The sequence below is a fragment of the Antennarius striatus genome, chromosome 24, assembly GCF_040054535.1.
Source record: "Antennarius striatus isolate MH-2024 chromosome 24, ASM4005453v1, whole genome shotgun sequence".
In the NCBI taxonomy this organism is placed as follows: domain Eukaryota; kingdom Metazoa; phylum Chordata; class Actinopteri; order Lophiiformes; family Antennariidae; genus Antennarius; species Antennarius striatus.
The window spans coordinates 1,762,861-2,022,050 of record NC_090799.1 but is presented as its reverse complement, the minus strand read 5'-3'; the positions used below and the strand labels follow the sequence as shown (position 1 = coordinate 2,022,050).

Genomic DNA, 259,190 nt, shown 5'->3' with positions numbered 1-259,190 from the left:
CAATTTTTTTATGTTGCAAAATAATTAAATTAAGCCAGCGTCTTTATTGATGACACTTTTCCCATTAAAAACATTCTCATACTGTCACATAGCTGAAATTGAGGAAATTCTGGACCACTTCTTCTGAACGTCCCCCACTGGATTAAGGACATTGATTCAACTGGTGCACTTAGAGGTCAAAAATTGGCTATTTGCTCAATCAATGGCCACCGTACTACCGTCTGTCAGACGATCAATAGGTCTACCTGGTTTTGTCTTCCACACAACTTCCTTGCAGCATGTCGCTCCCCGATATTCCACTTCATCCCCACCAGCAGCTGAAACTCATAACGGAGCTCGAATCGCTCAAGGTCTCCATGGGAAAGAGGTTCAGAATCAATACTCAGAGGGGAAAAGCCGTGATGATGGAGGATGCAGGTGATGATGCTTGGTGCAATCCTCTTCCAAAGAGGAGATCATTATCTCGTTGTCATTGTGGACATAATGACGGAGGTCATGAGGAATGCTGGATCTCAAGGAACAAAACACACTCAGATATCTTAATCTGAAAGAAGCCTCAATCATCACTGGATTGATGACGAGACCAGATGTGCACCAACACAAAGGAGACAAAAGCCTGAGCATCAATATCCTCAATGTACTCCTGGAATCCTGATTGGCTGAGGAGAGCAATTCCTCCCGCTGACAATCATTAATGACACAACAAACCTCCAGTGGCAACAATAAAACATCCCTAGCTACCAAAAAAAAAATGTTTCCCTGTTTAAATTTCCTCCAAAGTAATTTCATGAGTCAAACTCGACCTTTAAGTCCCTCATGTTCCCTCTGCCATCAGCAGCAAGCTGACAAGAAAAGTCACAAGGTTGATCTTAAATGATTTATGACGCCCTTCTAAGGAGGAGATCCTTGAGATTTAGTCAAGAATTAACAAGCAGCAGCTCAGAATGTATTTTGTCTGGGGCGAGGTGTTAAGACGAACCTGCATTTACCCGTTATTTGGCCAATGGGAGGGCAGCGTAGGATATGATGGCGTCTTTAAACCAATGTGGCTAAAGTGTTAGCCGACAGATTCAGAAAACAGAAAACAGGGCGGTACTAAATAGAAAAGACAGGTAGGAATAACAAGAGGCTTTTTCAGAAGCGGTGCAGTATAAAAAAAGATGATCTTGTGCAGTGGCGACACTGCCCCCCCCCCCACAAACCTCCCCCACCAGACCCCCAAGCCCTCCAATGCACCCATGGTGCGGCAGCCGGGACCGATGAAGGAGGTAAATAGGTTTTGACAGCACATTACAAAGCCTCTCGGCTGGGCCGGGTGGCGGCTACGTCCGTTTTAAAGGATGGCGAAGGACACACACACAACGCAGAAACAGATAGAAGACATTCATACTCAGGGTGTCACACAATTACAAGATGTTATAAGAGGTTGTAAAAAGTGGAAGCAGATGTAGAATTTGTAGCTCTGCCCTTAAGTTATTGGAGGAGCAAAAAAATACGATAAAAGACGATAGATCGGTCTATTGTGTGTAAGATTCAAGCCAAGCTTATCTTAGCTTAGCATGGGGGACTGCAATCAAGGGGTGTCAAGTAGGTTAGTGATATCCATACATCCTTTTTTTTTTTTTTTTTCCTATAAAACCAAATCTGCTAAAAAAAAAATAAAAAAATATGACAAATGTGAAAGGCATTCGTCCTTTCCGATTCTCGGGGAGTGTCTGGAGACACTCGCTCCATCAAGGTCACGCCAATCGACTCCCCAGCTCGGAGCAAACGTAGTCAGCCGTCTGGATGTGCAGGGGTGTGTGGAATCTATTATCCTCCGCTCTGAAGAGCCTAGAATGACTGCTGCGTAAAGGCGGCGCTGCATCGCTCCTCCGACTTCTATAGAGTCGCTCTGAAGCGACCAGGATTCATCCGATTTTATTAGACAACTGTGCAAAGGTTAAAAAAAAAAAAGACTCGACCTTTAACCTTGACACACAAAAATTGTCACCCTCCATTGCTTATTCATACGCACACAGAGGCGGGGGGGGGGACTGATGCACGCCGCCGGTGGCGGCGGAGGAAGGTGAAGGACCGATGGGACCTTCAGGAAGACATTTGTAAGCTGATGGCCTCTTGAAAAAAAAACAAGCACAGAATGCCGAAACGCACGGGAGGGGAAAGAGCGACATATGAAAGAAAGCAATCACAAGCAGCAGCTGGATTGGTTGTGACAAGCTTCTGATGGGATGGAGAGAGGCTCCACCAATATAGAAAGCTGCCATCAGCAGTTTCTGTGCCTTCAGGTAATGGGCACATAACATGAATCCACTCGCTCGCTGATGCACTCACTGGGGCACTTTGATTCCTGAGAGAGCGTTTTTTTGTTTTTTTTTTCCTTTGTGGACCTGGAAAGCCGGGGAATCTGGTCACACAGGACCGATAAACTTCCGCTTTTGTCTTCCTGACAATCTGTGTTTTGCTGACCATCCAAAATGGGAAGAAATGGTAATTTCAGGCTGCGTCTGTAAACAGAAAACCAACCTTGATACGCAGCATCCCTGATTCACTTCCCCCCCCCACACACACACACACCCCTGAATAATGGAGGTGAATCACCTTTTCCAATTTGTCGCTGCCAGACGAGGTTCACTCAATTACCCGGTGGCATTTTTTGCGACCTTGTACCAGATAGTAATGACCTCAGTTTCCTGTTAAGCTCGTCTTTTTTCCATTTCTTCATGACAAATATTCCGACAGAGCACGAGCTGATTGATGCCTGACCTCATGTTAGATGAGGATAACAGGAAATTCATTCTGGAGTCAACTCTTCTAATGCATGTTGGGGTTTTTTTTTTTTTGGAGAAGCAGTTTTTTCACATCTTGCATTAATAAAGTATGAAAGTTTTTTTTTTTTTTTCCCCTGATAAATATTAAACAAACCACACACTAAGTTGGAGTTTGCTCAACCCTGACTCTGGTTGGATAATCAGAACCATGAAAGGGAGCGAAGGCGAATTTTTCAACCGGGTTCATCTCAAAGGCTGATGCGCGAAGAAAGGAGCGGCGTCGAATACACGCTGAGAGCAATAACGATTACGCCGCCGTCGACCGGCTCATTCTGAGACGCTAATGCGAGTGTCACGTAGAGTTGGAACGGCGCTTTATCCTGTTTCACAGTAAAAAACCCGAAACCAATCGAGCAAAGTGAACCGAACCTCTTATACAAGGCAGCCTTGGGAATCATCATCATCATAAGGCTGTTTTCATCACAAATCACTTAAAATTCACAACATTGTTTGACATTAAATCAATTAAAAGTCACATATTGAGGTGCACCAAGCTTCACATCCTAATAAGATTATCTAACGCGCAAAAACAAATCGGATTTCACGTCTTTCATCGTCTCCTCGTCTTACAATCTGCTGCCGCTCTCCTTTGAGATAAAACATTTTCCTATTTAAGAGCAACACCAAACGACAGGAACGACTAAATTATAAGATTTTCTGGAGGATATTTGGAGGAGAGGGGGAGAAAAAAACAAAAACCTTGACCTCTGACCTCTTGCTCCAGATGTTCTCATGAATCTGCTTTTGAAGGAGGAGGCGGAGACGCTGAAAGAAGTCAAATGATTCCCGGGGCTTCAACAAACTGTAGATAATCCTCCTCAGAGAAATATTATGCATTCTTAACTTGTTCCCGTGACGACAGAGAGCAAACTATCTTCATCGCTTTGAGGTGGAAATTCTGTGAAAGCACCTCGCTGCTTCCAGAGTGACCTTTAGACGGTTGCGGTGGCACGCTCCGACATGTGACCTTCGAAATGGAATTGCTTCATTAATGAAGGCGAGCACATGAGCGACAGGAAAACACTGGTGTAATTTCATTCTGACATCATGTGGAGATCAGCAGGATGCAAAAAAAAAAAGCAAAAAAACCCCAGATCTTTAGAAATCGGATCGATATTTTAGGCGTAATCGACGGGAATGTCAAAAGAAGGATTTGTCAGATCCTCGCCAAAATTTAAATTTCCGAACTTCCGTGAAGCATAATCCTGCTGCTAGAATCAATAAACAAATAAAGAAAATAAATAAATAGAAGCATAACCTCCCTGGTGGAAGTAATTAGCACAAAAAAAATCTATCGCGTGTGTTTTCAAATCTGCAAAGTCAGCATTTCTTCTTCTTCAACGCTTTTATCCAGTTAATATCCGATTCATTCGGACGGTTGCGGCTTCATTTGCAGTAACATTGAGTCACTAAATGAGTGTCAGTCCCTTAGATTCATCTTCATCCTCCCCATCCCACACACACACACACACACACACACACATGCACACACACACACACACCAGATAGCTTCGAGCCACACCAGCATTAAAGCAGTGCATTAAACCAAAGCGTCACCGTTTGACGAGCAGCGATCTGAGCGGTGACAGTCATCGCCGGGTAATGTCTAATGAAGTATGGTGGCGCCGCTCCATATTTAATATGTCAGCTGTGTGTGTGTCACTGTGGGGTTAAGCTGTTGTGACTGTGGCTTTGTGTTTAGCACCAACGCCCCCCGAGGCCCCCCAACATCACTCCTGTGAGAGGATGATGTCATCCATTTGCAGCTACTTCCAATCGGACGGTCACGAATATAAAGAAAAAAAACAACTTAAAAAGTTTTAAAAGTACACAAAAAGTTTCAATTTGAAATGTAATTTTTCTTCTTCTTCTTTTTTAAAATCAGCAGGTTTAACAGTGTGCTGCTGATTATATACGTGATTTGGAATGATTTATAAACCAATATCCCTCAACAAAATATTATACTGTGCCCTGTTGTTATGGGTGCGTTCAACACAACTACATCTAATGAAACAAATTCATTTAAAGGCAATAAGCAGCCTTATCAACCTTCTACAGAGTCTGCTTCGCGTCGGCTCGGTGAGATATCGTTCCTGTGGGAATATGCAACCGTTCATTTAATCTGTGTGCCCCCCCCCACACACACACACACACACGCACACCCTGCAACTCTTCCCTCAAAGAGACGGAAAACAAAGAAGGACGAGAGAAAGATTAACACAACTCAAGTTTCATTAAATCAGTGGGAAACCAGAAAGCAATCAATGCAGAACCCGATGGTGCCATTTTCTTATCCACTGATTCAGAAACCTGAGAATGCAACGATCGAATTGTTCAAAAGCCCGATATTAGCTCTGTGTTAGCGACCGCTGCTGCATGCTGGTGCATAAAAAAATCAATGCTTGAATGTGTGTAAAAGTAGATTTGCATCAATAATTAGTCAAAACTGATCATTAATTACCAATTTCTTGACGTTTAAAGAGTGCAAACACACCATATTATTGCTAAAAAAAAGAGCCCTTCCAGGCCCCAGAATCTATAATCATTCAGCTGGAACTGGATGCAATCAGTTTTTTCCAAAGGTGGAAAAATGTTTTTACTTTTTGTGCATATTTTTTCAGTCTATAACATAATAAAATTCAAGCAGACCAATCCAAACTCCTGCAGCATTGGCATTATTGTGTATCTAGTATTCATGATATTTCTTGGCTCGGCAGCGTCGCCTGGATGTCACAGGAAGTGACAGCAATCTGTGGAGACCTCCGTGTTCTGCAGTGACACGATGTCCACTCGCATCAGCAGCATCATTCCCCACGGCCGCCTGTCGCCGGGCCGCCTGTAACCACCTGCTCAGGGTGTAGCCATGGCAACACCTGCCTGCATCTGGTTCCTCTGCCGATGCCCGGTCTGTGTTTTTATGGGTCATAATAACATGATGGGAGGTTATTTCTGCGATGATCCAAAACGCTGTTGAGTCTGTTAAACCAGTTAAAACATCAAACATCTACAGTCAGAAACATTCCATCCCATCAGACACAAAACTTTAAGCGTCGGCCGATGAGCCTCTTGTTTACGTGTCGGTTCTTCGGCGCGTGAGGATGATTACATTTCAGCATTTATCTCCACTGCCGTCACAGCCGGGGTGCTCTTTTATCAGAAGATTAGATTAATTCCGATGTGAACGGATCTGACTACGGAGAGATCAGTCAGACAACACGGCGGGAATCAGACGCCCGGAGATACAATTAAAAAAAATTTTTTTTTAAAAAGATGTCAAATGTAATGACTTACTTTGTAATGAACTGGGACTTATTCAGCGTTCAATCTATCAGGACAGATTATATCTGCAGTATCTCTTTAAAACATTTCATGCAATATGCAAGTAACAACAGCAGGGAGTAAATAGTATATGAGTATTTTTTTTTTTTCTAGGTCAGCTGTGTTTATTAGCTTTTCATCCTGACATCCATCTGGAACTATACACAGATGTGCAGAAAAGCGGCGCCAGATGGTTTCTTTTTAAATTCACCCGGGAGTTAAAGCATATAAGGAAATAAAGTGTGCCGAGGTGCGTGCCTTGAGTCACTATTCAGTATGAGGGAAATCACACCTCCCACCTCGTCTCAGATGTTATTATGAACAAACACATTTCCAGTCCTCGGGGAGATGCTTTCAGCAGGGTTTTTTTTTAAAAAGTAGACCAACAAACTCATCTATCTTTGAGTTTTATGAGAAGCTAAAATTGGCAGCGTAAAATGCCAAGAGATGAATCAAAGCGATATAAATATCCAAACTATGAATGCCGTGATATTTGTACGCCGAGTAAAGCAATTTAGCGTGAAGGCAAATACGTCCGGAATCCCTCTAAATCCGAAGAAAAACACCAGAGAACATCTGAATCAAAACTTTTCCAACTGTAGAACGCGAGTGCAAACAGGAAGTCAACTGATGTAATGTTTTCTGGTTACATTCAGGGTTGATAGCTAGATTTTTATTGCATTTACTGTATGGAGATGTGAGCTGTAAGACCTGCAGCACAAATGAAAACCGAGGTTCAATCTGGGCATACGCTCGTCGAGCTTGAACCGGAGCCGCTGGCTGCTCTCTCTCTGTAAATATCATGTTGATGAGAAGGAGAACAAGTGGGAATTTCAGCTGCTGCAATTTCACACGTGACTCGTTCGAAAAAAGGAAATTATAAAAATCTCATTTCCAACTCTCTGGAGAGAGGAACCGATGAAATTGGGTTAGACAAGATACGCCCCAATAATGTAGCAACCCAGAAACTGTTTGGAATTCATTTTAAGTTGGAATTGTGTTCAAAAATTCATTTGGAATCAGTGAAATATTTTTGACTAAAGCTAAATTAGATTAAAACCACTTTAGTTTACAACTGGTAGGCTCAGACATTTCTTAAAAACTGAAATATTTGACTTCCTGAGAAGAAGAAACAAGTGAAGAGGAGGTTTTGGAATCATGCTTACTTTTTTTAAGCAGAAGTAGGCTGCATTGTCCAAAAAAAAACCAAAAACCCCAAAACAAAACACTTTCATCTTATTTTGAAACACACAAAAAAAAAAGAATCTAAAAAGCTGCAGCACGATGTGAATATGCTCGATCGAATGAGTCTCAGCATCCCTCAAGCGGTTACCAGAGACACTTTGGTGGAACACCTCTCGGGTTCCTCTGCACCACCTGGGCAGATGATGGGTTTGTTATGAAGAGGCAAATCAATTATTTTTTTTTTACCCCCCTCCGGCAGGTTTGCTGCTCAACGGGACGTTCACGAGCAAGGGGAGGGAGAAACAGAAAGTAATCTATGGACAGGGGGTAGGGGGTTCATTCTGCAAATCTAAGATGTCATAATACTTTATGAGAAAGCAGTTTGTATGATTTCCTTTTTTTTTTGTTCCTCGTGTGCATCTTATCACAAACGCCCAGATGTAAGAAGCGCTAAAACATGTAAATCTGTAAGATGCTTAACTCCCACACTGCACCTGTTCTCCTGCTGTGACTCAGCCAATCTGCTCGCTCCATTACACCGACCAAAAAGTATGTGTGTTTCGACACAAAACGCACACATGTTCCACCGTGAGAGTGGGCCGAACCCGTTCTCTGACACAATCCTGCTTCCTTTTTCGTGCTCCAGACAACAAACCGCCGTGACGACTCGGCTTTTGTTGGGCTGCTTTCTTCGTCGTCTTTTCACCGCCGAATAGGAACAAAAGACGACCACAAAGAGGCTGCAGCATCCGCCTGGATGTCTTTTATAATATAAATGACGATGTTCAGGAACCAAATTTTGCCCTTTAGTTTATTACCATGTGAAGAAACTATTCCTGCCTGGACTCAATTCAACATTTAACATTAATATACAGTAAAAATCTACAAGGACATGCAAATATTTTAGGTGTCAAATTTGTATATGGTGGCTGCAGGCCAGACACATTAAGCTTTTAGTCTCAAAATAATGCTATCAATTCAAAGTCAATCCCAAAACATAATGGATAGCAGAGCTGAAACTCCTTGGAGAGACTGGAGGAGACGATTTAGCATTCCCTCCCCAGGCTGCGTGTATCAATGACAAACCACCACATTTGCTATAAATGTGCTAACATCTGGTGCTAATGGAGGCGACGGGTCCCCGGGCTCCGACGCGAGCATCGCTCTCAGTCCTGCTGTGTTTTTTTAACCTTTAATCCGGTGGTTAACCATGAAACTAAAATTCTTCTGCTTGTGGAAAACCAGCCTTAACACACCTCTCCGTGGATCTCACACACATACCAGAGCGTATTGGATGAATCATTATCGGAAACATCAAAACGACTCCAACACGCTGGTTCCAACGGAAGATAAATCATAATTAAATAGTCTCATTAAAAGTAAAATAAAGTTTAAAAAAAAAAATCATTTAATTTAGCGATGGTGCTCTGTAGATATTTGGGCATCTTTATTCATCCTGGAGGAAAGAAAGTAATTATTGGAGAGCAGCTCCAGAGGCTCCTGATTAAAGCAGCAGGATGCTGAACATGGGATTGAATGAAAATTAACGACAATGCGTTCGTAGCAATGAAACGCATCAGTCTTCACACAGACGGCACTCGTTGGTAAGATGAATTTGTTTTTGGTTTTAAGCCTGAGACCACAAACCCCCAGAGAAAACAGTTCAGATCCCCATTATGGTGTCGGATCGCCAAATGCAGATCAGACTAGAATGTTCAGAACCCTATGGGATGTCTCTATTGTCCAAACATGACAGACATTAATCTTGAATATTGCCCGTAAAACCTTGTATTTGCCCCTATCCCATCCAGCTATGATTAAAACCCTAACTCAGATGATCTAGAGCATGAAAGGTCAGAGTTAAAATAGGTCAATAGGTCAAAAATCTGCTGTGATCAAAACCTGCATTTCCCACAATGCAGTATAACAAGCCCATTTTAACTTTGACAAAAAGGTTTTGAACAAAGTTAACGTCCTAACTTGTGTCTGATGTTATTTTTCTTTATTGATTGATAGTTTGATCCTTGATTGATGGAGTTCTGTGGGTTTAATAACCTGATAAATTCAAAGAATTCCTGTTCAAACAGAGCAACAACTGCGCAACTGTAAGGTTTCTAACTTGAATAAGTAATACAACCAATGAGAATGAGTTAGACACCCCTGATCTAGATCACCATTAATACCCCATTTGTTCCGAATTAATCATAGACATTCTTTCAGAAGCCGTTCAGGTCTGCGCTGGTATCAGCACAATCTTCATATCAAAGGACACGATGATGAATTCATACTTTGGACAAATGAAACCACCTCCAGCAGTCACTGAAATAGAAGTTGTGGTCCCTCTGAAAGCTGTGCTCCTTTCATCTTGAATGTGGCACAAAAAATAAAAAAATGGGACTACATGTTCACTAGAAATGACTTTTTTTTGCAAGGAATGCAATCCAATCAGAAACTTCAGAATTTATCCTGAAAGAACGTCAAGTAAATAAACAAAAACTGTCTACTCCCTCATGCAGAGCAAACCCCACAAAAAGGCCTCTTTAATTACATTTCCTGCGATGACAACAGCGTTCATGTGGGCATCCATGTCAGCGCGGTGCATCTAACTCCCGCGTCTGCGTGTGAGGAGATGAACTCGTCATGTTTACACAAACTGACAAGCGCCTCTCCAGCGGAAGGACAAAACGCTCCGCCACTGGAGTAAAAGTCTGCAGCTTCGGAATTGGAAAAGATAAGTCCTGCATGAAAAACATCCCCAGATCTGACGTATCTGGGTCTCTACCAGGGAGGAGAAACGGTCCTCACTTAAAGTGAAGTCACAGCAACTCGCTGTCATAATTTCTGCTCAGTGATTCAGCTGCTTTCAGGATTTCAGGTTTAAATTAGTCAAGCTTTAGATGATCTCACAAATAAACACGACACAGGGATATTTTAAGTCGCACACTGTTGTGAAGAGAAATATACAGCCCCACCGATCAGAGTCCAGTTAATGAGGGCTTCTTCTTGAGTCATAGTTTATCTTGGTTTATTCCAAGGTTCAATTATAAAAAAAATATGCTCCACTTCCCAGACCTCAACAATGCAAAAAAAAATGCCACAAGAATTTGGGCATTGGGGTTTTAAAAATTCAAAACAAGATCCGTGAGGCCAGTTTTAACCCTGTTTGAATCCACGGAGGTTTTTTCGCTGCTCTGTGACAAATTCAGCAGGTCACGTTATGATGAATGAGTAGAGGTTTTTTTGGGAGATTTCACCACATAAAGCACCAGATAAATAAAACAAAGCACTTCTTTTTTCCTTTTAAATCTCACTCAGACTCAGTAATCTACCCAAGCCAGTCCTTATATTTCTCTTCCCACTGTTATTTGGGGCTCACATGGTACCGATAAAACTCTTTCCACTACAGGATGATGTAAACAGGGGCTTTCCACAACCTGGAATTCTGATTCAACTGTATTTTGTACAAACCAGGACCTCTCAAATATGAGAAATGCAGATTAAAGAAACTTTAAAATTTATTCTAAAAAAACATGTGAGACAGTTTTTTCCCCCCGCCGCCGCTCCATCAGGAAGGAACTTAGAAGGATCGGCTCTGGAAGCCTCTGGACAGACGCCCACTGCCATCCACAGAGGTTCAGAGCCCCCCCACCCCCATTTAAAAAGCATGGAGGAAGCCAGTGGAAAACACACAGGAGATAATAACATGTCAAATCTGGAGCGACATGGAACCTGCTCATCTTTCCATCACAGATGCTGCAGGGAGGAGGAGACCTGGCGCGCCACGGAATGTTTTAGTTGTCATATTAACGCTCAAAAAACATCGCCAGGAGTTCTCAGTGAAATGTTGCCATCAGCTTTATATTCAACCTGACAACCTTAAAAAATCCTTTCATGGCAGTAATTCAGCATTGTGCGGAAACAAAAGGCTTAAATCCCAGCAGAGGCGGTTGCAGGAGTTTTGGTGTGAAATGAGCCTCCTAGAAGAAAATTAAAAGCCTTTCAGTTTGTCTGCTCCAACTGAAACACAGCGCTTGTGTTTTTCATCGGAGGCCAAGGAAAGAGTCCGGGGTGCACCTGCAAGCATTTTTTAATTAGTCTATTTCTAATAAAGAAGCTGATCTGCGGGGAGATTCTGGAGTCTCTTGATGTCTCGCTCCTTCAATTCCTCGCGGTTTTGCAGAGGGAACATGCAGGACATGAAGTGAAATACAAAAGAAGAATGGAACAGCATGCCAGATCTTTTTTTCTTTTCTTTTCTTTTTTTTTATATCTTATACTTTGGGACACATCATACCAGCCCCACTTGATGTGAATAAAGTTTTTTTTTTCTTTTTTTCTGCGAGACAGTTTCAAGTCTACCCTTGAAGACTAAAGTAAGGTTGAATATCCCATGTGTCTCAGCAAGTTCTAACTTTTTTTTTTTTTTTTTTGCAGAAAGTCTAAAAAAAAAACAAAAAAAACTTTCTGTCAACTTTTATTAACTCTTGGTGCGACTCCAGCAATCACAGCAAAATGACGACGTCAGGCAAGAATTACAAGTAATGGTCTGAACATGAGATTAAACAGGGATCCACATGTAGAAGAGAACACTTGGACCTGCATTACTGGTTCAAAGGGGTTGAGATTGAAGGTTTGCTGCTCGTTAGGTTGGTTGTTCTTCTTTTATTTGTTTTTTGGAGACAGAAAATTGGGTCATTAATCAAACTTTGGAAATGCAGACGTAAAAACGCCGGGGGGGGGGTTGTGCGTGTGGAGCCTTTTATGTCGGGGTGTTCATATCAGCCAATCAATATTATTTGATCTGGATGTTTACGCCTAACCTTTATCTCGTCTCTGTTCGTCCAAGGCAGTCTGGCTTCAAAAAGGATCTGTGTGCATGGCTCAAATATTATTTCAGTAATTTCATATATTTCTTTTAGTGTCATGTGATCCTTATGGAAACTAAACTCGGGTTTAGTTTGTGAAATAAAAGACAAGAACTTTTGAAGACAGATGAGTTCTGCTATCAATACCGACGCAGCGGCGCGGCGATGCAAGGAAAGAGATACTGATTCAAGAAATGAAAAAAAAAAACCCCAAAAAACACATCCCTTTCATTTGAGATTCAGTGCACCTCATATTTTCATATTTTGAGATAGATGTCATCAAGTGTGTTGTAAAAAGTAGGGCTGTCAGGATGCAGGAGAGCTCCATTCTTCTTCTTCCTTTGGTGGTTTAAGCCCCGGTGGGGAAGAGGATAGACGAGGGCAGCGGTGGTGGTGGTGGTGGTTGTGGGGGTGGGGGGCGACACTTGAAACCTCTGGCGGCGAAGGATCTGAGAGGAGATGAGCGTCTTCGCTCAGCGTGCAACGCTGCTGCAAAGTCCAATTACACGGGAGGTCAGATTGTAAGGAAGCACAGCCGGCATGGAGGGTCTTAAATCACATAAATAGAGTTTGAAGGAGTTCTTCCTCGCAGGTAAAGGAAGAAGAAAAAGAATCACTCACTCAAGGTCAAGCCTCACGTGCGAACACGTGACGCTAAATGTTAACATGTTGGTTTTCACTACTAGTTTCCTGTTTTCTTATTTATATGCATCAAGTATCGCCATTGTTAGACAAAGAGAATGATCAGGCCTCAACAGGATGTGGTCAGACGAGTGTCATTCGAGATGGTCGGAAAATAGTTGCTGTATTGATTATGTGTGTGCTTTTATGTGATATTTATGTGACAATTATATATATGCATCAATTCGTAAAAACTGATGAAAACGTACTTGGAATATTAAATCTGACCTTTGAGGGAAACTGTTTTCTACAGCAGAATAATAAATAAGGATATATTATATATACTATATATACTGTATATAATATATTCCCCAAAAGAGACTCAATGAATATTGGCAACTTAATAAAATAAATGCAATCATATAACCAAGAAAAGATCAAATTACAAAAGACTACAAATGCAAGCTGAAGTCTACAGTCATTATTTTAAGCTATAACATCCTGATTATTCTCATTATATATAAATGCATATGTTATTACACTAAAAGGGTGAATGATTTTTGTCTCATGACACTTAACTTTAAGCCAAATGTTACATTTTATGAACAAAATTTGCTTTCTTCTAGCTGAAAAGGGAGGATTGGTTCCATTATGAATCATTTTAATGCTATTACAAATAAAAACTAACAGTTTAAAAGTCAATCCTTATTTCTACACACCACTTCCATCACTTACAAACCTGCAAAGGCCAGTTTTCAGTGTGGACTCACGGATCAGTGATGAATGTGAGATGATTTTTCTTTTCCTTTTATGCAATCTACAAGGTCACGGATCAGCGCTGGAACTTGTGCCAAATGCCTTACATGGATCAATACGAAGCCAACATGGATGACTGCGGGGTTAGACGGTCTCCTCTGATTCATTATTAATAATGCTGAGGTATGTTTTCAGTGTGTTAGAGTGTGTGTGTGTGTGTGTGAGAGAGAGAGAAACATTCCTCAGAGGTCTTTTTGTGCACACAGCGTTCAGGATATTACCAGAAACATCTAAAAGAAAAACTATCCCTGGCACATTTCCTGTAGAAATGAATTTTATCGAGCTGTTAACGTAACGGCGGATTCACGTCGTGACCATTAAAGGTATCATCAATATCATTGTCATCACATGACTCATCGTGAATCAGGAGCACAATCCTTCTTTAACGTCGTTGCTTTGGTTTAATTTATGCTAAACTCATTCCCTGCCATCCCTCTTCAAAATAAAAGCCTTGACATCCAAAACGGAGCGGAAAATCTCCTGCAACTCAGTCGCAGAAAAGAAAGAGGTTGAATTTAAAATCACACAGTTGTGTCTAAAGATGTCAAAAATGAGTGGCGATGAAAAGAAAACCTTGATGCGGCGGATTCTTCTGTTTAAAGCAGGTGAACACAAGCAGGCTGATCAATCAGTTTCCATTGTGGTGCACGACACACACAACTCGCAGTGAGAAAAGAGGTCGATCTAGTATAGAAATGTTACCTGTGAGCGCCAGGCTGGAATAAAGTCTTATAATGAAGAAAATATAACTCCCTATAGTGAGGAAATGTGAAATATACTTGGATACAGTTCATATTTCATGGATGAGTTCTACCTTAGCTTGGAAACTGTGGCTCCTCTAATGGAAGAAGGTGAATAAGGATATAAAAACAGAGACTGTTTTCTCACACTGTGCATTTTGGGCACACAGGAAATGACACCATTCACTCAGGGACACGGGGTAACAACACGAAAAGGCTTGTTTAATTTAATGGGACCATTAAGAGTTCCCTTATGGGACCTCGTTGAATGTCTGGCATTAAAGCAGCACAAGGCAATTTCACATGCTGGCTGCCACAAATGGAAGCAAGAGATAAGTGTTTGAAATATAATGACTTTAGTCACCAGAAATTCAATGTGACTGCAGTAAAAACCCTGCTTGGTAAAAATTCATTTTGAAGGAACGCAGCTTGAGGAAAAGTTGTGACAGAAGATACAACATCGAAAGAGAATTAAAGAAAACTTTCATTTCATCCTACAATTGAAGAAATCTGTATATTTTTGTTGGATTTTTTTTTTTTTTTCCTCATTTAAGTGGCCCCCGCATGACAACAAGAACTCATTCCGGGTTTTGTTGCCCTGAAATCATCTAATATTCATTTCAGAATCTCATATCGGACGCTGGGATTTCTTTTTTGTGCCTTGAGGAAGGGAAGATGGTGAATTATTTCACAGCTGGATGGGACTTAGTGTTTTTGAATGGAAAGGAATGTTTTTCTTTTTTAACATTTTATTTCACATTTGAGGTTTCCTTTGTTGCTTCTCCTGGGTGGAAATCATTCCCCCATGCGGTCGCATTCCAAATCTGTTGTGCTCGATTCGGCCAAATGATCTTTCAAGTGTTGCTAAAATATCCGATTAGTTTGAAAAAGCCTTTCTTTTTTCCCTGTTGCTGTGTTGTTTCTTAATTTTCCAGATGGTGGGGGAAATCCCCGGAGTTTGGCTTTGAATTATGCAGAGTGACAGTGGAGGTACAGTGTTCCCCTTGTTTAATTGTGTTTCAGACTTTAGGCCCCCACCTCGCAGGGACTTTGAGTCATCCATAACCTCACTGAGATTTAATTGCTTTTGGCTCTGGAGCACCTCAGGGAGAAAAACTGGCAGCCGTGCAGGATTCCTACGTTAGGAGGTACACTTTCACTGAACGAACGGCTTTTATTACACTCGTCACAAGCAGAATAAGTCGAATTTTCTGAACGCGGCGCATCAGAAACACCCATCTGCATGTGTCGTACGGCGATCAGGACCGTATTATTCCTGCAGGTGTTACTCTGTTAACATTTTGAGTTTTGTTCTCTGCAAGATAATTAAATTACATTTCCAACCCTCTGCAATCCATCATGATGACGCAGCAGAAGAACTATGTGCCTCGTGTTGGTGATAGAGTTGGATTAAATGTCGGGTTACTCTTAAATCTCATGGAAAAACAAGCTGCTGCAGTCTTTTTCTGAGCCGATGTTAAAAGCCCTTGATTTTTTAAAAATTCTTTTATTTTTTCTGATGGCAATGCAGCTCTTTTCTGCACCAAGGCTGTCACCAAAGGTCTCGCCTTGAATACACAAACAACGTTTTTCCCGTTTCTGTCTGATCAGACTTTTGTTAAAAAACTGACTGGAGCAACTGAAAGCGAAGACGAACCATCATCCCTGCAAGAAGCTGCTCTCTGGAAACATGCATGTGAATGTTTTCTAATAGGGAGTCTAATAATAGAGCCGCTGCGGCTCCTTCCATCTGCGATCCATTCTCGATCTTTGGCTTTGCTCAGAGATGACTGATAGGTGAAGAGTTGGAAGGCTGCACACAGCTGATAAGACAAGTCTGCACAACACTATGGACTCACCTCTAATCTCTTCACACAGTTTGATTCTGCAGGTTTTTACGGCGGTGTGTTTGTGTGTCCGACCGCCTCACCTTGACAGTTTTTTAACCGGGCTGGAGCGATACTATCTAGTTAGCTCAAAGTGGAAAATCACCACCAGAGCCACAGGGTGAACGCTGCCCATTCAAACAGACTCATGTTCAAAAAACTCATATTGCTTCAGAGAAAAATAGAAGTCTGAACTCCAGACTTGCTGGTAATTATGTAGTCTGTCTCAATGTAAGGTAATAACTTCCCTAAGGTGCAATTTTGCTGTATTTAATATGGTGGTTCCCCAGCTGTGGGTTAGTTTCGTGCAGAAGGGCACAAGAATAAGGTAATGCAAATTTAATGTACTTATAATTGAAAGAAAAACACCGTTCAGTAGAAAAGGGAGATCATTCAAAGGTTTTTTAAGACTTGTAATGTAAGAAAACATTAATAATGTAATTTAAAAGTACTTTAAAAAGGCAAGCAGTTTCCTGGTTCTCCCAGTGGAAGATGATCTGTTTTGAGAAGAGTAACAGATTCTTTGGTGCGGGACGGATTCACGTCCAACAAACTGTCGTCGCAAAAGCGACAGGAAGAGGAGGGAAGAGCGCAGCTGCGGTGCAAAAGCATCAACGCGGCCTTTTTTCTGACAACGGACGAGGCTGTGATGAGCAACATCTGCAAGACCGTCAGATCTGTGGCTCGTCCTTCATCGCTGGATGCAACGGTGAGGAGGAGCAGAGAGCTTCAAAGAAAGAGATGGTCAGAGGAAGAGCAGCTTTAACATGAGCATGAAAACTATGAAGCTATTTTAGCCATGAATCTATAATATGCATCAAGATTTTTGTCTCAAGATTTCCAGATTTGAGGATTTTTTAAATGTTTGAAATTTTTTTCCAAAGCGATTCAAGGAAAGGAATTTCTCCTTAAGTTGTCAAAAAAAATTCACCAAAAAAAGCAAAATTAAAATTAAAACAGCTGCATTCTGGCGTTAGAAGGAAAGTCAGGGAGGGTTGACCAAAGTTTAGGTGCATCCTCTGGGGACAATCAACGCCTGTCGGAAAGTTAAAAGATAAAAAATAAAATAATTCTACACAAGGGCATTGTCACTTTTGTCCCATCTGTCTAATTTAACGTGAATTAGATTGACCCTTTCAGGCATCTTGAATAAATAAATCCATTTGAGAAGAGTTAATCATCATTTTGTAATTTAGCCCATAGGGAAGACAAAAAAAAACCAAAACAGTGTTACTATGGAAATAAAACAAAAGCCACTTAGGAAGCCTGACATCTGATTGGCTGATATCTGACCTTGGCAGGAGGTTGATCAGCTTTGCAAACAGTTATGCTAATGATGATGCATCTCCAACCATCAGCACATGAAGCATCCCTGAGGAGTCCTCCTCCTCCTCCTCCTCCTCCTCTTCCTCCCTGCTGAGACCACAGACACCCACAGTTTAGCGGCGTGTAGAGATGCTACAGCTACCGAATTAGCATTTGTATCTGTAATCAACCTCCGTGATTGCTTCAACATGTGCTTCTGAAGCCCAGAGAACAGAGAGGAGCTCACACAAATGATTGTAGTTTTTATTTTAGTGGATGTGAAATATCTTCAATCCTCTGTTGACTCCTCTTTGCAGGAGACACCCCCCCACCCCACTTCCTATTCCCTCCCCCATTCTTTCTCTATGTCTTGCAGTCTGCTGAGCAAATGCATCTTTGTGCATTACAGACCATTAACCAACAGCCGCAGCAGGGACGTAATTGAGATTTAATAGCCTGAGACAAGAGAAGCCCTGAATGGATAAGACAAGTTTGATTAGGGAGACGATCGGTACGTGTGAAGCACCTTTTGAAATGTGCATAAACAGCATGTCAATGTGACATTTTAGATTTACCTGTGTGTTATTTATACACACCGCAACAGGGTTGGTTTTTTTTCCCGCGCGTAAAAGCGTCCGATTACGCACGGTGACGCTCGCACATGCGTCATGACTGGAGGCACAAATAAAATAAAATAAAATTACATCATCCTCAATTTTTTTTTTTTAAAAACCAGAAAATTGAAATCTTTCAACAGCTTATCAGAAAGAAAACACTTCTTGAGATAAATTGAGTTGCGGCTGAGCGATCTCGGGCTCAGTGCTGAATAAGTGGCACAGCAGGGAGGTGTGATTGGTGGCGGGCATGCCACGGAAGCATCCAGAGCTGATTCATGCTAATCAGGGCAGGTGGGAGTTGGATGTGTGTGTGGTTGTGTCTGTGTGTGTGTGTGTTTTGTTACTGGTGAAGTAAACACACTCAGCAGGAGGGGGGAGTCGTTGTCACACACAGCACACACAAAGTGGTCTCTGTGAAGCTCCACTTTCTCTTATCTTTAGGGGGCTCTCAGCCCATAGAGATGCTCCAAATTGGGTAATAAATAAACAAACAGAGGCAGATATTAATGCCTCATTGAGAAAGGAAGGAATCTGGATTTGTTGTGCTCACTTAGGGGGGGTGGGGGTGCAAAGACATGTCTGGGACTGCTGCACAGGAAGTGGTAATAGATGAGGTGAAGGAGGTTAAAGCACGGTGGAGAGGAAGCTGAACCGATGGAGGGAAGATTGACTGAACGGCTAAACACACGTTTGTCTGGATAATGAGAGGGAAGCTGCCGCTGTGCAATAATCATGTTTACAGTCTTGAAAAGTTTTCTCCTCAAATGGATGCACAAACAATCAAGTTTTTTTTTTTTGGCTTTCGTCGTGGAAACGATCCCAACTGGCGTCGCATGAGGGTTGGAAAAAAGGCAAGCATCCTGAGATGACCTATTTTATCTCCTCACAATAGCAAATCTGAGTCCAGCTGGCGGCGGACAGGAAGTAGAACTTTAACACAAAAAAAACTGTAGTCATTATCACTAGAAGTAAATTAGATTATATGCTTTGAAAGGTTCATTTCATTTTATAATTTTTTATTCATTCATTTACTGACCAAACAGCACATTTATCAGCTGCTGGTAATGCTTGAATTGAATTTTTTCATCCACGTAAGACACAAAATACGACACTATTACATCTTTAAAATGATTCTAGTAGTTTGAGACCCTTTCAGCTGCTGTGAGGTGCTGATGCGGGGCCACATACCCGCTTCTGGCAGGTATTCCAGAGGAATCTAAACCCATTCCTGATGGTCAAAGCCCTCCAGTTCTGGAAAATCCCAGTTCTATGTGCTGACATGCCGCGGTGTTTGAGCCTTTACCTAAATATAGAACCTTAATGGATAAAGCACTGGGTTTGTGGCGCTAAAGTAAGTCTAGGAGGGTTGGCGTGACGTTTGAACATCTGATTTGCAAATCTGTGCTGTAACGGATGGAACTCGGGGGGCTTGGAGTCGCTGAAGGAGCAGATCGCTACCCGTACTAGATCGGAGGCTCCTGCCAACTGCAGTTCACTGATATTATTACTATAAGGAGGTAAATTTAGCGCTTTAGCAGTAGATGAGGATTCTCTTCATGTTCAGACATGTTGAGCCAGTCAACTTTTGGCCCCTACCCAAACAGGCCGGGCTGCGCAGCAGATGGCAAGGAGAGGAGAGATGCATGAGGTCAGTGGTCTGGATGTAGTCCACGGTGAGGATCAGACATATGGCGAACCAGACCGAAGACGAGAGGAGAGCAAGAACGAGGGCGTAGAACATAGAATAACACACGCCGTGGTGGAATTTGTCCGTTTAAACGTTGCAAAAAAAGTGGAGCAATCTCCACTTGTTTTGCTTTTTGTTGATGAAATGAAGTGCTGATCTGTGCTTCCAATAAAACATGAGTCAGGAACTTTTCTGGTTAACTGGAAACAACTCCCTGAAATTCAAAACAGAAAGACGCATGAAAATATTTTCCTGATGTTCCCACAGTCTTCGCCAAACTCGGTCCCCCCTTGGAGGGCAGCAGCGAGCCAAAGTGGACACCGATTTTTTTTTTTTTTTTCTCCGCGCTTTCTTCTTTTTGTCTTTTCAGCATTGTTCAGATTAAGCCACGTTTTCCCATGTTGCATTGCTACTAAAAGGCTCGTCGCTGGGCCCAAGCTGCTGGCTCGCCACGGAGCGACGGGGAACACGTTCTTCTCTTCATCCTCTGTTTCTCCAGACCTTCAGTTCGAGTCCAGTACCAGCTTTTTTCCGTAAAATCAGCCATTGTTCGCCTTCAAGCCCGTCTCTATTTTACAGCTGTGCATGACTGATTGTCTGAGGCGCGGGGGTGGGGGGTGGGAGGGGACGCAACAATGCCCCACCAGTTTAGACCTATTGATCTGCTCGCTCACATGTCTGCGTCCGACCCCAGCTGGTCCTGCAGGAAAATAGGAAAACTGTGTGTGGTGGTGGAAGTTCGCGGATGGTCACACACACACACACACACACACACCAGCAACTTCTATTTACACACAGGGAACTTTCAGTGTGTGTGAGGATTCTCTGTGGGCGAGCGGCAAGGACTTTTTGCTTTTATTGAGCTGATGCGTGAAGCATGGCGGCTCGCTTACACCTCGGCCTTGACTTCAATATCCGACAGTTGATTGCTGGTAAAAAAAAAAAAGAAAAAAAAAGCAATAGGCGGGTGATAGATGATCATTGCTGCTCAATCCAGTTGTTGCTTTTGGCATATCGGTTTATCCGAGCAATTTTATTTCTTAATCGAGGTGGGTGGGGGGGGGCTCCTTCACTCCCACGAAGGTGGTGAGTGATTGCGTCTTCCTCGCTCTGAGCCGGTTACTGCAGACAAATGCACACATTTATTCTGTTTTGCACTGGACAGTGTGTGTGTGTGTGTGTGTGGAAGGGGGGGGGGGGGGGTTGGCTTAGTATTAAAGCAATTTATCAAAGTGTTGCAAGTGCAGTTTCCTGATTTAAAGTGAAAAAACGGGTCTTAAAAATGCGAATTTTATGAGTTAAAGTACCTTCCAGCTACATTTCCGTGCACGCAGCTTGTCACACGTCAGTTTAATGGAACGACGCAAAACAAAAGTCCCCCTAATCTCCTTCTTTCAAACAATGTATGTCATTTGGGAGGAGGCCGCCAGACGTTACAAAAGAACTCAACCTTTCCTCATCGCATGGCCTCTCATGAATGCCGCCGCTGTACGTGTTGGTTGAGTCACGGCCGTGCGAGTCTGTGCGATGGAGTCTTTGTCGTAAACAACGGCGTGCCGCCCCGAAGCGAAGGAATCACCAAACTGAGCCTAACACCTTTCACTTCCATCAAGACGTCAGTCTGACCCACACCAGATTAAAAGAAAAACCCCACAAACACCAGCTAACATCTGGTTTTCATCTTCAGTGTGAACGGGTCCAATCTGGATTCACTCCCGAATCAAAATGTGTAAACATAACTATTTATTGGCTGCTGTAGATGTCGTTTTTTTTTCAGGATGCAAAACCGTGATAACTATCTGAATTCAGTCAAACAGTCGTTATCAGTGCAGCATTCCTGGTGCGAGAAAAGTTTCAACGCCTCCTGAGTGCATCCCAGAAGTTGCGAGGAATGGCGTGAATCTGTGAAAGCACATCTGTAATCAATGGATTAGCTCATTCCGCCTCCCGCACTTCTCCCAATGGGACGCGTTGAGGCGAGGCGTCGCTGGACAAACACAGCAAAAGTCGAGGCTGGACTGCAAACTCACCAAAATCTGATTTTCTGCCAGCTCAGCCCACCCATAGGGAGTGTTTCAGACCGTAGCTCTGCTCAGACACACTGGTTTAGTAGAATTCCTCAGTTATTGCAGTATCTGGGTCAGACTAAATACCAGCTTTGTCTGGACCCAGCTGTGGATTTGGGATAAATGATCTCAGAAAATGTTGAAAGGGTCAAAATCCGAGTCGGATCGTCGGTGATCATAAATAAAACAGCAGAACTCCTCAAGTGTGACATGAGCTCTGTGGGTTCCCCCTTTCTCCACCCCTGCTGAGTGATGTCCTACATTTCCCAAAATGCATTTCAACAAGCCTCAAAGAACATGCCTGGACATCACCACTCAAGTGTGTGTGTGTGTGTGTGTCTGGAGGAGAAAAGTGTGAAAACGAGGAAAAACATGGGAGGAGAGCAGGTTTCCCCAGTTGAGAAACCTCAATCTTTCAGTCAAACGTGAGAGTTATTAGATGCTGGTTTATGAAGCCGTGTTCTGGGTGGGGAAAGTGTTACATGATCCACATACAGGATTGCACAACAGCGGGAATTAAAGTCAACTGTAGGAGTCAAAGAGAAAAAAAAGCTGATTCAAGATATTTCTGTGCAATAAATGCAGGATCGTCTGCTAGTTTTTAAAGCTGCAGAGCAAAAAAGAAACTCAACTTTTGGTCTAAATCTGACAGCAGGTTAAATAATGGTGTGGGTGATTTTTCTGATATATTTGTTTTTAGATTCTAATATTTAAAGGGGACAGTTTTCTATTTCTAGACTACTTCCACACTGCGACACATGTCTTTTTAGACCTGGACGTCAGGCTGTTTCGTTAACAGCTGCACAAACACAAACCCAAGAAGAGGATGGCTGAACACAAATACGCTCCAACCCCCCCCCCCCCTCTCGACACACCACCACTAGACTGTGTGTAATGGAGGTCATTCTGAGGAACACGACACACAACCTGATCTGTTCCCTCCGGACCGCTTCTTCCCCAGGAATCGATGAACTCTAATCCTCCTGTTCTTTGTTACTTAGTTGGTAGCTTTACTTTTATTTCCTGTTGTCAACAAGACTTAAACTTTGAATTGAGTTCATTTCTTTTATGTCTTTTCAAGAGGCAGGAAAAACAAACCCCGACTTGTCGTTCCCACCCTGAAGAATCAACAGGTGTTTGTTCTCGATTATTCTGCCTCGGAATCTTTTCAGACGCCATTAAAAAAAAAGACCTTTGTCCGGATCCTTTGAATGAACTCAGGTTTGCCCTGAAGGACTTGTTGCCGTGACGACAGCTCCATGGAAATCCAGTGTCATGACCGAGTGACAAAAACCAGGCTCGAGTCAGAAAGACAAAATAAAATCAAGTCAGTTCTGTTATCTCCAAGAGAAACGATCTGGAAGGGGGTGGTTGGTGTTTCTAGAATTTACCCCACACCCCAAAAATCTACCACCAGAAAAAACCTCCTCATCTGCACTTTAATAAAGCGACGCCCAAAATAGTCCAGCACAAGAAAAACTTGGCAAAATCCAGGAACCCGCTGGATGTATTTATGGTTTTCGAAGAAATGCGACTGCAGTAACACCGAAAACGTCTTTAAAACAGAAAAATCCTCACGTGAGCGTCGGAGAAAAGAGACCCATCTGTGTTTTAAAGCCACCACAAGAGATCACAAGTGTGTTCAACTGGTGAAACTGAAGGACTTCTTTCATACTCTTAACATTAAATCCTACTTGGTGAAAATCTGCAAAAAATCTGATGAGATTTTGTTTTTTTTAATCATGTTTTGCACAAGAATTCTGATTAACGATTGAATGGACCCACAGATAACATCTATACAGAGACACTATTCTATTCCCAAGCTGTTATTTTTCATGTGAATTCAGTTTAAAGATTAAAAAAAAAAAGAAAAATGTTACCTCATGATGGTGTGAAACCACTTTCAGGGAACAGAAAACACGCTTCCTCGTCAATTTCATTTGCATTTATTCTAAAGGGAAAATATATAATTCAATAAATATTGAGGCAACAACATTGGCAAAGACGTTTGAAGGTGACAACATTCAAGAAAACATGACAAAGTACACGGGTTGGTGGGTTGGGGGGGGGGGAGACGACAGATTTATAAATGAAGGGAAACGTTTGGCGATTTGAGCTGCAGGTTGTGGCAGCGTTGGCATTCGAACGAGTTTTATGGGTTTTGTTTTTTAAAGTTGGGTTAAAAGTGCATCAGTTCATCTGACATTTAAACGTCTCCTTAACTTCATTACCGTTCGAGAGAAATCCCCCAAATTTAAAATTAGAAGTCCAAATTCTTTCAAGTCGACCGATTTGAGTTCAAACCTGCTCACATAGGAAGTTTTTGTATTCCCAAAATATGTGTAATCAGACTTAATGGCGCCTCCAGTTTTCGATTTTTTTAATGCAGACACAAAACCTCACATTTTCTTTATCATTCTACTCATTTTTTCTCATCGATTAAATGGAGTAACCCCCATTTAGAATTTCCTAGATTACCTTAAATTCAAATTCTGGAATATCCGAGGCTTTAAGATGATGTATGTTGATTTATCCAACAGCAGAGTCTGAACGCTCCAGGGGAAGCAGAGAGCGCTGATGTTTGGCTTTAATTATGTCTTTCACTCCCATTCAGTCCCATAAGTGCTGCGGAAAAATGATTCATAGCTCAAACTGTCAGCCTGTTGGGATAAACACATTTTTACAGGAGTAGTCGGATGCTTATCGAGCATTTTCACTCACAAGGTGTCAGTTTCGGGTGTTTTAAAATGTGTTACATGTGAATATAAAGTTATTTATGTTGTCTAAACTTACCAGCGTCACAAACGAGTGAAATTTACAACTGTTTTTTATCACGTGTACTTCTATCGGCTGACGTGTCGCACGGATGAATCATTCGGCTCCACAGATCCAAACTCATTCAGAAGCTAAAATTAAAAACCATGATGTCACACACCAATGACTTCACATTATACCGACGACATTTCAGATATTGGGGGGGGGGGGGGGGGCTGGGACAAACAGCGCCGGGTTTCCGTTGCGAAGCCTCTGCAGAAACCGCTAACAGTCAAGAGGAGCAGGGGTCGCCCGGGACGACCGCATCTTTGTCCGGCGCTAACAAAGGTAGCTCCTCTTCTTTCCCCAACGCAGTTAGACTCCCCCCCCCAATCTCCTCCTTTTTGGCTCTCATTCAAAACATCACATGTTCGTAAATCCTTCCTTTTCCACACGTGAACGTCTCTTGATGACATCACTCCTCCCGACTCATTTCCTGTTGGTTTGCGAAAAAGCCTCGACTGCATCCGCTTCGTTCTCCCAGAGGAAGGCGGTCACTTCCTCCAGCAGGTAGCTCTCTGACGGATCGCTTCCTGTCGTGTTGGGGTGGGGGCATAAGGGGGGGGGGGTTAAGTATTGGGATGCTACTATGCATTGAGTTTTCATTGGTGCAGAGTATTCCAGTAACGTGTACATCGACTGAAGCTTATAAAGCCCCCTTCCAGACAAATTAGGGGTCTTTCGCATGCAGGAATGAGCGTTGCTCCATACATTCCTGCTCGCACTGTGCTCTGTCCTCATTCCCAGTCTAATCCACCTCCGTCTGATCAGTCACATGACCGAGCAACTTTTAGCTTTGTCCTTCCGGAGGTCCGACGCCACGGCCGCCAGGTCGGGCCGACCGGGCATGTGCGAAATCCGCTTGTTGCCGCGGGTCGTCTTGCTGCGTTTGACGTTCTTGTTGTTTTTGTTGATGCAAGCCAGCGTGGCCACGTGGAAAATGTCTCTGACGCTGTTCTCCGACTGCTGGGCCGAGCACTCGATGTAGGGCGCAGAGATCTGCTTGGCCATGCTGGAACCCTGAGCGGGATGAAGGAGAATACGGCGGAAAGGTTAAAGAAATCATTTTAGAAGATTGTCGCCTTTAGAGATTAGTTAAACGTGGTTTAAATTATGATTATAATCCACCTACCTGGTCGTAGGAAACTGGTGTTTGCCTGTGGTTGGAAAGCTCCACCAGCGTGTTCAAGTCGGTGCGCAAGTCCGACTTGCATCCGACTAACAGCATCTTAGTGTTGGGACAAAACTCCTGAATCTCACCTTTCCACTGCAGAGACAGAAAATAATGGAAATGAGACAAAAAGCCGATACAAACCGACTAAATTGTGACGTTTGGGAAAGATTTAAGACTAAAGGTGTTAAATAATCGTTAATCATGTGAGTCAGGATCCCATGAGGTCTACCCCCGTCATCCATCCGTCAAACACAAAGGTTACAGCTGCCGCTTCCTGCAAACCCCCCTACGCTTTCAATCCTGAGAAGAAGTACAAATAATCCCCATGTTTCCTCCCTGGCAACAATAAATGCCCTGTGATCAATGGCAATTCTCCAGGGGCTTTAATCAGAGGCTAATGTGCACACGGCTGGTCGACTGGTCAAGGGATCAAGTCCATCGACGTCCACAGAGGAAGTTGTTCTGTACAGCGTGTCCATCACATCACGTCTGCACAAACACCGCTTTAAAACCCAACGATAAACCCAATCTAAACGGCCTTTGTTTAAAATGTGACCCCTGACAAGGCAGCGCTGAGTAAAAAACAGTTTGATCACCAGACACACACACACACACACTGGAGCATGTGAGCAGGTCAGAGATTTGTGCAAACAGATGAACAAACAGATGTAAAAGTTCATTCTAGGAGAATGTGTGGTGAAAAAAAAAACAAAAAACTAGCCAGTGATTAAATAAGAACGACCACAGATTGCATCAGACTGATTACCCATGATGCATCCCAGTCGAGGCCTAAGGAGATAGGCCAACTAAAAAGACAACCGTTTTTACAAAGGCTCTTCGCATCCTCCGGTTTTACTAATACGTGGACGATTTTCTGTTTCAGATTAAGTCACTAATTTGGATCTTTGAAGAGCTCTGAATTGGGAAACTATTTCATGTCGAGACGTTTATAGAAAATTATGATCAAATCCCTGAAAAGAGGAAGTCCCCTTAAAAGAGAACAACGATTTTATATCCACTATATATCGGAGACGTTCCATCCGTCAAACATCGGATGCTGCATGTCTGACGTGTGGGAGTCAAACGCTTCAGATGCATCAGATGCTAACAGCCAGTAGCTTCATGTGATTAACTGTTGGCTGCCCCTCAGTGTGAGTTTAAAAGAGGAGCGAGCGTCACTTCCTTCTTCCAGACTCTGCGGGGGATTTGACCCGAGTCACAGTTCAACACCCGAGATTCACAACATCACAAGATCCGAACGAGGTTAAAAAAAGAAATCCGTGAGAGGATGGAACTGAAAATCGGAGGGGAATGTTGAGACAATCAAGTGAGATGATCAAAAGCTTGATTATGGATTGAATGAATTGATCCGTGATGAGGAACAAACCTTTTTCAGCACGCTGTCGAGTGTTTCAGGACGGCTGATGTCGAAACAGATGAGGACGGCGTCCGAGTCGGGATAGGACAGGGGCCTCACGTTGTCGTAGTACGGAGAGCCTGAATGGAAAAGGAAAACGAGACACAGGGTAGACAAACGCGTGTCAAACCGGGTTTAGGCAAACTTTTCATTTCAGGGTTAATAATTTGCAAGCAGCTCTCAGAGAAGCAGAGGTCCAACTTTGATTTACTGTAAACAGATACCAGCTCCAGATGCAACTTAGTTTTCGAGAATTAAATTAGATAAATTGCATCACAAGGCTGGATTAGAGCTCGTTTTCCTACTCAAGAACCTTTTTTTTTTTTTCCCCTGGGAGACATTCTGACCTGCAGCTTCACCGAGAAGGAAAAATACCTACGATGAAATGAGGGGGGAGAAACTGGAGCAACAAGAAAACCTCAAAGCATATTTTCTGGAAAGCACTGAATTTAAACGACATAGTTTTGTTGCTTTCGGAGACGTGAATGCACCTCGACTATAATCCATAGCAACTAGGCGTGAAAACAAACATTGCAACATCAGAAGATAAAAAAATGTGCTGACTGCGACGTTGTTTGAGAAGTCGTCGCTGCAGAAACAGAACTTCAGAGCAAAAGAATCGAGTCCCTGCTTAAAAAAAAAAAAAAAAAAAAAAAATTGAAACCACATGTACGGGAGACGCCCTCCTCTCGCCAGACTGAAACATCTCTGGGGAGGAAAAGTGGGGGAGGGGAGGAAGAAGGTGGCGTCATGTCAAGGTGAGTCAGGATCACATGACAAGCCAGGGCTGACCACACACACACAACTAGCTGCCAAAAATCTGGAGAATTTTGTTTTTGGTAACTGAAGGTTCCCCCCCCCCTGGGAGGTCCTTTCTAAACGCTGCCTGGAGAAAACCCAGGAATGTCGTGTCACACACACACACACACACACACGCAGACTGGCAGGCAACTAGTTATCCTAATCCAAACAGTCTGGATGTGAGACGACAATCTCTTCAACAATCCGTGCCTCTTTGCACAATAAAAGCACGACACGAGCCATGTGTGCAGCAGCGTCGCAAACTGAAAGGCAAACCGGATTTATTTTACCCATAATCACACGTTTAGTTTTGCCTGATTTCAACTTAAAACTTTGCACATTACGGTTGAAGATATCACTCCTCAAAGTTACATATAAACACTTCCAAACGTCCTTAAAAAAGGTGGAATTTTTGCTGTAACGGAGTCACTTTGGCGTGGAAATGCAACTTTTGGAGTGCAACTTGAAATGATTCCATTTACCAATCCCCGCTTCCTCATTGGCTGCTGAGCCACACATTTTTTTTTAAACTGTATCCTCCGATAAAATGGTTTAGTGTTGATACTGCGAGCTCAAAACTGTTACGGAAATTCTAACAATAATTACAGTATTTTCTGCTCTATAAGGCGCACCTAAAAACCTTTAATTCTCTCAAAAACCTGCAGTGCGCCTTATAATCCAGTGCGCCTTATAGTCCAGAAAATACTGCGCTCTCCTTATTTTCAGCATTAGCCGCTGGCTATTAGCCTAACAATCATTATAAGTGATGTGTCCGTCTTAATAGCATGTTAACCACAGTTTAACACTCATTCTTAAGGTGACAGGATGTTTAATCTTGTAAAGTGATCATCACGCATCTAAACGCTGACTTTCCAGGACGAGTCTAATTTATGATTGCTAAATAGTTTAAAAAAACAAAACGGTGAACCACGACTGCCGGGAAGAAGGTGGAATAAATCTCGCCGCTTCGACTCGACGACGCCTTTCCTTTTGTTTTCTGGTTGACTTTCAGCTTTTCCCAACTCACTCCGGATCATTCAGAGCCGTGTGATAGGTGACACCGCCGAAACAGGAAAAAAAAAAAAAAAAAAAGCAGGAAGTACACTACTAGGTAGGAATGCAGAATCCACCCCCCCGCCCCCCCATTCCCGTCCCGCAAGAATTTATGTCCCATTTTTCATGTGTGTCTCACAATCAATCACAACCACACTGTGTCAAGGTTTTTTTTCTTTATTTTTTCCAGCCCTCGCTGCCTGGAACCAATCACTGGAAAAATAAGGCCCCATGACTGAAAAGGCTAAGCTGCAAGCCTTTTGACATTTAACAAAGAATTGTTTTTAGCAACACAATGACATGAAACACACACACATACATGTTAGTTGCTGGGTGCAGGTCTTGTTGTCAAGGCGTCTGCCTGTATTCCTCAGAACTTACCTGGAGATTAAAAGCATTTATAGCTGCAAAGCCTCTCCGCTCATTTCTCGGTAAAACTTTTTCAAATTTCACGCCACAGGAGGAAAATGAAGAGCAGGAAAACTTTAACAGGGATCAAAATTTGCATGTGGCGTGTTAAAATGTGCACACACACACACATACACACACATACACATCCATCAAGGGATTTTCAGGAGGATTTGGAGGAAGACTTTGTCAATCTGCCTTTTATAGCAAAGTCGTAAAATGCATTAGGCTTCAAACTAACCTCGGCTTTGAGGTCATCTTCCTGCCAAACGGAAAGATAAGAGGAAATCCAAACACACACACACACACACACACACAAATGCACACTGTGACTGTCATCTAATTAGCTCTTGTCATTGTTCTCCCACAGGATCTCTAAATCTGGAAGGAAGACACACACACACACACACACCCAACCCACCCTGTGTCCTTTAAATACACAGTGACACACACACCCCCAGCCCCCCTAGCCTGGTCTCAAACACATTCCGCTTTGTGTATATTAAGAATACCGTTGTGTAAAACGACTCGGGCGCACACAAAGGAAAAGCGAACGACCTTCCGCGACTAAAAATGTCAGTTCTTCCTGTTTCGTAAGCTTTTAAGGCTCCTTTCCACATCAGATGGGATGAAAAGCGTCGATAAATATTCACAAAACGAGTCGAAAAACACACATCGATCTAATCTAATGAGGGACTTTCAGATGTTAAGATGAAAAACTAAAAGAAAAAAAAAAAAATCTAACCTGGAATTTCCTTCCTGATGTTCTGAAGTATTTCACAATGTTTCCTTCACACAAATAGCTTCCTGACATTAAAATTTTTTTTATTTATCTCACACGAACACACAGTCCTGAGGTAAGACAGCTGCTTCTGACAGTCTGGAGGTATGGAAACAGGCCTGCTGATTTACTGCATCGCTAACATAGCTGAGCAGAACAGAGCCAAGGGCTGCTGTGTGTGTATGTGTGTGTGTGTGTGTAGACGTGTTAAGTCTCTCAGGAACACCTGTGGAAACAACAAACGGCGACATGAACGACCAACCCACACCATCCAGCTTTATAACACCCCCACCTCTCCACCAGGACTCCCATCCGTGGAAAACAGAGGAGACAAAAGACGTTTAACCTGGAGCCGCCTCCACCAATATCTGCATGGTTGCCGTGGTTACAGAGATATTTTGTTGCTACAAAACACTTGTTTCCACCGCCGTGTCGAATTGGAATCGCACAACGCGTTACAATACGACGTGTCACGATGTGATACCATCTGTTATGACAAAGCATGACGAAGCAATGGGTTACCGTGAAATGAAATTACGTGGGAAAGTCGTGATGCCATGTTAATATAAGCTAATATTAGCCTGAAATGCTAACATGTTTCGTGTTGCTTAGCAGCAAAGTCTCTCTCATTGACTCGTGGGAGCTGGATTAGGGTGATGTCATGATCCGCAGATATCAAGCATGATAAATAAAAATCATCACAGCAGCTCGGATGTGTCCACAAACCCGCTTTGGGTGAAATCCATTCCCAAGGAGCGTCAGCTGAGTTTAACTTGACACTTCATGAGCAAATAATTCTGCTGAAAAGTATCTTTTTCTGTGACTAAATGTCCCAACGAGACAAATATTAAACTCTCACATTTAATCTGACTTAATCCGACAGGAGGTCTACATGTTGGATTTGCCTCCAGAAGCAGAAAAAGCTCCAAAAAGAACGAAGTCCAGATTGGAGTTGGAGACATTCAAAACTACTTTAGCAGCAAAGTGAACACATAGGAAGTTCAAGCATGTATGAATTGAAGCCAACTGGAGACACCGGAGTTGCACCTCGATGGAAGTCCTTCCATGACATGAGCGGAGAGGAAGTCTAAGAATGTCTCCCAGGATTCCACAGTCCAACCGCTGCTGGCTCAAGGCTTCTTCTCCAGTTGGCAAATTCCAACGAGATACGATTTCCCCAATAGAATCTAGGTATGGCTTTCGTGGGTTTCTCTCCCACCCCAAGGAGATGGCCCTGTTGGGTACAATGGGGGTCTTTGTGGAGGAGGAAGTAGAAACCTTTAGTCTGAGGAATGCCAGACATGTGGCTCCAATTCACTGAGCCCAGAAATGTGATCCAACGCAACAATGGCTGCCAAAAGAGGAAAGAAAAGGGGTGGTGGGGGGTGGGGTGGGGGGCAGAGTGTGTGAGCAGCTTACCGAGAGAATGGGAGAGTGCCACAGCGAGAGTGTCCGGTGTGACAGTGGAAGTGGATAAAGTGACCTTCTATAGAAACTAGACAAGGAAATGATCATCCAGGCTGTTCTGACCCAACGATGGCATCACGCGTCTTCTTTTAAGACCGATTTTCCCCCCACTTTCCTCCAACTGGGTCATCGTTTCAGAGACGGCAGGCATGGAATGCTTCCAAATCAGTTATGAGTAGAAAACTAGAACTTTCCCACAAGGAGAAATATTATCAAATGCGATCTACGGAGTGCGACACTTCTCTTTAGGAGCTCCTGGGTTTCCTGATGTTGCTGTAGCTTCTATTTGTTCCAGATTTGAAGTTCTTTTATCATCTTGACTTATTTCTTTACATTAAAAAAAAGCTTTGATTACAAATTTTTCCCCAATGCAAAGTCAAGAACCCAACCCCATGAATCATTTTAGAGTTTTCCTAGCCTTTGTTTCGTTTGACTCTCGCCAATTGATCGTATCCAAGAGGCAAAAAGCAACTGTTTTCATAGTTGTGATGAAAAACATCGACAGGTTACATGCATTTAGATGCAAACCACAATAAATGCAGGTTAATCTGTAAATAAGCAGCTGCTTTAGACATTAGCTGCAAGTCAGCGTCACGCCATCAGACAAGCCCCTGAGGAAGTCATGAATTTATGAAGGTAATTAATCCACTACTTGAAATGGAGCCAAGCACATCTTTAACAGGGCGATTTGATGTTCGACTGTAAATTAAATCTCACGTCATGTGACATTTTCAGGTTTTAATTGTAAAGGAAAAAGTGGGCAGTCTTGTGCGAGATTGTCCACTTTTTTTTTTGGGCTGCATTTCTGTTTTCAGGGTGAACACGAGGCGTCGGACGCGGTGGGAGGTGTGTATGTGTGTCGATGGGGGAGGTGGGGGTTCAGCGCTCTGTTTACCCCCACCCCCCCCACCTATCGTCTAGTTGGACCCTAAAAACAAACACCTCTGCAGCTCATTTAGAGACATGCAGGGAGGCAGTAAAACGCTTCCTCCTGGAGAAAGACGTGTGAAGCATCAAAGGCTTGGCCCCGGCCCCCTCCCTCTGCTGGCCCCGCCCTCAATCCAGGAAGCCAAAGCTTGCACAGACAAGCTGGGCGGGGGCCAAATGGAAGGTAAAGCGACTGGCAGGCATTTACCTTAATGACCTGAATTACTCTCATCACCCTCCCTTTTAAGACACACAGCAGGCTGCTCATTAGGACACTTATCACTGCAGAACAAAGACCACCACAGTGTGTGTGTGTGTGTGTGTGTGTTCGTCTTCCTCTATGCATCCTGGTCTTTGTTTGAGTCCACACTAGGGTCACACACACACACACTCCTCAGCGCACTGCTGGAGATAAGGGATCGATTGGATTGGCTATGGCCGATGGGCGACTCTACAAAGAGGTCAGTCGAGCCGAAAGCTGTATCGGTGTGTGTGTGTGTGTGTGTGTGTGTGTGTGCGCGCTGAATGGGGGTGAGGATTGAAGGAAAAAAAAAAAAAAGGGTGGGGGGTGTTCTGGCTTCATTTAAGACCCACTGATCTAATAGGAACCACGTCCCCCCGCCTTGCTGTTTTATGAAGCACAGAGAAGAAGAGAAATGGCTCCAGGCCTCCAGCCAAGACAGCGCAATAAAACAAAATTCGCACTCTAGCCAGCTTTCATTTCTTCTCTTTTTGGCACTTCACACACACACACACACAAGGGGTGGAAGACTCTGGAATGTGAACTGCTTAGTTTATTTTTTTACTGGTTTAAATTGCAAAACTTTTCTTTTCAAATTGTCATCGATGGTCGAATTTGGGTAAAATCAAGAGAAAATCCATCGATTTGTTTCTTCACGTCCTCAAATATTGCTCAGGAATTCCGGTCCGGAGACCCCCAACAGCTGGCTGTCGGCTTGTCCCCCTCCCATCACACACACACACACACACACACAGCACATGCTCACACACTCGAAACATACGCCTCGCTCACGCCTGACTGCTGTGCTATTCACTTCTTGGGCATTGATGGATGGGAGAGTGGGTTTGTTTACACTCAAACACTCAGCAGCAGCTGGTTCAGACTCTGAACACAAAGTCCAACCAGAGAAAAGCGATAAAAGCCCAACTCCGTAAACATGTTGCACAACAAAAGTTTCCCAAAAATGCCAGTAGGGATGAGTTTTGAGGATATTTTCCAGATGTGGGACTGTGTTCTCTTCCTGCCTGTCATTAGATATCCTTTTGCGATTGCGCTTTAGGACAAATTCATACACCAAAATACACACATTTCTGTGCAACACTGCATTTCCGTTTAGGTAAAAAGGTGATCCGCTTTCACAATCTCAGGGGAATCGTGTGTGACTGGCAGGAAGTCCAGACCACGATGAAGGATTAACCCAGCTTTATCGATTAAAAATGGGTCAGCCATTAATTTCATTCATCAAAAATGCAACTATAAGCCTCTTAATGTCACATGATTTAGACGATTCTTTGAGGGGGGAAACACCTCAACAACGGGGTTAATTTTGGCATCTTTGGACTCATCTGATCATCTCTAATCAGATTTGTGCGACACCTATCGTGCAGCAGCATGGAAATCGGAGCAGACAAGGGAGGTGATAATTACCTGAGGTGTCCCACAAACTGAGTTCAATCCTCTGGGTGTCGATTTCAAAGCTGGCTGTGTAGTTTTCAAACACGGTGGGGACGTAGCTCTGCAGGAGGAGAGGGCACATGGTGTTGGAAAGGAGTTTAAACTGAAAAAAAAACTATCAAAATCAAGCATCTAAGCAACTCATAATGTTAATACATGAATATTGATCACCATGACAACACTGCATCACTATCAGATTTGAATTACCCCCACTAAGACCCAGCATGTGGCAATACTGCATGCCCCTTATTGTTTCAGGATGATGTGATCTATTTCCATAGTAGCGTGTGACGTTCAAGTGTCTCCTAATAAAATCGGTCAAACCAGCATCGCGTCCAGGTGCGTGAGGACGTGGGGGGGGTCTCACCTCCGGGAAACAGTCCTTGGCGAACACGTGAAGCAGGGCGGTCTTCCCGCACTGGCTGTCCCCCACCACCACTATCTTACACTTCACACTCTGACTGGGATCCATGCCGGATTTCAGAGACAGTTTCTGGCAGGAGCGTCTCTCCTTCATTGATTTCTGTCGGGATCGAAGAAGAAAAAATTGGTCCAATCATGCGGCGCGCGTGACTCGTCGAGATGCGGAAGCGGAGATGGATCCCAACTTCCCCGCTGCTCCCCGGTTCTCCGCCTGCTCTGTGCCGGTAAATGCCATTTGCTTGTATTTATAAGGCGGCAGGAGCCAATGGCAGGAGCCTGGATGAGGCTCGTCCCTCCCGCTGGCCCCCCACGCAGCACGCCTGCGGGACATGTCCTCCCTGATGGCGCCCCCGTTCGGACGACACGTTGACCACCACTTTTACCTTCCATACGTATAACATTAAATATATTAATTTATTAAAGATTATTTTTTTAAAATAAATTTAAAGATGCAGAACCAATAATTAATTTGTTGTTTTTAAACATTTTAAACATTTTAATTTACTTTTTTAAATCAGAAGAGGGAAGATGCAAAAGAAGAAGTTACCCAGACAGGAAGTGATTGTTTGACCTCATTTGTTTAGTTATAAAACAACAACAACAACAACAACACAAATATGAAATATAGATGTAAAAATGAAATAATACCGTAATCAAGTTAAAATATGGTGAAAAAAACTATTTATTCATTAATTTATTAAAGTCAATGTAAACTTTATGAGAGTAGCATAATGCTAATGCTTTAGCTTATTTTGAGCGCATTCCAAAACATTACCGCTAAAACTGAGCTAGTTGCAGTAGAAATAAAATTAAATATGTGAACATTTGAAAGATAAAAATAATACGAAAAAAAAAAATCTTAAATGCGATAAAGAATGCAGCCGGATTAAAGTTTTTCATTTTTAGTTTTAAGTTAGTAGCAATTTGATAAATAATAAAGTCACATCCTCCCTTTTTATTAGTCTTATGTAAGGCAATAATGTTCTGTAATGAGAAAAATAATTCTATTACCTTCACGTCACATAAATAGATTAATAATGGAGTCAAATCAATACGTTCATCATCTCTTCTTTTTTATATAAAATTTACCCTCCTTATGCCTATCAGCTGAACGTTGTGATGATCATAATGACTGAGCCACACGCGGAGATTTTTATTTGAGAGCAAGCAAGTCTGAAGTTTCTGCCACATGGAAAACCAATAAAACCGGCGAACCCAGCAGCAGATGCCTATTTCCAGTCAGCAGCTTTGGTAGCACCGACTGAGGATACCCTCATTATCTGTCAGTGATGCGCATGAATATTCTGGCATCCACAGTCAGAGAAAACACATTAGCTTTCCTCCAGGTTCTGATAGAAGGATTAAAAAAAAAAAAGAATAAAATGAAAAGCAGATTTCCTTTGGGGTTTGGTAATGCATTCACATTTTCTATCCTTTTGTGTGAAGAGGCACCCTACTGCTCTCAAGGCCTCATCTCACAGCCTTCAGGCTACTTTCCTAACACAGCATCATTGGTAGTTTAATTTTTAAAAAAAGGGGGAAATGAGTAGGTTTCTACATCAGCTCCTCTTTGTGACGGGGTGATCGGGTGTTGCTGGTAGCGTTTTGCGGTGAGACAGCTCCACCCTGCAGGCTGTGCGGTGGGAGTCCCGTCTGTCGTGTGGGAGCTCTGCCTCCGGGATGCTGCCAGAGGGATTTTACACACTATAGCTCTGCTATTTGGCAGCCATCTCTGCACCATATGCATCTGACCTCATTCAAATTCAGATTCTTACCTGCTTGTATTGCAAATCAGTCCTGTGCTTTTTCTTTTTCTTTTTTCTAATACACTTCTTATCCTTCCTCTGGTCTCTGATGAGGTTTTGTGTGTGTGTGTGTGTGTGTGTGTGTGTGTGTGTGTGTGTGTGTGTGTGTGTGTGTGTGTGTGTGTGTGTGTGTGTGTGTGCAAACAGATGCAGCTTTCTAAAAAAAAAATCACATCAACTGAGGTGTAGAAGATTTCATCCTATCGTGTCTTTCTTTTTTTTACTCGTTCCCTCCTGTTTTTAACTGTCTTTGTGTCAACAGGATTGCAGGTTGTGTACAGTTACCTAAATACTGTAAATAGTTCCTAGAATAGAAATGAGGGTAACACCTGTTTCTGGTCACATGATGCTGCCAGAATATTGTGTGCCTTGTAAATCTCCAAGACAGTGTTCAAACATAAACTATTCCATGAGCAGCAATCCCTTTTCTATAACCTTAAAGCATTTATTCTCCTGACATATTCGCCTTAGTATGTAGCATCAGCTGTGTTTCAGGGACGACATGGGGACGGAAAAGTCAGTGAGCTTGAGTGCGGCCCTTTGGGACACCCCGCTTGTGAGAGATGTAGCATCTACCATCAATGTCTACTGCATACTGCGAAATAACGCAGACACCTTTGGAGATGAAGGTATTTCTAGTCACTCCAGAAGAATACACAGTCTTCAATTTACTAAATCGGTGCGTCTGTAATGTAGATGCTGGCTGACCTTGGTCTGTATTCCCATAATGCTTTAGTAGGTCAGCACACATTTCTACATTGCAGTTTTAATGTTCGGCACGTTGGCACCGTAAGAAAATGAAACAAGGCCTGACTACATCAGTTCCAGATAGTTTAAGGTTATAAATAATCTGAATTATTCACAATGAAAACCCCTCAAAGCAGCAATGCTGTAGTTTCCAGTGATGAATGCATCTGATTTGTAAGGCCAACACACGTCAGGTACACATAACCCTCCCTGCATGTGAAAGACTCTTGGAGCGCCGCTCAGCAGGGGATTGCTGCAAGATTTCCCAGTAATAATAGGGAATCACGGAGAAGCGTTGGAAAAATATGTTTCACAATCTGATGAAAAAAAGGCTGATTAAAAGTCTGTGGTTTTATCCAGTGGGCCAGCAGCGCTGGAGGTGGGCGACGAGTCCAGGTCACTGGGCAACTCTGCCCTTGCCCCATAGTCATCTGTCGGCACAAATTCAATCAGCCGAGCGCTGACATTTACCGCGGCACGCATTAATTCGTTTCAGTTTGTGAGGGATTTCCTCGACGGTGAGTCACCCTGACTGGGAAATTAAGGGCAAATCAGAGCAGTTCTGGGAAAAAAAAAATAGTGATGGACGTGTCTTTTGAAACACAGGAACACGCAAAAACAATGGAATGATTTCTGGAACCATGTCTAAAATAAAAAAAGGAGGATTTAGAAATATTTCCAGACAGTTTTTTGGCATGACCTAATTTTAAATCATCTTTACTGCCTTGTCTGCTTGTTTCTTGGCGAAGATTAATGAGACCTTCAAAATCCAACTACAATAAAATACATTTTGTTAAAAGGGAGATGTCAGGGAGGCTTTTTGACCTCTGCAGCTTTATTCTACCAAATCGCCCTTGTTCCAAGCCTTGATCTTCTTCTGTCAGCAGTGGGGGGTCGCCGGCTGAAACTAGGGTGTTATTTCACACCAGCTGAGCCCTTATGTGAGTACATGTGAGTCCGGCATGTCCTGACACAGATATTCATTGCATGGAGGATAAATTCTAGAAACAAATTCAATCCTTTACAGTGACATCACTACAATTGCACTAGATTTATAGGCACCCTATGCTGTTTAAATAGATGCAACGGATTATCAGGGTTTTACAGACGGTCTGTAAATTATTCAACCTGTTAAATGCAGCTCAAATAGCAGAAGCCAAATGTAGACAATATGGGAGTTTATTCTCAGGGATTTAATGAGAAAAAAGTTTTTAAAAAAAAAACAGAGTTCAGACAAGTTAATAAAAAGAAATCAAAGATATTCTAGAGATTGAACCTTTTCTCTCCTGCGATGAGTTTTTGGATTTATTATGGCATAAAAGGACAAACTGAACACAACATGTTCTTTCCCAGAAACCCAGGATTTACACATTCTGTTACTTTTCGATGTCCTGGAGAATGTTCTGGTGGGATCGAATGATTATCTATTGATCTCCAATACCAGAAACAATGAGTAATAATAATAATAAAACCTTTTATGGGAGTACACCGTTTTAGCAAACACCCTTTGAGTCACCTGCTTCCTTTAACATTACATCCACCAAAATAATGCAGCGGCTGGGGAAGCGCCAGCGGGCCGGTCTCCAGCAGTTGAGCAAAAAAAAACAGTCATTCTTGCATTCCTGGGTTTGTAGCGCATGAAGCAAACCGACTGGAACCTCCTAATGAATCCTAAAAGGCTCTTTTTCCTGCCCCTCGGCTCACAAACACATGACATTTTATTTTAATAATCCATTAGCTTAATATGCTCCAGCGAGAGGCAGGGAGGGGCACAGATGGAGGAGACAGGCCCGCCATGCGTTAGACAGGGTACAGTAAGTCTGTGGAGTGTCTCCCATCAGTCATTAGGTCCGTTCAGGCATGGATACACACTGATGTAATGAGGCACAGGCAGTGTGTTCAGTGTGTGTGAGTGTTTAATAGATTGAAGGATGAATCATTCCAGGGATGACCTGATGCTTCAGGGAAGTGTGGGCATGTGTGTGTGTGTGTGTGTGTGTGTGTTTGAGGTTTAATGGTGTGTGAAATGACGCCTTCATTTGCATCTCAAGATAAACCACAAGACGGCACAATAATCATATCTGTCAGCAACACGACTGGAACAAAGGATATTTGTGAGTCTTAATTATTAAACGTAGAGATGATCATAACCTCTGTATCCGGTTTGAACCCCCCCCCCCGCCCTCGCCCTGCCCCCGACCAAATGATGGAGGGGTGCAGTCTGTTTGTAATCATTATTTATTTAGAACAAATCTAGGAAAGTCAAAATAGCAGCTTCATCAAACTTTAACACTTAAGTACACACGAGAAGAAGGACCGTCTCTGACGTTTTAGTTTCAACAGGTCTTATTTATTAAGTTTTCCATGGAAAAGATAATTGAGAGTTCGAAATTGTCTTTTGAGCATATATATTTGAAAAATCTACACTTTTATAGGCTGAACAGAGATGTATTTGTGACACGTTTGAGGCGATGATGTGAACTTTTATTCAGTTTTCATCTCATGAAAAATCCTCAGAAAATAAGTCTGGACCATGGGGCATTACGTTCACATAAATATACATGGAAAATACACATTATTATGTATTTTATTTCATGTTTGTTAGTGTTATAGCTGGAAAATTTTACCCAGCATGCCCCTCTTTTCCTTCGTTCCCATATTTCCCACCTATCCAGGCATTCTGGAACCCCATCATGATCTTCGGAAATGTGCGGCTGCTGTGAGGATGTGGTTCTCTGTAAACGCCACAGACCCACCGCAGTCGGCCTGATGACTCAGATCACATCTGGGGGGTGTTAGGGGGTGGGGGTGGGGGTGGGGTTCCACATCTGAGGCGGCGTGTGCCTGTGTGTGACGCATGACGCGTGAGGTGGGGATGAGGATGAGGATGACAGCCGGGGTGCAGCCTCTGGGGTCATCCAGCTCTTCATCACGTTAATGACAAGTGAGACGCTCCGTGTGTGTGTGATTGTGTGTGTGTGTGTGTGTGTGTGAGTGTGTGTGATTGTGTGTGTGTGTGTGTGTGTGTGTGTGTGATTGAAGTCTGGGCTCAGATCTGGGATGAAGGAAAGACAGATGATGCAGCAACTGGTGTCATTATTGTCACTGATCAGGAGCCTGGGAATGTTAATTAATAGTGATTGATGACAATATTGACGGGAAGGCTGCATTTGATTGGCTTCTGTCTCACATATTTGGCCCCTCAGCTACACTGGAGGTCCCCAGCCGTATAAAAAAGACATTTATGATCCTATTTTTTAAATCTGTGATTATTATTATCATCTATTTAATATTTATGGAGACTTTAGACTTAAAACTTGGCATGGGGAATTTTTAAAAAAATCTTATCTTGAACATAATTTTAAAAAATTGCTGGAAAGACCAAGTATGCTTTATTCTAGTTGAATTAAGATGCTGTCATGTAAAATAAAAGCAGAATAAAAACATTTCCTGTTTGTGTGTTCTTCCAAAAAAAATCTGAAAAAAAACAAAAAACGACGAAATAACAAGAATATTTTCAATGATGTGAATTTATTGTTTGCTGATTTGTAGCTACGTATAGAAATCTAGAGCCGCACATGGATTATAGCCAAACATACTTAAATGAAGAGAAAGAAAGTTTAATTATTTTAAAATAAGAATTTACTTTCAAGACAAATCAGAGTAATTTTTTATATGCAGACTGTTTTTGCTAAGCAGAAAACCCAAAGATCAGAATAAATTTTGATATTATTTGTATTTTTTTTCATTAAATTTAAAAAACCAAAACTGTCAAACCCTTAGATTGCAGCCAGGAAATGAGCACCAGACATGGCGAGGACGCCGCATGTTAAGCCAAACCGGTCTGCTGCCCAAACCGATGGAAGGGAGCTGAGGAGGGGGATGGGTGTGGAAGCAGGAGGTGTGATTGTGTCAGCATCTGTGAGTGCGCATTTATCTGCAGAGAATGTCAGGGAAAAAAAACACCGAGTGTTTCTGAGACGTGGATGGAGGCCTGGGGGGGGGGGGGGGGGTGAGAGGAGTGTTCTGGGGTTACTTAAAGCTTCAGCGCAGCGTTGCTGGGTTTCATGCTAACGTTTCTTTGATCTGCTGAAGTGGCCTGAGGTCTGAACCGCCTGCTGCGAGTGAAGCAAAGCAAGAAGGTTTGGAGGTGTAATACAACACCTGAGAACAAGGCTACACATGAAAACACTCCAGCGCATAGCCTTGGCCCGACTGGAAAGGTACTTGTTTTAATTCGATTAGGGAAGATCATTTAACCTCCACTGCTCACATGGGGTTTTAATTTTATTTTTTTTTAGCAGAGGGCAAAGATCGCACAAGAAGAGTCTCAGCCCATTCTTCAAGAGCAAAATCAGCCATTTCTGGAAAATTCCTGCAACCCCCTTCTTCAGATTATTGCATTCTGCGTGATTAAACATGCGACGCATGCGGAGAGGCATTCCCGACCGCCTGGCGGTTTTACAACACACTAATTCCGCTCCTGCATCGCGCTGGGACAGGTGCAGAAAGGGACAGGTGCAAAAAGGATAGCGCAATATGCATCCCGTTTAGGAGGATTGTGTTAGTGTGGGGGTGTTTGAAGCTGTGCATGAGGGGACGTGTGATTTATGACCCCCGGCGGCCTCCTGTGGAATTGCCGCGCTTCTTATACTTTCATTTTAAACAGACGAAATCCACCATTTGTCCTTTAGGGGGGAAGAAAAACAAACAGGAAGCTGACTCTGTTTACCCCAAGGTGGGGGCAGGAATGTACCTAATTTCATAGAGGTGATAATGCACAGAGGACATGCATTATGTAGGATATGGGGGTGGGGGGGGTGGGGGCTGAGCAAACAGGAATTCCTTGTAAATAAAAACGATATCACACAGAGTAGAAATGCATCATGGAGGCGGTGGGTGGGTGCAGCCCGGAGGGGGAAATGTCACTTGTCTCCCTGATTTTGGGTCTGTCTCCATTTATACCCCCCCCCCCACATAAAAACCAATAATGCCGTGCAGATGTAGACATGCTACCCGTGAGCTAACAACATGGAAGGCGCAGAATGCTGGGAATGCGTTTGATCAGGGCTTTACGAACGAGACCCTCGCTTTCATTATTTTTTGCTGACATTTCCAGGAGTCTTTAAAGACCGGAGTGAAGCTAATCACATCGGCGTGCCTCTCCCCCTCGCCGAGGTTAAGTAGCATGTATGTGGACAGACTCTGCGGAGCTGGGGTTTTTTTTTATGGTTTGGATATGAGGAGACGTTGTGTCTGAGTGCTTTTTGTGTTACTGCAAATACTTTTGCGTTTCCCTGCGGAGATGCAAACCTTCATGACGTGAACAGGACCCACGAATGTTCTGCAAAGAAACTCGTGTTGAAATCAATCAAATAAGTGCAGTGAAGTAAAAACGACAACATTTTCTTCAAAAAGGAAGGTATAAAAGTAATAATAAATGTAAATACTGCAGTATAGATTCCTAAAAATGACAGAAAACTTCCTTATCCTCTCACATCATATTTGCATACTGTGACCTACTGACCTGGTACCAGCTCACATCAACTATTCAGATGTATTTGACTCCATCTCTTCTCCTGTCTGAACATTAACAAATCACTTCAAGCTAGCGTCGTTCATCTCCACTCGACTGACTCCAGATGCATATAAATACATCGCCTACACCCACAGGTGCAAACACACCCATGCCGGTGTCACTTCACATCCATCTGTCTATTGTCTCTTCGCCATTTAGTCCAGATGGGCCTGAAACAGCCAGATAATACCGGCGTGCATGGATGGAGATATTAATTCTAATTATATTGTCTAATTAAGTCGTTGTTTCCATTGTTTCTGCAGAAAGAAGTGAGACATCTTTCAATCCTGCAGGTACAAGAACATGAATGTGAGTATTTATACTTATTTCCGGAGTATTTTCCCATCTGGATAGATCCGTGTATTACATTGTAAAGAAGGATCGACTGCCTCAAACAATCAGGAGACACACAAATCATCTGACGCCGTGTGGAACGAGTCCTCTCTCCATCCTCTGGTATCTGATGATGGAGCTCAGAGATCAGGAAACTCTCATGTGACATTTTGGACGAAACCAGAGTTTCTTCTGCTAATGATGGGCTTTTAGAAATGGTCAGAGGAGAGGTTGATACCCCCTGGGTCGCCTTCGGATGGCGTGATGCGAGACAGGAGGGAGACAGAGTCGATGATGTGAGATATAATGAAGGATCATTCTGCTTTATTACATCTAGGTTCTTATCTGCTCCTCATTTTTTCCCAGCTAGATATAGAAAACATGATAATTATCGATCTATATCCTGTCATGATCATCCCGATCCACATACTATAAAGGCCAATGTTTATATTATTGACGCATTCCAAATCCTGCGTTATGGATAAGGTTCCATAATGCAGGAAAAATCCAACAAGAATCTGATTTCAGGTAAAATCCTCATCAAATTATCTGGCTACGAAAAAGATCAGATCCCTCAGGGACGCCTGTGGACGTCTGCCGCCGGGCGTCCAGATGGGCGCAGACTGTCACGATGTTCCCGATGCAGCTGTCTCCGACTGTTTACCTCCACAAAATGAAAAAAAGTTTTCTTTTAGAAATGTCGCTGTGGGCATCAGCTCTGTTAAAGTGGCAAACAAAATGCGGTTATTATCAGTCTCTGACACAAGGAAAGCAAATAATTCCGATTAAGATGATTAAATTTACAGGAAATGTCAAGAAAATGATGTATTCTCTTATTTAATCAGAAGCTGTTTGAAGGGGAAACAGGAATATATATCTTCTTTTATTTGGAGCTGCAAGAAAAGAAGAATATGTGGCCAAAATTAAAGAGATGTTTTAATGGCGGTTATATTTTTGCACTTTAAAGGATAAAATCAACAGTTTTCTTGTCTAGAAATATCCTTATAAAAATCAAATAAATGATTAACAAAGGCTGCAAGCTGATTGGCTCAAATGAACATTAATACAAATTTAAAAATCTTCACCTACAGCGAAGCTAAAGCTTCAATTAGCAGAATATAATTTGAAATGGAATCATTCTAGCACAAAATCTCATGACAAAAAAAAGAAGAAGCACAAATTGTTTTTCTATTTTCTTCTTGTGCACGGATTAAAAACAATGCAAGTCAATAATTATCACGATTGGATGAATGTAAGTGAAGTAAATTACTGAAAAAAAAAAGGTTGTTTGGACCATTTTTCTGCTTATTTGGAGTAAAAAGCGCAAACAGCGCCACAATAAATGGGATCAGTGAGGTGACGTATTCACACATTAATTCTAACTCACACACAGATTAGCCTGAAAACATTCAAGGGGATTTGGTCTCTTTGCATATTGCTCATATACTGTGAGGCTAATTAAACGACATTTATTTTTTCCTGAGCAAACACACTTTTAATTTGTCTGCTTCTCCAAAAACTCCTCCATCGTGACACCTTAATACCCACAATTCCTTTAGACAGAGCAAGACGGGCGCAGCTCACAACCTTCGTCCCCTCCTCCCCTCCTGAGAAGGGTGATGATCTGATCATTAAGGCTCAGTTTGTGACAGCATCGCGTGGATACACACACACACACACACACACACACACACACACACACACACACACACACACACACACACACACACACATCATCATCATCATGATCACTAGCAGCAAACCTCGCTGCAAAAACAAAGGTGAAGAGGGATGCTGCTTGTCTGCGTGACCTCTGACCTCTGCTGGACTTAAAGCTGCTCTCCTATGAGGCTCTTTTCTTTTTTATGATCGTTGTGTGTGTACTTTGTTCTAATCTTTTCCCGGTCCTGCTCAGTTTTCCATCCCAGATCCAGTCACATGTTTGTTTCCGTCCCTGATGAAACATCCTGGTTCCTCTTCTTCCGTCCTGGTTTCATTTCTGACGTCACATCCAAAGTCAGACATTGAATATATTCAGAACTCTGCATAGATAATTATTCTTTATCTATAATTAGGATGGAGGCTGTAATGGGTTATAATGGAGAGGTTAAAATAGGAATGCTTTCTGCTTGTTGACCCTCCTCTCCTCCAGGATAATCTCACATCCCACCCAAACAATGTGTAATAATTGGAGACGTGTTGTTGAAGGGGCAGCAGACGGCTGGCTGGGTGTTAAGAGGCTCTCGCCACTCGTCTTTTATGAAGTGTTCTTCCACCGAAAATGTAGTCCCTCCTTCCTCCTGGATGCTTTCAAGAGCTCCCGGTGTCGCGGCTTGGCAACCTTTCCCACTATGTTCCTATGGTAACAACCTGGAGCGAGCATGTGTGTGTGTGTGTGTATGTGTGTGTGTGTGATGAGTGATCATCTGTGTTTGTGTGTGTTCATTATGGCACACTTTTACATAATGAATCAATTACCAGGGGCTGTGGAGGGATCTCATTTGAATAATCGCAGATAAAAAAACTAAAAAAAAACCCCATACACCCCTCACAGGATTCTTTCACACGTCACATCTACATATCGCTTTGACGACTGTGTGTGTGTGTGTGTGTGTGTGTGTGTGTGTGTGTGTGTGTGTGTGTGTGTGTGTGTGTTGGAGGGGACATTATTTTTCTGTTATGCCAAACCCTGCCTCTACATGAAGGATGACGCTTCTGTCTTTCTCTTCTTGGGTTGTTCAGCCAATGGGGAGTGTTGTACCGCCCCCTACTGTCCACTAACGATCCAATCACAATGAGCCATAAAAATGTCTTGATTTGAGCATTTAATTAATTGTTTTAAGTGTTTTTTGGTACTGTTTTACACTTGGTTTACATTCATTTATATTGTTTATATTCTTCATTAGAAAAGTTGCTCTAATATTTAAAAAACAACAATATTTCATATTCACTTATTTAAGATTTTTAAGTGAGTGACAAAGACAAATAAAAATATAATTTTTGAATTAAACTATGCTCAAAACGTAATATTTTTGAAAAGCTCTTTAAATACTATCTTTGTGGAACTGACTTGAACTAAAAAAACAACTTTAAAAATTCATCGTATTATTATTAAAGCACCAACATCGGAATATTCCATCTTTTTATCTGGAAACAAGCATCAAAACAATTAAAACCGAACTCAACAGCAGGTAAATCTGCATTTTCAGTACAACAGCACCACCCTGTGGCCATTATTAAAAGTACACCTATTAATTTTAGCTGATATAGATATGGATTGATTCCATCCTTCACTCTCTTACCCAACAGGTCACTAGATACTGAAGAACTTCATGCATTAATCTTCCCTAACAGGAAATTAGCCTCTCTTGAGCTCTTCCAGGTCAGATGTGTTCGGACGCTTAGCTGCCATTCAAACGCCGTCCTGTCAAATCTTTCAACACGTCTTCTGGAGGCTCTGAATAGAGCAGACAGCTCTTCTGTATCCTCAGCATCGCTCTCCGAGAACAAGGACCGCCTTAGGCCCTCAGATCTGAGCGACGCCTGAGCTCGTCTGATCTGATTCTTTGAGATAGGTGTAATGGGGGGCCCGACAATCCTCTGGTCTGAAGCTGGCCGCTGCATTCCTGTCAGGTCTGCTGTGTTTTTGTGAAACACCTTGTGGCTGTTTGGCTGATATTTCCTCTGCAGGGAGCAGGCCCAGAGCTGATAAGGAAGCCTTCCTGCCTTCATTGATCTCCTCTCCAGACACTTGTCTGGTGTTGGCCTTTGCATTCTGCGGGCATTTGGAGTCTGGACCTGAACTCCCTGCTCCTCTTCATCACTGTCTGTGTTGCAAAAGCTCCCTTCAGCCAAACACCCATTAGAAAACTTTCTGCCGGGAGGAAGTCTTTGGAGTTTTTGTGTTTGAGGACAGGGTTCTGGCTTTAGTTGGCTCACCTGAGGTCTGCAGCGGTGTTGATAAGCCGTTTGAGCTCGCTGGCACCAGTTTAGCTTTGGAGCTTACAGAGCTGACAAACCCGTGATGAGATATTACCGTTGAATTAAAAACAGTTTCTTTTGATTTAACGGCAACAGTTTGGGCGAAGACTGTGGATGAAGTCCTGGACTGCTGTGAAAGGCCTCTCTGATGTGGCTTTTCCTCTGCTGGAGAGGAGGCGACTCCTGATCACTGCTGAACATGGAGTTCCCATGGGAACCACTGAGTGCATATGACAGGAAATGTGTTTTACAAAGACTTGCTGACAGATTATGTACAGTAGAGTGGGTTAAATACCTTGGTTTATTGTTTAGATCTCCGTCACGTCGCCGTTACTGTCACAGCTGATAAACATCTGTGTTTTTGACAAATAAATCTCAGCTAGAAGCTCCAGACCATCTGGGTGGGAGGAGATTGCATCTGTGGTTCACAACAACAATTAAAAACTCAATTTATCAATTTAGAACCGTCGTTCCTGATCCAAGCAGGTGGTTCTTGATTTATTCATCTTTAAACTACATATAAACAATAATTTGAATCCAATGATTCCAAATCTGCTGCTTCATTTCATTTATTGAGATGAAAACATGTAGGATAACAGGGGGGCGTGACCCCAGTAGAGCCTTATAAGTAGGAGTGCCTCCTGATTGGCTCTCACTGGGATATAATTATTCACTACTGAATAATTAATGAGCACCAAAAGTGCCACTTTTTTAAAAAAGTGAATTAGAATCAAACAGTTAGCAGTTCATAATTTGTATGAGCTATAACTGGCATTATCTAGTAATTACCCCCCACCTATTAATTTACCTGCATCCTCCTCAGTAGAAATAACCATGACTCCTCCATGACTCCTGCAGCTTCCGGTTGGACTCCTCAACCCGTCCTGCTCCACAGCCTTCTGTTGTCCACGTGCTGCAGTGACACCTTTTGGACACCAGGGGTCTCCGTTTCCCTAGATTCCGCTCGCTTATTCCAGGTTTATTCAAAATGGTTTTGTGCAGCTGTTGCAGAGCAAATATCTCTGCACATTCTCCAAAATGATTGCTTTTTTCACTCAATAATGGAGCAATTAATCTTAACATATCCTTATTTTGTTTTTGCTTGCGAAAAATGTATGTCAACATGTGTGGTGCAAACATTTATTAGAGTCAAAACAGGAAATAAAAAAAAAAGAACAGAAGAAAACCCACACCAGACACCTCTCGTGATTCACACCAAAAAAACATCCAAACAAATATGAAAACGTCAAGTAGAGTGACCAAACTCGATTGCATTTTTCTTGTGCATATAAACATTTTTAATTAAATATAAAAGAAAGTGGCCTGGCAGAGTGCAACAAACTGGTATGATGGAGTTAATTAAAAGAAAACCCAGGCCCTGTCTGATACCAATCCTTCATCACTTCAGTGCAAATCCAACATTCACTGTGTATAAAAGTGACTTTATATAAGGTAGTATCTATTATTCAGTGTTTACTATATTATGGGCTGCTGTGTGTTACTGTGAGAAACCAGAGAAATCCAATGTTGTGCATCTAGATATAGGGCTCAAGCTGGGAGACACAGCAAATACTGATATGAAATCACACACGTATTGTGATATGAATGCTGTCTGATTGGAACGATGTGGCACTGAACCAATTTCCACGTGTCTGATTGGAGGTAAGTACATATGGAGTCGTCACGCTCGTACAGCCACAGTGGAGTCATTTCATACACTTTTCTTTTTTTTTTTTTTTTTAAAAGAATAGAGAGGGGCCTTCGGTTGAGCTCAGCAGTTACAGATGTATTTCAAAAAAAATTAAACAGAACCGGTAGGTGGAGCTGGGGGTCCACCTTGCACAGACCTGCTGGCCGAACGAGTCAAGAAATGAACCAAAATGAACAAAAAAAAAAAAGAAGGTGAATATTCTTTCTTTGAAGATGGAACAACGGGTTTTTTTGATTTGGACAGAGCCTTGGACGAGAACTGAGTCCAGACTGAGGCAGCAGAGGCAGGTGGTTGGATGTGCGTTCGTTTGTGGCGCTCCTCCTAGTGCGCTGAGACCTCCTGCGGCTACGAGCCGGCTTTGTCCAAATCACACAGCTCCCCTTTATTTCTGGTAGTAGTTGCGAGTTTAAAGGTGGCCTGGGGGCCGCTGTGGTGCAGCACAGTGCTCGGAGCAGCAAATCTGGAGGGTAGCATGGCGAGGATGGAGTATGGCATGGCCAGGTTTCCGCTGGGAGCGTCTCTGCTAGCGCCGCACAGCCTGGACTGATGGTCCGACAGCCGCTGGATCAATTCGCCGCCTCTGCAGAGCTCTGCCAGGAGGCGCTGGGGGTCTGTGCAGCCGATCCCCTGCGGAGGATCTGTCACTTCCAGGATCGGACTGTTCACTGCGGGAACATCCAGACGGCCGGTAAATAAAACAACCGTCACTAGAGAGAGCAGAGAAATCACACCTGCACCGTCGGGAGGCTTCGATTATCAGCCGCGATCGGCTTTAACGCCTCAGGTGGACGGTCGCTTCAGCTCAAGCGAAATAATAATATCCAAATATTATTTTTATTATTCGATGGATTGAATAAGTCGGTCTAAAAATAAATCATATTTTTGTAATTTTAATTTCTGCCTCCACCTTGTTGATAAATTGGAATTGTTGATAGGAAAACCCTGAATAATGCAGAAAAATAAATAAAAATAAATTATCCATGCGAGTGGAAAAAAAAAAAAAAAAATGAAGCCACATTTTGAAATAATCAGCACATTTCTTTCGACACCGAAGGGGCTGCAGGTTCCACAGCCAGGTGTGAATTCTGCTCCGTCTGTAATTTATTCTGCTTACATTCACGAAACACGTCGACGGAGCACAGGAGGCTTATTTTGACACAATAATAAAAAATAAAAAAAACCCTCATGATATTCCAGTTAATCTGCTAAATATGATACGCAGCAGATGAGTTTATCAGGCGCTCGATCTTGGAAGTTTCTTTCCTTTTTCGGACCGACATCGAGAAACCTCGAAGTTTCGCTCTGAAAGTTTGGACTCGAATTCCTCCAGACCCACAGAGAAAACCTTTTTCTCTGTAGACGGAGGGTCAGATTTCGGTCACGACTGCTGTCCACTCGACTCAAGCCTCCCTCTGGACTTCCTATTACCTGCTTCACCTACACTGAGATCTGAAGGCAGAGGTTTCTTGCTGGCTTTTCTCCCATGACCGCTGCGCAAAACCCTCAGTGGACCCTGAGGAGGAAGAGGACGGATGTTTACTTGCAGGAACCTGACATGAAACATCAATCAAAAATGTAAAAAACAAAACCAAAAAAAGCCTTCGGACTCCTTATATCTGATGGGTCGTACAAACATTCCTCACCTGGTGTTTGGTCACCATGTGGGCTGTGTGGATCAGTGGGGGTCTGATGGAGGCTGCGTACTGTATAGACTGGCCCAGAATAGAGTAGTGAGCTTCACCTGGACGCCACAGCGAGAACAAAAACCTGTTAAAACCTGACTTCATTTCCACATCAGTAGCAACAAAACACATTTTTTCCTCCGATTTTTTTGCATGAATTCTACTTTTGGGTGTGAAAAATAACCTCAGATACTAAAATCTGGAGTCGTATCTGTTACTAGGGGCGAATTATGTTAGCTTGTCGCTATTTTGTTCTTTTCTAATTCTAGCTAAGCAGAAAAAAATCTAACCAATCAGGTTAGCTGGTTGAGTTCGCTAACGTAGCTACTGCTGGTAGCGATCAGGAGGAACAATAAAAAGTAGAGACAGCTTTAAATTCATTTGCGAGGGGGGGGGACGGATGCGTCTCTGACCTTGTCCACTGTGGCAAAAGGCTGTAGGGAGCTGTGGGTGGTGGTGGTGGTGGTGGTGGTGGGGGGCCATGGCAGGGATGGATGAGATGCCCGATGGGAGGCCCTTGACGGTGGGTGGGTGGCCTGGCAAAGGGGTGAGCGCCGGGGACGAGCGCAAGCTGCTCTACAACCCAACACACCGGCGAAGGCGGAGAGACGACAGGAGAAACACAAACACTTTCATTCAAACAAACAAACAAACAAACAAACAAAACATCTTCTTGTGTGGAAAAAAAAAAAAGTCTGCTACTCAAGTTGTGTCTTTAATGTACCATTCCACACACATTAGTCCCCACTAATGTACCATTACACCCCTAATGCTGAGAACTATTTTCTCCTCATTTCCCGACTACGCCGGCGTCGACTTCATTTGCGGAGCCTATTTGCTACGACATTTAACCTTCCCGGAGAGCCGGCGAGACCGGGATTGACTCGAGGGGGCAATTCTGGCATCACTGTCAGACTCAGACAACCATAGTAAATTACCTTTTAAATTGCCTTTTTTTTGTGTGTGTGTGTGTGCGTGTGTGTGTTAGCATTAGAAGTCTGACGTGTGCTGTATTGTCCTATGTGGCGAACAGATTTTGTAATTTAATTCGAGCTAATTGGGACGTTTTCTGACGTCGCTTCCAAAACGGAAGCAAATTCAATCCTTCGGGGAAAAAAAAGTAAAAAGTCGACCTGAATCAGGATTTCAGAGGTTCTGAATTCATTCATTTGGATTTAACCGTCAGAAACGCGCTGCTGTTTTGTACCTGGGTGTTTTCTGGAGGCGGGGGCAGCTCAGCGGGCCTGCGGCTGCGCTGGTGCTCGCCGCCCGGGTGTTTGTGGTTGGGCTGCTTTCGCTGACATGGGGAGGGGGCACGGGGCTGCTGGCAGGGGGGCGCTGTCATTTGCAGCATCACCATGCCGCCGCTGGGGCCCGGGGGTAACAGCCCTGCGCACAAGGAAGAGAGGATGAAATTTAAAAAAAACAAAAAAAACAATGAGGAGAGGCGAAAACGCTTCTATTTGCTTCTTCGCCCGCGATCCGCGTTTACGCACCCGAGCAAAGCAAGGAGCTAAATGCGTTTTAGCCCCTTTTTCAGCAGTTTTGTTCGGCGACACACCTCATCAGCGAAACACCGTTTGAACAATTAGCTTTAAAGTGCGTTGATTATCGGGGCACAGCCTCGGCAGCTATAACAGCCTCCATTCCCCCTTTATTTTCCTGCTAAATCCTACGCAATGATCCCGCAGATCCAATTATCTTATTAGTTTTGTGACGCGTGAACGTGACTGATGTGCCTTAAAAAAAAAAAAAAAGTAAAAGAAAAAAACCCCACAAGTTGACAAGTAAAGTAATTAAAACAAATAAACTGCATACTTCATCTTATTAATTTCTGTTTACACGTCGCTCGCGTTAAGTGGAAATCATATTGTGAACCGGCGCCGCTGTTGATTTATTGGTTATTATCCAACAACAGTAGCAAGGACAATGGATTTTTTTGGACTTAATCTGCAGATTATTTCTGCGCCCGAACCAGGCAATTAAAAATGTTTACTGGTGACGCTGTAGGTAAGGCCGTGGCGAGACCTTCATTTGACCTCATTACTGACACGCTGGAAATGACGGCCCCCTCCATAATAATCAGACATGAATAATAAAGGTCATTAGGAAGGAGAGCGCCCCACCCGGGCCTCTGGACACATTAAGAGCTCCTCCAAAAGGCCAGGATGGAACAGGAGGTACATGCAAAGAAGCTGATTAAGGATGATTTCTAAAACAAATGTATAAAAATTATATAAAAAATTGAGTGTATAATTGCAGATTGTTGCCTTGCAGTGTCTGTAGTAGATGCTTATTCAAGTAAACGCACTTGTACACAACTATAAAGTACATTTTCTCTTCATGATTTGACTTCTACGATGCTGTTGCACCACTAAGATAAAGTCTGCATTGTAATCATGATAAAATAAAACCACACTCATCATTAATATGTGATTTAAGCAAACCGATCCATCGTTTTAATAGATTCTCACCCAATCGGATGTTTTCACTCAAGTGTTTTCAACATGTAACCCGCTCGCTGTTTAATCTCTGCACAGCTTCCAGAAGGAAAAATCAGGTGGATGCGCAAATCACTTTCACTTATCCAAACTCTGGGGAGCCGTCATCACCACGTCTCACTCACTCTCTCTCTCTTTTTTTTTTCTTTCTTTCTCATTTTGAAAATCCGAAGCGTAAATCTAATCAGGCGTCTGACGCGTCGCACAATGGCGGAGTAAACCCAGGGCAGATTATTTCATTAAGAAGCCCGGATCGTAGCCGTGATGGAATACGTTCTGAGGTTATTGACGCTGAGAGATGAGGAAAAAATAAAGATTGTTGGGAATCTGCCAGCGCCGATGGGAAATCTAATGGCGGTGACGGAGAAGTGAATATTCTTCTCACGTGACGGCGTTCTCCCTGCTGCTGATAGTATGTTTGAATCTGGATGTTAGACTCGGAGGAGGGGTTTCTGAGGAGGTCACCTGCATATTGTTGGCCCGGGAGCTGCTGGGAGACGCAGGGTGATGAGGTCTGAGAAAACTGGAGCTGCTCCATCATCTGGGCGGGCAGGAAACTTACTGTAGAGCTGTGGAAGACACAAACAACCCAAAGTTTCTGCAGGGATCTGATGACATTTCGATCTATCTCCCAATCACCAATTCGTCCCCGCTTGAACAGATTCCTGGAACTCTGAACGCTACTGCCCCTTGTGGTCAAACTGAGGCACTGCACATGATTAAAACACATTCACCTCAAGCTTTTTGTGTAGTTTAGCTTTAAATTGTGTAGCAGTGGCCAAGTCTGTTGTTGGCATAAACCAAATGATCAAAAACCTGCAAATTAATCTTGCAGTTTTAAAAACAATAATACTGTCCTTAAACTGACCTTTCGAGACAAACAAGCAGCAGAAGAAACACGGATGCATTAACAAATTAAACCGACTCCTCTTTAGACATCTTGCATAAGCATTAAATGATGTGAAATGTGTCTCTAGAAGAGCGTCTGGCGGTCCAGAATGTGAAGGAAAAAACACATTCAATAAAACACTCACACCTACGCGGGATTTAAAAATCATTTCTAAACCTGCACAGATGGAAATCTCCAGGAGCTGCGAGGTCTTAACGCTGCAGTTGGGGTATTAAATTCAAATCTAAATTTGAGCCCATCTGCAGGAGCTGTGCTCCTGCTCTGTAAGCAACCTGCCTGCAGGGACTCGCGTACAGCTGGTGAAAAAAAAAAAAAAAAAAGCAGGCTGCAGGTGGACAGTCGGGCCTCGTGGGAGAAAGAGTGAGCTGCTCTAGCGCTGCCACATAAATCATTTCCGCACCAGGCTGCCCTACTAACACAGCCTCATTTTACAGCTGCGACAAAGAGAGAACGACCTCTCCTCACAGGCGCGTCTTTGCATTGTTCTCCTTGCAGGTGACGACTGCATTCGAGTCCCGGGGTTTTTTTTTTTTTTCTTTTCTTTTCTTAATGTATAGTGGCACGAGCGGCGGTCCCAGAGGTACGCCGCTCACTGGTACCAGATTGATTGGGTCCAAGGAGGTAGAAGCTAATTACATGTTTTTCTTTTTTTTTTGTGATCTAGTTCAATCAATCAATTTATAATGAGCGAGAGCTCAGAATAATGGAGGAAAACAACAAAAAAACTCAAGAGGGCGTCAGTCGGAATTCATCACCTACATGAACACCTGGTTCGCAAAAAAAAAAAAAAAAAAGAAGAGCATTGTGGTGATAACCTAATTTCCTCCCCCGCAGCGAACATGGATGACCTTGACTGCGAGCTGCTTTGTGGGGGGGGGGGTTTCGCTCATCTGTCCTGTTAAGCGCCATAAATAAGAGGCACCTTCAGGAGTGAGAAACGGCATCAACTACCTGCAAATCGTTTTTTCTCGGACAAAGTACATCAACCAGCGAGCTAATGATTTCATCTAAACCCGATTAAAGCCGCTTCAGCTCTTTCGCGACTGTCATTAGAAGAAGGATGAGCATAAATCAAGCCGCTGCGTTATCATCAGCTAATGCATGACTTAAGTTAATTTTGAGAGACAAAAGCCGAACGAGACCAAAAAAAAACAAAAAAAAAAACAATCAAGTCTCCGAAACATTTTTACAATGTTACAAGATTTCAGGCCTTTTGAGTGATTATTAAACGGATCAATGTTAGCCGGGTTATTAAACAAATCATATTAATGGAAAACAAATGGGCAACACTCGCTAATTACTCCCATATATCAAGGTATTGATTGCGTGCGCACGCCGCCGTGTCGGATGGCGCGACGTAGCAGAAACATAACATCTGAAAAAACAGCATGTACAGGCAATGGTGAGGGGGTACCTCATGGTGGTGTGCTGGTTGGGGGGGAGCAGGCTGTAGCAGTCCTGAACGCCAGCGAGAGCCACCGCCCCCTGTCCCGGCTGGCAGGACACAAACACTGGCTGCTGGTACGACTGCTGTGGTACAGAAACCTGCTGCAAAGAAGACGGATGGAAGTTAAATACATCACGGATACAAGAGTTTCAAACGATCCCTAGGCTCTTATTTTGAAATTCTGCTCTCTTCCTGTGCTTTGAAAGCAACAAATGTCTCAGTAACAACAAATCTAATCGGTAACTAAACGAACCGAACGCTGGTTCTCATTTTTAGCTGCTCATATTAATCGATCTGACATCATGTCGTCGTCACGCTACCTGGTAGGATTGCATCGGAGGGTACTGGACCATCATGCCTTGCATCTGGTTGCCCATATTGCTTTGCTGGTTGCCAGTGAGAGCGAGGTTGGATGTTGGCTGCACGCCCGCTACAGTCTGGTAGCTGGACGCTGGGTTTGGCATCACGGCTTGGTGCACTGAGGCAAAACGACAAAGGCAGAAGCGCCGTGAGCGAATGAAAAGGCGGGGCCTGATTGGAAACATTCGCCGCGGTGTCAAAAAGACAGCGGCTAATAAAAGTTGAGGTTAGCGAGACTTGAAGGCAAACTGCTGGAGATTTTATAGACGTTTAAGGGAAATGTGTTTGTCATGAGAAATAACAATAGATCCAGCAGCTTATTGAAGGATGGAGGAAAAAGCTCTGGGACTTGAGCCGCTACAGGAAGGTTGGAGGCACTTGGAATAAATGAGAAAGTCAATAAATTTGATTTCGCCTGTGGTGGTCTGAGTGGCCGAGCCGTCTCTACCTACAGAGAAAGCAAACTCCACTTCAAAAGAGTGATTAAGTTCAGGAGGAGGCTGGAGGGGGGGGGGGGGGGTAAACAGAAAACGAGACTGCGTTTCTACAGGACTTGTTAAAAAGTCGTTTAGATGGCCTGAAGGGAAAAAAAAATCCCGCCCAATGGGCGGAAGACAGGAAGTCGCGCAAATGCGTCCATTTTCCGAAAATGGCCTAAAAACGGCAATGTTTTATTTCCTTGCCGGAGGGAGGGCGGGCGGGAGGGGGGGGAATGGAGTCGCTTAAATGTCAAGGTGATGGGAAAAAAAAAGAGACATTTGAAAATATCGTCCCTGGCGAGACACACGTGCAGAAAAGGCGAAGCGACAAAAAGGAGAGGACGTCCTTTTGTGAAGGTGTCTCTGCTGCGAGTCGCCCTGGGAGGAAAAAGTACAACGAGACAATGAAAAGTGCTCCGTGAGGAACGGAGAGGCGGAGGACTATTTTTATCCACCCTTGCCTCCTCACCTTCACTTACAAATCAAGCATGAAATGACTGTAATATCAAACACGCACAATTTTATTCCATTCCGGCAGGCAGAAGATTGGGACTTAAGCGCTTACGCCATCCCCGACGCTGACCGTCCTGTTTCTCTCCTCCTTTTTTTTTTTTTTTTGGCCTCGCTAGCAACAATCCAGCCGACGTTTGCTCGTTGCCATGGCGAGATAGGCTGTACCTCCCGTAGGTGAGGAGTGAGGGGCTGAAAAAGAGACCGGTTCACTGTGAGATTCGTAGAGAGCTCTCAAACAGCGTCCCGGCCCCGCATCCCGCCTCTCAGGCTCAGGCGTACCGAGAGACGCCAACAGACTCATCATTTCATCTCTACAAGACCTCAGCTTATATTTTAAATTTTTTATTATATCTTAAAGGGGGAAACCTGCTTTTGTTCCAACTGACAACGTGGGTTCTCCAGTTTTCGATGTGGAGTTGGCAGCGCGAGCGTCGCTTATTCAACCGTCTCCGGCGTCATCGGAGAGTAAAGAGAGGAGAGAGACGAGTCCTTCAGCGCCGTCACGTACAATACACGCCGCTTTCTCAGAATGATCACGACTGAAGCTGAAGCCCCCGCGGTGACGGCGACTGTCTGATGCAAGCGAGAGGAAACATTCAGAGAACAGTTTCCTCTGATGGGCTGATTTATAACGTCTGCGATGCGACGCCGTATCTTCACCTTTAGCTGGTCTTATATATATATATTGTCTAGTTAATTCAAACACAGAAGGGAACCGAGTCGGGTTTTTTTCCTTCCCTTTCCTGGAGAAATAATTGCCATCCTTTGCCTTTGTAGGTCAGCTTAATTTGTCTGCTGTCTATTCTCCGGGTCCCCAGCTGGGAAGCGGCGTTTGCAGCCTACAGATGACAGAATAGTGCTGCAGCCACTTACAGAGACGCGCGTGTGCACGAGTGCGTTTGTGTCACCATCACGCAACTGTAACACGCATTTGAGCTACGCTGTGTGTGTGTTTATGTGTGTGTGTGTGTGTGTGTGTGCGCGGGAGCTAACAATCTCAATTCCGTTGCATGGGGGGGGGGGGAAGAAATAATCAAGTGGATGACTCCCAGGGAGACGTGAACTTGTGAAAACAAACAAAAAGAGAGGAAAGAAAAAGGGAGAAATGTTTGTCCTTCAGCGGAGTCATCGGACAGCTGCCAGCGCAGCTCCCTTGTGAAGAAGCATACAAGCACAGTAATAAAAAAAAAATATTATCCAGGAGCTGTAAAATGAGAAATTCACAACATCTATTGAGTTTGACTCTGGATAAAGCGGCGAGGCTGAGTTATGCTCTTGACAACAGTCAAGAAGTTTGAAAATTAATGAGAAAAAAAAAAAAAATCTGTGGCTTCACATCAGGCGCCGCAGACCTCGCTCATTAAAAACATCCTTTGATTTGTATTAAGATCCAGCAAGGAACAAATTCAAAGCCGTGTTTGAATTACTGCTCGCTTTGGTTCACGGCAGCATTTCTGGTGGAACAAAGGTTAACCTTCCGTTCCTCGGTATCCAAAGGGGTCAAAACGGCACAACTGTGAAACGGATTTAATGAGTTTAAGAGCAAACTAAACTATTTTTTTTCTTCAAATTTGTTATTTAATAGAATTTATAAAATGTTTTAGAGAATCTGTCGGCTGCGTGTGTGTGAAAGTCTTTCTCCTTCGGAAAATGTACCTTGTTGCTGGGGCAGGTTTTGGCTCTGAGGGCAGTTGTAGGACAGCGGGGTGACGGGGTGCCGGTAGTGCTGCTGCTGCTGCTGCTGCTGGTTGGAGCAGTGGGGGTGGTGGGTTGAAGAGCAGTAACACGTCGACATCTGCAGGAGACGCGTTAAACAAATTCAAGGACTGTATGACATCTGAGAAACAACGGGTTTTAGTGGCGATGGCGGCTCCGACCTGCTGGACGGGCGGCTGGATGTAGGCGTGTTGCTGGAGGAGCTGCTGGTTCAGCGACGACCCGGGGTAAGCAGCAGCAGGGCCGGGGGTGGAGCTCGGGTAGCCGTGGTTCGGGCCCAGGGTCTGGAGCGCGAGCGGTTGACCTTGCAGCACCCCCGGGTGTCCCCCTGATGGTCCGGCCACCATGTAGCTAGCAACCTGCTGCTGCTGTGGAGGAGGAGGAGGAGGAGCTCCCTGCAGGATCATGGAGGAAGAGTGGTGGTGGTGGTGGTGGTAAATGGTGGCGTAGTGGCGGGTGTCCGGTGTGGACGCCCCGCCGTCGCCGGGCTGCTGCCCCAGGGTCATGTGACTGAACTGGGCATTGAGGGCATCGGGCTGGAGAGGAAAGAACGGACATTAAATTTGAATGGAAGGTAACAAAAATCCAGTTTACGTATAATTAAATCGTGGAATATGAATCCGACCACGAGGGAAAATCGTTGAATTTTTACGTGTTAAATCAAAGACGTTTGCTAAACTGACTTTCCCCTTGAAAGTTTCCAAAAAATGCACATAGTTTAAAGCTGACCCAGGTCCGCAGAGACCAGGAGGGTGCAAAGTGAACTATTTATCTGAGCCGGCTCAGGTCATTTCTGACATGTGGTTTGGAAAATGAATGTTTTTAGTCATGGATTATTCAGCGCCAACATCTGGTGATGAATTAAATATTAACGGGAAGTTTCCACAGGCATAATTAGTCACAGCGGCATGTTTGCACTAAAACCAGGTCAAAAATGAGGTTAAGTGAATGCATGATCTACATATGTGGGGAATGACTCCTGCAGGATTTGGATACACCTTTTTACGACAAAAAAAAGAAAAGAAAAAAGTTCTGAATAGTTAGAAAGGAATAATAAGATGTGTTTGAAGTTGGGAAGGAGAGATAAAGCCGAGGTTGACTTAAGATACTATTAAGAATCTCCAATTATGTAGAAAAATGACACAAGAGCTTCCTCTGGTGTCTAGAATCTTAATGTTTGACATCTGAGGATTATTTTATGAATTGAAGCGCTCAATGAAAAGCCTAATTAACGCTCTCTTAATGAGCGAGGCTGGACGGGAGATGAAGTGCGGAAAGCATCACAAAACAGAAGAAAGAAGTTCTGTACCACAGTGTACTGTTGGTTAGGACAGACGGGCAGGAACTGAGAAGGAGGAAGAGGAGGAGGAGGAAGCGGATACGAGACCGTCAGGTTGTGGATGGGCTCAGAGGACAGCTGGAGAGGAGGACAGATCAGCTGAGGAGGGGCAAGGGAGGAGAGATGCACAGAGAGGAGAGGAGATGAGACTGGACAACGGACGGTGGGAGCATCAACTGACCGTTTGCTAAGCTAAAACAGCTACCACGGTAACAAGCGGTCCGTTAAGCTCCTCCCATTATCAGGTTAGTTTTAACACATGAATACAATGTGAATGGTTGAAGTCGTGACTCCTGCTGGTGACCCAGGCCCCGCCCACTCACCTGTGAATGGAGGTGATTGGTTGACTGCTGCTCTGTCGGGGCAGGGATCGGATGCTGTGGGGTTTTCCCCGGCTGTGGGTTCCTGCTGGCGGGTGGGGGACCGGCGGTCGGGTTGCATATTGCAGCCGTGCCGTCGGGGTGGATGAAGGGTTTGCCTGTGGAATGGAATTCAGAACGGCGACGTGAAGTCGCACGCAAATGCACCTGTATTCATTTTTAGAGGGAGGTGTCGGATCGCCCACCTGTGTGCGGGTTGACCAGGACGCTGCCGGGCGGGATCCCTGAGGCTTCCAGTGGCAACACGAAGTAGTTTGTGGCGTCTGCGGGGGACGGCAGGTGAGACAGGACGCTCTTCATCATCTCCGGAGGCCCGGCGACTCGGGCGTCCGGGGCCGGGTGCATCAGCGGGGCGCTGGGCCAGGATGACGTCGATGCCGGGAGGGGCAGCTGGGGGCGGGATAGAGAGCTGGAGGAGGAGCCGACGCTGCTGCACGATTCCGAACCTGAGGAGAAGGCGGGGGAAAAAAAAAAAAAGACTTTCAGCACCTTCTTCCTGGAAGCGGGTTCCACCGATTAAAAATGCCGTTTTCATAAACCTTTTAAAATCTTAGCGATACAGTAGCACAGAAGTATTAATTAAAATGTACTTTAATTATATTGCTCATTATGGTGCAAAATGAACTTCAGGTTTATCTGTTAATTAAGTGTTAATGGTCTATTATGGCTGAAGCACTCTGGGGATGACTCCCTTTAGCTTTCAATTGCATAAAGCTCATTTCGAGCAAGTGCTTGTATTTATTTTGTGTTCTTCAGTCCAGAATAAAGAGTGTTTTATAAGCTGTGTGAGGTGTGTAAGGTAAATCTTCATTTTGGAAATGAGCATTTCCTTCGGAAGGAAACTCATCTCGACTCCAGAATGAGGCGAATGATTAAAAATGATTAAAAATAGTCCAGGATTGCTGGAATCTTATCATCAAAGCAGACAAAAGATTCCACTTCAGAGAAATCTCATCTCTGAGCTTCCATTTTCAGGAGGCGAAAGGTTATTTCAGGGCTCAGGGGGAAGAAGGGGCGAATGAAGGGGAAGTTAGCAGAGACGTCTGGACTCGTATACCCCGGAAACACAAAGTGAGGGCAGTCAGCCGCCTCGTAAACAACTTAAAAAAAAAAAAACCTGGGGGGAGGCTGTCAGAAGCAGAAAAATAAACGCCAGACGCCAAACAGTGGCAGGGAACAAAAATGGAGAGCAGAGGGCAAAGCGTGGATTTCCACTCTGCGTTCACCGAGATAAAGGAGACGAGCCCCGCGGTGAAGAACCGCGTTTCATCTAATCTCAACCAGTCAAGTTACAAAATGGATCATATTGTTGGAGAAACACCTGCAGTTAGGGGAGCAGTCGTAATTTTATCTCAGGGACGTGCGCTGCACTTTCTTTCCCCCAACTGTTAGACTTATACATTATGCAGCAACTCCTCAACGCCGGGTTTTATGCCTCTGCTGCTTCGACACTTTTTAAGTGCCTCCTCCATCACCGTGTTGCTGGATGCTCATTAGTTTTGACAGCTGTCCGGCTACAGGAGGGGCAACAGACTTTATTGACCACAGCAGGACGACAAACACTCGTCCTTCCTTTCGCTCCACGTGCCGCTCCGCGTGCCTTCTCCTCATCACGCCGTTTGCATCCGTCTCCTCGACCTGAACAAGGAACGCAAACGCTCGCTTCCAAAGGTGAGAGGATTTACTCCATCTCCCTTCCAAGTTACCTTCCATTTCAGTATCCAAGGAGGAGGAAGACGCCGCAAGCTCGCCTCAGTGTTTTACTGAAGGCGCTCGGTCGTGGGTGTCTTGCCTGTTTTGGACAGCCTCCCCGTGCTCTTGCTGCTGGCCGTGCTGTCCCCTCGGACGAGGCCCGGGGAGATGCCGCTGAAGCTGCTGGCCTTGGTGATGGCGGGTCGAGGGGCGAGCCTGTTGGAGCTGTCCGAGCTGTCGGTGCTGCTCCAGGGCCGAGGCTCCCCCTGCCGGGGAAGTGTTTCCGTCTCCGAGCTGCTCTGTCGACTGGCGCCCGAGCGGCCGGCCCGTAACCTGAGCGGAGACACGATTTAAAATATCAGGTGGTGATTTTACCTCTTCTGAAACCTCTATTTAAAAAAATAAAATTAAAAAAAAAGCTCTCTGAGGTGATACAGACCTGATGGATCACTGATTACATCTGAGTGCACGCACTTGATTAATATTGAGGTCCCTCTTAGCCAATGGGATGCCAGGAAGATACTAGGTAATAGCCAATGGCAGAGCAGCTATGAGAATGTTGCGTTTAGGAACCGTCGGGAGCTGCGAGTATCAGTCCATACTGTATTTTTACCTTTCGTAAGTCGAAATTTCTACGTAACTAGAGGTAATATTTTACTGCTGAGAAATTTTGTAAGTCGAAAATTTCGTAAGTCGAGACATTCGTAAGTAGAGGTATCACTGTAGAGTGTTTTATAGTAGATTTTATGTTAAAACTCCAATTGAACAACAAATGGTGAATGCTGAGAGGGGGTAGGAGTGGTGACGGACCGATCAGAAGGTCAATGAAACATATTATCAATACTTTTTTTTAGTCTTAAACTTTTGATCCCTATGACCAGCAGGAATAACCAGCGATGCATGTAAATGTGTATTCACCTCGTTTGCTATAATAACAAGTAAAACTCACAAGTAAACATAGACTAATACCAAGAATCAAATTTATTGAAATCAAAGTGTCTAAGTCAAAGTTAGTGAATGCAAGTTTTCAATTGTTGAATCTCTCATTTATACCTGCATAAAGTGGGATAGAAATAAAGATAGTTCAGCTTGTACTGTTTAGTGTATTTTTGTAGGTAAACTGAAGAGAAGATTTTGCCCTCAGAATTCAGGAAAACAACCCCATTTTCTTAAAAATGGGGTTGTAAAGAATAAATATAACTAAATGTAACTCAAAGTAATAAATAATAAATGTAACTACTGTTTAATGTTAAATAACACTGAATTTATTACTTATTCAAGTTACAAACATAAATGTTTGTTGTTTTGTTCTAACATAAATCCTTTTAATTTGTCAGGTTATTAAACCCACAAAAACTCCATCAATCAAGGATCAAACTATCAATGAATAAAGAAAGATAACATCAAACACAAGTAAAGTAAAATAGCCTTAATTACTGCATTGTGGGAAATGTGGTTTTTTGGTCAAAGCACACTTTTGACCTATTTATTTTTAGACACTCTAACCTTTTATGCTCTCGCGGGCCACACTTGGCCCCCGGGCCTTGATTTTTGACACGTGTGCTTTATATTATTCACATCTTAAACACGGACGATGATCGTGCTCTAACGACATCAGCGTTTATTCTTTCACACCTTAATGTAAGCTTCAAAGAGTGATCATTGACAGACAAAAAAAAAATAAAAATTTTAATTGTCAAGCTTTGGCCTGAAACGGCCGTCCCACACCAGGAGACCCGGGCAGAAAATCCTCCTTAACAGGCGCTTTTCCTGAGCAGCAAAAACAAATCCTCAGATCAGCACTCCTGCTCCTGAGCGAGCCGATTAAGGCAGACGGGGCGATTCAAAGCCTTTCTCCCCGCCTGCGGTTCAGTCTGTGAAAGGACTGAATGACGTGTGATGAGGGAGGGAGGGAGAGATTGGGAGAGGGAAAGGGGGGGGGGGGTAGGACCCACCTGAACATTTGCCGCCTCTGTTGGGTGCTCATGCATGCGTCTTCATCTTGGGTGCTGAAGGGAGGAGGGGAAAAGGTGTTACCGGGGGAGGGGGGAGAGAGAATGAGATATCCACCATTTTAAAAGATGACAGAGCGGACTAATTGCCGCTCTGACAGGAAAACTATAAAAGTGATAATTCAACAGACGCTATCTGAGGAGCCGCGCTTCCGCTTTAAAGAAGGGAATGGATTCCACTACGGCCAATTAACCCACGATTCATCACCCGTATCAGACGCAGCTTTTTTGGAACCAAACAATTATGTAATGAGAGGTGAAGAAGAGGCGGCGGTCACGTGACGGATGTAATTTTCACCACTTACCTTCTATGGAGTATGAAGTGATCTCCCTGTGGGTGAGAAGGGAAATTACAGTAAATTACAGGGGTGCACACTCCTTATTGTAATCTCCAACAGCGAAACCTTTTCAGTTCTCCATGCATTTAAAAAAAAACAAAAAAAAAACCCGTTTAATTTATCAATAACGATTATTAAATATTTGACGGCTGTTCGGGGTGCAGCGCAGCATCCCGCCGGCCTACTTGGAAATGTGATTTTATGAATTTGGCTCCAAATCAGAGCGAACCCCGTCTTTAAAAAAAAAAAAAAAAATCATAAAACAAGAAGTCGTAATGGGTAGCAAGAAAATCTGAATTTGCACATGAATAGAAACGACACAATGATTTGTGCAACATGGCGCCCACCCCCCACCCCGCCTACACAAACAGCTCTCACATCATGTGCAAAAATCCTTTCTCTGGCTCGCTGGTACTCCTCCTCCCTCTCCTCCATCGATTTGCTCCTCTTGTCAGCTTTCAAACGCATTCGGATCTGGCAAGGATGCACGCACAAACAACCACACACACACACACACACACACACACACACACACAGAAGCTCCTTTAGCGGCGATGTCGACGACGCCAGATTGTCCTACTCTTACCAACGTGTCAAGAATTAAAGTGACAGCTTGGTCGAGGGAAAAAAAAAACCACACACACAAAAAAAACAACACACACACACACACACACACACAAAAACCACCTACCGTGCTGTCGTCTCGATCAAAGCTGGAGTTGTCTCGTTTGAGAATGTAGCGTTTCTGAAAATCGTCCGCCCTGTCATCCTTGATGTGCTCTGAGAATTTCTGATCGGGTCTGTCGGTGGGAAGAATTCACAATAGTTTTAGTGGCGGCTTAATTTTCAGGCAGATGTGGACAAGATAAAGAAGCCAGGTAGGAATTTATTCCACATCTTATGGTTGGAAATCCATGACATCACCCCCAATACAGTCAGGAAACTCTTCTCACATTCTAGTGTTGGTGGTTTTGTTGATCACCACTGATTTCCCGCTGGGGTCCACATTGTGGTCCATGCCAAAGTAGGCCGCCACTCGATGCAGCAGCATCCTGTGGTAGGGCGTCATGGGCGGGAACTTCCTCTTTTGGCTTCTGGAGAGAAAGAGAGATGAACAGACCTGGTTTATGGTCAAGTTTTGTTTTTTCTTTAAATAATGTGATCAGCAGGGAAAACAGACGAGCCTCAACATGAGGGGGCGAGTTAAGCTCCGCCTCTTTCATTTGGTAGAGGACCACTGTTTTTTCATCTTATATTGACATATCTGCTCTTTTTAAGAAATTTAAGCCCTCATTAATTCCAGATCAATACGATTAAGTCATTATCACTTCCTGTTCTGCTCGTGAAAGGACATTCGGATCGTGAAGCCAGCAGGTTTTTCGCTTACATCAAAACCCGACGCAGTTCTACTTCTCCGGGTGAAATCTGTTCACATTCACTGACACCAGGTGCCGTGGTTTTTGATTGTGATCAAAAACTACAACTATAAAAATCTGCAGAATAATAATAATAATAATGTCTGCATTACTCATTGTTGCTGATAAAGTCCAAGATGTCCTGTTCCAACTTCAGCAGCATGACTCGATCCCTGGTATCAAGGCAGACGACAAACGGATATATCAGCTCTCACTAGCAGGCTAGTCGTCAAGTGTGAACTTATTTGAGTGTGAATGGGATGCATTACCTGGGGTTGCCCTTCAAAGTGTTGACTAGGAACTCATGGAGATCAATTCCAGTTGAATCGGTGTAGTCTTGACTGGAATCTAACAGATGGGAGATGGGACAAAGTTTAAAATTCAGCTGCTTAAACTGCACTGCTCTCCAAACGTGAGATAAATAACAGGCGAAACGTGTATCGTGAATATTGATACGCCAAATATCTGGGTAGTAGTTCAGTTATTTGTGGGGAAAGAAATCAAAAAGTTATCAGACACCTGAAGTGAGAAATAATGCATCTTCCAGCTGAAGTTGTGGGATAACAAGCCTGACGGCGAATAAAACATTACGTCCACAAATAAAAAGCGCGGGAGCCGCGGGTGGGAGACGCGGGTACCCCCCCCCCGGTGGGTGTCTGGTTTCTATAATTGAAGGCTGCTTCATCAGTGGTGTTGCGTCGCAGAGGGAAGCAGACACCTTTACACGCCGGTGGGAATCTGTGTAATTGCTTAACACCTTGAGCTTGTCGCAATTAACTGAATCACGCCAATTATCGGCCCATAATGAGAAATCATTTAAAAAGGAGAAGTGCTTTTGGACAAGCTGGAGGGCAAGGCGCCATTGAAGGTGGCGGTGGTGGTGGTGGTGGTGGGGGGGGTGCAGCTCAGGACTGGATATTCCTGGTGACACGGTAAAGGATATAATTATTAGAAGGATGCAATTTGCATGAGTGGCATAGATTGTGTGATAAGTATCATTAAGCGTTTGGCTTCATTTCAAACCCTAGCCTTCCACGTCTCAACCGCGACCAGGAATGATGATGATATAAATATAAAATGCATGAATATCAATGAATTTCACACGTGCACATTTTCTCACGCCAAGTTTTTCAATATAGGAACTGCAGCTTTGTAAATCTGAGCGCCTTATTTTTGGTAAGCAATGTTTATAAATGAGGCCTCAGGTGTTCAAGGGTGTATAGAAAGCTGAGGTGTTAGCGCAAGTATTTCACTTCCTGCGACTGTGACGGCAAATCCGCCTGGCCAGGACTTGACTGTAAGTTTAAAAAATCTACTCAAACTGAGTCGTAAAGTGTGTGTGTGTGTGTGTGTGTGGACACAAAAAAAAGGTTCAAAATAAAATAAAATGAGAGAAGCAGAAAAAAATATGTTTTATTTCCGTTTTGTTTTCTCACCTCTCGACAGCATTTTTCGGGGTGTTTTCTCCGGTTTGTCCGACTTATCGTCGCCGTCCTCTTTCTCTGCTTGGTCCTGCGTGGCTCGATCTTCTTTTTCAAAAGGCTGGAGAAGGAATCCATCCTAAAACAACACAACAAGGGAAAACTTACAGACTCAAGAGAGACGTGTGTGAAACACATCCTGTTTCAGTCTTCATTATATTCTGGGTTGTGTTGTGGCCTCACAAGGAATGATTTTGGAGAAATATCAGCATTTTAAAGAGGACTCGAGATTTTCAAATCCTAAATGTGACCCAGGTTTGACCTGATCGATGAGGTGACATTAATTTGGAAAAAGAGGCATAAAACAGGATGCACTTAATTCGCGTCAGGTTCTCGGGTAATTAGAGAATAGCGCTGGTAAAAGAGGACACAGAAAGACACTTAATAAACTCCCTCCTTTATCGCTGAAGCGCTTTCCCTGCCACCGATAACGCGTCTGCATTCAAAAAATTCCAAATCACAACGGCAATTAATCTGCCACATTAGTTTGTTTGTATTAAAAAACACCTGAATGCGGCCGCCTGAAATTGAACGACGCAGCACATTTCACTCCTCAAAATTCGACAGGAGGAGGTGGGAAATGCCATCTCCCTCCATCACGGAATAAAATGATAAAAACAACAATCATGATGCAATCCAAGAGGGCTGATGTCTATGTTTTTGCGAGATCTATAAAATATGGCCTTGATTTTCCTCAGGCATGCTCTTCCTCTCCTAAAATACACACACACACACACCCACACACACCCCACTCAGAGCTGTATCTGATTTACTTTTCAGACACTTATACAAAAGGCTGAAAGGAGATGAATAGGGGAGAGGGGTTACTAGTGCCAGTTTAAGTGGATTAAACAACTCCGGGAAGCCAACATCAGAGAGTGTGTGAGTGTGTGTGTGTGTGTGAGGGAGAAATGAATGAATGATAGAGGGAGAGAAGGGGTGACCTCGTGGAGGGAGAGCAGCTCATAACCAAAAAAAAAAAGAAAAGGTCAAGAGTGCGATGCCTGTAACAGCTGCAGAGCAAGATAATGAGACGCTGCGTACGCCGGCGTTTCAATGCGCTCGGAATATATGTGAAAATGTAATATGCTAATGAGAAAAACGTGACTGACTAATTGCCTGAGCGAGACTGGGAGAAAGCAAGAATTAAAAAAAAAAAAAAATCCGTTTCGGGTTGTGCAAGTGACAACGAGATTGTGTGTGCGTCAAAGCTAGAGGATTCTTCTTCTTCTTCTTTTTTTTTTTTTTTTTTCTTTTCTTGGCAAGAAGCGGCGATGTTTGCCGCTTAATGCCACCCTCGGCGTCACATGGAAGCCGTTTGGTTGATGTGCAGCTGTTGCGAGCTGCCTCATTTGTTTCCTGACATCCATTTACCTCGAGATAAAGGAAAAAAACGGCGTGAAAATGATGGTCTTCTGAATAGTAATGAACGTGCTGTCAGTCTGAAACAAAAAAAAAAAAAAAAAAAGTACAGCGTGTATTCAGAGTCCCGCGACTATCGGCCATTGATTGGAATTGACAGGCAGGCGTGCGGCGTTTAGGGGCAGATGGGAGTTTTTTCAGGGCGCGGTGACGGCTCAGACGGCTCCAGATCCATACGGATCTTTGTTCCTGCTTCTAATTTGATATTAGGGACAATAAAGTAGAACGGCAAACAATTGGGACATGTTTGGATTTGATAATCAGGAGGTTTGAATGGGAATCAGTGATCTTACAGCTGAATGTACTCCACTCGTGATTCTTCCTCTTCTTCCTTTATTGCTTTACCTTCTCCCCTCTAGGTTAGTTTGCCGCAGAAGGAGTCTCGACTCCGAGCCCCAATAACAGTAGCGGGGGAAATATCAAGAGTATTCAATTAGAGCGCTCCACAGCTCTCTGTAGCTGACGTGTGGAAATTGTAATTTCCTCGACATGATTGATGGCGGTAATACAGGACGCTGTGTGAGTGCAGACGATGCGAGACTGTTGTGGGAATAACACCGCCCTCTGGTTATGGAGTTCGGTGCTGACTGGCTCAAACGCCTGCAGCAACCACACCTGTGTGTGTGTGTGTGTGTGTTTATGCATGTGCATGTGTGTGTGACAGCATGCTAGGTGTTGTGCAGAGTGGCATGTAATGGAGAAAGTTTGATCGGAGGGGGTGGGGGGGGGGTTAGCCTGGAGATGCGTTGTAACAAGGGGAGTGGATTTAGCGAGCCGGCAGCCGGTTGGAGCTCCTCGCTCTTGGTTTTGATGATGTGATGTTTTTAAGCGGGTGGCCACGGCCAGCTGTTAAATCATCACTGTCAGATGAAGGCCCCCGCTCTGACATCAGAGTTACCTGCTCAATTATAACGAGACGGAGCGAAGAACTGATCCCTGGTCAGCGTTTCAACGCCACGCATGAAGGTGTATTTAAGTGCTGGGTTTGATGAGATGACATGAGTGAAGTGGATTAATAAAGAAATATAAAAGTACCTTTCTCAAAAACATTAACAGTAAGAGTTGAGAAATTAAAAGGTTAACCGAGTACAAACATCTACGTCTTTCAGCTTTAATACGTGCATGTTTTCAGCCTAAAAACCCCCAGAAAGGATCCATGACATCATCAATAGTATGGAGCCAATCACAGCCCAGTGTGTGACTAACACAGGAAGCAAACGTGCATCTGACATTTGGGTGATAATGATGTGAATTCTCTGTAGTTAAGACTAGAATTTAATTATATTTGGTATAGAATTTTTATTCCGGGAAAGAAAATTGTATGAATTCATTTTCACACATCTTTAAACAAATCCTGAGAATCCGTGTTCAAGGACAGGGATGACGCTCCTACTGGAAAGAACCTGAAGGTGAAATAATTCACTTGAGAAGTTGCCTGAAATTTTAAAAATACAATACACACAAACTGAAGAAACAAATTACTATAGGTGCAACATGAGGGGTCCAGTGTTCATAAGGACATCAACCATACCCCATTATTTATATCCATAAAGGGTAGAATACTAGAACATAACAGCAACAGACAGCATCAGTTCTTAATTACAAGCCAGTTCCACCCGCCTGTGTGTGCACCATCTCCACAGAACCACAAGCAAATTATGAGGAGCCGTTTTGTGTGTTTACTTGATGCAAATGAGCGTTCACTCAGCCCATAAACCAACCGATGCTATTCCTGGCGTTATTGACCACGGTTCATAGTAAAAGTGAAACCATCTGTAATATTAATACACTCTGGTAATTCAGGGAATGTTACCTGAGGTGCTGCTGAAGGCTCGGAAATAGGGCAAGGAAAGGACTCTTCACACACCGCCAGGCTCCGCACCAGCTTTAGCCTGGGGTTGGACTAGGGAGGAGGGTGCAGTAGGTGGGCACAGTTAAAACTATGCTCACACACACACACACACACACACACACACATACAGCTGCATCGATATCATCACGCATCACAGTGACAAGCCAAGAAAACAGAAACAGCCAGTGAGCACGATCGATTTTGTTGCAAGCAATTCGAACGGTTTCAATTTTCTTCCCGGCGACTGAGCTGCCAGAATGGTTGTGGAGCAGCGGGTGCATAACCTCCCAGATAATTTGATCAGAACAATCAAAAAATCATAATAAAAAGAATATATATGCATCGAAGCATTTTTTCGTGTTTATCTTCAGTGAGCAATGACGGCAATGCAGCAAACTCTCAGGAAATGTCCGGTTCAAACCATTTGTTCATCAGGCACAAGCCAAACCATGACCTCCATCGTCTTCCATTTTTATGATGCATTCACGTATCTTTTACAAGTTGGGGGGGGGCGGTGGGGTGATGTTTACATTACAATGACAAGTTGCTTGACAGGAAACACAGGTATAACTTCCAACTTCATCCAAGCAAACAAAGGCAATCCAAGTGCACATGAGACATGTCGGAGCATCCTTGCACAGCATGCAGGTCGAGCGTACCGTACCTTAGAGTACTTCACAGGCTGTCCATAGGTAGGGGAGGGGGTACAGGGAAGAAGTGCACAAGGAAAAGAAATCAAACAAACCGCAGATGTTTGGTGGTGGAGGGAGAGGATTGTTACTTTAAAAAAAAAGTGGAGAACTTTGAATTAAATATGACTGGCCTACATTTTTTTTTTTTTTGCTTGAGTGCAACTCTGCAAGAACAGCAGAACGATTCATACAAAGACGACGCAGACAAAAAACACAAATACCCTTCTGTGCTCTGCTTGTGTTTTTACATCTGTTGCTGAAGCTGAAAAATGTGAGATTCGAGCAGTATTGATCGCGAAAAAGACAACAACAAAAAAAAAGGCCTTGTGTGGCGTGGAATCGTAAGTTGAACAACATTTACCACAGGCATGAATTTAATTTTACTGAGTGTGTAATACCAAGCAGCTCCACTGGAAACCTCCCCCCCCCCATCCTGTGTTTTTTTTTCCTAACATGCACACACACAAGATAACAAAAGCCAGACATTTGGCTGCGAGCATCCGGGGTCAGTTTTGTGTGTTGCTCCCGGCTCCATTTGGCTGTCATGTGAATCAGACCCAGGCGCTGGAGGTGAATGCATAACGCAGAGAGACGGGATGCCCAACAGTGTGTGAGACAGCTGGGTGCCTCTGAGCTTCACGCACTGGTGGCGATGGGTGTGTGTGTGTGTGTTCGTATCAACAGAAGGTCTCTCAGTAGCACGCGTAAAGGCCGTGGAAGGGAGGGAGGGGGAGAGAAGAGAGACCTGGCGAGAGCCATTTCACTGGAAATTGTAACAGAGCCCAGTCCTCTGCTTCCTAATCCCGACATGCGTCCACACACACACGTGCACACACACACAGACACACACTCCGTCCTTCCCACCTGTCCTCTAAAAATCAAAAGGACAACATCTCTTCTCTCATTGAGAGCCAAATTACACCTGCAAAAAAAAACACAGCTGGAATGGATTGCTGCTCACACATCCACGCCCTTTCTATGTCGGCCACTGTGGATGTGGGTGGGGGAGGGATTGGGGTGGGGAGAGCTGAGGCTGTGAGCGCACTGCTTCACCGGCTAATTGAGTGGCGAGGGGGCCGGTGGGGAATGAACAATGCCGGCAGGAGATAAAGGAACGGGGTTTGGGGGAGAGGGAAAAGGGCGCAGTCAGCAGAAGTCGGGCGGCCACCAGAAACCTGTCCTGCCGCAGAGGATGGAGACGGAGAGCTGCAGGCAGATGGTGGCAAAGTCACCGGTCTACCCCACCTCTTCTATTCCTGCTTCGGAATGCTTTTATGTCTCCCTCCCTTGCTCCTTATCCTGTTTTCCCACCTCTTACACCCCCCCCACACACATTGGAAATTTAAAGCTTTTATCCGACACCTTAAAACAGAAACGACAGAATTATCTCGACCTCCGCCGCCGCCGAAAAATTATGAGCAGAAAGGTCAGAGGGTTCAGCGCTGTCAGCATATCTCGCCGTATCCCGAGACTACGAAATAATTATGCCAGGGCTGAGTTTGAGGGAGAAGGAGTGGAAGGAAAAGAGAGCTGGATCCATTCATATTCATGCGTTTGGAGAGGTCACAAAAAACATTAGTGGACACGCGGATACATGCAAAGTCAGTTTAAGGTCAGATGTGGAACCAGGGGGAGGAGAAGTGAGGAAAAGATTCAGCCTCCCTAGTTTAGTTCCTGAAGGTTGAAGAAAAATACTAGAAAATTATAATTAACAGTGACCACAGGTGTAAATGACAGAAAGGTGTCTTTACTTCCTTCTTTCGTCGATGATTTTAAATAAACGTTCGACATCGACAATCCATTCCTAAGCTGTTACAGCTGGTAATAACCTTACTAGCATAAAGTAAATTTAAAACTCCTGACATAATTTTTCACCTTTTCTATACAATAAACAAGATTTAATACAATTATAAGTGATTGTTTTAGGCATATGAAGGTATATTTGCAGATTGCTGTTAGTCGCTTCCAGGTTATGAGGTTATAGCCATGAAAGTAGGATTTATATTCAAAATATCTGCTAAACTGTCAAACTATTTACTGAAATCTATCTTAATAAGAAAAACCAGGAAATTGTGGTGCTGCAATTTAAGCTGAGCCATAAATCAGCAGTTTAAAAAACACAAAGCAAAAAACTGGCTACCAGTTGTGTCGACAGGAAGATTATTTTGTCTTTTATCAGTAACTTATCGGTTGTGGACACATGCAGCTTCAAAATCAGAGGCCTCTGTTTAAATCATTTCAAATTACAGCTGCTGAGCAAAACTCAAATGTGGCCGGTGATGAGTTATCGTAAGCAGATTTACTTTATCGTCTAAAACGGATTTCTTTTAAAGAGGAAAAGTAATTTCCCAGTTCCATCTTCACCCGTCCTCTGGCCTTCTTTCCTTTTTTTTTCTCCCCCCTTCTCCTTAAGCAGCATGTCTCATGTTCTTTTACCTTCATCCCTCTAACAACCTCTCAGCCAATCCCCTCCCTACCTCTTCCCTCCGTGCACCCATCCTCTCTCTCCCGCGGCGCTCCCCCACGCTGGTGTCATTCTGTTCCTCGGGGGTAACACGGACACAGGAAGTTGGCCGATAAGCCAGGATTTGAGCTCCAGATTATCTGCCTGCCTGACTCCCTCTCACTGCCTGCCTCCAAACCACAAGGCCAGATTGGCCTGAATCCTATTTTTAGGCTGCAGCCAAAGAGACAATCCTTTTCCTTTCCTGGATTTCCTTGACCCCACTCGAGAGTCCGCACCGTTTTCACCCATTCCTCTGAGCACCAGCCAGTCAGTTGATTTGTTTTTCTTATAATAAAAGCTAAATTAACAAGTGTAAATTTTCTGCGGTCCCAAAACACATCTATTGCACAGACATAGAGACCTAATTAATTAGCAGGTTTTTTTTGAAAGTGAGTGCAGCTGCCATGAATCCCCAGTAGATCCACAGCTTTAATGCCTCCCGTGGAGAAAACACAAGTTTCACCAATCGACACGATCGTAAGCAATCTTTTCCCACTTAAAGAAGAGTCGCCGCGTCCGACTGACCTCTGCGAAGCAGAGTCAAACCCGACCATCATTATTATTATTTCAGTCAGGGCAGATTATGGACGTCAGGAATAGTTTTGCCAGGTGGGGAATTCATCCCGAATGCCGCAGGTGACAGGAGATCCCCGGGGCAGATGGTGTTTGACGTGGACGGTTACTGAATTTTCATCGAGATGAGTGCGGAGGGAAAAACCGATGAAGAATCGTGTCCTCAGCTTCAGACACCTGCGACCTTTCTCATTAGACGTCAACGAGAAGGAAGAGGTTCTCATTGAGCTGCAGCACACGACGTTATTTACCTGTGCGTCTCTCTTGTTGTTGCCGCCGTGGTCTTCTTTGCCGCTCTGGCTCTGGTCAGCGATCTCAGACTTGATGGCGATGTTGTCTTTTGGAGATGACACCTTGTCGGCGGCCTCAGAAACCTTCATCGTTTCAGTGTCAACTGTGTCTGACATTCTCATTGCAAAGTCTTACAGGGAGAGGCTGGCAAATACAGAGAACCTGAAAGACAAGAAAATGTCCATGAGGGGCATTTTCTTTGACTTGTAACAGGATGATTAACAAAAAAAAAAAAACACTCTTTAGGCTGCACATGTTCAAGGTTTTCATTATTATATTTTAATTTAGAATTAAAAGTCTTGAATTGCAGATAATCTGAAACAAAATATAGACTTTCTCTCCTATCCAGTCCTCTGTCTGAACTGACCAATATTAGGTGACCAAATAATCTTAGGAGAAAATCAAAACAGTTCTAATGAGCCAGGAATAGCATTTAACAGTGACAAATGGTGTGCTGTATAATCCATAATTAGATCTTTTTCTTTTTTTTTCAAATATTATATTGCACAAAATCCCTTCAAAGTTTTTCCTTTCACTTTACGACAAGCAACGTGATGATTTTTGCCACAACAATATGACGGTTTAAATGGTTGGAACACATTTATAATGTTAGTAAGAACAAGAAAGAAAGTAATGAGTCTGCGTGGAGCAGAGATGGGGATTGTCCTCATCTTCTCTCTCCAGACTGGAAGAGAAACAGTTTGAAATGAGTTCGTTTGACAAAGACAAAAGTAAAAATAGTTTATTGCTTGTAAACATGACATAAACTAAAACGCTATTAACATATAGAGGAATAAATAAAACTTACTTGTTCTGGATCATTAAATGAGGCACCTGCTCTTCATCCCGATGGTGATTTCACTTGGTTTTAGTTGTTCTTGTGGATTTTTGTGATTCGCCATATTTGTGAAAAATCTAATTTTGCGAGAAGGAGCCTGACAAATGTTTCCATAACGGGCATTTAAAGATTATATAAATCAGACGTGACTTAATTTATGACCCGGTGTCTGAATAGAAAGCATTATCAAATACTTACATCTGATTTGGAGTCAAAGCAAAGTCAGAGAATGCGGATGATAAAGCGGCAGGCAGGAGGAGAGGAGGGGCGGTCAGTGGTCATCAGTCATTAATTTCTGTCTGCTCTGCCTCACAGCTCCGCAGCTGTTCGGCTACACACAATGGACATGACTGGACAAGACACAGCGGGGGGGGACAGCCGTCTCCTGGGAGACACAAGGGCCTCAGATTTCAGTCTCCACACAAAGTCATAAAAGTTTGACGTCTCCACTTTTGAAGTGTTTGAAGGAGGAAGGAGTCAAACCTCCACTGATTTTATTTTTGGTGTGTCACCAAAATGAAGTTTGAAATTTGTTGAATATATCTGTATTACACTCACGTGATCTTTCTTTTAAACACAATATTAAAGTATATTAAAAATGTGATAAACTTTTAACTGTGAGTGTTAATAATTTAAATTATATATCAGTGGAGAATTATCTGATCAACAAGGAAGAACATTTGCATTTTTGTGTGGATCCAAAAATGTCACTCCAGGAAATCATCTTGGAATCGCAACCAGCATGGATTGGAGACTTTTGGGATTTTTGTCATCTTAATTTAGCAATAAATAAATAAATAAGCCGCAGATTGTCGGCAATCTCGGAGCAATGGTTCCTCTGCGACAGTGGACGTTTGTGTAACGCTGTGACCTCCCTGTGTTGAAATCGCGGTGCGAGTTCATCCTGCTGACATGCCCTAATTATGCAGCGGAGGCCTCATGCAGCGAAACACACACACAGATACATGCACAGGCGACACAGGGAGGGCCGACATCTGGTACATGGGACCGATGATTAATAGGTTAATTAGAAACGGGTTCGTCAGATTCACTTTGCTCATCAGAACCGGACTGACACATGACGGCTCTTATCTTTGCTTCTCTGTGTACGTCACTGGATGTGCGTGTTCTGATCACAGCCATTTTCCTATCTGATCGCCAAGCAGCAAAAAAAAAAAAAAAGCGGCCGGGCTCAGACTTGATTGTTTATCTGCGTCCCAAAAGAGCTGAGGCGGCGCGCGAGAGGCGCTCTCTTTAAAAAGGCGACATTCCAATTCCTCTATGTCACAGTAATTGACTTCTAGTGAGGTTCGCCGCCGTCCCGAGCGCCTCTGTCAGGCAAATGTACCGCTAACCCAATGCAGAACGAGGCTAAGAGGTTAGCTTAAATTTAGGGGGGCTGGAGTCTGATGTTGAATTTAAATGACCTGTCAGAGGTTTGACAAAAGCAATGCCGGCTGCTACTTTACATTATTTTTACATTCCGAAGGAAAACAGCTTAATACTCCAGAGTGCGGAGCACGCCTTTGAATATTTATCGTGTGTTGCTGACATTTTGATGAGTGAAGTCTCTTGAGTTTCGTTGTTGAAGATTTGCAATATTGGACAGATATTTTCAAGAGGCGGGGGTTCGTGATGGAGAGCTGCTCTGCCCCTCGCCGAGTCACTCAGTCTGGTGTTGAAGTAAATTTGGCTCTAGACTTTGATGCGTTCGAATTTCCCCGTCCCTCCTCTCGTGGCTGAGGTAATTGCACTGCGAGCCCTAGCCTTTTAAGAATCCCTCATGTTTTGACTGTATAAGTAATATGGATCATCATTAGATCCTTAGCGTTACAATGGGCAAACATCCAGGAATTTAGAGAGCAGCAAATTGGCCTCTTATGAATGGGAATGAAAACTGATATCCTCAGATTTGTCTTACAATATTTAATGAGTCATGTTATGTTGTGGACACTCAACTCACAGCAAATCAAGGAAACTGTTGTAAAAATGTAAATTCATAGATGTCTGGGGACTATAATGATTTGTTAGGCATCTTGTTTATCACTATTTCAAATTTAATCGGACGTATCAGTGTGTGATGTCTCCTCCACTGCTTTGGTGAGAACTGCGAAATGAAAATTGTTTTGGATCCGTTCAACCTTTAGCATCACATGGAAATGTTGATGACGTCATCTTGGTCAGAAGATGTGTTTGAGTGTGGAGTTCAAGCACATGGTGGTGTGTCCTTCAAACTTCAATCAATAAAAACAGAAACATGTCGTTCTGTTTGTGTCATATTGTGAGTGTAAACTGTAGTTTGCATACTGCCCCTAGAATTATGTCATTTACACCAGAATCTGATGTGAATTTCAAACTGTGTTGATGATGATTAATTGTTTACATGATCAACTACTGAACAGTAAAGAATGAAACTTGTACCAAAGCATTCTGTTGGATTTAAGAAACACATGTAATCTGTTTGAAGTGGAAATGATTAAAATTGATTTTTTACGAGTATCCAAATAAAATATTAGATTTTCGTCATTGCACAATCTTACTCTTGTATTCTTGTGTGAAATATAGAAACATAAGAGTCACAACCAGCCCGAGTGTTCGATCAACACCAAAGTCAATGAGCGCCTGTGTGACCAGAGTGATGAAGCACTGCAGACGCTCCTGTGAAGTGACTCATTTGTTCGTGAGGCTATTATCATTTATCAACCCTGAGTTTTATATTTAGATTGTGGCTCATTGTTCCTTCATCATAATTAATCTTCACTCCGAGATAGTCGATGCGATTTTAAATATTTCATCCCAGCTCCAGCTGAAATGATGAATCAATGAAACGGCGACTGATCAATGAATCAAATGATTTTTGGCTTTGAAGATCGAAGCTTCATGAATGAATATTTTTGTACTTTGTCACCCCTCATTAACAGTAAACCGAACATTTTTGAAAACATAGGAATACATAAAGGGTGACATGGATGTTTTGGAAATAATCCATGACTTTCAAGGTTTTAACAGAAAAATTTGATTGACAAATCACTGATGGTGATAACTGTTAGTGGTGTAATCATACAATAACATCAGAGGTAATAATGAGATAATAATTAGTCTTTTATAGAAGTTTCCATATGTGTTGTTTCAGCTGAATCATCAGTGAAGAGATGACAGAGCAGAAAAGATCTTTCTCATATTGACACACAACATCTCTATCTGTCTGCAGTTTAAACATGATCTTCTGTTTCAGTGGCAGCTGAATGATGATGTATCTCAAAATCCAGCTCATAATACTCGCATAAAACCAAGCAGCTGGGATGCTGGATTCATTTGTAAATTATTTTTTTCCTTTTCAAGATCTGAGAATTCAATAAAAACCTAAAAAACTAGACATAGCATGGAGTATCCATCCTATTCCCTGCCTATTCTCGTCAAAAGCAGAAGCAAACAGGAGACGTACTTGTTACGTAGCCAGGGGTGGTTGTGGCGCAGGATGTGGCTGGTGAAATCAATGAGGCCGTGCCTACCGGTGCCATTCAAGACTTCTTTGCCCATGTCTGCTTCAGCTGCTCTGAACAGCGACCGGGGCCTCCGACGCCCTCATGACCCCTGCTGACCTGCAACAAAGAGTGGCACGGGGTTAGCGCCGCGCTAGCTCGGGGTGGGCGAGGTCAGGGGTTCCGAACTGACACGGAGGTCACGCGGACTGACAGCAGTCAGGATTTTCAGCAACTCGGAAATATTTGTGTCGGAGGAAAAAAGTAAAAGCTCGGTGTGTATTTCTGGGACTGTGCGTGCCGACGCGCCATAAATAATGGATGAGCACAGAGATGGGAGTGCAGCGGCAAAAGGAGAAGGCACCCCTGCCAACCTCGTAAAAAAACCAGCATTAGGAATTCAGACAGCAGCGGGGGGGAAGATAGAATTTCTCAGCCGAAAATCCTCTGCTATTTGGTGGCACATAAATTTCAAACCGTCTGGTGAACAATATCTATTTTTCAGCAAAAATTCTTTTGTCACTGAGCCACAGGGCGACACCAATCGGGCAAAGGCAGACATCTGCAAACAGCGACGTCGTCGACGAAGCTGCACAATATCGACAAGACATCGGAGAATAAAGAGTAGATGCGAATTCCAGCTGTGAAAACGGGACGATTTTATTGGCTGCAGTTGCAAAAACCAGTTGATTAACATCAAATCGAGGCTACAACTAATGATCGTTTCCACTGTCGATTAATCTAGCAGCCGCTCGCTCCATTAATCCATTAATCATTTGGTTTATAAAATGTCATCATAAGGCAACGTCGTCTTGCGTTTTTATGATAGCCACTTAACAATCACAGCAATGCATGCTCAATAAACAAACTGATCACATTCATAGGATATTCAAATATTACACAACTGCTGTATCTTTTCTCCTTGCCTCTCTGCTCCTGTTCTCAGCTGCATCCCACTGAGCAGGCACTGACGCCTCGCCGATTCTGCCACCCAGCGGTGCCAAGGCCCAGCTGCTGTTCCCACAACATGACCTCCCATTCCAACCAAAAAAAAAAAAAAAAAGGTCAAGTGGGATCCTTGCGTTCTTTTATAATCTTCCCTCTCGATGACACCTTTGTGCCTGCAGCCAGACGGAGACGAGGACAGGGAGGGAGGAAGAGCGGCGTGGCACGAAAGAGTCGTGCGTTGGTGCATTGCTTTGCAGGACTCCATTATCTTCATAATGAATTCAAATCCTTGAAATCGGAGTTTCCCAGGTGACATTTTTTGCAAATTATTGGGCAAAACGTCCTCAGCAGCCGGTAGCGCTTATGTCAACCAACAGACGTAAGGGCCAAAGCTGGATCCTTTCATCAGAGATGATGTCATGTATGTTACCTGTGTATGCAGCAGGAAGCAAGGAATCTATTACAGTATGCTGGTCATCGGGAGATAAAATCACCTCCCCTCTCAATAGCCTCTACATTTTTCCGAGAGGCTCTTTTCTTGACCCTTCTGCTCTTATCTCTCTAAAAGGCCCCCGGCACTTTAAATGGTTATTCTGCGGTGACAGGAGTATCACCTTGGTGCTGTGGCTCCGGAATTTGCAGGCAAGAGGTGGTGCCAAGTGAAGCCTCTGTTAATAGGAGTGTCGCCACGGGGGGAAAAAATGCGGCGCCTGCTCAGTAATTCAGCGCCGGTCGGTCCTGCAGCTATCGCGAACGCACACACGCGGAGAGTAAAAGTTCCTCTGACGGCGGCGAGGCTGAGCTTGGCCATCGGCGCTTCGTGTTTTATGACCAGAGCTGCTGTGTGTGTGTGTGTGTGTGTGTGTGTGTGTGTGGTGTGTGTGTGGTATAAACCGTCTGATATGTGTTCATTAAATAATTCCTGCCATAACCGGAAAAAAAAAATAAAAGGAGACACAGGGAAGCATCGTTGCTTGTCACACAACAGTGCAAAATTTTTTTAAAAAAGACGCAGATACACACACACACAAACACACACACACACTTGTAGCGATGCTCCGCCTGCCTGTGCCTCCTCCAGCATTGTGCTGTAGCTGACAGGGAGTGGTTCATCGGTGGAACGGTTGGTGCAGAGCGCAGCGACCTTAAAAGAGGCTCGCTCAGGCATCAGTGAGCGTCACACCCGCCTCTTCGCGCCAACTTTATTAGAATGCTCAACGGCATCAACGGCATCCTTGATCTCTCTCTCTCTCTCTCTCTCTCTCACGCACACACACACACACACACACACACACACACACACAACCACACACAGGTGCACGATTGCATGCACCCAACCTGGCCTGGAAAAACAGAAAATGATCACCAAATTAATTTTAGTTTGAGAAAAATTCAGCTGGATTGGTGTCTCACACACACACACACACACACACACACACACACACACACACACACACACACACACACACACAACACACACACACACACACAGACACAGACACACACACAGACACAGACAAAGACACAAAACACACACATAATCGAGATGGAAATTAATTCCCCAAAAACACACAGTGGGGTCATAAGGCTGGCCGTCAACTGAGCTAAGTTAATCACACAGCAGCCTCTTAACGGACTGCTCACATGGACAATTATGTCGGATAGCGAGGTAATGAGAAAATTTTTCAATCAGTGTGAAGCCCTTAAGAGCCTACTGGTGATGGCACAGGCTCGAAAGCACACTTACTTCTTTTCCCCTTCACACACACACTCACACACACCTGCCTCTCTCTCTGGCTAAGGCTGACCTTTCCTCCCACACCTCTACTCTGTGTGGATCAGGACTCTTGTCTGGGCTATAACTAGCTCAACCGGAGGTGAACAACCCTCAACCCCCTGACCCTTTTTTCCTGACACTCCACCTCCGGCTCGGCTGAGAAGGAGGCGATGAGCCAAACGTGGGGCGGAAAGAAACCATCACCATCGCAGGCTTGACAAAGAAAATCCGACTGTGGATTCCTGGTTGCCTGAGGAGCGGAAGAAAAAAAAAAAAAAACCCAAAGTGGCGGAATCTTCCTGCGTGCAGTCGCAGGTTTACGCATCGCATGATGATGCACGCTTTTATTACTGCTGATGAGCTTCTGCTAGTGTCACATTAAAAAAAAAAAAAAAAAAAGACAGGAGCAGCAGCTGTGGCATTGTCTGCAGAGATTTGGAATAATAACCACAGCTCTGTCATACAAATGCACACACACACAAAAATCAAACGGCAACGCCACGTCTGGTGGCTTTTGTCATCGGATCAACATTTAATAGGAAGAAAATTTACCAGTCTAGTCTTAAAACTGTAAATTCATCCAGAGGAAAGCAGCCAAACATTCACTTTGCAATTAGTTGCTATTAGAAATAGACAAAGAGGCAGATTTAGAATAAATCACCCTCAGCAGAGTGCAGGACGTGCACTCTGGCAAATAAAATCAAACATCAAATAAACAGTTAATTAGGTTACTAATACTGGTTTGCACTCATGGCACCGCAATAAAATTGATTTCTGCGTTTTGCTAAACTGAGTAACTAATCTCCCATTTTCTCGCCATTTCTGCTAATTGCAAAAGCCAGAAAAGCACTGACAGGGGAGCTATATAATTGGACCAGGAAAACGATTAGTGTAAAGCTTATGAAATCATATCACTGCCTGCCTCGATTTCAGGACGGCCGAGGCGGTGTCGGTTTAAGGAACTGCCTGTAATAGCTCAGACCGAATTAACAGAGAAAGCATAAACAGGGACAAATGAGCCTGTAATTGTGTTGCTCACGCTGCCTCCAGGTCGCGCAAGGCTGTGTGAGCGCGGTGCGGTGCAGCATGAACGCAGCCAGCCAGCATTAATAAATTAAATCCACAGCAGAGCATGTGGGTAATCTATTACCCATCCCATAGGAGGGCTTCCAGGGAATATCAATCCAGGCAACTAGAGGAAAAACAATAAAAAACAAGAAACTAACATGCAAGGCTAGCATTTTTAATGCGGAGCCTTAAGAGAGAGGAGGATAACTCAAAAAGTCTGCCGGTCATTAAAAGTCTATTTTCAGAGCGGCACCTGCAGAACAAACAGAGGAAACCGGGGAGGCAGAGGATGAGTCTGGCTGCAGAACAAAGCGGGGTGAAGCCTCTTATTGGCTGATCTGGGTTAATTATCCTCCTAATGAAAAGCAGAAGCAGCGACTGGCAAACTCATGAGCAGGTTTGGAAAGGCTCCGGCTCGGTCCGGCGGAGCAGCGCGAGCCCTGACAGCGTGCCGTTAACAGATGCAGTGTTCACAAGCTAAAGACAAGGAAAAGACGCCCCGCTTGCAGACTTAAGAATATGCATTTTTTGGGAAAACGTCTCTTCTTGCAGAAGAGATTTCTCATGGCTTAACCTTTCTGGCATGGGTTTTTAAGAGCAGCGATGGTAACAAACAGCAGAAAAACGAGCTAAAATAATAATAATAATGGGAAAGAAAATGTTGAAAAAGCCAAACAAAAACTGCATGAGAGGGACAGAAAAAAAAAAAAAAAAACGCATGTGAGATTCAGAGGTGGCTCCAAGCTGCAGGACCTACCTTCCCGGCAGCTCTGCCCTCCATCCTTTCTGCTACTCGACTGTTTAGTTTCCATTGTACAGGAGGCACAATCTGCTGGAGAGGAGGCTGGAGTCGCCTCCCAGCTCGCTCCTCGGCAGCTGCCTGCTGCCTCCTGTTTGCTCACTCGACTGAGTGAGAATGGAAGACGGAAAGAGGAGAGTGTAAAGGAAGAGGGTGAGGAGGGAGAGTGGGTGTCACAAAGAGAGAGAGAGAGAGAGAGAAAGAGAGAAAGAAACAGGGGGGGAGAGGAGAGAGGATGCTGTGCGAGCACAAGTCTACCTGCCACAACCCATCAAGTCAGCCAGCCTTGGAGACAGCGCCAAATCAACAGCTGGCCCCTGTGTGATGTCAGAGCCTCAACAGCCAGTCACGGCGGTCGAAGCCAGCCGGTGCTACGGAGCGCTGACTGAACCAAAGTCACCAGCTAAATGGGGCTCTTCATTAGCTACTCTGCTTTAGGATGGAGGCGGGGGGGGAAGCGGGAAGGATGAGGGAGGAGGAGGGAAAGGGCAGTCAGGGACATGGGATAGATGGAAGACGGAGAGGGAAGATGAAAAAGTGAGTAGGTGGGAGGTAAGACAGAAAAAGCGAGGAGAGAAGCACGGAGGAGGTGAAAAAGAAAGCAAGAGCGAAAGCGAACAGGAGTACGACAGAGAGAGGCACAGGAATCGACAGGTCCGTGGCCAGCTAGGTGCTCAAAGACCAGGTGGAGAGTCGATGGGGAGGCGACGGCCGCTGAGAGGCCGAGCTGTTCGCCGGGCTACCTTCCCATTAAAACTGGCACCCTGCTCTTAACACGAGAAGACAAGGCTAGAGCCGAAGCCACAGATGAGGAAGGAGCCACCACCTGAAATACCACCGAATACCGAAAATGAAACGCCGCAATAAAACATTCAGCTTTCAGCAAATCTAAGACAACTTTCAGTGGATCAGCTAGAAAACAAAACATCACTGAATAATGAGGAAGGGCAACCGCTTGTGTGTGATCAAACAACATCCCTAACCTTCTCCATTTCATCAAAAACTGCCGTTTGTGATTTTAGAAGATTTAACGAGAAAACAATAACCTCTACCGGCACTCGTTTTGTCTTGTTTATTTCATTAGAGATCAAGTATTCCGCTTCCTCACCCGCGTGCGAAGACACCAGCACGGATAAAAGTGATAATTGAGCTCTGAGAATAAAATCGACTTCACGGAGCACTTTCATCGTCATGTGACTGACAGGCTGTCAAAGACGCAAGTAGTCACAAATGGGTCCTGAGCACAGCCGATGTCTAGACCGCCATAATGTGATTGTTTTTGTCCTTCCAGTCACTCAGACTTTAACAGCAAACACAGCGGGTGGAAAAGTTCCTGCTGTCACTTAGCAACCAACACCAGGCTGCGACAACCGATCCGATCCAATACCGCCTCATTATTGTTCCATTCGTTATGCCAGGTCTCTGAAGAATTTATTATTGTGCTTCCTTAATCCTAAGAAAAGGTCACCAATTGAGCAAACAATTTATGGATAGGTGGATGAATTATTTAATGGCCCAGACCAAATATTATAGGAATGAAAGATTTTTCCCCCCGGAGGGCTATGAATTATTTAGCCATTGGGCCACATCTTTTGAAGAGCTATTACACAGCACCCTCAACCTCAATATCTGATAATGTCATTAGCTCCAAATACGCACTAGCCTACGCTATGAATGGTCGACAAAGAATCAACTGCAGTGGCCTTTGTAGCCACAAGTGAAACTGAAGAGAAAAATATGAGCATTTATTTTTAGCCGTCACAGCGTGCAGAATCACAACAGATCATTTCAGCAACACTTTCATGATGAGCTCTTCCTATACCTTAATGCTGATCAGGATGGAATCTGTTGGAAGTAACCACATCACTCTAAAAGGAACACGAACCAGGATTACAAAGTAGTACATACAAGGGATAATTATGGCCACGATTCCCCAAAATTACATGTTAAAGTACAGAGACAGCACACATTATACTGTGTGTAGCAAACTGTAGGACAGCACAGCTGCAAGCCCTGCAAAGATGAACAAGTCGTGCTACAAGCATCTGCAGATGGAGGACTTGACCCGGCATCCACGCTCTGCCCCCCCTGTACCAGTGGTACCCCAGTGAAAATGATGCCATCCCATCTCTCAGACCCAGTTGATGCAACATCTTAGATTTTTTCCACCATACCTGGAGTCTGTGAGGCAATAATACACTAGATTCTAGTCATCAGTACTAGAGTAGGTATTACTTATTAATTAATAGGCAAAATTAGTTCTTAGATGCATGCTTGTCATTGATGGGCATGAGTCTAATTTATTTGTTTACTTTCATAATTTCTATAATAAAAGGTCAAATAGTACACGTTAACAACAGTACACTCTTCCAAAAAAAGGCTTTGGAAGAAAAACAGTTAGTCAATATACCCAAAAGTGATTGACGTTGATTGACTTTATTTGTCATACCATATGCAACAATAATCTCATTTGTCCTTAATTGGTCAGCTCTAACTTCATTCTCTGGTGCTTAAATGAACAATGTAGATTTAATTTATTCATATGTGGGCTTGATTAATTACGTGTGACTTGTTTTTCTAGGCTGCCATCGACCAAAAAAAGAAAAAGAAAACACCGTCTCAGCACCAATTATGCAGACACCTCATGACAATAGACCATAATTCGCATTATAACACAGACGGATGTGCAGAATAAACATAAATGCATGTCTGATTGATCTTTAAATGTCTGTCTTTAATACTCTCACCCGATGCTCCACGACACCAGGCAAACTAGGTCCCATGTCAGTTTTTAGTATTTAATTCTTTCCAATATATCGGTAAACGTTAAAAACCTAGACAGCATTTAACATTCAAACTTCATTTTTTATACATGTGACTAAAATTCGGCTGATAACACATTTTACCAAACATCGCAACCATCCAGCTGCAGCTCCGATCGTGGCTAACGATCACCGGTGGCAATGGATGCGGACTGTTCGCTGCAGTGTCTCACCAAGAGGCAAACAGCCGAACCAGGCCTGGAAGTTACTGAATTACGCTGCATTTTTAAGAATCCGCCGCTTGTTTATGAGTCTTATGAGTTGAATTTGAGTCCATATATAATCAATTTGGATGTGGTCTTTTACTGCGACGTGTATTATATCACCGTTTGGCTCTGGATCGTGTCGCGGCTAAGCTAACGATTATTACCTGGTAGTGTAGCTTTGCTAGCGCTGAAAACGGCAAAACACCGGCGCTGTCACGAACTAGCAAGAGACGTGTTTACTGCTAACTAGCCCGTGTTACATGCTTACAACTATGCGGTTAGCATATTTGTTTTGGAACCCTGGACTGCTGGACACGATAGTGCAGATATCTGACGATGGCTTACCGCTTTCGGTTACAATCGGTGCACAGCCGTAGTGTCTAGCAAAGGTGAAGTAGCTAGCGTGTTGGGAGCGGAGTGAAGGAGAGGCAGGGGAGTCCAGCGGACTGGGCGCGTGCGTCGTCAGCTCCTTACGCTCCGTCGTGGAGGGTGTTGAAAATAAGTCTCGGCTTGTCGTTGCTATTTTTTGACATCATGGCAACAATGCATTGACGGGTTTTGTATGATGATTTTGTCATTTATTGACCTTACAAAATCATACTCTTACAACTATTTATACTTTATGGCGAATTGCTTTAAAAATTGGTTTGAAAATGCATTGATTACCCGTCGGTAGTTACATGTTGCGGATGCCCGGTGTCATAAATCGAGTGAACCTCTAATGTACCGCGAAACCGGTCAGCGTTTCTGTTCGGTCTGCTGTTTCAAAAACACCAGATAGCTGCGCTTCGTGTCATTCTCAGCAGGTAGGGAAACCACAAATACACACATGCAAACTAAAGTTTGCTTTTTTAAAAAAAATTTAATTTCACACGGAAAAATGTAGCATAAGAAGGTTGGTGACTCTGTATTGTTAATTTATAGCTTGTATCGATTTGAGGTAGTTGTCATGTGCATATAAACTCTTATAACGTAAAATACTTGGGTTAGTTAAAATGCTATTTTTTCACTCATGTTGCTGGATTGCCAGATACATTAAAGACGGTTGGACCGAATTGCATATCCGGTTTCAGCTTCAAAATAATGCGTCTACCACTGTTACAGTCGTAAATTTCTGTGCCTACTGTCAGTCTTGCTTTTATTTTTGTAGGGAAGCTTCTACATCCGGTCTACGGTGTTAGCTCTTGCTAAAGATGCGATCCAGCTAACTTACGTCTTACGCCATTACTGCAAATATTGAATGTTAAAACATATTCTAAACTTTATTAATTGTTTTTTATGCCCCTAACCTGATACATTTTTATTGGTCCTCTGGAATATCGCTGATAAAGATATTGGTAGCTCTAGCAAGGCATAAACCGGATGTTTTGAAGTGAGTAACTTGACTGATAACTTTTACACGTGCTTCATTCACAGCATAGAGGTGAGCCCACCTCAATGCATTCAGGTGGTGTTTGTGACAAGGGAACTACAGTATTTCATCAACATTTTATTTACAACAGAATACATATTACAGTAGTTTGTTTTGACGATGTAATGTGAGGTAATTGTATCAAAGTAGTTCGTGGAAATGAATGACTGCTACTGATACACGTCATGTAGTAGGGATGTAAATATTTTATACAGCAACTCTATAATACCAAACCTGTTGGAAAATAGCATCAAAATCCAGATACAGAAACACAGTTGATCACGTAACCTAGTCACTTATAATGTTCAGAGAAGTTGTTCTAACTCTATGTAGTAAACACTATTTCTGACAAATATAGACAGAGTGATCAGTTAAAGATTTATTTCAATGTTTGTGCTTTATCCCAGGCTAAAATTAAAGGTGGCTGACTCAGCGCAAGGACCAAGAAATCGATGAGGACTTACTGATGGAAATGGGGGATAATAGTCTGGAGACCCCCTGCTGTGATTCTAGATGGTCACAACAACTTTCGGGCCTTCCCCACAAGCTCCTGCAGCGCCTGATGCCTTTCCAGAGGGAGGGAGTCGAGTTTGCTTTATCGAAGAGCGGCCGGTAAGCGAGGCTTACTTCACACTTTACTTTTTGATCACCGGTATGCCAAGTTTTTAATCCTATTGAGATTTTTTTCATCTCTTATTTCTGATTTAGTTGGTCTGATAATCAGACAACTGCTCATCGTACATTTTAGCAATTGCATGACTTGGACAAGAAACTTTTGTTCGTTAAACAAGTACAATAATCTGAATTCAAGCCATCCTGTCTCTCAGAAAGTACCTTTAGCTCTACTCCTGCATTGTGTAAATATTGAGTTATTGCCACGACAATGGTTGTAAGTAAAAAATCCTGTCTGTGCAGAATACAAGTACCTTCTTATCTTTGTGTGGGAGTTCCACACATTGGTCACCACCAATTACAGGCGAGGGCACTCATTTTTTCAGGAAGGTCAACACACAGGGAGTCAAAATGAGCGCCTCGGCTGTGATGTGGAGCGGCCATATTGATTCGGGAACACAGGGAGGCACTACTTTGTTACATGGGTGGGTCAGAAGTCAATTGGCTCTTGCTGCACTGTGTGGACAGTTACCTCAGTCAATTGGCATCAGTGTGACAGTAAGAGCAACGTGGGCAGTGCTTCTCACTAGAGAAGGACACAAATAGCATTAACAGTTCCTGTTGTGTAAAGTAAAAACAGCGCTGACATATGTTTTTTGATGATCTTGAGGGATTCCTTGTTTTTTACAGAAATATCACAATTCATTATGTAAAATAATTATTCTCTATTCCAGGTCCACTCAGTCACAAGTGTTGCGTGATTGGTTTTTGACTCTCGTACCGTTTATGATGATGATGAATGTTGGAACCTTGTTGAGACAACTGTCAAAAAGCTGGAATATTAAATATTTAAAAAAATGTAATCTCCATAAGTTGGGAGAAAACTCATAATTGTACACTATTTTTAGCAAACTGCTGTTTATGTTTTCATTCAATATCCTCAAAAAGAGCCTTGAATGAAACCAGAAGTCCTTTTTATTCCACTGTTACTCTGAGACTCATAGTAGAAGAGACAGAAATAGCAATATTTACCAGAATGCCATGCAGCGGTGGGATTTTGAAGGGATTTGAACGCTTGCGGGAAATGTATGGTTTCACTATCTGAGGTGGAACCATACAAAATAGGCTGACAAAAAAAGAAATGGCAGCCATTCATTATTAAAAATGTCCTGAAATGTACTGTACATCACAGATGGATTTCGGAAATCTGACAGTGTGGGAGGATCCGTGGGTGGATTTTTCCCTTTAAATATCATAGTCATTGTGTCTTTTCACATCCAGAGCAACGAGGGTAGCGAACCAAAACATCAAATGTTACTGCAATTCAAATGCTTATGGAGCCTGCTGCATTGGACTGTGTAGGAGGGCGGGTGAATTTTATGGCATTAGAGGAAGGATAATGTGGGAAAGTTGTGGTACAGCGCAACAATAAAAACCCATGAGATGTGGTTGATTATATTGTTTGGAAAGTTGGGCAGAAGTGTATCTTTGAGGGTTTACATCTGTATATATTCAGCTGTTCTTAAAACAAAAAGAAACAGCTCTGAGTGTGTCTGCTCAGATATGGAACAAACACTTCAATTTGAAGTAAAAGTACATCCATTAAGACCTCTTATTTGCTTCCATTAAGTTGTTGACTGGGGCGTTAATCCAGCCACGTGATGCACTGAATGTCCTTCCTGCTCTGATTTGTTCAAAATATTATTGTAAGTGACTGCCTGGTGCTTTTATTGAATAAGTTCTGCTCTGCTAGCACGAGAGGAGATCGATAAGTAGACTGTTGTCTGTCTGGGGCGGCCAAATTACTGAAAGAAGCCCATTCCAGAGATGGAATTTGTTCCTTCCACACATACATAATGATGTGTTTATACTGGCCTGTTGTTGTTGTTACAGTACAAAGACTGAATACCAAGTTCAGTTCCTGCTATTCAGAAAGGAGCCGTGCTGGAAGAACACCGGGGAAAAAAAGGAGTGCGCTTATCGTGGTTAGTTGCAAAGTCAGAACATTTTTAGTCACATATTCAGAATATGAAAATATTTCAAATTCTCTCCAGTACATTGGAGATGGATACATAAAATCTTATTAGAAAATATTAAACTGTTTTTGAGCTGTGAGCCAGAAACCTTCATCCATTCCTGGATTCGACTCCTCTTTATTAACAGAGTAATATTAATAGACCAATCAAAATTAATAGTCCCCATCATGGGCAGCTCATACGCAGTTAGCTATATAAAGAGGTTTCATTTATTTTAATAACTTTGATTTATCTGTGAAATGTGAGCACCAAAAAAAAAAAAAAAAAGATCTGCATCCGCTGTTTTTGAAAATCCTGTTTTTGTAAATGACTCATAAACTACAGATGATAAACACATGATTCAGATGCTAGGAGACAGTTTTCAGGAGCAAAGAAGTTGGGGTTATGACATAATTTGGCACGATGCAGATCTGATTAAAGCGACTTCATCATGGCAACATAGCCGCAGCGTGTGCTATGCCCTGGTTGAAATGATTCAACAGGCAATTAGCGACAATGACGCACACTCTCTGAGCGCTTTCAAGTTATCATCATTATTTTCATCTGTTATAAGAGTCCTTGAGTTGTTGACTGCATCGCAAAAATTTTACAGAGGTGGTTGAAGTTTGAAGTGTCCAAGCAACGTCTGCTGGGGTCAGACAGAAAACATTCATTCTCACAGACCTAACAAGTCAGCAAGAGCATCTTTTGAACTCTGGTGTTACTGATATAAATGTATTTTTACAGATCCAAAGCTGATGACATCATTGTTGTTGTCTTTTTTTTTTTTGTTACACTTTAGAAAAGTAAAAAAGACAACTTGTGACATTTTTCACCAAATCTGAGTAGATATGATAAAAATAAATGTCTTTTTAATGCAGGCAAAATGTTGAGAGAAATTATTTCACCTTCTTCAAGTGTCTCATTTATGATATTTACTCTTTAAATTGCTCTGAATTCCTTTTCCTTCTAATTCACATATTTATTATAAAGTAAAAAGGCATTGTATTTTGTGCAGTGGCGACGGCAGGAGATGCGTACCGTTACACAGCATAAAAAATGTGATTTTAGCCACCATCAATCTCCAGTTGCCTTAATAGCTGACTTTGCATTATTTAGAAAATCTGTGGAAGTAAGAAAGAGCTTTTTTACAAACAAAGTGTGGAGGCTGCAAATGATGAATAAACTTTGTAGCGTGCTGCGTCAGTTTGTGCGTTAGAGAGAAAAATGATGCCGTCGGGCAGCACTTTTAACAAGTGTTGTAACGTAGAATATGTCGCTTATAATTTATCATTTAAAGGGACTGATACCTTCAGAACACATGCATCATTGGAGCCGCATGCTACATATACTCGATTTTGCGCATTCTGCTTGAGTAGTTACATACAGATTGTGATTAAACACAAATAAGAGCCAAGAGTCGCACCATATCTACAGGCCGTAACAGAACACATTCATATTATATTCATTGTGCATGCTGAGGCTGACCTTTATGAGTCACAATACCCAAGTGGGACCTGCTGATTGACCTACATAAAGTCAGGCTGCATCTCTCTTGAAGGCAGAAAGAACTCATTCTTAATAGAAAGAAAATAGTTTGCAGAAGAAATCAACACACTGATTAGTTCAGAACACTGCTGCTGCAGCCTCATGGTCAGCAATGGTGTGTTTTAGGTCAGATAGTAATGCAACCTTCTATTTCTGACTATGTGATCAGTGGTTTGAAGTTTGGATAAAGGAAGATTATTAAAAAACCTCCTCAGAACTTGCTAAAAATATTGTCTAACGAGTCGAAAAAGTTTTGTCACATTGTTTTATTTTAAGCCGAACACTGAAAAACATAATTAAAAACCACTTTGATAGATTGGGGTGAGCAGGAAAGTGGGGAGGCTCAAGTTGATTAAAAAAAAAAAAATCTCTGGAGCCAAGCAGGGAATGTGGATCGCCCCATATAGCAAGTATTTAAACTTTCCTTTTAGAGCTGTGGACGTTATTGAAACATCTTCCTCCCAGGAGGAAGAAAAAGCATTTACAGCTAAAGGCTACTTTGTTTTCATTTTAAGGCCATTTAGAAAATACACCGAAATGACACCGTGAACCCATAACTGTCTGTGAGATCCTGCATGCGGTGGCGTCGCACCCTCTTAGTCAGCCTTTTGTGCAGCGGTCCTTGGAAAGCGGCGCACCCCCCGGTCCAGTCCTCGTGAGCGAGCCTTAGCGGGGATGGAAGATTGGGGTTAGACGGCGGGCCACACAACACATCACCGCGCAGAGGTCAAAGCCATCAAATCATCGTAGCCGGCTCCGGGAGGTAGGGGAGCCCATTTCCTGACACTTTGTGGCTTGTGGGTTTCAGAGATAACATTAGAAAGACGGGGCGACGGGGACCGTGCCGTTGTCAGGCAACCGCACTGCAGCATCCTCGCAGTCTCAAACCGTCAAGACGACACTCAGGTTATTTAAAGGAGGATGATTAATGTGTTGAGAAATGGCAAGCACCTGCCCCAGCCGCACTCCTTCCCCAGTGACGGTGTGTCTGTGTGTGTGTGTTTGTGCATGCGTACACACAATAGGTGTGTGTAGATGTTTACATGTGTTTCCCTGTGTGTGTGCAGACTTGGTTTTTAATGTGTGTGTGTGTGTGTTTTTTCTCTTTTTGCTTTTGTGTGCATTTTTCCACACACAAACTATGCGAGTGTGTGTCCGTGCGTGCATGCCGGTGCGCATTGCGCTGACTGGGCCGGTGTGCTAGCAATTAGAAAAACCACCAGTGGCAAGGTGTACATTAATCATGTTCCTCAGCTGAAAGAGAGAAATGGGGCGGAGATGGGGGGGGGAGGAAGAGGAGGAGGAGTGGGAGGAGGAGAAAGAATAATGAGAGAGTGTCTGAGGTATTCAGAGCTGTTCCGTTGCTCTGTTTGCTCTGACATGATGTTGGAAGCATTTATGAATAAGAAAGGTTATGGCAATAGGCCCAAACCCAGCGGGCGGAGAGAGGCAGTGGTTAATTTATCTGTGCTTCCTCCACGGAGCAACTTCAGCTGATGTGTCACACTTTCAGCTCTCCCTTTATGATGTCTGGTTTTCTGTTGTGCTGGAATAGCCGACTGTCGTCCAGCTTGTAAAAACACATCCCAGAGAGCCAGACAGGTGAGCAGCGGTCGTTGAAGCTTCAAGCAGAAAAAACTCCTGCTGGAAAAGGAAAAAAAAAAAAGTGACTTCCAAACAGGATTAACAGAGAAGTAATCGCTGAACATCAACACAAAGCCACTGATCAATTTTAGCAATTAGTTTTGTCAATAAAGTTTATTTAAGCAATTCCATTAGTGATTCAGATAAAACCAGACAGGCAGCGTCGTGCCGCCTCCGCTGTGAGCAGGGAGGAGGAAACTATGGGTGATGTTATGAAGTTCAGTTTGATTTCTCCTCTCTTGCAATCATTTTTTAACAATCTCACTTCTCATGCATTGTATGACAGCAGATGTTGGGGAAATAAGACACTGAACGTGGATCTGAAGTGGATCAGTTGTACAATTAGTCGAAGTGTATTTCGCAATCTGTGAACAAGCGAAGAATTGTTTTAATTTGATTTCTTTACGCACCAACAAAACTCCCCAATTTAGTGGCAACATGCAAATGCATTTACTCACAAGGATGAGAAAATCAGATGTGTAAATGTCAAATAAAATTGAATATTAAAGCACAAAACCCAAATATGTAGCAAAACCTAAAAATAGCACACCCTGGTATACACATAAAGCCAACACACACAAAAAAAAACATGAATTGCTGATGTGGCAGTTTATTAATAACCTGTCACCCTACTCCATGAATCAACGTAATATTTAATGGATGGCTGGTTACATTATGCACTTAGTTTGAGTGAGTAGAACAACGGAAAAAAAATGCTGCACTCTTTCAAAATGCTCAAGTGAACATTGAATTTGTCACTGTGATATTAAATCTGGCATCGAATGGATCGTCGACCGAAACACCGTTTCCTAAACGAGTGCTTAATTTAGTTTAAACCTCGATAACTCATGCCTGACAGCAAGTTTGAGACTACAAGTTTTGACTTTTTCTTGGGTGACAACTTTAAGATGCTAAAACACACATGATTAGAATGAAATTAAATGCGATTGTATGTCAGGAAGGAACTAATTTTCTGCATCACAATGTGAGCTACTCTGTGAAACCGAGTCTCTCCGAGCTGCTCAGAAACGGTCGATAGAAACGACAATATAATATTGAACAGACAGACCCCACAAAACGATCTCTCAGTAACTTCAAGCATATCTGATAAAATCTTTTCTTTCTTTTGTTTTACAGATGCATGATTGCTGATGAGGTAAGCACACACAATGCTGGCTCAGGAAATCTATTTTCAAAAAAGGAAAAAAAAAAGAATCAGGGACTCGCATGCCTTCCAAATTAATTTGTCAGCCCTGCGCGGCTCTCCCATGTGACTAATCGGTTTTGACACAAGAATCATTCTGAGACCTTATTACTCTTGGGCCTCACATCAGTTCGGCCGTCATATGCAATTTACCGCGGAGTCGATGTTAGATTGACTTGTTTTTCTGCCCTCTCGCCGTTTGTGTTGATTTCTGGTCCAGATGGGGCTTGGGAAGACGGTGCAGGCCATCGCGGCGGCGTACGCCTTCAGGAAGGAGTGGCCCCTCCTGGTGGTGGTGCCCTCGTCTCTGAAATACCCCTGGATCGAAGAGCTGGAGAGGTGGATCCCCGAGCTGCAGCCGGGCGACATCAACCTGGTGGAGAACAAGACACACACCATGTAGGTTGCCTGAGCTGACGGTAACGAGACGTGACAGTAATAAGCGACGAAGAGAAAAAAAACTTGAGTTGCCTCTGCACTAATTTTCCTGAAGAGACAATAGAAATTAAAAGAAATACAAATCCCATTCAAGGCGGCGTGATCGACAGAAAGGTTGCGGCTGACAATTTAATCTTGAAGTGTCCCTCCGTGCCAGGAGAGGACACGGGACGATGTTTGACAGCGCTGACAGTCAAACCGTGTCAAGGCAGCGTCTGCAATATTGAACAAGAGCTGGAATCTCAATGTAGGAAGTGGAAAAATGCTGTGGTGGACAGATGTCATTTCCTGTCTATTGATTTGGACTTAGGGTGTGTTTGGGCACCGTGGGCTAATGTCGCATAGAACAGCTGCTCTCATTGTCATCTAAACTTTCCCTTAGTTCTCTCTCGGTTTGTATTTTTTGAATGAAACAAACTTTCTCTATCTGTGACAAGGAAGAGGAGGGGGGAAAAAAGAAATCTCAACTTCACATCACAGATGAGGCGCAAAGAGGTTGTGAAAGCCTTCCGGGGGAAAAAACGTGTCCTTGAACTGGATGTGTTAATGACTGAACGGGTAGGGAGGGACAAAAAAAAGACTTGTTCTTTTTTTTTTTTTTTTTTTTTTTTTTTTTTAGAACATGAACGCCACCTGAGGTTTATTTCAGTATGTGTGTGGCAAAGGCGAAGAATTGGATGCTGCCAGATGCCGCAGATGTTTTAGATTTCTAAGAAGTCCTTATGAAACCTCGTGCAACTGAAAGGTGCTGTTTGTTTGCTTAGTTGTTTGCCTGCCCCTCTATTTGTGTTAGGGCAGCGAGTCATCTTGAAAATCTAGAACTTGCGATAGAGTCTAGGACTGCATTTCTTTTGCTGTGAAGAAGAGGAGGTGTACGATAAAAACCAGCAGCCCTGTTGTGTGTTGGTGTGTGCGTGCGTGTGTGTGCGTTCTTTTTTGCTGCTTAAGTCCACACCTCCAGGGCTGCCGAGTCAATAAACATTCAAACCACAAGAGTTCGCATTTAGTTCTCGCTGTCGAAACGACGTTAAAGACGAGTACTGTAAGAACTAATGCTGCATTTTAAAGGATCATATTCTGTATATTTTTTTTTAATTATCAACAGATCTGATATAAAGCCAGCAATGAATTGATCCACCAAAGTAAATATTGTGTATCCGGAGATGGATGTATCTTATTCCTCTGTGCCATTGAGCTCCCACAGCTATTAAAAACACATCAATGTCTCTACGTGGCACTGGGTGACACACTCCTTCATTATTATGAACACACACTGTACTTTATTTGGACTCCAGCCCAGTCGTCCTGCCATAAGTGATCCATCAATCCGTCCGTGAAAGTTATTTAATAATGTCCGGTTATTTTAAGAAATTACTGAGACCTCCGAAAATCAAAATATTGGAATTCATGCTTGGTTTTAGGCTCTGATTTGCAACACAAGCACCAGCCTTGCTCATAAATGTAATAAAAAAATATATATCAGCATTGTGCGACAACTCCTGCTATGATTAAAAAAAAACAACGTGCTTTTATTCGGGCGACATGCTGCAAACCAAGCACAAATTCTAAAGGCTAACCTTGTTAACTTGTCACCATTGCCCCCACAAAGTATTTAATCAAAACGAAATGCGCGAAAAATTGCTTGACAAGACGTCTTCATTTTGAGGGAAAATGTAGGCATTTTTAAACTTTTTCTCAGCACTTTTAAAAAATAAGACATTTATACATAAAAATGATTTACCTAAAAAATAAAAAAAGAAGTAAAATCAGAACATATCCTGTGTGAGATGTGACATCTACTTCATCTTTGTGGTTATATATTGTGTCTGCCCCCCCCCCCCCAGGGGCATCAGCAGCAGCAAGGTCACGGTTCTGGGTTACGGCCTGCTCACCACAGACGCACGCCCCCTAGTGGAAGCCCTCAGCAGGCAGCGCTTTGCGGTGGTGGTTGTGGACGAGTCGCACTACTTGAAATCCAGGAACGCAGCCAGGACCAAGATCCTGGTGCCGCTCATTCAGAGCGCCAAGCGGGCCATCCTGCTCACCGGCACCCCAGCGCTGGGTCGGCCTGAAGAGGTAATAAAACCTGCAAAGGTTGCAAGCTTTAAAAGTATTTTCTTCTCTTCCAACACTACAGGATCCTTCTGCCGATTCACAACTCCTCCAAATGCCATTTGAATATTTAATGATGTTTAACCAGGGGCCCGGAGTGGAGGAGCTGTGTGGATTAAAACCACATCCACCGGCTTCACGAGGCTTTCTGAGGCCACACTCATGACGACAGATTAGAGGGCCGCAAAGATAACTCGGGGGTGGGGGGCTCAACTTTGGTTATCACGCAAAGGTGTAGCGCATGTAGATCGTCATGGTAACAGGTCACACTCAGAGCCAACATTCAGAAAGCCAATTAACTCTCGATGCCATCACTTATCCTCCAGGATCCCGCGGACTTATTTCAATAACCTTTGTTGCAAAAAACTTCATTTACAAAGCCCGATATGAACACAGACTGCAGCGCAATAAATGAGACAAGTAATAAAAAGAAGCACATGGGGGGGGGGGCACTATTGAATTTAGAGACAATAAGAACGGCTGTTCGCAGGACGACAGTGTTTGTATAGCGGGAAAGCCATTCTCCTCTCCATAATGATTTATTATATCATTTTTATATATGATATATTGAAGCGGTAGCATGTCGCCCACATTCCACAACCGCAGCCACAAAAGATGAAGTCGCCCTCTCAGCGTGAAGACAATACATAATCAATTAAGGATACTGCACGTTTCCTGAATTCTGATGATAAAGCTTTGTTTTGTGACATTTACTCCATCTCTCTCTCCTTTCTCCCTTTTTTTCCCCCATTTTTGCATTGATTTTGGTCAAAATTTTGAAGCGTCCCAGTTCTAGATCACCCATCATCCTCTTTGCTGTTTTGAATAGTAAAGTTTTAAAGAAAGAAAACAAGAAAGCAAGATCCTCCTTCCTGATTGGTGCACAAAAATACGTCACATCACCTTTATCGTCAGAGGAAGACCCACGCCCCCCCCATTGACAGTTTCACGGATGAAGGGGCTCAGATGGGAAAAAGAAACGCTAAATAGGTTCAATTTGGAAAAAAATACTCAATAATTCCAGTCAATTCATTCTGAACTACTTTATTTAATATGTATTTGATGCTCATGTTAGTATTTACAGCAGTAGGGTCGATTGTTGATTTAGATATATTAGGCTGCGGGCGCGCACACACACACACACACACACACAAACACACACTAGGCTTAATCTAATTCATTATCCATGATTGCAGTTTCATGGGATGTGCTGAGAAATTACAGATGGTGTGAAGAATCAACATAATTTCCTTTTGAAAAATGAAAACTCAAGAATTTTAAAGATGGTTTAAAAAAAAAAAAAGAAATCCTTATCGGAGTAAGCTGATAGCTGAAAAGTTCATCATCACCGTGACTCGATGGTAATAATTAAATGATGAAATCCAGGCGGTTTAATTAATTCCAAAAGGAAATGAAGTTTGTACTTGTGAAATATCTTGAGAAGGTGTAGAGACAAGAGTGTGTGTTAAATATATGATACATGCCATGGTGTCTTTGCCATTGCCTGCCTGCCTGCCTGCCTGCCTGCCTGCAGTGGTGAGGTTAGTTTTTAGATATCATCTCTTTCCCTCTCTCTGCTGCTGGAATCTGAAACTGAATATAACATTTTATCATCCGCAGTATAAACCTGATAAGCCCTGTCCCTGCCTCTGTGCCAGTCTCCTCACTGCCATCATTACTCACTGTGGCTCTGACATCGAGTTAGCACACAGCTCAGGGCATGCTGCACCGTTCATGATGTGCCCTCATTCCACCCACCTATTATATCAACAGTGTGAGGGGGAAAATGCAAAGCTCCTGTTGAACAAGCGCTGAATTTAGAATAGCGCTCTCACTGTGTCTGCTCATTCAGATCGCCTTGCTGATGATTACCTGTCATTACTTCAGAAATTACTGCAAATGCTGGAAATTGACAAGGCTGCGGCGTAAGCACACGGGCACATTGACGTTTACATATGCACAAACTCACACCGAGGGAGATGTGACACGATATTAAAAAAAGCCTCTTTTTTTAAAATATCTGTCGATGACTGAAAGCTGCGGCTTCCAATTTAGCAGTCTGTTCAAACCGAGGCAAAGGCGTCTTTAGAATCTAATTAATATGTTTCTGTCTCGTTTTCATGTCTGCAGTAGTTGTTCGCTCGAATCCTGGGAACAATATCTTCCTTAAGTTTTCAAATCAACAAACACTAACCAGGTCCGACCATACAGTTTCACACAGTGGGTACACGGAAGACACTTGAAATAGTTGTTGCATGCAGATTTTAAGAATAAAAAGGTCAAACAAATCGTATTTAATTTAGTTTAATTCAAAGGAGACACTTTCTCCTGCTTGTGTGTTCACAGCTTTTCATGCAGATCGATTCCCTCTACCCAAAAAAGTTTGGAACCTGGACCGACTATGCCAAGAAATACTGCAACGCCCATTACAGGTGAGCCTACAACACACATTCACAAGCTGATGCACAACATATTTGGTGCAAATCAACCTGACATGCACTGTATTTTAACATGCATTGATAAAAATTAGGTGAGAAGTTTATTCTTCAAGCTAGAAGACAGGTAGCTTAGCCTAGCATACAGAATCTAAGTGGTGGTCACCAAAGGTCATGTGAAACACGAGGTCTGATGTGATTTCAGTCTTTTTATGTAACTCTGCAAGACAGACAAGAAGCGCGTTCTTGCTCTCAATTTCCAGTGTGCCGGAATTAGCCGAATTTCAATAGCTCCCACCGTTTACTTTCCACTTTTTTTTTAAGTGTCTGTGGGGATAACGCGGTCCGTACCTGAGTCTGGAGGGGCATCGCTGCTGAGTCGAGGGTTTGTTGTCGGAGCCAGACCTCAACTGAAGCCAAGCGTTAAATGCCAACTGGCTGCGACTCGCCAGTGACGATCAGTTACATGTGTGAACAAACACATCAAATGCATTGTTTTGGACGTCCATCAAAGTCAGCAGCTCTGTGGCGGATGGGCCCGGCGCCATTAATGATAACACTTTGTATATAATAGCACTCGGTGTGGCTGGGGAGCGACGTTCTGATCCAGACACACACACAGACTCGCTGGGAAGGATTATACGCACAGAGGGACACAGGGCAGTGTCTTCCTTTCTAGATAGAGAGGTTATTGTGGGAGATAAGAAAAGCAACATCACAGCTGGAAAGTTACTGGTGAAAATGAAAACATTTTTCGAAGGAGTGAGTCAATTTCCCTTCCCTCAGCAACTACAAGTTTGAATACCAGAGTGTGAAACAGCAAATTTTGGCAGTTGCTTGTTAAGCTTGTCCACATTTGCAGCCAATATGGCAGATAACCAGCCTTTGTGTGGGGGCCCAGTTCTATTCTAAAAATCCATTTGGCTGATGAATTGTGAAAGTTGCCTGCAAGTTTTGGGATAAACCTGCTGCTGTGGCCATTAGACAGAATAGTTCTCTGCTCTGTAAAGTGCCCTTAAGCAAAAAACTGATCCCAGACTGCTCCAGCAGAGCTGCTCAGTGCTGAGCGATGGAACGCCACTGCAGTGCCGGGCAGCTCCCAGTTGGGATTGTTTAAATGTGTTTAACTATTCCTTCAGGCCATTTCCATGGAAAGTATGTTTTCTTAGTGAGTTTTCTTCTGGTAGAAATGTGTGTAAAAACGCATCAGCAGTCACAGCTTCGCTTCTCAATTCGCTCTCTCGCAGGTACTTCGGGCCTCGCAGGCAGTGGGACTGTCGCGGGGCGTCCAACTTGGGGGAGCTGCACCAGCGCCTGAGCCAGATCATGATTCGGCGACTCAAAGCAGAGGTGCTGAGTCAGCTGCCCCCCAAAATCCGCCAGCGTATCCCCTTCGACCTGCCAAAGGAGGCTGCAAAGGTACGAGTCAGGATTTTGAAATGCAAAATGTTCCACAGCTTTTAATTGTCAGCACCACATACGTCTGTCACCATACAGGAATAAGCGGTCTCCGTTTCCTACCTTCCTGCTTTTCATCCTTGAATTTCACTTCAACTCATTGTTTTTAATCATTTTTTCATGAAAGACAAACAGGAAACGGCTGGATTTTTTTTAACTGACTCATGCATTCATTATCTTTACTGTCACTTTTTTTTTTTTTTCGTACCTGCGACGAGACGTGACTCATGTTATGAGTCAAGTACAGCACTCTTTTCTCCAGAGCACCTTCTCTCACCCAGTAATTACACATTAGGATTTAGTTGTTAACATCATATTTATTTTTATACCCGAGGATTTTAATTTCCTTTACTTTGTGGACCTCTTTTTGCCTCTGTGTTGCTGCTATATGATAGAAATTTCTCCACTAGATATAGTCGTTTCCCGATGCAGATCTTTTACTCTGTCGATATGTGATGGAAAACTTTAATTTTCTACCTTGAATGAAGTTTGTCCACAAGCAGAAAAAAGAGAGCGACGGAATCGTCGCGAGCAAACAGATGTTGTTTCCCATCTCGTCCAGAATTCAAGTCATTTCTCTATTTTGTATGAAATAAACTACATACGTTTTGTGTTTCTGATGATGTCGAGATAAATGTCAAATAAATAATCTTCGTGTCTAATAAGATTTTACTTCTGTCTGGAGCTGACAGTGTGAAAGTCATGCTTCTTGTGTAGGTGTTGGCATCTATTTTAGCATCCTTAAAGTTGCGGTTGTATTTATTTATTTTTCTTCCTCCCACGCCATCATAAATGTACGCGGACGTGTATGGGAATGCTAATGTAGCTTTGACCTGGTCTGTGCTCCTATCAGTATGTCTTCTCAGTGTTGGGTCAGCGGTGTCAAGGCTACAAGGGCTTTGTTTCTCATTTTGCATCAACCGGCCTCAACAATGGAGCATCCACTTAAAGGCCTTTGTTAGATTTTGCATCACATCAGCAGGAATGAGAAAAGAACCCATTGAAGGAGCTTTTTTTTTTTTCACTGCTAATTACAAACCCGGCTCATCCCAAGAATGACACAACAATAAGGAAGTTGTTTAGAAAAGTGATGACGCGTAGGTTTTTACCCCATTCTCCCCTAAATGTTAAGGGATTCTTTTAATTGGAGGCCAAATATTTGTCAGTGTTTCTACACGGCGGTGCCAATTAGGCCACCGTACATACACATGCTTGGAAATGTTGGAAAAGTTCACGTCATGTTTTGTCGTTGTCCTGGCGTCACTCGCTTATCAGGTTGGTGGCTGAACCAGCAGCTGTGATGCATAATATCCTCAGAGAAACGAGCTCAGAGATCATTCGTCTTGGGCGGGAACAAAAAAAAAAAAAGCACCGCTGGAGCCGGAGCCATTGAGCTTTTTCTTTTTTCTTTTCTTTTTTTTTCGCCGCAGGTATTTGTCCACTGGAAAGAATAGAAGAATAGATAGGCATTTCGTCCATGGCTAAATGGACTGGTGATGAGAGATGAGAGAGGGAAGTGTGAAGTGGCCAGTCACCCAAAGTGGCGGCGGCCATTGTGCTTCCCACGAGCATGAAAATATGGAACAATATTGCACATAAAAGACAGGCTGGACCTTATTTTTATTCTAAGCAAACTGTCTTTTCAAGCGTGGTTTTTGTGAAATGATGATGTATACGTCGACCAGGACCACTCACCAGTTCAGCCATGTTCATCCTATCTCATTTTCTCCCTAATGATGGCTTTTATCTTCCACAGCCAGACACTTTTTATGCCCCTCCTGCCCTTTACGTTTTCAGCCGTGGCCTTTTGTCAGTGTTAGTCTAGCGAATATCATCAAGGATGGAGTGTTTTTATCCACTCAGGCTTTTTTTTTTCTCTCTTTTTTTTTTTTTCTCCAGCAGATTATGAAGAAACGCTTGAATGCAAAATTTTTAATTAGAAGTAAACATTGAGGGATAGTCAAAACCGTGTTTATGCAGGTGAGTGCCGAGCGAAACATCTGAGAGAAAAACATGAAGGAAACACAGCTTTGTGCTCCTGCAATAAAATACCACTTATCCATTCCACCGTCCTTGACTGTGACAGGGTTTGAATCCACTGAAATGCTAATTATTTCACTAAATAGAGCAAAGCTTTCATGTTTCACCACAATCTTTTTCATTGTACTAGTCCAGACGGCACGGTGCAAGAAATGTAGTTGTGGAACTTCCTTGCTCGGTGTGCGCGCCGCCATTAATAAGGCTTCTTTCCACTCCTCACTGTTTTTCCCTTCCCCTCTGACCCCCCCCCCTTTGCACACTCATCATTATGTGTGTGTATGTGCTTAATCACGCGTGGACCACCTCTTCCATCAACTTGCCATATGGTTCACAGTTGTGGGTTTTTTTGGGGGTTTTTTTTTGGGTTTTTGCATCGTTTGATATGCAGCGTTTCCACAAAGTGTTCATTCCTGCTTTCGTTTTTAGCTCCGTTTTTAGTCGGTTCAGGCGAAAATATCATCCCATGACGAAGTGATTTCAAGTGTTTTTTTGTAGTTGTTTTTTTTAAAAAAGTCAAGTGGTTTTGAAGCCGTTTTAGAATTTCACGTGAGACTTATTGTAGGAAAGCTTTGCAATCATCCAAAGCTGCTTTTCTGGTCAGATTTTTACAGAATGCATTCTATTGTTGTCAGAATTATCCTCCTGTTAATTGACCGGATTTCACATGAGCTCCGGTTTATAATAAACATGGCTAACCTACATCTGTGTGTCTTGGTTATGAGCAGGAGATAGCATATGTTCCTCTCCACCGGCAAAACCTCTCCCACCGCGATCCTCTCCGTTCTCTGCTCCCGCCTTAAATACTTCTCGCCAATCACCTTGAGAGCACACTAGGCGTCTTTGATTTATTGTACCGGCATGGCTGCTTCTCCATCTTCGACCCCGGCTTGTCACAAAGCAGCTATAATTGGGAGACGCTCATGACCCACCTAACACAGCAGCCCAGTCAGAGGGGGTGTCTTCCTTGGGAATTCTTCATCTTTCTCCCCCCCCCCCCTGTTCCTTTCTTTCTCTTCCAGGGAAAGTAGGACACCCGGCAGCACCATTAATTGTTTTGCCCTTTATATCTCAAAAACAGTCGAGAACAAGAGAGAAGGAATAAAGGACGCCGTAACACCGTCTTTGCTCTCTCCTTGCTCGCAGGAGGCCTCAGCCAGCTTCGCCCGGTGGGAGAAGCTGATGAAGGAACTGGGGTCGGGGGTCGCCACCGCGGACAACCCCTTCACTCAGGTCATGGGCCTGGTCACGCAGATGTACAAGCAAACAGCTGTTGCCAAGGTAATCGGGGGGGGGGAAACCGGTGGTGCCGGAGTGAATCCTCTTCACGAGTATTCAATATATATTTATGTTGGTCCATTGTTCTATCACATCATCCTACCGCTCTGTATGTTCACTAGTGCATCAAATGTGTTTTAATCCACAGCAGAAATAATCCCCAACAGCGGCGTTTGAGTCACGTCGGCTACAAAGTCATGTCTCGCTGCTTCTACAAGTCAAATTACTGTGAAATCTGCAGTTGAATGTCAGTAACACACATAGGTTGGTCTTTTCATTGACATTTAAACACACACCATCAATATTCAAACTTCATATTTGTTTAATTTGCTATATCCTGGGAGTGATATTCGTCTTTATTGCTCAGAGCCGACAGAATCACTTGAGCTGCTTTCACCCTGGACTTTTTTAAAAAAAAAATTTTTTTTATTCCAGACAAGCAAGAAAAATCTTACCTTTGCAGAATAAAAGGCAGCCTTGGTTTTTTGTGTGACCATCATGCACTATCAATGTGTGATGCAGACTTGTGTCTGGAAACTACATTAAAGTCTCCTCTTAACTAGAAGCGCCAGTTGTGCTGTTGCAAAGTTATGTGATTTTAATAAAGAAACAGCTGCTTTTAAGTTAAGTGGCCCAACAGTTGGATGCGTCGGAGTGAAGAAGCACTACTTTATATATATCCATACTTTCCATATGGTTGGAAATGTCCTGTCTGGTTAATTCTCTGATGGCGGTGAAGCTCATCCCGTCGCCTAGACGATAGCGGTGAGGATCGTGTGTATCCGTCTGCGTTACCAAGAACTGGTTAAACGCTTAAAGAATGTCATTTTTGTTCATTTTCATGTTTTAGGAAATGGTGAACTGATGTTTCAGAGCGCTTGGCCGACCACTCAGTGAGATCTCATGGGAAAGCATTGCCATGGTAACAGAGTCTAATGGTCGCCAGTGAAAGCACTTAGACAAAGTAGGGAGTTATAACGGAGGTATTATTTAGTTGCGTCCAGCCTGGCATGATTACACCTTATCTCAAAGTTACACACTGCACTAAAATAGCATCTCTGTGATGCTGTTGCTATGGAAACTAAGTCAGCTCTCAGTTTGAAGTGGTGTTTCTTTTTAATGAGAAAGAAATAAGCGATATGAGAAGGTGGTGCATCCAGCGCGAGGATGGTTGGGGTCAGAGGGACTGGCGTTGGATATCTAACAAGAATTTACATTTCCTCGACGCGTTCTCGACCTCTGATTGGTTTCCAGCGTCTGTAATGGCGTTGCTTTTGAAACGGGTACTACCTGCATGTCTTACACTCGCAGGTTTAGTAAACATTTCCACCAAATACACTGTCCTTCGCCAATCATCCGCCGTTCGAGGACTGGCGTTCCTCTCAATTAGCCCGGCGCCCTCAGCCATGAGGAGCGCAGCCCCCGAGGTTAACGAAGACCGGAGATAACCACCGAATGCAATCATCGACAGGTTACTTGCTCAGCCTGCCTCCGAGCTTGGATCTTTTTCTTACCGGGCATTGTTTGCTGATTGGATTTCTGCTCAGTTTAGCCTAACACCGGACCCCCGCCCACTCGCCCACCTCAGAAGCCGATACTGACGACCCGCTCTCATTTCCTGTCCTATTGGGTTTATTTTGGAGTCAGACGCTTTCTCTACTTCACAAAAAAAAAGAAAAAAAACAAGTCTTCTTTCTTCTTTATTTGGATCATCAGGAAGGATGAGATGGTGTGATAGATTCACACATCTATGTCACTCCACCGAGCGTCACGGCCCCTGCCTGCCTGCCAGACCGCCTGGCAACAGAGCTGCCAAACGCCTTTGGGTATTTTTATTGCTTTACCCGCCAAGCATCTGCTCCCAATTACCCAGAGAGGACAGCTCTGATGCCGGACTTTAAAGCGAGCTAACAGGCCGCTTCAGACAGTCGAGAAGTTTGTGCACTAATTAAACTCAGTGGAGGGAAGCCGGCGAAGCCAAGCCTTCAGTAATGAGGACCCCCCAGATCAGAAAAGGGTCGGCAGGACTGGTGAAGAGATTCATTATCAGGCTTATCGGCTAATTATCAGCGAGGCAAAAAGCAGAGGTTTTCCCACCAGAGCAGGTGTGATGGTTGCAGAGGTTGTCATGTTGTTGGAGGATGTAGAGACTACAGAGGTGGGATTCTCACCACAGAGAAGACATGTCTCCAAAACCGTCCAGTAGGAGCGGTTTGACTTAAATCCAACCTCAGTATTTCCACTAGTTAGTGCTATTCTGGGATGCCTTTTGGCCTAGGGCTCAGAAATGAGCCCAGCTGCTCAATGACATTCCCATACAGCACATCCGCTCCAGCTTGGCTGCAAGTAGTGTGAACGGCCACAGCCATTACAGTGTGAACAGTCCAGTGATACATACGGATACCTGCAGGGTGCTGTTAACTCACTTGCACTTCAGGTGTTTGTTTTTTTTATTTTATTTTTTTTTAAATTGCTGGATTCACGCTGTCAATCAGGGTGGAAGGATTCAGCAGGAACCGGCCAGCTGCTGGTACATTGGGATTGCAAGTAGGAAACAGGTACAAAAAATGCTAAGATGAAGAAAATTAAGGTTCCAAAGCAATAAATAGCGCTAATAATTCATAGAAATTTATTTTATTCTGACTGCAGCTGCGACTTTGACAGGTAAATTTAAATTATTGCAAGTCATAAACAATCCGAAAGAGATTTGAGCGAACTGACGTAAACTGATGGACGTCTCTCGTCTTTAAAGTTACACTATGTTTTCCACATTATTGTTCAAAACCATTCATGACAATTAAAAGATGACAATTAAAAGCAAGATTGTTCTTTTTCTGCAACATGTCAGTAAATTCTGAGATTAAGATGATCGCTCGTGCGTCAAAGGATGAATTTTCTGACATCTGCTGTCAACAGGATCCAGAAAGAAAGAGCACACACACACACGAATCATATCTCCAAGTTGTGAGTTATTGATTTGCTCTCACTATCTGCAAGCTGACAAATGCGCCCCAGTTGCTCTGTGTGCTCTCTCCTTTTAAAGTCTGGATCCTTGGCATTCAATAGAGAATCGATCACGCAGAAAGGATGCCGCAGTGATTAATTGACTTCTTCACCGATGCAGCCGATTCTTTTGTGTGTGGTCAACCAGTGAAGTGATGAATTCAGTAGCTCTCTTTCATCTGTGTCTATTTTTGTATCTGTGTGTGTGTGTGTGTGTGTCCAGGCGGGAGCAGTGAAGGACTACATTAAGATGATGCTGGAGGCAGAGCAGCTAAAGTTCCTGGTCTTCGCCCACCACCTCACCATGCTGCAGGCCTGCACTGAAGCAGTCATCGAGGCCAAGGTAACCCCCCAGCGGTCTGCAGACTAAGAACCTGCTAGCGTGTGTCAGAAACGTAGAAAGCACCAGCCGCTATCATTTTTTTTTGGGGGGGGGGGGGTGAATTATCAAAAAAAAGTCAAACCAGGCTTCCAGCTGTTTTCTCTGTTACAAATCATTCTATCTCACATACTTTACCTTGAGCGGCACTGACCCCCCCCCCACCACCACCACCACCAACCCCAACCTCATCAAGCATGAAACTCAAGATAACTTTCAAGTCTTGTCCCCAATCAGCGCAGCACCCTGCTGATTACAAGGACTCACTTAGGTATTTATAGTACGGACATACTGTAGATAGCACATGTATGTCACTGTGCATTGACGCATATGGTAAATGTGTTTGTGTGCAGACGTATGATGCCAGCGGCACTTTCCCTCTTAATGATTATCCATTGATGAAAGGCATAAATAGAGAAAAATAATACAGATTAAAATAAATTTTAAATGTAAATCCTTTTCCTCAACTTGCAAATTCAATGCGACGAAAAGCTGAAGATTAAGAGCTTGAATTTTGGGTTCTTCTTTCATCAAATGGGTCGTTCGAAAGCATCACATCAGCCCATCGTTCATTTTTCTTGTTTTTACTTCAATTACGATCCTTCAGAAATGTGACTTTGTGTCCCTCGAGCCGGTAGAGGACGACCCAGCAGGAGGTGCTTCAAAAAAAGTACCGGACTTTCTTATTCTTGTTAAATCAATCACTTAGAGAGAAAAAAAAAAAAAAAAGGAGAAGAAGGAGCTCGCTTTCGTTCGGTCAACATTTCATTTGATCATTTCCATTTTAGATCTCCAAGTGTTTTCAAGCCACGGCTTCAAATGGCCATTAACAGTAACCTGGAAACACTAAATGTGGCGGTTTCTGCATATTTCACCCCTCCTTCTTGGCTAAACAGAGCTAATTGGCCCATATTTAAGTTTTATTCCTGCATTAATTGCCCGATGGTGTTCGTAAGTCAAATCCTGTCCATATTTGTAATTTAACTCTCAGCTCAGGAGTTGGGTTTGTGCTACAGCATCGTATATACAGCAGGTGCTAGCAGTCGTGAATCATTTGCGTTGTACATTTACAGGCTATGTTCAGATACACAACGTCTACATAATTAGCAGAAGAAATTATTCAGCATCTCTTATCATCTAAAAGTTTTTCTTACTTTTCCCTTCTCTTTCTGTCTCTCTCTCTCTGAAAGTAAACTTTAGTTCCGCAGCTCATCTCCTAAGGTGTATTTCACAAGTCATCATCAGGAGCGAGTGATATCTCTTAGTTCGGCGCAGGCAACTCGCGAAAGGGTTCAAGTGTGTGTCTATTTACGTGGGTGTGTTGGTGTGTCGCAGGGGTTGAGGAAGGTGTCGGTCGACTGTACTACAGCGGTACGACGTGTGATAACACGTTCCTCCGTGAGAGACTCGCTCCCATCGTTGCGTTCGCACTCACCAATTAACAGAGACGGGCTAAAATAAGGAACGACATGCGAACGCGCGACGATGAGGCGCTCAGAAGATGACATGATATTATCACTGTTTGAGCTCCGCACGCACGTTCTTCACCTGGTGTCCGATTGGAGAGCTTGTTTAATCAAATCTGTAAATATAGATCGATAAAAAGCAACACAAAAAGACCCTCCAGTGAAACAAGGGGTTGAATCTTTGAATCATTTAACAGTCTTGAGGTGCTGTTGAAACCTTGGATGCGCTTTTTCTTTCATCGACCACGCTTATTTGACTTTTATTTTCCGTGAAAAGTCACTCAGCAAGGTTCTGCTTCATATTCATGCAGTGGCGTTCACACTTGGGAGCTGTAGCCTACGGTAAGAACACACTCTCCTACTGTCGCCGCTCAGCCTCTGCAGGACCTGATGGACCCAAATAGAAAAAAAGGAAAGTAGTCGCCATAACGCACCAGCAGCTCGGTGAAAGTCAACTTCACGTTTAACGGCCACACCCGCCGCTGCTCCTCTTTGTCTGGACTTATGAATTGTCAGAAAATGCTTCTGATTTCCTTTCAGAGGAGACGTTTTATCGACTGTAATACGTCGATGCTCTCCTGCTCACGCTTCTATAGAGCGTCATTCACACATCCGCCATGGAAATACCTACTATTCAATACCGGATGGACGTTAATGAAACGCTCTCTACCTTTAATGTTCCAACACACACCGGTCCCACATTGTTAGGAGCAGACAATGCTATCCTTTACAAATTGTGTGCACCTTTATTCATTTCAATAGAGTGTGGAAAAAGCCCTCCCATCCTTTATCAGCAGTGAGTAGCAGGTGCCCCTGATATGAGCCAAACAACACGCCTCTATAGGACACAAAAGACTGGGTTAGCCATTTTATTTCGCTTACAATAATTAATTTTTAAACAAAAACTGCCGGTAAAGAGGATTGTTTCAGTCGTAACAAATAAAGGGCATTGGCCCTCGCCACAGATTTGCTCCTACAGTTTCCATATTCGCTCCTCCTTCATGCTGTGACTCTACGTTTCACCGTATCGCCTCATCTCTTCTGTTCAGGTCGGTTACGTCCGAATAGACGGCAGCGTCCCGTCATCGGAGCGAATCCAGCTGGTCCACAAGTTCCAGAGTGACCCAGAAACGCGGGTGGCCGTCCTCAGCATCCAGGCAGCCGGCCAGGTGCTCAAACACACACACACACACACAAAGACACACACCGACTCCGAACCAACAGCGTTCTTAATCTGGTGGAAAGATAAACTCACTCTGCTGCTAATATATTGTCGTTAAAACTTGTGTCACTAAATTTTATCCGCGGTGGATTGAACAATCGAGTCATTTATTTATGTCTGTGCCCCCCCACCCCCCCAGGGTTTGACCTTCACGGCCGCCAGCCATGTAGTGTTTGCCGAGCTCTACTGGAACCCTGGACACATCAAGCAGGCTGAAGACCGGGCCCACCGCATCGGGCAGACGTCCTCTGTCAATGTGCACTACCTCATCGCCAAGGGCACCTTTGACACCGTTATGTGGTCCATGCTCAATAAGAAGGTGTGTGTGTGTGTGTGTGTGTGTGTGTGTGTGTGTGGTGGGGGTTGCAGCAGCAAACATGTAGGACATGTGCCAAGTTCACCACTCATTCCAGTGGTTTAATTATTCATCAATGTCATATTTAGTTGTGAATTATAAATCATAGGACGACCCTCATGTCTAATGAACAACTCAGTCTCCATCTATCGCATCTATTGATCAGCTGGTTTAAAAACATTTCTTGCCAACGTTTATATGTAGCTTTGTGTGTGAATAAATGAGCAAAACATCAGGGTTTTAAGGTTTTAATAATCAGATTCTTGATTAAAGCTGAATTATTCCAAATATTTTAATCGACAATAATGCTCATGACTATATGTGACATCGACGGGGAAAAAATGAAGCAGTCCGTCGTTGATGTTTGATGGTGAATACGCAGAGTGAAAATAAAAGCAGGTGTCCTCCAGGAAACGGTGACTGGCAGCACCTTGAACGGGAGGAAGGAGTATCTGAAGGCGGACGAGGGCGACAAGGACAAATGGGACTTCCTCAACTTTGCAGACGCGTGGACGCCGCGCGAGATGATGCCGCCGCCGCAGCTGCCGCTGGAGGGAAAAACAGGAAATGTCAGCGATGACATGTTCTTCAGTCATGTGAGTCAGATGGAGGAGCTCAACGGGAACATCAGGGGTGAAGGATCGCTTCATTTTTCGCCTGTTTTATTTTTTTTTTACTGTTACTGCTGTGAAAACAAGGAAGGCTCACTTGGAGAAAACAAACCTCCAGTCTTGCATATCAAGACTAGAGGTGCAACTGTTATACGTACAAATATATGATTACAGTTATTATGGCGGCGGCGGCGTCATGAGGTCAGGTGACAGCCAGGTGACATCGCCGTCTGTGTTGTCTGTGTCACGGAATATGAAGCGCTGCAGGCGTGTGAGATGTACGCTTCTTTGCATAAAAATAAATTCCGCACAAGCGTGGGCGTATTTAATGTACGGTTTAGGATGCGACCGTATCGAAACAATCAGAAAACTTCATCTCTCTGATTATATTGTAATGTTCCATCGCTGAGTCTCTTCAGCATCGGAGGGAAGTTCTGAGTTGCAGACGGAACAAGAAGTTCAATAAAAAAGTCAATAAATGAAGACCACAAATAACCTCCTCCGACTCTCATTGGTGGAGGAGAAGCAGCCAGTTTGTCAATAATTCTATGAACTGAACATTCTTAAAAATACCACAGCTCTCAATACTGAGATGACATTTGGAGGGCAGTAACCATGGCAACACTGAGAGTTGCTGTCCAAGAGTTTCCACGGTTTTTTTTTGTAATTTTTTTTTTTTTTTTTTTTGCAGAGGCTGTAATCGAGGGGCGGCTCATCCAAATTTAAATAATAATGAACAGGTCTGAGGTTTATGAGATCAAATGATGCTTCAGTTTTAAGAGTTTAAGTGGGTTTTGTTTTCTTTTGTTGTGGGTTTTATGGAACATTTAGCATCCTCAACAGGTTTATCAGTGGCTAAAATGACATTTCTTTTTTTCTTTTCTTTTTAAATGTAAGCAGTCAAAAGGCTCTTGAAAGGTGTTTCTGTAACAACAGACAAAAGCTGGGGTTCAGCCAAGTACTTTTCTAGGTGATCATGTTTAAAATATTATCTTCACTGAATTTAACTTGTTTTTTTTTTCCGTAGTTTGAAAAAGATAAGCAGCACGACATCCGTTCCTTCTTTTCCCCGAGCACCAGCAAGGAAAAGAAGAGGAAGAGGACCGAGGATGAAGAAACGTCTCCCTCTCTTTCTTCAGTGACGAATGGCACAGAAGATAAAAAAGAGAAGTCCGGCTCCCAATCCCCCCTCTCACCTGACCGGGACTTCTCCCCCCAGCTGAAGAGGCTCCGGACTGGAGCCCCGGACCGGAGCCCCGTGTCGCGGTTTGCTGGGAAACGGAGGTCGACAGCTGGGGGGATCTGCTCCGGAAGCCCCGGTTCCTCCATCATGACTCCACGGAAGTTGTCGGAGCCGGACCCCCCTGCTGAGGCGTGGACCTGCAGGGCCTGCACCTACTCCAACAGCAACCTGTTGCCTTACTGTGAGATGTGCGAGTTCCCACATTCTTCAGGTAGGATTAATAAAACCGTCGCTACTGACTTCTAATTCGTTCATTAATTCATAAACTGATTACAAAGCAAAGTGGATTTGACAAAGAAAAACTTCCATCATCTCTCGCCTCACATAAACCACCTGAAGCCGGGAATCCATTCATTGCTTTATTTTCTTTCCCGTCAATATCAATCGTAGCAGTCTGTTGATATAATACTTCTGAACAGCATTACAGATTTCACCAGATGGAGATACGTGATAGTGAAAGATGGAGGCAGGCTTACCAGAGTCTGAAATAGCTCCGCTTGGAGAATATTGTCTGTCTCGCTCTCTCTCTGCAGATGACAAGGACACAGTATAATTCTCACCTGTCAAGCCGAGAGAGATAGAAAGCAGGTGCCTATTGCTGCAAACGTCTTGCACAAAGTTAGGAAAAAGTTGAGCCCGCTCTGGCTGATATCCCTGACAGCCTGTGATTGTATCTTGGAAAAGAGAAGGGAGGGAAGTCATTATGACCAGGCAGGCTGCAGGGGCCATGCTCTTTAGGTATGTAAGATTGATCCGATTGGCTCAGAAATTAATATAATAAGTAAAATATATCTAAAACATTGCATCTAGTGGCTGCAGCAGCATTAGATTTAGTGTCCGATGTGATGCAGGATGTTTCATTGGATTTTATGGTCGACATTGACATTAGAGAGCTTGTTATTTAAAGGTGGACTAATATAAATATCTACGCACTCCAACATTCTGACACAGCCTCCCAGTGAAAATCAATAGGAAGAATTACCTCAATAGACGGCAAAGATGACTCATTTAGCAGGAGATAAAGGGAAGGTGTGTTCAGCTCACTGCTGAGAAATATGTTACAGAATCACATCTCTTAGCTCATCAGCACCTTAATGTGTAAATGCTAAATGTCAAATCACAATACAGGTTTAATTAGAAAAGGATGTATTGATTGGGTTTTGTTTTGTTTTTTTAAAAAAAGGTTTAAAATAGACAGAATGGGAAAAACATTTTCAGCTCCACCCAGGACGTAATTATCTTGTCTTAGCCTAGCCTAATAGCTGGAAACAGCAAAGAACGAGAAGCTAACGCACCTACCAACACCTCTAAAAACAGCCAAGTGTGAGACTCGAGGCGTTAATGACAGAACAAGCTTTAGACGTGTTGTCAGGCATGCAGATTCCTCCCCGCTTCTTTACTCGATCCAATACAGCAGATGTGAAAATGCCAGCGGGTACCTTAAGGACCTGATGTGTTATAACTGCTATAGGTGCTAGGAGGTGTCTCCTTTCGCTTCTGCGAACAGCCTTTGTCTGACTAATTACCAGCTTTTATATTTGATAAAGGAGTCAAAGGTGTGGAGGTTTTGAACTAAGCAATAAAAGTTATTTAAGCTCAGCAACTCAGGGAGGAACATTTTATCATAAGAGATCTTAATGTATCATCCTCTTCTGTCTCGTTCACGTGGAGTTCTACCTGGATATCCAGACTGGCTGAGCCGTCCTCAGATCACCTCTTTGTCCAGTGGACGTGATGACGGCGCACTTCAAACGCACACGGTTCAAACAAGCATCCTTTGAGCAGCACACACCCACACAATCGCCCACACACCTGTTTTTTAGCAGCCCACACACACACACACACACACACACATTTTTCCTCGCTGTAGCAGATGCTTGATAACTATTCAGGAATCACACTCTTTTTTTTTTTTTCGTCACAAGCGCCACTCTGCATTCGTGGCAGCCAGCAGGTTGTGTCAGATCGCGAGACGGGGAATTTAACAGCCTGCTAAATTTGTAAATGACAGACTGTGCTGAAAAATACCAAACTATATTTATGGAGATATCTCTAAAAACAAAAAAAAAAGACCTGGTGCTGCGATCCTCGGCTTGATGAAATGTGAGAAAGTAATCAGGTCAGAGCCCTGTCGTGTGACACCAGAGATGTTATCACTTCAAGTTCAACAGCTTCACACAATGACTTAAAATAAAGTTGTGGCACTTTGTTGGACGTTGTGTCAGAGAATCGCTTAATATGAACATCACGGCTTGATGTTTAGGAGTAACAGAGGATCAGTTGTCTGCCTTTCACTGTGAAAACAGTGATACAGCTGTTACAGAGGGGAACAGAAGGATGCTGGTCTTTTGTACCATAAGGTGATGGTATCACAAGCCGAGCCTATGAGTTATGACTGAAAATCTCTATCTCTATCTCACATTGTTCAAGAATCGTTTGACAAATTGTAATGCAGGTAGCTTTAGCCTTAAATATATTCAGATAAGACCCAGTTTAATCCTTTTTGGCTTTTTAAAGACTAAAAAGCCCCTCCACAATGACCAACATACGATCTACGCAATCTAAAACCCGACAGGCTGGTGCGTTAGCAATGGTTTCGTTATCTTGTCAGCGATGGCGCCCGTCGCTGATATAGAATATTATCTCCTATCCAGGAGGGACAGGAATTTAACAAATTCTACTTTCATTAACCGTACGCAAATCGAATCACGGGGTGCAGAAACTGTTATGCTCTATCACCTGTAATCTGAACTGTTTTTTTTAATCAAACTGTCACGGACTATAACCTCCCTTATGTGATGAGGTTCGGCGTCCCGGGAGGGTCCGAGCGGTTTCCTGAGGTCGATTGAACAGACAGTTTTTTGTGCAAACCGTTCTCAGGTTGAATCGGCTTCCGTTCCTGCGTTTTGCAGCTTTTTTCAGGCCGAACGCGTGGGCACAGTTCAGTCCTCCAGCCTTCACTGGTACACTGGTAATTTGTCTCTCAGCACCTACTGTGAGATATACACAGGAAGAGGGTAATTTGGTTATCTCCTGGTTCTCTGCACCTCTCAGCTAGCTCTCTATACTTTTCCTGTAACAAGAAAGTCCATTAAAATGTTTAACTATTTGACATTTTACGGTACTTTTCTACTTCTTTGAACAATCTTGGTCAGCTGTCTCTCTCTCTCTCTCTCTGCAGACTTCAATGAAAGCTCATGTTTCAAAGAACTGCTGGAGTATGTTGTTTTTTGTGTGAATCCGTTGGATTTTTAAAATACATCTAAGTTCCTGATGGTGCCCCATCCGACATAACGGGACCCCGAATTCAGGCGGGAACAAGAGGGTTGAACGGTAAAGTTGAGGCACGGCCCTGTAGGATTTCCTTCGCTAACATCTTCTTTGAGGGGGGACAGCTTAACACAAATTGAGCCGTCTCTCCTTGGTCTCGCTCGGCTTGTTAGCGAATGGGGGGGGGGGGGTGCAGCGGCAGGGCCGGGAGCCCCGAGACTCGGATGACATTTCGTGGAACCGACCAGCGCCTGGCCTTTTGAAGAAACAAGCCACAGAGAGGCAGGATCACTAATTAGCCCTCTGCGTCCCCGAGTCTCTGTCTTGTTAGATTTCACACCTCGAGTTCAACAAATAATGTCAAAAGGATATGATTTAAATTTAACTAGAAAAGTAGGGGAAAGGAAATTGTATAGCACTTCCCTTGAAGAAGTTCAATTCAGCCTCAAAGTGACATTTACATTTTATTCCAGCTGTTTTTGCCTTTAGCGACTAATCCACCTGTGAGCTTTAGTTTCCTGATAAACATCAGCGTGGCGTTGCCTCGGAACACGACTTTAAACTAAAATTTTAAGCATTTTTCGGTTCCTTCCGGACCCGCGCAGATTTACAACATTACCTCTGAATGAAAATCAATCCGGCGGAGCCGCAGAATAAGATTGATGGACGATCTACAAGTTGCTGCGAGCTGATTCTTTAAAGTGAGAAATGCGGTTTGGCGTCAGCTGTTGAAGAGCGTTCTCTGCACCTGACTGCGGCGCTGCACAGATGCGCCAGTCACCGGCAATCATCGTGTTTTGGGTTTGATTGCACATGATGCAGGTGGGCGATTAAGAAAACAATGTGACACCAATATAATTGATTCTCCCGGCAAATTATATTGACAGCTTGATCCCGGGGCGGCTGAAAGAGGAGGTGGCAGGTTTCCTCTGTGTGCTGCTGAGACTAAAACCTCCTTCAGTTTGTGGTCAATGCCTAGCAGGCGGTTGTGTTTATATAATACTTCCTTTAAAAAGATGTGAAAAAGTTTGCGATCTTTCTCTATTCTGCTATATCTCTACTAAAGATGACCTATTTTACACAATTATATCTTCTTAAGGTGTCAGTTAAGGACTTATGATAGCTAATAATGTCACTAATGAACTATATTGAGTTTTACTTTCATGTCAGAAGTCATTTTGTCATCCGCTTTAGATGATGGATGTCTCGCCAGGGAATGAAACTCTTCAAAGTCTGATTACACTGTGCAACTCGGCCAATAAAGTCGCCTTCATCCCTCTCTCCCTCCCCTTCCTCTCTTTTTTTTTCCCTCTCTGCTGGCTCAGAGCCACCCAGGCCTCCCCAACCCCCGCCAGTCGAGCAGGACCAGGCGCGTGCCTTCCTCTCCGGCTCCGACGGCGAGCCGGGGCTCAGCCGGGGGAAGGCTCGGCCTCCGAGATTGGGTGAAGGCAAACAGAGCGAGGAGGAGGAGGAGGATGATGAACTTCTGAAAGACAAACAGCGAGGAGGAGGAGGAGGAGGAGAAGCGGAGGAGGACAAGCGGCGGCTCAAAGGCAAACAATCAGGGGAACGGCGAGGCGACAACGTTGCTGGTGATGGCAGTCTCCTCCCCCCTGACCACACACATGGTAATCCCACCTGCAATCTTCTCCTTTTCATATCCAGGGAAATTGGCTGTCGCCTGCCCATATAATGCTGTTTAATACCATCACTTCAAACCAATAAGGGACTACATCTCATTCCATATGTGGCAGGGTATTATTATTCTTACTATTATTAGTATCTAGTTGGGATATTGCCTATTTCTGCAGAGAGGCAGCAGTAAAACCCGACTAGAATCCAGAGTTCTGCTTGTTAAAGTAAGAGACCCCAGAAGACACACAAGGTTTAAGGTTAAAATCTCCATCCAGGAGGCGATTGGATTGGCTATTTTTTAATAAAGTGGACTGAGGTCTAATTACAAGACACAAGTTGTCACCCCCCCTCCCCAAGATGCCGACATATCCTTGTAACCAAACCCTGTGTTCTCTTGCGTTCCCCATCCGACCTGGTTATATGTGCACATGTCGGTGAGTCTCCGAGGGACTCGGAAGAAACAAATTCTCAATTACACAGCGTGTAATATTGCAAATTAAGACTCTGTGTTCGTGCACTTGGGTCTCAAAGGGATACGCAAAGCAATAAATTGCGCTAATTACAAAGAACTAATTACACTGTGTGCAATATGAAGAGCTGGGGAAAAAAAAACAACAAAAAAAAACTGCCAGACTAGCAGAGTCTAAGAAAAGCCCGTGACCTGGGTGTTGGTGTTCGGGACACACTTACTGGGGGGTGAACCTGAGCCGGCAGCAGATCCGATCTCGGTGTTAAGCTTCTTTGCAGAATGTTTAACATGGAAAGGAACACAAGCCATTTGGGTTTTAACAGGCGAGCTATCAACCCCTATTACCCTTTGACACCCTCAGATCAGTGTGCACCAATTTGGCGGGTTCCTTTCCTTTCAGAGCGCCACACACCCCAGCTCTGACATCTATTAGCCAGCTAGAAATTTTCAAGTGGTTAATTCCCCATCTCTGCTGCCACCTATGCCCCCTCCCTCCCCACCACCTCCCCGACACTCCGGGATTCAATCCCACTGCATCTTCTTCCTGCCGTGACTTCAGCACTTTGCGTCCCCCCGCTATTCCCCGAGCGAAGAAAAAAAAAAATAGGGAAGGTGAGCGAAAGGCCGCTTTCTGTTTTAAAAGAGACCCCTATTTAGAGCGACTCTCGGGGAGAGATAAAAGCTTTACTGTCGATCAGAAAATGGCAGCACTAAAGAGTCGCCGCTGGAAGCCGACTTGGCCCCCCACCTCCTCTTTAGACATGTACTTTTTTGCTGATATCCATCAGTCTGAATACCCATCTATCCATATATCTATCCTGCGTGTGGTTAGTCAGTTTGTTAGTTACAGGCCGTTGTCAGTCCATCTCCGTCTGTGTGGGTTTAGGGTGATCGCTGGTTGTCTAATAAAAGTGACCTATGGGGGTCAGGAGCGGAGCCTAATGATTTTTTTCCCTTACCTGCCCGTGGCTTTAGAAGGCAAACCACTGAGCTGTTGGCCACCCACGTCTCTTGATTGCTCTGAGATTACTTTCCTCACTGCACAGACAGGCAATCACTCCTCCTCTACCTCGCCGTCTGCCTCTCCTTTACCGTCCGTTGCTCCAACTATCTGCATGACCTAACCACGGACGCACATCCTCTTATTCCTTTCCAAAAAACGTGGCGGCAGCAAACTCCACAAAAACCTGTTCAGACTTAAAGTATACAGTCAGAATTTCTCTCTCTCTTTTTTATTTTTTTTTTCTAATCTTTTTGTTTCGATCCAATAGAAGATGAGATGACTCAGTCCAATTAGGCGTTGTTTTCTCTCTCTCGCAGTAAAATAACAAATAAATCCCTTGGGGTGTTTTGAAGGCACTGTTCATACTGTGTAAGTGACAGTCTAATAAGACGGCTTTGTAAGATGAATTGCCCCCATCGTATAAATGGCCCACTTAATGCAGCTGCTGTGTTCCGCCACTGCAAACAGGAAGAGAAGGGAGGGGGAAAAAAAAAAACTGCTTACAACAAATATATCGTGCACATTGCAGAGCTACGAGGTTTCATTACAGAAGTAGAAGGACGGATAGATGGGATTTTATAAAACGTTGGTGTCATAAAAACGTTGGGGCTGTAGGTGTTGAGCCCCGCTCGGTGTTTCTGTCTGGTCATCTCAGTTTTTCTCTGACACAAAGTGGCTCATTCCAGCTGAGATTAGAACAGCGTGTACCAGACCCGGAGAAATTGAGCCTATGAGGATAGCAAACATAAAAATGAAAGATTAGGTGTGTTACCTATTCTAAGACGGGTCAAACAGAAAATGACTCAGCTGGAAACAAAAAAGATTTCATCACACATTCCAGGGATAATCAGTCGGAGTGTAACAGTCGTAAAGTTACAATTAAAACCCATCTGTGCTGAGGCTGCAGCTTAATAACAATAAAGAAGAAACCAGCAACATGGAAATGAATGATACGTGATGAGCTGTTCCACTCTCCTCAGCTCTTTCCATTATAGTTCTTTTTAAAGTATGCAAAGTTATCGGTCTGCGGATGTTTTCCCAAAAAAAAAAAAAATCTCATCAACATCAATCCCAAAGGAAAGGAAGCAGAGAATGCAAAACACATTTAAAACCAGCAGGAATCTGTGCGCTCATGTTGGAGAATAGTTTTTTGGGGGTTTTTTGCAGGGCCTTTAATTTCCTCCTGACACCGCGCTGCAATTCACACGGCAAAAACCCAAACATTGTTTAATTCTGGCTCGTCTTGGAAGCATAATGGGAAGATGTCTTTGTTCCCCGGTGCGTCTCTGACCCTCTTGGTGACTCAGTTGGAAAGCTGAAGGCGTCTGTCCACCTGAGACCCGGCAGCACCTCTTTAACGGGAATCTTTTCGTCACGGACGTCAGCGTGTGTCACTATTTTCCTCCATAAGTAAGCCAAATAGAGACACACACACACTTTTCCCCCAAAGGGAGGCATACGACTGGCCACACGAAGTGATTTAAAGCAAGTATTATCAGAGTGTTATAGGTCATTGTCTAAATGAAGCGTGGTCGAGCAGCGGCGGTCTCATTTCCACCGCCTGACCTTTTCCTGCTGGCAGGATGAGCGAGCTACATTGCTGACATTAATGACCAACTCTCTCTCTTTTCTTTCTCTGTTTGTCTCTGTCTGCGAATGTCATTTTATCACATAATCATTCTCCCTCTCTCCTTCTCCCTCTCTCCTTCTCTAGCTGTGCTTTCATCCTGTTGTTCAGCAAATTCTTCAGTAAACGTCATATAAATTGGGAAGTTTTCGACAAAAGAGACGGAACTGTCGGTGTAGCTTCACGGTAGCCACCAACATTAAACACATCGCTCGCCATTTTGGGGGGGATATTCTCGTTTTTGTTTTGTTTTTTTGCACCTGCTCTATCAATGGAATCATGAATGGAGAAACAAAAAGTAGAAGCTTCTAACATCCTGTAACTGAGGAGCCACATTTATTTTTTCACTGAAGAAACAAAAGCAAAAAAAAAAAAAAGTATTTGGCAAAAGTATGGCTCATTTTTTTAAAAACTTATTTTCATTTCAAATTTACTCACAATCTTAAGACCAATAACCAGCTTGTGTGTGAAAATCCAATCAGGTCCGATTTGATGGACTTTCTCCCTTTATTCCGTGTTGGCCACTGAAATTGTGGCACATTTAAAGTGATTACCATAACAGATGTTGAAGTCGTTGGATAAACAAAGCTAAATTAAAGATATAAGTCAATATAAGTGCTTCTAGTTTGACAGTTTTGGCAACATTTGGTGCTAAAAAGGAATATCAGTCACTTCGGTTCACCAGTGCACTCGTGGTGCTTTTTTTTTTTTTTTGAGCTTGGGAATCATGGACTTTATATGCAAACACATTTAAATGATCTGCTGCAGATTAACGTCTCTGCATCACCAGAGGAGCTGCTGCTCATACAGCTGTTCCAGCCAATAATCAGTCAATAATAACTACTGGGTGGAATGTTATTCAGGCTCGTCCTCTGTCCCCACAGACCAGAGAGCAGCAGTGGGTCCGTCATCTGTTGCTGACGCTAACGACGATGATGGAGATGATCCAGTCTACCCGGGCCTGCAGTTCTGCGCCAGCCAGTACACAGATCGGATCTACATCTACTCAAAGGTACAAACTGTGCGCGAGCGCGCGTGTGTGTGCGTGCGTGCGTGCGTGTGTGTGTGTGTGTCCATCTTCGTCCATCTTGAAGTGAATTTCCTCCTGTTGACACTTTTACTCGCCTTTTAAGACACGTTGAGCCACAAACGTCACCTTAGGGTGAGTTATTTAGTTCAAATATTCCACTAGTAAATCACAAGTCAAGGCGGTTTTTCATTCTACAGATTCCACGCCTTCGTTTCTCCTTTCTGTTCTGCCTGAAGAAAAGGAAACCCCCTGTGAAGGACACTTTTTGTTGCCTTTAGTTTAGAACAAGATACAGTGGCTGATCGTGTCACATGTTTGTGTCCTGGGGAAAAGAGCCTCCAACTGTTATTTCTGCAGCTATTTGAAGAAGCTCAAGTGTAAACCCATCTCCGCTTTAACTGTCAGGAAACAGACGTTCTTATTTTTCCAAATGAAAGTCAGGAGTGTCAGGTGTAATCATTTTTAGCGCAAGTCTCAAGGCAGCCAGAATACGTAAGGCGGAAAAGATAGTTCTGATGCCCCCCTCCCAATGTTCTCGCCGGCGTGTTCCTGTCATATTGTGCTGAGGAGAAAGCAAAAAAACAATTAATTCCTTGTTCTGAGCAGGAAGCCTCATTGAGATCAAAATCTCTTTAACAAGATTGAGCCACAAATAGCGATAAAAAAATATGCACGCACATGTAGTTCTTTCATGTGTTGCCAATTAACACTTTAACAGGACATATGTGAGAAAATAGTTGCTGTCTGCATTAAGAAAGTCAAAGTTCAGGGAAATTTTCTCAGCTAATGATGATTGAAAGTGCTGGAAATTATTGCAGCTACTGGTTGCCTGGTAACAGAACTCATCTTTTATAAACTTGGACATGGAAAAACATTCTATAATATACAATTATAGCTTCAGTGCAGCATTGAAAAGGTGTTATTAGTGAATAACCTTGATGCTTGATACTTCCTGATTCCCTCCTGTGTTACCAGAGGAACAAGAGTCTCTTTGAGTCACTTGATTGATCGAAACTCTGCGGTGAAAAGGTAAAGAAAAGCTCCTCAAATCCATTCATATTCTCCGGTTCAAGACAAATCAAAGGTTCAGGAATTACCAAAGAGGTACCAATACAATTTAACAAGATCCGCTCATCTTCAAACCTGCTCATAACCTTTCCCCTCCTTCAACCACAATCCTTTATTTATCACCCAGGATGACAGATGTGTCAGGATTTTTGTTTATTATGTTCCGTGCAAAAAGTGATTTCTTTCATAAAGAGGGCATTTGTTTCAACGATGTTCCAAATCAGAATTAGTTTATTGTCACAAGAAATTCTGCTATAATAAGTCTAACTATGTCATCATGGTTGCCGTAATTATGGTGATTTTTATCAATATTGTGATCACCGTCTACCTTTTTTAGCCACTGCCACCTTCACAGCACGTGCATGAAAATCCAAGCGGTTCCTGGTTTTTCATCGATGAAATAGTTCAACATTTGCATAATTGTAGGAAATCAGAATCGTGATTGAAAATAAAATTTGATTAACTGCGCAGCCCCACTGTCAGATTAGACGTGACATCTGCAAGACTTTAGGCGATTCCTTGAAATGGTAATAATAATGATCATCAAATAAAATATTTTCTCAGCTGCTTTTGCCATTTCGGTTTCCCAGTGCTGACTGCCTCGGCTGCCTTAGATCACGTTTAGACTCTTTAATGTCTCTGTGCGTTCTTGGATCTCATAGGACCAGCAGACCTCCGCATTGATCACATAACTCTTGACGCTGTTTTGTTTCATTCATAAAGAATCAGATTATTTCCCCGCTGACTTAGATAAGAGGATTTTTACACCGAGATGCACCGAATTGAATCAACGACGGAATATTACCCAGACAGCAAAAGACAAGTGTCATGTATGCGTGGCTTGGACGATAAGCCGAGGGGATAAATGTCCCCCGTTGTCGTTCAAATGATAAACTGTTGGAATTTAGTGGGGAAAGCCGTCAGAACAGGGTAATCCCGGTCAAGATGTGGAATTCACACAGGGGGGGCTGGCCAGAGCGCGATCAGAAAATGATTTGTCGCTGGGTCTTGAATGGGAAATATATTGTAAGTATTAGGAGTTTTATGACGTTTTACTACACATCAAACATTTGTGTTTTATTCAGGGAGTCCCTGTGCTTTTAATATAGGTGATGAGTGGTGTTTGCCATATGATGGTTAACATGCTTTTTTCTCTGCATGCATCTGGCATCCTGTTTACCTAATCTCTTTTGATGGTGAACAACAGGAAGTTCACGCTAACATTTCTAGAATCCACAATGAAGGAGGTCCTGTGCTGTGATCCAGCAGGAAACACTCGTGTTTGTCATGCTGGTATAAAGACACCATTATAAAAGTGCTCCTGCACTGTTAACCAGAACCAGAAGTGTTTATGGTCTCAGACAAACTCACTCCTCATTTCTCACTTTCTGCAAGAGCTAACACGCTTGTAGCCTCGTTAGCATTATTTATGCTACTAGCTGCCATTTCTCATTTGAATTCCATTTGTCACGGGAGAAGGCTGGAGCTCGCAGATGTCTGTTGCAGTTAAAACAAATGGAAATGTGGCAGTTCTACCTGCAAATGCTCTTAAAACATATTTTTTTCTGTTTCCAGCATTCATTTCTAAATACTGAGAATGTTTTACTCTATTATGTAGTGACTTTGTGCTTTCTGTCAGCCGCTGCGCACACACCAAGGACTGCATCTTCATCTGTATAGTCTATAAAATATATGTATAACACTGTGTGTAAGCATGTTATACATAGACAGGATAAATATGGAAAAATAATTTTAAAAATATGTATGTTTTTACCTTGGACTTGGTTTTCTGACACCCTCAATGAACTCGAGCGTTGTTTCTTGATTGGCTGCAGAGATCTGGAGAGTGGCGTCGGATTGGATTGGATCCCAGTTCATTTTCGCACATCCACACACTGCACACATTACTGATCAACTAACCACACAATTTAATTTGTTTTTCTTTTTCATTTTGTCCTTCCTCTGAGCCGGTAAAGACGGTTTGTGTAACATATTCAGTTTGTGTATCGCGTGTTGCCGATCCATTGTGTTATTAAACTGATGTATGTAGAAAATAATCTGCTCCATTGTCTTTAACATCGACTATTTATTCCGTGCAATAATCTTTTTATAATAAAGACATAACAGGTGTTATCAGACCTCTTGTGAACTCTTACTTTCCTATTATAAAAGCTAGACAGATAAGTAGGAACTTTCAAACATGCTCTCTTATTGAGTAACATTATAAATTGAAAATTGTTGTCTGAATAATGAAGCCCTATTTTGAATTGATATATTTGTTACTCATGAGGTCGTTACGTGGGAGGATAATACACCTCTTTTCAATCTCATCGAGCGACGCTCTGTTCCTGCTCCATGCTGTTCCAGCTCGGCTCACTCCGCCATTCCCGCGCCTCTCCGTGATATTTATCTTACCACAATCCAGATAAACACGTGGGCAGGCGGCGTACGCGGCGCAGGAAACTTCCTAATGTTGATTTGTTCTTCCCACAGGTGTTAACCTTTCAACTATCCTTCCTCCTGTGCGTCCTCATCACACACCGTTTCCCTGCCTGTAATCGCTCTCACAGCGGAAGTCCAAATTGTAGCTTTTACTTAAATCCACTGGTCAGCCTATAAAAAGATTTTTGGCACAATCATTGTTTTTTTTTTTGAGTGAAGTTATAACTGAGGCTAAGTGGCTTCTCAGGCTTCAAATTGGCAGCAGTTAGCGCTAATGAAGCTGTAATAACTGTGAAAATGTTCTGTATTGTGTTTATTTTTTCCACAATCATTATGCAGTTACCTCCTCGCTGCTGCAGTATGATTACCCATAATCACGTTCTTGTGGGTATATGGAGCCTGTGTATACTTTTTCTTCATAATCCTCGTTATTTTTGTAACTAATGCATGTGTACTGTCACAAGAGGGGCATTTGCATGAAAATTCTGCGCAATATTAGAATGAAGGGGGAGGAAACAAGAGAAATCACAAACAAGCTGCTTGTTTAGTGCAAGAATTACCATGACAACCAGAAAGAACAAAGTGTGGCGAGATCACAGAACTCTATTGTAATTGGATTCAAGTTCTGCTTCTGCTTAAGTTGGTCATTTAAATCTAATTGCTTGCCTGAAAATACCTGTAGTTTTATATAAATTAAACTGAAACACACACAATGGAACTAATTGCATGTAAATGCTATGAAACTTATAATTACAGTGTCAGTCTCCGTGCTGCAGTGCCATTAACCCATTTCACACAAGAAACTAGTTCCACTATGTTATTATCCACCACATACATCACTGGATGTTTTACAATGTCAGGGCTACATACAGAGAACTGCTGTTGTGAAATTTCAATATATTAACTGAGATATTTCCAGACATGTCTTCAAAATCTAATCATCTGAACAGACTTTCAAGGATATTATAGTTTACACATGAAATTGTGGTATTATTTATGATCTCTGTTTTAATCCTCCTGTGCAGTGAAAGCTCTTCTACAAGCCTGGAGTCACTTCAAGCAGGAACAACGACATTAGCAACACTGTATTAGCTTCTATGTCCGATAATGTCACATTTGCATTAAAATGCATCAAAAGAAAGAAGTGAAAAACGCCCTCCTTCTCTGCTACATAACAGTAATATTCACTTAATGGCGTCAGTGACTTTGCGATCCGTCCCTCCTCTCAGGATTCATCGCGGTTGTACAACACAATATTATCGTGACATTTATTCTTGTCAGGCAGGTGAAACAATAACTCTGCTGCGTCGTTATTCACTTGGAAGTACGTCGAGAAAAGTAAACATAGGTGGTCGTGTTTGTTTGTATCGGCTGACTCAGCAGCAAATCCCACGAATCACCAACAATTTGGGCAGCAAAACACGAATCAGTCAGGAACCTCCAAGGAACCACGCTTTATGTTCCCTCCCTGTGTTCATCCATTTCTTATTGATGAACTTCAACATTTAGTTTTTTATTATCTGTTGATCAAAATTAATTCCACCAACTGGATAATTATTTAAAATCAGAAAATTGACACGAAGATACGGTAAAATGTGTATGCTGAAAAACAGTCTCTCACCTTTGTTAAGTATTTCCAATAATTCTAAACTTTTATGTAGTACTTTACAAAAACAGCTACAAAGTGCTTTGAGCAGATTAAAACAGGATTAAACAGGATAGAGCAATATAAACAGCAATAAAACAAATAGTAAAAACTGTTTGTGAAATATTGGTAATAAAACCGTATGCTAGAACAAATAAAGAGATGCGTTTTGACAAGTGTTTTAAAAGATGTTAATGATTCTGCCGGCTCAGATCCTCAGGCTGAAGCTGCTCTCTGACTCAAAGGGGAGCAGCAGTTCAACAATTTAGCTGGGAGCTAAACTATGAAGTGCTTTAAGAGTGATCAGTTAAATCTTAAAGTCGTTTATATAATCGGTGATAAGGTGAAACAGCCGTGATGTGATCTCCAGGTGTGTAAAAGGTGAGTAACGGTGGATGACCTCAAGAATAGAGCCGATCTTTGATATGTTGATCGAGACGAGATGGAACGTTACTCATTTGTTTTTCAAAGAAAGTCTCTGTCATATTTCACCCCCAGGTTTCTGGCTGTAGGTTTCACATGAGAAGACAAGGAACCAAGGTGTTCCTGAAAATAGAGATAAATTGAGAACGGATGGAGGAGGGGTTCCTGATTTTTTTTTTTTTTAGTTTACCCAGAGAAGGTTATGGCACTTCATCTCTGACAGCAGGATAAAAGATTATTAGGATTTCCCACTTCATTGGTTTTTAGTGGGCAATAAATCAGTGTCATCTCTGTAACAACGGAGTTGGATGTTGTGTTAGCTCAAATTATGATCTGTATATACAGAATAACAAAGGGGCCAAGGATGGAGCCTTGGGGATCACCACTAGTCATCACCCATGCCTGGTGCCTAGCCAGCCTTTTTTTAAGCTGATGCAACAGGATAAGGTTATTAATTAAAGTAATTCTACATTAATGACCTCACTAACAGTGTTTCCCTTCAGAGTTTAAGCATAAATTGTTTTATCCTCTCAGGTTTTGCGATGACCTCTATTGCCTATGACCACTTTTCAGAGCAGAAAACTGTTGACAGCATGTTCTGTGAGTTATCAAGAGCACTAGTGACACTGTTTCTGGAATGTTGGGGTTTTTTTGTTTCCCTTCTAAAAGCAATTTTTCTCTGCTGTGAGCAGCACAAATACAATTCTATTTTCTTCTGCTGCATTGTGGTTGAGGCTGAAATCTCTGAGACAAATATCTCAAAAGCCTCTGCAAATGAAATCAAACTGTCTGCCTGGCGAGATATAACAATTAATGTGTGTGTGTGTCCAAAAGTATCGCTGCTCAGATTACGATTCCCTTACTGGGTTATGAACGGGTGGGGTGGGGATGGGATGGATTTATAGCGTAGGTCAAATTAGTAACATAAAATCATACGTCATCATCGTATATATCATCGCATTATCATAGATGTAAAATCGTTTTTATATTCATATCTGCTTTCAATTACTAATTATTATGCATCATAAACCATTGGTCAGGTGTCTATATGTCGCTGCCACCCCCCCCTAAATGTTCCGCAGATGAGTAGAAATTAAAGCACAGACCTCATTAGTCAGGCCACAGGTTTTTATTGTTATTTTAATGGCTGGAGCTGTAGCAGTTGCACTAATAGTAAAAGGAGTAACAAAGCTTTCTCCTTTGTCTTCTTCCCCTCCGTCTTCTTGTCTTCTAGGACGGTTCGCCGTTGAACTTGAGCTTCGTCCCCCTGGACATCAAACTAACCAACTGGGACGACCTGCCCGAGGCCTTCAGTCGGCGCCAGGAAAATCGAATACAGGTCTGCCCTTCCCGCCAGGCTGTGTGTGTGTGTGTGTGTGTGTGAATGTGGGATTGGAGTGTTTACACCGGGGAGATGTACCTATTTAATGTGTCATTACTGGGGGAAACTTGCCTTAAAGGCGAATTACACTGGAGTTGACTTTTTGGTTTGTAAAATGTGACAAAAATTGCCGCCTGATGACTTTACGTAATTACCAAGATGAAACTCGAGACTGCAGTGATGCCTTTTCCAGCGAGTGAATCCAAGATGATTTAGTTTGATATGACAGTCCGATGGGCTGTCTCCCAAATTCCACTGACCCAATGAAGATGAGGCACAAGACTGTGAGGAGGTTATTAAACAGATATCAGACTTGTGTGTTTGCTATCATGTGAAACTAATGGCGTTATTGATGGCGAGGAGGAAGAGCAGCAGCGGCGCAGCGCTGGGAGTCTTGACATCTTCAGAAGAAATCTTGGACGCCCACTATTAATTCAAGAGGGCCTGAACAGGGGAGGGAGGGAGGGAGAGAAGGGGTTGGGGTAATGATGAAGAGAGGACATCGAAGAAGGGGCAGTTTGGTGGTTTGAGCAGCCAAGGAGAGAGAGCGCCGTTTTTTTTTTGTTTTTTTTTAAGGGTCATTAAAAGAGATTGATCATCGCCTCAAACGACCCCGCATGCCAACCAGCTAATATTAAATCCTGCAATCTGCCACGGTGGTAACAGAGGTGCTGATGGACGTCCCACCTGCCACGTTGTTTATGTTGGCTGGTGAGACGAAGGCGTGAGTTGCATCCGTCCTCCGACCCATCATTTATGCCCCGGTTTCACTCCGTTTGTCCATCAAATCGATAACCGAGCGTTTTAAGTTGGGCTGCAACACGTGGCAGACATGGAGGCAGTCGTGTGTGAATTCACCCACAGCCCCCCCCCCCCCCAATTATTATCAGCTATTATCAGAATCAACATCAGGACCCACTGAAATGTAGTTTTTTAAAAATAAACAGGCTCTAAAAGTTTCAGGTTGTCCAAACAAACATCTAGAACACATCATCGGTTGTATCAGGATTAACATCCAGCATTGTTCAGCCTCACAGTCGTAAATCAAAGCCCTCCCACTTTCCACCCACACAGTCTGATAGTCACCTATTAACCCATGTGACCTTTGGAGAAGCTAGAAGCTGGAACCATCATCCCACTCTCCTCCTCAGTCACGCCTTCTGACATGTGACTCCTTGACCTTTGGCGAACTCGTGAAGCCGGATACATCGTAGGGTGTTTGGTTTTTTTTAATCTCGTCTTCATGTCTGCCCTCGTCACAAGTTGGACTCCAATGGTTGTGTGTAAAGAAGGACTTCCTTTCAGTCACAACTTTACGTCCGTCCTGACTTTAACCGATGATCTCCTCCATTGGATTGTCAACTGCTGGGAGATCATTTTGTTCCATCATTTGTCAAAACTATTTTAGTCCATATGAATGATTCAGAGGAAGCTCTTATTCCCATAAGCTGCCCCAAAGAGAACCAATGTTTACTGCTTTATATTTCATTTGTTCTTTGCTTCAATAGATTTGGAGAGAAAAAAAATCATTTGAAACATAAATGAATACCTAATTATAGAGTTTGAACATTTGATGATTAAAACATTTTGTTTTCTAAGGATTTCTTATGTTCAGACTCAGAATAAATTAAGGTTTTGGAAAGTTTATTCCAAAAAAAGTTTAACAAGAACAATTTTTAATCTCGTCCAAAATGACATCGCTCCCAACTTCTAAATGACACAAATGGTGGTGATCCCCACTAACCCAAATACACTCATATCAGCTCTGAATGGAACCGATCAGACTGTCCACTCAGTTTAAGCCTCAGTCAGAGAGAGAGAAGTCAAGCCGAAATTAATTTTATGAAATCCCACAAACAAAAGAAAAATGTTTGTCATTATCGTCCCATTAGACGTAGTTATAAGAGACTGATCACTTATAATGATCCAACTATCATCGTCTCTTTTATTATGGTTTTATTGTTTCTATAAATAATGAGAAGCTGAAAGGTGGTATGATCGAAGTCATGCCGACCAAGTTTACCAACACAATCATAAACGCGTCGGGTTTTTGTCGTTCATTTGCACTTCTGAACTCGGCTTTATTATTTGTATTTGCACTTATCAGTATTTTTCATATTGATGACCGTCATAAATCATCCTCAGGTCAAGTCTTGAGTCGGTGTCTCTTTTTTCTATTTTGTGTTGCGTTTGTCTGATGTGGATCGTCTCCTGTTCAACATTTGCTTTTAATAAATTTAAATTCATATTTCCTTCACAAATATGCTCAATTTAACTGCCAGAACATCAACAAAGTACGTCTGGCTAAGAAAACTGTCTGTAATGCATATTGAGTTTTATCTTCACGTAAATATTCTTTTTTTTAAGAGGAGGTATCATCCAGGGAAAAACAATCCTCCAGTGTAATATACACAGATAAATTGCCCATTAGGCCTTGGTGCTTGTGTGCTATTTGTTATTTTGCCAGCAGATTTTCTTTGAATCATGGACTTGGCTGAAAGCATACACATCTCTCTCTATGTTTGATGGGTTTTATTCAGCTTTCTTGAAAAACTGTCTCCTTGTGTGTTTTCATGCTTGTGTGTGTGTGTGTGTGTGTGTGTGTGTGTGTGTGTGCGTGCGCACTCTGCAGGGTTGAATTGTTTGCTTTCAGCTCAAGTGTACTTTCAAAATTGAAAAACTGAAAAGTGTTTTGCTGTTAAAGAAGCTCCAAATACCTCAACTATCAGTTGCTGCGTTGAAGATAAAGACTCCGCTGGTTTCGGTTTCATCTTGAAATTGGATGTAATGCCAGGTTTTGTGGTGTCTCCGTGTGCAGGTTCTCAGGTTCGCGCAGGAGTGGAGCAGCCTGTCAGCCATGAAGCAGAAGCTTCTTCGTCGCAGCAGCCTCCTCTTCCACAGCCCGACGTTTGGCTTGCAGCAGCTCGCGTCTTCCCAGCGCCCCCACTCCAGCACCAGGAGGTCAGACTCCACCTGAAAAGAAAACCGCAAGCAGCCATGATTAAACATTCTGGTAGAAATCCACAATACGGTGTGGAATTTATGAAGGATTTTTGTGATTTACAATGAAACCAAAGCTGCAACGACTAATATTTCAACAGATATTGAAGCTATTGTGTGGGTTCACCTGGCAGCTGCAACCAATCCGACAAAAAATTAAACCAGGGTATCTCAAGACTTGCAGCAACATCATCTGATTGGACGGATTGTCTGAACGCGTGGCTCGTCTGATAGGTCAGATGTTCAACCGGCTGAGGGAGAATGCACGGCGAATGTAAATTCCATTGTTATTATTATTCAGGTTCCGGGCGTTCTTTTTTTGCAATGTTCATTCAGCGCCTTCCAGCGTCTGTATCAGAACCGCTGAGAGTCTCTCACACTTGTTGAGGAGGTGTAGGAAACTTAGTTTCAGAATAAACACGAGGAGTCTGAGGGAGGAGGCCAAGAAAGGTTTAGAGCTAAATAACAATGTGATGGATTTTTCTTTACTCGGTAGAATTGGCAGTGGAATCAGAACCGCATTCTGCTGAATTAATGTCATAAATTGATGGGCTGTAATCTGCAATACAATCTGGGAGAAATAAGCTGTTATAAGTGTACAGATAAGACACAAAACTGACCAGCGTTGTTTTCTAAATGTACACAAACAGTCATTTACTCTGTTTTTATATCCTTTAATAAACCGAAACGCTAAAATTCACTGAGAAATCACACGAACAAATCATCAGATAATGATCTGACCCCCCGGTGGCGGTTATTTTAGCTTCCATTTGGATTTTTAAAAAATGGTGGAAACAGTGAGATGAATTAGTTCCCAACATTATGTCAGAAACGGAGAGGCGGTGTGGGAGATTTCACTGAGGAACCAGCAGATTTGTAAATACTGCCCCGGGCGTCATGGAAGGCTGAGTCGTATTTGTGTGTGTGTGTGTGTGGGGGGTTATCAAAGGGTGTCAGCTGAGGCATAAGAGAGGATGGATGAGTGTTGCGTATGCATACATGTGTGTTTCCTGACAAACGAGCATTGTTGCTTGCACACTAATTATAGCTGGCGTGGATGGAGGCACGGAGAGTTTTGCCAATTACGTGGTAGATGTGTGTGTGCGTGTGTGTGTGTGTGTGTGTGAGATCGTTCCTCAACAGGGGGAACGTGTTTTGGGTGCATGAACCTAATCAAGGTGTGAGTAGGAGGCAATTGGCCCGGCTTGATTTGATACCTGTTTGATTTATTCACTAATCAGAACCAATCAAGCTCCAGCTTCGGCTCAGCGGGGCGGCTGCAGCTCAAGCTCCTCGGCGCCGAGATGCTCGGCTTTCAACTTCGTCAAAACTTAATACACTTTGTTCGGGTTTCCAACACGGGATATTTTCGTCATAAGCCACTCATGGTGATTTACCGTGAGTTAAGACGCTTCAAATCCGGTTTGCGTTCTGCCTAACGATGCTGCGCCGCTAAAATGGCTGTAAATGCAGTATTGCTTCTCTAACTGTTAGAAAATGAGAGTTGGTTTTTTTTCCAGGAACATGCATGCTAATGTTCTTCATATTGGTGTATAATCAGGGCAGTTTTTTGCCCTTAGATGCCCAGAATATTGATTTACATGCATGTGCATCCTGAATTTGCATCTTAGGCTGCAGTTTCCGTTGCAGCTCGTATAATATCCAATAAATCAGGAATATTTCTTCATCTTACATCTAATACCACATCCCGCTGAGGCGGGCGAACGATAGCAGAATTCAATTAAAAGGGCTTCAGCTTCGCAAGACTGAAACATGACTTTGTTGTCGTTCCTGAAGTCGAACCAGGACTAGGCCAGCCGGAGAGGAGGAAAACTGCTTTCTGCAGCTCCGTAGGTATCCTGTCAGCAACCTGCTGCCACCGCAGGCCTACAACAGCACCGCCGCAGCTGCGATCAGATGGCTACCACCACAAAAAAACGCATATGGCCGCATATTCCAAGGAAAGCAACGACCCGCTGCGCTGAAAGCTGCTGTAACCTCCACGCCTGTCGAACATTTCTACACTTAGTCCAGCTTTCATAACTACGAATTAGTTTTAAGATTAAAAAAACTAGTTGCCTTAAAGTTGAAATTTATGGAAAAGCAGATTTGGATAAAAAAAGCTCTCAGATCGGTGATTTTTTTGTCTGTCAGCAGCATAAAGAAGAATCTATTCAGTTAGATGTTGTGTAAATTGAGATGAATGACACACACACTTCTGCAGCTCTTTATTTATCCATGACAAACAAAGCAGAAATATCCAGAGATGGTGTTGTGAGGTGGTTTTCATGTTTTCGTTAGACCTCACAACCCGTCTCTACTGTTATTGGCCGGGGGGGGGGGTCTAAAAGCCCACTACCTGCAAGGCGGATGCAGAAATGTCGCCCACACAGCGAAATAATAGCAACAAGGGCAACTGAATGGGGCTGCTGGGGCAGCAGCGGGGTCTCTGCAAACACACACACACACACACACCACCATTCACTTCCAGTGTGTATTAAGTGCAGATTGAGAGGTGATGTGTGCAGTCAGGCTGCACACGTCCATATCCTGTCAGAATTCTAAAGCGTTTAACCAGAGTGCCTTTCTGGTTGTAAATGTGAGGTCAGAGTTCAGATCAGCTCATGTTAATGCGATATGACTCACGTAACAAGAAACCTGTCAATGCAGAAACATACAATTATTGATGGGTTTTTTACACTTATGTTTTTGGCCAGATTACAGTATTTTCTAAACTATAAGGCGCACATAAAATCCTTTAATTTTCTCCAAAAGTGACCTTATAATCCAGTGCGCCTTATATATAAAAGAAGTGTTAAAATAGGCCATTCATTGAAGGTGTGCCTTATAGTCCAGTGCACCTTATAGTGCAGAAAATACTATAAATTCTAAAATTAAAAATGTTAAAGGCTTTGGCTGATGCGTCTTTTGATACCTTTGGCTGCAGTGAAGCTCTAGTTTTAGCTCTAGCTTTAGTTTTGTACTCAGAATACAAATATAAAAATGTGTTTGCAGGCCTCATTATCTCATTAGAGGAGGAAACATTTAATGTTTCCCACTAAGACAAATTCCCAGATTTCAAACACCCATATTTTGTACTGTGTGTACAAAATATCTTTTAGCTGCCAGTCAAGCTGATGGTCAGTGAATCGCCTGCAGATGTATGTTTTATATTGTGTATCGTTTGGATTGTGTGTTATATTCCCACCCACACCGCTCTACAGTGTTAAGACTAGGGGGGGGGGAAGTTCATGTAATCCACAAAATGAAGAAGCGACCATAACATTATTATATAGAATTACTGTCCAAGCAACCCTAGCTGCATAAAACATGCAAACACACATCCACATCCACACTCTGCCAGAAGCGGAGTTGGACTCGTGTTTATAGTGTAAGGTATATCGTTTCATCCAGCCTCTGTGCTGGGACTGTTTGAAGCACAGGAAGCTCATGTGTTTGATGGAGACTTACCTTCTTCCTCATCTCCCCTCAGCCTCCACCGAAACTTCTCCTCTTTGATGTGTCTCCCTCCTCCACTTTCTGGCTCCTGTCATCCATCTCTCCTTTATATATATATATATATTTCTCTCTTTCCACATTTTTCCCAAAGGAAGTATTCTGTCCAGATGGAGGTGGTGGAAATGCATAAGAAATGTCCCTGCGTCCCCCGCCCCCCCCTAGGGCTGATTAGAAATACTAAAAGCATAGTTAAATAGAGGCAAACCTTCATGTTTAACTAACAAGGTGTTTTATGAATAACAGGATCTCATCAGTAATGAGGAAGGACAGAAACCCATCATGTCGCCATTCAAATAGAACTGAATAACCCATTGATGCATTCATGTTTTTATTTAATTTTGTGTGAAAGACCTGCTAAAGCTTTGAATAGCTCATTCACACATTTCCACTAAATACATATATATACTGTATATATTTGGCTTAAACATTCATTTTTATTATTGATTCCAGCTGCATTTCAGGAAGATTTAAAACAATTTTTTAAAACAGAAAAATATTGTTTATTTTTTAGTCTTATTGGTCCAAGAGTTGTAAATCTTGAGTCTCCACGACCTGCGGGGTTTCTGTTCAATAGTATAAGTTTAATTGCATCATAGTGTTGCTTTCATTTTTCCTGGAGACTTTCGGCGGCTGGTCACTTTACTCTCAATGTCGCAGCAATTTCCCTCCACCCAAAACAAAACCTGATTTTTTTTTTTTTTTCCCCATCCCAAACTCCTCCTGACCTGCCTTTTCCTGACAACTCTGACATCAAGGGGTCGTTTTAATCCTGACCACTTTGACATGTAGTGTTTCAAGCAATTTTCAACTTGCACACCTAGCATCTGTAAAAAATAAGTGCCATAAAAACCAGTGGCAGTGCAGATGGATTAGATTAGATGATTGACGATCCCTGTGGGGGAAATTAGATTGCTGTGGCAAGCGATCGTAATAGGATTCAGCAGGGGAAGAGGACAAACAGAATATGAGAACACAAATAGAATTGAAAATAAATGGAAGTAAGGATTTGTGCATTTAAGCACAGTTTGGTGCCAAGAAAAATATAAACAGGCATCTGGCGTAGCACTGAGGCAGTTTTGTAGAGCCTGCCAGCTCTGTGGGTGATGGTGTGTGTTACATTTATATGGATGAGTCCCAGGATTACCACAATCTTGACCCGATGACTATGATTACAGATACGCTTCAGCAACATCAAATTTCCCATTTTACCTTCCACTAATGCCGTCCGGAGAGAGTTTATGAATCCTTGTGCACCTACTCCTCCATGCTCTACATGCGAATAAGCTCTTTTCATCAAGCTCTCTGGTTACGCAACAAATCCTCCCCCCACCCCCACCCCCAGTCCTTCACAGCCCGTTTATCCTATTTTCACAGGTACCTCAGCAAAGACGAGGTGGCTCAGGCCTCCCTGAGCAAGGCCCAGCGAGAGGGAGGCAGCGTCCGATTGGTCTCCAAGGCGAACTTCTTCTCCAAGAGGAGATCCGCCGCTTCCCTAACGCCGCCTGCTTCAGAGAGGTAGGCAGGAGGGAGAGAGACGTGGGTGGATGTTGAGGGCAGGTGAGGTCGAGTTGTCCTCAGGTCTGAAATAAAATGTTCCGGGCTCAGAGTAATACACCACGTAAGTCTGAAATGTCAGACCTGGATATAGATGCAGCCGATCGGCTCTGCATGTGCTACATCCTGCGCTACGTTTGTGGGCTTTATTACAAGTGTAAAATAACCAACAGTGTTTAGCTTTAACCGATGATGTCCAGGCTTGTTTTTTGCGGTTTTTAAAGATACGCCTGAAGGTGGGTTTCTGTCATCACGTGGCATCCTGCTTGGGTTTTGGTGTATTTTAATTTTCCTTGCCTCAGCCGTCTCCATGGAGATCTGTATTTGCCTTGTGGGAGAGCCACAAAGGCCAGCTGAGTGTGTTAGTAAAATAAATATAGACCATTATACAATCTACCGCGTGTCACTATGGAAACCTGCTGCAAATGTGTTCTTCTTCTCGTATGTACTGTATATACACATGGGTGTTACATATGAAATAGATGCAGCGGTGCATAAAGGTGTCATCTATTGATTGTATTTTTTTACACCAATAAAAGATGTTGCTCCCTCACAAACATGCTAATATCATGAGAATATGAGTTAGATGTTCCTGCATTAACCTCTGACATGAAAATCTAGTAGCTTATCTTAAAAAACGACTGGAAGGATGGGTGTATCTGCTAAACAAGACTTAGTTTTCTTTTTTTTAATTTCAAATTCTAACCACAAGCCACAGCGGAAGAGTTTTTGTTTGTCTATTTTTCTCGTAACGTTTTCTGCTTTGGTCAACCAGAAGAAATGACAAATTCAAATTAAATTAAAGGATTAGCAGCAAGCGGGCGCTCCACGGATTGACAGCTGGACTCACCAGCGTTGGATCTTCTTTTATTTTATTTTTTTATTCCTCTTGTGCCTTTGGCGTCTTTCGGTTTGTAGCGCCTGAGATCGACTCAGCGGTAAACATTAGCAGGCTGCGTGCCTTTTGCTAAAGGCATGTTGCGTGATTTCTGGGGTTTGAAGTACGGGTTTACTGAGGGTTACCTCATGCTGCCGTGTAGAGCTGCCAACATGCTTGCTTGCTTTGTGCATATATGAATTCTAATGACTTCGAAGCGGATCGTCATGTATGTAAGATCTCTGGTTAATTTGATTTCAACATACCAAGTTAGGAACAAGTTGAGTATCGCTCGGTTCATTTTTTTCTCCATAGTACCCTCTTTTCACCAGTTCAGGCACACCAGTAAAAATCTATTTCTGTCTCTCTTTCATCCACTAGATGTTGCTGGCACAGCATTTGTCTCTTGGTACTTGCAAATTTTTTTTGGTAACCACTCATCTTTGAAGCAGCAAGGCTCCATTTTTAGAGGTTTTTTTTTTTTTATTATTCTCCATTTCAATGATTAAAACTCTGTGTAGTGCTCTGTCCCTCTGGCTCTTTGTTCCCATCAGTGTCTATCTGAATTGTAAACCACGAGGAAAGAGAATTTAGTCCATCTGTCTCCTCCGACGTGGCTCAAGCACCCTGCTGGGATAACATGGCAAATGGCCAAAGCGTGCTGTCCTGCGCCAAAAGGACAGGCCATGCATATACATGCTTGTTCTGCAGATACATCCCCAAACATGTAGATGCATAGATGTACGGTGTGTTCACAGCGACTCTTGTGAGATATTATATTTAATGAATACGTATTCCGTTAAAAGTCTGTTTGCTGGAACTTGACAGAGAAGTAAGATTTTATAAAAGAAATTTTAAAACAGAATTAGTATTTTGAAAAGAGAAGCAAGAGGGCGCTGCGCTCCTGTTGCCTGGTTTACAAAAAAATAAGAATTCTTGACAAGATATGAACGTATTTACCAGCTTTAGTTCTGCTAAGATCACATCATCGTGTTTAGAGTCCTGTTAATTATCTGTGCCGACGAGCTTCACAGACATAACGCCAAAGCGTTAGCGTTAACGTCTATCTGTCATCCTTTATTAACACATATGTATGTGTTAATCGTATGCATGTATGTGTATTATTCTTTTTCATTTACAGCTTGTTTATTATACAGAAGATGCTTCAAAAATGAGTCTGAGATATTCTGACATTTATTACGTTGTGTGAGTCAAACGTAATCAAACATTAACATATCCCTACTGTCTGTTACACGTCCTCATCGTCTAAACTTCATGCATTAAAATAACTGTAATAACATCATCAGTTGTCCTCTCAGACTTTTAAAAGGTCCCTCCTTATAATTCATTTTAAATGTCATGTGCAAACAAAAATTGCTTTTCATTTACAACCACCGGGGGGATTCATCCTGTGTAATTGTCAGTGGGGTAAACTGGTGTGGAACCAGTGACGTCTCTGTTCAGCTGCCATCAGAACCAGAAGTGATAAATCTGACCATGAACTTGTTTCTTTCTGTGCAGGGAGGACAAGGATTCCTCTCAGACGGCGGCGGAGCAACCGCCCCCGGAGTCCGGCTACCTGCAGGCAGTAGACAGCAACGGCGTCCCACTATGTTTGTCCTGCCAGCAGGCCTGTCCCACCACTGGTGGGGCTTGGGACACTCGATTCTGCAGCCACAGGTACACAATAATGCATTTACACGGCTTTGCTACACGCGTGACATTTAATTTATAGTGTCGCGAAACGGCGGCGTGTGTCAAACTGGAGATGTTTGTCGATCTAAGCATGGACTGGGATCGCCAGACGGGTTCGTAGGATGTCAATCAAAGGAAGGCAGATTAAATTAACTTCCAAATTAGTCGTGTCTGTGATTGCTTAAACTTTGCAGCACTGGTTTCTCTTCTGTACCAAAGCCCACCCATCTGGCACCCAAGAATTCAATTATACCCCCAGCTTTAAGAGTATAACGCGACGCTATGATGTCGATTCCAACCTGTTTCTTTTCTGACTTTGCACTCTCGACTTTTATTCCGAACGCCAGAATAAATCGGTGCGACCAGCTCTCACAGCTGCAAAAGTTGCTTTTCTCAATCCTTGACTGTCATATATTTGTCACGACGTTTAAACAGCAATGTGAATTAACGATATTTCAAAAAGAGAAAGACAACGGCTCGCTGTCCCTGAGAAAAACTCCTATTCTTATATTCGGCTAAGTCACACGGTCACGCCGAATAAATGTTAATTACATTCCTCTACCTAAAAAATGCATCTGCGCATCCTTTTATTCTTTATTCTGGTTGGAATTCAGTTTTCTTCAAGTGCTTTTCAGGACAGTCGCTCAAGGTGAGATGCTTCACCGCTCTATACCTGGACTTTATCAAATGTCATCGCGGCGCAGTTTTCTACAAATGATGTTTGCGTTGCTTTCAGTAGAAAAGAAGAAGAGGAAATTCAACTGCGTTACATTTATCTGTCCCCCCACCCCCCAACCTTAGGTGTCAGGAGGAGTTCCAGCTGCGCTCCAGCCAGACATACATGCGTTCGCGGGTGCTGGAGGTGGAGCAGGGCGTCTGTCAGCACTGCGGCCTCCGCGCCCACGACCTGTTCGTTAAGGTCCGCGACGCCACGCCCTCCCAGCGCAAGGAGATGCTGGAGAACACGTGGCTCGCCCAGCTGTCGCTCAAACAGGTTGGACCGCCGCGTTTTAAAAGTTTTATTTCTTTTTACTAAATTTCCATCCCTCCTCTTTCGTCCCTCTGTTCAGGAAAAGATTGATGCAGGCTGCAGTCAGCGTGCTAACGTTTCCTCAGTAACCAAATTTAGAATGCTGATTTCATAGCAGGCGTAACGTCTCCCGTGTTCACCACTCGGATTTAGTGCGGAAACATTTTGTGAATTAGGGACGTCTCCGTGCATCTGCAATCAAAAAAAATTAAAAAAATCTCCGCAGTCTCTGCGTGAGAGCGAAGAACTGACAAGGAAAGCCGTTTTTTTTGTTTGTGGAAGTGTAAAAATAAAAGCACCGTGTATTCTCCTCCCATCCACCAACGCAAAACACACACACACATACACACACACACACACACACACACACACACACACACACACACACACACACACAGGTTGATATGCACTCCAGGGGGCCCAGCTCCCAGTAAATGGATTGCTAGGCCCATTGATTTTTTTTCCCAGTGCCGGGCCTCGACCAGTAAGCCTGTTTGATTTGGTTGGCTGTTATCCTGCAAAGCCAGCCCCCCCTTCCCTCCACATGTGCGTGTACACACACACACACACACACACACACACACACACACACACACCCCTCCCTTCCCGGCGCCTCTGGCAGCAGCATCAGCAGCGATCGATGCGGCGAGCTTTAGAGGAAACAAACTCAGCCACATGATAAGACGACGCAGCGGTGGAGGAGCCTCAAGATTATAGGCTCATTCTTTGGTTCATCCTGGGGGTTCTAGTGTGTCTGCTTTGCGTTTGTGTGTACATACGTAGCTGGGTCTTTATGTCTACCTTGGGGTCTTGGCAAGTATGTGTAGAACAGTATTTGGACATGTGTGTGTTGGCATTTTGGTACGTGTGTGTGTGTATTTTCTGTGCCTGTGAGCAGAACATGGGTAAGTATGAGCTGGTGGAGGTCTGGTGTAAAGGAGGAGCACGGTTTTTGGCACCACAGCAGGTCCAATTGACTGGAGAGTGTGTGTGTGTGTGTGTCTGTGAGAGAGACGTGAACTCTACCCCTGTGAGCAAACCCGTTCTTTAAATCTGCTGGGATCAATTCCAGCTGGCCGCCTTAATGTCGACACAGTAGCACTCAAAACAAGGAAAATTGAGTCTCTGAATTCTTCCCATCAGGCTTCGTCTTTTTTTTTTTCTCATCTTTTTTGTCTTCCCTGTTTCTTTTCACCAAATAATAAAACGTTGCTCAGATGCACAACAACAAGCAGAGCGGTTCAGTCAGTTTTCAGGTCATTTTGTTCTCAGTGTTTCCTTCATTGCTCCACCGGAGCTCCGTAATCCTGTAAAGCCCTCAGTTAAGCTGCATTTAGAGACAATGGAGCTCTGAGCTAAATGCTAATATCACATGTGACAGCACTGACAAGTTTACCATGTTGGCTGCATTGTTTCGTGCATGTTAGCATGCTAATCTGAGCTCAATAACAATATTAATGTGGTAATATATAAAGTTTACTTTGTCCATCTTAGCATGCTAACCTGCTAACACTGAGAAGAAGTGAAACCAATGCCATAAAGATCAGTTCCGGCTACGTTTTGGTGGTTTGTATGATCCTACATCAGGAGGCACCTGGCAGGAAATGGATTCTTTCTCTAATCTGGAGGTTTTTATTCTTCTATCAGAGGCATTTTTTTTTTTGTGAATGTTTCTTTCATTATTTCCTGTTGTAGATTCCAGCCATTTATGTTCCTGGCTGTCACGAGCGGTGCTCCTTGAGATTTATTTGTTTTTATCTCCTTTTATTGTGAATTACATAGCAGAAGTGCCCCTGAGGTGCCGAGATTTGTTTAATATGAATGATCTTGCGTGAGCGGTAAAATTACAATCTAGGACATTTTAGCACTTGGAGAGGAGTGGGGGGGGGGAAGCGTTTTACTAAAGACATCACATTAGTTGGAAAAATGAACTTAAGCATAGATGGATGGTTTGGGAGCGCTGTGCAATCACAGCTTATTTTTGGCAATTTAGAGCAGTATGAGAAAACTTCCAGGGGTATCTCGTCGGGACTGTTTCAAGCTGTTTTTCCTTTTTCCAGCTGAACGAGATGATCCGCGCTCCGGTCGAAGGCGATTTTTGGCAGGTGGACCACATCCGGCCGGTGTACAGCGGAGGAGGACAGTGTTCTCTGGACAACCTGCAGACGCTCTGCACCGTCTGCCACAAGGCCGTAAGTGCACACGTCCCGCTCCGCTGCGCCCGTAACCACCACCACCACCGCACCAGCTTTCAGAGCCACGGGGCTTAAGGGGCAAAAGCAATTTGTCCAGCAGTTAAGGTGCGCAGTGGATGGACCTCTCTTTTATCCCGGTATAAAAAAGAAAGCCTCATCACTCATGTTGAGGATCAGATGTGGTGGCAGTAATGTGATACATGGTCAAACACATTGATCAAAAGTCATACCATCCTTCACAAAGCTATATTTTGCTTGTAATAACATCATATGATGTGACTGTATGACACATTGATGTATAACGGCGCTTGCAAACAGCCATATATCTGTCTTGGGGAGCATTTTCCTTCATGAGCTCCTCCAGTCAATATTTCATAATCACACACAATTTAGGTCTTAAGAGCGGCAGATTTGAGAGCAGGAGGTTTCAAAATAAAATAGAGCTTTTATTGTCACCTAAAACATGATTTATTTTCACGCCAGGAAGAATTTTTGTCACAGTGGGTGTCATTTCGGGAAGGTAACGCTTCACGTTCTGATGTATCTAAACTGATGTGGAGAACTGCACCTTCTGATAAGCGGAATCCTCTCGCTGTTTTTGCCGCCGCTCAGACACTTTAATCTAGAGATGCTCAATATATCGATCTCACTTTTTTTCTCTTCAGACTGCAGATTTAACTCTTACATCATGCTTCCATTTTTCTACACAGAGGACGGCTCAACAAGCCAAAGAGCGAAGCCAGATGAGGAAGAGCGCCGCAGCCTCCAGGGTTGCATCAGACATCAGCAGGTTCTTCATCAAGAAATGAAACGGAGATTTAGGAAACGGCTTCACGGGTGTAGAATTTTCTTGAATCAAATTGAATCCTCGTGATTTCTGGCAGATACATCATGATTCCTCAACGACAAAAAAAACCCCAACTAATTTTAAAGTGAAGAAATGCTTTTTAAACTCGCAGATTGGGATAAAAGAGCCTGATTGCCTTTTATTCTTAAAGACCCCTCATTTCGTCTCGCTCCCAGCTTGCTTTGCAGCGACATCATCGGCGTTCTGTTTGTTGTATCTGAGCAGATTTATTCAAATCCAAAAAAAAAAAAAAAACAGTCAACAAATGCAAATTCAGCCAACACCCCTCTCGTCCTCGAACCGTCACAAGTGCGGTAGTTTTGATTTATGACGGCCCCTTTTTGCTCGAGGCTGAAATGGAGCAGGTTGTTTAGAGGGATGCTGCTATTTCAAGAATGTGCAAACTTGGTGGAAAGTAGTAGGTGAGAGATGAATTGGGGCTTTGTGATTTAAACTCCACAGCAGAAAAACGTAAGTGTCCTCATTGGCGCCCCTCAACACATGGCGCCTTGTAAATCTTCCTTTATGGGAGATAAAGATGAATGCTCCCAAGTGAAATAAAAAACCTATTTTAATCTTGTTTCATGTTGTCTTCCTCTGTTCCTCTGGCGGCTTTTTGAGCCAGCTTGGACTGTAAATACAGAAAAGACGTTGGTTGTGCTGTCAAGCTAGCAAATCGTTTCATCGCCTCGAGTCAGGAACATTATTGTCCATGTCCACGCATCTGCCTCCTCTTCAGCTGTGCTTGATGATCTGAGCAGGGCTAAAGTCAGTCAGGGAGGGCTATGTTTAGAGAGACGAAGAGCAGAGTTACTATGGAAACAAGGCTTCAGGTTCAGCAATGTCGGGAATATTGAATCTCTTCTTGAGAGAGTTATACAATGAGCCAGACAGACATCAGAAACTCCAATCAATAGCAGCAGTAGCTCCTGTGGAAAAAAAAAGAAAAAAAAAGCCCATCGCATTCCACCCCCCCAGCAGATTCTGACTTCCCCCTCTCTCGGTGGTGAGGATCAGCGGCTTGACGTCGCAGATGTCGTCATGTCACGATTTGTCTTTCTCTCAGCCGTGTCAAACTCTAAACTCAGCAGATTCTGTAGTTGCCGGAAAACTTTCACGTTTTTTTTTTTTTGTTTTTTTTTTTCTGGCAGCCCCAACTTCCCTCAGCCTATCAGAGGGCTCGGTCAAAGCCGCGGCTCCAAACTTTTCTCAGAGCACACGTGGGCGTGCACGTGGGTGTGTGTGTGTGTTTTTCCCTACGGCTGCTCCAGGTCTCCACTTAATAAGGCCGTTGTTCCTCTCCTGTCCAAACCGACAAGCTTTGTGAGTAATGAACATCTCCCAGGCAGCCTTCCAACAACAGCAGATTTCAGTGTCAGTCCCTGTCAGCAGCCAATGACTCTGATCTGCTGTTTTATTATACCCAAAGTGTGTGTGTGTGTGTGTGTGCATTTGCAGGAGATAGATGGAGCAAGCAAGGACGTAGTGTGTGTCACATTAATAAAGAGTGTTTATTTGACAGGAGAGAGGAAGTGTGTGTTTTACAGGCGGAGCCATAATGAGCGTCCAGATGAAGGCGTTTCGTGATTTTTACCCCCCCAAAAGGTCTTCTGGGTAAAGAGCTGCTGCCACGTGACGCCGTTTGCGCCGGACAAAAGGAAACCAGCGATGACTGTAATCAAGATGGATTCAAACATCAACCGATGGATGCAGAGGTTTGCATGTTTGGTCTCACTCCGTCCGACACACCCGTCAGAATCGGTATCTGAGCGAGTCTCACTTTCACTCGCGGAGCGCAATCGACCCCTCACCGGGACGATTCAACAGGTTACACGGCATAAAGCGGCGCTCGGGGAAAATTAGCCAGGCAAACATCCGGCAGATATAATGACATATACTTAGAAAAATCACGCTACGGTGACAAAAAGAGAAAAATGCCACCATCTGATGGAAGCACAAGCGAATGGAATCGAAAAGAAACTGAAATTATATCAAAAATTGCTCCTAATAGAAATGTATTCCAGTGCAGACAGACGGGATGAGAGCAGAATAATTCCTGGGTACGCTAACGCTGCAAAACTTGTTTCTCAATGTAGGTCAGAGGAGCCTCAGGGCCCTGTCACAGGACCCCTGGGCATCTGTGGCAAATTGAGAAATAGATTAATATCACTAACTCAATTCCATAGGAATTTCCCTAATTACTACCATTAAATTTTGTATTAGAATGATTTTGTTTCATTTTCAGTATTACCTCCTCACTGGGTTGATGACAAAATGTGTCTTTGAAGGTGTCTGTGACATTAAATGTTTAAAAAGTGCAAAAATACAAAACAAAAAAAAAGACAGTAAACTATACAAATCATTCATAATTCAATCGTGATCTGCATTCAGACACCAAGCCGCTACATTCGGCGCCATTCCGTCGGCTTATTCCATTTCAACCTCGCCTGTCCCCCTAATCTACTTTGGCCTTTTCAGCTGAAGGAAGCGTTTCTACAAACCCAATCTTGTGTGACAGGTGTGATGGAGAAGGGCCAATAAAACTCCGCACGACACGCCGTGTGCAGCCACCGGCTCTCCAATCCACGCTTGAACCCTGCTGCGGTTTGATTCTTGGCTGCCGCAGCCTCCGCTGTGATCCCTCTCGCGTCTGTGACCCTCGCTGCCCTTCAGCGAGGAAAAAGGAAATAGACACGAGGGAGGCCGCGTCCCGCTGATCCCCGACAGGAGTTGAGGGGGGAGAAAGAAAAAATGGGAATGGCGCCGTATCCGTCTTTGCCAAAGCACCTCTGGTTTTCTGTCTGGAACGGGAACCTCATGATTGAGAACAAATAGACCTTCAGACACACTTTTTGAGGTGCGTGTGTTTCCAACATGGAGATTCTAAAAGCCTGCACCTGTATCGTCTAATTGAACTCCGGAGTCAGCATTTAGGAAGCGATTCTTGGCTCCAAAAAACAGCCGCAGCCGATGAGGGGCTTTAGTCTTTTATTGTCATATTATCTCTTGGGAAGGTGATGAGATGATTTATCATTTCCTGTGCCCACAGAATGCTGGCACTGCTCAGCAGAGCATGATGCCCTGGGTGGAGGAAAACGGTGTTATGGTTCAGGTAATTGTTGGAGGACCATCGCTCACGAGCGATCTAATTAATCTCATTAAAACGCCTTCCACGTCTGCAAAGAGATGTTTCTCCAGGAGCGCCCGCGACCGAAGGAGTTCTCCAAAAACGCAAATGATATTCCGAGAGTCGCCGAAGCGACGAAAACAGGAAATCAATACAACTATTTCCGTGTGAACCGTGGCAGGCCATTTTCCTAATGTCATTTGGCGTGGTTGGAGGAGGGCGGGGGGGAGGATGCGCGGCGGTAAAAGGATGCTTTCTCATTGCTCAGCTGGAGGTGGCTTTTGTCAAGTCCAAATTCTATTTATTCAAGATGGCTCCCTGGTTGCCTCCCAAGATGCATGGCATGCTGCGGATTAAGCCCCAAAAAAACAAAAAAAAAACCCAATCAATTCACCCAGCAGGAGATCAGGGGGGAAATAACTGATAAGGTTCTTAGCATAATTCATACAGTCCCCCAATCTGGCCAGGATTAATGTATGTCTTCTTTTCAACTCGCCCTCGTTTGTATTTTTTTGAGCTCGTGGGGCTAAATTGGCGCTTCATGTGGCCAATTACAATCAGGCTTTGTTTGGAAAGGCCGCTGTGATGACCGCATCGTTTTTACAAGGCATCTGTACCTCATACGGGTTCGAGAGTGATGTAATCTGGTTTTATTGCCCCCGAACAAATATTTTCTGGAGGCTCCGTCAGCAGGTTCGCGCGTACACGCAAAACAACTTTTGAACATCAGTTAAAGAAAAAATGAAGACAAGAATGTATTTTGTGTTCACTAAATATGCAGTTTATGCGTTAAAATCTCACAGCCACTTGGAACAGCAGTGGAATAAAGTCACACCAGCGCCGCTTGTCTTCCATTTTATCAACGCTGTGTTCAAATAATTGAGCGTAGAAATGAAAATTACAACAAAATGCCCTCAAACAAGTTTCCTTTTCATGAGCCTAAAAGATATCTTTCCATATCCGGCTGTCATTTCTATTGATCGTCCGTCTTTCACACGTTGCTTTCAGACGCCTATTCAGCCGGCTCGGCGTGACGGCGTTTCTTAGGTCTTAATGGGCAAGGACTGACTTTTTTGCTGAGATTTTTTTTTTTTAAAAACACAACAAAAAAAGGGAATCATAATAAGTGAAGTCGCCAGTAAATTCACGGGGGAAGTTGTCTGTCGACTTTTAGTGAAAAGTGAATCAGCGGCTCAGAAAGTTTGACGGTGCACACTGATGCAAAACTGTTCTGATTTTCAAATTTGGAAGGGCAAAATAGGACGTCTCTTGCCTCATCCTGTGAAATTAGGATTTTTTTTTTCCCAGTTTTTTATTTTTTTATTTTTTTATGGAGCCAGAAAAAGGTCATGTCAGTTGTGTGACAAGAGTGACAGGTCTGGGGCATCATTACTGAGACTTGGAAGGTCTGTGTAAGCACCTTTGGTCACCTCAGGAGAATAGATCCCCGCTGCACTGCTGCCGGCCTAATGAGCACAGACAAGCCTGCGTCTAATGAGAAGAGGGCGATTGTGACTGTCTTCCGTCAGCCCCTCTGCACCATCGGTACAACCATCCCATAATGCCTTGAACATGCGACATGAGCAAGCGAACAGCGGTGGATGTCTTGTCACACATCAATGCGGGGGCCTACGGAGTCAGGGAGGGGAATCTGCCAAAATGTCCTCATCGCAGGTCCGGAGCTGGAAACATTGTGACTGGGTTCCTTTAGGTTGACTCTATATTTATCTGCACTTCTTACGCCGTCGCTGAGCTCAGGCGACAAGCGTAATCGTATCACTTTCCAGTCATTGCAGGAAATATCAGCTGCCTGTCCTCCGTGTGGTCGCGTCTTCTTTTTTTTATTTTTGGATCAAACATTTTATGAATTCCTGGCATCTTTATATTCTTAGAAAACTTCACACTCCTGATAATTGACTTTTTTTTTGCTTGGGCCGCTCATCGCCGTTGATGCTTTATGGATGCCGGAGGGGAGCTTTGACCTTATTCACCTGCAGCAGCTGCAAAAAAAACGTGGCTCCTTCTTGAAAATTCACACGTCTAATCGAAAGCTACGGGTTTGATTTGATGGTTTTAGTTTGTTCTAGAAATCGCCAGCAAAAATTTGCTTTTCTGTCCACGCTGAAAGGTTTTTTTGTTTTCCCTGAACCGTGTGCACCGCTTTGAGTGGATATCGGTGGACAGATTGGTTTGGACACTTTGGTGGTGGTCCAGATCTGGGATTCCTGCCACTAGATTATTATCACCTTGTAGCTGCTATTATAAAACTCGCAAAAACACCAAAAAAAAAAAAATAGCCTGGATTCCAAAAGTTTGGTAAGTTTGCAAAGGCCAAGAAAAAAAAAGTTGAGTCTGAAGTGTGAGGAGCCATATCTTGGAGTGTAAGTTTGAGAGTCGCTCGGCGTTGGCGGATGTTTTTATGAGCGCTTTATAGATACCAAATTAGTCCAAGCAAATCAGGAAAGGAAGGAAACACAATTATTCACATTCTCCAAAGTTACACTGGCATAAAAATGTACATTTTCAGCCAAGGCTGCGAAAAAAAATGAAAGCTGTGATGTAAAAATTATTGTCAGGCCTTCCCCTCCTTCATGTGGTAATTATTAGCAAAGAGCAAAGCTTATTAATACACCGAGAAAGAGTTGGGGAGTTATTGTGATCACAGCTGAAGCCTCTGTTTGCTTGTCTGGCACTAGAATGAAGAAAATATGAAGGTCATCCTCAGATTAGTTTGGAACACGTTTCATTACACACTAAACGTAATTAAAGTGAATGAAGAGTGTGTCAAAGCGAGTCGCAGCCGATCGGTCGTCAATCGGACTCCCCAGGCTGATGCAAATGCAGTCAGATCTGTGTCACAAACGTCCGTTGAAGTTTATTGATGAATATAATCGCAATCGGTTGTTTGAGTGGGCCGCATTTGGCTGCTCAACCGTGGACATCTTCACACCCACACCACTTTTTTATATATATATATATATATTCAGTTATGCCAGTTTCTCAATTACTGTGTGAGTGGGATGGTGTTAAAAAAAAAGAAAAGAAAAGGTGGTGGTGGGGGGGGGCTATAGCAACATTCACCATCAGCCAGCCCACACAGAATTATTCTATGCGGTGATATAAATCTTCTTTAATTATGTGATACCAGGCAGGTTTGCCAGCCATGATGAAAAAGGAACGGGTGTTCGGATATACCTGGAGGAGAGAGCCGGCGATTTAACATCCTGAGTGTAAAAAAAACTGAGTCAACACTGTGCCAGTTTATGTAAGTCTGACCCATCAGATAACTTTTTATAGTTGGTGTTGAACGCATGATGTCCTAGATTCGTATCAGGTGCGTTAGAGACAAGCTGAGCTGTTAGCAACAAGTAACTAACAGAAAAAAAATCCTGTTTCGGTGTCTTGACAGCCGCTGAAAGAGGGATGTTATGATCTATTTTTCCCCTCATCTGACAAATGAGAGTCGCATCTCATGATTTCTTTCTTCAGCGCTAATAAATAAAACATAAATCCGGTTCGGTTGGCATAAACATTATTAGTATTCACTGTGTTCCTTGGTAATTTAATGGATTGTTCTGGATGGCATTTTAACCGTGATGAATTTATTCCAGGATGTGGTCTGGAGTCCACGTTGGGACGCTTTTGCTGCAGGAACCAGAACCAGAAGCTACCTGTAGACACAAAACACATGTAGATGTATGTAGATGCGAACGCTCTTCCGCAGCTTCCACCATTTTCACAAAAAACAAAACAAAAAAAACAAAGCAGGTTAAAAAAAATATAACAGAAGAAGAACTTGAAAGATTCAAGTTGCAGTTGAAAACAACAGAACTTTAATTAAAGATGGTGAGAATTTAAATTGCACGCTGCAGGTGTTAATACCATCCCGCCATACCAAGACAAATTAATCAAGTCCAAATAGGGCTGTAACACATGGGGCACCGAACCCCCGTCACACTTCTGTGTGTTTGTGTAAATCCCTGACCTTTAGACATGCAAATGGAGATCCTGTTTTTCCCACATCCAGTTGTCATGCTAAGCTAAGCTAAGCTACCCGTCTCCATGCCTTTAGCTTCATTCAAACATCATTCATTTGTCACAACCTCTTTGAATGCCAAGAAACAGGACTCTAACGTGATTCATGTGTTAACACATGATTAACTGCAGTTTGGTTTTTTTTGGCTCTGGATTTGTGAAGCTCAGATGAAATTTTAATCATCTGTGTGGAACTTTTCTCAGTTAAACTCCAGAGGCAGATGGAGTGTAATGATACAGTCGGTAAATACACAAGTATTGCTAACAGAGATGCAGCATCTTTGTAAAATCCCACGTTTACGGCGACTTTTTATTATTGCATAAATATAAAAGCGTCTAAAGAGACCTACTGAAGCCGTTCAGACAATAATGTGTGATGGGGGGGGTCTTCGTCAAATTAATGAGAGGCTCATTCAAACAAAGAAAAATAAGCTAATAAGAGGGCATGAACGCACACTGGAGGAATTATCCAGCAGCAGCAGGTGCATCTCATCTTCTGGATATTTCTCTCATACACACCGGATTAGCTTTGTTACACCCACAAATGCACACACAAAGCATAAATCATCGCCTCACACACACACAAACACACACACACACACACACACACACACACACACCTGCTGTTGAGGACATATCAATAGAAGATTACAGATGTTTCAGCGGTAACACAATATCCAGGCGTCATTATCTCAGCATCAGTGCTGTAATACTTGACATCACATTCACCAGTTTGGACACAAATACAAATATTTTTGAGGGTGTCGGCTTTTTTTTTTTGCCTTTTTTTCTATCTGCCACACTTGTTTGGCACAAATATATTGTTTTTTAAGGCTTGACGTTATTGTGCAATATGTTTTATGAAACCGCAGCGGTTACACAAGCAAGATAATCATCATAACTCAAAAAAAAACGTAACCAGAGCCCCTATTTTCATCTGCTGTGCTTCACCTTAAAATATCAATAAACCCTTGGCAGCACCCCCACTGCTTCACCCTGCTCCTGCGAAACACACAACTGCATTTCGGCGCTTGTCAACCTAAATACAGCTTTAGAACGCCTCGACTCCTACCTTTACAATTCAGCGTTCTCAATAACCTACTCATCCCCTGACGCCCACTCAGCCTCATGATCCATAACGCTTTGTTTCTCTCTACGCAGATGACACCCGGCTGTACCTCCCATGGAAACCCGATGATTCAGATAGCCGCTTCAGTCGTCCTGCAATAAAAAACTTCCTCGTGAAAATGCTGACAATATTACATTACTTTAAAGGATACTACCTCCTTAGAAACAAGATTATATAAAAATATGCATATTAACTTGTCAGATGGGTTAGCATAGAGGCTAGGAGGAAGCGGTGCAACAGCATTTATTTGTTGAGGTTTAGTCGGTTAAATGTTGAATTAGATTTTTGTTACCCTATTAGACTGAATCATTTTCTTTATTAAACTTTGTACAGTCGCTAGTGGGATAGCAGTTTCTCTCTGCTTCAGTCGTTATGCTAAACTATACTAAGGTAAACTTATCTAAGCTAAATAACTGCTGGCCATAGTTTCGGATTTAATGTCAGCGAACACGTTAATCCTAATTCCAAATAATTTAAACAATACTAACACTTCATTTGAAATGAAATATTATTATCATTATTATTATTATTTTTATGATTATTATTACTTCCTCAGCAGGGCCTTACCCGTGTATAATTTTACCTGTGTTTGTTTTGTTTGTTGGTTCGTCGCACAGAAACTACTAACTGAATTTCTGTGGAACTCTGGCCACACTGGACTTCATTAAATTTTGGTTTTCAGTCTTGATAAAAGTGCATTTTTTTCCTCCTTATTTAGCTTTAATGGATCTTGATGATGGACATTCAGGAGTTGGTATCTACAACCGTAGAAATCCAGCAAACCTTAAGTTCTCGTTAGGAGCTTGATTTTGGATAAGGCTCGATTGAATTAAAGCGGCCTGTTGGGTACAGATACTCTCTACTGAGTGCCGTTCTATTTATTTTTAGAAATCCTTTCAGTTATTGAGTATAACCTGAACCATTAGGAGGAAAATAATTATTAGGGTAGGTATTTTCTTGGTGTTGTGATTGCAGGGTCATTATGTTCTCCCTAATGAAACAAACCAACAGAGAGCCTCCGTCTCAGCTGTAGCCGTTATCATCGCCCTTCAGAGAATATAAAAAGGAAAACACTTCAGCGGCAGGCTAATTAAAACCAGAGAGGTCTGCATGAGGAGACCAAACAACCCACACAGGTGGCGGCCGCGTCACCGTGTGTGTGTGAGGTGGCGCCGGTTTTTCTTTATTTGTATGTGTTTGTGTCAGTGTGGTACATTTGTGAATGTGTACCCCAGGCAGCGGTTGCAGCATGTGTGTGTGTGTGTGTGTATGATTGTTAGAGGTGCTTTCCATTCATTTTAATGGCCTCAGCCTCCACCGCTGTCGCTTCACTCTGCTGCCTCCACCGCTGACAGGAAGGGCCCAGCAGCTTTCATCTGACAGGACCCTGCTCAAATAGGCCATTGGTGCACCATAATTAGTTCAAATGTCGAAGCCGGTGAATTATTGATGATCGGGGACGAGTTGGGAGGAAGACATTTCACATCAACTGTGTGTGTGTGTGTGTGTGTGGGTTTTTTTATTTATTTTTTATTTTTTTTAAAGCTGTCTTTTTAAAGGACAGCTGGCGCTCTGCGGTTCCCACCACAAACATGAATCTCTGGTGTTAAGGCCACAGGAGGATGCATTTGCATCGGGGCAGAGAAATAAACTGGGGTAGTAAAAGGAGTATTAACTCAGAAAAACTGAATTAATATCTTGTTGGGGGTTTTTTTCTTCTTTTAACTGAGAACAGCTGGTTTGAAAGGAGCACTGCAGCTTTTTTTTTTTTTTTTTTTTTAACCGTATGAGACAGGGAAAAGTTAGCACTGGTTGGAAACAAAAAGTAACCCATACTATGAAGACAGAGGATAATTTATGTTCCTGCCAATCATTGGATATAATTGCACTACCATGGCATAATGGCAGCCTAGGCCCAGTCATTTCCCCCCTCCGGCTCTATCTCAGGTACTTAGTGGGTTTTCCATCAGCTCCTGATTTTTCAAGAGAGACCTCTCAGACAGGAATGACAATGGACTTTCAATGGCTTATAATTATGCCACTTTCCTGCACAATTTCCTGGGCATCATTTGCATTAAGACTCATATAGTTAGAAGTGCACCATATGCCGCGTCGGCAACGACCTCTTGATCAACTCCACCGCCGAAATTATCAAGTGTCGTGACATTTTGTGGAAAGCCGCTGAGCCCTCCACCATCCTGACAGTTATCTGGATCTGTTAATTAAATGGATCATGTCCAAAGTTTGGTGGGAGGGATGAGTCGACACGCGTGTGCGTGTGATGTCTGTGACTGAGGATCACAAACTGCGCTGAGAGGCACCTTGGATTTCTGGCATGAGAAGCTGCATCCTCTTTTTCAAGGTTATTCAATACTGCGTCTTGTTTGCTCTTAAAAGATTCCTCTCAAAACAGGAAAAAATGATGCTGGTTGTTTGGGCTGCCTCAGCTCGTTTACAGTAACACTGCCATCTAGTGGACACCAGCAGGAACTGAACGCCAGAAGATTAATTCTGGGAAATATCCTGCAAATATTGCAAATTATTCATCTGTAAAATATTATTATTTTCTAATCTCTTCATCTGGCGTCAAATAAGTGAAACCAGAACAGAAGCTGTACTTTTTAATCAACTTTTAACTGTCTATCTTACTTTCCAAGACAATCGTCATCACAATAATGGTCTGCGTGGGGCCTGTTTCTGCTTCCAGCTATATGTGTTCCCGTCTTTTGAGTTGTAATTAGAGCTTGGACGGTGTTTTCCTTTCAGATGGCTCTTAATTCTGGGATTTGTTGCTCACAAAAGCCTCTCTCTTTCTCTCTCTCTCTCGCATCTCTTCCTCTCTGCAGATTTTTTGGAGCAGTAGGCGTCTCTTATTCAGCTCGAGAGGTTGCTGAAAATAAATCATCACCCTCCCACCAGTACGCGAGAATGTCCAGATGGTTGAATTTTCACTGACGTCCTCCTGCTGAATTTCCCCATTGTCTTCCACGCTAAAATTAGAAGGTAATACTTGGTGAAAAACGCTGCGTCTGCTCTGAGGGTGCTGGTTAATTATCAGGAACTGGATTTATGTTCCACCCACGAACGGAGCAGGAACGCTGCATTGTGCGAGGGTTGTCAAGTCCAAACCTTGAAACCCTTTTTGAGCTATGTTGGAGGAGCTAAGTGGTAGGTTTCACTGTCAGTCATCCCTACGTCTTCCTGCGAGAACAAAAGGAAAAATGCCTTCAAGGGGAAAACGCATCTACATTTTCTCCCACAATTCCTCAGATGAAAAAATAATTATTAGATGCAGGAGCTCAACATGTGCTTCCAATCACGCCTCATTAGCATCACTAATTTAGCACCAAAGCAACTCAACACTTTTCTTCGGTGGCTGCTTCAAGCATAGCCTGTGTCGAAAGCTGATAATGTGGTCATTTAATGCAATCAGTGCTGCTCAGTAAATAGCCTGTAATATTATCAATTAATCATCAGACCATATGTAAGCAAACAGAAGGAATAAATAAATGATAAATGACTTTTATCTTCAAATTCAGCGAGGGATTAAATTGAATGGAGGAAAATCCAAATGCTGTGAGGCTGGGATTAAACCATCTGCATGATTTGGCAGTTCTTTTCATCTTCCAATGCTAGATGTGCTTCGCAGGCCAAAAATTAGGAGCTTTTTTTTTTTTTTTTGCCACCGAGGATTTTTTTTTCTTCCCGCACATAGTAAATCTTCAAAATTGAGTACTTCATGTCGATTTTAGCTTTTAGGAGTGTTCCATCTCCACAACATCACACACTCCATTATTCATTGACTGCTGCATTAATATTTAAATCGTTCAATTGTAACACCGCCTTAAAAGTCAGACCCAAATGGACTAAAATGAGAATTCATTCCTGTTAAGTTATTCAATAACTTTTTCCTTTTTTTTTTTTTTTAGCTCAAGGTCTTCAAGCTCACAAGCTTTGAACCGCTGCACAACGTCTTCCTCTGAGACCGCAGCGGAAAACAATATAATTAAAACGCATTCCTCCGCCAAGGCTCCAAAACACCTCCTGGAGCAGATCCAGGATCTGGATCCACTTCAAAATGTAATCATCAAATTTCTACCATGGCTGCAAAATTAAATGGAAATCTGTTAAGAACTTTCAAAGAACACGGTTATCAATGCAGAACTTCCCTGGTGGCGGTAATGACTGAGGTAGATGCAGAAAAAGTAGAACAAGCTCCACCCACTCAGGAAAAGGGTGTGGCTTTGTCAAAAATATTTAAAACAAATTTGCCTTTTATGATAAAAGTAAATTATTTTATACAAGACATTTGGCCATTTTTTGACCAATCAAAATAAAAACTGAAAAAAAATTACGTTTTAAAACAAAATGATCACGCTGAATACTTCTTTTGAAGAGCTCTATTGATGCTAGTGTGGATAAACCACAATCTCTTTTATAGTAGAAGTAACATTAAAACATGCCTAAAAATGTCAGAAACCAATTACGACATGCACATTTTAAACTTGATTCCCAGTGAAAACACCAAAGACGACAGCTGAAATGTGCAAAAATAACTGGGTGGAAAAATTTCTCTTTTACGCCTTTATTTGGGCTCCCAATACACAAATCGAGGATATGTTCATCAATACAGTCTGCTTTAGATCTCAATACATTTAATGGAAGGTCTGGACTGAAGCAATAAATCAACAGATTTAAATTGGAACTACAGTCCTATTTACACATTATTTTATAACTCTTTATCTTGAGAGTTGATAACATTTATCATACTGAATAGCGATTGGCTAAAGACGGTCACAAGGATTTTTTTTTCTCTTTTTTTTTGCGCAGATTTAGCCGATAAATGCATTTCACAGCAGATGTAACGTTAACTTCATTTGCAGCTCGAGGAGTCGTCCCACACCGGGTTTCGGGCGTGGAAGTCCAAATAGGCGGAGTCTGCCGTGCATTTGTGTCGTATTTTCCAACTATTGATGCACACTTTTGAAATTGAAGCAGACCAAGTTACCCAAGAACAGACGGCAAAGTTCCCGCCGCCCGCGATCGTCATCAACCGGACGACGCGACACATCTCCACAGATACACGGAATAAACCCGAACAGAGGAAGATTCGTTCGTATATCAAAAAAGTTCAAGACCTGAGATTTTTTTTTTTTTTAGTGGAACATAATGTCTTAAAATACAAAAAAAAAAAACATTAACTGTTTGTAAACTGTCACAACGGCTGCCGACAACAGCGATGTCTTCCCTTTTTGTGGCTGAAAACATGCACAATTAAGTCAAGTCAGCTCGCATCAAAAGAACGTTTAAAATTAACCTCCAGCCGCGCTTTTTAAATAATCTTCTTTTTTTTTTTCGTTGTGGTTGCGAAAGCTAGTTTTACACGGCTCGATGCATATAATATTACATTTCCGAGAACGTGACGAAAGTCATCAATGATCAGTGTGTAGACACCACTGAGGGCGACGCAAGATTCCATTAACTTAAGACAAATAAATTCTTTTTTTTAAAAACTATTAAACACGGTAATACCTTATTCTAGACACCCCCCCCATCCCCGAGGGTTACAAGTTCATTCCTTGGGCACTTAGTAAGGAGTCCAGCATGTCAAAAGTGTCTTTGTAGTCGGTGTGCTGGCCGTTGGAGGTCAGCAGGCCGTTGGTTCCGTCGTGGCCGTGATGCTCCATCATCCTATGGCCACTTTCTGATGCGTAGTGGGCGGAGCCTAAGGGCCCTTTGGCGCTCCTCTTGGACGAATGGTGGTGGTGGTTGTTGCTTCCCGTGTCAGAGTGAGGCCTCTTGCGCGAGGAGCCCGAGGAGCTCAGGTCGTTGCAGTGGCTTGTGGGAGCTCGTAGGGACAGAGACGGGTCTATGGCCCCCCTGCCGTTTCCGGCGAGGGAGTACGAGTGGGAGTGGCTGTGTTTGGAGTGGCGGTGGCCGCTGTGCTCTTTGTGTTTGTCTTTCAGGGTCCCGCTCGGCTCCGAGCCGCCGTGGCGCTCCGATGAAACTTTAATTCTCATTTTGAGCTCCTCGCTGCTGGCGGAGCCGTTCTCGGCGAACGACGGAGGAAGCCGAGCCTTTTTCGAACTCGACTTTTCCCTCCTGCTGTCTCCCGATTGGCCGGCCTGCTGCGACTGGGAGCGTTTCTTGTAGTGGTGCGACGAAACGGCCAAAGGCGGCGCGTACATATCCGAGCACGGCTCCTCCTTTGTACCGTTCTGCAGTGCCAGCTCTGTCGCGTGTTTCTCCCGGTATTTTTCCAGAGTCAAGACTTTCTGCGGCCGCGAAAAAGAGGCGGAGTTTGTCCCGAGCGGCTGGTGCTTGCTGCTCGACCCGCCGGCGGCTTTGTGTTCGTGTTTCACCAGCGTAAAGTCCGACGGGTGAGAGTCTGAGAACTGGTCGTAGCCACAGGACTTGGACTGGTCGCTCAGCGGCTGGTAGGAGCCGAAGGGGACCGCGATGGCGTTGAGGGAGGGGATGTCCGAAGAGTCCGACGAAGAGCTGGAAGGGAAGAAGGAGTTGGTGACGCCGGGAAGGCCGTCTAATGACGTCCCCTGGAAGGCACTGTCCACCGCCGGGCCCTCCGTCTTTGGCTTTTTCGCTGCTTGAATGGCCTAAAAAAAACCAAACAAAAACATTCACATGAGGTACTGACAGATTGTATCGTCTCTCATCAACCTGACTTTATCTTGGACGTACCCTCCAGTTCCGTATCCTTTTCAGCCTGCTGGGCGCCTTCTCCAGGATCTGAAGGAACTCGTGGGTGAGCTCTGAAAGTCGAACAAATAAAGAAAAAGGATTTTATTTTTTTTAAAAGTCCAAGAGGCAAAATTAGAAAGAAAGCAACAACAAGGCCACAATGCAAAAAGTCAATAACGTTGTCCTGTAATTATATCGACCTTCACCCAATTGGCTGCAATCCCTCACATCTCCAACACCCGCTGGTTATTTTTTTTCTGCTTGGAAAATGGCCGTATTTATGTTATGGATTCTCAGCTAACCTGCTGTTATCCTCCTAAGCGGCCCTCTGCGCAATTAACACTAATGTCATCTGCCTCTAATACCGAGCAGAAGCAATTTCACAGAGTCCAGATCCTTATGATCCAGCTGAGGGAGCGGCCATTAACTCCAATGGAGGAGAGTTATATTTAATCTGCAGATGCCATTAAGTTCAGAACTGGTAATCTGCAGTTAATGGGAAAGTATAACTCAAAAGCTTCAATCTAGTGACTCTGAAACGTTTCTATGACACGAGATCAAATAAATCAACGAGTGGAGGAGAATAAACCCCCCCTCCCCCCTCACCGTCCAGCAGGTGTAGCGTTACGGTGCGGTCCACGTACTCCCACCAGTGTTTGCCGTCTGTGGACACGGGGATCTCCCAGTTGGACCATTTGCAGGCCAGGTGGATGCAGACACAAGCGACGACCGTGGGCCTGTACTGCAGGCAGAAGGTGGTGAGGTGCAAGCTGCAGGAGGAGACAAGAAGCACAGGACGAAAACGCCGTCGTGAGCCAAAGAGGATTTTCTACCGAGGTGCGTTTAGAAACATCCAGTAAACCGTTTCCAGCAGCGTTGATGATCTCTGCCTTACCTCACAGACATGGAACATCAAACACAACCTATTGTTTGTTAGGACATGATCCAAAATGTTTGAATGGGACGTATACAGTTTCAAACGATTGTATTTTAATGTAGGTTTACTGAAACTATCTGTGACATGATCAAATTTGGATTTTAAAAAGGGAGCTTCAAGAATCACAACTTTTAATCGCTGCTCCAATTAAATTCAAGTTACCTGTATTAGTATAAGATGATTAATTTTTTCTACTGTTAATTTTCTCTGCACTGAGTCCCAAACTACACTGCAAACTGACTCGTGGATTCAAACTACAAGATGATGACGAAGGCGAGCCGAAAATAAATTTATCAGACCATCAGAAGGATGACAAGATCAATAACCTCATGGATAAATCTTCCTTACAGTGCTGAGCAACAACACTCAAAGCACAAGTGATGCGGATTCATTCCTTCTTACTCTGATTTCAAGTAATAGAATTATCTTTGTTCTAGTCACTCCGTTTTTATACAGACTTAATTTTCTATGCGGAAAAATTCAAATTGAGAAAAAAATTGAGACACAACCTTTTGAAAAATAATTTCAAAAGGTTGTGTCTACCATCGTCTCCTAGGAATATCAACCTCCCAGACTCGCATATCAAACTAGCAGCTTCTGTACAAACAAGTAGGAACACACCTCAACATTTCATTACTGGAATAAAAGAAAACACAAAATAGAAAAACTCGTCTTTCAAACACTAATAAAACTTTAAATGGTGGCAAAATATTAAGATGTTCATTAAGTTTGCAGTATAGTTTGGTGTTTCATTGTTAGCGCTTTTTGGGGTGGACAAAAATTGTGCAATAGATTAAAAAGAATACTGAACTATACTTACCAAAGCACTCAAAAGTTTAAGAATCTTTAGTGGCAATCTATATTCAGGCTACCGCTCGAGTTTTTTTAGACAAATGCACTCTGCACCAAACAACCTTGAGAGGTAAACAGCACCACTACACTCCACATTGTGCATTCAACCCCGATGTGCCAACACAGAGCCCTTGTACAATACACCGCACAGCAGCCCGGCCGGTACTTCCCCACAATGAGGGTTCCCGAGATCCAGGCGCAAACAGGGCGTTGGACACAGGAAGGGGGCCCCTGCAGGACAGGAAGCTATAGTGTGCCATTACAGTGCAATAATGGGAACAGGATAATAACCTGTTGGTAGCCATGAAATAGGAAGTCTGTGCCAAATCCTTGCTTGCTGTAAAAGAAGAGAGAAACAAGCTTAGCGTTAATTTAACTGTAAAAACAGTAAGATGAAATGAAATGTGCGAGGAGACAAGCTGAGAGGAGTTCTTACCTCGCACTAGCTGGGAACACCTCACAACATCTGTGTGTGGATGATCAACAGTTATTTCAAAGCCTGCAATTCAGATGAATGAAGATCAGTCACCGGTCTGCGTACAGTGTCAACAAAACCACAGCAGCAGTACGCTCCTCTGACTGGAGGTGAAAGGATAACCTCAAGTATAGCCCGTTAATTAGTGACAAATACCCAATGTAAACACACACACAGGGCTCAGGTAATTCTGTGGTTTCCCTCCTCCGTGCCATTATTACCATTTAAGTGGCTGACTGTGTGAAACCATTCAACAGTGAAAAAAAGAAAAGGTAATATGGAAGCTGGAACGGGACTCACCCAGCGTCTGCAGCACTATTGTTTCCAGAGCTACGAGTTCTTGTGCCTGTTGCTGGAATGCCTGAAAAAGATCCACCAAATACCGTTAAATCCGCTTCCCAACAACACACTGATTATTCTTTTCACCATCGGCGGAAGGAATTTCAGAGAACCAGCATCTAAAAAGGACTCCGACCGATGGAAACCAAAGTCATCCCTCGGTCACGGCATTCTTACATTGCTTTTCGTGTCGAGGGCAGGCTCTTGAGGACTAATGCAGGCATAGGCTATTTTAATGACATGTTCCAACTTCCTGGGCTGCTCCTCAACTTTAGCTGCCAGGAACAACGTAGTCTGGGAAATGATCTGAAGAGAAAGAAAAAGGCCTCAGTCAGTATTCATAGTAGGAAGCACCAGTAATTATGGGGGCAGCCAACACAGCAGTGGTTTCAGGACTCACATTTCTATGGAATTTAGTGAAGGAGTGGATCATATAAAACCTGTGCATATAAACTATTGCAGTGTTGATTATCAGTTGAGAACTGGAGACACAGTTAAGGCAAAAGACAAATATGAAGTACAGCAATCAATTATTACAATTATAGGGTAAAAAAATCGTTGCTACTAGCATCGAGCTAGCGTGGAAGGAGCGCACAACGTGCTCCGTGTTGACGAAAACCAGCCGCAGAATCAAGCAATTATCGTGTTTTAATCCGCATATAACGCGATATTAAAGTAGAATACTCACGAATATAGGTTCGTTAGTCATTAATAATAAATATTAAACACTACGCAAACAATAGAATCGGCAGAATGGAAGACAAAACAATAGCTAACGCAGGCTAGCAGGCCTCAATGTCTGCACATAGAGGTTTCATATAAACACCAGGTTAGCTGGGATGCTAGCCGACTTAAAGGGTGAAGCTTCTGCGTATAACAAATAAAAAACGTGTGTTTATGAAGTTAAAATGTGATCCATAACGAGCCTCTCTCCCCGGGCCGGTAGAGCTAATGCTAACACGTTCGAACCCGGGTTTCGGTCAGCTTAAATTTCGCGTCTCGGTGAAGGATACACGTTGAGCCTCTGGCCTATGTCTTGGATCAGGTTGGCGGCCTGCTGCCGGTACGACAGCTCCCTGTCGGCCTCTATTCCGCAGCGGCGGGACGGGCTGTTTTCGAGCTGATCCCGGGTGAAGAGCCATTTCATAGAAGGTCCCCGGTGCACCGCCATTACGCTCCCACAGCCGAGCCCGACGGCGTTACCATCGGGAGGGAGTGGGGCTATGGAGTAGCGGAAGGACGACATGAGCGGCCGAAGCGGGTTTGAAACCGGCTCTTGGTTTCTAGACAGCGCCTCTGGTGGTCGGAGGTGGGAACTGACTAAGATCCAAAGCTGTTTCAGTCAATCCACTGGACATTAAGAGAGTTCTTGGTGGCGTTCCTTCTCTAATCCAAGGGACTTCTTCAGTTCGGAAGGTGGTTGGTCATGTCCCAGTTTATAAACCCTGCGGGGTGTGGTCAGTGCTATTCAATTCCAACGACTGTCGTTGAAACCCATCTGGCCCCTCAATGGTGGTTGGGGGTGTCAAAGGGGGGTCATTGAAGTGCGAGTTTCACCTTTATATGCTAATGGACTTTCGCTCATTTACAATCAGGTCCTTTCGAAACTCCCAAAAAGATTGTCTCAGCAGATGAACCCTGGGGATGTGTCTGATGCTAATAACCCTCATTAGCATACAAAGGTGAAACTCCCACTTCAATGACCCCCCCTTTGACACTCCCAACAATCATTGAGGGGCCAGACGGCTTTCAACAACGGTCGTTGGAATGTGAATAGCACCGACCACACATGACCACCTTCTGAACTGAAGCAGTCTCTTAGATGAGAGACGAAACGTCTTCAAGAACTTTATTAACATCCAGTGGATTGACTTAAACAGCTCTGGATAACCACGACCTGGATAACAGATCCTACACAGACAAACTGACTCAGACTGTCCCAAGTAGTTTTGATGCTGGCTCGTTTAATATTTAATGAGAAAATAAATACAGTACATTCACTCTGGTGTATAGGGTAGATTTTTAGTGGATTCAGGAGTTTTTACGTATGCATGTTATTATTTTTTGGAGTTGATTCAACAAGAATCTCGCAATTAGTGTTGAAGTATCAGGATTAGCCACTAGAGGGCACAATTTGTGTCTGAGTTCCACTGTCCAAAGAAGCCTGTTACATTGGAGTTATAATTTTTTGTATTTAAATCTACTTTGTATGTTACAGTAGTTTATAAGTTAAGTGTGACCGTAGAGCTTTGGCCCCAGATAATGAGGGGCAGATTTTAATAATTGGCTGGATGATAGAAGGGAAACTCTTGCTTGGATTTTAATATGCTAATAATTCCAAATAAAGTCCAATAAATAAATCTATTTTCATAACAAAAGAAGACAAACATAATGGTTTGTGTTCAACCGTGAATCACAGGACATATACAGTACAGTGGAGTGACACTGTATCAGAGGTTGGTTGTATTACTGTCTATCGCCACTGGGTGGCGGCAGAGACCAAGTAACCAGGAGGTCCGCTCATCGCGCACGTCTTCTGCCGTAAAAGCTGACACTAAACGGTACATAAAAAGATAAATATTAAGGGTAGATTTATCTACAAAACCTACCACACTCAGGTAACGTCATGTAGTCCAATTAATGTTTGAATAGGATTTTTTTTTCGAAAGCTGTAACTTTTTAGAAGTTCTGGGTGAGAGTCTCCACTAGTTTATCTGCTTTATTAATTCCCATGTCTTTAGCAGACACATGTTTAATTTATTTTAATTTAATTATTATTATGACTATACACTGTTTGTTTGTTTGTTTGTTTCCTTTAATTCACAGTGAGGTCAGATTTGTGACATGGCATTCAAATTCAAATGATTAACTGTACTTTAAACGTACTCCCGCGTCCCTAATAGGTTGTACATTGATTTTGCAACATGAAACCCTCATCTAAATATGGGTGATCGAGCCTTCTGCTCGGCTGCTCCCAGTCTGTGGAATGCTCTCCCTGACCATCTGAGAGCGCCACAGACTGTGGATTCTTTTAAACGCAGCCTAAAGACTCACCTTTCTAAAAAGGCCTTTCTTTATCCTTTTATATATGCCTTATTGTTGGGTTGTGTTGTTTTATTAGTTTGCTTCAGCATAGGTTTTATGCTTTTTTTGTCTTTACAGCACTTTGAGATTTTCGTAATGTAAAGTGCATTATAAATAAAATTTATTATTATTATTATTAATTTATTATTGACATGATCCGTTTGCAATTCCACCGGGTGTTTCCAGTGTTTTTTCTGAATAGTTTTCTTTAGTTGTTTTCGAGCGCTTTAATATTTGTGTCAACAATATAATTTGTACAGTATTAATCTTAACTGAACAGAAATAATTTCCATATCTTAGCAACCAAATGTACGAAATTGCTATTGTCCCTTCCAAGAGGAAATATGAAGAACAATATACTGTATGTTTGTGTGTTAATTTAAATGTAAAGGTAATTAATATTCAAATATCAAAGTAATTGGGGGCGGCAGTGGCTCAGTGGTAAAGCGGGCGGTAGAGCGGGTCGTCCTATGATTTAAGATCGGCGGTTCGATTCCCACTCCCGCCCCCCCAAAAATACCCGGAGGTGAGCTAACAGTGGGAGGTGTCAGCTCATCTCCGGAGCACTGCCGAGGCACCCTTGAGCAAGGTGCCGTCCCCTTTACAAATTGCTCATTTGAGGCGCACCAAGAAGGAGCTGCCTGCCACTCTACCTCCCCTGCATGCCTACAGGCCCCCTTGTGTGTGTGTGTGATACAGGGGCCTGTACTCACAAATATGTATGCATGCGTTTGTAATCAGTAGCTAGAGTGTGCTTTCTTAATTTCCCTTCGGGGATCAAACCAGTATATAAAATTTAAAAAAAAAAAAAATTAAATTTAAAATTTTTTAAAAAAAAATTAATTAATATTTAAATGAAAAAGTAATTAATATTTAAATGAAAAAGTAATTAATACATCAGAGTCCTCACGGAGACACTTGGTTCACTCTGATTAATTATCTAATCTCATATAAAACGCGCACGTGACAGGTGAGGCTCCGCGCGAGGCGTCCGCGCGAGCTCCGTCTACACACATGGGACAGATGTTTTTGTCGCGCGCGGGCACGGAGATGCGGAGCGCGCGGCGCAGCAGCAGTTTCGTTCGACTTGAGCGCATGTTCGCCCCACGGAGATGAGCAATTAGAGCCCCGGTGTGGACGTTTCACGCCGCGAAAAGAAGATTGTTGTAAAATATTTTGTTCCCTGTTTGTCCAGACGTCCGATCTGTCAGCAGGGAGACACGCGCGGGAGGCTACTACCGGTTAGCACCTTCAAAATAAATGTCACTAGCTCGCGTAAAACATGCTAACTTTGACGTCACGTCTATTTTGAATGACAAAAATAGATTATGCTAATAGAGTGAACGCACGTAAAGCATTCATAATTAGTCTTATCTGTGTTTCTACGTGTAATTGTTTGCATTTTTAACGTTTTTTTTCTTTGTGTCATGCCAATTTAAATGTTATTTTATTAGCTAATCTTGTTATCGAGGAGAGTCCGAATTGATTGAATCCGTAATACAGACGTCAAATATGTGCTGTATAAAGTCGTGTACAGGCTAGTGTAATGTTGTCTTAAATTATTTATGTGTAAATTTGCCAAATGTGTTTGTTTCTTTTACTTACAGAAGGTAATAACACATTTTTTTAACCATGAACTGAGCATTTAAAACCCCAGACAAGCCTAGACACTTGTTTTGAAATCCATCTTTGTTCATTTCCGGTGGTGTTCCCCCTTACAGTGTCCGACTTGACGCAGCCGGACCTGCAGCAGTCTCCCTCCGTCCCGCTCTGGGTGTCTTCCCACCTGAAAGCCTGTACTTCTCGTCCAGGTGTGACATTTTCGGAGCGCCTCACTCAAACCGCAGCCCACCGACAAGATGACGGAGCCCGTACCCCCAGACTCCACCGCCGTCCCGGACCCGGCTGTAGCGGTGGACCCCACGGTGGTGAACGGGCAGTGCGAGCAGGCGGACCCCCAGCAACAGCATCCCAGCGCAGAAAGGGAGGGAGAGGCTTTCAAGATGGACCAGGAGATGAAGATAACAGACAGCATAGAGGACCGAGGTAGGAGGAGAAAAATCATCTGAAAGTTTAGTATTCACTCCCTGTGGCCGTGACGCACCGCGCACTGCGCGTAATGCCATGGAGAGGCTCCCAGGAGCAGATGTACTGTAACGCATGAATGGAAATGTGTTCATATTTGAAATTATTTCTGTTTATTGAAGTTAAAAAAAAAAAGTATATTCTGTTCTTTTCCATTCTGACTTAATCCCTCTGGGAAACGACAGACGCGTTAATCTCCAGATCAATATGTTTACTTGTCGACAGAGCCAGAGATGGAACACAGGGTGCGTTTCTTCATGCATGTTGAAACGCAGTGATTACATGTTGTAAGAATTAACCAGTTGATTGCGTTTCAGGAAACAGTGAAAACCAGGCAGACATTTAAGTAATGACAGGTGTTCCACTTATTGAATGTGGCACAGTAGCGAGTGTGTTTGCAGAGTGATTATTTTCCTGCACCTGCATACTCTTAAATTTAGATTTAAAACTGTAGATTGTTACTTAAATGAGGGAAATATCATGATTTGGATTCTAGATATTTGGTGATAGGAGGAGTCACTGTGAAGCGGTGATTCCCAGCCTGAAGCTGTTGCCAGGGAAACTTGGGCAGATTGGAGAATAATTGAACTAAAAACTCAAAATTCAAAAGTTATTTTCAAAAAATAACAATCAATAACAGTTCTGTACACTCTTCTCTTTTGAATGGATAATTGAAGTACATTCTAGTCTCTCGAGTTCACAATGATAAAGTGATAAAATTTCAAACGAGCTGAAGGTGTGAAAGACACGACTCAGTTTCAGGTACGTCACAGCCTTTCATCAAGGATTCCTTTTACTAGAGGAGAGAATAAGTGTGTTTTCTCTGAAAGGAGGAGGATATTTTAAAAAGAAATACTGTAATATGATGAGGATGGAGTTTAATAAACTCAGAAATAGTTGGCTAAAATACTTTTATGATCCCCAACTTTAATTATATTTATTTATGATATGCTAAACGGTGTTACATCCAGCCTGTTCGATCTGAACTACTCAACACTCGCATGTTGGAATTGTTATGTAGCTGTGCTAATGTTAGCAATTAGGTCTGAGCGCCGCTGTGTCCAACAGGCCTAGCTGTAAATACTCTTGTTTTGAAGGAGCACATGACAAGCGATGCATGTTTTACATTTATTACTGTAATTATCAGTTAATAATATGTTAGCAGTGCAGGTAACAACAGCTTTTCTCTTAGTGTTTATGATCTGCTATATGATATAAAGTAAATCAGTTTAGTATTGGTATAAACTCCACTGCGTCTCTTTCTCTGAGTCACATCTGTACATCACAGGTTCGTCTGCCCTGCGTTTTGTCTGCAGGTCTTCTGGAGAGCAGCATGCGCCTGAAGCCCCATGAAGCACAGAGCTACCGTAAGAAGGCTCTGTGGGTGTCGTGGGCCTCCATCGCCGTCACCCTCATCCTGGCCGTCGTGGCCTTCAGTGAGTAACTCTCCTTCCAGGTCTTTCCTTTCCTGAGTCCTGCTTTAAGCAGCATTTTCTCCCAACAACAGGAGACGTTTTTTGATTTGGAGTCCGTGAGCAAGAAGTAAACCTCCGGGTTTGTGTTTTCATTTAACACCGTTGCGTCGGGGACGACAGCGCCGTGTGAATTCATTCTCTCTTCTTGTTATTGACACAGACAAGAGGCCGGGATTGCTCTGTTTCCTATCGCGGCACGTCAAATGTTTCTCTCTCAATTTTGGATTTAAGGTTGGAATTGATTCTCTTTGAAGATTCAGCTCGTTTTTCCCTGTTTTTCATCTGTCAGTTTGGATTTAGAGGCCTGTTTTACAGAATGGTGTGTATTATTCAGGCATAGTGATGTGTAGACGTGGATGCATGTCAGATACCTTTGAAAAGCATTTAGCAGAAACAGTTAGAGACCTGAGAGGTCTGACTGTTACTTCCTCCTCTGCGGTAAATGCAGATCAGGGTTGAGCAGATGCAGACGTAAAGGGAACAGGCTGCAGCGTGGCGAAAACACCTCAGCTGTGGTTTTGCAGATGTGCAGCAATATTAAAACTTCCTGTGACGCCAAAGACGAGACTGTTTTTTGATGCGTGTCGTCCTCATTAGACATTTCTGCGTCGTCTCTGTCGTCCTGCGGTGGTACAGCTTCTACCTTCTCTTACTCATAAATGAAACATGGCACTGCCTGCAAATTAGCTGCAGAGATGAGCAGAGGAAGACGAGAATTAGGGCGACGAAGGAGCAGTGCCTTGGTTTGTTTTCGAAAGAGAAGAAGAAGAAGAAGTGGGGGGTGTTTTGTTTTGGCGTCCAGAACCTCTCCCCTGCTTTAGCGGCTACTTCCTGTTATGATAATGTGACATGGTGGTGCTGTCGTCCAGGGCAGGCCGGCCTGGCGACTTCCTTCTCCGTCACATGATGTTTCGGTGAACGTACACATGATTCATTCCACGCTGAAATACTTTATTCTGTCGAGACTCACGGACTTCGTCCACTGATGCTTTTAGTTCCGGTGCAAAAATGTGTCTGACAACGTCATCGTATTTACAGCTCCTCATTCTTTTTTATTGTAATTGTCTTATTTTTGAACGATGATTCCATCACGTCTGCACAAAGATTCCCGGTCTTCATCAGGAACGTCCTGTTTGACCCCCATCGCGAAACTGATTTATGTCACAAGGATAAAGAAGCCAGTGTTTATCCAGCGCGAGGACGATCACGTCACACCTGCTGCTGCTCCCAGCAGCCCCTCTGTTGACCCAGTGACCGCCGCTGGGACACGTCAGCGTAGCTCAAAGCGTTTTATGAGGGGCCGGCAGGTTTTTAATGCGACCACAGGGATAACTTTGTCACTAACAGACTGGCTTAAGCAACATGCTGTGTTTTTTGTCCCTTCTGATGTCCCGTAGAGAACATATAGGCTCACTAGTGGGAAAAGAAGCAACATTAAAAAAGAGTTAAGCACGTTTGTAGACACTTCAGTCTCTGCTTTAGTTAAAGAAATGGGACGTTTTGGTGATTGAGTCTGTTTTTCTTCTTTGGCAGCAGTCAGAGAGGAAATAGAGACCAGTGTCTATTTCTATTGCCAACATGCAATTAGCTTTGCATCCATTCCAGCTTTTAACTCCCACATGACAGCGATTAACATGTTTTATCACTTGTCAAGCAAGTAATAACCCTAACTACTGATTTTAGAGGCATTTAGAGCCGTGAAGGCTGTCCCTTCCTGTTTGTTGTCTTTGTGTCAGATAGGCTGCTAGCTATCAACACTTTAATAAGAAATAAATCGAAGGCTCAAACTGAAGCTTTGATCAGTCAGAGTCTAACTTTCGGCGACCCGGAGTTTCACCTCCAGTGTGATTGTTCTAGAAAGAGGCTGAAGGAGCAACAGAGGCCCCTCACTCCCGCTTTAATAACAAAGCATCTGCATTGGTACGGGAGTGCGGTGACACAAACACCATCACTCCACCGACTGTAAAAACAAGCCTGACAGCAAAGCGCCTGGCTGATCTGCATAACGCCGCTGCAGCAGCAGCCAATAACACGCCGGAGCCTGGATGATGTTTCATCTTCTGCTCTCCTGTTCCTCCTGTCAGATGAGACAAGGAAAGATGGGGGGGGGGGGCCTCGTGTGTGTGTGTGTGTGTGTGTGTGATGCGATGCATCCCCGCTGACGCCCAACCAGGTTTCCAGGGAGCCAATTAGCCGACGCTGGGCTCAGCTTTTCTGACTGCAGATTAATCCAGACACTGTTCTTTCCTTCTTTCTGCTCCTAATGAAGGAGGGAGGAGGAGAAAAGGGAAGGAAAAGAGGGGATGAGGGAGGAGCGACGTTCATCTCTGGATGCGGACCCCCGCTTTTGCGGTGTGAGATGTCGGCCTTGTGAAACAGCACAAATTAAAAACGCAGCGCCATCGAAGCTGTTCGTGTGTGAGCTCGTCTCCAAGGCTGTGTTTACGATGCTTAACACACAATAACGTCGCTGCCTATTTAATGTCATCTGAACAGCTGTCGGCTTTTATCTGCCGGATCATAAATATGTTGCAGCGCTGATAAATGAGCCACGAAGGGCCTGAGTGTTTTCATGTTTAAAGATAAGGCCTTAAACTAAAACACCGATGACATTCTGAGTAGAAATACCTGAATTTGCTGAATTTGTTCCAGTTTAAACTTCCTTAAATGAATATAAACCTTCATTAATGAGGTATATTATTTATGAACATGATGTTTCTCTTCAGGATTCTCCGACAAGATGATGCTAGATTTCTCTGAATAGAACTCCGTCCCCCTGATCTCTCATATTTTGGATTAATTATTATTATAATCCGTCCCATGAGGTCAAACGAAGCGACTGAAACCTGCTCGTCACGTGACTTTTGGTGAAAAAATAGACACTTTTCTCAGTCAGTTGTTGACAGCGCTTCAAGCTGTATCTATGCAGATCTTTGGTGTCGGATAAACACCCCCCCCACCACCGCCACCTTTCCTGGTTTGTCTATGTGGGTAAGCGTTTGCAAACGCAAAGGACGGCGGCGTTCTTTCTTGTTTACTGTTTTTGGATTACTCTCTCCTCGCAGCTGAAATGAAAAGGAGGCGCAGGAGACGGAGGGAGAGAGAGAAACCGCAAGTTACCCCCCCCACCCCCCATGAGTCCAGCTAAAAATAAACCTGGGTGGGGAGAAGAGAGGATTCCTCCCCTCTTATCTCTGCATCTTTCTCTCCTTTGTCTCTCCTTCTGCTCTCCTCACTCCCTCCCGTCGCGGCGAGATGATTATTATTCTGCTGTTTGTTTTCATCACATCTGCATCATCATGGGGTCAAAACAGACTCATTGTGTCACAATAACGACATGAATTCATGAAACAAAATAATTCTCCTCATGAATTTTTAAACTAACGCCGTTGTGTTTCCCTTCCAGCGGTCTCCGTCATGCGACACAGCGCTTCAGCGTTTGGATTTGCTGTAAGTCACCTGTAAAGCCTCGCCTTCGCTAAATCAACTCCTGCTTCTCTACAATGACAATCTGACACGTGTTTTGTGTGTGTGTGTGTGTGTGTGTGTGTGTGTGTGTGGGTGGTTCCTCAGTTCGATGCCACACTGGATGTGTTGTCCTCCGTCATCGTGCTGTGGCGGTACAGCAACGCCGCCGCCGTCCACTCTGCACACCGCGAATACATGTAAGTCCAACCGAATGCAAGTCTTAAAGGACCAATCACAGGCCGGCGTCTCCCGTCTCATCAGTACCTGTCTGAGAACAGAGAGGGGATCGGAGGTCAAGACGGGGCCTTTCAGAGTGTGTTGAATGGCGGCGGCTGAAGGAGCGGAAAAAAGAAAGGAAACGGAGGGTCGTCTGTTGTCTGGAGATCACAGCGAGTGAATTTTAGCCAAAACAAAAGCATCTGTTACTGAATTAATCAGATGAAATCTTTTTAAAAAAGTCACTTCCTCTGCCCATCTGGTTGATTCAGAGTGGAATCCACCAGATCATCAAAAAAAACAACAAAATCATCAATAAAAGCTACATTTAGCTTCTGCTTTATTTACAAGGTGACATCAGTTAGCATGAAGCTCATACCATGGATCAGTCACACCGTTCGGTACACACACACACACACACACACACACACACGCGCGCTCTCTGCTGTTTGCCTTCATCTTATCTTCATCACATCTGTGTTTTTTTTTAATATATAAACACTAAATCTCTGTCGCTTCCTGGCGGTGAGCTCCGTTCTGTCCTTTCAGACGCTAATTGGAGAATTTGCTCAAAGTTCAGGGAGATGCTCGCCCAGTAATTGGCTTCACAGAGAGTTTCCACACACACACACACACACACACACACACACACACCGGTGAACACACACACACACTTTTACGGATGAGTAAACCACAGAAAAAGCGAGACTCACATGCAAGCGACTCAAACGCCCCCACACCTTGATCTTCATGTTCCATACATGTTCCCATCATGCGGACACCCTGTACCTTATTTTTGTGTACTTGTTTAACAGCTAGCGCCTTTCAGCAGTTGCCACGGTAACGAGGGCGAGACGTCGAAACAAGACGAATTACTGAGTTTTGTTTCCCAGAATGAAAAGCCGAGCCTTTGGGAGCAGAGATCTTTTTTTTTTGTTGTTCCGTGAACGGCTGCAAAGGTTAGAATGAGACGTGGGGCTGGTGTTACAAATGTCACACACACCTGCGCGCACACACACACACCTGAGGGAGAACTCAAGCATTATCATTGTGTTCGTTGTCATTTTTTGAACATCCGCTGCCTTCATCAGCAGAGTGGATGCACCGCGTGTCCTGCTTTGGACCTCCTGGAGTGATGTTGGTTGTTGCCTTGGTTACCACATCCGGTCATCACCTCGGGGCGCCGAGTCCGGCTCTGGAACACCCGCTTGTGCTCCAGTTGTTTAAAGGGCGTCCCCTGCTTCCAAGTCCATCCTCATCTCGCTCATCGATGTAGTCATGATTATAAATTGGCAGGGTAATTCATCCAGTAGCCGTCCATCTCATAAAGGTCAAAGGTCACAGCTGCCAGTTTTTTTAAGTGAGAAGTAAATCAGTTCATTGCAGAAAAGAGACTGACTTTCAGGTTGATGCATGTCTACAAAGAAGCTGCGAAAACTTTCCGATCAGGGAAACGTCTTTCTTTAAATCCTGCTCCTAAATGCTCAAATCTTCCAAAGCTTTTGTTTTAATCTGGAATAATCCGGATGATTATGAGCGCTGTGTTTATAAAAACCTTCCCCGCTGGTTGCGGCTGCTTTCATTATCGATCTCTTTCCTGTTTGGGTAGAAACCCGTCAGGATCTGTCTGGGAGGAAATGAAACCCAACAGAAGAAGATGTGCTTCTCTCGCTAGCGATGCTTCTGGTGCTAAACGGGAGCAGGCGGTTACAGCTGGCGTTCAGCGGCGCCGCGCTGACAGAAAAGTAGACAGATAATTTAATCACCACTGATTGGTTCACATGATCCAAGCTGGAACTGGCGCTGGAATCTGTTTCTTGGCTTCTCATGTATTTCTTCTTCCTCTTTTTTTTCCCTTCGCAGAGCCTGTTGTATCCTGGGTGTGATTTTCATCCTGTCGTCCTTGTGCATTATGGGTAAAGCCATCCACGACCTGGCCACCAAGCTGCTACCTGAAGTGGTAAGAGGAGACGATCAGAGAAATCAGTGGATGAAGTGTGAAATCAGCGTCGGGGGTCAGAATTGGATTCACACTAGAAAGCGTTTGGGCTTCAAGCGGCCTTATGGGATGGATTTATCCGTAAACGGGACACATTAACGTCATGAAAGCTGCATTTCCTTCAGCCGGGTCCAATCCCTGAAGCCTGGATGGTGATTTTAAGCCCAAACTTTGGTGTATAATCAGATTTCTGGTGGAATCTGCGGCTATTTAAAGCTCAAACAGCCACGACCGTTTAGTCCAGCCAGGACGCGTCTCCCATCCCTGCTGTAACGCCAGCTGTCTGCTGGAGATGAGGATTTTATTTAGAGTCCATAAAAGGCTCTGTTGACTTTATGCCTGTGTCTAATAATATCATTTCAAACTCCGGGTGCACTTCTCAGAGTCCAACACAAACAGCTCTTTATGCACAGATCTGATATTCTTCCCCCGCGTGACCTTTTGACCCGGTATCATCCACGTCCTGGTCGTCACCTGTTGATGGGGGGGTCAGAGAGGTCACAGCCGAGAATCAGATCGTTCCTCCAGTTTGAAAAAAAAAAAGAAAAAGGTAGACAGATGAAGGCGCCGCTTCAGCGTCGGATGGAGTTTGCTACTTTTCCCAGTCGACATCACGTGTGAAAGTGTGTATGAGCGTGTGTGTGTGTGTGTTTGTGTGTGTGCGGGCGTGTGTGTGTGTGTGTGTGTGTGTGTGTGTGAACGCGTCGCTGCAGCTGCCAGATGACGAATCTCACAAAGCTCAGGTGTGAAGACGCAGGACGAATCGCACCTCCTCAAATAGCTTCATCCCCGTGTCGCCGGCCAATTCTCATCTCCGTAGAAACGCTGGAGATGATGATGATGATGATGAGTAAGTATGGTGATATTATGGATGAATTACTGCGGAGATGGAGCAAGTGTTCAGGCTCATCACCTCTTCTTTCTACTTTATTCAACCAATCACAGCTCGGCTGCTGTTGTGTGGAGTGAAAATGGGTTTAATTACTGCATTGTGGGAAATGTAGTTTCTGGTAAAAGCGTGCTTTTGACCTAATTATTTTTAGACACTCTGAGCTTTTATGGTATCGCGGGCCACATAAAATGATGTGGTGGGCTACATTCGGCCCCCGGGACATGAGTTTGACACATTAAACAGCATTTTGTCGAAGGGGAAAGGACCGGGCCGTGGTTTTGTTGGTGGTGGTGGGGGGGTGTTTGACAGGCGGCCTTATAGGATGACCAATTTCATTTAGAATTCCTGTCCAACTCAATAATTGATTTGCTGTCTCCTTAGCATCTGCACACTTTGTTTGGATCGGCGACAGAACAGAAACGAGCCGATGCATTCCAAACGGTCTCTGCAGCTCGAGACTCAATTAGCATTCAATTCAAATCTTTATTGATTCATCCAACCATCTGTGTTTTCCGTCTATTCTTTGTGGTTCCAGAGAGGTAAAGCCTCGCGTCTCGCCGCCGTCAAACGTTAAACACAGGCAGACTGTCGGCGTGGCGAGGATCCGTCTGCCGACCCGCTCCCATAATGCCGTTCTCAGGTTCTGCCTGGCTGCGTTCTGCTGGATCACAGTCGGATTTATATATATCTGTTGTAAAAGCCTCACAGCCCTCCCCGCTGAATACTGCAATGAGCTTCGCTTCCTCCATTCTTCCTCTCTGAAATGTTAATAAGCAGCTGCTTCGGTATGCAGAGGTGAGGAGGAGAGGAAGATGGAGGGTGATGTTGTGGAGGTGGGAGCATGTTCGGTTCTTCCAGGTGATGCCTTTTGACCGTTAAGGTTTTAAAAACTAGATAAGTGGAAGTTTCTAAATCGGTGCAATAATATTTAGATTTCCTGTCCATCTTATTATTATTTTTCTTTTATAAATGACTGAAGAACTTCCTTTTCTCTGCTCCTACGTCCTGTTCCTGTTTAGTTTCCACATCCATCACATCCATGCATTTTTAAGAACGAGCTACTTAAAAAGAAATATTCCCTCTACAGAAGAGAGGAGATGCTGCACAAGGTTATCTGGTTATCAAACGTAAATGTCAAGGGCTGCACTGTTTGTCATCCCCCCCCCTTGCAAAAATGCAATCTCAGCCACTTTAGAATGTTGATCAGGAGATCAAATGATGGGATCGAGTTTTGGTATTGTTAACAGAAAGGGGCCTAAAGTTGGTCCTTGTGGAACAACACTTGTATTTATGCAGTAATACATTCCAGTAATCTCAAAAGTACATAGTTTAAAATAAATAATGAATATCTACTTTGTAAACGTGTTAGTTTGCCGTTATTTGTTCTGTTGGATCATTGATCCTTGATGCGGAGGAATGCGTCCAGTAACCGGAGGATAAATCACTATTTAGATTTCATTTTCTCAGCTGAGTCACGGCTCCGACGCGTCCCACCGTCGTGCAGCGGCCGAGGTTTTTTCTCTGCTTCTCCTATTTGATGTCTGTGAGCTCGCCGGAGTAGCTTTTCATGGCTCCAAGGCCGTAGTGCAATATTAATGCTGCCGCAGAGGCGCTGAGTGCTCTGCACCTCCCTTCCTCCCTGCAGCCGCTCTGTGTGCCTTACATTTCATTTTGATTACATTTCCTCCTCCTTTAATAATTTTAGTCCCACAAAAAAAAAAAGAAACACTTTAAAGAAAGATTATTTTATCAATTCACCGCTTTCCTCTTGTCAAGTTTGGTTTCCTCGACACCTGATACTTTAATATTTATCCAATTTTCAATCATCGGTGCATTAGACTAGAAATAAATTATAATTAGCATGTTTAAAATTCAACACGGGTTTGAAATTGTCCCTCCATAAGCAGTCAAAACAGAACTTTTGACCGTCTGTCTGTTTCAGGACGGCTTCCTGTTCAGCGTGTCCATCATCAGTGGTGTGGTGTGTATCATCTTGGCCGTGATCAAGTTCATGCTGGGCAAAGTGCTGACGAGCCGAGCCCTCATCACTGACGGTTGGTATTCCACACACTCGTTTGTGACCCGTGCTTTAACTTGAACTTTGGTTTTAAACGAGTTTAAACTCCAGGAAATGACGGCTTTTCAAATATGTGTCACGTCTCTGGAGACGTTCCGCTTCGTATCGCACCTCCTCTGAACTCCTAGCGGGAGTGTGAGGGCCGCATTCCAAAAAAAATCCTCACCCACTCGTGTTTTCCAAGAAGGACTGTTTGTGTTCCCTTTCCAGGATTCAACTCGCTGGTGGGGGGGGTCATGGGGTTCTCCATCCTCGTCAGCGCTGAGGTGTTCAAGCATGATCCCAAGGTGTGGTACCTGGATGGGACAATAGGAGTCCTCATCGGCCTCATCATCCTCGCCTACGGAGTCAAGTGAGTGACGTGGAGTCAGAGTACTAGTTTGAACTGGGTCATATTTTTGAATATTAACCCTTTCTGCTCCAGGCTGCTGCTGGACATGGTCCCGCGGGTCCGTCAGACCAGGAACTACGAGCGTTTCGAGTGACGGACCGCGGAGGAAAAGAAAGGGAGAAAAAGGATTTTTGGAGAGTTGGATTGGAGCCGACTGACGGGAGAGGGAACATCGCCTCTGGCCCCTCCTGTCCGTCCACAGACAATCACACTGAGCCCTGGAGGTGCTGGCGGAGGCTCTGGTATCTGTACAGTCTTCCCAGTCAAAGACGAGCTGAGGATCCCAACCGGGGATGACGGAGCAGGGCGGATACAATGCTCTGCACCTTCTAAGTGTTTAACAATGTGGTGTACATTATAATATCTTTATCTGTCTGTTACAGGTGACTGGGGCATGTTGGTCTGTTATTCCATGCCTCCTTATTTAAAACAGAGGGTTAAAAAAGGTGGAAAGGGATTCTTTATGAAGGAATTTTCTTCAAAATGTTGCCACAGAAGAGAAAGAAACGACAGAACAGGAATGAGACAAACTCAAGACTGCGGCTTAAGGGAGTAAACTGCTCCTGAAAAGCAACAGATCTTTGTACAGCACCTCCTCGCCCCGTCAACCCGCACTTGTTTATTTTTCCCATGGTTCCTTGAGGCCTTTGCTCAGCTGTGCTATAAAATGTCTGACTAATGTAGCTGATGTAGCAGTAGAGTATTAATGTCGTACCTTAATTTATGACCAGATAGGATTTGTCAGTACAAAGCACATTTGGAATAGGGAGCAGATATATAAGTATACGCGCACGCACACACACACACACACACAAACACGCACATATAGAGGCTCAATAATATTTGCTGCAATATTTATCTAGACTGTTGCCGTGGGAGCATGGAGGGCAAGAGTGGGCACTGTTTCAACAACTTGACGCCAACTCCATCTTCATTTCCTGGAGGAAAAAACTCACTTCAGTCAAATAAGAGTCAGGACCTGTCTGCGCCATCAACTCTCACACTGCACAAACCATAGCTGCAGGCCAACAACTTGTTGTTTTTCTTATTTAGTTAAAATTGCAAATCAGGACTATCACTGGCATAATTTTGTGCCATGACGACCAGAGCCTCACACTGAATTGTGACTGTCTATTTATTGCTGCTGTTTGTCTTTGGAGCCCTGCATGCTCTCAGTACCGAGTTCATTATAGGAGCTGCTGTGTTTGTAATGTGTCAGATTCAGATGACGCAGCATTTTAGGCTGGAGCTTTAAAAAATAACTGATGAATATTGTTAATATTACATTAATGTATTTATTTTAAAATAATTTCCCTGGAATATTTAGATTTTATTCTACAATCGCTACCATAAATGCTATTTACGGCGGTTTTTAAGCAGGTGCAATACTCATTCCGGCCACCAGGTGTCGCGCTTGAATGGGCAACCGCTTGTTAAACCCTGTAACTGAGGGTCAAAGGTTAACCGCGCGAGCGCAGGTGATATCAATTATCACCGCAGCGAACAGCAGTAGAGCTCAACACGGCTAATAACAGTTCTAGTATGCTAGGGCAGAAAAGCTAAACCAGTCGAAGGGTGTTAGTTTGTGTTTTAGCTAGCTCGTTGCTAGCTGCTAGTTCCGGCCGATGCTAACGACACCTGTCGGCGGAAGAGCCTTGACGTCATATCCGGTAAGACGCAAAGCTTGATTTTTTTTTAAGTTGGCAACTTGTACATTGGTATTAATCGTTTATTGGTGGTGAAATTAGACCTACGTCTCCGTTCATGAAGCAGAGGTGACGTTTTTGCTGCCTTGTCAAAAATAATAATAATAATAATAATAATCCTGTCACGTGACCCCTCTGCCTGACTCGTGTTTGAAGCTTTATGAGGTGATTTTGCCCTAAAACCTGTTTGCTGCACCAGTATAATCCTAACATATTAAAATATTGCCTTACTTGTGATCAGGGTTCACTCTGATGGAGGACCAGACTGATCTGGGTCACTTTGTGTGGATAGAATCTAATAAGATATTAAAACAAATATGGTTTTGTGAGTTTTCCCAGTCAGGAACTTATTTTTCCAATTACTCCAAGAACATTAGTGCAGAATTGATGGTGAACTGTAGTGAGTATGAGATATATTACCCCTCAATGGTTCTGTCAGCAGGATGAATTATTAAACATATTGATGTATTTTTTTTTGTTTGAATTGGGGGGTATTGGGGACATTCCAGGAGATTTTGGTGGAGATGTGGATCATTCCACAGTTTGCTGTTCAAGCTTTGCTGTTGTCAGAATCTTTCTTGATGGATGTAAGAAGAGCACATTTTGAGGTGCAGCTCTGAGCGAGATGTGAATCAGAGTTGAAGCACAAACTGAGTGATCGGTATGGGTTAACACCTGGAGATCATTCAGGCTGATTGTTGTCATGAACGCTCCAATCCTTTGGATGAATGTGAAACGTGATTATCAGGCGTCGTCGCAGGTTGGACTTGAATTTATCAGTGTTCATTGGTTTTCCTGACTTCAGTGTTTTGTTGCAGCGACTGCAACTGAATGAACATTTGTAACGCAAGATGACTTCATGCGACACGCAAATCAGACTAAAAACGACGTCTGTTCTTAGAAACAAGAATATCTGCTTTCATATTTTTGTTTGCATGGGACACGCCGAGCACACAGTGGTTTACAAGCACATACACATGCAGAGTAAATAATTTAACAGAACAAATCCTGTGTTCAAATTATCTGCTGTTTGATTGATTGAAACACAACAGACTAATTTTCAGGTTCATTGATTCTTCATATGGTAATAATTCTTAAGTAGAATTGTTGTTCATTTAAAAGTCTTGACTACTGACTGTCCCATCCTGTTCTCAACAGGAGGCCATTTATCTCCATATCTGTATAACAAATATGAATGTGTGTCACACACACTTCTGTGCCCGTGTAAATAGTGAAACTGTATTGCTGTGATGTAAAACAAATATTAAATAAGAGTCGGAGCCTTTTGTCACAGAAAAAAGGTTTATTGAAAAATAAAGTTATATCCCTCTTACTCATCAAAGACTGAGAAACAAAATATGTCGTTGCGTTATTTGCCATTTGCTGCTCCGATGACAAACCGATGCATGTTTATGTAACTGAAAGTAGTTTTGTTTCACAATGATGGGAGACATTCAACGCTAGAACAGATATGGTGAAAGTTGAACACAACCTTTGCTGATGTTGGCGTTTTCAGGAACAGGCAGAGCTTATTTCTTTGCAAATAAGAAGAAAAAAAAAGGCTGACAATCTGACCGACTGCATGCTCTCAAACCAGACGACAAAAACGCAAATAAGGCTTTTTACGACAACACAAGAGTTTTGTCTGGACACACGTCTTAAAGGACTTTTGATAAAATGCCTCATTGAGGATGTTTCCTAACTTTTGTAGTATGAACTAAACTGAAAAAGTCTGCCATTTATAAAAATGTAGTGAAGTGATTCTGATTTTACTGTCAGCAAATCTTATAAAAACAACAAAAAATGATGTTTACCACAGGCCACATCTCCAACTGATTTGAGACGGTATTTATCCTCCTTGTTATTGGTATTAGAGCAGATTTGAGTTAATCCACAAATGGAACAAAAATTTGTTTTGCTCTGCTGATATTTTTTTGCCAACAAAAGCGAACATTGAACACTGAACCGTCCTGTGATGAAGGATAACACTGTCACCACATCACCGTATTTCAGTCTGAACGACAAGTCAAGAACACTGATTTACATCAGTCAATTAAACAGTTTAAGGCAGTGAAATCAGGAAAGCCACAGTTTCTATGTAGCTACTAGTAATGTAGAAAAACTTCACGGAACAGGGAGATGTGTTTGTGACAGGATGTCTCTGACAACAAATTCAGCTGGTAGTAATCAAATTACTCCTGTAATGTAAATCAACTGGTAAACATCTGGTCCGTAACACCAGCACCATCCCATCTTTATCGATAAACCAATAGTCAATCACTGTTCTCCCAAACCTGAGCTACTCCACTAAATGTGACCAATGGGATGTCTTGGATGATGACTCTGATGAACGATGGAAATGATTGGCTGTGTGTTTTCGGACTGTCGTGACTGTTTTGTTCAGGTTCACGACCGCTGTAACCCAACAGAAGCAGAATCATACTGAATGGTGAAAAGGCACATCATATTCTTTTTAAACACTAACTTGGCGGCGGGTCGCTGACGTGTATTTTCTTTTTGTAAAAAAAAAAAAAAAAAAAGTAAAGCGTCTGAGCGGACAAAGTGCAAACGTGTGGTAACGGGAGCTGAATGTGTGCAAACCGAGACTGGAAACGCAAACTGGACGAGGCCTTTCTGTCTGCTGCTGTTTGTCTTCAAGACGACCAACATGAGAGGATTCTTCAATTTCAAACCAATCCGTACGCTCTTTCTGGAGCTTTTCGAGGGTTAAAACATCTTAATTCTTTTTAAAAAGTGAATAGAAAATTGCAAGGTCAATCACAAAAGTGGGACTAATCAAAGATAATTCAGCTCAAGAGTTCTGTTCATTAAACCGTGGGACGATGTCAGCAACATTGAATTAATGCATTACAAAACAAATGTTTTGGCTCCTTTTCTTTTTCTCACGTCGCTGCTTGAAGCTGAACAGAAGCAGACAAAGCCTCTCCCCACCAATCATGCATTAACATAAAAACACTTCTTTTTTTTTCACTCACCATAAATAAAAATCTATAAAAAAGGAAAGTAAGCAAAAAAAAAAAAAAGACATCCTTTATAAATAATAACTAAAGATTTCCAACAAAACGTAGATAAAGATCTGTACGCAAAATAAATATCAAAGAAAAATTCTTATGGACAATATACAGTGTTACTAATATGGTGTCAAACCGCTGCAAAGAAGCATAGTGCATTTTATCCGTTCACCACAACAACTACAAATCTTGTTTTTTCTTTGCGAATCTGCAGGCAAATTAAAATCTCGACGATTAGAAAACAGATGCAAAAAAGAAACAAAGAGATGCGGCGTGTTTGCGTGGCGTAAACGTCTTTGTTGGCGTGTTTTGTTGCTCACAGGTTGTTTGAAAAGGTTTTTCCAGCTGCTCCAACCCTGGGTGTTATCACTACTGACACCTCTAACACAACGCCACAACGACCAAGGACACGACGACTTCACACATGACGTCTTCACCGACAGAGAGCGCCCCCACCACCACCACCACATGTGTGTGGAACCGTGATGGCGTCCCACCATTCTCTACTGGCCTTATGTACAAACATACATCCTCTTTATAGCTTTAAATAAAACGTCTAGCGTTTAAAACAAGTGTACAACTTTGAACGTATGAAAATCACAACTGCACTGTCCTGTCTTTAGACATGGGGGGAGAGGACCCCCCCCCCCCTTTACAACCTCCAGAATAAAAATCTAGACGTCTACGATACATGTCTGCTCTGAGCGAGTCAGTTACAGTGTAAAACTGGTTCTGGTTTTCCACCCCCCCCCCTCCGTTTTGTGGTGAGGGTGTGGGCCTTCAGAGATGCCAGTCCAGTGCAAACCTACCTAAGGATTAAACAGTCAGATCGGACTCGGGGGGGTCAGGGGTGGGGGGGGGCTGTCAGGGAGTGTTGGACTCTCGTCTGTCCGTTGCTGCTCTGGATCTGCAGCAGAGAAGTCGACTCCCTTTATTGATTCAAGTAACGTTACACCGGGACTCTCAGCACCACCGCTGGTGAATCTGAGGGGGGTGGGTGGGGGGGTTGATGGATGCTCAGGTTGGCTGCTTCCGCCTCCAGCAACAGAGGAAACAATAAATATGACGAACACACGGCAGGCATGTCACTATTTCTCTGTCCGGTTGTGTGTGTTTGATCGGCAGCACTCTCCAACGTCGTTTAAAACCCCCCCCCCTCTTTTTTTTATTTTTTGCAATCCTCTGTTCACACCCCCTCCTCCTCCCCGTCAGGCTGTCGGTGCTATAAGCAGTCCTTGCACAGCGCCACCTGGCCCTTCATGTAGTCACGACAGGGGCAGACGCGCTGCAGCGACGAGTGCGCGCCGGCGCAGCTGAACAGCAGCAGGTCGGTCTGGAAGATGCAGTGGTGGCGGGAGGGGCTGTAGGCGGGGACCACCGTGTCGGCGCTGGACTCCACCGTCTGACAGTCCACACCGAACCTGTGCAGAGAGGGGGGGGGGGCAGCGTCACACACACGGACATAAACGTGTCTGGATGAGAGGAACACCGGTGGGCGTGTTCACACCGCTACGGATGATCCAGAGCGACGTGCTGCCACCTAGTGGTCAGTTTGAGAGCTGCGCTAATAGAGAACACCTGTGTGTGTGTGTGTGTGTGTGTGTGTGTGTGTGTGTGTGTGTGTGTGTGTGTCCCACCTGGCCAGGTCCTTGTCCTTGTTGAGGTGCTGGAAGAAGGACGGCTCACAGATGAGCTGCTCCTCCTGACACACTTGCTTGCAGCTGCGTCCCGGTTCAGCCAGTTTGACCTGCAGAGCGCTGAGGGGGGGCCACATCACCTGACCGTGGCAGAAGTCCTGCAGACACAGCGTAAAGTCATGTGATGAAACGCTGAAGCACAGCAGGGGGCTGTTGTACAGCAAGCAATCACACCGGGGGGGGAGGGGGGGCTGGACGTACCTGGTTCTCGATGAAGGCGTTGACTCTCTGCAGCATTCCTTCACAGGTGAACTCGTAGGGGAGGTAGGGCTCGATCTGGACACAGATGTTAGAAACACAACTGAAGCCTTTGTCCCCCCCCCCCCATCTTGAGGAGAGGGGGGGAGTGCCAGCCGAGCCGGAGCCTGGCCGCTGCAGCTCTCCAGGCATCCGACCGGTCAGGGGGAAGAACGCCATTGTTGCAGGACGACACGAGGTCCGGAGCGCCGGCTTTAAATACCCTCAACTTAGACTCTTACGACCGGACAGGAAGTCACTCGTGTTCTACTTCCTGTTTGTCCAGCTGTCCATTCAAGCTGTTTGAATGGACAGCTGGACTGTTTCCTTGCTCCATTTGAGTCTAACCTGAAAAACCTGTACATGAGTAAATATTTGTGTGCGTCTGAACGCGTAAAAAAAAAGGGGGGGGGGGGCAGCAAACGTTATTTCTGAACTGGTCCCTGCTCACCTTCTGGCTGAGGATGGAGCGAATGGCCCTCTCCACCTCGGCTGAGTTCTCTATGTCCACCGTCCACACGTGGGGCTGACCCACGTACACCTCGGCGTACGGGTGTTGGGAGGTCAGCTGCAGACGAGACGACAGGAAGAACAAACTTAATTTAAACGTCACATTCTCGGCGGAGAAGTGCCCTCCTCCTCCTCCTCCTCTTCCTCTCACCTCTCTCAGCGTGGGTTTGCCCTTGAAGAAGTCGGTGTTCTTGCTGCTCTTTGGTGGGTTGAATTTGGGGTTGAGGAAAGCGCAGCCGTTGGCGATGGCCTCCAGGGGGGCAGGACCCTCGTAGGGGAAGGACAAACCCACAAACAACTGGAGGAGAGAAACAAACGGATCAGTCGACACATGAATTCCAGGATGCTGCTGAAATCTAGTTAATCCTGACTCCTCAAGCGGCTGGAATTTTAGAGGAATGATGGGATATTACTCTGGTGGAAACACTTTATTTCAGTGCAGTTATGGGATGGACGCGGGAACCCACAGAGATGCTTTTAAAAAAAAAAAAATCTCATTGACTGGAGGTCAGACTCAGCAGCTACACACTCCAGCCAGCAGGGGGCAGCAAAGCACTTCAGTGTGTTGCAGGTGTGTTTGACAGCAAAAGCTGCTGAAGAAACACTCATCCACCATTGAAGGGAGGAGGAAGAGGAGGAGGGGAGGGGATGGAGCGAGGACTATGGAATAAAGGTGAAGGGGTGGATCCGTGAAGGTAGATATGAAGTCTATCGGTGTCCTCTCATCAGAATGCGTCACAGCAGCTCCGTCCGTTAACGTTCGGGTTCAAGGACGTCCTGCTTTGACCCAACGCTACACATCAGACACGTCTTTCATGTCTCACAATCTTATCTGGTGATTTTCGTGCTGATCTTCACCGCCGGCGGCGAGGAGGACGACAAACTATCATTAAATGCAAATGATGGCGACAAAAAACGGAGGCAAACAGGGGCAGGCTAAGTGGGAGAAACGCGAAGCGATGAAGTAACTCTTTACCTCCCTTTAGTGGTTTGATCGTTCACTGCCCCCCCACACACACACAAAAAAACAACAACAGCAGAGCAGTTTATTCCAGGATTTTTTTTGTTTGAGAGGCTCGGCGATGTGTTTTTTCACTGAAGTATTTTTACAACACGCTGGAAAGTTAAAACCCCGCGAGGCCAATTAGCTCCGGCAGCTGATGGCAGGTAACAGCATGTTGTTGAGACAGTATGAGGACAACTGTGTTACAACACCTCCCTGCTGTACGCGCTTTACGAACACCGGGGCGGAGATGTCGGGGTTCAAAAGGTCAGGCGTCCACATAATGAGACGATAAGGACGGGGATCGTCTCAGGTTAAACTGATCCAGAAAAATCAAACCTGTCTCTAATCCCGTTTTGGAGTCGTCAGATCTTCTCGCTGTTGTAAGCTCTAAAGTCTGACTCACCTTCGTTTCTCGGAGGAGGAACTGCAGGTCTCGGCCGCTCAGGATGCCGTGGTTCTTCACGTAGCTCGGCAGGTGAACGGTGCTGGTGCCGTGAACGGTGGCGTGGACCTCCATGTAGCTGTGGATGGTGTCGAGGTACTTCTTCCTGTCCTGCAGAACAGATCCAGTCAGTCATTAGTCTTCATTCAGACACAAGACGGCTGATTTGTTTGAAGGGCAGTAAAAAATTTTTTAAAAAACCCGACTCTCTTCGAATCAAGCTGGTACGATCCATTAAAAGACACTTTTTAAACGTTTTCCTATCCAGAGCGCACAGCGGCGTTGTCACTTTGTTGTGCCGCCTGGTGAACTTCTGTTGGAGCTCGCCGGCTGACCATCTGGACACGATGGCAGGCCGAGCTAAAAATAGCCCCGCAAGGAAAGCATCGGTGCACACAATGGTGTACCTGATCCGCACTGTCCTTGATGAGAAACACAAAACAAATGAAACTGCCTTCTATTATTCCACAAGTCACGTCTGTTCTCTCCGGCGGACGAGGTCGGACGAGAAACCCAGCCAGAATTAATTATTTCGTGGTGTCATTTGTAAAAGGGGGACTTACATTTCAGTCCAAGGTAAACTGACTCAGTCGGACAAACAAGTTTTGTTTTTGTCCAGAATGACATCAGCGTTATTGTGGGATCTACTTCAGATTCTGTGGTTTTACTTGTCGTTGTTGTACTGTGAGATGAAGCTTTACATCCGGTCTGTTTTTCATATATTCAGCCTCCTGAAGATGCTGTGAGGTCAAAATGTGACGTTTCTAATATTTTTCTTTCCCACCGTTTGAAGAGTTTTCGTCTTCAAGGGTACCTTGAAGCCTCCTTGAATTTCCTGCATTGATTAGATTACGCTCCTGCGTTATTTCGTCTTTCTAAAGTCTTTTGGATCCTGTCGGAGTAATACAAGTCCGGAGCGCACCGGAGCAAAATGGAAAACGGAAAGTTCTGTAAAATATGAAGCACGACTCGAGAGCACCGTTCCAAAATGAAATCTAATAGAACTTCAAGTAGTCTGTGAATGACTTCTGGGACTACAGACAGCTCTGTAATCCTAATCCCTGTTGCTGCTCCTAGAAACCACATAAATGTAGGATAGTGTAATAAAGACGTCGTTCACTTTGTCCTGTGGTGGATAAATCCTGAAGAGAGGCGTGAAACATATTATTCTTCTCCAAAATGACAGGTTGCAAGTTTAACACACACACACACACACAGACAGACACCGAGGAATATCATTGATTTTCCCATGATTAATGATTAACACTCTCGACGAGCTGACGCCCCCACTGCTGTTAAAAACTACATGTTTCAATCTAAACACAACTCCCACACACCAGAGGCACCAGCCTGCCTTTGGGGGGGAAATTTGTGTGTGTGTGTGTGTGTGTGTGTGTGTTTTTTAAGGTGTGTCTGCCTGACTGTTTCCTCTTCTGGTTTAAATTTCAAGTAGCTGTTCGTCAGGGTCCCAGGAGGCCTGGCTATCAGATGCCTACAGCCTCCTGCTGTAACTAAAGCAGCCTGATGTGTGTGTGTGTGTGTGTGTGTGTGTGTGTGTGTGTGTGTGTGTGAGAGAGAGAGAGAGAAAGAGATGAAATCCTAATTAGAGGGTGAAATCACTATCCTGTAATCTTTTTGCTCAGGAGAGCTGAGGCAGGATTTGTGTGTATGAACGGCTTTATAAATGAAGGTTACTTCTACCTGAAGAAGAGATGAGAATGCACGCGTACACACACACACACACACACACACACACACAATAAAAAAAAATCAATAGTAGGCTGTTCACAAGATTGGAAATATCTAATGAAAAAAGATGAGCTGTACACTTTCTACCAGGATGGGAATGGGAGCAAGGATTTATAACCAGCTTCCTATAAATAAATGAATTTGCTGAACATTTTGAAGGATATCTGCTTGTTTTTGCTGCTTTGGTGAAGCGTTGTGAAAAGTGACCTCTGGCAAAAACAAGAGTGTGTAAGAGTGAGCGTAGAGGTGTGATGGGAAGTGTGGATCTTTATAGGACGTGGCTGCAACGCTGCGTTCATGTGACAAAAACAAAATGAACACTTACAAAGCAAAGACAACACTACGTCTATTAAGGTGTGTGTGTTTAATGTCGCTTTATGGACTCAGATTGCTGTGACCATTGGAGGTGGTCGCTACACGAGCGTTTCCGGTCAGAGGACATCACTTCCCAGATGCTTTCTCCTCGCCGCGTACGAACATGAAACTGAGTGCATGTGCAATCTGGAAGTAAGGAAGCGGATCGATCGCAGCAGGCCGAGTTTAGAGCGTTATAAAATAACCGCTCGGGCTGTGGAGGTTGACTGGAGCAGGAAAGAGACGGAGGAGGAGGAGGAGGGATTTATGACCTTGTAAATCACACTGAGTTTGTAAACCTTGGCTCGGCGGGAACAGGAGCGGTGGAGTCGCTTCCTGGCAGGACGTTTGAGGGATGAGCGTCCAGGGAAGAAAGACGACCGGTGGACAGACACCGTGTCTGAGACTCAGAGGAAGTAAAGAGAGGAACGCTTCACCGCTGGCGCTGATCCGCCCGGTAGCGTCACACACTTCCACTGTTTTAACATTCTGCGATTAGCGCGACCGACAACAGCTGAGCTAGCAGCTCTTTGAGGCGGTAACACGTCTCCTCCTTTCACCATTTTTTTTTTCCCCACTTCAACTTCATTCAGTGCTTTCGCTTAAACAGGAGCGCAGAGACAGATGGAATAGAGCAGCAACTCAAAGACAATCTATTTGATGGAAATATCCTTTGTTCATGCCGTTCTGTGTGTGTTGTCATGTTTCAGCTTTAATGTTCGCCTCAACCGTGATTTTAAATTGGATGTTAAACACAAAAAAAAACAACTTTTAAGAGCAACACTGTGCAATAGTTTCTGACATGAGTTCAGGAAGACGAGCTTCTGCCTCATCAGGATGCAGACAGCTTCACATGGACCCGCTCGACCTCGAAAACTGTCTCCGACATCGAACATCAAACGCACTTCTGATCATCTCGCCATTTGAAATCACTTCCACCTGACAGACCTAAAACAGGAAGCTTGTCAGTCATGACAACAACAACAACAACAAAAAAATCACTTCTTAACATTCTCAAGAGAATTTTCCCACGCAGTGAACTCACTGGACTACCAATCGATCTTTGCAACGCTTCATGGCCACTAAAGACGTTCAAACATTCCGTCTAGTTAAGGAAGACTAAATAAAAACACAGGCGGCAGTAACGTCGCTCCGTGTCCTGCAGCAGTGCACACCTGTAATGTCATCTGCCTCATTAAGTGCAAGTTAATACCTGACACCTCGTGCGCAGAAGCCGCTGTTCCTCCAGGGAGCGTCAGCAGCGTCTCCTTAGATTCAGGCTACAGCTTAATGAAGCGACAGAGAAAAAACAGACGCCCTAATGAAGGGTCGGGGGGGGTTTTTTCCAAGGGTAATTACAGCAGAAGTTTCCATCCTGTCAATACGATGCCAGTCGGGTCAGTACATTTTAATGTTGCGCTAGATCCGTGCAGCCTCTGCTTATTAAAGTCAAAATAGACGGAACATATTTCAAGTCATCATGAATAAGGCGAGGTCAAACAAAAAAAGAAGCCACTTCAAGCCAATTCAAAATGTTTATCTCATCACTTTTCTGATATCAATGTGGGGCACAGTAAAAACATTCCTCGCTGTGTTTATCTGCCTCACATCTGAAACCCCTTTTGCACACTGTCCGCTCAGTTTCCTGCCCACTCCTTAAACCTCATCTTTCAGATTGATAACTGCTGTTACAGCACGCAGCGTGCCAACAAGCTATCAGGGACCCCATGAATTAACCAGTGGGTTAATCCAACCCCTTTAACCTGCTCTTCCCACCAAGTCGAGTCCATCAGGCGCAGCTGCATCTGTTTTAATCAGTTTTAAATCTCTTAAACTGCACCTTCGGGAAATGTCAAAGATAAACCTGAGCGATTGCGTCATCGGAAGAGAAATGAATGTACAACTCCGCTTGGTTACCCATCACGAAGCAGTTTGTGTCCACGGGCCTGATAGTGCGGGATGGTTGCCCTTTCTGCTCTGCATATGTCAGCATTGTGCGTTTACAACCCCCATCAGCTCTCGTGTCTCCACCACATCCTCTGATCTGATGTCAGCGGCTCCCAGCTCCCCCTCCCCTTGCGTCCAACCCCCCAGCTTCTCTGAGAACAGCGCTGCATTCTAAACGCCCTCTGGTTTGTAAAGGTGTGTCTACGAGCTGAAGGCCCTTCACGCAGAAAGTCACCCTCAGTCCACTTTGCTGCTTTTTCTACGCTTCACACTGAGTTGCTATGGAAACCATTCCTTCAGAGGCGGCAGTCTGGCCATTTTCACTTTAGGTCGCACCATCAATTCCTGCATTTCAACAACAAAAATAATTGCTCGCCGTCCCAGTTCTTTAATCCCCGGGACCTCCTCCAGGTTCCTGCAGATCAGACGAGCCTCAAGCCTCCATGAGAGAACCGGGTGTCGTCAGCGAAACATAGAACGATCCAATAAGGTTTATGTTGTTAACTATTCAAAAAGACCTGGCTGCAACAAAACGAATACTACTGCTCAGTAGCGTGAACCCTGGAGACAAACTCTCCCCTGCGCTTCCAGATGATCTGCACAGCGTTAATCAGATCCCAGTCATTCATAAATGCAGCTTTCAGCTAGACTGACCTTAACCGACATGAATGTTTCATGACTCATGCGACCGTCGCTGACACTAATATCAGCTGACATAGATGACATCAGTGGACACTTCACAGAAACAAATCTGTGTCCTCAGAATGTGATGAGATCAATGCGCACATTTGTGACCGTCTGTACGGGTGACTCCGTCTGTCGCTCGCATCAGATCAGATAGAGGTTGGGTGTTTGGCGTTAGCGTACTCACAATAAGAGCTCAAAGCTCTGCATTTCATGCGGAGATTATAACTTGTTTTTCCACATTAAGCCGTCAAAATTTATCTCCAGGATGGAGGCAGCTTTCAGCTGGTGAACATATCGTGATGATGCTCTAATCGGTTTGGCTCAGCTCACAAATTCAGAGAAACAGAACATTTTCCAGAATTTGTCTACATTATTTTATAGCTTCACAAATAGATAAAGAGGACCTGCATTGTTTCTGAGTTCTAAAGTTTGCCGTTCCTTATCTGGCCAACCGCTTATCTTATTCAGTTTATAAGCAGACAATTAAAGAGTCCAAAAGGCCCAATTGTGAAAAGATACCAAGAAAAACACTTTTATAGCTGGGCTGTTAGCTGGGAGTTCACAACAGAGACCTTTGCACCTGTGGAGGTGTAAAGTAAAGTAACAGAGGGAAAGCAGTAGGATCTGATTCGAAAATAACACCATTGGATATTATCACAATTATCAGAGCTGTAAGGAGATTTTATCCCATCGCTAGATTTCAAAATACTGACAACAACTTCCTCAGCTGCCAAATGGTCAGTTAACTAACCTCGTGATATAACGCCCTTGTGAAGTTTTACAAGAGAAACATTTTTTTGAGGGCATGGCCCACTTCCTCTCACGAGGACAGGATACATCATCCTGAAAGGAATCCTCTCATGTGGAGAAAGATGGAGAGGCTGCACACTTTTAATGGTAGCGGGAAATGGAGTAAGCAAATCTGCTCATTAACAGTCGGCACCGAAATGGCTCTTTAATTAAAAGCAGGAGGTAATGAACACGGTTGGGAGTCTGATTAGGAGCTAATGCCCCTCGCCGTGAGCTGATGGGCTCCCCTGTCTGCCCCCTCCATGAATGAAGAAGCCACAAACCACACTGGCTACCTCTGGACTGGCATTCAGAGCCTCATAATGTGTGTGGACCTCGAGCTAGAAGTGTCAACCTACTGAGCAAGTAATCATGAAAATAATGAAAATTAATTACAGGCCTAAAACTAGACCAAAGAACTATGTTAACAAAGCATCAAGGGAACATAAGTAGGAGCTAAAAAGTCTCGTTTACGAGCAAATATTATGCAAATTAGCTCGATGATGAAAGAGTCATGAGCTGTTTGGACGTATCTATAAAGAAAATGAGTTGGAAAAGTTGCACAAATCCAACTGGGAAAACCCATGGCTGGCTGATGCTGCAGTATTTCTACGGAAATCATTAGTATCGTTCAGTTTATTATACGTATCTTTAAAAAAACAGGTTTCCCCTCCAGGTGTGTCACACGGAGACGATTTTTTTCTTAAACCATCAGTTATTACTGGTTCCCGTTACTCTGTCGCACGCATAAAGAGCTGGTCGTATCCGGAGCAACACGGTCAAACATACATGGCGGCGACTGAAAGCTCATCAAAGCGTGGGCGGTAATCCAACCATCCATGGTGAGTCAAACAATGTTGAAATCTCTCCAAGTCTCTAAAGTCGTTTTTGTCTCGGATACAGTAATCCCTTGGTCTCTGTGCCGCAGTGCGAGAATGCATTTGAATATATTAAAAACTTCCCGGCGAGAGCGATAATCTGAATTTCAGCTCCTAAAACCGGACTGTTATTAACTTTCCACTGAAAAGTTTTACTCAAGGTTGTTCAAAGAGTTTCAGCTCTTGACGTCTGAAAATCTGTCCTTGGTGTGCCGCCAATCTTTGGCAGGTCATTCCGGAAGAAATGCATGTTTACAAACTGCGGATCAGTGAATGCCTTTTGTCCCATATGTACCGTCTTGTGTGTGTGAATAACTATGTAAATGTAGAGACGATGCAGAGAAGATGTAAATACCTTCCAGAAGTTATCCACCTTGCCGTAGACGAGCGACTGGTTCTGTCTCTTGATGTCATTGATGTGCTTGATGTCGTTGGCGTTGAGGTGCTGCTCCACCACGAAGCCCAGGAAACTGTTGTCTGGGGTGTGAGCTGCAAGACAACCAACAAATAAAAATAGATAAATACATAACTAAATACACAAAAAACAACCTCACTTCACACTTTTAGCGTAAACGTGACAAAGCAAAAAGAAGAAAAGAAAAGAGATTGGAAACGAGTCTCGGATCTCTTTTTGGTGACAAATACAGTAAGTTGTGGATATTTATCCTTAATTTATGCATCAGTACAGCAGAAACAAAACCCCTTCAAATAAACATCAAATTAAAGTCTGCTTTTCAAAGAGCATACATTTCAGCTAAATAAATAGAACCAATTTAAAATCAGCGTTGCGAACAGATCATAATTCCAAAGACAGATGGGGCAGCTGCTCAACACAACTGGGCTTTACGACGCTGCGGGGACTGTAAAGGCCCTTTGGGCGTATTTGTGATTTGTGATATTGTTCTTGACAACTCAAAAAGCACTCTGGGTTTTTAGTTCCCTCCATTCTTTATTGCCTGGCGATGACGAGTTACTATGGGAACAACAGGATGAGCAGGTCAAGTGTGGACGTCCAAGTTGGCAGCACTTTACCCCACCGCCGTCTGCCTTGTTAAACCTATGAGAGGATAAGGGTTTGAAGTGTTGACAGAAAAGATTTAATAAGGCTAAAATGATCTAATTTAAATAAAAATAGAAAGAAGAAAATGAACTGCGCTGTAGACCTCATCCCCCTTTGAAATGAATGGCACGGGCTGAGAGGGAGGTGTTCCACGGTGAACTTGTGGTTTGTGTCGGAGCCCCAGAGGCGCTGCTGCGGTCGGAGCTCGTTTTAAACCGCAATGCTCTCATGACAGAGGCAAATTAAGGTCAGTCCAGGGGGGGGGGGCTTGGACTTAGCTTTAGTGTGATAAATAATACAAGGATTTATTGAGTACAGCTCAACAAATAGTCTTGCTGCAGCTGAAGGCACTCACCACAATCAAAATAAATCAGTCAACCACTACAAATGTTTTCTGAAGTAATCAAACATCTGTGATAAAAGGGGATTGGTCACGTGTAAAATATGGAGGGAAACAGTAGAAAAAATGAAATATGGTCAAAGTTCAACCACACCAAAGGACTTTAACACAATCCCTGTGTTGTAACTGTGTTGGCTGGAATTTATTGTATTTTCACCCATCGGACTAAGTCATTCTGTCGTGGTCTTCCAGGTAATCCACACACATCAGCTCTTCAGGTATGCATGATGACGAAACATGATGTGAACAGAAGTCAGTTGTGATGTTATCATGAATTGTATCACAAGAGCAGTAGAAAAGTTGAACTTTGAGTTCAAGTTACAAGAAGTTAATCACAGGTTGATTCAAGCTGTAGGAGTCGATCTGTTTTCCCCCTAAAGGTCCTGACTGAACATGTTCTGTAAAATTTTTGAATGTTCAGTGCATTCTGTGATATTTTTTTTCCTCCAGCGACTGCCGTTAGTTCACTTTGTGTTCATAGATGTTCTGATGGTATCACCAGATCTGTGTGGGAGGTGTTTTCTTTAACGCAGGCTGATAAAAAAAAACATTAACAGTTCAGTAAAACAGGCTTTTCTGGAGCCACTCCTCAACTTAACGAATGAAAACAAAACTGCAAAAGAAGCAGTGAACATGTGACGCTAAACTGAGAGGAGGCAGCAACAACCAAACTAACCGTGTAAACAGGACAGGCTGTTCATTAGGATTCACTCCTCTTGATGCGTTTGGCACCAGATGCCTCTTCTCCCATCAGAGCAGCCAATCAAAATGTCACTCAGCTCGTCTCGGCTTCATTCGCTATTAGCTGACAAACAGCCTGGGAGGACAGTCCTGCCCGAGAAGCAGCTGCTTTGTCACCCTTGACAAACTTGTGAGCTATGAACAAGTGCGCGTTGTAGTGAATACTGGACAAGCCCTTATTCAATTAAGAGTCAATATACTGCAACCTGGTCCGAGCCAGAGCGAGGAGAGGATGGATGGCAATTTTAAGAGTAGGCTGTTCTGTCTGACAGGGTGAACTCTGCATGCTAAGCACCCCATAAACGGATCATCACACAATGATAAACACAAGAAAATAAGCAATATGCAGAAGTATTCCCCCAACGACAGATGAGGGATTATGTGATTAATGTTTGCTCAACGCTTAAGATTCCAGACTCATTTTACAAGAAACGTCTTTATGGCTGGTCGTACCGTTAAAAGACTTCAAACTGCAAAGATTCATTATCCGCACTAAACCTCTGGCACTTTAAAACTCAATATCAGGACGGTGCGATTCTCTGACTTTTCTGAGCGTGTCTGAAGGGGTGACAATAAATAAACTCCCAAGCACCTTTGAGGTTTGAACTGATGAGCTTCTCAGACATCTCTTTACAGATTTTAATGTGGGGTGAACCCAACAATTGGAACTGCTAGGCAGTCCTGTCAACATCGCCGTAATGAAAACAAAATGGGTTTCATCTCAAAGTAGTTTACTATAATCAGGAGTTATTTTCATCTCCCCAGTAATAAGAAATAAATGCTACCATCTGCCAAAGTCTAATGATTGATGATGTATGTCGATGATATTAGCATGTCCTTCAGCATCGCTAAGCTTTTGTATTTAGTATTCAATTCAGCAGTGATTGCTGAAGTTTCAACATCTCTGTCTGAGAGATGAAATGAAAGAAATACTTTGCATTCATTCCAAGTGTTAGCTCCATCCCCACATCCAAGTATCAGCAGACGGTTAGCTAAGGTTAATGTGCAGACTGGAAACAGGGGACGCAGTTAGCATCACTCTATCTGAAAGAAAGCGTCGCTGCTTGTGTGAACCTCTGAAGCTCATAGACGTCAGTCAGTCAAAACAAGCACCATCAGATGGAATTGGGTAACAGCCTAGGAGGGTTAGGTGCAACAAAAGAATTCCAGTTTTGGTTGTGGTTCAGTGGTATGAATGTATGAAATGCAGGTCTGTGGTGAGAGCCAACCTCTGAGTTGTAACAAAAGCAAACGTTTAGTGGGTGTGCCGTTCACATTTCAATCACAGTTTTCTAAGCTGACTGTGAAATATTACAGTCAATAAAGCGGTCAGTAAATATAAGCTGCTGATATGTTCAACCTCTAAGCAGGATTATCACTAAACTCAAAAATGAAAATACACAATGACAATGTAGACTCTGGTACAACAAAGGTAGAGAGTACTTCCAGTAATGACACTTATAATTTGGAGTTACAAGACAGTTCACCTCTAGTTCACACCCCTCTGACAAACTCATTATTGAATTGTTTACAGTAGAATAATTAAATTCAGCTCGACAGGACTTGAATCTTTATGTCATTCTGACTTAACGGTTGTTTCTATGTATTTCCTGATAATAAATGACTTGTGGTGGGAAACGGAGCCAGCTTCACGGCAAATACCGGAAGCCCATTTAAACAGAAATCGTACACCAGAAAGCATTCCCCGCTACCCCGACTCTGATATTGATTAATGAGGTCAATTTGGCCTTGTCTTGTCTTATTGGCCAGCGGCCATATGCTCCCCCCCCCCATCCAATGATTTATGGAGCTCTGCCTAATTGTAACAAATGGATGAATCCAAATCTAGAATAAATTACTTACTCGTGCCTGATTTGTCTGTTGTTATGTCTTCCTTCAATAGGTGAGTTGTACACAGACCAGGAATCCAAATATTGCATTGTTCTAATATTGAAGTGACGATGTCCCTTCTTTAGATTCATTCTAAACAAAAATGTACAATCTGGTTTTTCAGTGTTAAGTTTTATTGGACCAGACAGGTTTGATAGATATTAAAAAGAGTTTTACTGTCCACCAAATTCCCTTTTTTTAATTTAATACCCTCTTTTATCCATGGTTTTATTGTATTGACTGTATTTATTGAGTCTTGAATACTTGACTTTGTATTTTCAAGTCACGTATACTGTTTTGCCTTCCCTGTAATACCTGTAAAGCAATTGGAGTCAACTGTTGTGTTCAAATTTGCTCTGCAGATTAAAATCACTTCACAAAAGTTGGACACACCTTAAATCAACGTGACCCGTACACGTCAGGTCCTGTAAAAACAGAGTGTTCTTTGTTCTATCACCAATTCATTAAAACTTTTGGAAGCAGTCCATGATTTATATGAATGTACTTCCAACGTCTTGTGTCAAAATCCCAATTTATTAAAATAGCATCTGAATGCCGAGAGCACCAAAATCAGTTCACTCATTATTGTCCCAAAATTCCAGGGATATGGTGTTCACCAGAATGGAACCTGAACCGTGGTTTTGGTCAGAATGTCCTTTTCCCTGGAAGTGCTGACAATCTGTGGATTTAACACTCGTCTACATTACGGTGCACTTGTTTCAGCAGAGATATCATCTAACCTACTGACTCTTAACTGAATTTTGCGCATTGGCCTTGGTGTGTTATGAGAAAGACATACCCTATTCAGCAAACAAAGGGCCTATTCAGATACGGTGTTATTCTGGATGGCTCGGCACCTCGCCTTGCAAACGAGTACTGCAGGGGTAACATTTCACTTTCTCTTAGCCACGGGGAAAAGGTCAATACCCCACAGGGGCTGGCTCCCTTCTCTCCTCCACCGCCACCCCTCATCCACCTCAACAAACACCGATGACTCCAATTAGTCAGTGATCACACAGGCAGAATGATGCACACACACACACACACACACACGGAGCAATAAAACCCCTGCGTCCTGTATTTATAATCGCCGCAAAAAGGGAGAGCGGAGTGTCCGACCTCTCGCGCTCCTTTAATCTGTTTGATGATATCCCATTAGTGAGCCACATGCTGAATTTTCACAGCATCTTTTATGCCTCTTTCTGAACGAAAACATCTCATTTGTGTAAGAAAATCCAACTGGAACCTCAGCCAGGAACCAGCCTGTGGTGCGACCGTCGTGGAATTTACCCTGCAATTAGCAGCATTGAGCAACTTGACCTTATTTAAGTAACAGGCTGGAAAGTGTTATGAGGTGATGAAACGCGTGAGTCACATGGAAAATTTTTTGTTTCCATTGTCCTTCAGAATATGTTAGAAGATAATTTAATAAATTGGCTGTAATCTCTGTACACATCATAAATACATAAATGTAAAGCTCTAATGGGGATTGGCAGATGGCCTTTGTGTTTAGCGTGTGTTGGCGTCCTCTACTTACGGAACATGGTGTTGAACTGCTGCGGGTTGAGGTTCCACTTTCCCCATGGCGTCTTGTGACCCTTGGACTGGGCATAGTGGGCGTGGTTAAACTCTGGTTCCGTCCCAAACGAGTCCAGCACCCGCAGCATGCACCTACGGAAAGACAGGAGTTTGTAAGTTCCTCAGCATTAATAACATACTGTAAAGTCCAATAAAGTTGACGCTGAACCTCAGAAAATCAATGAAACAGAGAATCACTGTTATAAATCAGAGACTTGGTGTACAAGTTGGTGTACCATGAAAAAAAATTCACACCCCGTGCACACCATTATGGTTAAAGAGAGACGCAGCATCCACAACATTCCTCCAGTCATCTTCAAGGAAGTCGTGTGAAATAAGCTCAAGGTTAGTTTCAGCTAAATAACCTGACTGGTTTCTAGTAAGAAAGAATTCTGTCAACGACCACCGCTCTGCTGGAATTTAATGCAGCAGGAATCTTATTTGTTTATTTGGATGCCTGAGATTGAACTACATAATTGTCTTGTGTAACACACAGGTGAGTGTGTGATTTGGAGTAGATACTCGATAAATAGATATAGGTTATAGGTGGCACAATGTTGCCATGGGTAGCGCTGTTGCCTAGCAACAAGAAGATTCTGGGTTCAAGTCCTTTTTTTGTGGAGTTTGTAGGTTCTCTCTGTGTCTGCATGGGTTCTCCAGCTTCCTCCCACCTCCAAAAACATGCAAATTCAGGTGAATTGATCGACTTTAAATTGACCGTAGGTGTGAGTATGTGCGAAGACACAATTACGTCTCGTCTACAAGAAAATGGATGGATGTAGTTTATCCCAATCAACGAACAACCAAAACAAGGTTGAAAAAATGTGCCTTTCTTTTAGGTTTCTCTTAGATTCTGTTCTCATGTAAAATGTTTTGTTATTTTCCTGTTAAATGTAGCGTATGCTGTCTGTAGTTAATATTTGCTCTTTATTGTCACAAAGACTTACGTGATTTTTCAAGACTATTTAATTTAATGAGTTATGCTGGTTTGGGCCCTCAATGCATTGGGTTTAGAAACTGAGAATTTATCTAATAGAAAAAAATGCTGTCAGATAAAAAGCGTTTGCACACACACTCGGTTTCACACGCAGACCAACATATGGGCCTAAAAACTCTGTCTCTCCATCAGTGATCGGCCCTCCGCCCTGGCAGATGCTGTGCAGGTGGTTGTGAAAGGGCCTGGGAGCGCAGAGAGCCGTTAAACATATTCACCACGAGGAAACTTTAAACCGAAAGCAGAACAACAACAACAACATGCCCACATCCGACTCACTCTAGAGAAAAACAACCTTCATCTGTCCCCGGTAGATACATCCACGGCAGATGGGAAACTGTTTTTCGGAGCTGTGACATGATGTAAGAATAGCTGCAGCGAGGCTTTCTGCTCGTATTTAAAGTCCAGTCATTTGACAGTGGGCGGCATAATGAGGCTGGAGCCGAGGTTGTTCAGTTCAACACGCTGCTGGTGAATCTTCCTGAAATATCACACTTCAACTGGTGTTGTCATTCCGCCGTAATCTAATCCACATGACGTGATCCTATATCAACCATATATGGCAGTTCTTGTAAATTAGACGTTTCACTCATGAGACATTATCTCCCAGCAGTAAATAAAATTCCATGTGAAAAAATTGGCATCAAAATGGGAATTTCCGTTCATAGGAATCCAAATGAGATTCTGTTTAATATCAGAGGGATTATAAATCACTCTAAAAGGCAGAGTTTCTGTTTGCATTTTGTGTTCAAGTCGAGAGACTTTAGCTGAACTTCGTTGAATTTAAATTTTTATTCTGACACACACAAACGCAACAGTGAGCCAGAATGGTTTAGTCATTATAAGGGGACAAGAAGTCCACTGCCTCTATCGGCGACTGTTAGCCACCAAGCTAGCTTAAGCTTATAAAACATACAAGCAACACTTCAATGGTGGCACCTCCATATGTGACACTTTTACTACTTTTTACTGTATAAACATTTTTTTGAGGGTAAATGTTCCACCTTTATTGGTGTAAACCATATGTGTGTCCTGCTAAAAAGGATAGCGTGTGCATCGACAAACGAGTGTTTAGTGAAGGGTCGATTATTAAAACAGGTCTTCATATGTTTCCACTTCATGATGTATATAGGCAGATTCCTTCCGCATGCAGTGGACACACACACACACTAAACACATGGTATCCAGAAAGAAATATAGAGATAACGGGAAGGTGGGGGGAGAGCCAAGATGATGAAATCAAGCATCATGTAGATTGCAAGCAGCTGACATTTGTCATTAGTCTGTTTCATCCTGTAATACTGTGGTCCAGACTAAATGGTTTATGCCGGCACATTTTCTGCAGCCCGGCCGACATGGATGACGATGCATTGCCCGACTAATTCATTGGATGAAAGGATTAAATGAAACAGAAAAATAGAGCAATGCTGGCTCGACTTTATACCCAGAAAACAACAGCTCAGAGTATTTCCATTCCTCTGGAACAGTTTGAAATACAGTAATACGGTAATGTAAGAGCAGCAGCCAGAGGACAGGGGCAATAATAAAACACATTCATCACGAACCGGCCAGACTCGGCTGCTTTGTCCTCCGACAGAAAAAATAAGCCAGGTCTGTTATGAAACCTGCGTCTGGTTTGGTTTGTTCAGGTTACTTCACAGAGGACAAAAGTCATGAGAAGAATGAGACGGTTTCACAAAAAGGTATCCGAAGGCCACAGAACCAAATATCGTTTTTACCCTGAAGGAGATGACAAACTTAGAGAATGTTATGCAGCGACACTCAGGTTACATTCGGGGAAAAAACAACAGATTGGTCCCTTTTTTTTTCAGAAGTTTTAGACGGATAGCACTCCTGGGATACGTGTTAACTTATGGTAGGAAAAACAACACAGAAAGAGGCATCTGGATCCTACATTACGCCTGAGATTGCATTAATTTCCTCAGGGTACAAAAGGAGCGGATGTGTTTTAAGGTGTTATGTCGAAGGCGGACAAAACCTGGTGACAAGCAGGAGGAACCGGTGGGGTCATTAGTGCCCCCAGACGTATTGTTCCTTCTCTTTTCCTGTCAGTGGAAGTTGCTGAGAGGCCTTTAAACAACAAAACGTCTACAGTCCTCAGCGGTGACAGATCACATTCTGCTGATGAAAACAGCTTGAACAGCTGTGGACTTTGAAGCCCTGTTTTCTAAACTAACGTATTTTAATATAAATATAAATATGACTTACTGGTAGTGGACCCAGGAAGGACCCAGTGTCTTCTTAAACTGGGTGAGGCCGACAATGTCGATGTAGATGAGCTCAACCACCTTATCGCCCTGGGTCGGACAGCTGGACTTGTTTCCCATAACCTTACGCATGATCCTGTGTAGAAAAGTTTCGATTAAATTGAGAAATTCTTTTTTTTTAAAAAGGATTCAAATTCACGTTTTCTGCGTTAATGTATTTGTTCCAATTTATACCTTCCTCTCAAAGGCCACGGAGCAAAGTAAACGCACAATACGCTTCTAACAATGACTTTATTGAAAAACCCCTCTGGTTAAAGAGCTCAGACGAGCTTTGTCGAGGATTTTGTTTGCTCTATTGTCACATTAAAATTTTAGACTTTTAAATATAAATATTTAAAAACAAGAAGTAAAATGTAAAATCAAGCAGCATCTTATTTGTCCAATTATTTTTTTAAAATATATTTGGCTTTTCAAACAGTCATTAGTGAATTTTCTTGAAAAAAAATACCGTGCTTTAAGGCAGGCATAATTCCGCTGCCCACCTGCAAACTGAATATTAGTTAGTTTAATGAGGAAAACACAGGCAGCGGACTGAATGTCAACCCTCAAACTGAGAGGATGGTCCAGGAGCCCCATCAGCTGGCATGTGCCAATCATGAGCACCATTATCAGCGCTGCATTTGTTTACCCGCGATCTGCTAGATGTTGAGGTGGTTTACTGAATAGAAAAGGCAGTAAACAAAAAAGATGCTTTGACTGATCAGTTCTAGATGCATTTGGATAAAGTGGCAAGAATGATGCAATTGCATGAAATGAGTGCTGCTCCGTTCGGTCCAGAAGTACATCTGAACACATGTTGATGGTTATTAACATAGGCGCAGGCTGTGTAAATGTACAGATATGTACAATATAATTAGAGCCAGAGATAGCATCTTTTCCCTTCAGTCATTCTTTGTCAGCACTTGCACCTGCATTACCCACATAGTTTAACAAGAACACTGGCTGGAGGTTCAGGTGTTTTGCGAGAATAGCCAAATCTAGCCTCAAGGCAGTAACTTCAAGTAGAAACCAGCAGCAGGCTTCAGAGGTCTGATGAGCTCACCGGTTTCTCACTCCACATCCCAAGATAATCAATCCCAACAAGAGACATCACTTGAGGTGATTTCTCAGTTTTACCTTTGAGTCTTAGTGACTAAATGCTGAAAGAAGCTTTGAAAATAAGAACCATAATCTCCTGCATTCTCAGTTCAACTCGGAACAAATGTACTTTAACTAGACAGTCTAGAGTTCACTGAACACACATCATATCAGAACGTTTAGTACTGACTCTTTGAGCTCAGCCAGGGAGGCAGAGATGCGGACGTCATGGCCAAGCAGGTACAGGGTGGTTATGAGGTCGCTCCATTGGACCAGTTCTCCCAGCGGGCCACCACTGAAGGCGTTTTCGGCTATTTTGAAGCCCGACTCCTTCGTCAGGAGGCCCAAGTGGACCAGGATCTGATGGAAGGAAATAAACATGTCAAAATTATTAGTTATTTCTTGCATAGTTTACCTTGGTGAGCATCTTAGGTTGATGTTTTAAAGCTCTTTGAATGGTTAATGAGTCCAGTAAGGCACCCTCAGTACATTCCCTTTACTATTGCAACAGATCAGAGGTTGAAAAGCTGGTTTGGATGTAATGTGATTGTAGAGAGAAGAGAGCTACACACAATCTCAACACATTTCTCTACTCCTATGTAAAAAGAGTAGGATGAAATCAGGACAGGTCAGATACCATTGAAGAACAGATCGATGACTGGTCTTATTTCGTGCCTCTGAAGGGAATGCTGCTTTGTGTCAGCACCAAGGTGTCGTGGGAATGCGATGTGAATTATTCACACCACCAGTGGGAAGCGTGGACTACATTATTCAGTGCAGGGACAATGGATTATCTCTGTCTTTCCTTTCCCAACACCATCTTTTCCCTGAGCGGTTTTAGACAAGTGTGAAAAAGTGTGTGTGTCAGTAGCTTTTGTTTGTGTGGACTAAAGCTCTCAGAAGCTTCCCCTCACTTTTCACTGGATAAACATTTGAAGTTAATAGCCATATTAATATTCACTTGAGACTGTGTGTAAGGAGGAGATGCACTGTCTCAAATGTTTTCTCTATTTGGATTTATGGTCGTCACTTTAGCTTGAGTGTGTTTGTGGGTTTCTAAAAGTAATAATTTGCATTGGTTTAAGATTTACAAAACAAAAACTTGCTGTGATCTGTGACATGAAGAAAACTTTGCATATAAGCACATAAGCAGAATTCCATTTGATCCAATCGGCTTGTACTCCTTCCAGCGTACTGTACTGCGATTTATTACACGTATTATGCCCACCTTCTTCCGCCGACGCCTGGCGAGGTTCTGCTTGGCGGCAAGAGAGCGGATGGCGCTGACCCACGGTTCAGCCATGCGTTTAATCCTCAGCATCATCCAGCGGAACTCCTCGCGTTGTGACATCACGTGGTAGAGGTCATCAAATCCGGCCCGGAACTCCGCCTGCAGGTGGCGTGAACCAAGAGGGTGAGCTCCTACATTCTACATCTGTACACTAAATAACAGCCGCGGTAATGTCTTGAATAACTGTTTCTCCTTTACTCCGCTGCGGTGACACAATCCCATTGTGGTCTTTAAAACCTGGGATGCCGACTGAGCTGAGGCTCGACAGGAGCTGCAGTAATGAGCCGCTGCTCAGTCAAACACTGCATGCGTACAGAGAACAGCTGTAAACCTTCTGTTGTACCTCCTTAGATCAGAGGATGGATTACATGGATGAAGACAAACAAGTGGATGTTTCTCATGTTCCACTGCTATGTTTCCTATTTTATTACCCATTATGTACAGGGGTATAAATGTGCATTTTCTATCCCCACCCACTTGTAAACTACTGATCACATGGTCCTGCGCTGAGAGACCTTTACACGCCCTACATTGTCAAGTCACTAAGCTTTTGTTAACAGAACGAGGATGTACCAAAAACAGAACTAAAGATGACGCGGCGATGGAAAGTGTTGCCTTTTGTTGAATAGGGGAAGTTTTACAATTTCAGAAGGAGGAAACAAACTGTCATTATGTGGAGGCTTTTACCTGCCATTCAAATTCGAGTGGTGTCTATAAACATGTCTAGAAACATATCTCCGTCATGCAGTGTAAAAGTGATGCTATTTAGAATCATACCAAACATTTTATGAGAAAATTTAATTGTGAAATAAACAGTGATAAAATTATGAAAGCAGAAGTTATTTTTAAAAAGTAACCAAGGAATGCAAAACATCACAAGCTGACAGAGTATTTTTCGTAACATTAATTGGGTCTATAATATCTGTCGTGTATTGGACCAAAGTTACCTTGTGTCTTATGGGTTATGACTTACTGAAACTAAAAATAGTCACACAGAAAACTGAAACACGAAACAGAGAGTTCTGCCGGACGCGTGTCCAGGATGTGGTTAGAATCTGTGGCTAACATGCGAATACTTCTTATTTGCATATGTCAGATGGTAAAGTTTCAGGATGGAAGACAAGCAGCGAATGGGCTGAACCCAGGAGAGGAGACAGATGAGCATCGCAGGAATCCCGGTGCCATTACCAACTGCTAAGGTGGCTAAAACAAGGCTGTTGCGGGGCATTAGCATCCCTCATCACGACAGGAAATCGCTTCTGCAGACTGAACCTATTAAAATCGGGGTTTGAATTAAAATCTCTAAAGCCTGTCAAATGGCATTCCCCACCACTGAGGGCTCAGCGCTGGGAGGGGGGGGATGAAGAGTACTTAATATTGATTCTCCCACATCAGAGGGACGGGGGGGTGTTTTTGTGGAGCAGATACTGTGGACTGAGTGTGAGCCGATCGGCCTGGAGGAGCGCTCTAAGTGGGATTTGAGCGAGCTGTCGCATTGGCAGGGATGGGAGATCATTATTCCAGATTTGTCTCGAGGTCCCATCACTCCGGTTTCGTTCTGCGAGGACTGCTCGACTCTTTTATGTCATCGAGGCGTAACGACACTGTGGATCAGCTTCAGCCTGCTTGTTCCTTCACAGCCGCCTTTTAAAATGTCTCGCGCACTCGAGGGGGAGTTTCGTCTCTCACTTTCATGCTATTTGAGTCTGTTTTAAACAATTAAACATTTAGAATCTATGTGTCTTAAATATAAATATCCCATTATATGGTATTTTTCTGCTGTGGCGTAAGACGGGATAATGTTTAAAAATGTATGCTAATGGAAAGGGTGTTGTCGCAGGCTTTGGAGATGTCACACACAAACTTCTGCGAGCCGCTAGGAACACAAGTGTCACACACGGAATGTGAAAAGACACTCATATTCACCCCCAATAACTGCTTTTTAGTAAAAATTGTGGACAGACTTCAGATTTACACTGATATCCACACAAAGTGAAGTTTCATGACAGCAACGACCTCAAGTGTCTAGTAACAACTTTGTGCTGGTGTGACACCACATTTCTTCCTCTTGGTAGTCTGGGAAGCAGCACTGACGTAGTTCAAGGGTCAGCTGTGTTTTAGTTTACAGTCAGAGAGCAGGTTGTCACGTTTCTCACCTGACCCCTCCGGTCTGTGTCGTCATTCAGGGTTTTTGTCCTCCACGGCAGGCGGGGACACCAGTTCTCCACCTAGAAACCGCAAATCAGAAAGATCTAGTTAGTTCTGGAGCAAAGGAAATCAACAGTGATACCTAAATATTTGATAAAGTTAAGTATTGCTCTCTGTCTCTTCGTCAACCTTTCCCCTCTCATGATTACTGTTTGATCAGAGAACCTCCTGCAGAAGGGATGTGTGACTTTTTTGTCTCGGCAACGAGAAAAACAAAAGAAAACTGTTTATGCTACTTCTCAAACCAAAGCACGCGCCCCGTACTAGTTGAGCCCTGACTTTCTCCAGCTGACGTCCATCATATGTTGCCCCTGTGGTTTGTCTCTAAGCAAGGTTAATGCTGTGGTCAGCGAGTATGAATTGTAAATGGAAGAGTGCATATTTGAGCGGCTGCTTTTCTGCTCCAAACGGTCGAGTCTGAACACAGCTTATCGCTATGGGAGACGTGACATCACATGATCAGAAGCAGAGTGCGGGGGGCAGGAGGATGATCGGGATAGATGGATTGGATACAGACAGAACATGCTTTTGTCTTGAATATTTACTGATATTTTTGGAAAATGCGTTTCTTCTTGCTTCCTGCCTGCCGAGCACTGGACAGTGGTTCCTCTCCTGCTAATGGATTTTGTCCATTCCACCTCTACTCCTATTCAGAAAAAGTTCTCTGTAATGCTTTCAACTCAAATTCAATATTTATAACAGGATACTGACCTTTCAAGGGATAAAACCATGGCAATAATTAAAATTTTCTGAGAAAAACAGTTTACAGTATTCAGTTCAAATCAGTAAGAAGCATATTTCTAGGTCTAAGAATGTGAGTGATTTGAAATGCGAAGGTGTATTTTGTATTCAGGTGGTATTGGGAACATGTAACAGTAAATTATAAAAATCAGATTAAGCTCAGTTTCCAAGAGGAATCACAGCCAAGATGAGATTAAACCCATTTCCACTAACGTGATCCAATTTGCTTATCAGACTTAGATTTAAGGGACAGATTGAACTTCATCGCTAGAAATTAATTCTGGCCATGTTTGGCTGATTTGGCAGAGAAAAATCATGCAAAATTGAAACTTGCAAAGTGTTGCTTGAAGGAATACAAGCGTCTATATGTTAGTGCTACTAAATAATGTACGACTTCCCCCGTGCCGGTTTGGCTGCTTTTTCCTCCTTCCCAAGAATTTGTCTGGACTAAGGCAAGAAAAGGAAAGTCATTCCACTTCTTCCCTTGGAGGCTGAAATCTTCAAGAAGTACCTGAAATCATCCTCCACTCACTCCACTAAATAATCTTTCTCCCAGAACGCGCAGCTCAACACACTCTAATTTGCTCCCATTAAAAATGAAATTCCCTCTACCTCTCTTATTACACTATTTTTAGCTCTTCATTCTTATGCGATCATTCTAAGGATGCAGGGTGCTGAACCATCCATTTTTCCAGCTTGTATTTGCATAAATGTGAGCGTATTCTATTAGTGTACCTGCTGTAGTTCTGTTACTAACAGCATAGAAACGTCAAAGTGTTCAATCAATTATTTCACTGACATTGCATTCCTGGACGTTACCAGACGGATTTTATTGCCTCTAAAGGTCCCATATCCTTCTGATGAAACCTGTAATGCACAAACGTGTCCAGACTGAAGCCGGACACGCCCACTTCTCACCTCGCTGAGGTAGATGAAGAAGGAACAGGTGGATCCGTCGACGCCGTAGTTACCGTAGCAGGAATCGGAGCGCCACATCTCCTTCATCCACTGAGGAAGAGGAAGAATGCAAGATTAACACAGCCCCACTCCCCCGCCCACTTCCACTCACTTTGAATATCTCACTGAATGTCAGGAGAATGTATGAGCCCACTTTGAGTTTAATCACCAGCTGCAAAGTAACTCAACTCTGACACAATTTATTCAATAAATGAGCTATCTTAATGATGAAAATCTGATTGATGCTACAATTTACCAATAACTGCAGTGAGTAGGCGGTTTATAATGGAGGTTGTAAAATCTACAGCTACCTAAATACTTTTTTGTATCTCAGAGGTTAAAGCAGCAAGATTTGACTTTAATCCATGGAATCTGATAAATCATTTGGTTCATCTGTGGATGATTTCCTCCTCATCTAACGCATTTGCAATTCCTCCAGTGGAAACGCTCTGTGGCTGACTGGAAGTAAAGCGCCAGGAGTGACTCCCGAGTAATTATTGACTAATTTGGAAGGGCGCACATCCCTCAATAATCTTTCCACTTGGACCTTGAATAAAAAAAAAAAAGTTCCTCCTTCTTCTTTTCTGAACTGATCCCAGACAGGCAGATGTCCACAGAACTGCTGCTAATGACATGCAAAGTGGATGGACTGCCAAGCTGAGATGCAGATGACAGCTATTCTGCTTGGAGTTTAACCTGAAGTACATCATGCATGCTGACTTACACCAGTGGACAGGGAAATATAAAACTCAGTTCAGAAAGCTGCTCAGAGTTTAGACCCAGCAGATGGGTTTGGATCAGTATATAGTAGTTGTGTATTTTTTTCAGAGAGGATGCAACCATTCTTTAAAGTGAGATTTGTGAGATATCAGAAATGACTTGATAAAAGGCTTTGTGTGTGTTGTGGTGTGTCTGTGCGACTTGTGTGTCGAGTGAGCTTTGGCATCGGCTGCGCCCAGTTGGAAACGCTGACGGTATCAGCGGAGGATTGGGACCGGCTGAGCAGATGGTGTGTATGATAGGGCCCTATCAGCTCCAGGGAAACCCACACACAGAGAAACAGAAGCTGCGTGCATCTGTGTGTCTGCGTGTGTGTAAACCAGTATCTGTGTGGGCCTGCCAGGACCCCACTGTCCCTAAAAGTGAAATTAAACCTGTTTGACTTCAGCCTTTCCCACACGAGACATGTTTGTACGAGCGTTTGGGTTTGTAAGGCGTTTTTGAAAAAGCAGTTGTTCACCTCACTCAGATCTTGGCTTCTACAGTAAATTATTACCTTCAGATAGAAAACGGATGCGTGTAATGTTGGTGTAGAACTATGTTAGAGTTTTTTATTAATTTTTAAATTTTCATAAAATGAAGACAACATGAATGACTTCTTTTTGGGTATACATAGCAAATAAAATACTGTACAGGTTTTGAGCACTAGCAGTGCTATGGATCAATGTTGCGTGTCTTGTCACAGCATTGTTTTTATCACACAAAGACATACGTGTGTGGCAAAGCAACCCTATTATAGTGAAGGGTTATTTTTGGCAATTAACTCATCAGAAATGTCTTGCAGTGGCATAGCTCGCCAAACTGGATTTATTGAAAATATAGTGAGACAAAGAAATGGTTATAACTCGTTGAATAGTTTTCTAGCTTTGAGTATCACAGAAAGTGTACTCAGCAGGTTGCTTTTAAAATTAAAATTAGACCATTACCCAATGCCAATTCATTAATTTAAGTTTAAGACAAACAAAATAAAAATAAGATCATCAAATGACAAACAAGCAAAGACCAGAACTAAAGAGAGTCCACTTTGCCAAAAACATATAAAGCATAAGGACCTGCTCGGCCTTAGATGTTATGGCTGTAATGAATCATGAATTATGCTCTCGGCACTTTGCTTGGCTTTTCCATCCATTTATCAAACAATGCTTGCCAGAATGAATCAACAATTGCTTCTCCCACAATCTCAATTCCTCAGTAACAAAATTCCACAGATAAAATCTGTCGAACAGAATGAAATGGAGACGATGTCTTTATGCATGTTTTTCTCAGCGTGTGTCGTTCACCTTGAGTTTGCCCTCGCAGTGAGGGAAGCCTTCCAGGGGTGGCAGCTCACACTTCTCCTGGGCCCCATTCAGGAGGTCTGGAGGGAGAGAGGGAGAAAAACCAAATCAATAACGTTAAGTCGGCTCCAAATTTTTAAACTGTCAGGAGTTTTAACAGGAAGCGCGATCCTCACACTGCAAGTGATTCAAGCTTCAAGGACGCACTTTTACCCCGCCGTTCAGACGGAGCCTCTTTCTGCAGAATAAATTCTGTACAATGTTTAATATAGTAATCTATTACTGGATGATATGCACAGGATTTCTTTCTTTAGCTTTCTGCAGAATTAAAACATTTCTTCATAGGATTCTGTTTAAATCAGTCCTTCAAACATCATTGCTTCAAATTGTCTCTCCAGATTTGTAAGAGATGCTGCGTCTGTGTTTTCAGCAATGTTAAAAATATAATTTCGGTCCATCACTTCGAACAGCACACCCCAAAGCCATGTGTTCACAGGCCAAATGTCATTAAAACGTATTCATCTGAAAATAACTTGTGACTGGAAGCCTGTGATGTACTGCTTTGCTCGCTGCAAAGATAATGTACAATGTCTTGTCTGATCATCAGTTCCTTTGTTACCACATCATAATTTTTTAATCGCATCAACAAAGTAGCAGTATTGAAGTTCCCCCAGTTCAGTGACACACTGGTAAACTTAAAGTTAAGTTAAAATTCTTTTCTCTCAATGGAGACGCTAACATTTACATTTCAGTATCAACTGTTACAAACTAAAATGAAAAAAAAAAAGACTGCATCAGTCATCGCTCAAGTTTAGGAACAGGAGGAACGCAGGACAAGATGAGGCAGACAGGAAGATTTCTCGAGGAACTGCATTCCTCTGTGAAGTGTCTCCTCAAGTGTTACTTAGAGTACCATTAAATTGTGCGAGGCGTCAACGGTTCCCAGAGAATTTTAATAACTTTGATGATGCCTCAAATTTCATGTACTGCCAGCGGATCAACATTCTCACTTGTAGTGACATCTCTGAACATCATGGGATATACAAAATACCTGTATAGTTTGTACAGACATTCACAAAAATTGTCACCTTTATGTTCCCGTCAGGACATACTATCTGGATCATTTTTATGGATAGTCTCTTTGCAAATAATTTCCATTCACTCATCCAACCACATCGGCCTCAGCTATATTTTGCATTTTTTGCACGTCTCAAAATTACAGTTGGACAATGTCAATTACCTCTGTGGTTGGGACGTCTGTTAGCCAGGCTTGGCAGCCTGAATTCCACACAGATAGAAAGCTCAGATATGGGTCAGCTGAGTCCACAATAACACAGACACGGCTTTCTTAACTGTTTGCGTTCTACTATTAAACTCCTTTAACTGCTTTGGGGGGAAGGGACTCACAATGATAACATTCAATATCCCCCAAGGATTAGCATGAAAGCTTGATCACAGGCTTCTTTTCCATATAATCTCCCCTGTGATATCCCATTCAGGGATGTCGGTGGCATGATCACCGACCTCCATATGCAGAAATAAAATATGCAAGGGTGGAGCAGCAGCGCCAACAAGATCTTGAAGTATTAATAAAATGTGTTTGCTCACACCTTTGTTAACCCTTCACCAGCATTGATGAGATTTTTTCTTGTCAGTTCAAAAGTGTCTTCCCTATGCATGTGGCGCAAACATGTGACACCATGTGTGGCCGGAATGCATTAATAGAACTGATAACATCTCCGTCTGTCACGGAAACACCTGGGGGGAAAAAGCAACACATGTAGGGAAAGACAAATATTCAAGATGTAAAGCCTAAAATATTATTTCAACCATTTGTAAAGCAAAAAAATGGACAAAAATGGCACTATCAAATGGTATAAATCATATCGACATGGACAAGCAATACAAAAGTAGAAGTAAAAGAATATGGAAACACCTAGAGACAGAAAATGATGAGCTCATTCTCTGTTACATGGAGCTTTGAAGAGCCGCTTGTAATGTGAAGTTCACCGTGAGTCCATTTCCAACACAAAAACATCTAATCGCCCTTAAATAGCCACACAACAACACAAAGTTATTCTCCCCTCTCCCTCCCAGCCTGGATTTGTCCAAGTCCATGAGGTAATCCAACTTTTGACAACTCCAGAATTAGATCAAGAACATCTGGTTTCATCACTCTTTCAGACTTCATTCTCAAACGAACAAAACCAAAAACCTTTTCTCAAATAACATGGAATCTGCCAGGAGTCAGATAGAATGAAAAAAGTTTTATGATCTGCGGAAACTAAATGAGTGTAATACTGACAACATCAAATGACACACAAGAGAGAGGTTGTGAGAGTTCTAGTCTGAACAAAGGCAAATCAAAAACAAAACAAAACAAAAGAAATTCGGAGGGAAAAGTGATGCCTTCCACACTCTAAATTTAGATGAACTTTGTGTGAAGCGGAGGAATCAGAGTAAGTTTCGGTTCGCGCTGAAAGCAGGCTGGCTGACGGACGACCTCCTCTAAGAGAGTTAACAGCTGTGCAGGTGGAACGGAGTTGACAAGATAATCACACCACTAACACAGAATGAAGAAATCTGTGATTAGGTATAATAATTATAGGGACCTATTTTACATTCACCCTGTGTTTGCAACGTACCATTACCTTCTAGAGTCATGTTTTTGTGGCATAATGAACTCTGACTAAAAAAAAGAGAGGTAGAAAGACAGAACTGAAAGGTCTGATAAAGACAACGATGCACCTATACAGATGATTTATTGTGTATTTGTTGCTTCCAGGTTCTGGAATGGGATTCATATGTGACAGACTGGCAAAAGATTTAGCAAGTACTTTTGTCATTTTTAAATCTGATAGAGCTTCCTGATCTTAGTTTACCGTCTTAGTCTTGCCATCTACACAGTGGTGTAACATGTACTGCCTGGGCATGTGTTTCAAGCTGATCACAACACATGTCAAGTTCTGCCTCTGGTCTCCAGAAGTGTTTCACAGTGACGTTGGGAAACAGTGAAATCCAAAATTCCCCCATGTAACCCTGCTCTCCAGCCAAGGCAGAGACTTGTCTTTCTCTCCCTTCCTCTGCTGCAAGCACAAAGTCTCTTGTCTAGCAGAAATCAATCCCTCTATTGTGCTCAACGCAATCTGATCAGCTCAGTGTTCTCCCGGAAAATATCCAAGGGGAAGATTCAGATTGTGTCCCAAAAGCCGAAGTGAGGATCTGAGGCAGTCCAAAACCTTGATAAGCTCTCACAGTAGTGGAACTATGACTAATGTTCCACTTTGACAAATAGTGGAAAGCTGTGAGTTTAGGCTGCGAGACTCGGACTTCTGAGTGTTGCGTTTACAGAGAACCTGTTGTGTCGAGAGAAGATTGAAACGAAACCAAGAACAGCCTCTAGTTTCTAATCTAAAAGCAGCTACAGTCAGGTTTCATACAAATGTTTCGATTTCCTCTGGATGGCTTTAATTATGCACATATTTCACCTTCCAAACATGCATTTCCTGTAAATGAGAAAACAAAACGCTCAACCTGGTTCAGTTTAACTCGCAGGCGCTGCCTTGGAAGGCCGTTTGTTTGTTGTGTTGTAATTAGCAAAGCAACCAAATGGCCAGAGCAATGCATAATGCAGAACCCAAAATATTATTTGACTCCCAAGCCTCAGTTAGCGAGCCTGCAATGCATCTATGAACAAGTGAGTGATATTACCATCCTGTCAGTCGCTCTGTGCATATTTGTGTTATATTTGCATTCCGCTCTCAACTCCTATGTGCCTGCTTCTGCTCCTCTCCTCCTATTTGGATCCTGACATTCTTGCCTGGAGTAACACTCTGCGGTGAATGTGAAATGAAGCTGGAGGTCCTGTGAATAATATTTTCACATGTGTGCTTGCATGTGAATTAAAAATCATATCCTGGGAAGACGGCTGACATTGGAGACGGGGAGGCAATGTAGATTTTATTCCTACTGGGCTGGAGATGTGGCTTCAACCAGCACAACAACACAACTGGTAGAGAGAAAAGACGACATAGAATACAGGGAAGAATAGTGTATGTACTTGAACACATGTTGCTTCATGTTCCATATACACACACAGAAATTGCACAATTGCACAAAAGGGTGTCGGCCCCAGATGTTCCATCTAACATATCCTAACTTTCCCAATCAGCCATCAAGAGGGATGAGCCTGTGGGGAAAGCAAAAGAAAGAGTGTGTGTGTCCTTTTTGTTTGACTGAATATGTGCGTTTCACAGGAATGGCTTTGGATTCAAGTTAGAACTGCTTCCTATTGATTTTACAGGTGATGATCGTGGCTGTGCTACTGTGCCACTCTTTGTTTCACTGAAAAGCACTGCTGTATAAAAGCTAAAGCTCTCCACGCCAACGAAGAATAAAGACAAAACAGAAACCTTGAGCAGGACCTTGAACAGGACTACCTTTTCATATTACTCCATATTAAAGCCAGTATTGGTTTGCTGTTATATCACTCGTGCTGTTTTAAGCTTGGAGTGTTTCCAACATTTTACAACTTGGACTGCCGAGAGTCGAGGATTAACGTTCAAAAGACGACCCCTGCCAAAAACACATCAGAAATTGTTCTCCGGCAAAATATGTAACGAAAGCCCAGCTGCTGACTCTTTCTGGCTGTCTGCTTGCAACAATACTAGACAATGATCTGCTGTACTCCATACAACAGGGGTCTGAGGGGGCCTACAACAGCACCACACAGCCACAAACATTTGCTTTTGAGGTGGATTCCATGTGTAGATGAAAATGAGTGCATACTCCATCTGTCTCAGAGGAAAGAGCTTGTCTGTGCTTGTCTGTCCTGGAGAGGTTCAGGTCTTTCACCTGTCGCGTCAAGCTCTGAAATAGACAGGTAACTTCAAGGCTCCAGGACACACAAATATGTCTTCTATTTCCTGAACATTCAGGTCTCTCTGGCTTCAGGCTTTTATCTGACCCTAGAGATTTTCATATTTTTATAAACTCGTGGTCATTCCCCTACAACGTTCATTCAAGCTGTAAAACAAGGTCTCTTTGTTTCAGAGTCTTTATGTGAAATAGAATTTGACTGGCTGCCATGTGTATCACTGACGGCTCATAAAAAGCCAGTGTTGAATGTGTTGTTTGGACATCCAACCCACTTAATAAAATTCGAACGCACAAGCAAACAACGGGCCACTGAGCTGAGTCTTAGTACAGCGGGGCTTGTTTGATATAAAAACATCCCAGTTGGGGGGAGATTTGGGGATTCAAATTAATTCAAGAAACAAACAAAAGGATTTAAGAGGTAACCTCATTCTTCAGTAATTTTGTTGCAGGGGAGGACAGAAAACGTGAAAATAAAGTAAGCTACAAAGTAAGCTTCTCAATTCTGCTGTTGCAAAAATTTACATTAGACTCCAGAGGAAAGTAAACACGGATGTTTGTGTTTGAATATATCTGTGATCAAATGATCGCAAAGCAACTTGTTTGCACAGTGTGCTTTTCATAACGTTAACTCTCATTTATTATTGTGATTTGTTCACTGCAGAACTAAACCATCCTTAATGAAAACAACAGAACAGTGACTCTGTTGTGAATAGAAGAATCTCCAAGATATTTTACTGTATTAATGGCAATCATATGATGCCTTTAGACATAGTTAGTAATTTTTTATGGGACAAAAATCGACAAATGAAATCAAGAGGCGAGGAGGACACTTCAGCTTGGCGGAAACCAGTCCTTGTCTCCTGCCTCTTGTTGACTTTGAGACCTTGGATCTCATCTTTCACTGCAAACACAGATTCAAGTGGATCAATAGCTGAAAGAGACAAAGCACCAAAGACACCCTGAGCTGTGAAACCGCAGGACTGTTTAGCAAAAAAAACAAAAAACAGGTCACATAACAAAGACTGGCACCTACAAATTAACCAGATGTCACCACAGACAAAGGCCCTGTCCACACGATGACGGATTTTTTAAAAAACGGAACTTTTTAAAAACGTGTCGAAAACGATTTGCGCCCACGCAACAGCGTTTTTAAAAAAATCTCTGTCCACACGTTAACACACCAGTGCGTTTTCGAAGACGGCTATAAGCATGCCAAACCATGTGGTGGCAATATTGAGTCAAATTTTATCCAATAGGAATCCTCCGTGTTTTGGGCCCACAAATATGACATCACAGCGGTTTCCGTCGCAGGCAAGACGTCAGCGTTTTTAAAAAGTCGCGGATAGGCCGTCCACACGACAACGCAGACCCAGCATTTTTTTTAAAATCCACCTCGGCCAGCGTTTTTAAAAAGTTGCGTTTTCGTTACGGATATCTGCGTTGTCGTGTGGACAGAAGGCGTAAACGCAACCGAAAAGTTGCGTTTTCAAAAAATCCATCATCGTGTGGACGGAGCCAAAGAGGACATTGATAAAAAAGTCATGAGGGGTGAAGACATACCGTATATCACACAGGGAACAAAATAGAGAAAAGTAGAACCTGTTAGATGACTGTGGAGCAACACCTTAGCATTCATATGTCTCTATGCCAGGCTGGTTAAGAGTGTATGAAGAAGGAGATTACATTTTCATGCCTCCAGTTGGCCAGCAGATGAAACGCTGCCAGGGAGGTTGATTAGCCACGTCAACAAGACAAGACGTCACAGACTGCTGCTGGGGGACAGTCCTCCCCTGACTGAACAGTAACCAGGGCCAGCTCCAGTTGGTTCCTGATCCTATAAGGGGCTTCTGTGTCTGCTGTCCTTGGATAAATGCTAAAAGCATGCGAGGCTGAAGCTATTCCTGAGCAGAGACGTTCCTGGTATGTTTGAAAGTTCTATTAAAAGTTTTTGAAGTGCATACAAAGGACTGTAAGGCAATGACAGTGGGCCACATTTTTGTGAGATGACCAGTCTGAAAAAAGCAGCAGTGTTCCACAATGCATGCTCAGTTGATGGTTCACAACAGCAGCAGGAGGAAAATTAGGATTGCAGGGATCACTTCAGGCCAAGTATGAAGCTTCTGGGTTCTAATGAAAAAGAGATGCAGTAATTATAAAATATATATATATATATAGGCTACAATTAATTAAGTTATAGGACAGTCAATGCAAGTTTAAAACTTTTTGATCATTATTTATTTTTGTCATTTTTAATGGTTTTATGAAAACTAAATTGACATCCGAGTTATTGGACTTGTGGGATTTTATGGTGTTGATTTCTTCATAAATAACCAACAGTTACAAATTACCCTTCATCTTATGTGAGCTAACTTGTGATGCATTTTTATGTGAAGGTGTGAATATGTAAAACTCCGAAAAGTAACCGTACACCAGTCTCCACTCTGCTATGGATTAATATGGGAGAGTCCTTGGCTTTGAAAATGTGTACAACTGAGATGGGAACAGAGAAATCCATTGGCTGCTGCTCAGCTCCATCTTGATAGTGGCCTCTCTGAAAGCCAGGCATGTTCCCCTCACTGTCCAGATTCCTATCTCTGTAATTGCCTTCCAGTCAGGGAGGAGCTCCAGTGGTGCTGCCAACGGCGCTTCCTGTCACCCACTCCAAGACAGGAGACATGCTACAAAGGAGACTCTGGAGTGTTGGGGCCTTTACTTCATTGCCAAGAGAGATTGCAGTTGACGCTTTGTTAGTCTGACCTGCATTCAGGTGCCGGGGGGTTGTCTCTCAGGGGTGTTGCTGAGGAACACAGCAGGTCTATTGACATGCGTCGCCTGCCTCACTCAAACTAAGTGTTTTGAAACCAGTATACAGTTTGAGATTAGAGTCTCATCTCTTGTGCCTACAATGTTTGGATTGAGAACAGTCTCTTTTCAGTGCATCTAGGAGACTATAAAATCAAGTGACATTTTAATTAACTAATGAACCCTTTTATTTTTGATACAGTTATTAGTTGTACATAAATATTTATATAGAGCCATTTTCATACCACCATTAATTTTCCTCATAGGTCTAGAAAACCAAATCCAGGCCGTCAGATTGTTTTCTGAATCATGATGAGGGTGAGCAATAGCATTGTCACTGTAAGTAATCGTTAATGATCATTTACAACTAGTGGTCATGTCCATTCATTAAGATAAGGGTTTTCTTATCATCTCAAAGTCTTTGAATTAAAACAGGAAGCCTCGACAGCAACACTGCAACAGGATTAGATCAATTTAAACGTGATTGGTTGACTGAATTAACATATTAAAAGTCTATATGCATCGCTTCGAAGCACACACAGACTCCTCATTCCTACTGTTTAATGCCCTGCAAACAACTTCAGAGTGAGTCAGAAAAAATCAACACCTCACTCTCCCAAATGAGCCGAATCCATCATCTGAAAGCTGGCAGGAGAATCAATGAAAACTAATAAAAGGGTCACCCAGCGTGAACCGAGCCTCATTTGAATTATGCCCAAAGATGTGGTCTGGTTCTGTAAAGTCCCTGGTATGCACTGAGCATAACTGGTTGGATGCCTCCGAAATATTTTTGAAATAAATCAAAGGTCATAGAAAACGGCCAACAACAACTTGCCGGTGTTTCTTTACTCGGCCTCAGCCACTATATGCTGACTCTGCACTTTCATATCCTAAATAAAAGCGGTTTCTCTGCAGGAACTGACTGGAGAGCCCAACATGAGTTGTACTAGAAAGGAAAAATGGCTTTCCAACTTTCCAACTAAATCTTTTTATTAGGAGTGCCACAATCCTGTGAGACTGAATCTCAATATTAATAAAAGCCTTGCAAAAATTCAGCCTGAGAACAAATCTCCACTCATTCAACACAAGAATTCCAGACTGTTGAATAGAAAAATGAAGTGCTTACCTGCTACGTTAACCTTCTCTGCATTCGTAGAGCTGGGTGTGGCTGTGCTTGACCCATTGGTCAAGTTGGCTCCCGTGCCATTGTCAATGTTTTCCACCTTGGCCTCTAACTTGCCCAGTCGGAGCATGATGTTATCCAATAGCACTGCAAGGGTCTTCTTCAAATCTGCAAGTAAAAAAGCAAATCATTACTTGTAATTCTCCACCAAAAATGTCAAATCGCTTACAACACATGGTGTACTACATGTGGATTATTAAATTCACGAGTCAAAAGCTGCTTCAATACAAAAAAGAAACAACTGGACAAGTGAGTGTTCTGCTACCTGACATTTACGTTGGATTAGCAGAGGTCTACAAAGGCAAACACTCGTTGCAGAGGGTACATGTGTTCCAAAAGTATTATTCAAAACAAAAATGAGCATTCTAAATCAAATATTTAATCTACAATGAGTAGTTGCTGCTGGTTTTCAACTGAACTGACACAGTCAGAGATACACACCATACACAGTTTGGCTCTGAGGTGTATCTAAGTAACTGAAGCCGATGAATAACGCTGGTGTTGATTTCGGATGTTGGAAAGTTTACTATTAATGAATGAGCAGGAAGTCTACTGATGAGTAATGAGGGCGTGTGCGTTCTGGTTGTAGTACATAAAATGGAACAACAAATGTCATAATAAATAATAAGCATTTTTCTATATCATACAGCTCAACTATATCTGAACCACATTTTGTCAATGCGCTGGATTTTATGTGCACTGATCCAGAAGCTTGGTCCCTCAGATGATGATAATTGCAGTTTGTCCATTGCATACGAGTGCCACATTTTCCCTCGCCATGATGCATTTGACACGCCAGCTTTCATCACGTCAGAGAGATTGGCAAGGACACAACAAGGCCTGGCAGAGCGCACCAGCCTGTTTCGTGTGAAAAAGAACGCCAGACCGTTTGTCCGATTTGTGAGAGAGGCTGATGAACCAGGAGCAGTGCAGCGAGGCTGAATGGGAACCAGAGGGTTTTGAAACAACACCCTCACCAAACAGAGCTGAACGTCATGAGAAAAAAGAAAAAGAGCGAGCTCAGAGTCTACCTCTGCTGACTTCAGGCTGTACAGGAGGGAGTACCACCAGCCTGATTTCCTGTGAGCTTGTTTCAACTCAAAAGGTCAACAAAGTGCAATAAAACACACTGAAGGTATTGTGTTTTTCATTTTATAGAAAGCATTTTAAGAGTTGGCCCGTGTGGACTTTGCATGTATTACACACCACCACTCACATGACTCTGCAGGATTTTCTGCGTTATGGTTATTGAGGAGTAAGAAATTGGGTCGTGAGTTATTATCTGTTGCAGTCAAATTGGTAAAAGGTATACTATTTGTTTTAAGTAAACAGTCAAATAAAGTTGCTATAATTTAGAATGTATGAATATTTTTAAAACACTAGGAGAGAATAGAGGACAATTAGATGTGACTCAGCAACATTCATTAGCGACGAAGGTGAAGAAGTGGTGCTATAAAAAATGCTTTTTCTCAGCGGTTACAGCAGTACCAGTTGAGAAACAGCCCATTTTGGGACGCACTTCTGTGCATCTCAATATTTATTTTCAAGGTAAGATAATTACTAGAGCAGTAAATATACTGAAGTCTAATTTAAATAATAATTTGAATGCCCAATGAATAGCCACTGATCTGTGTGACAGCTGTGAGGTTGTAGAGGACAGCAGGACAGCACCGTGAGGCTAGATCAAGGAGGTCGGATTAAGTTGATGTTTGGAATCAATCCAATCAGTAGAAATAACTCAATCAGTCAATGATCAATGATCAAGCAGCTTGAAGGACAAAGAAGTGCAGCACAGTCACCAGACTGATTTGTCTCTGACAATCAGGCCAGACTAATGACAAAACTGTGCTCCAAATGGGCCTTTAAGAGATAATATTAAAGTCAGATGCATAAAGAGTTTATGAATAATTATGGGTAGTGAAAGAGGAAACCCTGCTTCCCCTTAAATTCATCACAAATAGTATCAGGGAAAATCATTGACCGAGTGAGTAATCACAGGAAGCACAGAGTATCCTGCTGCCTCGCAATCTAATCACGGCCATGAAATGACTTTTGATGCGATATTGGTCAGCAGTAAGCAAACTATGCATCGGCTTTGACTGCACCTTGAAAATCAATCCATCCTACAGCAAAACAAAACAATCTGGACAGGAAACGGTTCCCTAGAAACTCTTGATGATGTTCAATGGAAATACATAGACTGTTCTTGGATCACACCTCGAATCCATCACATGATTAATGAGGATAACTCAGATGTAAATGTAAAATGCTGCCAATGCAAAGCCTTACTAATTACTTGCTGGAAGTTGCAAGCTCCACTCCTGTTGATGCAAGAGGGAAAAGTACTGTGTGTGAACAATATGCTGGTCAAGGACAAGTGGACGTGACTATGTATTGGCATTTCTGAAATGCTGGAATAACTTCAAACAAACACGAACAGAAACACTGCAAGGCAAGGAGCTCCTTTCTTTCCATACTTTATCATCTTCTTTATGTCCTCTCTCTGACTTAATCCCCTGGCGCTTTACTGTATCCTGTTGTTTCTGTGGGCTTTAGAGAACAATCAATTCCAATCTCAGGTTTCTAATGAAGTATCCTTTTGTACCATAAAGGTCTATTGATGGCATGAATAACTAACCAATGTTAGTTCTAGACATATTCCATTACAGCGTTATGCTCTGTTGTACGCTGTGTCAGCGATAAATCTCTAAAACAAGATTGTGTAACCAGGGTAAAATGTAGCTGCTGTATATAACAATTAAATCCAATTTAAAGAAGTTGTAAAAAGAGAAGGAACACAAAAGTCAGCCCTATATCATAACAGCTAATGAAACGCTGTGTTGCACCAATCGCTCGAGAACACAAAATCAATATGATAACCACCTTCCTTGTTTTAAGAACACAATTGTTTTTCTGCTTCGCTCTCCACCTGGTCACTCACCGTAAGCAGTCATGGTACCAACGTAAGGCCCGTCCATGACACTTCGGTTTTCCTCAGCTAGCGCCTTGATGTACCGTTTGCTGAGGTCGAGGATCTGCTGCCTCAGCACCGCGCTGTTCTCATGGCTGACTCGCTGCTGGATGGTGAAATGCAGCAACATCATGCCCCAGATGAACCCGAAGCACACCAGGAAGAAACCCAGCTTCTTGGACGACAGCTTCCGCAAGAATGGTATGGCCATGCTGACTCGACAGGAGGTGGAGGGACTGCTGAGATTCTAAATTAACTGGAGGGAAGGTAATGAGGTTGGGGAGGAGAGTCAAGGGGGTAGGCGGGGCATGGCCGTGTCAGTAGGCGTGGCTGCTGTGGTTTACCGGGGGACGGTGCACGGCCTCACGGGTGTGATTTCCTTCTCTGACCTGTCCCCGTCGCTCAGTAGCATTTCAGTGACTTCAACCTGCTGCGAAAGAAACACAGAAAAATACAAGATCTGGTTAATCCACATGTTTAGAATAAAAACTGATAGGTCTGTATAAAAAAATACATATACAGTATATAAGATAAACCCAAAGAACTCAAAATATCACATGGCTATGGTTGGGTGGAGGTGGAGTTGCTCAACACGGGCATTCTATAAATTTCCAGCCTGTTACTTTCAGCACGGAGTATGACTTCGAACTGAGACAGACCACACAGCACACAGAGACGCACTGTACACGACCGGGACATCAGGGTTGGTGGGAGGCCCTGTTATGGTCGCACAACAACATGCTGTATAGACAACCAGGCTCTATATGAAATGTTGATCTTGTTTTGCCAACAATGCATGATTGTTTTTAAGAATGTACCTTGTATAAAGTAAAGAAAAACAGAGTCACAAGTGTGCTAGTATAGATTACCTCTTGTATGAAAGAAATACTGACTTCCAGTCACTAGCTAACAACAATCTAACTAATTTAAAGGTTAACGCTTCTGTGACTTTTTCCAAAGCGGCAGCACAGAAGGGCTCAGATACTGTGAGCTTAATGATTGATTGGGCTGTATGGAATTTATGCGGCACAGTTTATAGTTCCCTCAAATAAACATTTGGATCGTCTACAATTCATCTTCCTGGCTGACAGGTGGGAACACAAACTGAATGTTAAAATACATGCAGTTTCTCTTGTTGGATGTATCTTGCATAAAGTTCACAAGGTATATGAGGTTTTACAAAACCAAAAGGTCCCTAAATCCCGTGTGTGCACGGCATGCATCTCAAGCATAATCAATAGTTAAGTTACATTGAAAAATCTGTGTAAATTCATTCAGCAGCACTAAACTGGATTAAGGAATCCAGACACTGAAATATTTTGATGTGCATTTACCTGTTCTGCATTATTCATAATAGAAGCACAAGTGTGTCATTGTATGCAGTCATACACTTTGTGAGTATTGCAGCAGGTACCTAAAATCTCTGCATCCATTTGCATGCAGCATGCGTGAATTAAAGTGAAATGCAAATGAAAGTGTCTGCAATGAAAGCGTTAAATATCATCTAGCTTTTATCTGCGTGTGATAGACCAGAAATGTTACAATGAGTGACTCATTGCAGACATCACAAAACCACAGTCTTTTTCAATATCCTGTCCCTGCTAATTTGTGGTGCATTGTTGCAGTTCTTTTCCTGTTGTAACATATTTGATAATAGGCAGCTATTATCAAAATGTAATTCACTGGACTGCAGCTCATTGCTCAACAACTACCAGATGTGACGTGTATTAACCGATAGGAATTTGCTCGTCTATAACAACATTATTAGATCAAATTTCAATAAGATTATTAAGAACCATCAAGAGAAATTAAATTCACACATAATCCCTTCAATCAGCTGCGTAGATCTGTGAGAACAAAGCCAAACAGGCTAATAACTGTTAACTTCCTGACTGAAGCAATGCCAATGACAACACACTTGGCCACGACCAATTTTTGAAACGCAACAGCCCCGCAGCACTCCTGAGACCGTTAAATACTGCGACATGCCTCGACTGATAAGCTGAAGCAACGCATGTCAAAAAAAATATTAGCTGAATAGCTTTGTTGAGTTTTGGGGCTATATAAATGCTTTGACTTAAATTTTTCTTTTTCGGCTGTGGCAACAACAACAAAAACTTTAAACACACAATCAAGCCAAAAGACAAAGATGTTCTTGCATCTGCATTCAACCTTTGTGGCACTAAGTGTAGAAAGGGGATTCCAGCAGCCTTGTATCCCGCTTATGCTTTTTAAAAGGATGTGTAACCAGGTCAGGACCAGAGTCGCCTGCATTAATTCAACACTGACAGAAACTGATTTGAAATCTTGTCCAAATTTTACGTTATTTGCAGATACCAGCGGTCAAATTCTGAATGAGGCTTGGCAAAGATGGGTGGAAGAGATTTCCATATGAACATTCCCAAGAAATACAAAAGACAGCCTCACAAAAGACTCTTCACCTTCCATCCATCAGCTTCATAAATAGGTCATAGACACGCTGCAGGCAGCTTCCAACAGGGCTGGAGTCTTACAGCAGGTTATGACAAATAAGTGCTTAGTGAGTTAAGACAAATCCTCGTGTTCGGTTTTTGCACAGGCCAATCTTTTCAAGCATGTTAAGAAAGCGGTGGTAATTGCTGCTCTGTCTGAATTCCCGTATCGTTTTCTTTTTGCGTTCAACGCACTCCGATTTGCTTTATGATGTGTGCAAAACAAGCCTTTCAGTGGGGGGAGATAGGAAATCTCTGCACTGCACTGTGAATTCATGAGACAACCCCTTGGCAGTAGCGCGCCGCAATCTGCAGGGCTGATAGCATCGGATGTCTCTCATTGCTCGGGACTCACTTGCTCGGAAGAGAGCAGAAAAAGGTTGGCAGTGCTCACCGGGTTGGCTGCTGACAAGGATGGGAGGTTTCGGGGCTGTTTATCAGAGGGGAACGCTACCTCAAACTGCTTTGTGGTACGTCGCCGCAAGAACCCCGAGCCAAAAACTGTACAACACATTGACTCAGCCGCTTCTGAATATACACAATCTGAGCCGGAGCTCTAGCCTGGCCTGATTTCCTGCATCCATCCATCTTATTTAGAGACTAAAACCAATCAGACATCACTCCTTTGTTAGGAAGCTTTCCAGTGAAGGGTTGTATTTTGACCTGAAAGTTGGGGATGCAGCCGTCAGTCCCCCCCCCCCCCCCCCCGAGCAATGCATACATCTCCTCTCGGTTACCTTCTGGTCTCTGATTCAGGTTTCTAATTTGTCTGGCAGGAAGCCCCCCGGCTGTCAGCGGCAAACACCCGGTGAAACTGTGTTGACAGCCAGCTGAGGTTGCAGAATAAATGATCCTTTGCAACTTGAGATGATAACGTAACAACCTGCTGAATGGCTTTTTCATTGTTGGGAGATGTAGCAGCACACAAAACCCCGTGGGTTCAAGAGGCAATGAAGACAGAACCAATTGAATCATTCAGGCCTGGGAGAAAATACTGTCTGGCCAAATATGCTACAAAAGACTTGTCCTGTTTGGGACAACAGAGCTGAAATTTAAGCCGTGAAATCACATTTTCTGTTCTATGTAGTATCGTGAACAGTAGTCAGGTCAAAGAGGGACTGTTGTATCCTACCAGGGTACAACAAAAAAATTATTTTCAAAACTTTCAAAAGATGTGATGTTACAACCACCAAGGGTACGTCATTCAATTTTCATTTGTATGCATATAAATGTAGTTTATGATAAACTCGTGGGGATTTGGAGTTAGCAGAAAAATTGCATCATTGTCAAAATAATAATCTGAAGCTTTAATATCTCTCCAGTAGTCCTAATCACATAACCTTTGCCCTTCCGTCATACGATGAATTGTTATTAAGACCAGGCCAGATGGCTGAGAGAGGTAAAGACCTTCGCCTTTGCCTCCATGAATGTAGCTGAAAATAACTTCCTTAAAAACGTAGTTGAGAGGATATTCTATAAAGGTGAAGCAGGCTGAGGGAGGTCCGGATTAATTCCAGTGCATTACTCCTGGTCGAAAAGAGAGAATTTTACTGAAGTGAAACAACACACGCTAAGAGCTTGTTGCATAACGGTGGAAAGTGGGGAAATATGCTCTGGATGTAGCCTCAGCTATCAATTATAGATCAGCTTTGAAAAAGTATCCATTTTTTCTCATATATAAAAAGGCACATGGGTAAATTTAGAGCTCTCAGGTGGTAACCAACTGCCTATCATTCTCTGAACAAAATAATTTACAACGTGCTAAATATATTGCAGTATCTTTATTTTTGCCAAAAGTAGTTAAAACACGAGACTGAGATTGTGTTTCTGCCTTGACTTTGCATGTCCTGCAGTTAAAAGTAATATTTTCAAAGAAAGAGTGATGGAATTTTCTTTTTTTTAATGTTTTCAAGAACCAATAATTCTCTGACAGACATTCCATCCACACCGGAGATCCAGTGATCTCTTTCAAAAAACACCTCACTCAACAGGAAGAAGCGGGTTAATCCACCGAAAACAATTTTGATCGAGTCACAAAGCTTGAAAAATCCCGGTTTGTCTTTGTTTGTTCAACCACACATTCACAAAAACCAAAAACTTCTGTGCAAATCTGTATAACCAGTGTACATTTGTAAATTGTAAAATTTCAAAGTCCGAATTATGTATATTACTTTCTATTACTGCTTATTATTTATCTTAATACTTCTCTACTTCTTATTATTCTTATTACCGTATTGTTGAATGTTCATTCTTTCATATTTCTTTGGCTTTACCACAATGGATATTTCTGACGAAAGCCCAACTCTCCCAGACTATGACTAGGTTAGTCCACTTGTTGACATGATCCTGATTAAACAACCCCGCTACCATGGAGACTGGTGTGACTCTGCATCTTAATGGGCTTCTTCACATGAGCCCCACCTCTTAATTATTCATTAGGCCCTTCAGAGAAGTAGGCACTGCTGCCATTGCCTCACCACCACCTTATTGGTGTGACTCCATCTGGAGCTCGAATATCAAGAGCTAGACGGGCTTAGCCTGCAGCTCAGTCCAGGAAGTTAGTCTAAAATGTTACAGGCAACAAGATCGATGGTAATGCGTTCTATATTGAGTCACTGCTGAGCTCAAACAGTTCTTCAGGAGTACTAGATTCAAATGACTTTTCTAGTGATGTTCCTTTTGACTAATTCCCTTTAAAGAAATGCCTAAACTCTGCCAAGAAAAACTTAACTATGACTTAAATTAAATATCTCCCATGCAACAGCTTGCTTTCAATAATAAATGTTTCAGAAATTTAGGTTGATGTAATTTGTAGTAACATTTGTTTGATCCAGGTCCTTTTTTCAGATTGATAACATCAAAAATTAAACGAGCAACATAACGCAACGTCATCATCCTGACAGGAAGGAAGCACACGGTAAAGCTTCCCCAGACTCCTTCACTCTGCAAACCATCTGACAGCTGCTTCAAGAAGGAAGATGCTCCACTCTGGAAGCTTTAAACTTATCAGCTGGGTTTGCATGGGACATTTCAGGCCTCAGCGCAGTTCTTAAAACCTTGAAATTTGACATTCTTACATTCTTAACAATCAGTGAACTCGTGGCTGCCCTGAATGAAGGAATGACCTAAGCACTTCAGTTGAGACAGAAACAAAACTTGCTGAATGTCACGGGCACGGAAAAGGAAGTCAAGTATATCTTTGTTTTAAACTTAACAGAAGCCGTCTTTATTTTCGTGGACACCCAGTGCCTGTTTGCTTTGGAAAGAATTTTTTTTTAAAAACACAGGGAACAACATACAGAAGAGCTTATTGTGTTTCATTTACAAGATGACAGGTTTATTATCTCTGACACTAATAACCAACCCTGAATACACATGCGCTTCAGCACTTAGTTTACAGATTGAGCTGTTCATATTGAACAGATGCATTAAACATTCGGTTTTCTTGTTATACCGTATCATGACTTTTATGACATCTTAAGACACGTTACTAAAGTAATTTAAAACTGTAATAAGTGAGTGTAATTTTGACATACCGGTGTCTCATGAGATGAAGCATGTGAATCAGGCTGCATTCACAAAGATCTGAGTGTCAAAACAGACCAAGCGCTGATGATAGATGTGGCTCTTTCTGATAACAAAATATGATTGTGAGTTGTAGCTGGAAAAAGTATGAATTCCAAAAAAAAAAATACAAAGATGCAAGCCGTAAAAATAAATCATTAATAGAAGTGAATAAATATGTTACAAAAATATGCATTAATGCTATCACAGTCTTAATCATCATGGGGAGGTGTTCACTCCATACTAAATTTATATACCAAGCTCTTAGCAATTTCACCAAACATAAATCTAATTATAATTCTAGGCATCACTCTTAATGCAATCTAAATGCTTAAAAGCCTTTAAGAAAAGTCAAGTGTTGCACAATTTTCTTTCTTTTTTAATCATACAATAAAATATAACACAAACCTCAGCCACACACACACTTAGTGTTATTCTGTAGCAGGATCTGTAAATTTCAGACATTTACTAAAGCACTCAGAGGTCATTGCTTCCATAACATCCCTGAAGGTACGACGAGTTACTGAAATAAGAACAGGCAGTTTAAAAGTAATTAATTATAAAATTTCTGAAAAGCCTCTGAGACAAAAACCATGAAATTGGGGATTCCATTAATTTTTGAGGTTACTTTGAAGGCCCCTTACAATGATCCGTAATCTTCTTTTTATTACCACTGCACTTTTTGTAAGCATTGCCCTGGATATGAAAACAGCTCTTTAAACAGCTTTACAGTAGGATTTGTGACCCTACCAACCAACATCTTTGCAAAATGAATGCACAAGTGCTTTGCAAATGCTCAGGTCAAAAACAGCAGTCTAACTGTAAAAAGTGTGTTAGGTGATGAGAAAGAGCCACTTCAGAGCAGAGTGCCATAGTGGAGTGGGTTTTCCAGCTAAGGTGGAACAAATACGGAAAAATTTTATCCCAGAAAGCTGATTTTTAGACCTCAACTGCACTCGAGAAAAAGCAGACTGGTCTATTGGTGCGATTGTGTGTTTGTGCTGAAAGAACAGGAGCCCTTTAATCATAGAAAGGCCAAGTGTTCCACTTCCCTGCATGGCATCCATCACTGCAGCTGGTTCGCCCCAATCCCTCCATCTTCAATCCATCTTTCCTAATCCATCCACTGCCTCTGGTGGCTCACAACCTCAGCACCCCTGCGTACTCTCCGTCACATGCACACACCCTCCAACGGCGTATTGCCAGCGGAGCACGCTACCGAAGCAAAGCTCCTTTTCCTCAGGATTTAAAATCCCAAGGGCTATGGCAAAAAAAAAAAAGGTGGCTGAAAGAGCTCTTTATAAAGCCAGGGCCAGTTGGTGGCACAACTCAGGATGGTCACTACTCAGCATTTGCACTCAGACTACAGTCAAGGTTCACAAACAGAGTTTTTGTTTTGTCGACTTGAATAAATGTCCCTATACAGTCACTATAGGAAAATTCATCCAGAACTTTTTGTTACTGATTACCCATGAAATCACACGTACAACCACAGATATGACGGCCTTTTGAAAAATCTCCTTGTTGAAAATACACACAATCACATTGGAGCCTGCACGATAACGGCGAAATACATCCAATATAATCGAATCAGCATGTCATAACTTGATTACCTGATACTACTAATGGTGCAGGCTGAAAATTACTGGACTGCACTGGTGAGCTAAGTGCTTCAGCAGTGAGCCGGAGTGACTTGATACACATCAGAGCAGAAAATCAAGCTTCTGCCTCTCATTATGTCCTTGTTACCGGCTGATTGCACATTGTACATTTTCCTCATCTTGCTGGTCTTTCACAAATAGTTGGAGCACAGACGACAGATGAATCCTTGGCTTGCAATTAAATGCATTAGTTGTCTAAATTCGCAGCAACAACAGTACATTTACTTTCATCCTCTATATGGACTATTGTATTAAATCCAAGTCGATATTGTCATCTCAGATGACAATCTTTGGGCTTATGGGAGATACATTTTAAAAAAAATATAAATTCCAGTTTATAACGTCTATAGCCAACATCCTGTATAGATCCTCACCTGCGCATAATACGGTGAAAACACTGATTGATGAGCTAAAACTTAAAAGTCAAGTGCAGCATTGTTAGATAACACAGTATCTGCTGTAGATGTTCCTCAGGTAATAACCACGTATTAAAGCGTTGACTCAATTTATTGCTGCTTAATGACTTGAGGCACCTTTTCTGTGTGTGGGGGGGGAGACTTATTACTAGGAACCTGTTCCCAACATAACAACTATTGAGTCAAATAGCTTAAAGCAACCTTCTACTCTCCACGATGTTTGTTTCTCCGCCGGTAGAACCTGTCGTGTGACAACAATGGGACCCCCAGCCCGCTGCGACACCGATGTTCCGACTCCCTTCTCCCACGGCGGTGAAAAATCAGCTAGCGTTGAACGTTAGCCGTTCAGCTCTATCACCGAACGGGCTTCGCTTTAGATACTGCTAACTGACTTACATCAAAGCTAGCATCTTTTCGGGGTGTTGTAGTGGAGGTTTTTTTTTTGGGGGGGGGTTTCAACGACCAGCTCCACATTTCAGAACACAGAATCCATCGCCGCAACGACAAGTCGCCCACTCTGAGCACACAGCTAAAGCACTGCGCCTCGTTTTCCAGAATTATTGCCCTAACAATGGGGCAGAAACCGAGCTTCTTAGCAGTTAAGCTGACAGAAAAGGAGCTTACCTTTTTAATTATTTCTGTCCTGTAGCCAGGGGTGATGTGGAAAGGTGGGAATGAGGTTTACAATCCAGGGAGCGGGCGGAGGGAGACGGTTAACAGTTGAGCAGTCGGGAGGAGATGAGGCTCTGGCCGCGGCGCACGAGCTGCTCTGTTCTCTCTGCCCACTTGAGGAGCACGAGGGATCCGTTAGGGATCGTCTGCCTGTTAACACTGCGCAGAAAACGCACACGCTAATACTGTATTGAGTAATTTAACAACATCGTTTTGTTTTTTTGTTTTTAAAAAAAAAAAATTATAATTCTTAAAAGTAAATTAAAAAAATTTGTTTCCATCTGCTTCGCAGTTCAGTTCATTTAAACGTCTAGAAGTTTATGTAAAATGTAATGCATGACTTTTTTCATAATAACGATGTAAAGACTCCTTTGTAAAGGATCCGCATTCTTCCCTGTAAAATATTTAGTACTGAAAAAGCATTCTTTTTATTTCTTGTTAAAGAATCTGGCACGGTTACTTTAGGTCAAGATCTTGCATGATGAAATAGTATTATCAGGACCACAGTTTGAAATTCATCAGGCAGACACAATTCTCACTTTAGTATCTCTTTTAAAAACTGGAGCAATCAGAGATCCATTTTTCTTGTCATATTTAAAATAAATTACTGTACTGGCTACTGATCTGCTGTTTGATTTATTATGACTATCATTCGTGTGACGATATCTGAAAGTGAAAGAGACATAAAACAGGACGATCCCTAACTATGGAATCATTGTGTCACTGTCCAAAAATGTTTGTCTTTACTGCCACCTGCTGGCTGTCTGACGCATTTCTGCCTTATTTGAGAACTCGTGGAACCTGGCTTTAACTTAAGGGTTTGATATTGGTATTGGTATCGTTTTCAAACTGGTTCCTTGTAAATATAAATAGGTGTGTAGTTTCAGGACTTGTAAATCTGCAATTAAGGTAATTAGTTTATATACTGTAGATGTGTCCCTACAGTAAACAGGACAACAGCACTGATCCAGTTACGGAACAGAGGATGGAGAATCAGAGGGAGACGGAGAAGTTGTGGCAATTTTTAATGCAAGAAAGTTTCAAAACTTTCATAGGAGTGTACGGGAAGCTTTGATAATGGCTGCAGCCAATTGAGTTAATGTCCTACTATTATTTTTGAATAACCGACTCTGTTCCAGAACATTGACAGATACAAAGTTTTTGGTTTCATTTTCGTTTCTGCCAAAACACAAAAACTTTCTGGTTTTTGTTCCATGAACTTGTTCAGCACCTATTCTCTTGTATGGTATGCCACATTCACACATCTATGAGTTCACTTCTTGTGTAAAAAAGCACAACTCGCAGCTCAGCGTCTGAGAAAATAGATTTATTATTCAAATAATGACATTTACACAGTAAGTTCATGGTGTTTTATCATCTAAAAGAGGATTTGAAGGATAAACATTTACAGAAATGTTACATTTATATATCATCAACCAGCTCCAAGCAGCAAGAGAAGTCTTGACATTAGAAAATTATATTCATATTATATCTAAGCTGATCATTGTTCAGTACAGACACATAGAACTGAATTTGATTCTAGAGAAGGCACTCATGATTAAGATCAAAATTTGCTTCAATCTGTAATTAAATGCCTATGTGGCAAACTTGAGTACTTGCATGTATTTTGAGATGGTTTGTGGGACTTCGAATATTTCAGACAAGGATGCATTGTAAAATATAAACGGCTACAAAAGCAAGGAAACTGTATTTCAAATAGAATAACTAATCTCCAAGAGTCACCAATCTATCTTCATTATACAGTTCAAGCAGATGAATAAACCCAGTCATTGCCTCATTAAGAAGAGGACTCTATATCTGTAATGTATCTATGAAGCTGACATTGCCCCCAATAAAAGATAAATGACTTTGGCCGAGACACATTCTTAACAGTATTTTCCAACAACACATTCTTGTCCATTAATTCAACCCAGTAATGTAATAATAATACTTCATAAGCCAGCAGGGAAAGAGTTCATTTTGAAAGCTTTTTCTCAATAAATAAAAGTCACTATTGTTTAGATAGATGCCAGCAGCATAATCAACATAACCACATCACTTTAAAGCTTTTCCATTTGTTTATTGGAGAGACTTTCGTCTTGAGATGCTGCAGCATCTTTAAAAAATAATGAATCATTTTCATTGAGTCTTTCCTTCAGGAGACTGTATCATATTTCAGAAATTTACTGTCAAAAACCCAAATCGTTTTGATTTAATTCAACACAAGATCTAATAAGAGAGAAGCGTATAAAAGTGACTTGTGAGCTCGTGGTGCATTCACTTCCCCAGCCTCTTTGCCACATCCTTGTAGGCCAGCTCTATTTCTGCATCGGACGCGCACGTGTTGGTGAACTCGTCTCGCTTGGAGACGTTGTCAAGGTAACGCCACACCCCTCTGAATTCAGATGGGATGTTATAGTTCCTGTATTTCTTGGCAACCACCTGTAAAAAAAAAAAAATCATCACCGGTGCTATAACCACATTCATAAGAGAGTGTGAACCAATCGGAAGCCGGTTACCTTGATGACGTGGAGTTTGGGCAAGAGGTTGCAGTCAGCCAATGTCAACTCGTCTCCATCCAGGTATTTCCGCTTGGATTCCCCCGTCTGAACCTCATCAGGTAGCGGACTGATCAGATACTCATCCAGTTTAGCCAAAGCTTTGTCTAGACTCTTCTCTAAAGCTGAACACACACACACAAAACCCACAGATAACAGATATTTTTATTTGCTGAATGCATAAATGGTATGTTTTTGCAAAAGAAGAGAGCTGACTTCGATGTTTATCTGGTCTCGTGTTCTTGACGTAGGCCGAGAACTTGGCAAACGTGTCGTTTCCGGCCGCGTTGGATTCACGATTCTTTGCCATCAGTTTAGGATACCTGAAAAATGTTGTCTTGGTAAAAAACTGACTGTCTTGCATTACTTCCTTAATTTGCTCCTATGTGTCAGGCCTACTTTGGTGGTGCCAGCTTCTCCTCCAGGTACTCTTCTATTTTGTTGACGTCAGTCAGAACCTCCCCCTGGAAGGTGAGGAAGGGCGGGTGTGTCCCAGGAGCCAGGTTGTGCAGGTCAGCTGGTTTCCTAATCAGAGTGGAATCCTTTTAGATTTCTACCAATGTTTAATTCATATTTTAATATCGCAGACAAGCAGTCCATAAACATTTACTGCTTCTTTATCTATTCATGATGGCTGTTGTTGCTAACGGTTACCACCTTGGGCCTCATTTCTCAACAATAATTACTTTAAATCACTCCTTACTTTTAAATGTGACCCCTGAGAAATTTTTCAATACTTTAATGTTTTTCCTCATGGCAACACTTAGAATTTAGACATAATTAAAAGCATATTGGAAAGCTCCTCTAACGCTGACCATTAGCCAGTAAATCAAACATTATAGGAATGCAAAAAATTGTAGGAACATTCACTGAGACATAGAGTATTTCTTGATCCATGAAAATGAAAAACAGTCTGGGTTTCATTTTTAACAAATACTGGGAGTGATTTTTATTTAAAACCCACATGAATATAAATATAACCGGCAAAACTATTTGACTTAGATGAGGAATAAGCAAAGCAGGGCTTTTTTCCCTGAAAACAGCTGCTATGATAGTGATCTGTGGGTGAGGAAACCAAAACAAAGAGCTCGAAGAGGCTAAAAAAGATGATAGTTCTCTGTCTATCATTGTTATAGCAAACATCTACAAATAATAATACACATTCCATATAGTTTGTTGAATATATATTATAATAACATGTCATCGGTACCTCTTGAGGTCGACAGTGGTGACGTTGAAGACGACGCCTTTCAGCCAGAGGATCATGAAAAGGCGCTGAGAGAAGGGACAGTTTCCGATGCTCTCCCCGTCACTCCCAGCCTGCAGATGCACACATACACAAAAACTAAGTTCAGCTTTATTGATTACTGATTCACTGTCTAACTGATCACTTTTTAGACTTACACATCTTCCCATACGTGCACAAGGACAATCTCACCATAAAACACACATTAGTCTGCGTTTTGATTCTGTTTTATTTTGATAGTGTTTTCCTCCATGCAGTGTTGTTCCCTTTGCACTTCCTGTTGCCTCATCTTGTGATCCGTTTTGACCTTTTGTTTCTCCGGTCTGGCGTTCGTCTCTTGTGTTCAGCTCTGTTAGGGTATCGCTGTTTCCTCCATGTGTCTTCCCCTTCAACATTTTTCCCTCCAGTGTGTGATTGTCGGTCTGATTCACACACAGACACACAATCCACACAAACCTCCTGACAACTACTCATCCAGTGAAGCAAAATGCACACATTAAGGAGGGCAGGCAGGGGGAATTGGAGTGTGTGCACACATGCATTCACATTTAGAACCAGTGCATGATTATATATAGTAGGATTAATATGCGTGTGTATGTGTGCACATGAAAGCTGCAATAAGACCATGTAACGGACACCAAGGCCAACATGAATAATCAATACCGCCTCCATTAACCGCCTCACTGCACGTTTGAACTCCTGGTTCCTGTGATGCTGAAGCAGTTTATCAGCTGCAAAAAATAACAAGAACTGCTCTACTGTCACAGCGCGTGTCTGTCAAAAAAAAACTTGTTCAATATTAGTTGAATGTTAGTGAGCCCACTTACTATAAATTGGCTAATACATAAATATATATAACTTTAATTGAAGCATAAGGCGCGCAGCTTCATTTGTAGCATGCAGATGTGAGAGTTTGTTGGATGCTTTGGCCTAAATCCTCACCCAAATAAAAGGAGTACGAATATTTTTTGCAATTATCCCTGAAAAAAAATATTTTTCTCTTTTTGAGTGTGTTTCTCTTCACAAATAAGGTCAAACATGTGCATGACTCCACACACTACAGTCTTTAACACATAATCTTTCAGAATTTGTGGTGGTGAGCTAACAATTGGAACAGCTAAAGACAGGCATACCTATTGACAACATTCCAACACATATTGTATCATGACCTCGGACCATTTAATGCCGCTGCTCTCATACTGAAAGAGTTCCATTAAAAATTCATGGGGGGAGAGAAAGAGAGAGATTGTCTGTGCACGTGGGTGTCAGGTTAACGCATGGAAAACCAGCAAACAACAACAACAACATGGCATGCGCAGGCTTAAAGGGGCCATCCATGTCTCACACACACAGACACACACACACACACACACACACACACACACACACACACACATACACACACACAGATTTTACATAGTGTGAAGTTGAAATTTTTATGGTTTCAACAAAAATAACAGCTGTTCCAGGCAGATTGCAGGGTGAGAGTGAAGTTTTTACAGATCCGCAAATTTAGAAGTGAGAGGAAATGGGATCTGGTGTCGGGTTGAGATGCAACAAACAGAGCCAACACTAAAGCACACACACACACACACACACTCTCCCCACCTTGACAAATAGCTCAATATCGGGGTCCTTGTCCTCCTCGGTTGCTGTATCCGTCATGGTCAGGATGAACACGTTTTGCTTGTGTGTTTAGTTTCCACAAGTGTGTAAATGTGCCTGCTACTGTGTGTGTGTGTGTGTGTCCCGTTTCAGTTTACAGCAGATTTTACTCCATGTGGTTGTCCCACAGCAGCTGCATTACCGAGTCAGCTGAGGGCGAATGCCAACAGGGGTGTGTGTGTGTGTGTGTGTGTCAGAGAGAGAGAGAGAGAAGGAGAGAGAGAAGTTTGGACCCCGAGGCCTCAGTAGCGGGGCGTGACAGCATCGTGCAAAAATAACCCCCTACAGTGGAGTGGAGAGGGGGTGTCACTCAAAGGAAATTGAAGCCCAGATCACCAAAGGGTGTCGTCCTGATCCCACTTCTCACGGCGATCCTGAATCTGACCCTTCAGCATCCAGGGATCCCATGCTGGAAACTCCCTGCCACCCAGTGTTGTAATGGTTTTAATCATGCTGGACTGGGGAGAATGAGAAGTCAAGGGATAAATGTGGACATATGTGATATTTATTTAGAATCAACCATCAGGAACACTGAGTGGAATCTTCAGACTGGTAGATACACACATTTCTAAAACCTGAATTAAGCTGCCTTTCTGCAAACCAAAAATATTTTTTTCCAAGCTGCAACACAATCCGTCCATTACAGGGAAGATTTGAACTTCCTGTTTTTAACAGTGAAGTCTGATTGGTTCTTTTCGGAGGATGGAGCGATCTAGCAAACTATCTATATAGCTAGTTAGGTCAATAGATAGATAGACTATCCCAGCAGTGAGTCAGAACATTCTTGTCAGTTCAACATGACTTATATTTAGCGCACACACACACACACACACACACACACACACACACACACACACACACACACACACACACACACACACGCACGCACATGCAAAATCACAGGAGATATTTACTGACCTTGCACCATCGTTCACAAGAAACTGATATGAATATGATTGCAAATATTTTATGAGGCCTGTAAATTAGTTGAAAGAGATTTGATTGGCTGCCTCTGAAGGGTATGTGTGCAGATCATGTTTGCACACGGGTCATTAAGTCAATCGCCTGATGAATCAGAAACGCAACCCAATTCTTCCCTACCTTAACAAAAAGTGTAATGCTAACATCCTGCTTCTCAGGTTTCTCCGAGGTTTCCTCCTTCTCAGAGGCCGATGAAGATGATGAGGATGAGGATGAGGAAGACGAGCTTCTGCGTGGTGAGTTCCTCCCTTCCGGCTCCACCAGTGCTGACCCCCAGTCCCGACTCAGCTCATTGCTTTCCTCCTTCTCCTCCACCTCCTCTTCTTCCTTCTCCTCCTCCCTCTTCCAGTGCTCTTCCACTTCCTCTTTCTTCTCATCTTCTGCATGCGAGGAAGACGAGGACGATGAAGAAGAAGAAGAAGAGGAGGACCTGCTTCGCCTCTCTTCTGAGGGAGGGCGAGGTGGTGGGAGAGAAGGAAGGGTGGGTATTATTTTCTCGTAGCCTGCCATCAGGTCCGAGGGCTCTTCGTACACCGACGTGTCATAAGAACCCGACAGCTGGTTCTGGTAGACCACCTCTGGGGTCTCGTACACGTTCTGAGAGAAATCCATTCTGGACGGAGGGCACAGATAGGTCGTCCCGAGATGGAGTCTGTCAAGGTGTAGAACAGAGTGACTGTGATACCTGTGGTGTCTACCTTATCAAAAGGCACCCCAGGACTTTGGACAGGGGAGGGCAGGACAGCAATGCCAAGTGGCGGCTGGGTGAACCGTAAAGGAGAATAAAACTTGAACATCCATGGCAGATTATAGCCCCTGCTGAGTGGTGATAAAGACGCTTTCAAAGGTTAATTATAATCTAGGAGTACAAAGTGCATCTTTTAAAGGACGATTTTCAGTTTCCGTTTATTGGTAATCAGACTTCATATTACCTGTTCAACGTTTTCAAGCAATAGTAAAAATTTGACAACAGTTTTGGGGGAGCCAGTCTCAGCTGGCTACGGGCAAAAGGCGGGGAATACCCCACATAAGACACCAGCTCATTGTGGGGCCACACAACTGACAAACATACACACACATGCTCACAACTACTGACAGTTTGATGTGAGGATGATTCACATAAATTGCATGTTTTGGGTAGAGGGAGGAAGCCGCAGAACCTGGGAGAATATACTACTCCGCACAGGTTAGGAATCAAACCCAGAACTTCTTGCAATGAGAGAACAGCGCTACCCACTGTTCCACCATGCTGCCCTGGTTTAATCCAGTCATTGTCAAGTCATTGCAAAGACAATTGCAATTCTTTGTTTTTGCTCTACATTATAAATATATTCACATTTTTGCTCATTATGTTGAGTTGAAACAAAATTACAACTCACTATTTTCACTAAACATGGACATAATTATCAAACTAATTTTCGTGACGTCAATTTTTTAAATTTTCATTGAAATAATAATAAGTTTTAAGTAGACTCTACTGATTGCTGATCTTCTGCATTGAATACCACCAAAACAATAAACACTTGTTGTCATGTCAAAAATTTTGCTGATTTGAAATTTCATAAGTAATAGATAGATAGACAGACAGATAGACGGATAAATTAATAATTAAATGTGTAAATAAATAAATAAATAAATAAATAAAAATAGACCGTTGGTTGCATATGTAAATTCCAGCACATTCAATTGGTTGATTCTGATTTACCTGAAGGTGTCAGGTGCCAGATACAACTAGAACGGCACGTTTCATGTCAAAATTAAAGCACATTGACGTTAAAACGAACATGTAAAATAACGTGAAGACAATAATACGTATTTCCCAAACATTAATAAAAATAGGTAAACGCATACATTAAAAAAAAAGAAGCCAAAAAGAATGTTATTTATTCGTATGCACTACTAGAGAAGATTTATTTTGAAATTCCTGACAGGAAATTGCTTGATTACTCAATCGCGACGATACAGAAGTTTAAGGAAGTTCGTCGATGATGTTTCTGTTGGAAACAGGGAAAAAAAATGATTTTATTTTCAACAGGAAAATGTTGCGGATAACCACCTGACTCACCTGTGACAGGTAATTTACATGGAAGCTGTAAAACCTCCTGCTTTGGCAGTGCAGAGATAGAACTTTGTTCAGAGATAAACTTAAATTATACGCACCTTATATAAATATATATGTATCACATTAATATGCTTGATTTTTTTAAAATTATTTTTGGTGTTTAAAATGTCATCATTTATTGTTATTTATTTAATGTCATGAAACAACTTCCTGGTTAGTTCCGGGTTCGGTTTTCGGTAGATTCTCCGAACTTCCGGGTTCTGTCAGTGTCTAACATGAACGGGGTCGAATGGAGCTGAATGTCCAACAGGAAAGTTTTATTTGAATTGTTTCTATATAAAGTGTAGATAATTGACGTATAATTTACATTATATAACGTTTTGCTGATTAAAGTTGTCAAATACTTTAAGGAACAAATTTACGTCAGACAACGAGCCGTGACGTCACCGGTTAGTATAAATACACTGCTGACATTTTGAGGGCAAAATTACCTTTTTTTTAAAAAAAAAAGAATGCGTTTGATGTTAAGTATTTTATTTATATACCATAACAAAATTAAAAAGCATGTTAGCTGTGTTAATCTAGAGGTTGGTGAAAATATTTGAACCATTTGGCTTCATTATCTTCCTCTAGGAACAACTTGTCAGGTTATTTTCCCGGTAGAACTGAACTAGCTGTAGATCTGTCCTGTTCAGTTTTTTTTTAACCCACATCATGGATTGTTTGTAGTGCATAATGTTGTTTCAACAGTGTTTGGCGTCAGTTAGGAGTCACATGAAACAAGTTATTAATGTGGAATGTGTTAAAACAATATAGTTAAGAGCCAATGAGTTTCCAGCACAACAGGTTCTGCCACTGCTCAACAGTGCAGTTCTAAGAGTTTAACAGAATTGTGGAGTATATATAATTAATTATAGAGTAATTATTATGTTATTGTGATAGTGACCACCGAGTTTACATTGTTGATCATGCAGGTGTTAACTCTCCTTCCTTTTGCTATTGTTTTTTAGGTTTTGCCTGAAGCTTGTCTGAAATTTTGAGCTACTGCCAAATTATTTTCACCGTCGTGCAGCTGCTAGAGATGGCAAATAAAGGGGAAATATGAAACTGTAGCGCAGCAGTTCAAAATCTACATTATTTTAAGATGTTACTGAAAATACTGCTGGGTTTCCTGTGTGGCGTCGGGGGTTTGGCCACAGAAACGACTCTACAGGATCCTCCGCCTCTGCTGCTGGTGTCGTTTGACGGCTTCCGAGCGGAATACCTGCAGAGGTTCCCCATGCCGAACCTGACGCTCCTGTACAGCCAGGGGGTCCTGGTGGAGCAGCTCACCAACGTCTTTGTCACCAAGACTTTTCCCAACCACTACAGCCTGGTAACCCTGCTGCTCGTGCTTTTTATGCCGTAATGAGTGATTCTGTCAAATGGGAGAATGTGATGCTGGTCTAAAAAGTATTGGAAGTGTCACAGACTGCTTTGTTTGAAATGTATTTATATGGAGTGATGCATCAGATGTCAAAAAAGTTAAAGGAATGTGTAAAAATGCAATTTATATTCTCCTTGTTGAATTAGAGTGATTCTTATTATCATTAACAGTTGTCCCTGTGTTTCCTCTCCAGGTGACGGGGCTGTACGCCGAGTCTCACGGTATCGTGGCCAACCACATGTACGACCCCATCAGCCACAAGCATTTCAGCATCAGAGAGACAGATCCCATGTGGTGGAGCGCAGGTCAGCCCCTGTGGCTCACGGCGCAGAAATCCGGCTACAAGACGGCCACCGTGATGTGGCCCGGCTCCTCTGTGCCCAACCGTACTGCCACACATTTCTTCAACTACAATTCCAGCATGCCGTTCCAGGAGCGGCTCGCACATGTGATCAACTGGATGTCTGGAGACGGAAAGGTAGAAAAATTGAAAAATATGTCTGTCGAACTTACCTTTCGATGTAATGTAGTGAAAATTTGTACGTACATTTATTACTCTCCAGGAGGAACGAGTGATGTTTGCTGCCCTCTACTGGGAGGAACCAGACACGTCAGGTCACTTACTTGGCCCCGACGACACCCCTGCTATGAGCAAAGTGCTGAAGGAGGTACATTATGTACATTATGTTGTGTGTTTGCTCTCATTTAAACAGCTAAGCTGGACTTAACCGGTTTAACCAGTTATTTCCGAATGCGTGTCCAGCTGTGATGTAAATATCAACCGTAAACTTCTGTTTCGTCTCTTTTTGTGCGATCAGGTTGACGACCACATCGGCCTTCTGATATCAGAGCTAAAGCGGGTCGGCCTCTGGGGTCGCATCAACGTCCTGGTAACCAGCGACCACGGCATGGCTCAGTGCTCGGCTGAACGCCTCATACGGCTGGACGACTGCCTCCACCAGGACAACTACACACTGGCGGATCGAACACCTGTCGCCGCCGTCATCCCACTTGCAGGTAATTAGGACCGAATCCTCGTTCCTGAGATTATAATCCAAACACAAAGTCACTGTCGGAAACGTTTTGAAGCGACTCACACTTGCGTTGACGTGCTGCACGTCCTTCACAGACCCAGCGACCGTTTACGCTCTGCTGAAGAAGTGCCACGCCAACATGACGGCGTATTTGAAAGAGGACATTCCTGATCGGCTCCACTACAAGAACAACAAGCGAATCCAAGAAATCCTCCTGATTGCTGACGAGGGCTGGACCATCATTCAGCGAGGGGACAAACTTCCACAACGTACTAAGTTCCTTGAGTTTGTTTGATTCGAAGCAACTTATTTTGTGACATCATCAAGGTCAAAGTCTCCACCCACCGTGTTCTTACTCTCCTTCCCTTTCTCAGTGGGCGATCACGGCTACGACAACGCCCTACCCAGCATGCACCCCTTCCTGGCGGCAACGGGACCCAGTTTCCAACGTGGTTATCAAATTCCTCATTTGCGGAGCGTGGACATTTATCCACTCATGTGCCACCTGCTGTCGGTGCCCCCCCAGCCCAACAACGGCACCTTGACGGAGGCTCGGGGTTTGCTGGCTGCTCAGAACTACTGGAAGATCCTTCTGATTATCATCCTGGTGGTGGGGGTCTCCCTTCTACTCACTACATGCGCTGGTACATTTGAAATACTGGAAGTTTGAAAACGCATCGTACGGTCTCTCCTGATTGGTCCTTTTTGAATGTGTGTGTTGCGTTGAACCGACTCCCTGATCCACCGGCTAACAGAAGTGGTTTCTCTTCAGTTTTTTCCAGGTTGCTGAGGTGGGTTCGGCCTTTCATGAGAGTGCCAGTCAACGACCTTGAATACCTGCTTGAGTGAGCGAGTCACAGCAGGTCACCACACACACACACACCGTCTTTTCCAACGGTTGAACTCTGGTGGAAAAACTCCAAAATCCCTCAGAATGTTTTTAATAAAAATCTTGTGTAGTTGTGGAGGGTTCTTTATTGTAAATTATTTGGTAATGGGATGATTTATAATGGATAATGGAATGTTTTTTTTTAGTCGATGTAAGAGATTTAAATTTTTCTGCAGAAATTATCTACGTGAAAATATTTTTGTCTGGATGTGTTTGTGTGTTTTACTATTTATTTTTTATTTATATCAGGCGTGGCAAAACTTCACTGCTCTTGGAGGATGTTCATTCAGTTAAATTTTGTAGAAAAAAGACTTGTTGTTCAAACTGACCTCAATAAAATTGTTCTTTCTAGGTTAACCAGAATTTTTCAAATATGGAATCAATAAATTCTGATGAAACTTTTATGACGGTTTGAGTTCCCTGAAAGGACTGAGCTGCTAATTAACTAAAGTATTCCCCAGGCTGTCACATGGATATTATTTCTTTCTTGAAGGAAGGTTTTTATGTCTTTTGCCCTGTTGGATGTCTGTTATGTTTGTTTTTGTACAAAATTAAACAACTAAATGAAAATCCTCCCGAGTACTAATTCTAGAATTGTTTCCCGGGTTGTGGTTTTAATGTTTGGCCAGAAGGGGGAGCAAGTAGTTTATTCTACACATGTATACTGGCTTCCCAAAGTTGTTCAAATCAGTTGATCAATCAATTGATGCCTCCTTTCTGTTATCAACAAAAGCCAAAGAAATAAACACTATATTTATTATGAAGTCTGAGTCAAAGCTTAATATTCTTGATTCCACCGTGCTTTTGATTCATCATCAAAAATGTGATCTAACCAAAGTCTGAACAGGTTGACCTGTTTTTAAGATTTCCAGATACAGGAGGAAGCAGCCAGTTCTGGTGACACAGACACGTGATGGGATCTCAGAAGGTATGGAGACGAACAGAATATCTGGTTTCACATTTTTATGAATTTCAGGATTTGATTATAAATAAAGTTGATATAAGACCTGTTTTGTTTTTTTCATCCCGCGTTCTCGCATGAAGTAAAAAGTGACACATTTGGTTTGATATCTGTGGAATCACCTGTTATACTGAATCTTTGTCTCCCCACAGATAAGTACGCCTAATTGGTCGTACACATTCTAATGGTTATAAGTGTTGAACAGGAGTGGAGGAAGAAATCAAAGTTCATTTCTACCTCTTGTCTAACTGGTAAGTTTGATCTGCATGTTAATGTCAATCTATAACACACCCCTGGCGTAGGATTTAATAAATGATTGTGACATTTGTAAAAATTGTGTTTCATAAACAAAATTGTGAATTATTTAAATATTTTTAATGAGATGCGATTAAATGGGATTAAATCGGATTGAATTAGATTAAATGGTAGGACTCAGAGGGAGGAGTTCATGAGATGATCCTGATCGTCAGACTAACAGGTTTTATTTCAGTTAGGGTTACGAATTTCAGACGTAGAAAGCAACTTATAACACGGGAAGAAAGGCGGGAGAAAAAATATACAACGTGAATTTTAATTTTAAAGAAAGGACCTAAAATTGAGACGCGAAGTCAAACAAAATCAGTTTTTCTATTTAATGTTTATTATATGTTTGTGTTGCAATTCGAAACAGTAAAAATGTGTGTCCCTACATGGAAAGGAGAAGCGACAGACATTTGGAAAAATTAATTTATATTCCTTTATATTTTTTTTTCTCCATCTTAGTCACAACATTACAATGTAATAAAATGGCAAATATATAAAATCAAAGTCAATACTGACGCATTTACATTTCTGTCATGTGTTCAAAACCAAATAAACTCTACATGTTTTTATTTATATCTGTTTTACATCATTTTAAAACCATAATTTCTAAGTAGTCATCTGCATTATTGTAAATCTTTGTCTCTTCACAGATAAATAGACTTTATTTTCAGGAGGTATTGTAACAAAAATAACACATTTCCTAACGTTGGCCACCTGGAGCCATTGAAAATATCATTCAACTCTTTCCCCAGAATGCTGTTACGCTATCATAGACACAAAATACACAGACGGACAAGAGAAACACAAAGTGTCGTCTCGTTTTCCCTTCATTTAGTGCTGGTTGGAGACATTCAGTGTGGGAATTGGGGAAGATTCCTGAATGGTGCGTTCATGATCTGAGAAGCGGTTGGAAAATGGTTGATGGCAGAAGCCTTTTTTTTTTTTTTTTTTCAGAGCGGAGTTGGGAGGTTTTGGCCAGACTGCCCCCGCCTACATATACTCCTTTTTCAACATTTCATTTTCTCCGATCTTGAAATGTTTAAACTCATATCACTTTGGTGAAACAGCGAGATTCACTTCACCGAAACTATAAAAAATAGACATAAATTTGCAAAATTATTGTTGGAGTCTTTAACTCCAATAATAATTTGAACTACAGAAAAAATAATAAGTGATTTAACACAAAACAACTTTGGAAACTTTAGCTGTTTCACCCAACGCTAAAAATTTGTAATCAAGAATTGCGTAGTTAAAATTTACATTGTGTTTTGTCATTATTATTATTATTCTCCCGTGGTGATGATCTGTTTTGCAGAATGCCGACTGCTGAGAAACAAAATGCGTCTTTATTCTTCTGTTTAGCAGCGACCGTCTGGCAAATCACCTCCAGAAACTCCATCCCGCCTACAGATCTGATATCAGTGTGCTTATTGTCGAGACAACACAATGGCACAGACTCTTACGAAAACACAGTGTCCAGTTAAGCCATATATTTGTTCTCTCGTCTTACATTCTGGATATTTATTAAGAACATTTACTATCAGTACATTTGAAAGAGCCATCTAAAGCGAACTCATCGAACATAGATCCAACTGACAAAAGTATTTACAATCAAAATGCCAACCACAAGAAAATAAAAGGTACTTTTGCACATCAAAATCTCTAGAGCTACTTTTTTTTCCCCCCAAGCTTAAGAACACAATAGAAAAAAGCGTGACACACCCACCCACCCCCCCAAAAAAAGAAAGCCCACGGTACGTCTTATAGATACATCCACGTTAAGGTTTAGTTTGACCCTGCTCTGTGCTTTTAGTTTCCACACCTGAGTGAAATCCCTCCCAAGCTTTTGATTGAATTTGACTTCTTGTGCCAACAGAACCAAACGTCTCCGGTTCTGAAGGGAAAGGATTTCGTGAGTCGTTGGACTCTGATCTGGTAGAAAACTGGTCTGGAATCAGAACGCTGTCACGTCTGACCTCCAAACCTCGATGAGTGATGATAATTTCACAGCTCTGGACCAAACAAGTAAAACTTTGGCTAAAAAAAAAAGCATATGAAGCGTTACGGACACACACGGCCAGACGACAGGCCTCATATGCTTTGCAGACCCTGATTGTGGAACATTTGTTTTTTGTTTTTTAACATAGAACAAAAAAAAAAAAGTTCGACCAAGTTTGACACACAAACTTGACAAAACAATCAACACAAAATGTCGCTTTAAAAACAAATGTTCGATTTGCATTGTTGCACATTTAAAACATTCCTTTTCGATTTGAAGTAAAAAGAAGAAAAAAAAAGGCAGAAATTAAATGACAAGAAATACAGTGATGTGGTATTTTTGTAAAGGTTTTTTTCCCCAAGCCCAGAACCTTTCTGTGTTGTAACCTTGCATAGCAGTGGATGTGTAGCAATACAATAACACTTGACTGGATTTCACTTTCAAATAGATAGATGGGGCCTGGCTAAGGCTCTGGGTGTTTGTTTCACGTTTTAAATCTCAGAGGTTTGAAGTTTTCATGTGTAGCGTTCAGACTGGAATACTGGACGATGGGAATGATGGGACACCTGAACTCTGAATGCTACACCTGAAGGAGGAGCTGTTGGTTTGGGTTTTTTTTTTTTTTTTTGGTTGTGGCAGACCTGATTTGTCTGTGCTGAACCTGACCTGTGATTGGCTGGAACTCGGGGTGCAAAGGGGGCCACGTTTAGGTCGGTTTTTAGGCAGAAGCTTGTGACTAAAAGCTGCTCTGGAGCTCAACATAAAATCTAACAGCCCAGAAGCAGACATCAAACCACGACCCTTCCGACCTTTGAGCCTCTGTAGTACCGCTGTTCTCCCGAGGAATACGTTTACTCTCAAATCTAGAACATTCATGCAAGAAATTCACAAACACCACCTGTGGAACGAACAGGAAACGTACGACCGTGTCACATTTTAGGACGACGTGCTAACACAGTTTGATGCTTTTCTTTTGACGTCTGTGCTCCGACACATCCAACCCATGCTTTATGTGCAATGCATGTCCAAATTAGACTGAAATCAGCCCCACCCTGGTGAAGTTAATCTTTACGCACATAGTCGCCTTAAAGAAATTCCACCGCCGCTTCTGTCGAGTGGATGTAAGGCATTAGAACTTTGATGTCGCACAGAAGCTGTTGCTGTTGTGATGTGCGCTCGTGATCGATTGAACGGATCGATCGGAGGGTGAAACACACATGAGGCCAGCTTTCTTCATACAACTATACAAAAACCATCTGTCTTTACTCCATAGCACCATATGAACATTGTTCCCAAATTATTAAGGGGTTAGGGATTACTGGATGTGTGTGTATTTGTGTGTGTGTGTTGAAGCGGTGAGGTAGGGATGCATCCCTTTGTTGTTACTCTGCTCGCATGTGGATGTGTGCACTAACTAGAATATGTCCCTGCTGTGAACCCTTGGTGTGTGTGTGTGTGTGTGTGTTATGAGCATGGACACTAAGCACATCTCCTTGCGTTGGAGACTTGCATAGCTTCTGCAGGACAGGAAGAGCAGATGTCCATTCAGCCTTGGCCGATATCTGAAGGCAGTACTCGAGTGGCACCATAGAATTCTAAGAGACAATCTGCCCTCGTTGCACCATAAGTACGTGTGTGTTTCATGTTTGCACCATACGAAGCGGGACGAGCAGCCGTGTGAACGCTGACGCTGTTTGTCGCACCGATTTTGAATCTCCTCCGAAGTTAGCAGAAAAAATAATCTATTAGACTTTTGCTTTAAAATCGCTAGCACCACGGAAACATAACGCACGCTCAGTCTTTGTTCAACGTTGTTCAAACTTAAAGGTGTACGCCAACGTTTTTTGGTATCTGTCTGGAGGGCTGGATAAATTCTATTCATTCTGAAGTCATCTGTTCTAGATGAAAGACAGTATCAGATTGGGGGGAGTGTATTCAGTCAGCTCAAGGGAAACTAGTCAGCATTGACTGAATCTGAGAACGGCTTTGCTTGAGGCGACAAGGAAGGTGTCAGGTTTGGGTCGGAATGAGTCCGTGGGGAATTTGTGGAATGACGTGGATCGGTTCTGCTGCATCGACATCCCTCCCTTCTTTATAAACTCATAGTGAGGCTAACTAGGAGTCTGAAGCTACCAGGGTGTGTTAATATTTTTAGTTTATTAGGTTACTTTGAGTTGGTATCGATGTCACCCTGGAGAAGAGTCACTCTTCTGGAGTTTGATGCCATTTTAGAAAAATAAGAAACCCCCAAAAATGTTGAAGTAAGCCTTTGATACACTATAATCTGAAATGTCTTTCTTCCTCTAAGCCCTAGACCAATCAGAAGCTCTTCTAACCGAACCATGTGACATGGTTCATGGCTTGCTTTGTCCTGCCTTTCCACCAGCACAAACACTTCCATCACTCTTGGACACTTTTGTGTTTTCCCGCCGCCCGCATGGCGGTAAAGCGATTCCAACGTTCCCGTCGACGGACTGACGCCTGACATGTTGGCTTATTTGTTGTCTCCTGCCAATGTAACAGCTTGGATTAGGGGGATAAACAAAAAAGAAATAAAACATGAGCCATACATCACAGCTCCGGCGTGGGCGGCTCTGGAGGAGTCGATATTGGCCGTTTCTCAGGAGGTGGCGACTCATCTAGAGCGTTATAACGACTGAAATGTTTCATACGGGCTTCAGGGGCAGCACCCTGTTAGCGTGGGACCAGCGTGATTAAGACATCCCACACCGGTATGAGCTGGTAGACGGATAATTATGAAAAATAACTTCTATTTTTTCAATCGTCTAGCATTGGCAACCGTAGCCGGAGTAACAAACGCGAAATCTACCCCCTCAAAGCAGAACAGGAAATGATGAGGAGCATCTTGAAGGAAACGTAAGCATAATCAAAAATAGCTGCGATGCTAATGGCTTGCTTTTACAAAGAATAAAAGAACTGTCATATTATAATCAATCATGTTGACAGGAGGCTAGCGACGTCATTCAGCTAATGATTTCTGTTGATGGGGAATAAATAGCACCAGTGAGGGGGTGGGCGGGGGCGAAATATGGCCTAGGTTAGCGTCAAACGTTTGCGCGTTAGAAGTATAAGCATTTCCTCCAACATTCAGACGTTATGCTAAGCTACGCTAATCAATTCTTGCCTCGAGCTCCATGGAATCTCCAGTAATCTATTCCTTTACATCGAGTGATGTTACCAAAGCTAGCTTCATTTTTTTACCCATCATGCTTTGCTTTCCATCTCAACCAGCGCCAAAAAACCCTGACCCGCCCAACTGTTCCGTCTCCAGTCGACAACATTAGCTGTACATAGAAAAACATCCTGACTGTAAAATATATATACGACCTTTTAACTAGACTAAACGACGACACGTTCACAAGCTCTGTGTCTTGTTCTACGGACACCCGTGTGGAACGTAAACGACATGCGGCGGTGGTGGATGAAACTTTGGAGCTTCTGTGTTTGTTTTGTTCTCGCTGACGGCGGCGGTGGCGGCGGCGGAGCGCCACGCGTGAAATGATATCATCGAGAACAGATGGAGAGCGGTCAGAGTGGAGAAAAATTTTTTTAAAAAAAGGAGAAAGAGATGGACTCGCATCGAAGCGGCTCGAGTCACTGCCGTAGGACTCGCAGGGAATGTAGATCTGAATGTGTGTGTTTGTTGCTTTTGTGTGTGTGTGTGTGTGTGTGTGTGCTTTGATGTCGATTGCCACATGTGAGATTGGTGTGTGTGTCGTTTACCAACTTGTGTGCTTATGTGTGTGTCAGAGCGAGGACTCGTACTGCAGGAGTTCGTAGAGCAGGGGTCCGTCTCGGTAGCGGATTCCTACGGCGGCCGGCCGGATGTACTGCAGGATGTTTATCGTCCTCCGCAGGCGGCGGTCAACGTAGTGCGCGTCCCACGCCGGGTAGCGCTTCCTGGGCATGTCTATCTTGATCAGCGGTCCCTCGGGTTTGGCGGCGGGCGGCGCCGACCTCACCTGGAAGACGGGGAGACAGGTCTCCGCCACGTCGTCCTCCGTCTGAGACTTGGTCATGTGGGCCGGGGTGGGTGGGGCGGTGGGCGGGGCCGACGGCGGGAGGGGCAGACCCCAGAGGAGCTGGGCGCAGCAGGAAGAGGCGGGGCTCGGCTGGAGGTGGGTGGTGGCCGGGTGCAGGAAGCCGTAGTACAGCAGCATGATGAGGACGCCGCCGGCGAACGTCAGGTAGACGCCGCACAGAGCCGGGACGGCGTAGGAGTCCGTCAGCGCCGGGTCCCTGTAGGCGTACCTGTAGGACAGAGGGGGGGGGGGGTTAAGGCAACAGCCTCTGTTTGTGGACGCTGATGCAGCAATTGCTGGAAATGACTTTCAGCAGGAAACACCCTGAATTCAACATTTTACCCTGACCTACACAGTTTTGTGCCTCTGGCTTCCTGTAAATGTTGCTTTTCATTTAGAGATTCTATCTCATCAGGTTTCAGAGATGTGTACCTAAAAAGGTAAAGAAGTGCGCCGTCGTTCCTCGCGGGTAATGCGTTCCAGGAACCACGCGCGATTAACGAATTCTGCGATAGAGCGACAAACTATTTATCTTATTATTTACGGTAATTTAAACGTTTATGAACCCTCCCCATACTGATATTGAACCACCTTCTATCTGTATGACTTTTTCCCACACTTTGATCGACTGTTTAAAGCACTTTTGTGTCTCGCGTAAGTCCGAGACTGACGGAACGCACTTCCCAATGGCGTCAGCGCGTACGGTATCACGTGACTGCTTTCCAAAAATCCGCGATGAGTACAAAAGTTGAAATTTGACCTGGTTTTCTCAAGGTCAAAGTCATCATCTCATTTTCATCCCCTTTGCTGCTCGAGTATTGTAAGATTTATAAAACTCTTTCCTCGTGCTTTATTTGGAATAAACTACCAGGTACCTCTGGGAACACGGCTCGGTTGTGGTTTGAAATCCACTTTTGAAGCCTCACCTCTTTAAGGGTTGAGTGACTTTCTAATTTTGCTTAGACAGTCTCTACAGTTTGGGAATAAAGCAATAAGTCGATGCCTCTCAGACTCACCACAGCCCGGTGAGGATGGTGTTCTCGGCCAACACCACGGTGTAGTACGCCACCATCCTGTAGCGCGTCCGGCCTTCCTTCACGTTAAACCAGCAAAAGATATAAACGATGCCGACCACCATGTTGAAAAGCACCTCCTCCCACTTGGACATGCAGAAGTCGGTGCCTCCGTGCACCACCCAGAAGGCCATGGCGCACCAGTGGACCACCACGAAGATGCCGAAGTAGATGTGGAACAGGGAGGCGAACAGGGCCAGGGAGAGAACGCGGGACGAGATGGTGAAGAGGCGCCAGAAGAGGTGCAGCAGCGCCCCGCGGTAGCTCATGCTGCGCTGGTCGTCGCGGGAGTCTCGCAACAGTTTGTGATAGGAGGCCAAAACCCAGGCGAGAGACAAGAGGGAGCCCAGGGAGGAGATGCCTGTGGAGAGAGGAGGAAATGGAGCATCCAAGTTTCCGAAAGCAAGAGAATGGGCACAATAAAGTTGGAGGTAGAGTATCTTTACGAAAGAGGCTGGACACGACTGAAACAGTTGGTCACGACGCTTAACTCTCAGCTTATTTTAAACGTCCCTGCTGCTGTACTAGTCACATATTTGCTTTTTTGACTAAAAGGTGTCCCAAAACTCCAGAACGAGGGGGATGAATAACACTAGTGGGCGGCAGCAGAGATGATACATCTACTGGATGAATAAGGAAGAGGAGGCTGGTGGACTTCGGCTAGCACATCCCCCCCAAACACTGACGGCGTTACCTGCCTGAACAAAAAACAAGTGTGAAAATGCCAGGCGGCCTTGTCTGCAGCTGCGTATTGCTGAGCACGATGCGTGCTAATGGCTAATTACTGTTTGTGCAGCTGTACGTGAAAACACGACGCTACATGGTGAAGGTTGGACCTCTTCCCTGGCCAGTTGAACCTGCGTTCCACCTACACTGCAGCGTCTCGGCTCGGTTTTCCTGGATCATGATGCAGAGCTGCAGGACCAGCTGGGGCGCCGACTCCAGGAAGGTCTCCAGCAGCCGCAGCATGTTGACGTCGGCGTACTCGAACATCATGGCCCAGTACCAACGCCGCTGGTGTTCCTTCTGCCGGCGGGACATGATGCCCAGGTAGAGAGTCCGGATGTACCTGCAGGAGGTCAGAAATAACACGGATCCATCATGTCAGCACATTCAAGTCATTTAGGAGCAGATTTAGAGTTAAACAATAGCATATTTTACATCTCCTTTACCTCTCCTTCAATTATACTCTGATTATTGATTGATTCTGTTCCAAAATGATCTGAACGTGCTAAATAGATGCATCAAAAAGAGACTCCACTGTACTTGGGTGGGATGTAGGCAGTCATACTAATCAGAAATGCTTCAGGATGTGCGTGCATGTGTGCACGGCTGTGTGTTACTGTATGCAGGTCCTGCTGCATTATGCATGACTATATGAGCAGATATCATATTATATATGTAATCCGTCTCATTTGAAGTCACAAAATGTAAATAATGCACCTTCCACAGGAAACGCCTCCCTGAGCGTGTACATCATTACTTAGAATGCGTTGGGTCGATGTGGAGGCGGGGTTTAACCCACTTGAGCTGTCAATCACAGGAGAGCTCCTGGCTAATTAATGATCTCCCAGCATATGGGAGCGGAGACCGAAAATTCCGACACGGATCCCATCATGCATCTCGTGTTTGGCGTGTTACGCTTGGTGAGTGGTTAAGAGGTGCATGCTTTTATTTTGGAAAGAACGTTTCGTTTAAATGTCTTTAAATGTCACGTTTTGCTCCTCCGGTGCTGATGATGAATCAGGAAAAGCATCCATTCTGATTCCGTGGATTTTCCGGCTCTAGAATGAGTCATAGTTACCAAAATGCTGTTTGTCCTTGACTCAGGAGGACTGAAGGATAAATAACCAACATGGTTTGCTTGACTTTGACAAAAAAAAAAGTGTAAACAGGAAGTCCTTTCTTTCACATTCAGCCCCTGACAACCACTTAACGCCCTTATAAGGAGAGATGTGCTTTAAACCCTGTGTGTAGAATACAGTAGATCCCCCACTCCTACCCCCACCATCTTCACTCCTCCTTTTCACTCTCTCCTCTTGCTCTCCTTTCACTCCCCTCCCCCCAATTCTGCTCACGTTGTGCAACCTTTTCTCCCTCCTCCATCCTCTTCCTCACCCCTCCTTCCCTCCCCATCTCTAAGCGATCTGTCTCAATCAGGCTGCACCATTTCCTACATCCATCCCCCCCCCCCTTTCTTCTTCTTCTCCATCTTCCTCTCTTGCTTCTTCTTCTGCCCTTCCACTTCCTCCAGGTGGGAGAGTCCATTCTGCATTCAGGGGAGGGGTGGGGTGGGGTGGCTGGAGACGGAGATGTGTGTACAGTTGTGTGAATTTAACCCTCCCAACGCAGAGACTTTAAGTGCACATACTCGTTCCTCCACTCTTCTTGCTGCCCCCCCCCCCCGGGGGGGGGGCACGAGTGCACACCATTAAAGCCTCCTCTCAGCAAAGGGGGGGTGGGCCGGTGGATGAAAGCGAGCAGCATCCTCGTCTGCGGGGCCTCCTGGCTGGAGACGAACCGAGGGAGGAGTTGCGATAGAAAACGTCGAACGCGTGATGCTGTTTGTTTCCTGCCAGCAGTTTTAACGCCGCAATTAACACCTACCCGCGTCCAACTGTGTGTGTATCGTATATGAGTGTGTGAGCAGGATGGGAGGGGGGTGGGGGGGGGATGAAATGGAGATGTGTTGCCAGAAGCGCAGATGCTTTTCGTCTTTGTACTCTCCACGCATGCTGACGCTCCTGGGAAGAGCCATGACACCGTTTTTCCACGGGTCACACACACTCTGGCACGGGCCGATGGAAATATTCACACAAAAAGGTTCACGAGAAAAGAATAAAAGAGGAAACCTGACTGGGACGCCGTCCTGGGGGGTCTGAAATCCTGTCGGGGTCATGGACAGGTGAGGAAACGCTTGGGTCTCCTGAAAGCTCACGAAGATGGATGAAGGCCTCAGAATAGCCACTCAAGGAGGGGGGAAACATTTGCAAAGACAAACTGTGACACCCCCCCCCCTACCTACCCCATGTAGGTATCTGACCAGTGATGCCTTCACTGGTTGGAGGAAGTGTAATGGGGGACGTTTAAACCCATGTTGGGGTTATTTTCTCCAAAGAGGAAGCAATGGAGTCTGGAACGGTCCCTCCATCTTCAAACCATCTTGTGGTGGGGTTCTTCACCCGGCCCCCCCACCACCACAGCCTCTCAGGCCAACAAACACCCTTGCCCATCCCTATAACTTCAGTTACAGAGACTTGAACCTCTCTCAGCCACGGGTTCAGCTCTTAGGCGCAGGAGATTTCACGGCTTGTGCACAAATAACTTTTCCCCGAAGCGGAAAAAAGTTGTCGGAAAACTGTGTCCCTCCGTATTAGTGAGGGATTGTGGGTAACCGAAGCACTAAGGAGGTCACTGAGAGCCTTTCCTTGTTCTTTCCTGCCTGTCACCAGGAATGATCTTCACTTCCTTCTCACAACATCGACCTGACAGCTCGATCCATCCATTAGAGCAGAGAAAGACTGTGTGTGTGTGTGTGTGTGTGTGTCTGTGTGTGTGTGTGGTAAATGGAGGGAGCCTGCTTAGGATCAGGTGTGTTAATGTTGCCCTCCCCCTCCCCACAAAACCCCCCTACCTCCACACTTGTCCCAGCTGGAGGATGTGAATAGTGGCCTGCCACATCCAGATGGTGGCCAGCTGCAGGCGGTCCTTTCCGGGATAGAGGCACCCGAGCGCCACCGCGCCCTTCTTGGTCAGCCCCTCCACCTCCCCCAGCCCCCCACCGGTGTAGTCCTGCACGAACCAGCGGAAACTCAAAATCTGGACCAGCACCGATGGCACCAGCACGAAGAAGAGAGTGAGGCCGAACCAGAGGTAGTCCTGCCTCTGGTAGTAGTCCAGCGCCAGGCAGAGATCCGTCCCGACGTCCCAGAAGAAGACCAGGAGGGCGAGGATGATCCAGAGGCAGTCCAGCCACAGCTGCTCCCGGGGCGGGCAGTAAGTCTCCCGGATGCCGGCCCCCCCGGCGGGCTGACCCCCGCCGAGGAGGGAGCCGAGGCAGGCGGAGCGGCAGCCCCAGTAGCACGCCGAGGTGCGGCAGCACTGACAGATGTGGATGGCGGCGGAGTCCAGCGGCTCCTCCGCGTCCACGTCGTACAGCTGGGCGAACCCGACCCCGCTCTTGCCGCCGTCCGACTGCGCGGCCATGTCCCCCCCCTTCCCGCTCCTGCCCTCCTGCGAAACGCACAACAACCGCACCGTTGTGATGTCTTGCGGGGCGCGGATACCAAACGTCACTCCCCCGACACCCGCTGTCCCTTCCCCACTCGCGCCGCGGCGACCCGCTGCGGGGCGAGAGGGGCCATCAGAGCCGGCGGCCGCGCGTCGGCGGCTCCGCTCCTTCTTCCTCCTCCGGTCGGGGCGCCGCCACCGGGACCCGGGGCGCGGCGGGGGCGGCGGAATCAGTTCCCTGCAACATCGCGTCCTGCACGCGCGGTCATCTAGGGCGACAGGAGGCTATGACGTCATGCATCGCCCGAGACGCGTGAGTTCGTGGATGGGTTGGCTCCCCCCCGGGGTGGGAGGTTGGGTGGGGGGGGGTCTCGTTCTTTCAAGCCGCGACTCGCGCTGGAAGTCTTCGGGACGAGTCCCGGCGGCCGCCGCTCATCTCCCCCTCCCCGCGCTCAGGCTGCAGGTTCCCGGCGTCCAACCGCAGCTGCTCCGCTCCTCTCCGCAGCTCCTGCTTCCCCCCAACGCCTCACTTTCTCTCCCACTCTCACTCTGCCCTCTAACGGATGACTGCTTCAACACCGGATTCACATCTGCACACGGGTATGCGCACGTGCACGCGCATTTTGAAAAAAAAAGCCCATATGTGTGTGTTTGTGTGTGTGATCCCTGTTGGCCAAGCATTTAGGATGTATTGATGTGGGGAATCTGGGATGGACACTCAGAGGTAGGAGCTGGGATGAGGGATGGATCGTAGGAGAGGAAAGATTTCAGTGTGAAGCTTTTCCAAGGATGAAGAGATTGGCAGAATGCAAAAGAGGATGACGGAAAGATTTAGGAAGCGTGAGAGAAAGAAAGGATAAAGCCACAGGAAAGAGAGAAAGAAGGAAGGATGGTAATTTGTGGCGTTCTAGATGGAAGTCATGGTTGGGAAATAAATGGATTTTTGGAGATGAAAAGGAGGACTTAAAAAAAAAGGGAAAGGAATGAATTTAGATCTTGGATGAAGGAAGGAGCGAACGAGAGAAAGAAATGTTTTATCAACTTTATCAGCATTCTGTACGCTGCTCCAGAGATCTTCCTATAAATACATCAGCGTGTCATCTGCATAACAAACACGTGGACACATTTGCAGGAATATGCAAGCATGCTTTGCATCTCTTCATCGTTCTCTCTCCACAGTCACGTTTTCTCTCTCTCTCTCTCTGTCCACTGGAGATTAGCCTCTGTTGTCATGACGACTACGGCTGTGCAGCTGGAGGACAGGGAGAGCCAGCGGACGGCTGTGTAGACGTGCTTGTGTGCAAGGGTGTGAGTTTGCATGCGAGCAGGAGACAAAAGGGAGCGAGTGACGGTTCCTCCAGCTGAAGAAAAGCGTGCGCTCAGAGCTTTATCAGCTGACAATATTTTTAAAAGATGCATCCCATTATCAGCCAAACACTCGCAGGCAGAGGCCTTTGTCAGCAGCAAAGATGGGGAGATGATTGGAGCTGTGGTTTGCAGATGACTGCATGCAAGGAAACATTCAAATCAGAACAAATTCAAACTTTCTCCTTCATTAGCTGATTCTCATTTTGCCATCAGAAGATTGTTTTAGCTTTCTGGAAAGGATACATTGAAAATGTGCAACTAAGTCAAGCAAATGGTAAATGCAATTAAAAATACAACACTTTGATCGAGTCACATAAAAACAGATTGAACAAGTTGTTTTTTACACAGTCGACACAGAATTCTTTTACTGACAGCAGTCTTGGAATTATTCAGCATCCTTGAGAGGATCATTTACAAATCAGAAGTGAAATCATTTGCAAATCACAAGTGAAAACTTTGTTTTGACTGTCAAAAGCCTAAATTTTGAGAACTCTTTGCAGGAACTCCAGGACGTTCTCTGCTCCAGCATCCTTAGAAAAGTCATCCCAGTATCTCAGAACCATTGGAATAAGAAACAGAAGCTTTGGGATTATGATGCTGAAAAGAACAAGCGTGACGGCGGCCAGTAAACCTGCAAACGTGGAGAGGGGTCTGATGGATTCCATTAAGGATCAGAGAATCCCAGTGGAAATCCAGAGGAAGTGGATGATTCTGTCACAGTCAGCTCTTTTGAATCCCAGAAAACCTGTGGGTTGTTCCGGATGCTTTTGTCCACGGGGAATGGGCTAAGATTCCTCAGGAACGCTGAGGTCATAGCAGCTGAAGGGCCTTCCTGTTCTTAAAGGTAGAATCATTTTGAATTGGAAACACAGGTTCAAATCCCACTTAGGTTTAGATATTTTTAAGTCTCAATAAGGAAACACAGGACTGATCTCCAATCACATGACAAAGTGTGCGCAAAGACAAATGTTCTGTGTGTCAAGTCAGATAGCTCAGTCTCTTAACTCGTCCTCGTCCTGCCATCAGGGCAGCACGGTGGCGCAGCGGTAACGATGTGGCCTCACAGCCAGGAGGTCTGGGGTTCAAATCCCACTCAGGGCCTCTCTGTGAGGAGTTTGCATGTTCTCCACGTGTCTGGTGGCTCCAAAAATATGCACGTAGTTAAACTGATCATAGATATGAAGGAGGGGGAGAGGACACACCCAGGTTGTCATTGTAGTGTGAATTGGTTGTAAACCTGCTTAAAGAAGCATTTTGGTCATGTGTCCTCCACCTGTTGACCCTATAAATACAAGTTCCGAACCAAATCAAAGCAGCTGAAGGTTTAGCTCAGCTGGATGAGAGGAGGTTATTGCATCAAATCCCACTCTCTGATTTTACATTTTCTCCAGAGTGTTGTGAATAATAAATATAACATCCAAACAGGTTCAGTGTGTGGACTCTGTTAGCTCAGCCTGTTAAGGTGCTGAACAGGTATGCAGACATCATAGGTTCAAATCCCACTCCTCCATCATTTTTCAGGCCGTTTCCTGAATGATGAACATAAATACATGTGGAGAAAAGGTGTAAACAGTAAAGTCACCTAGTAGGTTTACTGAAAAAAACTATAGTAGTAAGTTACTATAGTAGTAAGTTACTATAGTAGTAAGTTACTATAGTAGTAAGTTACTATAGTAGTAAGTTACTATAGTAGTAAGTTACTATAGTAGTAAGTTACTATAGTAGTAAGTTACTATAGTAGTAAGTTACTATAGTAGTAAGTTACTATAGTAGTAAGTTACTATAGTAGTAAGTTACTATAGTAGTAAGTTACTATAGTAGTAAGTTACTATAGTAGTAAGTTACTATAGTAGTAAGTTACTATAGTAGTAAGTTACTATAGTAGTAAGTTACTATAGTAGTAAGTTACTATAGTAGTAAGTTACTATAGTAGTAAGTTACTATAGTAGTAAGTTACCAACATTCTTACGTAAAAGACTTTTTGTTTCACGTTCATGACAGTAAAATTTCAGTCGTCTTTTGTGTTGGACTCCATAACCACTGCTTTCAAATCCCCTGGGGGGCGGGGGGGGAAACGTCCCCCCCTTATCGATCCAGCCCCAGCAGCGGTAGGGATTGAGTGCTCATTGCTGCTCACCAACCCACCGCACTACCAGTTCCTTCACACTCACACCTTTTCTCCGCGTGTATTTATCTTCATCATTCAGGAAACGGCCTGAAAAATGGAGGAAATGGGGTTTGATCCCATAACCTCAGGTGTGACTTCCTCCTCTCATCCTGCTGAGCTAAACCTTCAGCTGCTTTGATTTGGTTCGGAACTTGTATTTATAGGGTTAACAGGTGGAGGACACATGACCAAAATCTTTCTTCAAGCAGGTTTACAACCAATTCACACTACAATGACAACCTGGGTGTCTTATCTATGACACCCACTTCATCATATCTATGATTAATTTATCTATGTGCATGTTTTTAGAGCCACCAGACACGTGGAGAACATGCAAACTCCTCACAGAGAGGTCCTCAGTGGGATTTGAACCCCAGACCTCCTGGCTGTGAGGCCACAGCGTTACCACTGTGCCACCGTGCTGCCCTGATGGCAGGACGAGGACAACTTGAAGAACAGTTCACACTGGTCCCCTGAACCTCACACTGGGACTGTTCAGAGGACCATGCCAAATTTGGAGGCGGGCCGCATCCGGAGACAGTGGACAGTTTGGAGACAGTGGAAAGAATGAAGTGACGGTGTCTAAACTAAAATAATAGTTGTATAAATGTGTAAAACCATTCCACATGAAACCATCCACGAATTTTTCCAGTTATATCCTGCTTTCCGGCCGCCAGTGCGCTTCAATTCCATTTTCTTCAGTAAACTAAATCTTTCAAACCTGCGCTGGAGTCAGGAATCCACCGGCTTTATCTTCTGGTTACACCGAGCGAACAGAACGAATATTGTTACGGTTTGTTTCGGCAGCGCAGAACTCCAGTGTGACACCGGAGTCACTTCTAGGACTCGGCTAAACTCGGGAATGTTCGTTCCGGGCGTCATATTGACGATGGCAGAATGGCGCCCCCTTCTGGGGGACAGAAAAATGACGAGCCCGCAGACGCCTCTGCGACCTGTTCGGAACGGGAGATCCGAATGCAGTCATTTACTATTTAGATGTGTTTTTTAATAACTTTGCTTTTTTAAAATAATATAAATTCCTGGAATGTTTGCGGAAATTAAATAAGGTAAAGTAAATTTGATAAGGTAAAACGCTAACTGAATTTCATGTAAGAAAAAAAGTTTATTTCATAAAGAAAACATTTATACCTTTTATTTTCGTTAAGATACCGTCACTTCATACTTCATATAATGAA

General features: G+C 43.3%; 9 protein-coding genes and 1 long non-coding RNA gene across 26 annotated transcripts; 3 read left to right on the top strand and 7 right to left on the bottom strand.

Annotated features, from left to right (window-relative positions):
• Positions 1-24,096: 24,096 nt before the first annotated feature.
• rnd3a (Rho family GTPase 3a) lies at positions 24,097-35,109 on the bottom strand. The gene is made up of 5 exons (XM_068309232.1): positions 34,843-35,109; positions 34,449-34,536; positions 27,313-27,422; positions 25,884-26,018; positions 24,097-25,771 (listed from the first exon to the last, which is right to left on the bottom strand). Exons 1-5 carry the CDS (start codon positions 34,990-34,992, stop codon positions 25,523-25,525), a joined length of 732 nt encoding a protein of 243 aa, XP_068165333.1. The 5' UTR covers positions 34,993-35,109; the 3' UTR covers positions 24,097-25,522.
• A 13,359-nt stretch (positions 35,110-48,468) lies between these two features.
• Positions 48,469-87,068, bottom strand: r3hdm1 (R3H domain containing 1). 7 transcript variants are annotated; one of them, XM_068309218.1, is made up of 25 exons: positions 86,940-87,067; positions 78,938-79,094; positions 74,615-74,816; positions 67,274-67,397; positions 66,107-66,185; positions 65,951-66,010; positions 65,376-65,516; positions 65,114-65,222; positions 64,801-64,896; positions 64,390-64,415; positions 64,028-64,081; positions 62,173-62,405; positions 60,566-60,826; positions 60,324-60,478; positions 59,971-60,099; positions 58,823-59,197; positions 58,602-58,740; positions 55,914-56,071; positions 55,561-55,694; positions 53,702-53,805; positions 51,943-52,124; positions 51,149-51,311; positions 50,697-50,794; positions 50,482-50,566; positions 48,469-49,718 (listed from the first exon to the last, which is right to left on the bottom strand). In XM_068309218.1, the coding sequence occupies exons 3-25, from the start codon at positions 74,774-74,776 to the stop codon at positions 49,399-49,401; spliced, it is 3,387 nt and encodes a 1,128-aa protein (XP_068165319.1). In that variant the 5' UTR covers positions 74,777-74,816; positions 78,938-79,094; positions 86,940-87,067; the 3' UTR covers positions 48,469-49,398. The 7 variants fall into 7 exon arrangements, 6 of the variants coding, with proteins under 6 accessions (XP_068165319.1, XP_068165321.1, XP_068165320.1 ...); XM_068309220.1 differs by having other exon boundaries at positions 55,561-55,691; XM_068309219.1 differs by lacking the exon at positions 86,940-87,067 and adding an exon at positions 83,525-83,630.
• Positions 87,069-87,294: 226 nt separating this feature from the next.
• On the top strand, positions 87,295-156,174 carry zranb3 (zinc finger, RAN-binding domain containing 3). Of its 6 annotated transcripts, XM_068309214.1 has the most exons (26): positions 87,295-87,400; positions 87,926-87,966; positions 88,413-88,617; positions 94,962-94,980; positions 95,249-95,427; positions 97,311-97,542; positions 99,925-100,010; positions 101,261-101,432; positions 104,655-104,789; positions 108,013-108,132; positions 110,684-110,803; positions 110,996-111,175; positions 111,622-111,807; positions 112,850-113,276; positions 117,661-117,963; positions 121,954-122,081; positions 128,912-129,016; positions 131,877-132,019; positions 136,952-137,092; positions 139,530-139,688; positions 140,505-140,697; positions 142,794-142,925; positions 143,639-145,490; positions 150,051-150,167; positions 150,514-150,598; positions 152,099-152,202. In XM_068309214.1, the coding sequence occupies exons 3-23, from the start codon at positions 88,472-88,474 to the stop codon at positions 143,735-143,737; spliced, it is 3,405 nt and encodes a 1,134-aa protein (XP_068165315.1). In that variant the 5' UTR covers positions 87,295-87,400; positions 87,926-87,966; positions 88,413-88,471; the 3' UTR covers positions 143,738-145,490; positions 150,051-150,167; positions 150,514-150,598; positions 152,099-152,202. The 6 variants fall into 6 exon arrangements, with proteins under 6 accessions (XP_068165315.1, XP_068165316.1, XP_068165318.1 ...); XM_068309215.1 differs by lacking the exon at positions 87,926-87,966 and having other exon boundaries at positions 87,314-87,400; XM_068309217.1 differs by lacking the exon at positions 87,295-87,400 and having other exon boundaries at positions 87,802-87,966; positions 113,042-113,276.
• LOC137591310 (uncharacterized) lies at positions 131,908-138,119 on the bottom strand. The gene is made up of 3 exons (XR_011034639.1): positions 137,982-138,119; positions 136,956-137,157; positions 131,908-132,031 (listed from the first exon to the last, which is right to left on the bottom strand). It is a non-coding gene; the product is annotated as an uncharacterized lncRNA (long non-coding RNA).
• A 468-nt stretch (positions 156,175-156,642) lies between the features above and the next one.
• On the bottom strand, positions 156,643-162,632 carry LOC137591312 (cyclin-T2-like). Its single transcript, XM_068309231.1, has 9 exons — positions 162,382-162,632; positions 161,769-161,850; positions 161,546-161,674; positions 161,330-161,390; positions 160,991-161,053; positions 160,846-160,891; positions 159,372-159,535; positions 158,766-158,836; positions 156,643-158,680 (listed from the first exon to the last, which is right to left on the bottom strand). Exons 1-9 carry the CDS (start codon positions 162,612-162,614, stop codon positions 157,631-157,633), a joined length of 1,899 nt encoding a protein of 632 aa, XP_068165332.1. The 5' UTR covers positions 162,615-162,632; the 3' UTR covers positions 156,643-157,630.
• Positions 162,633-165,390: 2,758 nt separating this feature from the next.
• LOC137591309 (transmembrane protein 163a) lies at positions 165,391-180,105 on the top strand. 2 transcript variants are annotated; one of them, XM_068309229.1, is made up of 9 exons: positions 165,391-165,693; positions 166,174-166,498; positions 167,854-167,973; positions 171,419-171,462; positions 171,586-171,677; positions 173,560-173,656; positions 176,530-176,641; positions 176,875-177,016; positions 177,089-180,105. In XM_068309229.1, the coding sequence occupies exons 2-9, from the start codon at positions 166,312-166,314 to the stop codon at positions 177,147-177,149; spliced, it is 855 nt and encodes a 284-aa protein (XP_068165330.1). In that variant the 5' UTR covers positions 165,391-165,693; positions 166,174-166,311; the 3' UTR covers positions 177,150-180,105. The 2 variants fall into 2 exon arrangements, with proteins under 2 accessions (XP_068165330.1, XP_068165329.1); XM_068309228.1 differs by having other exon boundaries at positions 165,391-166,498.
• A 137-nt stretch (positions 180,106-180,242) lies between these two features.
• Positions 180,243-230,081, bottom strand: mgat5 (alpha-1,6-mannosylglycoprotein 6-beta-N-acetylglucosaminyltransferase). Of its 3 annotated transcripts, XM_068309225.1 has the most exons (18): positions 229,942-230,081; positions 221,550-221,635; positions 221,176-221,461; positions 218,178-218,342; positions 209,375-209,451; positions 207,276-207,365; positions 205,565-205,636; positions 203,346-203,507; positions 202,308-202,477; positions 200,982-201,116; positions 197,718-197,851; positions 192,445-192,578; positions 185,647-185,796; positions 184,389-184,535; positions 184,179-184,295; positions 183,692-183,766; positions 183,431-183,588; positions 180,243-183,214 (listed from the first exon to the last, which is right to left on the bottom strand). In XM_068309225.1, exons 3-18 carry the CDS (start codon positions 221,414-221,416, stop codon positions 183,016-183,018), a joined length of 2,226 nt encoding a protein of 741 aa, XP_068165326.1. In that variant the 5' UTR covers positions 221,417-221,461; positions 221,550-221,635; positions 229,942-230,081; the 3' UTR covers positions 180,243-183,015. The 3 variants fall into 3 exon arrangements, with proteins under 3 accessions (XP_068165326.1, XP_068165325.1, XP_068165328.1); XM_068309224.1 differs by having other exon boundaries at positions 221,176-221,635; XM_068309227.1 differs by having other exon boundaries at positions 221,176-221,632; positions 229,942-230,050.
• A 1,227-nt stretch (positions 230,082-231,308) lies between these two features.
• On the bottom strand, positions 231,309-235,524 carry LOC137591460 (chloride intracellular channel protein 5-like). Its single transcript, XM_068309472.1, has 6 exons — positions 235,402-235,524; positions 233,758-233,867; positions 232,947-233,072; positions 232,764-232,870; positions 232,509-232,672; positions 231,309-232,431 (listed from the first exon to the last, which is right to left on the bottom strand). The coding sequence occupies exons 1-6, from the start codon at positions 235,456-235,458 to the stop codon at positions 232,267-232,269; spliced, it is 729 nt and encodes a 242-aa protein (XP_068165573.1). The 5' UTR covers positions 235,459-235,524; the 3' UTR covers positions 231,309-232,266.
• Positions 235,525-238,386: 2,862 nt separating this feature from the next.
• Positions 238,387-242,620, top strand: enpp4 (ectonucleotide pyrophosphatase/phosphodiesterase 4). Of its 3 annotated transcripts, none has more exons than XM_068309604.1 (8): positions 238,387-238,513; positions 239,512-239,876; positions 240,121-240,405; positions 240,491-240,595; positions 240,746-240,944; positions 241,057-241,230; positions 241,336-241,605; positions 241,734-242,620. In XM_068309604.1, exons 2-8 carry the CDS (start codon positions 239,646-239,648, stop codon positions 241,808-241,810), a joined length of 1,341 nt encoding a protein of 446 aa, XP_068165705.1. In that variant the 5' UTR covers positions 238,387-238,513; positions 239,512-239,645; the 3' UTR covers positions 241,811-242,620. The 3 variants fall into 3 exon arrangements, with proteins under 3 accessions (XP_068165705.1, XP_068165707.1, XP_068165706.1); XM_068309606.1 differs by having other exon boundaries at positions 238,404-238,513; positions 239,701-239,876; XM_068309605.1 differs by lacking the exon at positions 238,387-238,513 and adding an exon at positions 238,794-238,950.
• Positions 242,621-244,867: 2,247 nt separating this feature from the next.
• Positions 244,868-254,973, bottom strand: LOC137591537 (XK-related protein 6-like). The gene is made up of 4 exons (XM_068309602.1): positions 253,864-254,973; positions 251,102-251,298; positions 250,173-250,590; positions 244,868-249,385 (listed from the first exon to the last, which is right to left on the bottom strand). Exons 1-4 carry the CDS (start codon positions 254,433-254,435, stop codon positions 248,881-248,883), a joined length of 1,692 nt encoding a protein of 563 aa, XP_068165703.1. The 5' UTR covers positions 254,436-254,973; the 3' UTR covers positions 244,868-248,880.
• Between the last annotated feature and the right edge of the window lie 4,217 nt (positions 254,974-259,190).

Excerpts from the sequence above, each read along its gene's own strand:
- rnd3a (XM_068309232.1), bottom strand. The coding sequence starts at position 34,992 with ATGAAGGAGAGACGCTCCTGCCAGAAACTGTCTCTGAAATCCGGCATG. Across the intron at positions 27,423-34,448 it reads CAGTTTGTGGGACACCTCAG|GCTCTCCGTACTACGACAAC; the intron begins GTAATTATCACC and ends TTTTCCATTCAG. Across the intron at positions 25,772-25,883 it reads CACCAGTTTCCTACGACCAG|GGTTCCAGCATGGCCAAGCA; the intron begins GTAGGTGGATTA and ends CATCCCGCTCAG.
- r3hdm1 (XM_068309218.1), bottom strand. The coding sequence starts at position 74,776 with ATGAGAATGTCAGACACAGTTGACACTGAAACGATGAAGGTTTCTGAG. Across the intron at positions 56,072-58,601 it reads AAACCTGCCCCAGCAACAAG|TGCACCAAGCCGTGATGCCA; the intron begins GTACATTTTCCG and ends GTTTTGCCTCAG. Across the intron at positions 49,719-50,481 it reads TCTCAGTGTAGGTGAAGCAG|TGAACAGTCCGATCCTGGAA; the intron begins GTAATAGGAAGT and ends ATGTTCCCGCAG.
- zranb3 (XM_068309212.1), top strand. The coding sequence starts at position 88,472 with ATGGAAATGGGGGATAATAGTCTGGAGACCCCCTGCTGTGATTCTAGA. Across the intron at positions 104,790-108,012 it reads AGCAAACAGCTGTTGCCAAG|GCGGGAGCAGTGAAGGACTA; the intron begins GTAATCGGGGGG and ends GTGTGTGTCCAG. Across the intron at positions 117,964-121,953 it reads CCCCCCTGACCACACACATG|ACCAGAGAGCAGCAGTGGGT; the intron begins GTAATCCCACCT and ends CTGTCCCCACAG.
- LOC137591312 (XM_068309231.1), bottom strand. The coding sequence starts at position 162,614 with ATGTCGTCCTTCCGCTACTCCATAGCCCCACTCCCTCCCGATGGTAAC. Across the intron at positions 161,391-161,545 it reads CCCTCGACACGAAAAGCAAT|GCATTCCAGCAACAGGCACA; the intron begins GTAAGAATGCCG and ends GATCTTTTTCAG. Across the intron at positions 159,536-160,845 it reads TATTTCATGGCTACCAACAG|CTTGCACCTCACCACCTTCT; the intron begins GTTATTATCCTG and ends CTCCTCCTGCAG.
- LOC137591309 (XM_068309229.1), top strand. The coding sequence starts at position 166,312 with ATGACGGAGCCCGTACCCCCAGACTCCACCGCCGTCCCGGACCCGGCT. Across the intron at positions 167,974-171,418 it reads CCTGGCCGTCGTGGCCTTCA|CGGTCTCCGTCATGCGACAC; the intron begins GTGAGTAACTCT and ends TTTCCCTTCCAG. Across the intron at positions 171,678-173,559 it reads TCTGCACACCGCGAATACAT|AGCCTGTTGTATCCTGGGTG; the intron begins GTAAGTCCAACC and ends TTCCCTTCGCAG.
- mgat5 (XM_068309224.1), bottom strand. The coding sequence starts at position 221,416 with ATGGCCATACCATTCTTGCGGAAGCTGTCGTCCAAGAAGCTGGGTTTC. Across the intron at positions 205,637-207,275 it reads TCTTCATCTACCTCAGCGAG|GTGGAGAACTGGTGTCCCCG; the intron begins GTGAGAAGTGGG and ends TGCGGTTTCTAG. Across the intron at positions 197,852-200,981 it reads CCTTCCTGGGTCCACTACCA|GTGCATGCTGCGGGTGCTGG; the intron begins GTAAGTCATATT and ends GTCTTTCCGTAG.
- LOC137591460 (XM_068309472.1), bottom strand. The coding sequence starts at position 235,458 with ATGACGGATACAGCAACCGAGGAGGACAAGGACCCCGATATTGAGCTA. Across the intron at positions 233,073-233,757 it reads ACCACTGTCGACCTCAAGAG|GAAACCAGCTGACCTGCACA; the intron begins GTACCGATGACA and ends CACTCTGATTAG. Across the intron at positions 232,673-232,763 it reads GAGACCAGATAAACATCGAA|CTTTAGAGAAGAGTCTAGAC; the intron begins GTCAGCTCTCTT and ends GTGTGTGTTCAG.
- enpp4 (XM_068309604.1), top strand. The coding sequence starts at position 239,646 with ATGTTACTGAAAATACTGCTGGGTTTCCTGTGTGGCGTCGGGGGTTTG. Across the intron at positions 240,596-240,745 it reads TGAGCAAAGTGCTGAAGGAG|GTTGACGACCACATCGGCCT; the intron begins GTACATTATGTA and ends TTGTGCGATCAG. Across the intron at positions 240,945-241,056 it reads CGCCGTCATCCCACTTGCAG|ACCCAGCGACCGTTTACGCT; the intron begins GTAATTAGGACC and ends CGTCCTTCACAG.
- LOC137591537 (XM_068309602.1), bottom strand. The coding sequence starts at position 254,435 with ATGGCCGCGCAGTCGGACGGCGGCAAGAGCGGGGTCGGGTTCGCCCAG. Across the intron at positions 251,299-253,863 it reads CAGCTGGGACAAGTGTGGAG|GTACATCCGGACTCTCTACC; the intron begins GTAGGGGGGTTT and ends GACCTCCTGCAG. Across the intron at positions 250,591-251,101 it reads CCGAGCCGAGACGCTGCAGT|GCATCTCCTCCCTGGGCTCC; the intron begins GTAGGTGGAACG and ends CTCTCTCCACAG.